Source organism: Nuphar pumila, chromosome 3, assembly GCF_984573655.1.
Source record: "Nuphar pumila chromosome 3, dmNupPumi1.hap1.1, whole genome shotgun sequence".
NCBI lineage: Eukaryota > Viridiplantae > Streptophyta > Magnoliopsida > Nymphaeales > Nymphaeaceae > Nuphar > Nuphar pumila.
The window spans coordinates 137,827,694-138,116,051 of NC_143251.1; the positions used below are offsets into that span (position 1 = coordinate 137,827,694).

Here is a 288,358-nt window from a genome sequence, read left to right on the forward strand (position 1 = left end):
TGGCAAGATGTTACAAATATAAGAAATTATATGATCAAGTTCTACAAGCACACGAAAGAAAGAGCTTCCAATAGTGCGAAAGACAATGAAAAGGCACAGGCATCAGTTAGAGAGGTATCAAAAGAGTCAGTCCAGCTAGTTGAGGTGTGAATAATTATGCACCTTTGTAATAGATCAAGTTAAACTTGCATTTGTAATTGGATGGATCAAGTCAAACTATGTAATTGAATGGATCAAGTTAAACTTTGATTGTAACTTTGTAATGAAGCCCATGTATTGAATGTAACTTTGTAATTGTTAAACTTCAAGTTGTCTGATTTCTTGTAAACCAATTGTATTTAGTTCTATGTTAATCACATTGACTTGTCTGTACATGAAAAAACAATTTTGCAAAATAATCAGATTTTTGCCAATCAATAGGATTTTTGCAAATATACTTCACGTGATTTTGAAACGTATATGCAAAAAAGTCTGATATATGTAAATGAGCTGGAAATAGTTGTCGGAAGGAAAGCGGGTTGGGGACCACTGGTTGGGGACAAAAGACAAAAAAACTTGAGATTTTGCGAAAATAAGTAGGTTGGGGACCATAACGGGTTTATATATGATTCAAAAAAATTATAAAAAATAAAAATATGGCATATTTATCATAATTTTATAAAGATTAAAGTATGATATTTGTGATATAAGGAGATTCACAAATAACTTTATGCGAGATTATGCAATATACGTGAATAAGTAGGCTATTTACAAATTTAGTGGCAAGTGGTTTCCCACCTAAATTTATGAGATTTTGAAAGGTATATGCGAAAAGTAGAATATTTGTTAGAGGTGTTTCACAAATATATTTATGCAAAATATTGATGTATATGTGAAACAATAGGATATTTATGATTTTGGTGGTTTCAGTTTTATCAAAATTTCACAAATAAATTTATGCGAGTACGTGAGTTTGCATAAAAAAACTTGTGATTTTAGATTTAAGTGAGTGTTGGATCTTGCCAACAGGTGGTGCAAATTTATTGCAATCACGCCTCAATTCATAGTTGCGAAAGGTCAAAGGGTCCTAACGATGTCGGATATTTGTGATTTTGGACATTGGAAAAATATCAAAAATTGCAAGGTTTTTAGGAAATTGGCTCAAATTATTCGTAGAGTATGGTCATTTAGTATGTGATATATTCATGTTAGATTCATATGAGTCCACATCATATGTTGATCATTTGATCATATATAACATCAATTGTTTATGAAAGTTCTTCATTATATGCACGTCGAACATCTACATCCCTGATTGGTTTAGGCAAATGCATGTCCTTCGTGGGCCTGAGCTCAATGTTTAGGACATCAATTTCGCCTATAGTTTGGGACAATTTGATGTTCACCAAGAGAGGTCTGCAAGTGTGTGGCGACATTTGTATATTAATGTTTGTAAATGTCATCGGCCTTCGCTCTTTGGTTCATCTTTGCAAATAAGGTACTACCTTCGCATATATAGTACGATGTTCATGAGCTACCATGTGAATCTCCTTTAAGTAAATGATCATCAAGGAGGTCCATTGTAATAACTGTAATTTTAAAATGTTAAATAAATTCATTATATGAAATTGAACCCTATGAATCTTGAACCATATTTAAACATGATCCAAAGTCCAGAAACTCGATTCAAATAATATTCGAATCTGGATCTTTTATTGAATTTGGATACTGATCCAAACTTACATAAAAAATAATGGATCTTTTAACAGATCTGAATATTATCTAAATAGATATTTTTAGCAAATCTGGATATTTATCAGAATCCATATTTAAGGGGCATACCTATAAATATTTAAATTAACCATGGGTCAAATGGTAAATTTTCAACTGCTTAATATGAAATACTAAAAAATATAAAATTAACTCTTAAAATTTATATAAATAAGTAATAAAAATATTAAAAATAAAAAAATAACAAGCATTAACCAATACCTGACAACCTCCAAAACACCTCCTCACCTAGGGGTGACACTTGAAGTGGGTGACACCCCCTGGGCCTATAAATACCACCCCTTGAGGGTGGTTTCTCTCACTTTAACTCATTATCCATCAGAGCCTTTCACTCATCTCTCTCTCTTTTCTCTGTCCCCAGGCTTTCTCTCCTATTTAATTACCCTAACCCTATTCCTATTCCTTTTCCTATTCCTCTATCTATTAAATCTCAGAACCCAGCTTGCTTAGCTAGAATACCTGCTAACCGTAAAAAAATTGATTGTTTATGGTTCGGTAGCAGAAGCCCTATCTTTTTGAAGACATATTTGAGACCCTACTATGGAAGCGCTGCCAAAATCTCTGCTAACCGCCAGAGATTTTGAGAGAGCACAACAAAAGCACTCACGAAATCGCCATGATCAAAGGCAGACTTTAGAACACACTGCGAAAGCGTTGGCACATTTTCACTTCTAACAAATAAATAAGGCATATACTCGTAGAACTCATATGGGCCTTCATATAGATTTATAGAATCACCCAGCTCTCTCTTGAACCCTTAGAATTTATTTTATATACCAAAATGTAATAATGATGTCAAATTTTTTGTCCAATTATACTCCTATATAAAGGAGATTCTATCAATATTTAAAAAATAACTTTTGAATTTTTTATACTAAAATAGAGAATGTCCTATCAAGATTTCTAAAATAATTTATGAAATTTCCAAATTAAAATAGGCTATATAATATTCAAATTTTAGTAAATTCGTAGGCATTATTCCTCAAAAACAGAGTTGATGTCTAAAATTTTAAAATAATTTTTTGAACTACAATATGAAATAGGGCAGGTACTTCTTGATATTTAAAAAAATCACAAAATGGGGAAAAGAAATCTCTCAATGATTCATTTGAATTTATTTGAATTATTGTTTAATGTTTAGTATTTCAGAATTGCAAACATGCGTATGCATATTTATGGTTGAACTATGAGTGCTAATCTAGAACTCAAAATTCTTCTAGGATTCATTCTTGATTGAAAAAACATATTATGATGTGTTGATACAAATATTACATCATTTTTTATAATCTTTTATGTTTAAATGATTTGGAATGCATAAATGTAGAAGGAAGTAAATACATACTTCCATTGTAAATTCATGTTATTCGTATTATAAACATGATTATTTTTTGAAATGCATATTGTATAGAATTACAAATTTTATGAGTATTGACCAAAAAATGCAACTTATTGTAATTTTTTAGCATACTCATTTATTATGAAAATGACATGCATTGAGAAAATGTTCTCGAAAAGTTAAAAAAAGTTGCACTAATGATTTTGAGCTTGTCACAATTGAAAGATTATAGATGAGTGAGTCGATCAAATGTGAACCGATGTCAGCACCAATCCCATGGATTTTTTTATAATTCTTATGAGGATGAAAATCCAATATTAGAGTTCCTATGAGGATGAAAATTCAAGATCAGGAAATCTAATGGACAATTGATCATTTTCCTCTAAGAACTGATAGTCCAACCATGTACATGTGTTTAGCAGTTTCATTGCGATCATAGCCCGTCACTAGAATCCTTGATGAAGGTTCCTTACTCTAGTTTCAGTCTATTTACTAGCCATAGATAAAATATAAAATAAAATATGTAAATAAACACCCTTTGAAGGTACGAACACTCACAGTTGACCGAGCTAGTGGTGACTCAGGTATTGAAAGAGGATAGTCACTTAATTTTGTGAAATATTTGCTAGCATGATATTTAATGAAAAATAATTTAATTTAAAATATAATAATATGATTTATGCATATAAGATAAGTATATAGATATATAATTATCTATTAAATTAATTACTTAAATTATTATTTAAATTAAACTACCTTAGTTATATACATAAATCATAGGGGAATGTAAGATGCATGCAATTCCTTATGATCATTCAAATGATTGCAAGTAATTATATTTGGTTCAGTTAAAAGAGATGTATCTTATGTATGCATATCGTTACATATGGGAGATGTGACATATTTTTGTATACATAATTCTCTACACACTGAAGACCCAATAGAGGTCTATTAGTACGTACTTTAACATTAAGTTGTCGTGCTTGTTTTTATTTAAAAAATTTCAGGATCACAAAGATGAACTGATGAACGCTATAGTACACAAAGACTAAATTGAAATATTGATATAGACTAGGTTGATTTGAACTATCTTTGAGTTTTTGGCTTGTATAAACTCTAATATTCATTAATGAAATAAAATATTTTTTGAAATAAATATTGTGTCTAAATTTTTTTACTTTTCAACCTATGATGGGCATGAAGATCATAGCAGATTTCTGTTTAAAAATGACTTTTGCTTAAAAAAAAGTAAAAAATTTAAGTCTCTAAATTTTTGGCGCATTAAACCTGCAATTGTATGATGACATTCACATATAATTTTGGTGAATGACTCTAGCCTTCATACTCTTATATAAATATCGCAAATATAGAGCTACTTTTACAAATAATGTGACCATCATGAAGAGTGCTTGTGAATCTCCTTGGATAAACTTCACTTAAATAAGATTCACAAATATGTGATAAAATAAGCAAAATTTTAGCAGGTGATGTTTTTTACATTTACTTTATACCAATTACGCAACATGTCATTCATCTAATAAATATAACATGTAAGAAAATATCATCTAAATACATTTTATACATTCAATTAATAAAACTACCTACAACAGCCACTCTTAAAAACAACTACCCACAATAACCCCTTAACCCCTATTCAATACTTGTGCACAGTCAACTCTAACCCCATCACACTAATTGAGTGCTTGTGTGCAGTTAATACCAAGAAAAAATCACTGAATATTAAATGAAAGACAAACAAACAAACAAAAACCATCTATAACACCTTGAACATATTAAACCCTAGATGGTAAATACAGTATCAAATATTAAATAAAATAAAAAATATATACATAAAACATATACAACAACAATGAAACACACGTAATGCAAGACTATTAAATGTTCCTAACTAAAAAGAAAAAAGAAAAAAGTTTGAATGAACTAAAATAATATGCATGTGTATATATATATATATATATATATATATATATATATATATATATATATATATATATATATATATATATATTGTTTGTATGAAACTTACATTTCGACGTAACCAGAGAAGACGATGAAAAGGATACCACAACCTTATTGGCACAAAGCAAAAATATTTTACACAAATCACAAGTGGAGAGGGAAAATGGTTAAAGTCCTTTCCAAAAACAATCAAAAAATGAAAATAAAGGAAATAAAAATGACTTTATATATCAGGATCAATTACTTAAAGGAGATTCACATGGTATCTCATGAATGTCGTCTATATATACAATTTTTGTAGGGTATTTATGAAGGTATACAAATTGAAGTTACAAGAGATTCACAAATTTGGTTATGCAAACTTCGTGAGGTCTACAAAATTATTGTGCGAATGTACTTTTTAGTAGAGGTGTCAACAGGATGGGTTTACCCGGATCTAACCCGTACCAAACCCTATAGGGTTCAGGTATATTAATAAATAAGAAGACTCGATTAAGACCCAGGTCTAAACCCAAAAGTTTGATTAATACATGGATACAGGTATACTTTGTGAAATTTTGTACCAGACCCGGGCCTGACCTCAGTTTTGATTAAGACCCGCAATTTTTCAATGTAAAAGTAATAAAAATTAGTATTTTACCGTGTTTGGTTCTTGCAGTTCTTATCGAATTTTTATCGTAACAGAAATTCAACTTCCATTAGGATATTGTGCTAAAAGTTACCAATGGAATAGTTTTTATTTTTTAATTAACCTAGTTCTAAGCATCCACATGTCATTCCCCATCTTTATACTTCTATGAGATCTTATTGATGCAAGTTGTTGATTTTTTTGTCAAATATGACCTCGTAAATGGATTCAGCATGGTTGATTTATTAAGAATTGACTTTCGGATTGTGATTTTTTGATGAAAAATATGATTTTTTAAGTCTTAATTTATTGTGTTCTCAATCATTGGTTTTTTAATTCCAAAAAAAAATAAATCCTGCAAACAAGTCATATTTTGGCAATTAAAATGTTGATCTTCACTAAATGGATGATGTAGATCACATCTATGGAGTCTGATGTCATTGAAATCTCAAATAGGGGTACGAAGGGATGACTTAGGGGAGTGAAACCGGACTCACTTAACAGTGCCTTGCACACCAAAGCTTCCAAAATTATTGGCCCGGGCTGACCGAGGGGCCAATGTAAAAGGATCTCAAAGGGACCCATCTAAGGATTCTGAAACAAAACCACTCACACTAAATAAGTCATCCACTCCAATGAAAATTCAAAAAAAAAAAATACAATTTGGATCTCTCTCAAGTCTGATGGGAACGCATCTGTCGCAGATATCCAATTAAACAAGAACATTTTGCAATATGATTTTTTTTTAAAGGCAAGTTAGGGTTAGGCAGACACCTACCGGTTATATAATGATAGCATTGGGATTAGAACATGAAACATCGCGACACAAGGTGATGTGCACTAGCTGCTCTTACCAGACAGGCGAGGGCTCCCATTAATACAATGAAAGGTTGCAATGGAGAAAGTTTACTCTTAAAACACATCAGTAACTCACAGCCTCCTTTAATAAACTGCACTTATGGTGAACCATTTCTAGCTTTTAGATATTGCACGTGAGACCAATGGGGGTTCCACTTGTCTAGTAGGAGCAGCTAGTGCACGCCACATTGTGTTAGGAAGTTGCAAGTTTGAATCTCAATGGTATCACTCTATAACTATTTGGGGTCTGCCTAACCTCAGCTTGCCTATAAAAAAATATATGATTTGGTTCATTTTCTTGAAAGTTTTTTGAATTTTTTATGAAACCAAATAGGGTTCAGATTCGGATCAAATGTGGTCAATACCAAATATGACGAAACAGATGTTGGCTAAACATTTTCGGATTTGGATGGTGAAAAGCTCATACCATATCCAGCTGTTTACATGTAATCAGGTTCAGATATCAATCAAATATAAATATTTGTTGGATTTCGTAGCATAAAGTCAACCATATATGCATTCAATTATAATTGGATATTGTATTGGCTTACCGAATCCTACTAAATGGAGTCAGATTCCATCGAATGCGAGGTAAAATCCAACCCATTGACATCCCAATGTGAGATGAGGTTGGATGTAGTCCTTGACGAGCAAGGACTTGGGATTTTCACGTTAATGAGTTCATGAATAAGTGAAGTGTGTGTGTTTTGGGTAAATTATAAAAAAAATTATTGCTAGAGAACTGAGCTCAGATAGAGGCTAAGGCTCAATCCACATGACCCATAGGTCCCATTAAGACCTGGGTCCGAACCCGAATGTCTGATTAATACATGGAGTCATGGACCTAGTTATAGTTTGTGAAATTTTACACCAGACCAAGACAACCTGAGTTCCAATTAAGACTCGCAAATTTTTAATGTAAAAATGATTAAAAAATTGGTTAGGCTTCAAGATCTGGAAAATTTCTTCACAAGCACTATCCCATTCAAACTTGTTGCCTTTAGGCAAAACCTTCGTTAACGGTAGCATAATTCTCGAAAAGTTGTGGATAAATCGTCGATAGTATTCTGCCAATCCGAGGAAACTACGAATCTCTGAGACATTCTATGGTTGCTTCCAGCCTAACACTGCTTTGACTTTCGCTTGATCGACTGACACTCCATTCTTGGATATCACATGACCCAGAAACATAATTTGCTCAAGCCAAAACTCACACTTGGAGAACTTGACAAACAATTTATGCCCACAAAGTATTTTCATAATGATACGCAAGTGTTTCTGATATTGCTCAGGGCTCTCTAAGTAGATCAAGATATCATCAATAAACATGATCACAAAAGTGTCCAGGAATGGACGGAAAATTCGATTCATCAAATCGATGAATGCAACTGGTGCATTCATGAGGCCAAAAGACATCATCACGAACTCGTACAAACCATATCTCGTTCGAAAAGTTGTCTTTACAATATCTTCTTCTCTAATACGAAGTTGATGATAACCTGATCTGAGGTTTATCTTTGAGAAAATCTACGCTCTCTGCAACTGATTGAAAAGATCTTTGATACTTGGCATCGGGTATTTATTTTTAATCATCGCTTGGTTGAGTATTTTGTAGTCAATGCACAACCTCAAATATCTCTCTTTCTTCTTCACGAACAACACTAGTGCACCCTAAGGAGATGCACTAGGTCAGATAAAACCTTGTTCCAAAAGTTCTTCCAACTACCGTTTCAACTTTTCGAGCTCTGTCGGAGCCATACGATACGGTGCCTTGGAAATAAGAGTAGTTTTAGGCAACAACTCAATGCAAAACTCGATCTCACGCTTCAGAGGTAATCTGGGCAATTCTTTTGAAAACACATCAAGGAACTCTCGAACTATATCCAAGTCCTCGATCGGGACTAACTCAGGCTCAACTGGGGTGATACTGTCCAGAAACGCAGTACCCCTATTCTGCAAATACGGCTAGGCTTTGAAGAAAGAAATCAAATGGCTATCTCACAACGGTCGAGAAAGCTTGATTTCCAAAATAGGATGATCAGGCTGGAATAGGACAACCTTGCTTTCTCTACAGAGGACTTGAGCATGATACTCAAACAACCAATACATGTCTAGAATGATGTCAAACTCAGGCACATCTAGTAGAATTATGTCAGCTAGCAAGTTCTTACCTGCCATTGACACCTCGATGCTTGGAATATAAGAATTACAAAATGACTAATCCCCAGTCTGAGTATGAACCACCAACGAGAAATTCAAATATTCTATGGTCAAAGGCAAAGTCCTAGCAAATCTAACAGATATAAAGGAATGTGAAGCACCATAATCAAACAACGTAAAAGTTGCATGACTAGCAATTGGAATAGTACCTTTGACCAATTCTCCCTTGGTCACTTGTTCTAACGTTGCTGCGTAGGCACGTTCTGCGATAGCTTTCTAGTTGCCTTGCCTCTGCTGATGCGACTGATGTTGCTGAGGTTGTCTCTGTTGTACTGGTTGTGATGTTCCTGGCACATTTTTCTTTATATCGTCTGACTGCTTCTTCCGGCAATCCTTTATGTAGTAGCCCATCTTGCCATAGTAGAGACATCCCCCGGTATCACGAGAGCAAGGTCGACCCGAATGGTCGACAAGACACTTTGGACATCCTAATGCTACTGCAGATTGCCTATGTTGCTGCTGAGGATGCTGATATTGGCGTTGTTGCTGCTGCTGGGGTCATCGATACTGATGTTGCTGCTGTTGGTTGTTGCAGAATCGATTCTTTTTCGTCGGTGGATGGAATTTCTTTCCACCTTGGTGATTCTGGAATTGTCGCTTTTTGGGCCAACTCTTTTGGGCTTGCTGGTGTTGTTGTTGCTGACCTCTGTAAGATTGCATCCTTTGAGACTCAGACCAATCTTGTTCTAACAATGAAGTTGTCTCTAACGCCTCGTCAACTATCGTCGGAGCACGAGTGTATACCTTCGTGCATAGAATGAGTTTCAATCCTCGAGCGAATTTTAACTCTTGGTCCTTTTCTATGGCATACATGTTAGGACAGTATCGCTCGAGACTACGAAAATAAGTAACATACTCCGCTGAGGTAGAGTTTTCTTTTTTGTAGATCAAGGAACTCTTGCATTTTCTTGCTCTTTTCGTGTGCTGAGAAATATGTCGCATAAAAAATCTCTACAAACTGTTCCCAAGTGACAGGTTGGTTCTCGAATATGATCTCCCAGGTGGTAGCCCACCACCTCTCTATATCCTTTCAGAGATGGTATGTCCCAAAATCAACCTTTCCGTCATCATTCACTTATAAAACATGAAAGCTTCACTCCATCTTTCGTATCTAGTCCTCTATTGCGTTTGGTGTCGACCTCTCATCAAAAGAAGGAGGGTTCATACCCATGAACTGTTTATAGGAAACCGCAGTAACAAGAATTGGTGCTGGAGCTGTTGTCTCTTGATTTTGAGTGGCCTGCTGAATATGGTCACCCATGTTCCGCATGGTCTTCGCTTGACGGCCAACCACCTATGTGAGGTTGTTGGGCGATGCCATCAAATCATCATAGCGAGCATGTCATGACATCTTAAACAAACAAACATCGTATAAGTAACGAGACAATTTCTTAAAAGCAAATTTCCATTTCATCTTTAAAGAAGTTTATGCATTACATGCCAAAAATACCCTTTGTCAAAGACAGGGTTACAAACCACATACAATCACATAAGCACACCCAAAAATGGAACTCGGACTCAATGTTTCCAACAAAACATCAGAACATCATCATGACTTGCTGGTGTAAAAGTCTCAATAATCCTTTCGACTTTCACATTGTCGCGGCCTAACACGAGGATGAGAAATAGGAGTTCTCGGGGGTGTATTTGATATCTCTTGAACTCCTATCAGTACTAGAGAAATAGAGGGATCAAGCATAAATTCTGAGGAAACCACATACGGATAGGATTCCAGTGAGTACTGAGGAGAGTTTGGTGAACCACGCCTATCTCCTTCCTAGCTGTCTCACCGATGATACGTCATCAATATCATTTACATTACTCTGCCAAAGTTTGTCGCGAAGCTTTGTCTAGCACTCTACTTTGATATACCCCCTAAGACCACAATAGGGGCAATCACACAACTCACAAAGACAGATCTGTCTTGCATGATCCACAAGACACCTGGCACACAAAGGTGCATGTTGTGCCATCATGTGAACACCTCGGGCAAGGTTTTGAACAGCTCGGCTCAAGGATTCCTCGCCTCAAACCAAGTCTTTGAGAGCTTTCATAATCTTCTCGTAACTTGGGTTTGTCAACATCTAACTCATGCATATTCAATTAAGCATACAATTCTAACTAAGAAGTAAAAAACATTTAAATAACATAAATTTGAATTTAAACATACTTATAGTGCGATGAACAATGCATGCTGAAGTCTTGATCCACACTTAAAGCTGCTCTGATACCAATCTCTGTGACGCCCCAAACCCCGATCTTGGAAAAATCTTTGGATTTTTGAGAATTTTTTTTGAAATGGTTTTTATGACAACAATGAAAAATATCTAAAGAAAATGGGGTAAACAAGGGAAAAGGGCCGCAAGTCTGAGCGGGCCACAGGTAACTGATAGATATCCATCAAGTCTATAATATACAACCCAAAGTATTAAATACAAAATGAGACGAGTATATAAATTCTCGCAGTCACTAAAAAACACAAGGAATATCCCCTCAAAACCCCAAAACCAACAAGGAGCCAGGATCTGCAGCTAAGTGTGGGTCCCCAAGCCTCCACCGTGTACCATCGCATCGCCACTGTACCTATTCATTACATGCATTCCCATGAAATGGGGTCAGCACTCTTGCGAGGTGGTGAAGAAACAATATCCTATATCCATTTCTTAAAAAAGTGGCATGTATAAAACACAGAACATGTGGCAGCATGTATATGTGCAAATATCAGGCAAGTATACGTGCTACGAGTCTAAGTAACAACAAAAGTATAAGTACAATAGGGTGTAATAGTAAAATAGGGAACTAAGCAACTACTATACACAAGTAGCAAAGAACATTAAGAAAACAGAACAGGGACAATATCAAGTAAGCAGTAAAGGAAACCGCTAAAGTAAGTTAGTTGTGATTGGTTAGTATTTATGTTCTTCTGATTACTCCTTCGGGTATGCGAAGGAACCTCGCATTCTGTGAGCCATGCACCCGACGTTTGTTATTCAAATTCTGATGTGGTAATCGGGGATGCTACAGACCGAGTAAAAATCATGCGAGCAACACACAACTGAGAGAAACCCTCACATAGGTAAGGATTGCAATCCATACTACTGCAGTAGTGAGATATCTTAATAGATCACCTTGACCTCCCTAACTCTGACTGACTGGAGGTCAAAGAATGCTACAACTCCTGTCAAAATACATGTCGTAGTAACGACTAGTCACTCTGGGTTGTACCATCCACCCTCTCTAAGGTGAACCGTTTTGTGAATGGAGCACGACAGGTTTATCTTTCTTAGGCTAGCTAACAAGAGCACATCGCATGTGAAAGCGATCATAACACCATTTTATTATTTTCATATTTAGGGTATAGACATACGTCAGCTCACTCATGAACAAGGGGCCATCGCCCAAAGACTCTACTGAGTCTAAAAAACACAACAGTGTATTTCTCATACCCTATGGTGTTTAAGTCTACATCATTCTTTGCATCACATGCATAATGTGCACTTCATGGACTCATCAATGCCTCAAGCACGAGACCAAGGTGTACCTCTTGAGGTACGTACTAAGCAGTACTAGTGTCAAGTTGTGCTACGTGCTGTTGTGAGACTAAAGTCACACTTCCTCAAGTCATTCGCATAAGTAATAAAACAAAGGCAAGCTACTTATGCATAATTATTCCAACAAGTGACAATGTGCTAGTAAGTGTACCCGTTCGCATCCTAAGAAATAAGCAACTCTAATAGCAGAACAATATCAAGAATATGTGAACATCAAGTTATAACAAATATCGTAAACGAAATTACAATTTTCCAAGCTCAGGATTTCTAAGTTTCACACCTTGACAATTTCGATTTTAGCAAGACCAATTCTATGATTCTTGACACACTCACATGTTAAAGTTGAAATCTAGATTATTCCCATTCGTATGAGAATTATATTCATATTTCCATGGTTGGTCGCCGCACTTGCAGGAAAAATGATGCAAATACGATACGAAGAACAATTATTTTTATATACCCGTGGGTTACATAATGTTTCCTAAACATCACGCTCTGATGCTGACAAAGTGGAACAAATTCCATAAGAGGATTCATGAATTCGACACACTTACGTATTGAGAATGAAGTCTAAAATATTCTCAACTTATGGGAATTACATTAGCATTACGACGGTTGGTTGTCATGCTCGCTGAACTCAAAGATGCTAAAATGATGGTTTTGATGAAATTTTTGAAAACTTAAGATGGATGAAGATCTTTACCTACGTGTGGGCAACATAAGGCTCACCCGACAACTCATTCCAATGCTACCAAGACGAGACCGCAGAGGAACATGTGGTTTACTCTGGATCCAAACACCCATTCGACTACCTGAATGTCTAAAATGAGGTACAAAGTACCGACGCGTCCAAAACACTAATTGGGGCCTGTAGGGCCACAAAACATGCATTTGAACAAGGCACAAAGTGTGCCAAGTGTCCAACTGGGTCTACTGGACAACGAACCCACACAACTCAACTTCCACTGGTTCGCGGTTAACTTACATTCTCTCTCTTGCATTCGCAGTGTTCCAACCCAGAACAGACCCGACCCCGGAGGCTGGCCTTCGGACCAGTCCTGATAGGTCATAAGGGGCCCTGGACTGAACCTAAGAGTTCACTCCAGGCTCTACACCCATGGTGCAGTCCGGACCAGGGCCCAACAGGGTAGGCGGGACCACCCGGGTGTACTAACACTTGGCACTCAAAACTTGCACCCGAAAAATACAAAAAGGAACAACATGGTTAAAAAAAAAATGAGGGTCTGGTCCTCTTGGACCAGACCATGTTCTAGGTCCTCCCCTGGTCTGAACCCAAAGGTTCAGACTGGGAACTGCCAAGTAGCAGCAAGCCCGGAGCAAGGAGTCCAGGCCCGCATGCTACCCGACGACTAGCCTAGGGCAAAGGCAAAAAGGAAGGCCATGGGTCTGGTCCTCTGGACCAGACCATCACCAAGATACAACCTTGGTTTGAACCCCAGAGTTTAGACCAGGTGGCTACTGGTGGTAGCAACCAACCATAAAGGCATCCGACCAGCAGAGTACTCGGGTTTGATTAGCACTCGGCAGCCCACTGCTGTGTCAGAGTCAGACTGGTAGGGCCTAGGTGCGAGTCTGGTCCTCTCAACCAGACCTAAGGCCTGATACACTCCATTGGTCTGAACCCACGATTCAGACTAGGCTCTGTCAAAGACAGGGGTCCAAAAACCCAACCCCGGGTCGGCCAGGCTACCCGGTGCTCGGGGGGGGGGGGGGGGGGGAGGCTAAAGGCCGGTTGGGTGCACCCGGTCGAGCCTTGCTCGGACCAGGGTGCACCTGACTGGGTCTGTCTCAGTAGGAGACAGACCAATCAAACACCCTAAAATCATAAAAAAAAAAAATTAATTTAAGACAAACTGTAGGAAGGGACTCGAGCGAACCTAAAATGCAGTGGAGGAGGCTACGACTGGACTGGACTACGAATGAGCCTAGTCTGATGCTCCAGCCACCCAAAGGCTTAAGAGGTGCCTAATCCATCCCCATGACTGTGAGAGGGGCTGAGGCCACGACACTTACACACCAAATGTTAGGTTGTTCACGCATGCAAGGGCTACAACAAGCACGAGAAGAAAAAAGAAAAGAAAAGAAATACATCTTTGGGGATTTCATGCAAACACTTAAGAAAGAGAACTATTCTCTAATGCTTATTTTGGCTGGATGGAAACCTACGAAAGAGAGGCATACAATCGTATCTATATTCCAATGGAACTATCACTAAAAATAATAATAAAAGTATAGAAACCGTGTGGAAAATCGGTGGCTTAGAGCCCTCTCTGTTCATGGAATGGAACAGAGAGATGCTCAATCACCACACCAACATCACATAACCACTTAATCCGTCAAGAGCCATGCATACATAGATGCATTCGGCCTTCTTGACTTCATGTTTATATTATTTACACTTAAAAAAAAAAACTGAAATGAGAAGGTGGGGTTGTAGGCTTCACCTTGATGCTTCAGATTGAGAGGAAAGAGATGCTCCGGTTGTGAAGCTTAGGCGCTTCCACGAAGATGGCAGCTAACACACACACACCCCACGGTTTGGGGATGAGAGAGAGAGAGAGAGAGAGAGAGAGAGAGAGAGAGAGGGGACAAGAAAAAAAAATCGCCACTTAGGGCCCTCTCTCTCTTTCTTCAAGCTTTAAGTATGCAAATGCAAAATTAATCTAGGGCTAGGATTAGATCTGAAAAAGATGAGTGGTTGGGGGTGTTTCACCCCCCGTCCCCCCACAGCCGCCCACTCCTCCTTATAAATCTTTTATTTCAAAATTTTTAAAAGGTCTTTCAAAAATGCCATTCTAGAGGGTCTCTAAATGCCATTAAAGTTTTAAAAAAATTACAAGAGGAGCCCCAAGGATGCCGTCCATTATAGTTAATGGAAGTGAGCCATTTTAGCTACACTTAAGGCTTTATAAAAATGCCATGGGCTGCTGCCCATTTGGCCAACCGAGGGCCAACATTAAAAAATGAAGATGGGTTTTTTACACCCATGCCACCGCCCAACTAGGTCAATCCCTTGACCAGCTGGTCCTCATGGCCACAACCATCTCACTAGAGGGTCGACCAAGGGTTTGGGTCGCCCCCTAGCTCAAAATGATGAAAGAAAAGGAAAAAAGAAAAAAGAAAAAGAAAAAAAGAAGAAAAAGAAAAAGAAAAAGAAAAAGAAAAAGAAAAAGAAAAAGAAAAAGAAAAAGAACAATTCCTTTTTTAATTCTTTAAATATTAATAAAAAAAGATAAAATATCACTACATATTTTCATTATTAATTTCTCAATTACAAATAAATTCTCAGAGCCTATCTCAAGAAAATCTTATCTCTCACAAAAATTTGCTCTCGTTATGACTCACGTTCTATCGATACACGGTTCTAGTAATTCACATGAAACAACAAGTTTTTTTCCTCGTTTGAGTCCTAAATTGAGGGATAAACTAAATATACATATTATGAATTTACCTTAGAATTCTCAGAAGTTAATTCATCACGGATTGCCTTCGATTGCTGTGTACATCTTACTTACGCGATTTAAGGCCTCGTATATATATATATATGTAATTTTGAAAAATTCTCGTAATCATACCAGGAATTTCCATTCACTGAAGCACATCGTATTATATTATTTTAAAAATATCGTGGACCTTACAAACCCGACCTGTTGACAACCCTACCCATATGTGAGTTGTAGGGTTGTCAATAGGTAGGGCTTACCCAAACCCGACCTGGACCAAACCCTATAAGGTCTAGGTTTGGCGACAAGTAAGAAGACCTGATTAAGGCCCGGATCAGGACCCAAAGGCCTGATTAATACATGGATCCGGGTATAATTTATGAAATTTTATACCAGACATAGGCCCGACCCAAGTTTCTAATAAGACCAACAAATTTTCAATGTAAAAATGATAAAAAATATTATTTTATCAGGTATGGTTTGGATCTAGTTCATGTAATTTTTATCGGGTCCGGGTATAATTTCTATTATAATAGACCCAATTAGACTCATGTTCGGACTCGATACCATACCCGAAAATCTGATCCAAGTCTGATTCTACCTGGGTCGGAACCAAACCCAACCCGTTGACACCCCTAGTGAGCTGCGTAGTAGCAGTCCCAAATCAAAGCCTCATATAACTCTAAGCAACGATAACAACTATACACCCGATAAACTCGAACATTTTGGCTGCCACCCGTTTCAAACGGTGAAGATGCTTCGATATTTATCGTTCAGATAAAAACCCCATTTATTTATTTTTATTTTATCGTAATGTTCGCCTTTCATCCGTAAAACCTAAAAACAAAAAAGACGAAAAAGCGAAAAACAGGAAAAAATGCCACCAGACAATTAACAATAATTTAATCGCCGTTTTTAACTATTGTCACCGATATAGTCATTATTAACGTTAGATTTACCGATATTTCAGCAATTGAACACTTCGGTAACCAACCTATAAATAGCACGAATTCGGAAGCCACCCACCCACCCACAGTTCGCGAGTGGAGAAACCCCGGGGCGGGTGAGCGCTCTTCGTCTCTCTCTGCTCCCTTCACGTCCAAAACCTCGAAATTTCAGATGGGCAAGCGGAAACAGTCTCACCCAAGGCGGTCGGAGGGAGTTCTGGAGCACCCCATCCCCAATTCCGACCACGAACAGGGCGGCACTTCTCAGCAATCTCCCGATTCCGGCGTCCCGGAGGAAAATTCCGAGCAGAACAAGGTGGTTTTCGTGGAGGTAGATGGCGGTTCTCGGGCGTCCGACAAGCACTTCGACGTCGCGGAGATTAGGGTTTGCGACGTCGAGTTTTCGGAAGTTTTTTCGGACCCGGAGTTCATACGGAAGAGGTTCTGCGAGGCGGATTTCTCTCTCAGGTTCAGGGTTTTGATGCGGATGGACGAGAGCGTGCAAATGGGGAATTGGCCGTTGTTATCGGCTGGGAATGTTTTTCTGGAGTTTCTTGTTTTTGGCAAGGGCGAGAAGGCGGCGGCCGCAGCGTTTTCGGGTGTTTTCGACGGTTCGGATGAGGGAATCACGGGGCTTGTTCATTTGGTTAGTCAGAAGTTCTTGACAGTGAGGTTGGTGATGGCGGACGAGGGTTCGGAAGGGTTTCCTTCGTTTAGGGCGCGGATTGAGATACTGGAAAAGGCGATCGATGCTTGCGAATCTCTATACGAGACGACGAAAGCGCTGTGGAAGAAGAGCATGATGAACGTCATGGCATGGCTGCGCCCGGAAGTGCTGACGCCCGAAGTTAGATACGGGGTTCGGAAATCCGAGTTTAGGGAACCAGTTTTGCATCTTAGTAAGGATTCTCGCTTCGATGTTTTAAAGTTCTACGACGCCATAAGCCCATCAAAGTGAGTTTTTTTCGCTTCTCCCCCTTTTTAGTTATGTTGGGCAAGTTTTTATGGGTTTTTTTGAAAGAATTGGTTGGTTTTGGGTTATGTGTTTTGGCTAAACAGAAGAGTTATCTGTTGGCAGAAAAGAGCCCATGTTGGCTGATGAGCTTCCGGACCTACTCCCTGAACTCAGACCTTACCAACGCAGAGCGGCTTATTGGATGCTTCAACGGGAGAAGAAAGTGGAAGAGAATGCAACTAATGAGAAATACGATCTGTTTCCTAACCCCTTATGTGTGCCTGTGGACATGGTTGATAAGAGTGCACGCTTATTCTACAATCCGTTCAGGTATTTTTAGTCACCGATATGCTGATGCTTCACATCATGATCGTTTTGGCATGTGTTTTGTGTTAGTAATTTTAGGTTTCATTCATTTTCGGTGCCTCGGTTGCATAACGTTTTGTTAAAAAACTGACCCACCCAGTTTGAAAAAGAAGCTAAAATTTTAGGTTGCATGAACTGACTTCTGTGTCTTTGAGACGGTTATTTTGATTAATCGTGCATCTATTGGCATTAGAGAGAAAACAAGAACTAGCAGGACCTTATAATTTGTTATTAAGGGAATCACAAACACAATTATTTGATTGGTTTATGTGTGCAAGAACCTTTCTTTCTTTCAAGAAGTTAACCTGAGTTCCTTTAGAGAGCAGCTTAGTTGCAAGACCAGAACTTCGATAACAAGAACCATGCATGTAACAGAAAATAACAATGCAGAGGCCCATGAAGATCTTTCTCAAAAGGTTTCATATTTTGCCTATTCATGAAATGTTGTCCATCTCAGTAAAACTAAAAGAAAATAACTTTTTAGTATAAGTACAACCTGATGAACATCATATAATTTAATGGAATTAAATGGATGCGTTGGGTTGGGAATAGTGCACCTAGACGGGTACTGATATGCATGCCTGACATAGTTACCTGGGGACAGGAGTTGTCGCTAGGGTGGCTGTTAGATCATACCTTTTACTATGAGGAAGGTTTTACGGAGAAATTTGTAACGACCCCAACTCATAGCCGTTAAAAAGATTTTTTTTTTTACATTTGCGTAAGCATTTTCAGAGGCTCGAGGCTTTTACTGTCATAAAACATTCATAACCACAAAAGATCTTACATTACCATCAACGAAAACAAAGCAACTTCATGAATTAAATCTTAGAGTCTAAAAACAAGATATAAAGAAATATAAATTAATAAAAAAGTGAAGCCGCACTATCCTTAAGTAAATCTGTCATGTAGCCCTTGTAGCTCCTCGTAATAGCATGTCCTTTCACTGAGCCTTAGAGGCGGTGAAAAACATAAAAATAAGGGTTTTCGAATCATAGGTCACGTGTATGAGTCCCTCTAATAAACCAAATAAGTAAAAAAAATATAAATAAGATTCATGCAACATTTTAGAGGACTACAATTACAACAAAATTATTATTCAATTAATCATAAGAAACACTATTAATCATTAGGGAACAAGTATCATGCATTGGGAAACGATGATCATGCAACCACTAATGTAACACAAGTAAGAAAACAGATAAATATCCATGATCTAATGCATAATAGGAATATGCATGGTATCAATGCACATGCATGAATAATTTATTATCTTTTATAAGAGTTTTTTTTTATATACATGTCCCTATTAAATGTACTTAAATTTTTGTTCTTCTTTTTATTACCGTTCCTTGCGGATACTCAAAACGGGTAAACAATTCTCGATGTCAAGTTAGGTTTTCAGTTGTAGCTTAGCACACAATTTATATTTTATTTCTAGGTTCCACATTTAGCTCTCGACCGTTATCAGGAATCGATACCATCTATCAGAACATTAGAAATCAACATCTAATGTCAGGACATTATGAAAATGAACATCCACTGATGCCACTTTTTTGGTATACAAAAAACAACAGCTGTGTCTACACACCACTCCCAGGTAAAGTGACGAAATCTTCCTAAAACCGTGGCCGGGAGGTGAACCACCTAGTTGAGTTTAGGGGCACAGCAACGCACATAGAGTTTTAGTATCCTCACGGTCTCTCAAAATCGCAAGTTTAGGATTTTCACACTAAAAAAGGAACATCTAGGATGCATAAATTATACTATTTTTTTATTTTAATTTTTTATTATTTCAGTTTTCTTATTTTGCAAATCAACATGAAAAAGCAATAACACAGGTTTCGCAAATCAACATATGAAACTCATTACGGGACCACAACCCGTGGCAACATGGAACAGTGCAATTAGAATAATAATATCAAGTTTGATTTTTGCCATACATAAAAACAACTAAACAAGGAGCATCACATGGTCAAGGCTCACATGACCTACGTTGATTCACTTTTGATTATCGATGCATCCAAACCAAAAATCATAAAAAAATATGTCACTTATGCATTCATTTCACATGCTTTTCAAACTCATGCAATTATGTACATGCTGAAACACATAAATTTTTTGAGTTACCCATGCACATGTAAGTAGTTTTTCATAAAGACATTGATCAAGCATAAATAATCAATTCTAAGCATGTGAAAATCTCATTCTTAACGTGCATAAAGCCAAATGTGTTTAATAAGCAAATCTGAAAATTTGCATACCAAACTGAATTTTTATTCAAGATCAAATAGGCACAACTACAATGCATGAATTGAAAAATCGATCATATATCAATCTGATTATCATTTAGGCATAATCTGGACAAATCCGATGCATGAACAATATAAGAAAAATCTGAACCTTTGAACAAGTGGGAACAGCAAGCATTAAATCTCCTTTTTTTCTTAAAAATCTGCAGGCACATGGTCGGCTGGGTCTGGTACCCTGCTAAACCCACCCAGAGCCGACTCAGTCGGCTGGGGGCTGACTTAGCCAATAGCCCAGCCAACAGTGGGTCCGCTGGGCCCCCAAGGAATAAATAAAAAAAAACTTTTATATTATAATCTTTTTTTTTATTTTAAATATTCTTTTTTTTTCTATTTGACACTGTGTCAGCCCCAGCATCCCAGTCGGCTGGGACTGGACTGTTCCTGATTCAGTCCAGTTCAGTCGGCTGGAGTCATGATATATATATATATATATATGTTTAATTTTTTTTGACAAAATGTCAGCTGGGACCCAGTTCAGTCCAGCCGACTGAATCGGCTTGATCTCACTCTTATATATATATATATATTAAGTTTCAAATTTTTCTTCTTGACTGACCGAGCCCAGCCGACCCGTCAGCTGGGTCTGGCAGGCCATACACCTGCTCAGCCGAACCTGGTTCGGCTGGGCCTGACAGGCCATGCTGCTGCCCAGCAACCTATGAAAACAAATATATAAATTTATTTTACTTTTGCAGCTCCTGGCCCAGCCAACTAAACCTATATGAAATTTGTCAACAACACTATTATCTGAAAACAGTGCATGATTATGTATATGATCCAAACCACATTCAATAATTCTGCATAAACATCAGGGCGCAAGTGTATAGGACGATCATATTAAGGTGACTGTCAAAACACCTCTAAAATCAGAAGTGAATAGATTCGATCAATAATATCGCTCCACAATATTAGTATGTGCCTGTTAAAAAAATATTCACGGGCTTAGTATGAAACACTCATACTCATTATTCAAACCTGGATTTCATGTGACCTCCAAGTTCAGATCCATGTGCATACCAGTCTGGACTCTGGACTGACTTAAATCAGTTCTTATATATATATATATATATTCTCTAAGTGAATCAGATTTATATGTCTGTATTGGTTTAGATTGCTATGTTTTTTTTCTTATCACAAAGCCTGCTGGCTGGGCCTGGCAGGTCCTGCGCCTGCCGGGCTGCCAGGCAACCCAGCTGCAACCAAGTATATACTGTTTTTTGTTTTTTTTACACAGACCCCTGTAATTGGTACAGGGTCTTGTTAGAACATCAGTTTTCACCAGATCTGATCCGCAAAAGAAGAAAAAGTGAGAAGAAAAAGATAGAAGAAAGAGGAGATGCTGAGTCGGTTTTGCTGCACACAGGCTCATGTTTTTTCATAAAGCATACATACCTGATGCTTTGTATTTATGTATTAGGTTACAAGTAAACTTGATTATGGACATGACTGTTCTACAACAAAACAAGATACTACAAACGTGCCCTAGTAGGCACGTCAATCACGCAGTCCAAGTTTGGGTCTGGATCAGACCCAAGCTGGTCCAATCCATTTCACGATACTTAATACCCTTCCTCAAGTTGTGCATGGTCTTGTACCATGGACAACTTGTTCTTCAAGAACCAGAATCTGTTTTTCGTCAGACCCTTTGTAAATAAATCTGTCACCTGATCTTTCGTAGGTATGAAATGAGGTTCAATCTCTTTATCTTCAACCTTCTGTCGAATGAAGTGCTGATCTATCTTAATATGTTTTGTCTTACTGTGGAAAATCTATCTTATTGTTTGATTATCACACAGTAAGATAGATTTCAAGATCTGTTCCTCCAATTCATTTAGCAAGTGCCTTGTCCAAGTAGCTTCAACAGTTGCAGCAACCATTGATCGGTATTCAGCCTCGGTACTTGATCTAGCTATTGCCTTTTGTTTTCTACTGCTCCAAGATACCAGGTTTTCCCCAACAAAGATACAATACCCAGAAACCGACCTTTCATTAGGATCTCTTGCCCAGTCCGCATCACTGTAGACCGTGACATCATGCATGTCCCCTCTTTAACTTTTCTTATATATCAATCCATCTCCGATGGTACCTTTTAAATATCTCAACACTCTCTTGACAACATCCATGTGTCCTGTTCTTGGCTCATGCATCAACTGCGACACTTGATTGGCAGAATAAACAATGTCAGGACGAGTAAATGTAAGATATTGAAGCATACCGACTACACTTTGATATCTTGTAGGATCTGGGTACAAATCTCCATCCTATGAACTAAGCTTTTGATGTAAGACACTCAGTGTAGACAAAGGCTTGCAATCTTGCATACCAAATTTCTTTAATAAATCTAGTGTGTATTTATGTTGTGTCAATGTCAGACAACCATCCTTTTTGTCTACCTCGACTTCAAGGAAATAACGCAAATCTCCTAAGTCTTTCATCTTAAACCTTTGACTTAAGAGTCTCTTTATTTCTTCAATATGGCTCATCGAGTTCCCTGTAACAATGATATCATCAACATATATCAACAACATGGTGGTGATGCCTTTACCCTTGAATATAAACAACGAGTGGTTCAAGAGAGATCGACAAAACCCATGTTTTTGTATTTCTAAGGAGAAACTTTCAAACCACGAGCGTGAGGCCTGCTTCAAACCATATATGACTCTTTTTAGTCTATATACATATGTGCTTGGATCTCCCTCAGCATATCCTGGAGGCTGTTCCATGTAAACTTTTTCCTTCAAGTCCCCATGAAGGAAGGCATTTTTGACATCTAACTGACCTAGTGTCCATTCATGTTTGACAGTTAAAGACAATATAATTCGTATTGTCTCTATTTTGACCACAGGACTAAAGGTCTCATCATAATGCTGGCCATATTCTTGTGTAAATCCCTTTGCAACGAGTCTTGCTTTGTATCGTTCTATGGTACCATCAGGTTTGTACTTAATTTTATAAACCCACTTGGAATCAACAACATTTTTGTTAGGAGGTCTAGGAATAATTTCCCAAGTCTGGCATTCATGAAGCGCTTCCACTTCTTCATTCATTGCCTCAATCTACTTCTTTGATTTCACGGCTTAATAAAACCCTACGGGTTCATCATGCTTATCAACCTAGGATAAAAAGAGTTGAAGATCCATAGAAAAATTATTGTAGTTGACCCACCTATCAATAGGGTGTCTGATTCTATTTGAACTCCTCAGATTTCCAACAGGCACATAATTATTTGGTTCAATGTGAGGAGCAGGAGCAGGAGGCACACCTTTTTCTCTTCGCGCATACACATACCCTTTAAATTTATCAATAGGATGCCGTTGTGGGCCTGCCCCTTCTTCAGCATATGAAGCTCCACCAACTTGATCACCCGATCGAGGTAAGCATGCTTGCCCTGAGTCAATGTCATCTTCGACAACCGACTGTGTTTCCTGAGTACATTAAGGTGAGCAATCACCATAAACATCTGCAAATAATTCTGCACTCATCCATGGATAATATACCTCTTCTCTGGGAATCCTTTGACAAGTATCAAACGATACATCTCCAAGATTATTCTCATCAAACACAACATTCCTAGAAATTTTAACACGTTTAGTTATACGGTCATAACACCGATAACCTTTATAATCATCAGCATATCCTACGAATCTGCACTTGGAAGCCTTCGGTTGGAATTTATTCCTAAGAGAATCATCAATATGAACATAGCAAGTGCATCAAAACACACGCAAAACATTATAATCAGGTTGAATGCCAAAAAGAGAAAAGTATGGTGAACTATTTTGTAAAACTGTCATAGGCAGACAATTTATAATATAGACTGCTGAATGGAATGCTTCTGTCCACAGACTAATGGGAAGATTACTATCATGCATCATGCTCATTGCCGTTTCAACAATATGTCGATGTTTTCTCTCAGCAATACCATTTTGTTGTGGCGTATGTGGACAAGACACTCTACGCTTTATTCCATTACCTTGAAGAAAATCAGTAAAATCCTTTGATGTATACTCACCACCTCCATCATAATGAAAATGCAGAATATTGGTAGAGAAATGGTTTCGAACAAAGGCATGAAAGTTACGAAATATGTGAAAAGTTTCAGACTTATACTTCATAAAGAATATCCAAGTATAACGAGAATAACTGTCAATAAAGATGAGGTAATATCTGCTGTCAGAAGAAGAACAGATAGGCGCAGGGCCCCAAACATCTGATTAAACGATTTCAAAAGGTCTTGAAGCTCTTTTATTTATAGAATCAAAAGGAAGTACATGACTCTTACACATTTGACAATTGGAGCATTTTTTATTATTTTCCTCAAGAGTCAAACTTGATTTAGGGATTAATTTGCTTGATACAAGTTTCTCAAGAAAAGAATAACTGCAATGACCAAGACGATCATGCCAAAGACTTGGCTTATTACATTTAGAAAGACTAAAAGCAGACTCAGGACCTGACATAGATGACTCTGACTGAAAAGACTTGGACTTCAATAAGGGCTTTAGGACGGAACCAGTATGCGCAAATGGATCTTCCTTGAAGATGTACATATTTCCTTTTCGCTCCCCTTCAGCGAATGTCTCCTTCATTTGAAGATCCTTGATATACATAGAAGAGGGAGTGAATTCAACATAAGAATGTGTATCATCAACAAGTTTGGACACAGAAATAATGTTCTTTTTTATGTTAGGAGCATGAATGACGTTTGACAAATTAAGAGATGATCTTGACAAATGAATGATTGCATTACCAATATAAGAGATATGATGGTGAGATCCATCTCCAGTAACAATATTATTTTTGCCAAAGTAAGGAACCAAGTTCGAGAGCTTACCAACATCCCCTGTAACATGGGTTGCTGCTCCTGAATCAACATACCATAATCCTTGATCATTCTGCTTCAAGTGCAACCCAAACAATGCTGCCAACAAAAGTTGTGTCGCATCTCCATCAGTTTTGGTAACATTATCTGCCTTCTTGCTCTCAGTGTTTGGCCACTTTCCTTTATTTTGAAGATTAAACCAACACTTTGCCTTAATATGCCCCTTTTTATTGCACAGGTACATGTCGGGACAACTCTTTGATTTTGGTTCTTCGCATTGGAGTTGAGCGGCATATTGGGTGTGGGAAGCAAACCTGGACCCGCAAATCTACCACGACCTCTTCCTCCTCTGAAGCTATTTCCTCCACGACCACGACCAAATGAGAACTCAGTAGCTAAAACATCTTGAGAATCAGATTGAGCACCAGAATCTTCAGCAATGCCTTTCAACGACATTTCGTATTGTAGAAGTTTTGCCCGGAGGTCCTCAAATGTGGGAAGCATGGGCAAGCACAACAATGATGTCACCAATACATGATAATCTGGGCCCAAACCATTCAATGTCTGTTGCACTTTTTCCTTGTCTGGCACTTCACATCCAACAATAGCTAGTTGATCTGTAATAGTCTTCATCTTATTCAAATAATCCATGATAGACAGACTGCCCTTTCTGAGAAGTTGAAATTCACGCTTAAAGAACAAAACCCTGGCTTCAGATATCTGAGAGTGTGTTTGTGTCAACCTGTTCCACAATTCCATTGCTGTGCAGTCATCGGGAATAGCAACCAGTTCTTTCTGAGACAAGGTAGACGTGATGTAGGCAATTAATGCCTGATCTTTTCTCATCCAAGAGACATAATCCGGGTTGCGAACAAGGTGAGTAGAAGCAACCTCATGAGCGTCTGTTTCCTCCTTTGCAATGAACTCTGATGGGACTTGAATTGATCCATCTAGATGACCAATGAGATCTTGGCTCCTGATAAAAGGAACTATCTGTCTCTTCTAAGTCAGGAAATTGGAATTATTTAATTTTTCAGAAACAAGTTGGCTAAGGAAGTTTGATTATCAACCAGACTGGGTTGAAGAAGCATCCATGGTTATGAGGTACGAGAATATAAAATGGAAAACACTTTAAGAAGGAGGCAATCAAATGACTACTTAAACCTCAAGATAGTATGACCGTTTAAATTCCTTCCAGAAGGGAACTCGCTATAACAGAATTCGGATCTGCCTTTTTTTTTTGCAGATATCAGATCATGAGAGTATTCAAAATATCAATTCAATATTTATGAATCAAGCCAAAGCATAATTAATCAACGTTGTGAATATTCAAGTTATCGGATCACGTGAACAAGTGTCAGTCAGATCATGTTGATTAATCGAGTTTTCAGATTAATCAACGATGAGTATTCAGATAAAGGAATGAGAAAACAGATTCAAGAGAAAAGAAAAGAAAAGAAAAGAAATGAAAAGAAATGAAAAGAAAAGAAAAGAAAAGAAAAGAAAAGAAAGCACTAGTTTTTGCTTGAAATATAGCAGCGATTCAAGAGATGTTGATTAATCGTGTTTTCAAATTAATCAACGATCAATTTTCAGATGAAAGAATGAGAAAACAGATTTTTAGTGAAGGAAGAAAGAAAGAAGGAATCACGAGTTTCAAGGAAGGTATGTAGTAGATAACAACCTTTTAAGAGAAAAAGGTGTGTTTCAGATGAAAACACGAAAGTGCTTTCAAGAAGGAATCTGGATGAGAAGAAGAGATCGTACCTTTGAGAGTAAATACGATAACACAGATTGCGGAAGAGGGAAAGAGTATTTTTCCTGACCGAAATCAGATATTCTCTATGGTCATACATTTTGGAATCAATACCGAGCCCTAGGTCCAACCGTGCTCTGATACCATGTTAGAACATCAGTTTTCACCAGATCTGATCTGCAAAAGAAGAAAAAGTGAGAAGAAAAAGATAGAAGAAAGAGGAGATGCTGAGTCGGTTTTGCTGCACACAGGCTCACATTTTTCATAAAGCATACGTGACCTGATGCTTTGTATTTATGTATTAGGTTACAAGTAAACTTGATTATGGACATGACTGTCCTACAACAAAACAAGATATTACAAACGTGCCCTAGTAGGCACGTCAATCACGCAATCCCAGTTTGGGTCTGGATCAGACTCAAACTGGTCCAATCCATTTCACGATACTTAATAGGTCTGATGGTCAAACTCTTATGTTCTGTACATGACTTGATCCAGGCATTTTGCACAGGAACAGATCCAGTTAGAATATGCATCTCTGCTGTCATTTCTAAATTCAATTCTGGTACCAAACGTTAGGCACACTAAAACAACTGATTACATTTAAGGAAATTAAACAAGTCAACTCTATAAACAAGAATCATAAAATGCACTTTCAAGAACACACATTTTATATCAAAATCCGTGTTAGAATATACACTATTAAATTCACTAATTAATTTGGTTCACACAATATGTATATATATTTATATACTAGATACTTTTACCCATATATATATCCCTTGATTTTGGGATTTACAAGAAGTATGTTGCAACTCATGATTCAAACTCAGATTCCCATATGTACTGACCCAAAGCAACATAGTCCAAAATAAATTATAACTTTATGGCTGCATATCAATTCGTGTTTTAACATGGCAATATGTTTTCCTGGGATTATAAACTATCCAGTTTTGCGATCTTTTCATATAAATTTTTGTTACCCTTTATCAGGTATAAGATATCCTTTTGAACTCTTAGATGACTTTTACTGAAAAAAAAATCATGTAAACTAACAGGAGAATTCAATGTGTCGAAAAAAATTCAATGGTCTATAAGGTGCGTTGCTTGTCAAACTAACTGAAGACACCCTTTTGATTGTATACCAAATCAAAAAGCTTTGTCAAACTCCAAAGCCCAAACCACCTTGACAAAAAAACTGTTTTTTTTTCAGAAGTGTTTGAAAATGTTACTGGACACATTCATGATTTGGGTTTTAATTCCATAGCAGTCACGGTTCGCATGTATGGCCGCATATATGTAACATATTACATATATATGAAGTGAGCGGTATTCGTGTGCCACTCAACACGATGTACACAGATAGGGTTTGTATGTACCTACCTACATCGATTTTCATGAATTAAATAGTGGAAAATTGAGATAGAATTCATGTCTCCTTACAAAAACATTGCCTAAAGCCTATTTAGGCTTTTTTTCTCATCCGAGACATGAGAGAACACCCGTACCTTGTTGACGTTCGAAAAGGGAGATGGATGAAACGTCGGATGCTTGGAGAGGAAGACGATCTCCTCTTTTTCTTTCTCCTTCTTTCCTTCTCTCTTTTCTTTCTTTCTTTCTTATTTTTGACCATTTTATAGAAAAATAGACCCTTATCCTTCCAGCCCCTTATAATGTGGGCTGGAGAGAGGACTTCCCCATTTGGGAGTCCCTCTCCACCTTCTTTCAATTTTTTTAAAAATTGTCTCTTTTGTTGACTTTTCAATTCTTTCTTAAAGAAGTCTTTCTTCTTTTTAACTCTTTTTATTCTTATCTCTTAGCAATTTAGGGACTCTTTTAGGGAGTCCATTTGGTTAACCAAAAATTGAAAATCAGAATTATTTTTAATTTAATAATAAAAAAATTAATTATTAATTAATTAAATATAAAAAAACTTTCAGAGGGTACCTTATTCCTCTGAGAGTCTTTTTAACTCTAGTTAACTTCAATTTAAATATAAAAATTGAATTTAAAGTTGTATTTTCGTTGGGTATGGATTTTGGAATTAGATCTAAGATCAAAATTCATATCCAAATTCCAATTGGATCCTGGGCTGGATCAATTCTTAATTAATATGGGTCTTGGACAGAGTCCAGATCTATATTAATTTGGATCAAATGCATTGGATCCAATCCGATCGAATTGGAAAGAACATCATATCATAATGCAAACAGGAAATCGAAAAAAATAAAAGGTAAATCAAAATGCAAACAGGAAATCAGATCGGAATTGTGATACATAGGGTGATGATGGGATTAAATTAGAACAGAATGATACAATGATAAATTGTAAACAAAATGCGGAATCTAATATGCGATGAACACAAACAAACCAAGGGAATTCGGTAATAAATGATAAATAAAAAAAAAGAAAAAGAAAAAGAAAAACAGAAAGAAATTGTTGGAACATGAGTGTTCTGTTGATATTGCAGCACGTGGATCGACACTGCTATATGCAGGCCGATCTTATGAATTATGCTCAAAGATGAAAAACATAAAACAAGGCAAAGGAGAGCAAAATCAATAAAGAATGTTGTAAATGAAAATTTTACAGAAAAGAGGAAAAGAGGAGAGATACAAACATAAGAAGGATTCTTACTTGAATCGGGCTGGATTGAGGAGGAAGAGGTCTTCCTTTGTGTGCTACTGCAGGCTCGATCGAATTCTCACCAGGAGAGTGAAAAAGAAGAAACAAAGAGGAAGGGGAAAAGGAGAAGGCGAATCTGAGAGAGAGGAAAAGAAGGATCGAGAAGAGATGCGATGGTGGGGTGAAGAAGCGGTGAAGAGGAGAGGAGCCTTCGACTTCTTCTTATAACGGAAGGCCGTTAGGCCCATTTCAAAGGAAGTCCCTCATGTTTTCAAAAATAAAAAAAAAGGTTTTTAGAAAAGGGTTTTTTCAAAAAGGGGTTTTCAATTTAGAACAAGAGGATTTATGACAAAGGGTAAGCTATTTTTTTATTTTATTTTTCGAATTTTTGAAAGAAAACCCCGAAAGCATGAGAAAAATATGGGGATTTTACAGATAGGATCCGAACGAGGTATTTGAAGTATTTTTGCAAAAACTTATTTTTGAGGTATAAGGATTTTTAAAATGAGGTTTGCGAAAAATACATGATTTATTTCAGAAAATGAACTCCAAAATGGATCTGGATCCAGTATTTTTAGAAAATATAGATTTTGGATCTCGAATTGAGATTGGATCTTGAACTGAGAAAATATAAAGAAATTGATTTTTTGAAAAAAAAATAAGAGATTCAAACTCAGAATTAGATCCAAATATCAGATCTGGATCCAGGATTGGGTCAGATACGGAAATTGAGCCTGGATTTTAGTGAATTCAAGAAATAAATGGAATTTTATTAGAGATTAACCCAATTTATTCAGAAGCTGGGGCCAGGGATAAGAAGGAAATTTTTTGGATTTTTTTGGAAAATTTGGGGTGTTCACACACATGTAACAATGATGAATTGCACAAAATACAACCATAAAATCACATATGAAGCATTTATCTCTATATGAGTTGCATAAAACATCATCAAACTTCAACTAATATAGAATCATAGATAATATTACATGCATATCTCACAAGAACAATGCAAAATATTAAATATCTTGCAATTAAAAACATGACACAAGACTCATACTTTCATATTACATAAACAAAAATATTACCGCAATAGTTGCACTCAATTTTCAATTGGTTTTCACTCATTATTTAAGTGCATCGTTGTCATGCCGGATCATCTGATGCCGTCTTTGTTGGAGTGTGAGGCCTGATTTCTAGCAAATTTCCACGGATCCAACTTCGCAGTAAGTTGGCGGGGGGTTGTAGGGGGCAGAGCCCCTGAGGCAATTTTTTTTTTAGAGTAGCTTTGTAATTTTACTTATAATAAAGATTTTTTACTTTAACCCACTTGAGTGAAAATTCACTTTTACTTTAGCAAACTGCAAAATCCTTCTCCCTTGTGTACAGATCGGCCCCAAATCGCTTTCATGAGTCCTAGAGTGCGTGGATACCTGTCTAATGACTTATACACAAATGAGGGAGTCGACCCTCAAGAGGTCTTTAAAACCCAAAACTGAAAAGTCATGATTTGGTCATTTTTTAAGAGTGTTGACCTTATATTGTACGATACACCCCATACAATACAATATGGGCATGTATCTTATGATACATCTACAATACACACTCATATACAAGTGCATATTGTATCAATATTTTAAATAGTAACAATATGTATCGTACGATACAGTATGATATATACAACATTGCATACAACAACAACAACAACTACGCCTTCATCCCAAAACAATTGGGGTCGGCGATATGAACCAACAAAGAAAATCATTCTGGGTATTCCACATGAATCCTCTTCCAATCATTTCTATCCAATGCCATGTCCTCGGTGAGGTTCAAAGCATTCATATCCTTTTCTATCATCTCCATCCAAGTCTTCCTAAGCCTACCCTGACCTTTTTTAACTAATATATTTTCCCATTTCTCCATCCTTCTAACTGAAGCATCATTAGGCCTTCGCCGAATATGTCCAAACCACCGTAAACGATTCTCTCCCATCTTATTTTCAATGGGTGCAACGCCTACCTTCTTACGTATCTCCTCATTCCGAATCTTATCTTTTATTGTATTTCCACACATCCATCTAAGCATACACATCTCAGCTACACTCATTTTTTGAATATGATGTCTCTTGGCAGCCCAACATTCCGTACCATATAGTAAGGCGGGCCTAATAGTCGTCCTATAAAACTTTCTTTTCAACCACAATGGCATTCTACGATCGCACAACACTCCAGTTGCACTTTTCCATTTCATCCACCCAACATTTATCCTATGATTTACATCTCCATCAATTTCTCCATATTTTCGAATGATAGAAAATCCACAGAGATAGAAAATCAAGATTACTATGTCTGAGTCAAGGAAAATATTTTGACCACATTCTAAAAAAATTTAGAATGGAAAGTACCAAGGCAAAAGGTACTCCTGTAGTAAAAGGCCACAAACTAAGTAAGAATGACTGTTCAAAAGATGAACAAGAAAAGTTGAATGTTCCTTATGCTCAGGCAATTGGAAGCCTGATGTATGCAATGCTTTGTACTAGACCTGACTTAAGCTTTCCTGTAAGTCTAGTAAATAGATATCAAAGTAACCCTAGGCTCTTTCACTGGGAAGCAGTGAAGAGAATTTTTCGATATCTAAAAGGAACTAAGGAACTTAAGCTATGCTATCAATCAGATAGTTTAAAGCTTGTAGGATACTCAGATGCTGACTTTGCTGGTGATAGGGATGAAGCAAAGTCCACCTTTGGTTATGTATTTATGTTAGGAGGTGGGGTAATTGCATGGTTTTGCAAGAAATAAGGGTGCGTAGAGCATACTCAGGAAGCTGAGTATATTGCCTATAATATGACAATCACATTTGGTGTGTGGATAAATCATTTCTTAAATGAGTTGAAATTGGACATTCCAAAAGATCCAGTTCAACTATATTGTGACAATAAAGCTGCTATAAGACTAATACAAACATGAGCAGATAGCTCTAAAAGTAAGCATATTGAAGTTAAGTATCAATATATTCATGATATGCTTATGAAAAAGGAAATAGCAGTGGACTATGTTCCTTCAAGTGACATGGTAGCAGACCCGCTAACCAAGGCAGTCACTGATGATGTTTTCACTAGACATGTAAGTCAGATGGGACTCAGATATATCTAAGTAGTAAATGAGTAAAGATTACTCAAAAAGTGTGTATGCAAGGTTCCAGTTGAGAACAAGCATATAAACACAGGGGTCAGTAAAGATTACTCAGATATAGGTTCCGGTTGAGAACAAGCATATAAACACATGAAGTCCCTTATGACCAAGTGGGAGATGTAAGATCATATGGCCATAAGTGATTGTTGGAGTGACTATTCTAACAGTCACTTTCCAATTGAATAGACACATTTCAAGAGAAGAGTCTTTTGAGGGATGAAGAGATTTCTCTCAGGAGTTGTATCCCAAAGCTTGAACCCTCTTCATAATCTATAAATGCAAATGAAATAGTGTATTGGAGATAATATAAGATACACAACAATTCATAGCAAGAAAAGAAGAGAGTTGAGAGTTCGGACCCCTCTAACGATTTTGAGCGTAACTGCGAAGACTTCATCCCGCTGCAATTTCGGCCCCGTGCAAAATAGCTTCCCAATAGTTAATATCAAAACCCGTGCAAGAATGAAGGATAAGATGGACTTATTCTTGCCCCCACCCCACTCTTGATCTCCGTTAAGGAAATTATTATACCATTGTGCATATTATAAAATCTTATATATATATATATATATATATATATAACATTAAGTAGAGAGTACAAACATGAGCATCTTGAGCTTGGTTCAGTTCATCTTATATATATCAATGTTGTCAGATTCATATCGGTCCATGAATAGTTGGGCAAACGATTTACGTGAATCGGCCGATTCTGATTCACCTCTAAATTGAACTGAATCCCCCAACTTTTAACCAGCAGTTGACATGTGTTACTAAATTATTAAAAACTATTTTAAGCATTTTTTTTATGTATATGTATTTGACAAAAATCTGAATCGGGTCATTTTTGTATCGATTTTTTTGCAGATAGGATACTATCCGGCAACTCAGGCTCATACTGACAACACTACTTTGTATATCATATATGTTATATATATATTATATATATTATTAAATTTAAAAAACAAATTTTCTTTAAAAAACAAACCAGCTCAGCTTGATTTGTGACAAAATCACAAAGAGCGGCAACAGCCCAAGGTCAGCTTGTTCGGCTGTCGTTTACCAGTCTTAATCATAGCGGTCAGCATGCCAAAGATGACAATGTCATTAAGAAGCTTCGTAGTGGGCCTCACCAACTGTGATAATAGACTGCAGAGATGACACCGATGGACGGCAATGATGCCTTATCACCAAGAACTGGTGATAAGGCTTATCATCTTATGTGTTGCTCTAGAGAAAAAGGGAGAGCAAGTTTTAGCGAGTAAGAAGTTCAATAGCCTAATGTCGTTTCCGGTTGTCTGGTAGGAGCGGTGAGTGCACGTAACCTTGTTGTGGGAAGTTCAAATCCTAATGGTATGGTTCTATAACTGGTAGTTGTCTCCGTAACCCCAGTGAGTCTTGGAAGAGATGGATGAAAAGGTGATCCTGTTGGTTTTCGATATCTTAATTGAACTTTTATTGGAAACACAATGGTTCAGTTAGATTTTGATATTGGATCTATAGGGTTTCATGTGGATCCACCAATCTTAATTGAATCTTGGATTAGAATTTTAATATGGAATCCATAGCTTTTTATTTGGATCCATAAAATTTTAATCGAATATCGAATGTTTGGATCTCTAAATTAAGTTTCAAGAAATCTGGATCTTTGGATGGACCCGGATAATCCAAATATGGATCCAAAAACGTAATGGATCATAGGTCTTCGTGTAGAAGATTCAAACTTCACTATATTTTTTTTTAGTTCACGCTATCATGTGTTAGGAGCATTGAGAAATAATAATAATAAATTGTGACTTTTACTTGGTCAAGCTGTTAGTTCATGCCATCACGAGTTGGGGCATTGCAAGTTTGAACCAAAAGGGGAGTGTGTCACACTGTGGGTGGGTTCGGTGTTGAACCCTAGTTTAAAAAAAAAATGTATGCAACTAAAATAAAGGAGGGGTGTGAAGTTCCCCATTCACGCACGATGGGAGGAAGAGGGGAAACTAACCCCTCTAACTTTTCTCTTTTTTCCCTCTTCTCACCCACAATCTCTTTCTCTCTCCCCATTCATCTCTCATGTTATCTTCCTTTTCCTCTTGTAAATTCATAAAAAAAACCCTTCTCACGCATTCAGTTTTCCTCCTTGAGTGAATTCACGCCAGTGTTCTCCTTCTCCCCTACACGATTTTGAAGTAAATTACTATAAGGGTGCTGTCGTCACAAGGAGGGAACAGTTCTAGAGTTCTATGCTTTGCTATGTATGGGGTTTCAAGGTTGTCATAATATGGATGCAAGGTGCATACCAAAAATTCATGTATTGTGCTATTGGTTTATGGACATTGGTTATGAAAAAAAAATATCTAACTGATTATGAACATATTGAGCAATGGATTTATTTTGCCTCTAGTGAGGTTGATGTGAATCTGTTGTTATGGTTGAGACCAATGATGGGTTTTGTTGTCTACCTTTCCTAGTGATATTGCTCTTTACGGGTTTTCACAGATTGACTTCTAGAATTAGGAAGCTTAAATAATCTCTAAATGCACATCTTTGTTCTCGTATGTGAAACAACACACAAAGAGATTTTGACAATACGTGAATGCTTAGTAACTGCAAAGTTATGTCCTCTGCAATTTTCTGCTCATACAAATATTAAAAAATTTTGTTTAAGTGTATAGAGTTACGTCTTTTGCAAATTTCTTGTTAATATAGAATCTTAGAAACTGCTTAAATGTTTAAAGTTATGTCTTTTGCAAATTTTTTGCTCATACAGAATTAAAAAAAAACTGTTTAAGGGTATAAAGTATATCCTTTGTAATTTTCTGCTCATATAGAATCTTAGAAATTGATGTCCTCTGCAAATGTCTTGCTCATACAGAATTTTAAAAACTGCTTAAGTGTATAGATCATGTCCTCTGCAATTTTCTGCTCATATAGAATCTTAGAAACTGCTTAAATATTTATAGTTATGTCATCTGCAAATTTTTTGCTCATACAAAATTTTAAAAACTGTAAGTGTATAGAGTATGTTCTCTGCAATTTTCTGTTGATATAGAATCTTAGAAACTAGTTTTAACTGATTATAAGTGTGTTGAATTTAGTCACACAGAAACTGATTTTTTTTTTACTATGAGTGTGTTTGATTTGGGCACACAGAAGCTTGTTTTAACTATATATGTGTGCTGAACTCAGATACACAATAAACTTATTTAAGCATGCGCGACTGTGTTGGATTCATGTACACAATAAAAAATAAAATTTTATAGTAGTTTTGTACCAGAGCAGGTTATATGTTACCCCCTCGAACAGGGCAGTTAGCTACATCTCATGTTCGGGGGTCCCAATGAGCGCCACATATAAGATCCAGCCCGGCTAGTATCCCCATGTGTGTCCGCATCACATAGCATCGTAATTTGGTGCCGTCGCAAGGACTTAAGTACCCTTTACCGCCATTCTCTTCCTCTTCTTGGAACGGACATAAATGCCCTCCATCTAGAAAACTGAATCGGCGGTTCGTGAAATGGACAAAACTGCCCTCCATCGTGATCGCGCCAAAATTTTCAGCAAAGTTTGCGTGTGTAGTAAGCTTTATGTTGTAGGATTTAAATAGTTCAAAACAATCCATTTTCGCCTATGTCACAGGGACTCGACTAGCAGGGTGCCGCACCCGTGTCGACGCGACTCGACGCGGGTGCGGTCAACCCAACCCTGGGTGCGTTGACCGCACCCAGGGTCATTTTGGTCCATTTTTTAAAAAAATTTTGCCCTATGAAATGGGTTGCGGATGGTCCATTTTTTTTGGTTTTTTTAAAAGGACAAAAACTAATAGTTCTTCACCCATGTAGAGTTGACTCGTTTCTTAAGTTCCGTTGGGGTTCTTTGCCTTAACGAATGCGATTGGTTTTTCCACAAAAAGTAGACAAGAGATTAAAAAAAAATCAAGTGTTTGGCTAAGGTTTCAAACTCAAAATGATTATGTTTCATTTCTTTTGGGGAAACGTGATTTAACAATTCTCAGTTATGGTTCTTTCAGATGCAGGATACAAAATCTGATAACCACCCATCTTGGCATTTCTGAAGATGGGTGCATTGTTCATCCATCTTAAGAGATGTTGAGATGAATGGTCAGCAGTAGTGCATCTGGATGCTAAGCAACAAGGCTGCTGCATAACAAATGGCCTGGACAAAACAAACCCCAAAAAGGAAGAATATGCCGAGCATCCATCTAATATTCTAACCTCTTAAATCTATTACCCATCTTTAGTTCTTCGAAAAGAATGATCAAGTAGGCCCTTTTAACAACTTGATGCGCCATTTCCCTCCATCCTTTTAATTAAAATGTGACAAAAAGCAGAAAAAACTATGAAGTGACTCCACGATCTTTCCTTTTCTAATAACATCTACAAACCTCTGTTTTGATTGGGGGTGTCCTGTAATGAGGTTGAGAGGTGCCCTATTTTTTTTTCATAACGAGGAACCTTGGCTGAAGCAAGGAAAACCCCGGGTGGGGGCCTCACGACCACCCTGTCTTCCGTGGCCCACCTTTAAAAGCTATTGACATACCCGTGCCCAGTTGATTATGACCCTAGAGATCCAGGGGTCCCTTGAGTGCCTGCCTATATGACACAGGCCAGCATGATGGACGACATTGTTGTAACCCTTGTGGCAGTTTGCCGTCAGGGGTACCCTGCCTTCGTAGGCACTCTTTAATTCTCAACGACACAACACTCGATGATTTTGTGCACCAAAGAGAGTCGACAATGGAGAGCATAAAGTGAACTGCGCACCCAACATTCGTCTCTCTCTCAATTGAGTTCAATGTAGTGATATCGAAGTTTGAGACCCATTACATCTGCTTTTTACTATAAAAAAGCAATAAAAATTTTGATAAGATAGAGAGCCATCTTGTCCTTCGCCTTCAGCTTATTATTGTCCTCGCTAGATTAACGAGTAGAAAAAACCAGTGTTGTCAGTATGGGTGGCCTGGATCGGCCGATGCTTATTGTATCGTCAGAAAATTGATAACGATACTGACTTGAATCGATTATTTTTAATAAAATGTAAAAAAATAGCTTAAATTGATTTTTAAATATTCTTTACAACCCGCGTCGGGGGGAACCCCCGGACCCCCCTTATATATATATTTACATTTTTGCCCCTGCCACACCCCCGCACCCGGGTTTTTTGGAAGTGCCGAATCCCCGCACCCGCACCCGCACCCGCACCCGCACCCGCACCCGCACCCGCACCCGCACCCATGTGACATAGATTTTCGCCCTAAGCAGAAAAGTCTACCGGAGCATACTTTGCCTTCATTTGTTGTCGCCGGATCATCCGTTGCCTTCATCTGTTGTCGCCGGATCATCCGTTGCCTTCTTCTGTTGCCGCCAGAGCATCCTTTCCTTTCTTCTGCTACCGCCAGAGCATCCGTTTCGGTTTTATGCGCAGTCGCAACATCGTTGCCACCATCTGTTGCGTATATGTTCTGAGTGTTTCTTACTCTACAGTTAGACTACCCAAACTCCTATCGTTTCAGTGAGTTTCGTGTAAGCTTTCGTTATGCAATCTGAAGGTTGCGATTTATACAACGATTTGTAAGTTTGAATCTGCGACGATTTATACATTCAAAGCAATAGCGATGTGTATTTATGAAGATACCTCGATTTGTACATAAGTTTGCAAAATCTTACAACGATGTGTACTTATGAAACCAAATATTGCGACAATTTGTAATCATGATGATCGTTTATCAAATGAGATAATTTGTATTATTAATGTGTTGTGTAGGTTAGCAATGTCTGTGGCTCATTAGAGAAGAAATACCCCGTCGTTCTATGGGTTGTGTATTAGAGAAGTGATCCGCCAGTCCCATCTATCTCAGTTTTTTGAAAGGTACCGAAATATACTTAAGATTGAGAATGATAAAGACAGGGAAAAATATTTGAAATTGTATTATGCGGAGGATTATCCTTCAGATATTGAGGTTGCAGACCAAAGGAAGAATGCAGAAGAACTAAAGATGCAAAAGAAGGATCACCAAGAGAAGGCAAAGCAAAGAAATAAGGAGGAGAATGAAAAGAAAAGGCAAAGGAAGAAGGCAGAGGAGAGGGAAAGGCAAAGGAAGAAGGCAGAGGAGAGGGAAAGGCAAAAAAAGAATGAGGAGAGGGAAAGGCAATTGAAGAATATGCAGGAAGATGCTAAGACGGAAGCGCGAAAGCTGTTGAAGGAGCATATAGCTATGCGAAAGAGGGTAAAGCTACTGAAGGAGGCGGAGGAGAGGCGAAGGCAATTGAATAAGGAGGAGGAAGAGAAGGAACAAAATAAGCTTCAGGATGAGGAAGAAAAAGAAAGGCGAAGGAGGGAGAAGGAGTTTGAGGAAGAGAAGGAAAGACAAAGGAAGGAGAAGGAGGATGAGGAAAAGAAGGAAAGAGAAAGGAAGGAGAAGGAGGAGGAAGAAAATGAAAGAGAAAGGAAGAAGCAGGAGGAGGAAGTGGAGGAAGGAAGGAAAAACATGCGGAAGAGAAAGAAAGACGGCGGATGGAGAAGGATGGCGAGGAAAAGAAGGAAAGAGAAAGGAAGGAGAAGGAGGAGGAGGAAGAGAAGGAAAGGGAAATGAAGAAACAAATTGAAAATCAGATGATACCGGTGATGGAGCTAGGGACGGTAGAAGTGGAAAAGCAATGAGAGGCAGTGGACCAACCAGAAAGGCCTAGGTTGGAGGGATTGGTTGAAAAGGAGAAAAATGCGACCAAGGTAAATAAATCTGTCCTGTCTGTGAAGATTTAATACTATGTTTAGCGATTTTTGTATAGCGATTACTGTGTTAGGTATTAATATGTATAGCGATTACTGTGATAGTGTGTGTGCAACCAATATTATTTGTACCGATTAGTAGAATATTATTTATAAATACAAATGATACTAATTTACAATTGCTACGAATAATATGTTATTGTGTGTTACAGGGAGGTCAGAAGAGAAGTAGAGCACCGGGTGAAAAGCTTGGAGGTCGGTGTCAGTGGCCTGTAGTTCTGTCATGGTATGGTCAGCTGAGTGCATATCAGAAGGACCGATTACGAAATATGCACTTCGGTGGCTTTTTGGATCAACAATATTTTGAAACTTGCTGGAAGACCATGACCCACCTGGTAAATAAGTGGAATGATAAGACGAACATATTCCAGTTTGATTCTTTTGAGATCACCATGACCGTAGAAGATGTGGCGCGGATAACTGACCTTAATTGCGTTGGCAGTGCTGTCCTATTACGGGATTCAAACTATAACGCAAGGGAAAAATGCACGACCGTTCTAGGAATGTCGATGAACGAATGAAGTCAATGTATTTCTGGTGGAATCAATTCTACATCAATGAAAGTCTCATCTTTTCGTAATAAATAGGAAGGCCGCTCCGCTACTTGTGCATCTGAAATAGCTGACAAAGAGTTGCGCGGCTTCCTTCTTTATTTTTTTGGCCTTACTTTATTTTTCGATTGTTCTGGTTCGAGAATAAGTTACATGTGGCTGCAGTACCTGGAAGACTTAGACGTAGTCGATAACTATGCATGGGGTGCCGCTATGCTCGCACACTTGTACAGTCAACTCTACCGTGCGAGTAAGGGTACGAAAACAGTCGGAACATTTTGCCCATTTGTTTAAGTATTTGTTTATTACATACTTAGTACTTGTAGACTAAGCTCATTGAAGGTTGTAGTGTTACTAATATATTGTTTTTGTTAGGCTTGGACGTGAGAACATACTATCCCATTGCGTCCACATTGTGGCCTTGCGATTTGTGGTTTTCCAAAGATCGGTCGCTAGGCTAGAATAAACGTCACAGTTCGTAATGCTAAGTCCATTTTAGATGGGCTGCAACTAAATGAGGTAAACGTTCTAAAATTGTATACAATCGGTTCAACATTTATCATTCAGTATTATAAATCGTTGAAATGTTTAGCATTCTTAAGTAATCATCGCTGCAGGATTTTGTCTTCCTTATTTCATATCGTTGTCGCCTTATCATTCTTAAGTAAATTATAATATATTTTTCACTCGTTATTAAAAAGAATTACCAATGTACAGGTTTTGTGGAGACCGTATGGAGATGGAGAGGACGATGACCAAGACATTGTTGCCGAGACTGCTAGATTGTCTGACCGCGATATGTGACTGTTTTGCAATTATGAAGCCGAGTTGCAGCATGGTAGTCGAGTTCTCCTACAATCTGGCTTGGGGCAGTCTATCCCAAATAAGCCTTTGGAAGTAAGAAGGAAGATGAATAGTGGTGGGGGCAGGAACATTTTGCTGATTTCGAGAGAGAGTTATAGTGTGCTGGCTCTGGGAGGAGAGTTGCAGCGTTGGACCAAATGTGCCCTTGTGAGGACGAGTGCCCAATAAGATGCTTTGAATGATCACTTTGGGGTGATATGCAATAAGGCGTCCCCCACTTGAGGACCAGTTTGGACCATTGAAAAACTGCAAGTTGGTGCCTTAAGAGAGTTGATATCCTTGCGGCACACATTGGTGGTTGTCTTTAAGGGCTTGGAATTGCCCTTGCTGGGATTGGAAGGCACCCCAATCATGAGCATAAAGACGACAAGTTTGACGTGTGGGCGAGGGTGACATGCTTGTGTATGAGACTACACTGGGTCTCACAAGCAAAAAATGCTCGATGTTGATAAAGCAGAAGACCGTTGTCTCAGTGATCGGAGATGCATTAGGGAATGAGACTTGGCGTGTTAAAGGTTGCGGCGATGGTGAATGTAAACCAGAATAAGTTGAGTAGGCTGAAAAAAAAGGTAAACCAAAGATAAGTACAAAGGAAAACTGACATATCAGTGAAGACTGTGTTCTTACCTACATCGACATTGTAGAGGACGACAATGGTTTGGATTAAAAAAATCTCTCGGACCGATCCTTCGGAATGAGGCATGTGTAGTGCGATGCTCTACTGAGTGAAAAATGCATCGAGTGTAGGAACACGTGGTATGTGTTGGCTTGATAGGTGACCTGCGGTGGTAGCACGACACACAATAGGCATCAGTATCGTCGTTAGTGCATTGTTGTAATGCGGCACAAACGTGAAACATTGTTTGGTTAAGCAGTGCCAGTGGATAAGAGGATGTTGCCTTTGGAGATTTGGTTAAGGACCTCTTAGCTTGCAAGATGTCCCCAACATAGCGGTTGGACCAAGGTTGCCAAACTAGGAAGCAGAAGCGGGAAACGATACGGGAAGCAGAAGCGAGGCATTTTAAAATTTATATGAAGCAGGAAGCAAGTTTCAATTTAAAAGCGAAATATGAATAAAAAATGAAGCAATATGGAATCAAACAAAAAACAAATAAAAACTAAAATAAAATTGATCATTCTTATATTTCATGATTTTTTTGTAAAAGTATTAAATTTTTGTTAAAATCTAACAATGATGGTTACCAATTTAAAGAAAGTACATGAAAAGTGAGTGAAAGCGTGAGAGAAAATACATGAACAAGATGAAAAGAAACGTGAGAAAAATATATAGTATGCATAGACCATGTGTATGAGAACCATAAAAGAAGCGTGGGGGAATCGAGCTTCCCATGAAGTTTCAGAAGCGAGGATTATCGCGCTTCCGAAGCGAGTTTCCCACCTACTTAAGAAGCTTCCGATAACTCTGGGTTGGACGCACAGGGGCATGTGTGGGTTAGGGCTAATTCCCCCACGGATCACATTAAGTGATTCCAACCGAGTATGGTAACTCAGGGCTAGGCGAGTGAATGTCGAGGCGTCAGTGAATGAGTCTGGTTGGTGCTCTTCGCTATGGTGTTCAATCATCAACTGGTCTTCGGACTCCGGGCCGCAAGGCTTTGTTTCTTCAGTGGCGAGGTTTTGCTATGACATGCGTATGGAGTCGCAATACGCTCCATGGCACGCAAGACTAAGGCAAGTTTGTGTCCTTTTCGGAAATGATAGTTGGTATTGTTAAAATGTATCTCTCTTATGTAAATATTTACATATATATATATGTAAATATATATGTTTCCTTTTTTTCTCGTAAAACCCACAAGGGTATTTTAGTCATTTCCCTTCCTTTTGCACATATTCATAATTATGAATATGTTGTAATATTTTTTGTATTTTTACTTTTTCTTCTTTTTCTTTTTTCTCTTCATTTTTTCTTTTTTTCTTTTTGTTGACTCAAAGTCAAGTTGGAGGGGGCTCAACACTAGCTGTTGAGCCTCTCCAACGGTTAGAATTCTAACCGTTGGAGGGGCTCCAACAGCTAGTGGAGCCCCTCCAAGGCTCCTTGCTTCTTATAAATAGGGGAGTTCTCCCTTTGTAAAACTCACTTCTTGGAGCTTTTGTTCTCCATTCTTCTCAATAAAATTCTTTATATTTTGTATGCCTTTGTGAATTTGTGTTTCTTTATTGTACCTTTGTGTACATTTGTTCTAAGTGTTCTTGTGCATTTGTGCACATTGATGGTGTTGTGCTTATCACACACTTTATCTCTTTTTTGAGATATTTTCACATGGTATCAAAGCCAGGTTTAAAGGAAAAGAAGATCGTGCATTTTTCTCTCTTCGTTGCAGTACCTCGTAAAGCATGCCATTAAGTTGTGGTGGTTGGAGTGAAGACTCGGTCCTTCATTCTATATTTTAGAAGCTTTTTATATCAAGAAGGGACTCATTTCACATTGTGGTACGCATTTATTTCTCTTTGTATCCTCTCTAATGGGCGAAAAGGATTCACACTTCTCTCTTGGCTTCAAATTAAATGGAACAAATTATCATGTATGGGCCGGGAATATGGAGGCCCATATAAAAGGAAAGGGTCTTTGGGGATATGTTCAAGGAACTATTCCCGAACCCGAACCTAAAATTACTATCCTTGAGAGAGGGGAGATCAAGGTTCTTGACGGAGAAGAAAGAGAAAAGGCTTTTGAAGATTACAATAAGAAGCATGAAGAGTGGGAAATGAAAAATTACAAAATACTCTCATGGTTCTTCTCTTCGGTTGAGACCAAAATTAATGCCAACATTCTAAAGTTCAAAAAGGCATATCAAGTATGAGAATATCTTGAAAGAATGTATACTTCAAGAGATTTGTCCCATAAATACTATCTCCAAAAGAAGGCTTTAACCCTTCAACAAGGAGAAATGTCCGTTAGAGAGTATTTCGCCGAGTTATCCACTATTTGGGATGAGCTTGCTCTCCAAGAACCTAAATGGAGTGGTGAGGCTATTGAATTGAGGGCCAAACAATTAGAAGATGATCATTTCTTTAACTTTTTAAATGGGCTTAGACCCGAGTTTGAACAAACTAGATCCTCTCTCTTGTCTTCTTTCTCTTCTTCTCAATTGGAAGATGTGCTTACCAAATTAAGTGGAGAAGAAACTAGATTGGGAATGAATAAAACCAATCTAAGTGTGTTGGCCGTTCCCTCTAAAGATGAGGATGAGGGTGCTTATGCCGTCTCAAGACCGGGGAATAATGTTAAAACCTATAAACCCCCTCATTTTAACAAAAATCAAGGAGGAAGAGAAAATGGTGGGCATTATGGAAGAAGAGATTATAGTAAGATCATATGCCATTTTTGCAAAGATCCGGGTCACATTAAACCGGTATGCCCTAAATGGAAGAAGATGGTGGCTATGTCTACTACTTTCCAATCAACCAAGGAGGAAGGTCCATCAACTTCCAACCATGCCTTTGTCTCTCAATCAAATCATGGAAGCTCTTCAACCACTCCTCAAGGGATCCGTTTCCGGAGCCGCCATGACCACCTTCTCTCCTCCCGGTAAGACTCTTTGGCTCTTAGACTCGGGTGCATCCTTTCATATGACTCCAAATGTTTTTGCACTTTCTAAATACTCAAAAAATTTGTCACCCTCTTTTGTCTCTACCGCGGATTGGGCTTCTCTTGAAATAAAAGGAATTGGTGATTTTGAAAGACAAGGTTTTTCTATTCCTAAAGTTAGATTTATACCAAAACTAAATTTAAATTTACTTTTCGTCTCTCAACTATCGGATCATGGGTGTGATATCAAATTCTCATCAAATAAATGTTGGATACAGGATCGCCGGTCCGGAAAGTTGATTGGGGAAGGCTCTAGGAAGGGAGATCTTTATCTCATGTAATTTCTTCAAATTCCAAAAACCTCTTTTTGTAATGTTGCCCAACATAAAGATATAAATGTTTGGCATAAACGCCTTGGGCATCCAAATATTGTGACAATTTCAATTGTAATGATTGTATTCTTGGTAAAATGAGAAGCTTACCTTTTGGACAAAGAACTATGTTTTCAACTAAGCCTTTTGAAATTGTGCATTCGGATGTTTGGGGACCGGCACCCGTTGTGTCTAAGGGAGGTTTTTCGTATTATGTTATTTATGTGGATGATTTCTCAAGGTATAGTTGGATATACTTCCTCAAACATAAACATGAGGTTTTCTCTACTTTTAAGGTTTTTCACATGTTAATACAAAATCAATTCAATAGTAAATTACAAATTCTTAGAACCGATTCCGGGGGAGAATATCTCTCAAATGATTTCAAAAGTTATATTGAAAATAATGAGATTGTTCATCAAAGGTCTTGTCCCAAAACTCCTCAACAAAATGGGTTGGCCGAATGAAAACATAGACACATAATTGAAACTACAAGAACTTTGCTCATTTCTCAAAAAATTCCAAAAAGATTTTGGGCCGAAGCGGCTCTTGCATCGGTTTATCTCATAAACCGACTTCCATCCAAAAACTTGAATCAAATATCTCCATATGAAATCTTGTATAAAAAAGAACCCGATTACAATAGGTTAAAAATTTTTGGTTGTAAATGTTTTGTTCTCACCGATAAGAATGATAAATTATCTCTCAAAGCTATTCCTTGTGCGTTTTTGGGATATTCGGAAACACAAAAAGGTTTTAGGTGTTATGATATTAAAAATGATAAACTATATGTTTCAAGAAATGTAACCTTTTTAGAAAACATAAGTGGTTTTGAAGAACACAAAACTCATGAAGATAATGCCGATTACTCTTTTTTGTTTGAACTATTATCTAGAAATGAAGATTTTTTTAGCGATGATGAATTGAATGAGAATGAGAATATAAGTGAAAGTATTCCTCAAACCATTCATGATGAAGAAGAAATGATAAATGAACCAATTACCTATACACATAGAGATAAAAGCACTTTTAGAAGTGCAATAGAGAAATATAGTGACCTTAGTGAATCCTCCAACCACTCTCGAAGAACTGAAAGATCTAGGAAAAATCCTTCTAGATTTATATCCTATGAGTCTTTTTCTTCAAAGCATAGGGCATGTCTTAGTGCCATTCACTCATATCAAGAACCTAGAAATTTTAAAGAAGCTAAGGAAATGATAGAGTAGAGGGATGCCATGGACAACGAACTTAGAGCCCTCAACAAAGCCAAAACGTGAGTTTTTCAATGTCTTTCAAAAGGAAAGAAAACAATAGGATGTAGATGGGTTTTTAAAATCAAAACCAAAAGTGATGGCACTCTCGAAAGATATAAAGCCCGTCTTGTCGCAAAAGGATATAGTCAAGAATACGACATCGATTACGAAGAAACCTTTGCTCCTGTTGCACGAATGGTTATTGTAAGGTGTTTGATCACCATTGCATCTATTAAAAAATGGAATACTTACCAAATGGATGTTATCTAAATGGGGACCTTAATGAAGAAGTCTACATGGATGCTCCTCCTGGTATGAACGTACCAAAGGGGAACGTCCTTCGTTTGCAAAAAACGCTTTATGGTTTAAAACAAGCCCCTAAGGCTTGGTATGATCGATTTAATGATGTGATGGTTCAAGATGGTTTTACCTTATGCTACACTGACACTGCTCTGTTCGTCAAAAAGTCTGATGCATGAATTGTGATTTTACTGTTGTATGTTGATGATATGTTGATAACATGTAGTGACACAAGGGGCATCAGAAACATTAAAACCACTTTAAAAGAAAGGTTTGAAATGTCAGACTTGGGGTATCTGACTTACTTTCTTGGTATCGAGGTAGCCTACTCTCATAGAGGCTATTTTTTGTCTCAAACTAAACTTGCTTGTGAGATTCTTGAGAGATCAGGTATTACTGATGATAAAATCTGTGAGACCCCTGAAATTGTGGGATAAAAAATGAAGATCGATGATGGGAAACCTTTGGAGGATCCTACCACCTACCGGCAACTTGTGGGATCTCTAATGTATCTTAGCATCACAAGGCCGGGCATCTCTCATGCCGTGCATATTGCAAGCCAATTTCAGCATGCTCTTACATCCGTTTATATGAGTGCCGTTCTCCGAGTTGTCAGATACATAAAGGGAACTTTAAACAAAGGAGTTTTCCTTTCCTCATCTTCTGAGTTAAATTTAATTGCATATACTGACTCTGATTGAGGAGGTGACCCAAATAATCGTCACTCCACTACAGGCTTTTGCATTTTTTTAGGAGAATCCCTGATCTCATGGAGATGTAAGAAACAACAGAAGGTGTCTCTATCGTCCACCGAAGCAGAATATCGAGCCATGACTTCTACAACTATGGAGATTGTCTGGATTCATCAGTTGCTGCAAGACATGAGAATTCCAATTCAAGAACCCACAAAGTTGTGTTGTGATAATAAGAGTGCAATCTATATTGCTAAGAATCACACTTTTCATGAGCGGACAAAGCATATTGAGATTGACTGCCATTATGTCAGAGAGGCATATCTACAAAAAGTCATCGATCTTCCTTATGTGACTTCAGAATATCAGTTGGCAGATTTCTTCACTAAGGCGCTTTGCTCTCCAAGATTCAACTTTCTCCTTAGCAAACTTTCGGTCATTGTGCCCTAAGTTTGAGGGAGGGTGTTAAAATGTATCTCTCTTATGTAAATATTTACATATATATATATAAAGAGAGATACATATACATATATACATGATGTATATATGTATATGTGTCTCTTTATATATATATATATATGTAAATATATATGTTTCCTTTTTTTCTCGTAAAACCCGCAAGGGTATTTTAGTTATTTCCCTTCCTTTTGCGCATATTCATAATTATGAATATGTTGTAATATTTTTTGTATTTTTACTTTTTCTTCTTTTTCTTTTTTCTCTTCATTTTTTCTTTTTTTCTTTTTGTTGACTCAAAGTCAACTTGGAGGGGGCTCAACACTAGCTGTTGAGCCTCTCCAACGGTTAGAATTCTAACCGTTGGAGGGGCTCCAACAGCTAGTGGAGCCCTTCCAAGGCTCCTTGCTTCTTATAAATAGGGGAGTTCCCCCTTTGTAAAACTCACTTCTTGGAGCTTTTGTTTTCCATTCTTCTCAATAAAATTCTTTATATTTTGTATGCCTTTGTGCATTTGAGTTTTTTTATTGTACCTTCGTGTACATTTGTTCTAAGTGTTCTTGTGCATTTGTGCACATTGGTGGTGTTGTGCTTATCGCACACTTTATCTCTTTTTTGAGATATTTTCACAGGTATGAGACGGCTATGCACTAAGCGGCATGAACTAGATGGAATTTGCATTTGAAAATGTGCTTAATCAGCTGCGCACGAGGTGGTGTGCAGGGCCAATGAAAATGAATCAGTACTTGGAAAATTGTTGACACGCGGCCTTTGGCCGTTAGGCTGGTCAGATTGGGCAGCTTGGCGCGTCGCGGGTTTGCAAAACATTCTATGCCCATGACAAAGAGATAGAAAGGCTTGCGACGGTAAGAAAGGACCGTCGCGCTGCATTGGCTTCTTGAAAAAGTAAGCCCGTGACACAAATAGTGGGTGACCAATAAGTAAATGATTCCTGATTTTGGTATTTAGTCTCAATTGAGGAAGCTTATCAGGCAGGTTTGGCTAGGCATCTTCTAATCAGCACCAGTGTTCCTAATAGGATGTCATGCTCATTATTGTCTTATTTGTGGCTCACCAACTACAATGAGTTGGGCCAGAGCTCACTTGGAGCTCGAAAAGCTTCGTTCAAGCCCAACAAAATTGGCAAAGCTTACAAAATCTTATTTGGTTAAATTTGTCAAATTTGCAAGCTTGCAAATCATTTTTAGCTTTCTATGCCTTCTTGACTTCGTCTCAGTAGTTTCTTCTTATTCTTTGCTCAGAGTGGGAGTTTATAAAGGAAGCTGGAGGTGTGGTCCATAAAGGGGGAGAGGTAGGGATGGGCTTTTGAGGAGGCTAAAGAATGAGTGGTTATGGTCGGGTTGAGTAGGGAAGGGGGCAGTGTTAGGGTTTCAAACTTATGGGATCAATATGTCAAAATGGAGAGGAGGCTGACGGTTGGAATAGGGACAAGTGGATTAGTAATTAAGGTTCTGGAGTGGGTTAACAAAAAATAAATAATAAATAAATGAATTTGTGTGCATGTGTGTGTTCATATAATATACCAATATTGACACACATGCACAGAAACAGGGGAACTTAAAGTATTTCTAAAAATGTTTTTCTCTCTGTGTTCTCTTAAATGTTTTTCCTAAGCTTATGTTTGATGTGCTATAACTATAACTTCTCTTTTGGTGTTGTGCATGTGCTGGTATAATTTTCAGTGGAAGTTTATCAATGCATCCAGGTGATTCCTTATTTGACATCTCTGGGGGCATTCTTGCTGGTAAGCAGTTTAGTTTCCTCTTTATTATATTACTACTGATCAACAGCAAATACATGCTATGTGAAAAATGTTGGCAACATCTGTGCACATGTGAAAATATGGGCAATGAACTTAGGTTTCAGGTTTTTATGGGTACCAGGGACTTGAGTAGAAGGTAAGCCTTACAATTTCCTAACAGGGTGCAGAGGATAATATTTATACTTATCATTTTTGTTGACACATTTCCCCTTTGGCATCTTTCAAATTGCTAATGGATATTTTGTAAAAACACATCTTTCTGAGGGGCAATGTCCTTTAGTTTTTCACTAGTCTTTTTTCCAGTCTTTTCTGTATCAACTATCAAGTATCAAGGATTTCATCATCATGCATCCCCCGAGTTTCCACTTTGAACCTAAGACTAATGCTGTGGATTTCCATTAGGGTGAACAAATGATTTGAACATAAAGCCTTTGACCCCGATGAGATTTTGATGTTTAGTGAACCCTCAGTCTTAAACTTTTGATTCACTTTGCAAGTCATTTTGCATAGCACAGACTGCGGTTTGCACCCTAAGTTGGCTTTTATTCTACCTCAGGGTCACACTGAAGTATGGAGTTTGAGGCCAGTGCCATTCATTTGCATTGCCTAACAAGTTTGTTTATTTATTGAGTGTATTGGCCATTTTCTTTTATTACCTCTATACCTCCAAAATGATCTTTTATGCATAAATTTTGCCTAAAAAGGTAGTTTTGTTATACATCTGATGGAATCTGTATACAAGGTTGATTACCCTGATATCCACTAATGAGGGTTTTATCTGTAGTAGTTATCCAGGGTATATAAGCCCTTCTCCATATTGTCGCTACTGAGTATTTAATAGGAAGGAACTGAACATATTAAGCTTTAGAAGGTGCAAAAACAATCTATATATTTTCTTTTAGCTGAACCACTGAAAGTGGTAATATTATCACTCCGAGACAAAGAAAACATTCTTTACTTGCTATGCTGTTCATTGTTTACATGTTAATTATCGTCTCAACAAAATACACATGGCAATGGATGCATGACATTCTTCATACTTAATTTTACATGCTAGTGAGTCATCCTGTTCATTCCTTTTCTTTGCTCTTGTATATTAATAATTATATTCTCCAGCAATAAAGAATATGGAAGAAACTAACAACTGAGTACACTGTGAACAGACCTTATGTACCGTGAGTACATTGTGAAACAGACCAAAAATACCTGTCTTTTGACAACCTTGGCATTGATACTTGTGCACTCAAAAGTCTTCTGCTGATTGTCAGACCATCATTTCTTGTAAATGATGACAAAAGAGTGGAAGCTGACCTATACTATGTGGATGTTGTGCTCTTTGATCAGCTTATGAAATGCTTGGGCTGCAATTTTTTGTAGTGCGTGCATGGAAGTTACAATGGACTAGGAGGAAGGTGCACATCATGAAAGATCATAGTTCTAGTATTCTTGCATTTTAGTTTTCATGGTTGTAACTTACACCTTGCAAGGTCTAATATGTGTCCATGCTCTATATTGACACTTGAACATAACAAAATTCAGATCTTCTGAGTATGAAAATTAGGTAGTGATAAATAAATGGAACAGTAAGGTCAGAGGGCAAGAATGGCCACAACAGATAACTAACTACTGTGAGATCTATAAATTTTATGGGGCCATAATTATTGGAAGTTCATATAAAGGTAGATTTGGGCAGATAAGTTAAATGGGGTTGTAAGCATAGACACATATATCAGTGATATTTTAAAAAAAGTGCGATAATATCACTGTAAAGTTCACATTAAAGGTAAAATATCATGATATTTTGAAAATATCCAAAATTTATGTATGTCGTGATATTCTCGTGACAATATCACAATAATATCATGATATTATCAGTTAATTTTTACTTATTTATTTATTTTCTGTATCTTAAATATGTTTTTTCTTCTTAAAATTACATTTTTACTTATTTCTTTTATTATGTGTATTTTATCATCTGAAAATGTTATTTTCTTATTTTTTATATTTTCATATTTTTGAAAATTCTTAAGCCCTGAGATTTATCAACCTAACCCATATTACCATGAGAAATAACCTTGCTGAGATATAGGTGAGACAGATATTTGTGACTATTGTTGTGAGAGAGTAGAAAGCCTGCTACCACAGGTCAAATTGATTAACCGATGAGAATGTCAAAAGGGTAATTTGTGTGAAAACTTGGAAAAACATAAGATTAATCTTAACTATTTACATAATTCCCAAAACTACATTTGGTGTGGAAGAGAACACGAATATTAAGAAAAGCTAGAAGGGACTGGCGAATATCTTAATCCAGTTTAAACAGTCAAACAATGTTAAACATATTACATATAAGCTGTAGATGTCATCAGTATCTGCATTTCTCCCTCCTTTTCCTCTTTCTCTTTTGCACATCAGAGACTGTGTCAGTTCATTCATGTGCAAAAACACCAATCCTGGAATGCTCGAAATAACCTCAACCATGTAAGCTGGATTTCCTCTTATTGGATGACCATTGATATCCCAGATCATAGCTCCTGACACCCTAGTTACTCACTAAACAGATCAAGAGGAATATACCTTACATAGGCTAAGTGGAATGGGGGAAATAAATGACTGAATTGCTGTGCTTATGTGGCAGTTACAAGAGGGAAGTATGCATAGGGTATAATGTCGTCTGATAGAACATATGCATCATACGTGTACATCACATGGTCTCTTGGACGAGTCAGGATCTTATGGTATAAAATTTCAGTCAGCCGTGTAGAGATATCTGACCTGAGTCACATATGATATGATAAAATGCACCAAAAATGCCTGCATGTTGAGGAAAATGCATGTGTTGAGGCAACCATTTTTTTTTCTGGCTTATATGCTGTGCATCTTTTTGTTTGCTGGACGTTAACAAGGTCATGGTTATTCTTACTTTTCCAGTAAAATATCAGATGCCATATTTTATGTGTCATTGATTACATATGTATATTTATACTTCATGAATTTCCATTTACACGTGTGCACTTTTGCCTGTCTATTAAGAATCTGGTTAATGTTTTACTTACTGCAGATGAAATGGGTCTAGGGAAGACAGTTGAGTTGCTTGCTTGCATATTTGCCCATCCAAAGGTATCCTTTAATCACTGTGTTGCTTCTAATAATGAATTGAAACAAGCAGGAAGTGCTATAAGTAACATGAACCGATTGAAAAGAGAACGTGTGGAATGTATTTGCGGAGCAGTGAATGAAAGCATTAAATATAGAGGGTTATGGGTACAGTGTGATGTTTGCGATGCTTGGCAACATGCAGATTGTGTTGGTTTCACCCCTAAGGGGGAGGCTTCAGATGTTCACAGAATTCCCAAAACAAGAGGTTGTGAACCTGCTCCTGCTAGCAGTTTGCATAATAACCTGAAAAAGAAAGGGCAAGCTAACATTAAATTAGTTGAAGGAAATTACGTGTGCACAACTTGCACAGAATTGATCCAAGCTGCTGATTGCTCAAATGTTACTGGTGCAACTTTGATTGTCTGCCCTTCTCCCATATTACCACAATGGCAGGATGAAATTGCACGGTATACTTTTATAAGTTCTTTAATTTTGCTCATGATTGGAAGTTGTCTATTGCAGATAGTATTTCTTGCATTTCTTAGTTTATTTTTCTTCAAAAGATTCTCTATTTGAATCTAGGCGAAGTGATAGGTTTAGTCTTGAGTTGTTTTTCATTAATACACGAGAACAAATAAGACGTGTGTTGTGGAGAATGTTTCTAATTTTTTCTAGATTGCTCATAAAAATGATAAACATTAGACTACAATTTCAAACTGTAGTTGATCCTTGAATGTCACCATGAAGAAGAAGGTTATCAGAAGAACAAATTCCCCTTATTATGAAACCCATATGATACAACGGAAGAATAGGCTATTCTCTTTTTCAAATTGCATTTATGGAGAGAAGTTGAAACTTTATTCGTGCATAAATCACTGGTGGTGTTGTGAATTGTGTCCTCATACATAAGGCAGAAGTGTGAGAGCAAGAGAGAGAACACACAAAAAATATATAATTTTACTAATAAGAATGCTCACAAAAAGCATATCATACAATGGGGAATAAGGCCCATTTAAATAGTCTCAAGAGGCTAGAACTTGCTGTTAGGAGTGTCTAATGGCTAGACTATATGCATATACATATATGTACATGCTATACATATATAGATGTATGTACTTCAACATTTAACACTCCCCCTCAAACTTATGGTGAAATTACCAAAAGTTTGCTAAGAAGAAAGAGAAATCAGGGTAAAGGTAGGGCTTTAGTGAAAAAATCTGCAATTTGATATTCCGATGGTACATAGGGAAAATCATTAGTTCCTTTCAAGTGCTCTTCTTGAACGTAATGATAGTCCATCTCAATATGCTTGGTTCATTCGTGGAACATATGATTGTTGACAATATATATGAAGCTTTTGCTATCACAACACGACTTCGATGGTTCAGAAACATAAACTCCCATATCTCTAAAAAGAATATGCAACTAAACAACTTTAGTTGTTGTTGTAGCCATAGACCCATATTCAACTTCCTTAGAGGACAATAATACATTATGTTGCTTTTTACAAAATTAAGCGAATCACTTGGGAACACGCAAAAACCAGTGGTTGACTGTTGATTATTGGGATTTCCCCAATCTGAATCAGTATAAGCAATAAGATTTAAAGACAAGGAGGAAGATAAGAAAAACCCTTTGGAGATAGTATTCTTTATATATCTGACTATTCGCAATACGACACTCATGTAAACTGAAGTTGTCACATGCTGAAATTGACTTGCAGTATGCACTACATGTGTAATGTCTGGTCGAGTAATAGACAATTGGGTTAATGATCCAATAAGTTGTCGGTAAGGTGTTATATCATCTAGTAAAATTCCATCTCCAACTCTCGTCTTGACATTAACTACTTTTGGTGTGTTAGCATTTTTATCATTTGTGATTCCCGAGCGAGCAAAAGTATTAACTACAAACTTCATTTGAAACAAAATGTATCCTCTTGGCAAGTAGACAACTTTAATACCTAAGAAATATCTCAAAAAACCGATGTCAGTCATATCAAAAGTTTCTTTAAGCATAGATTTAATTTGTTCAACCCCTTTCTCAATATATATGAGTAATATAACAAAGGTGGAACTTGTAGATCTTATAAAAAGAGCAATGCTAATATAGCATGATTTAAAACCATGATGAACCTATCATACCATGCATTTGGGGTCTTATTTAAGCCCATACAAGGCCTTGCGAAGACGAACCATGCCCTTCTCAATGTTCAGACTCGGGGGAGGATCGATGCATACTTCTTCATTCAAATATTCATTTAGGAAAACATTTTTAACATCTAATTGGTATATGGGCCATTTCCTAATAGATGCTACTGCAATGAGAGTCCTAACATTAGTCATACGAGCAATTGGGGCAAAGGTTTCTTCGTAATCTATACCATATTTTTGGGAATATCCTTTAGCACCTAGCCTAACATTATATCTTTCTAATGATCCATCACTTTTGGTCTTTATTTTAAATAACCACCTATATCATATAGTTTTCTTTCCCTTAGGTAGTTGTTGAATTTCTCAAGTTTTAGCTTTATGTAGGGCTTCTAATTCTAACTTTATGGCTTCAACCATTCTTTTATGTTATTGGCCTCCCTATAAGTTGAAGGTTCATAATGTGATTGAATAGCTATGAGACAAGGTCTATAATTAGGTAAAAAGGACTCATAGGAGACAAACCTACTCAGGGGTCTAGGAACACACTCAGATCTCCTAAGATTAGGTTCTTCTATCTCAAGGGATTGGTTATATTTATCAAAATCACATGGATGATCCCCACCATCATGTCGAGAATAACATTGAAGTTCTCGAGTAGGATCACTATCATTGCTTAACTCATGAATACGTTCTACATTAACATCAATATCATTGAAAACATTATCATCATCATTCTCACTAGAATCATAATACGCTCGGTGAGAGTCTTCACTTGATTTCCTTCTCTTCGTGTAAGCTTTAATCGTGGTTCCGTAGTGGTTTTACTAACATATTCCCATAATTTCTTTCCTTTGATGTGGTTTTCGATAGTGGTTGCCCACATCAAATAGTTGAATTCATTAAGTTTGAAGGAGATTACCGTGGTGTCCTTTTCGGCCATGATCATGAGCAATGAAGGAGAGGAAGCTTGAATCCACAACCACCAATAAGAATGTAGGATCGAGAAGGGAAGGATCATGACCACATGATCCCTCAAGATTTCATGCACCAACGAGCAATACTATCTTCAAGCTTCAAGAGCACGCGGCTCTGATACCATGTAATCAAATAATAAAGAAGAATACAAGAGATTGGAATTGGCAACAAGCCAAAAACACAAGTCACTATGGTCAATACAAGAGTTGCTAAGGGCAATACAAATGCACTAAGGCACAAGAGAGTGAGAGAAAGAGAGAGCAAACACATAAATATATAATTTTATTAATAGGAATGCTCACAAAAAGCATATCATACAATGGGGAATAAGGCCTATTTGAATAGGCTCAAGTGGCTAGAACTAGTTGTTAGACGCTCCTAACGGCCAGTTCAAGAGCTATACAACATAAAATAACAAAAGAAAAAAAATAAAGAAATAAAAAAGTAGATATTATATATTATATACACTATACATATATCCATATATGTACATACTATGTAGTATGTATATACATCAACATCTAACACTTCTTCCTTCACATTTTTCCTTTGACACTTTATCATTCTCAGCCTGAGGGATGATCCTGTTATATTTTGATCCATCCATGCAATCCATAGATATCTTCCCAATATTAAGTTATCCATTGGAAAGGTTCAGGGAACCTAGTTTGTGAAATTCAACTTTAAAGGAATTACGGTTGAAAAACTCTCCTTTTTCTGAATACATACATTATAACCATGCACTGATTTTGCAGTATAATAGAGTTCAGATCTCGTTTAGGCTGATAACATTTCCACAATCTTTCCAAGTAACTCGGCTCGGACAAAATCTATTGAAGCAGCAGGAATCAGAGTATTAGAACAGCAAAAGTATCAGGCACTTGTGAGACAACCAGCCATCACATAGGCCTACTTATAAGATAATGTAAGAGAAATTGTATAGAGATAAGGTTTTGACCACAAAGATTTCCCGAGATTCAAGCACCCAATTGCAACACTTACCTAAATCCTTTGATCTTTCATTGGAAAATAATAACAGCCTGGCAGAGGTAGAAGTTAGAGGATAAACCTTGAAGGAGTTGTAGAGCTACCTGAATCTTGTTCCATAGTTGCACAAAAGTTGGAAAATTGAGCTCTTCATCACAATCTCTGGAAGACCTGATGACAGTTCCAAAAATCTTCTATGGAGCTGTACTTACAAATGCAGTGGAGGAAAAGCTAGCAGATTGCCTGGGCAATCCAGTCATAACAGTTTCTGGGGGTGTCCAGGTGGTATACAAAGCAGGTTGTCTGGAACCCAAAAACTCTGTCTGAAGGAAGGCATTCGTGCTTCAGCCTGCATGCCAATGATGTTAGAGCATATTTAGCGATGTTAGTGATAGGAATGCTTCTCGAGAAACAAACTATTTCACTTGCTTCCTCTGGAGAATGAATTCAATGATTTCAAGTATATTTAATGATAAAAAATGAAGAAAGAAATTATGCCCTTGCCAAAAGGTGAGAATGACAAAAGGGAATATTGAAAGGACAAGTTACTGAACTTTGCTTGATGAATGCAAGAATTGGATATATGGCATATATGTTTAATAATAATAATGTTTTTCAGTATCTTCATGCATTACCATTTTTGAGGAACTGCTATTTTCGCTGAACTTTGTTTGCCATGGAACACATTTAGTGAGTTATCCAGCTGTCAAAATTGGCATTCTCTGAAGATGATACTTAAGGTTTACTTGGTGGGATTCTTGTGCATTTAAGCCAATGCCAAGTGGTGAATTTACTCATTGACTTATGTGATGATTTGGTTTACTTGAATATGATGCATATGTTACTTTCATGTCTTGCAGACACTGCTGACGAAAAGACTACCGAAAATTTGCAGTTGAATGTTGTCTCTGAAGTATAGATTCACATAGTGCTTTTTTGTTGTTAAAAATTTGTTCATGTTTTAGGTCATTGCTCTATGAATTTCTCAAACACTTTATGACATATTCCTTCCTTTCAATTGCTTCATTTTATAGTTGCCATAGATCTATATTTAATTCATCGATGTGCACTTGTGCTTATGAGAATTCAATCTGAATCTTGACCCTTACTGTAGGCACACAAGAGCTGGTTCCCTCCAGACTCGTGTATATGAAGGTGTTAAGAACTCGTCTTCATATTCCTCATTTGTTGATTTGGATGAACTTGCAAGTGCTGATATTGTTTTGACAACATACGATGTGCTGAAAGAAGATCTTTCACATGATCATGACCGTCATGATGGTGATCGTCGTATAATGAGGTTCAAGAAGAGGTTTAATAACTCAATCCTTTTGTGGTTTTTCTTTCCCCATGTTTCATGGAACTTAAATTTGCAAGATAGCAGAAATTTTTGTTGGTATATTTCTATATTCATGTTTTGATGAATCTAGTTAATTAAATTAAAAGTTTGTTTGTGTTATACGTTAATGTTAATGTTATCTTTCAACATATACCTGATGCCCATAAATTTTTTACTGAAGCCTAAAGGTCACTATTGTTAGTGGAGATTTAGAATTTTAGTGTAACTTAGCCACATGTTCTATCTTTAGTTTTTTTTTTTGAAAAGAAGAAGCTGAAGTCATGGGTCAAGCTCGATATGTATATATTAATAATGTTATATATATTCATCCTCACACTAATCATGACGGCAAAAATTGCACAAGAAGAAACTGCTTAGGCTTAGTGGCAGGTCTGCAAGTTGGGAGGTGTGACTTAGAAGCAGGAAGTGGCCTGCTTAGGGAGTATGCAGCACTGCGGATTCATGATTCCTGCTGCTTGGAATCCCAAATATTGGTATTCTGAATCAATTGTTGGATAAATTTATTGTTTGTGGTCTAATAGAGAGTATCCCATTTCTCATAGTATCGATTAAGGTGTGTCAATATGTCCTTTGTTGTAGAATTTTTTCTTATTATTTTTAGGACCTTGATGTATAAAGAAAGCTTGCTATCATAAATGTCATCCTTGTCTCAAATATCGAATACATAATATTTGTTTTGAATTTTCAATTTATATTTTTTTCATGTTATCCTTTGAAATAAAATGTTCTAAGGATGTCTTCATATAGCTTATGGAGTTTGACAATTTTTTCTCGCAACTCTTGCAACCTTTAGCTTCCCATCACTTCACAAGTAAATCCTATTTCACTTCTCAAACAGATCTCTGCATCACATGCTTTTCCTGTTTCCATTTTAATCTTCTTAAAAGCCAATTTTCTCACTTCCTCCTTTTGGTTCCCACGTTGCTCCTCAATTTGGCTACTGTGAGAGAAAGTATGAATTCCAATCACATAAATTGAAAATGATATCACTGCATGGATTTGGGTTGGAGGGTTTTTGTTTTCATCCATCATTGAGTAGTTATGTTTTTAGTAATATTGAATGAAATCTGGACCTTTGTTATTTGATACATGAATAACTTTTAAACTATGCTGCTTTTTGGTCATCTCAGGAAAAAAAGTTTATTTATTTTGAACCAAATTTCTACAGATCTCCCTGTATCTGTTTGTGTACTACTGTACCAAATTGCTCAATTTTGGTCTAAGGGCTTAAAAAACAAGAATCAACTGCACTAATCTTTGTAAGCCAAGCTATGAAGCTAAGTAAATGTGCCGATCCATGAAAAATCATAAGCTAAGCTAAGCTAAGCTAAGCAAAGGCTATATATGGATTGGAATCCTTAATTCATTGTTAATGGTTTTACATATATAGACTTTCCATTGGATGATCCATTGCAGCCATTTCTGTATACCAGCTTTTTTGGTTCTTTATTCACAATAATATCTTTTTTGTTCCTTCTTGATAGGGTATTACAAGGATTGTGTTAAAATAGATGTACATATGTATAAGCCAACAAAGGCACATGTGCCAAGTAGGCCCATTTAGATTTTTGTCAAGTGAGGGTATTGCATTGCTAATTTTGCTTGTGAACGAACCACTTGATGCTCCATTATTGAAAGCACTTTCAATCTTGGATCAAGTTGTTAAGTTGTACATATGTGTGTGTGTGTGTATTGTCATACATACATATTTGTTTCATATTGTACATATATACATACATATATACATACATATATACATACATGTATATATATATGTATATAATGATGTAATAGGTAAATACCCTTTAGAGGTATTTTTGTCATTTTACTCATGTATAACAGTATTGTTCATTAGGAACAATTTTTCTCTTATTTATTTTTTATCTTTTTATTTAATGTCCTTTTTTATAAAGAGCATGGGCTCTATGGTCAAAAGACCGTAGAGTCGTTGGGGGCTCTCCAACGGTCACATTTGTGACCGTTGGGAGCTCCCAACGACTCTATTGTGAACTCCCCAATAGAGCCCCATGCTCTTCCTTTGTGTATAAATAAGGGTTGAACCCCTCTCTTGTAACTAATGCTTCTCTTAAGCATTTATGCTCAATAAAGATGAATATTTTTTATATTTTGTGTTTTATATTTAGTTCCTTAATATGTTATATGCACTTAGTGCTTGTGTGGTTGCCTCTTGTTGGCTATTGTTTTGTCTTATAGTGGACTTGTGCTTGTGCACATTGTAATTGTGATCTTGTAAGCCCTTAGTGACATTGGTTTGTACTTATGCACTTTTGTGATCGTGATCATGATCATATAAAACCCTTAGTTGCATTGTTTTTATATTTTTCGCTGTTTCATTACATGATATAAAAGCCAAAAAATTCTTCTTGGCATTTTGCTTGTTTTGGATCTTGGAATTCTTTGGTTCGAGTTCGTGCTTCGTGAAGGATTCATGATTGTTGTGTGGCTTGAATTCAAGAGAAATATAGACTCATTATGTATCTTATATCTTTAAGTATTTCTTGTGTTATCTATTCCATGCATTATGCACGAGAAAACACTTATTTTCTTTATCGTTAAAAGGAATATATATATATATATATTTGTTATTATTATTAAAAATATTTTTAAATATTTTTTTAATCACCATTGGACTTGCTTTTTATTAAATATCTTATAAGACTTATTTGTTTATTTTTGAGAAATTAGATATGTGTATGTTTAAATCATATTTGAATCTTAATTTTTTAAAACTTGCTTTCTTTGATATATATATGTATACAATCATCTATGCTTGAGCATATGTTGTTGGCATTTAAATGCTTTATTGAACAAGTCATGATTATAAATGTCAAATCATGTTCTTATTGTTAAACTTGGTTTTTATTTTTTTTGATAAATTGTTATATATTGTAAAATAATTTGAGATATTTCAAAATAATGATGTTGCGTGTATTTCATAAGTATAATTTTATGAAATTTTGCTTGAACTTGTGTTTAATATTTCTCTTTACTCTTGGTGTATTAAAAGTAGCATATGAAGTGTTAAAAATTATGATCTAGCTTATAAAATAAATTTTATTGATATTTGATCCTTATGCACTTATGATTGCCTTACATGATGAATAAGATTGTTTGTTCGTGCATAAAGTATTGAGCATAATTTCTTATGAGAAGTCATTCACTTTAATAAATGTCTTGTATGGGTAATTTGTGGGACAATAGTTATGATATTAGGTGTTTATATTGTTGATCCTTTTTGTGGTACTTATGATTATGTTATTAGTCTCGTGGCATTATTTTACATGCTTTGCATGAGATTTAAATATTATGTTGCATACTTAGTTTTTAATAAAATATTAAGTTGAGAATCATGAAAAAATTCTGTGTTTTTATGGGAGTTATATGCATTTATCTCATGGTTCACTTTAGTACTTGTCCATTATTAATGGACGTGTTTGTCCACTTAGATCTTTGGTGGACATGTGTGTTCTTGATTAAAGACTCTCGATTCATTGCATACTTGTTATTTATAAAATATAAATTTTTATATTGTGCCCCTAGTACCTTAAATCTATCATTTGCATATATGCTTAAATTTGTTCCTATGCATGTCTTTTGTATAAGATATGTGACTTTAAGTTATTTAGATTATTGCATATACATGAGCTCTTTTGTTCCCTTTGTAAGAATTCATGATTAGTTGTACTTGCGTATTCACTTGGTTTTTTTTTATATGGTTCTTTAAGAATCTCTGTATATGTTTTGGTCCTCTTTAATGACATTGATTGTCTCATAGTAGACTTGTAATCTAGATTGAGCTCTCTCTCTATATAGCTTGCTTATATTAACAATGCTTATGATTGCATGTGCATATAATTGCACTATATTCAATCCAAGTTTTTCATTTACCATTATTGGATTTGATTTGAAACTTTGTTTTTTCAAATTGGTTCTTATCTTTGAATTCACTTGTTTGAAAAATGATTTTCGTGAGTATTTATTGCCTTTTTATGACATTTGTTACGGCCATCACAAAATTTTATATGATGCATCATCTCTTAGCCTTGTTATTTTTTGATTCAGAGATGTTGGGGTGAGTTGTGTGCACCTCGTTTTATTTCAGTTTAGATTGTCAACTTATGATTTGGCTCTAACCGGCAATTGTTTGATATCTGGATCTGAGTGTGTTATAACACTCATTTGTTGTATGACTATTGTTATTATGAATGCTTGTAACTCTGTTTATTTGTGATGGTTATCTATTTTTGAAACCATGGTGTTTCGAAAGATTGTTAAAATTGATATTTTTATTGATAACATTAGTGTGTTTTCATTATAAGCTCTCTTACCTTTTGTGTTTTCTCCTGTTATGCATCTTATCTAAGTGTCATTATATGTAGACAAGAGATGTTTGTTTACACTTTCATTTGTCTTTTTAGCCCACTGTTAGCATTGTGATTTTTAGCCCACTGTTAGCATTGTGATTATACTCTTGATCCAGTCGTTGATACACTTGATTTTTGAGTGTCATTATATGTAGACAAAAGATGTTTATTAACACTTTCGTGCGTAATTTTAGCTCATCATAGACATTATACTCTTGATCTAGCCGTGGATACACTTGTTTTTAGTGTCATTATGTGTAGACAAAAGATGTTTATTCACACATTCGTTTGTGATTTTAGCCCATCGTTGATATTATACTCTTGATCTAGTCGTTGATATACTTGATTTTTGAGTGTCATTATATGTAGACAAGAGATGTATATTCATACTTTCGTGTGTGATTTTAGCCCATTGTTGGCATGATGATTATGCTCTTGTTCTAGTCGCTGATACACATGTTCAAACCATGTTTAGAGGCCTAGTGAGGTGTTTGCTTGTGGTGGTTAAACTATTGTTGAAATTTGCAAAATATCACTTCTTGATATTTGTGAGAATTTAAATCTCTTCATATTTTGCGCAAATTAGTGTTGATTTGCAAATATCATTCTCTTTGCTATGTGAGATTTTTTAGAATCTCTCCATGAAATTTCAAAATGTTTTCTACTTGCGTTTCCTAAATAGGGAAAAATGTTTATTAATAAAAAATTTATGGATTTTGCATACTTGTGCTGTTTAATAAAAATCTTATTATTTATATTGTGATCCTTCTTGCGTGTGCCCCTTTATGGGTGTTGAGAGTGCGTTCTTTACGAAAACACTTGTGTGTTGTCCACTTGATATTGGTGGACATTTTTGTTAGTAATTGAAGGCTATTTTCCATTAAAATCATGGATTTTATTGATAAAAATAGTTATTTTTTAGTGTTGCCTTTGATAAAACTGCTGCAAGAATCGAGAAAAGAGGAGAGGGAGAGAGGAGAAGGAGAACTCAGGTGCTTGTTGGGAATCGACAACCACTCAAATCTGCATTAGCTGCACTAAAACATTGTTAAGTTTAATAGGGTTACAACTTCTTTTGCATGAACAAAACTGCCCTGCATTAGTAATACAAAATACATAAACATACACGTGATATGGATCTTCTACTGGATCCATATCCGATCCATATTCTAATACCCTCCCTCAAGTTGTGCATGGGATTAAACCATGTACAACTTGTTCTTCAGATACCAAAAACGATTACTTGTGAGGCCTTTTGTGAACATATCAGCGACTTGGTCTTCTGAAGTCACATAAACTGGTTCAATCTCTTTGTCCGCTATCTTTTGTCTGATAAAATGTTGGTCAATCTCAATATGCTTAGTCCGACTGTGATGAACAAGATTGAACGCAATTTGTATATCACTTTTATTATCACACATAAGAGTCGAACTTGAGATATTCTCTCCCATCTCTGTAAGTAGATGTCTAATCCAGGTCACTTCTGCTGTTGTAGCTGCCATAAATCTATACTCTGCCTCTGTGCTAGATCGTGTCACAACCTTCTGTTTCCTGCTACTCCATGAGACTAGATTTCTTTCGATAAAAACACAGTATCCTAAAACAGACCTCCTCTCATCTGGGTCCCCTACCTAGTCCGCATCTGTATAAGCCACTATGTCATGTTTCAGTGTCCCCCATGAGGATTGCACATATGTGAGTCCATCACCTACTGTGCCTTTTAGGTAACGAAGAATATGTTTAACAACATCCATATGGCCAGTCTTCAGTTCATGCATGAACTGAGATACCTGATTTACAGAATATACAATGTCTGGTCTAGTAAAGGTAAGATACTGTAACGTGCCTACTAAACTGCGATATTTGCTTGCATCAGGGTATAACTCACCATCACAAATACTGAGCTTTTGACTGACAATACTAGGTGTAGACAGAGGTTTGCAATCTGTCATTCCTGATTTGGCCAGAAGATCAAGAGTGTATTTGTGTTGAGTTAATGACATTTTTCCATCTTGTCTGTCCACCTCTACACCAAGGAAATATCTCAGTTCCCCAAGATCTTTCATCCTGAATCGCATACTCAACAAATCTTTAATTCGTCGAATATGGTATGGAGCATTACCATTGATCACAATATCATCAACATATATAAGTAAGAAAACCATAGTGGTTCCATCTCTGTACATAAATAGAGAATGATCAAGTTGAGAGCGGAGGAAACTGTGGTTCTGAATCTCTAAGGAGAAGCTTTCAAACCATGACCTGGAGGCATGCTTTAAGCCATACAAGGCTTTGCTCAATTTGCATACATATTCCTTTGGGTCTCTCTGAATAGCCTTGAGGTTGCTCCATGTAGACCTCTTCATTTAAATCCCCATGAAGGAAGGCATTTTTAACATCAAGCCGACCAAGAATCCACCCATGTTCAATGGCCAGGTCAAGTATAATACGAATGATTCCCATTTTCACTACTGGGTTGAATGTCTCATCATAATCTTGATCGTATTATTGAGTAAAACCTTTGGCAACAAGACGTGCCTTGTATCGTTCAATGCTACCATCCGGTTTATATTTAATCTTATATACCTATTTTGAGCCAACAACATTTTTTGTTTGGGGGACGACCAACTATCTCCCATGTTCGACACTCATGAAGTGCCTCGATCTCCTCATTCATTGCTTCGATCCATTTGTTGGATTGAATAGCTTGACGAAATCCAAGTGGTTTCTCGTGTTTTTCAATCTTTGATAGAAAAATCTGAAAATCCATAGAAAAGTTATCATAACTCACCCATTTCTCAATAGGATGCCTTATCCTTTCTGATCTTCTTGGTACCTCTCTGTTATTATTGGACAATGCCACCTGTTCTCCAGCAGGTACATCTGTTTGCTCTTTGGGTCTCCTGGTATAGACATTTCCTCTGTATCTCAGACATTCTGTTTTTGATATCTCGTCTCAAACTATCTTATCATTTATGCTTCCAAGAGCCAAACTAGTATGTTCTGCAGCATGTGAGATGAGTTCAGCACTAAGCCATGGATCATACCAATTTACAGTTGCGTCAATATGTTTATAATCGTGATTTGCTTTATTTCTCAGAAAACTATTTTCATCAAAAATAACATTTCTGGAGATTCAAATCTTCTTGTTGACAGGGTCATACACCTGTATCCCTTGTGTTCATCTGCATAACCTACAAATTGACATATGGAAGCTTTGTCCTAAAATTTAGTTCTCATGGATTTATCAACATGTACATAACACATGCAGTCAAAAACTCGTAACTCATTATAATCAGAATGTACCCCAAAGAGTACATAATAGGGAGACTGATTCTCAAGAATAGGCATAGGAAGACGATTTATCACATGACTAATGGGCACGTTAGAGCCATGCATCATGCTCATTGCACTTTCCACAATGTGTCTATGTTTACGTTCAGCAAACCCATTTTGTTGTGGAGTGTATGGGCAAGAAACTCTACGATGTATCCCATTATCTTGAAGAAAATCTAAAAATTCCTTGGAGGAATACTCACCACCCCCATTACATTGTAGAATTTGATTTTTTTGAGAGAATTGGGTATTAACGTAGGCATGAAAATGATGAAAGATAAGAGAAACCTCTGATTTGTATTTCATAAAGAATATTCAGGTAAAGCGGAAAAAACTGTCAATAAAGGATACATAATATTTACTTCCAGAAGAAGAAGCATTTGGGGCTAGGCCCCAAACATCAGAACATATTATCTCAAAAGGCATGAATGCTCTTTTATTTATTTGATGAAAAGGAAGTACATGACTTTTGCAAACCTGACAGCTGAAATACATTTTATTCTTCAACGAAGATGAAATAGACTCTGGAAGAAATCCATTGGACACTAATTTTTCAATAAAGACTTGACTACAATGACCAAGATGAGAATGCCAAATTTCTGGCTTATTACACTGAGATATACTTAGAACACTTCTAGAGACGTTGTCAGACTTGGAAGGCTTTAACACACTGGAGGTTAGATCTTCATTGAAGATATACATGTTTCCACGTCGCTCTCCTTTAGCGAACATCTTCTTCGTTTGAAGATCCTTGACAAAGACAGAAGTAGGAGTGAATTCAACAGATGAATTGGTAGAATCAAAAGCCTGGAAACATAGACAATATTTTTCTTTATATTTGGTGCATGCACAACATCAAATAAAGGAATGGATAAAGATTCGGACAAAGAAATGAAGACGTTGCCTACATTTGAAATAGGGTGGTGAGTCCCATCTCCAGTTACAATATTAGATTTACCAAAATAAAGGATTAAGGTAGAGAACTTACCTATATTGCCAGTGACATGAGCACCTGCCCCAGAGTCGACATACCATATTCTATTATCATTCTGCTTCAGGTTCAAGTTAGCCATAGCAGACAAGAGAAGATCCTTAGCATCATCACTGACGCGAAAGGTATCCGCAGATCCTGATGTAGCAGCATTTCTGTTGTTTTGTATTCTATTGCGACTTTGAGGATTGAACCAGCAATTGGCTTTGATGTGGCCACGTTTGTTACACTGGTAGCATGTGGGAATGTTCCTTGACAGGTTGAGAGTGACATTTGGTATAGGTAGCAACCCACACCCACCCTGGATTTGTGCTCCCCTACCTCTGCCATGCCCTCATCGTGTACGATCAACAGTCATCCCTGTGCAAGAACATCATGCATAAATGATTGCCCTGTTGAAGCATCAGAAATGCTTTTCAAGGACATCTCATACTGGAACAGTTTAGCACGCAAATCTTCAAAACTAGGTAGCATAGGCAAGCACAATAAGGTAGTTACAAGAACATGATACTCTGACCCCAGGGCATTCAGTGTCTGCTGCACTTTTTCTTTATCTGACACTGGATATCCAACAATGGCTAGTTGATCTGTGATACTTTTGACTTGATTTAAAAATTCAATAATGGTCATTGTCCCTTTTCTCAAAGACTGAAATTCACGCTTGAGAAATATCACCTTAGCCTCTGATATTTGAGCATAAGTCTGAGCTAGAGTCTCCCACAATTCTTTAGCTGTACAATCATCAGGAATAGAGACTAATACTTCTTGTGTTAATGTGGAAGTAATGTACGCGACGAGAGCTTGATCACACTTCATCTTCTTTTGCTTCAACAAAAGTAGGATTACGAACAATGTTTGGTAAGCTTCCATCTTCTTTTGCTTCTTGTGTGATAAATGCTGGAGGCGTTGGAGTGGAGCCATCCAAATGACCTGAAAGATCTTGGCTTCGGATGAAAGGAGTGATTTGACGTTTCCAAATCAAATAATTGTTGGTATTCAATTTTTCAGAAACGAGCTGCCCAAGAAAATTAGAAGAAAGCCCCGAGTTGACTGAACTGTCCATTTGTAATCTTATGATAGAGAATAACTTTTCAGCAGAGCCCGACACACAAAGAAGATGGTGTCACGACGCACGATAGATTATGAAGAATCAAGTGAGAGGAAAACAGTTTTACGTCAGTAGATCTGTGTAGGGTTCAGATCTGACTCAGTCAATGAAGAAACGCAGACAAAGGCGGATGAAAGGACGCTGGTTTAATGCAGCCAGACTTGGAGTAGGTGAAAGACTCTGACAATGACAGACAACCACAGTAAGTGAAAAGGAATATAGACCGTAGATGAAAAAGAATATAGGGACTCGTATGAAAGGACGCTGGTTTAATTCAATCAGACCTGGAGTAGGTGAAAGACTCTGACAATGACAGACAACCACAGTACGTGAAACAGGGAAAACACGACTGACGTGAACAGGAGGTGTTCACGTGACCAGAGTTGGGTTGCGTGGAAAAAAAACTTGCGTGACCAGACAAGTTTCTTGCGTGAGACAAAAAAAACTGACGACAAGAAGAAAGGGGACGTTACTTTAATCACGTGCTGTCATTAACTCAGGTGGGACAAGGAGAATAAAACCTGATGATGAGACCAAGTTGCATGATGACGAGAGGAGTAAAGTCTGACGACGAGAAGGAGGACAACTTGTCCCGGTTCCTATGAAGGCCCTTTTTATTCCCAGAGAGATCGATGCTCTGATACCATGATAAAACTGCTGCAAGAATCGAGAAAAGAGGAGAGGGAGAGAGGAGAAGGAGAACTCGGGTGCTTGTTGGGAATCGGCCGCCACTCAAATCTGGATTAGCTGCACTGAAACATTGTTAAGTTTAATAGGGTTACAACTTCTTTTGCATGGACAAAACTGCCCTGTATTAGTAATACAAAATACATAAACATGCACGTGATATGGATCCTCTACTGGATCCATATCCGATCCATATTCTTATAGCCTTATGTGCATTAAATATTTTTTAATTGCATGTTGAATATATATGTGTATGTTTCATATTGATTATCTTGTTCACATTGTTGCATGCATAAATTTAATTAACTCTTTTCTTGAGGGTTCTTTTTTTAGTGTTATACTTTATATGCTTGTTGTTTTCACTATAAATTGATGATTTGTTTTAATTGAAGGGATTTTCTAAAAATTTGGAATATTATTAATACATAATTTTTTATCTCTTCTTGATAATTGATTAAGTTCCCTTATCATCAATATTTATGTTTTCTTGAAAAATATGTTGATTTTGAGTTTATGATTGTCTAAATTTGATTTCATAAAATTTTTTCTTTTGAGGTATACTCGTCCTATCTTTCTTAATGGGTATCTAAATATTTCTAAAAATTATCACCACTTTGCTTAAAATTTTTTCCTTGAATGTTATTCTTATTCAAAATATATATATTTGTTTTGAAACTTCATAACTATTTTGTTAGAATACCTTCTTTTTGTAGTTGGGACCTGTGTTTTGTTTTCTCTACATGTTCTTAAAGATGCGATGGACTGAGAAAGGAATATCTTCGATGCATCATGAAGATGAAGATAGCCGACGAAGGCGATTGAAGATGATCACTAATAAAAGACATTTGGAGACTTGTATTTGCAAAACTCTCTGATATGTCCTGAAGATGGAAATTTCCATTAAAGACACTTGAGACTTTGATCTTTCCTATTGAATCTTTGTTGTATTTCCAAACTTTTGGTATATCTCACCGTAAGTTTGAGGGAGAGTGTTAAGTTGTACATATATATATATATACATACAATGATGTAATAGGTAAATACTAAATACCCTTTATGGGTATTTTTGTTATTTACTGTACATTAGGAACAAAATTTTCTCTTATTTTTTTTATCTTTTTATTTAATGTCCTTTTTGTAAAGAGCATGGGCTCTATGGTCAAAAGACCATAGAATCATTGGGGGTTCTCCAATGGTCACAAATGGGAGCTCCCCAATAGAGCTCCATGCTCTTCCTTTGTGTATAAATATGGGTTGAACCCCTCTCTTGTAACTAATGCTTCTCTTAAGCATTTATGCTCAATAAAGATGAATATTTTTTATATTTTCTGTTTTTCTATTTAGTTCCTTAATATGTTATATGCACTTAGTGCTTGTGTGGTTGCCTCTTGTTGGCTATTGTTTTGTCCTATAGTGGACTTGTACTTGTGATCTTGTAAGCCCTTAGTGGCATTGGTTTATGCTTATGCACTTTTGTGATCGTGATCATGTAAAGCCCTTAGTTGCATTGTTTTTGTATTTTCCTCTATTTCATTACACAAGTACAGTCTTTTGGTGCAGCAAGAGATAGCCATGGTGAAAAATTTCAACTATCAAACTAGCTGATAACTCAGTGTCTCATTCTTGGATCACATATATTAAAGTGCGTGATCACTATATCAAGGAAAAGGTTCTACATTAAAAGTTGCATTGGCAGAAATTGGAAGAGGAACCAAGTTCGCTACAAAAGGTCTTAATGCTTTAATATCTGTTTACATTGTGGAAGACTTGGCATGAATAGAATGTCAACATTCAAAAAAATCAATATGGAGGGGTCGATCTAAGTTGTTTATTTGTTTTCTCAACTTAGTTTGTTTCATGAACAAGTTACCATGTTGCCTAAGACACTATAAGTTGGTGCGTACATATGCCCATTCCTAGGTCAACCATACAAATTGACCTCCTATGCTTATGAATTATGAATATGTAACTTCTTTTGTAGATATTCATGTCATGAATGAAGGAGTACCCATGGAGTTTTACACCAAGGGCACTGGAATGGGGGCACAGTCAACGTTGCACCTCAGGCCCCCAAAAAATTGGTGATTCCTCCCCGATATAAAAAAAAGTATAGTAAATTGTTATTTCCTGTCTTTGAGTGGTTGTGCCTCCAGATGCTAACCATTCTTGAGTTCCTGACTCTTGCTGCTGTTTTTTTTTTCTCTATTGCATGACCTATTTGGTTGGTGTTCTTGCATTTGGCATATGACCTATACTATGAGTTCTGATTCTTTATCAATTACTTTTTTTTCTTCTCAAGTTTGTTTCTGTTTTGACTCTCCTCTTTTTCAAGGTTTAAGTTACCTGCTTCTGGAAAATGGTATATAATATTTATTTAGTCGTGTATGAAGTTGTATACAAATAAACTTTATTTTTTATGCTGACAAAATATTATTGTAGATATCCTGTAGTTCCAACGCCCCTTACGAGAATATTTTGGTGGCGTATTTGTCTGGATGAGGCTCAAATGGTTGAAAGTAGCGCTGCCTCTGCAACTGAAATGGCATTACGATTACATGGTCAGCATCACTGGTGCATCACGGGAACTCCTATTCAGAGACGGCTTGATGACATGCATGGGCTCTTACGCTTCCTTCAAGCTTGCCCTTTTGATTTGCATAGATGGTGGGCTGAAGTTATTCGAAATCCATATGAGGTGAGAAAATATTCTGGGTTGCTCTGCTTAAGCTCTCTGTTTGCAAGGTGGTTTGGAGTGGTCACCCATTTAAGGTTGAATATGAAAATCATCCTCCAGAGCTTGCACTTATCTTCACAAGTGACCCAAAGGAAAAATAATTAAAAAGATGCTGCCAACCCTCTTCTGTTTGGTCAAAGGAGCATTTGGACGTCCCATTCAGCCAGTTCTGGACCAAGTATTATAACTTGGGAAATCATCTCAATGGTTGTTCACTCAGTTAATATGGTGAGTCGGCCAATATGGAAGAATTTCACAAAGTTTGGTGATGGGTTCATTTTGTAGTTAGGTTCAGGTTCTAATCCTTGAGTTTTTGGTGTAAGAACATTAATTACAAATATTGACGCATTACAGCAAGGTTGTGTCAAGTACAAGGTGTCAGCAAATCTAGATCTGATTGGAATCAGGTCCATGCTCTGGACTTGGGCTTGGACATGATTTCGATCAGATTTCTTGTTCTAATATGAATCACAGGACTCTTTTGGTTGATCTGTTGGGATGGACCTTGAATCAAGTCAGACCAGGTTCATGGTTTTAAGCTTTGTAAAATGGATAACTGCTTGTCAATATCGTAAATTGTAGCTAGGTGAGTAGGGGTGCAAATGAGTTGTTGGCAAGGTCTATGGATTCAGTTCTCCGCGACAAGTTGAATGCTGATAGGATCATTGACAGCATATCCACAAACTGCAATGCTTGTTCACCTAGGGTTTCAAATCAGCTCTATCTTATTCTTATGGTGTTTGTGTTATTAACACTTTCTTTCAATCCACATGTTAGGAAATACCTTCATTTTCCGTAATGGTCATATCTTTTTAAAAGCTGCCTTTGATGCTTGAAGTTCCTTGACTTCCATATCTTTGGTCTGCAATGATGTACAATGCTTATCATTTCCATATCTTTGGTCTCCATTCTTTAATGATCCTTTTGTAGTCTAAAAGCGCCTTTTCTCTCACTTTTTCTTTAAGGGATTCCTCTTTAGTTACTCCATCTTCCCCACAAATGGACTTGGTGAGAATAGGTTGAGGTTTTGATATGAAACTATCAACATAATCCCACAAGTCTTTGCCAACCAAGATTTTTTTTATAGTGGTGACCCACATATCATAGTTTTTCTCATCAAACTTGATGGGAACAATCATAACCACTTTTTTCGCCCATCGTAACAAGAGAAGAGGAGAGAAGAGATAGAGAGGGAGAAGAAAAGAAGATGGCAAGAACATGTTGAAGATGGTAGATGGCACACTTCCCAAAGCAATGAAGCAACGCTCCACCGATCTTATGAGCTTCCTCTTCACGTACAAGTTACAATCCAAGAACACCAATGCTTTGACACCATGTAATCAAATACAAAGGAATAGTAGAGTGCCTCTTATGGGCTTGACAAACACGCAAAAGTGTGTATACACAAGGACCACTTATGGGTCAAATACAATCACACAAGTACAACCCACAAATGGACAAGAAAGCATTACAAAGAAGAGGGGTTCAACCCCTTTATATACACAAAGAGCAAAGGAGAGGGCCTTGGTGTAATGAAATAAGCGGAAGAAACCAAGAATGCTAAAGCATTCACTATGTCCCACACGGACAAATGCAACAAGCACAAGAGAGAAAATCCACTAAGGGATATACAAAGGGCCTTATAAAAAGGCTACACACATGAAAAATAATATCACTATTATTGAAGAAGAGCTCTCAAGAGCAATACCACATACATGGGGGGTTCCCCCTATTTATAAGAAGAGGAGACCAAAGGGGCTCCCAATAGAGTCGTTGGGAGCCCCCAACGGTCACATATGTGACCGTTGGGGGCCCCAACGGTCACATATGTGAAATGTGACCGTTGGGGGCCCCAACGACTCCATTGTGGGGCCCCTTTTCGGTATCCAAAAAATACAAAAATAAAAATAAAAATAAAAATAAAAAATAGTGAAATACGAGAAACAAAATAAGTACCCCTATGGGGTACTTTGTGAAATGACCATAATACCCCTATCGGGTATTATGGTATTATTACATATGTTTTAACACCCCCCCTCAAACTTTACGGGGGAATGACCGAAAGTTTGCCAAGGAGGAACAAGAAGCGAGGAGCAGGCAGGGCTTTGGTGAAGAAATCAGCAAGTTGATATTCTGAAGTGACATATGGCAGTGTTACTGTCCCACGAAGATATTCATCACGTACATAATGACAATCCATTTCAATATGTTTCGTCCTCTCATGGAAAGTGTGGTTGCTGGCAATGTAGATAGCACTTTTGTTGTCGCAATAAAGCTTCGAAGCCCCGGTAATTTCGACTCCCATATCTTGAAGAAGACTTCGAAGCCACACCAGCTCCATTGTAGTGGTTGCCATAGCCCTGTATTCTGCTTCAGTAGAAGACAATGAGACTTTCTGCTGTTTCTTGCACCTCCAAGCAATTAGCGAATCTCCTAGGAATACACAAAAACCAGTAGTTGAGATTCGATCATTTGGGTTTCCTCCCCAGTCAGCATCAGTATAAGCTAGTAAATCTAAGGAAGAGATTGAGGATAGGAATAGCCCTTTAGTCAAAGTATTTTTAATATATCGAATGATCCGGAGCACAGCACTCATATGCACAGATGTAGGAGCATGCTGAAATTGGCTTGCAGAGTGCACAGCATGAGCAATATCGGGCCTGGTGATAGTCAGATAGGTGAGGGAGCCTATGAGTTGCCTGTAGGGCGTAGGATCGTCCAGCAGAACTCCATCCTCCAGTCGTAGTTTAGCATTGATAACCTCGGGAGTCTCCACCTTTTTATCATCTGAAATCCCAGATTTGGAACATATGTCTGCAGCAAGCTTCATCTGTGACAGTATATACCCTCGAGGAGAGTATGCAACTTCTATGCCAAGAAAGTACCTGAGAAAACCCAGATCAGACCATATCAAAATTATGTTTTAACATATTTTTAACTTTAAGAATACCGCTTTCATCATTGCCAGTGATGATCATATCATCAACATAAAGCAGAAGGATGATGATACTATTACCTGCATTTTTAACAAAAAGAGCAGTGTCAGTATAACATGAGCGAAATCCCAATTGTAACATGATAGCACTAAATCTATCATACCAAGCCTTAGGGGCTTGTTTAAGACCATATAAGGCTTTTAATAACCGAAGGGTTTGACCTTGGTTAACACTGATTCCCGGCGGAAGATCCATATATACTTCTTCATTCAACTGACCATTAAGAAAGGCATTTTTAACATCTAATTGGAATATAGGCCATTTCTTAGATGATGCTACCGCAATTAAAGTTCTAACGCTTGTCATGCGAGCCACGGGAGCAAAAGTCTCCTCATAATCGATGCCATATTCTTGTGAGTATCCCTTAGCAACTAATCTAGCTTATAGCGCTCTAGGGAACCATCACTTTTTGTTTTGACTTTGTAGACCCATCGACATCCTATAGCTTTCTTATTTGGAGGAAGGTGAACTATTTCCCAAGTTTTAGCTTTATTTAAAGCATCTAGTTCAACTTTCATTGCTTTAACCCAATGAGGTATACTTTTTGCTTGATTATAATGGGAGGGTTCATAGTAAGAATGCAAGGCTATTAGACAAGCTCTATATTTAGGTGAAAGAGTTTCATATGAGACAAACCTATTAGGTGGAATTGATTCTCTAGAAGAACGCCTAAGGGAGGTTTCTTCTAGGGGTTCATTAAGCCGCAAGAATTTTTCTAAAGCACTAATAGGTTGGGCTTCCTCACGCCGAGTGTATACTTGGAGATTGTCACCATTAGTTGGTGATACATCATCATCATGAGAATCATGAGTATTTTCTAAAATTTCCGGATGACTCAAAGAGTCATCATTTGAATCTTCTAAAAGATCATTGATAAACATATAATCAATTTCATTTGATTTTTCCAATATGTCAAATCCATTTTCATCTTCTAAAAAGGTTACATCTTTGGAGACAAATAACTTATTGTTTTTATGATCAAAGCATCTATAGCCTTTTTGATTTTCACCATATCCTAAAAATACACATTCTATTGCTTTAGGTGACAATTTATCTCTTTTATGTAAAAGAACAAAGCATTTACACCCAAAAATCCGAAGACGATTGTAGTCGGGTGTCATATTAAAAAGTTTTTCATAAGGAGAGATATTATTCAATTTTGAAGATGGCATCCTATTGATTAAATAGGTGGAGGTTAACACGGCTTCGGCCCAAAAATTTTTAGGAATATTTTTAGAAATGAGTAAGGATCTAGTGGTTTCCAAAATATGCCTATGTTTTCTTTCCGCTAGACCGTTTTGTTGAGGAGTTCTTGGGCAAGATTTTTGATGACAAATGCCATGTTGTTTTAGATATGCTTGAAAATCATTTGATAAGTATTCTCCACCCGAATCGGATCTAAGAATGGATATTTGACTTTGAAATTGATTTTGAATTTTTGCATGGAATTCTTTAAAGAAGTTAAAAACTTCCGATTTAAAGTTAAGAAAATAAATCCATACATATCTAGTATAATCATCAATAAAAGTAACATAATATGAATAACCACCTTTAGATAGAACCGGAGATGGCCCCCAAACATCGGAATGCACCAATTCAAAAGGTCTTGTTGTCACAAAGGATCTAATAGGAAAAGGAGTAGACTTCATTTTGCCAAAAATGCAATCTTTGCAATTGATATCTTTTTCTTTACAAAACTTGGGTCCAAAAGGAAAAAGATACATTTTAGAGTAACTTGGATGTCCAAGCCTTTTATGCCAAGTTTCAATATTTTTGTCTTGGACATAAGTACAAAATGAGGTATTTGGAAGCATTAAATTATCCATAAAATAAAGGTCTCCCTTCCTATGGCCTTGCCCAATCCGCTTCCCGGACCGGAGATCCTGCACAAAGCACCCTTGGGATGAGAAAGATATTTCACATCCATGGTCGGCTATTTGAGAAACGGAAAAGAGGTTAAGATTTAATTTTGGAACTATTCTAACTTTTGGAACAAGGAAATTTTGAACATTTTTAGAATCAAGAGTTCCAACACCATTTATTTTGAGAAAAGTTCCATCGGCCGTAGAGACACAAGACATTTTTGAATTGGTGTGCACATTGGTTAATGCATTTTCATGAGGGGTCATGTGAAAAGAAGCTCCGGAATCTAAAATCCAAGAGTACGTACCGGGAGGTGATGATGAGGCAATGGCGGCACCGGAGGTGGAAGAGGTGACCTTTAAGATTTGTTGAAGAGCCAAGGAGATTTGTCCAAGAGTGTCTTTGAGATCCCCGTTCTTGCCGTCATCTTCTTTGGTGGTGGATTCTTCAACGGAAGCCACCTTTGGCTTGAATGCCCCATTTAGCTTTGGGCAAACGGGTTTAATATGTCCCGGCTCATAACAATGGTGACATATAATCATTTTTCTTCCACCACTCCCTTGCTTACCAAAATGAGGTGGTTTGTATGTTTTAACATGATTGCCGGGTTTAGATACGGCAAGAACTTCCTCTATGCTTTTACCCATGCTATGCCTAGTCTCTTCTTGAGTAATCTCGGCAATAGCTTCTTCTAAGGGAGGAAACGTGGATCTATGGAGAAGTGAGGATCTCACTTGTTCAAATTCGGGACGAAGCCCAAATAAAAATTGAAACAATCTATCTTGTTCCATTTGTTTTTGTCTTAGAACCACATCCTCCATAGATACCCATTTAGGCTCTAAAAGAGCCAATTCATCCCACAAAGGATTTAGAGCACTATAGTAATCTTGTATGCTCATGTCGCCTTGTTTTGTGGTTCTTACTTTTTCTTGCAAGAAATAAGCTCTTGCAAGATCCTTTTGGGTAAACATACCCTTCATAAAAAACCAAGCTTCATTTGCCCGGCGGAATTTTGCAATATTTGCACATACCTTAAGTTCGACATTATTCATAAACCATGCAAGGATTTTTGCATGGTTGCTCTCCCAATCTTCCATTTGATGATTATAATCTTCAATGGCCTTGAGACGAGCATCGCCTTCAAGTGCTTTCTCTTGATCTCCTTCCATCTTTGTGAGCTTAAGTTGGGCTTCCGGAACGGTTCCTATTACATAACCCCAAAGCTTCTTGCCTTTGAGATTATTCTCCATTGCGGATGCCCACATCATGTAATTTTTTCCATTGAGTTTGAATGATAGATCGATTTTGACTTCCATTGCTACACAAGGAAGATGTGAGAAAGAAAGGAAGTAGAGAGAGACAAGATTTTACCTTTAGAAGATCTTATGGCTCTGATACCATGTAATGAAATAAGCGGAAGAAACCAAGAATGCTAAAGCATTCACTATGTCCCACACGGACAAATGCAACAAGCACAAGAGAGAAAATCCACTAAGGGATATACAAAGGGCCTTATAAAAAGGCTACACACATGAAAAATAATATCACTATTATTGAAGAAGAGCTCTCAAGAGCAATACCACATACATGGGGGGTTCCCCCTATTTATAAGAAGAGGAGACCAAAGGGACTCCCAATAGAGTCGTTGGGAGCCCCCAACGGTCACATATGTGACCGTTGGGGGCCCCAACGACTCCATTGTGGGGCCCCTTTTCGGTATCCAAAAAATACAAAAATAAAAATAAAAAGAAAAATAAAAAATAGTGAAAACGAGAAACAAAATAAGTACCCCTATGGGGTACTTTGTGAAATGACCATAATACCCCTATCGGGTATTATGGTATTATTACATATGTTTTAACACTTGGGACCCTCCCCAACCGCTACAAATAGAGCCGTTGGGGAGGTCCCACCGACTCTTTGAAGGTCTTAAATGCCCTTTAGCTAAAGGACATTTAAGTAAACAAAAAAAATTACTGTTGTGCCCCTTATGGGCACAACCTATTACAACTGGTGAAATGACAAAAATACCCCTAGTGGGTATTACCTATTACATCAACATAATAAATATATATATATATATATATATATATATATATATATATATATATATGTATGTATACTTTACTTTAACACCAACTGCATGGACTTGACTTTTAATTTCTTCTTGTCTAGAGCTACACCTTGAGTCACCTTACAATCCTTGATATCACATCTCATTGCTTCCCTCAAAGTCTTCAATGGTCTTTTTTTTCCTAATTCCTTCCACTTGCATTGTGATCATTCTTCTTTAATTAGCACTGTAATAGGTCTTGTGCAACATATCCAAACCATCTTAAACAACATTCACTAATTTTTCTTTTATTGGTAGTGCTCCCAAACATTTTCTGATGTATTAATTTCTAACTGCATCGCCTTCATACATTCATCTTAACATATACATTTCTGCGAGATGACCTCTTGTTACTTTTTAGTTGCCCAACATTCAAAACCATAATAGAATAATGGTCATATAACACTTTTATAGAAACATCATTTTACTTATAGAGGTATTCATTTATTGAATCACATCCACTAGCTTATTGCTACTTTGTCCAACTGGCGCAAATCCTACTAGCAAATTCACCATCTTGTTGTGTCATAAACCCTAAGTGTCTTAACTTTTTGACATTGTTGGAATGTGAGATCTTGTATTTTTATGACATTATTTTTTACTATCTTCCTCAGCAAACTTGCACACCATAGACTAATTTTTAGATCAATTTTTCAATATGATCCTTCAAGGTTTTAACTTTTGTTTGTACATCTTTGTCTTGACTCACAAATACTATATCATATGCAAACAATATACACTAAGGGACTTTCTTTTGGATAGAAGATGTTACTTTTTCTATAACTATTCTTTTAATCCTTAGTCTTGAAAAGAAATAATAGTCATGATATCTACGATTACCTCATGCAACATGATAGAACAAAAGATCTAATATTGGAAAAAAATGTTTACGAAACTAGATCATGAAATCAGCCAGTGGCTAGTTATAGTTTCAAGTCATTATCTGTACAAAGGCATTGCTATGTGTTTGGATTTTGGTTCCTTGCTTTCCTTATTGGTTACTCTGATGACAGCTATAAAGTATAAACATGAAAGTGTAAAATAGGGCATGCAAGTTATTATAGAAAGACCAGAATCATTTATGCACAACTTGTTTTGTCTCCCTTTTTCTCCAATCACTACTACCTACTGGATTGCTTTGCTCTCCTTGTTCTTCTGTTATTTTTTCCATAATTTCTTCTGTTTTAGAGATGATTATTCTTCCTGATTCTGTGTCATGCATTTTGATCTTCATGCTGGCCTTAGTTTGACTCTCTGTCCCTAAAGTCAATTCCATTTCCTTGGGTGGGAAGAAGTTAAGTGGAGGTGCTGAATAATGGTCTTTTAATGTGTCACCTATTTGGTTGAGGAATTGAACTTGAACATCTCTTGATTCCAACTCAGTGTGTTTTTTATAAGACAACTTGAAGAAATTGGTTAAAAATTTCTTTGGTTTTCCTTATTTAATTAGAAAGCTTTTCAGTTTATTGATGTGCAAAGCCAAATAACTGTTGAGCATATTTTAACATATCTCCGTCAGTATCATGCTATCATGCATAAAACAATTGCATTATGCAAGCATGAGTATTTAGGTCTCTTCCTCTGGATTCTGTTGTATGATCTAGCACAATGTCTTGTTATAGTATTTTGTATGCCTATAAAGAACACATATTTTCTTTGCATCATTTTTTGTGTTGTGTTCAAATGAGGTTGCATGTGTGTTTTCTGTTGTCTTTGGTTGAAGTTCTCTGTGTTTTGTGGTTGTCTTTGAATGTCATTATGCCATGTTTTTTTTTTTGTTTTCACAGTGATTTATATGCGAGTGAGTTTTCCACTGTCATTTGTCAAATGCAGTATTTCTTTTTAGTAAAAATGATTCACGTGATACTGTTACCTTACTGTGTTATTATTTGGCTCAAATTAGATTTTGTTTTGACTTTGTTCTTTTATTTTTTTTAACATCAACCTCTTTACCAGAAGAGAGATGTTGCAGCAATGGAGTTTACCCACAAATTCTTCAAGAAGATTATGTGGCGCTCTTCTAAAATGCTCGTTTCAGATGAGTTGCAGTTGCCTCCTCAGGAGGAACACATATCTTGGCTTTTCTTTTCACCAATTGAGGCACATTTCTACCAGAGACAGCATGAAAGATGCTCAAGTTATGCACATATGGTCATTGAAACTTTTAAAGATGGGATGCAGAACAGGAAACTGATGCATGGTAGCTTCTGTTCCTGCTTCTAGTTTCAAGAGATTATTGGTGACTATGATTTTAATATATGTTTGGTGTTTCAGGTTCTGATGCTCCATGTGAGCTCTTTCTTTCTCATGCGGAGGTTGCGAATCTACTAGGTTCACTCTTAAGGCTTCGACAAGCTTGTTGTCATCCTCAAGTTGGGAGTTCTGGTTTGCGTTCCTTGCAACAGACTCCTATGACAATGGAGGACATATTAGAGGTGATGCTTCTTTATCGAAGGAATTTATTCTCTTGACTTAAATTTATTAAGCCTCATTTTTATAACTTTGCTTATAGGTTCTTGTTGGGAAAACTAAGACTGAAGGGGAAGAAGCTTTGAGGAGGTTAGTAGTGGCACTCAATGGGCTGGCAGGCATAGCTGTTCTAGAGAAGGATTATCAACGTGGAATTTCACTGTATAATGAGGCATTGATTATATCAGAGGAAGGTTCTGATGATTTCCGCTTGGACCCTTTGTTGAATCTTCACATTCTCCATAACTTGGCAGAAATAGTGAAAATTACCCCAAATTGCCCACAAGAGTGTCTGGAATCAGGGGGGAAATCCTCAAGAATCTTTGAAACAGCTACAGAATTACCTGGAAGCAGTGCATATGGCCCTTATTCTGCAAAGAGACAAAAACTATCAGATGATTGCACCACTGGTTCCAGTCATTCTGAGATGAAATCAGGTTTAGATGAAGTACCGACTTCTACATCAGGTGGTTTAACAATTAATGAAGACAATGAAAAGTCTACCAAACATGAACCAAGATGCGGATTTTCATCTCAATCCCTCAGAATTGATAATTTGCTTGCGGAGTGTGAACATATTAAGCATAAATATTTAGCTATATTTGTTTCAAAGCTATCACTGGCTCAGCAGGAGTTTAGAAATTCATATGAGCAGGTAATTATCACAATCTTTTACCAGTTTCAAACTCTGCCCTTTTCAAGAAGCATTACCTGTATCTTCATCTGATTTTCCTGCCTATTATTAGAATTTTATTTTTACGGTAAATCAAATAATATCCTCCATTCGCTTCTTTCTTTGTTGTTTATCATGTCCGAAATTCAGAGCTTCTCGTTGTTCCTGTCTTTACTTGAAAGATTACTGAATTGCTGGTCACATATCTATTTTGAGTGTTGTTGTTAAAGGGTCATGCAATTTTTTATTTTTATATGAGCAGTTTTGTCTTTCGGCACTTGCATTCTTTTTTGTATTTTCTTGCTTTCCCCAAGGGTAGTTTTGTTCAGAAATGCTACCCTAATGTAACATATACAATCTTGAATGAGAGATTGAGGGACGTAGTAGACCCTCTCTCTCTCTCTGCTTTCTGCTGCAGGTACTTAAATAACCCATCCAACATCTGAAGACCAATTTTCTGAAGAGTTGTCCCATAAATGCATTTGCCTATCTTCTTTTGGTTTTCTTTTAGGTTTTTAACTACAAAATTTGAAAGGGCTTTTATGCTCTTGGATAATTGGAAAACCACAGTATAGGCTGCTAATTTTAAAGTACCAATAACTATCCATTCAAATCCCAATACTGATGTTGTTGCTTTTTGTGTTGTTTTATGTCCAAACCTTGAAGTACCATCTCAGTGCACATCATTCTCCTCAACAGGAAGAGGATAAGCCCTCTGCCTAGGTCAGTGAAAAATTCTCAACATAGTTTTGACTTTTAGGTCTTTGCCTTGAAGTTAGTGTCAATATGGAACTTTGTTTATGCCTGATGGCACTTTTGAGCACTGCAATACAAGGAAATACATTGCCAAAACATCCAAGTTCAGACATTTTCTTTTTGTTGGGGGATAATTTTTTGCGGTATTCTGTTGCCTCCGTCATGTTTCCAGCAGACACACAGGTATCCAAATCTAATTTAGTATATGAAAAGATTCAGAAAATGCGGTCTTAGGTCATGATCAATTCATTCCTTTTCTTACCAGTGTGATGTGCCAATATTCATGCTCCCTATCTTTCTTGCAACTGAAATTACCACGCCTCAAATATAAGAGGGCCTTATGGATAAAGCTCTAATCATGCGTGCATACCCTTGTGTCTGGCATATGCAGCCTCTCTGTGGCCTTCTGGTGCATCAAAGTATCAATATGATCTTCTGTATCCAGAGACGAATATTTGGCAAAATTTTATGGATCACTGGTTGAAGGGGGGAGACATCCAAGGTTTCCTCCCTTTGTAATGCAATCCAGGGGAAAGAGATATGTGGTCCCCTTTGTATGCAGCCAATTTCAGCTCTGGTTTTGGGTATTATTGCTAAAACTTTAGTTTCATTGAATAATCATTTCAGAAATCACCTTTTATCGTGTTGCATTGGTACATGTGATCTTTTTGCATGAAACTGTCACATCTTTTGTTATTTCTTTGGAGACTTTTATTTAGTTCTTTTTCCTGTCTTTGTTTCAGTTATAACATTCCTGAAACTTTCTTGTCCTCCAAAGCTTTTCATTTTGACAATCTTTTCATTTTATTCAAGGTTTGCAAGTTACGAAATGAATGTGAATATGAACACTCAACTTGGTGGATACAAGCCCTTGATCTTGTTGAGCAGAATGGGTATGATAAAGAGCTGATAAAGAAGATCACTGAAGGGGTCCCTGGAGCCATAAATGGTTCCAAATCATCAAAAATTTCTTCAAGGTTTCCTATCCCTTTTATCTCTCTTTCAGTTGGTTTTATTTTAGTGTTCTTTCCTTTTTTTAACCATAGTGGATTATCAGAATGGATTTTGATAAGAAGTTTACATTGTTGATGTGATTTGATTTTGAATTTGGTGGTGTTGGCCACAGTGCCTCTTATTAGTGTCACCTTCATCATTTTTTGCTGGATCTTGGTACCTCTAGGAGCATCCTGTACTACGATAAAGAGCATATTTCTACAATTCAAAATTATGGATATTCAAGTAAATTAAATAAATAAATAATTGGATGCCTTTGATCTTTTGAAATAAACTCCTAGATTTCTGCAAGCTTTGGCATCTCTTTCCGTGTCCTTTCACATGGTTTGTAACTTTGTCATGGGGATATTTCAATACGTACATGTGTTGTGTCCCCATCATATTATTTGTGATGGTAAACTGCACAAAAATGGCGTATTAAGTGTATTAAGTGTCCTTTTGAGTGTCCATGTGACATAGCTTGGTTTACTTTATTATTCTTACTTTCTAGAGCCATAGTGCATAAATTTCATGGGAATTTTGAAGTGTTGGTATATAAATATAATTTCGTTTCACATGTGATGATATTGGACATCTGTCCTTAGTTTATGATGCACTAGCCAATCACCACGGTTGGTTGGCTATTGGCTATTTGGTATTTTCAAGAGCATTGATGCGGGAAAACTTTATCAAGTGGATCACGTAATTACATATATTGATCTTCTGTAGTAAACAAGTGGAAGAGAAACAAATGAGTTAATGGTGCAAAGTCAATGATGACTTATAAAAGTCATCTTTATTTCTAATGTTCCCATGCTTAAAGCATGTTTAGGATGCAAGCCGGATACTTTTGTAGTGAAGCACTTTCTATGAGGGTAAATAGTGATTCCAAAGAGAATAGAGCTCTAAAAGACTTCTAAGCACCAAATAGTACATCACTTTTTATGCTTGCTTTTGGTTTTTTTCAGAGCAAGGATGGAAAACTTTCCAACATGTCCACTCTTTTGGTGAAGCTTGTCTTACTAATTTGTGTAAAAACTGTAACTTTCCTGTATGCTGTCAGTGCTATTACAATTTTCTAAGATACACTTGATCTCTAATTCCTTTTGTTTGTTTCAGTTGCCTAGAAATGATATCTCTAGTGGAGTCAAAATGTTTTTGCAAGAATGTTGTTGTGCTGGTCTATTGTGTTAGAATTCTGTCCTTTAATACCCAATATATATATATATATATAATTTCTTTTGATGTATTAGATGCACTTTTAGTTTTAATTGCAAACTTAAATTTATGGAGATCATTATATTTAATTAGTGTATAATAACTTAAAATCGGGCATAGGATGACCAAGCTATGAAATACCATTAATGTCAGTAACAAAAAAAAAAAAATCCAAAAAACCACAACTAAACATTTATGTCATTCTAAAAAACCAAATCAAAACCTAATTCCTACAAACATCATAAGTTATGCATTTATGCTAATTGATAAAAAAACCTTAATATTCTAATCAAAATCAAATCACACAATATTCATGGATTCATGCCTAATGGTAATTAGAAAAAAAACAAAAACAAAGACAGTTACAAACCCTAAAACCATAACTAAACATTTATGCCATTCTAAAAAAACCAAAATCAATGCCCTAATTACTACGAACATCATAAATTATGCATTTGTGCTAATTGATAGAAAAACCCTAATATTCTAACCAAAATAAAATCATATTCATGAATTCATGAATTCATGTCAAATGGTAATTAAAAAAAAAACACAAGAAAAACCTAAAATCATAACTAAACATTTATGTTATTCTAATAAAACCAAATCAAAACCTTAGTTTCTACAAACATCATAAATTATGCATTTATGTTAACTGATAAAAAATGCCTAGTATTCTAACAAAAATCAAATCACATAATATTCATGGATTGATGATTAATGGTAATTAAAAAACATATAAAAAACCCCTAAAACCATAAACTAAACATTTATGTCATTATAAAAAACCAAATCAAAACCCTAAATCCTAGCAAACATCAGTCATAGATATGCAAATTGACAAAAAAAAAACCCGATTAAATATTTATGCCATTTGAAAAAACAAAATAAAAAGCTTCAATCCTAACAAAAATCAAATTTAGGGGTTGATAATCAAAATCAAGCATTCATTAATTGAATCATGCTAAATGATAATTGAAAATAAAATGGCACAAAAAACCCTAAAACCTTAATTACATATTCATGTCATTTGGAAAAATCCAAATCAATAACCTCCTAAAAAAATCATAGATTTATGCTAATTAGAAAAACATTAAAACCCCTAATACAATGACCATCATCAATCATTTATATTCATGCCTAATGCTTATTGAAAAAAAAAACACAACCCTGACGCCCTAATGAAAATTCCATGCTACTTCAAAAAAATAAAAATAAATATATAACCTAAACCCCTAAATACATTATCTAATTGAAAGTAAAAAACAAACAAACAAAACCCTAAAACCCTAATTAAAATTTTATGCTAAAAAAACTAAATAAAAAACCTAAACCCCTAAATACATTATGCTAATTGAAATTAAAAAACAAACAAAACCCTATTTGGCATTTCAAAAGAAAAATGGAAACAAGAAGATCCAGCCACCAGGGCCAAGGGCATGCGCTAGAGAGGTCGTCGGACAGCCGGACACAATCCGACAAAGTTGAGAGAGAGAGAGAGAGAGAGAGAGAGAGAGAGAGGTCGGGGTCAAGGGGTGGAGTGGGACTCCCATAAAAAAGGTTTGGGTTGGGGTGTGCCCACCATGATCCGACTGTTAAAATGTAAACTATAATATATATATATATATACATATTATTTAATATTATTATATTTTCTTTTATTATTTTCTTTTTCTATTTTTTTTATTTTCATTTTTAGCATCTAGTTCAATAGAAACTAGATATTTGGAACTTGACTGTGCAAATAGCTGTTGAACTGTAGTCCAACAGCTATAATAAATGCTGTTGGACTATAGTCCAACAACTATAATAATAAATGCTGTTGGACTGTAGTCCAACAACTATATTAAGAGACGTTGGAATCCATCGTCTCTTTTGGAGAGCTCAAAATGAGCTCTCCTCTCTCTTCCACTTTTTTGTATATATAGGGGTGAACCCCTTCAATGTAAATAACTATGCTTCTTAAGCATTTTGTTCATGAATAAAGTATTATTTATTTTTCAAGTGTTCTTCCTTTTATACCCTTTCAAGGGTCATGCTTGTACATGGTATCAGAGCTACGAAATCCTTAGATCTTGAAGTGCTTCCGCCTCGATTTTTGTGCCACATTTACAAAAGGTGTTTCATCACCTTGTTCTTGGCTCAAGAAGATTTGTTTGAAGAAAGGCGAACTTGTGCTACAAAAAAATTTGGTTTTGTATCCTCTCTTATTCCTTTGTCTACTCTTTTTCTTTTCTTTTTATTTTTCTCTCTCTCTCCTCCTAGTTATTCCTCTCTTACCCTTGTAAAAGATGGATGACAATGATAAGATTACCATCATTCCTATGAAGCTAAATGATACTAACTATGTAATGTGGGCTTCGATTACGAAACACCACATTTGGGGAAAAGGTTTATGGGGTATAGTGGATGGTTCTAATTTGGAACCTAAACTATCTCTTACCAAGAAAGAGGGTGATAAAGAGGTTCCTCTAACGGAAGAAGAGAAGAGTAAGGCGTTAGCCACTTATGAAAAGAAATGGAAAGAATGGAGGATAGGGCATGCAAAAATTATGTCATGGCTTATAAATAGCATAGACATTAAAAAATGCTCTAGTCTAGCTAAGTTTGAGCATGCCGATAAGGCTTGGGAATACCTCAAAAACATCTATTCCCTTAAAGATATTGCACATGTATGCAATTTACAAGATAAAGTTCGGACAATGACTCAAAAAGATAAAACTATTCGAGAATATTATAATGAGTTGTCCGAACTTTGGGAAGAGTTGGCTCTTCTTGAGCCCAAATGGCATTGTGCTGAAGACATCGAGCTTCGCCAAAAGCAACTCGATATGGAACATTTCTATCAATTTGTGAATGGTCTAAGGCCGAAGTTTGAATCCACCAAATCGACCCTTTTACATCGTGGAAACATTCCTTCTATTGTTGATACTATAGAAGAGCTCACTATGGAGGAAAATAGACTTAGAAAAAGTACTCCAAAAGTTGATGATGACTCCGTTTTAGCTGTATCTAGACCGGGGACTCATACTCGTACTTACAAGCCGCCTTATTTTGGAAGGCAAAACGACGACTTTGATAAAAGAAAAGTTATTTGTCATCATTGTCATGAACCAGGGCACTATAGGCCTCAATGTCCAAAGTTAAAAAGAAGAGAAGAAAAAATAGTTGCATCTGTTGAATCTAAGTCAAAAGATCAAGATGCACCTGTGTCTATTGCTCAACTGATGGAAATCCTTCAACCTCTTCTCAAAGGGGTATCCTCCTCAACCGAAGCCTTAACTGGAGCGGCAGTTGCATCTTTCTCCGTCCCAGGTAACTTTCCTTGGCTTTTAGATTCTGGTGCTTCTTTTCATATGACCCCAAATGTTAATAGTCTATCCGAATGTCTTAAAAATAACTCAAGTGTGTCAAAGGTTTTTACAGCCGATGGCACATCTCTTGAAGTAAAAGGAATAGGATGTTTTGAAAATCTTCAAAAATCCAAAAGATTTTTTATCCCAGAAGTTAGATATATCCCTAAACTTAATTTGAATCTCTTATCTGTCTCGCAAATATCTGATTATGGATGTAATATCTCCTTCTCTTCTCATGGTTGTTGGGTACAGGATCGCCAGTCAGGGAAGCTGATTGTGGAAGGCCATAGAGAAGGACTTTATTACATGGACTTTTTGGAATTAACCAAGAATGCATTTTGTTATAATATTCAGAAATTAGAATTGGATTTATGGCACAAAAGGCTTGGCAATCCTCGTATATCTAAAATTTAATATTTTCCAAGTTTGGAAAAATTTTGTAATTCTGAAAATTTTTCTTGTAAAGACTGCATTCTTGGCAAAATGAAAAGGTTACCATTTCTTAGTAGAACTTTTGTTTCCTCACGACCACTTGAGTTAATACATTCGGATGTTTGGGGCCCCGCACTAGTTATTTCCAAAGGTGGTTATACATATTATGTCATTTTTGTTGATGACTTTTCTAGACATACTTGGATTTATTTTCTTAAACATAAATCTGATGTCTTTGCTAACTTTCAAATATTCCATAAAATGGTTAAAAATAAGTTTCAAAATGATATTTCTGTTTTTCGCACTGATTCAGGGGGAGAATTTATGTCCAACGAATTCAAAGACTATCTCAATTTACATGGTATTACACATCAAAGATCATGTCCACACACTCCACAACAGAATGGCCTAGCCGAACGCAAACATCGGCACATTATGAAAACTACTAGGACATTGCTAATTGCAAATCAAGTTCCAAAAAGTTTTTGGGCTGAAGCGGTCCTAACTGCCACCTACCTCATTAATAGGATGCCATCTTCCTCATTAAAGAATACAACTCCAATAGAAAAGCTTATTAATTTAACTTCAGATTATTCTAGATTAAGAGTCTTTGGATGCAAATGTTTTGTTTTCACCAACAGAAATGACAAACTCTCTCATCGTGCAATCCCATGTGCCTTTTTAGGATATGCTGATAATAAAAAAGGCTACAGGTGTTTCGATTTTCAAAATGACATTATATGTGTCAAGAAATGTATTTTTTTTGGAAAAAGAAAGCTTCTTTGAATTTGAAAAATCCAAGGATGTCACTGAATACTCGTTTTTAATTGATCCAACTTCAAAATCCAATGAATGTGATGTTGGATGTGACCTTGACAATGATCAAAGTCCTATTGTTGTTGAAAATGATGATAATGAAGAGAAAATCCATAGGGATGTTAGTCTACAATATTCAAGATGTAGAGAGCAAAATCTTCTGTGCATTACAAAAATACTCTGAAGTCTCACCTAGAAGAACATCTAGAATCTCTAAACCTCCATAAAAATTTGTGTCTTATGAATCTTTTTCACCTACGTATAAGGTCACCATTACATTAATACAATCATATGTTGAACCATCGTCCTATTCTCAAGCAAAAAATCATATAGAATGGATAGAAGCCATGAAAATAGAATTGGATGCACTAGAAAAGGCCAATACTTGGACGATACAAGATATCCCTCCGGGTAAGAAACCTATAGGTTGCAGGTGGGTATACAAAGTCAAAACCAAAAGTGATGGGACCCTGAAAAGATATAAGGCCCGTTTAGTAGCAAAAGGATATACCCAAGAGTATGACATCGATTATAAAGAAACATTTGCTCCTGTGACCCGTATGACCACTGTTAGAACTTTAATAGCCTTGGCCTCCATTAGAACATGGCCTATCTTTCAATTAGATGTCAAAAATGCTTTCCTGAATGGGAATCTCGTTGAAGAAGTATACATGGAAGCCCCACCTGGTATTAGTATCCCTAAGGGTAAAGCTCTTTGTCTAGAAAAAGCTCTTTATGGTCTTAAACAGGCTCCAAAAGCCTGGTATGACCGATTTAGTCATGTTATGCTTGATATTGGTTTTCAACCTTATTTAAGTGACACTGCTTTGTTTGTTAAGAAATCTGATGCAGGCATAATTATTCTTCTTCTCTATGTGGATGATATGATCATCACCGGAGGCGACAAACAGGGAGTTGCAAATATCAAATCTCTTCTTAAAACTCACTTTGAAATGACTGACTTAGGTTTATTAAGATATTTTTTAGGCATTGAAGTTGCTTATTCCCTTCGGGGGTATTTGATATCTCAATCTAAATTTGCTCTTGATATCGTTTCCAGGTCTGGAATTACAGATGATAAGAAAGTAGACACCTTAGAAGTTGTCAATGTTAAAATGAAAATTGATGATGAAGAACTTCTTGATGATCCTACTCCTTATAGACAGCTTGTTGGAGCTCTTTCTTATCTTTCCATTACTAGGTCAGATATAGCTCATGCAGTTCATACAACCAGTCAGTTTCAGCATGCTCCCACCTCCGTGCATATGGGAGCAGTTTTGCGTATTATTAGATACTTAAAATCCTCTCTTTCACGAGGACTCTTCTTGTCTGCTTCATCTTTATTAAATTTAATTGCATATACTGATGCTGACTGGGGAGGTGATCCCAATAATAGACACTCAACTACTGGTTTTTGTGTGTTCTTAGGTGAAACCTTAATTTCGTGGAGGTGCAAGAAGCAGCAGAAAGTCTTTCTTTCCTCCACCGAAGCTGAATACAGTGCCATGACAACCACCACTATGGAGGTTGTTTGGCTCAGACGATTGCTAGCGGATATGGGAGCTAAAGCAACGCAAGCTTCAAAGATGTGCTGACAACAAAAGTGCGATCTACATTGCAAGCAACCGGACATTCCATCAGCGCACTAAACACATTGAGATGGACTGTCACTATGTCAGAGAGGAATACTTACATGGAACCATTGATCTGCCATATGTTACATCAGAATATCAATTAGCAGACTTCTTCACCAAGCCTCTCGCTGCTCTTAGATTTCACTTCCTCTTAGACAAACTTTCGCTTGTACCGTAAGTTTGAGGGGGAGTGTTAAAATGTAAACTGTAATATATATATATTATTTAATATTATTATATTTTCTTTTATTATTTTCTTTTTCTATTTTTCTTTATTTTTTTTAGCATCTAGTTCAATAGAAACTAGATATTTGATCCTATCAAGTTCCTGTTGGAACTTGACTGTGCAAATAGCTGTTGGACTGTAGTCCAACAGCTATAATAAATGTTGTTGGACTATAGTCCAACCGCTATGACGTTGGAATCCAACGTCTCTTTTGGAGAGCTCAAAATGAGTTCTCCTCTCTCTTCCACTTTTTTGTATATATAGGGGTGAACCCCTTCAATGTAAATAACTATGCTTCTTAAGCATTTTGTTCATGAATAAAGTATTATTTATTTTTCAAGTGTTCTTCCTTTTATACCCTTTCAAGGGTCATACTTGTAGTGTCTCCAATAGACACTTGTTTGTGAGTTATTTGTGCATTTGTTGAAGACCACCATTCCATTACACCGACCTTACACAGGGCACTGCCCACATTGTTAGGTGGGTCTCCCGAAGCCTTATCGGGAAAATTTTTGGGCCAGGGTGGGCACGACACTACCCACTCTGTTGGGTGGGTCACCCGAACCCCTACTAGAAAATGTTTTCGGCCAGGGTGGGCACATGCCCACCCTGTCCCCAATGTGGCTCTGCCCCTGCTCTGGACCTCTTCTCCCATCAATATTAAGCTTAAATTTGCCAAGGCAAGCCTGAAAGTTTATATTTCTTTATTATATGTTTTGTCCACCACCCATTCCTATTAGACATTGACCACCATTTTCATATAAAATTTGGTTCATCAGTCTTAGTTGTTGAATACCCAAATGCCCCAAGTCAACTGGTTTGGTCATCTGAATCCAAGGGACTATAAGACATCCTACTTCCTTGGCGGGATTAAAATTTGGTTTAGTGTCAAATAACTAAGTAGCTATATGTGCAACTTTTAATATAGAGAGCTATTGATTGGTGCAATGGTAAAGTGTTTTGGCTGTCACTGAGGGAATGTGGGTTCAAGCATAGACAATAGTCAATTTATGCAAAAACCAGGTTAAGGCTGCCTCCAGTACACTGCTCCCTAGCATCCTGAATTATGGGACTGCACTTGGTACAGTCCTTGGATGGATTTCTTTTCTTTTTTTTTTGAAGGGTTACACCTTACACTGTGTTCTGGCTTATGCATTAGCCTCAAATGGCTGAGAGAATGCCTTGAATTTCTTCTTTGGAGACCTTGCTTCATACTGCAGTTTTAGTCTTGGGCTAATTAATAACTTTGTGGAATGCATCTCAACATATGCTGTAGTTTGCATCTGAATATCTTGCTTTTGTCTCTATGATTAACCTATTATTTTTTGTATTTGGTGCAATCCTACAGGTTTCGAACTTTAAGTGGCTTAAAATATCTCATTCAGACAGGGTTGGATTCATTGAAAAATTCTAGAAATGAATTGATTGGTCGTCTCATGGAGATTGATCTGACAATGGACAACCCTAGGGTTGTGGATGTGGAACGCGTAAGATATTGCTTAAACTGTCAACCTAATGGAAGTGGTCCTTTGTGTGTTCACTGTGAAGTGGATGAGCTGTTCAGGGTCAGTCTTTTGAAATTTTATGTTTGTTAATTTCATATGCAACATGCAGCAAGTATTTTCATTTTTATTTCTCACTTCAGCTTCTTTTTATTTATGGAAGGCTTATGAGGCTCGACTCTTTCTTCTTAAAAAAGGAGACAATGAGAAAATGATTATTGCATTAGCTGAGGAAGCACTGGACTTGCAGAAGCAGAAATCTGCATTGAACCGTTTCTTTGAAGATTTAGCTCAAGGTGATAAAAGTGCTCATGCATCCAACATGAGCAAGGAAGGGAAAAGACAACGGGAAGCCAAATCGAACCTAGTGGTAAGTTCTTTTTGTTCTTCTATACATGTATGCTTTCTAGAGTATGGAATAATAAGGAGAATCTGCCATATAGAGAACCATGTCACTTGAGTTCGTGTCAAGGATTGCTTTTCTACCACGTATCCTTCAATATGCTACCTTCCCTTTTAGGTTTATTGAATAGAGGTCCCTCCCCTAGAGCTGACCTTTTCACTTTTGTTTCCAGCCATTATGTCTATATATTTTTTTTTGTTCAATAGTGGAAGGAATTTTTATTTCACTACTTTGTGTTGTTCCTTTTTAGATCTTAGAATTAGACAATGCCGCAAAAGGGATAGACATAGGATAGATCCTAGAATTAAGTGGTGGGCACTGAAAGGAGCTAAACAAGGAATGTTTGTAGAGCAGGTAGTTAAGGAAGTTGATTGGTGTCTCGAGGAGGATTCAGAATCAATGTGGAATAAGATAGCGGGTGGTATGAGAAAAGTAGCTAAGGAGGTATTGGGTGAGTCTAAAGGCGGTGCACCACTAGGTAAGGATACATCATGGTGGAACGAGGATGTCAAATTAGCTATTAAGGTTAAAAGAGAGTGTTATAGAAATCTAAGTAAGAGTCGTGATAATGAGAATTTGGAGAAGTATATGATAGCAAAGAAGGAAGCTAAAAAAGTTGTTCGAAACGCGAGGGCTAAGGTATATAAGGAGGTTTATGACAAGTTGGATACCAAAGAAGGCGAGAAGGATATTTATAGGCTTGCAAAGATGAGAGATATGAAATCGAAGGATTTGGGTATGGTTAGATGTATCAAAGATGAAACGCAAAGGGTTTTAGTCAAAGATGAGGAGATTAAGGAGAGATGGAAAGATTATTTTGATAAGCTATTTAATGATAGTCATGCTCAAGATCTTGGAGACTTCTCCATTCCTTTTCATGAGATAAATCGTGACTTCATGCGCAAGATTCAAAAGAAAGAAATTGCAGAGGCTTTGAAGAAAATGAAATCAAGAAGGGCAGTTGGCCCAGATGGTATACCTATCGAGGCTTGGAAATGCTTGGGAGAGAAATGTTTAGAATGGTTGACAAATCTTTTTAACTTGATTTGGCGAACAAATAAGATGCCTAATGAGTGGAGGAAGAGTACTTTGGTGCCTTTATATAAGAATAAGGGTGATATACAAGATTGCACAAACTATCGTGGTATAAAACTCATGAGTCATACTATGAAACTTTGGGAGAGGGTGATTGAGTCTAGGTTGAGGAAGATTGTCATGATATCGGAGAATCAATTTGGTTTTATGCCTGGAAGATCAACTATGGAAGCTATACATCTTCTTAGACAACTTATTGAAAGATATAGAGAGAGGAACAAAGATTTGCATATGGTTTTTATTGATTTAGAAAAGGCATACGATAGAATACCTAGGGACGTTCTCTGGTGGACAATGATGAAGAAAGATGTTTCTCTCAAGTACATTAGTATAATTAAAGATATGTATGAAGGAGTAGTAACCAATGTCCGCACTTGTGGAGGGGTGACAACCAATTTTCCGATAACGGTTGGGTTACATCAAGGATCTGCTTTAAGCCCTTTCCTATTTGCGATAGTGATGGATGAGCTTACGAGATCAATTCAAGAAAATGTACCGTGGTGTATGTTGTTTGCTGATGATATTGTTTTGATTGATGAGTCTAGAGCTGGGGTTAATGCTAAGTTAGAATTATGGAGACAGACATTGGAAGCTAGAGGTTTTAAGTTGAGTAAGAGTAAGACTGAATATATGGAATGTCGGTTTAGTAAGCAACGAAGTAGTGATGGGAGTGTAGTGAAGCTTGGTGAGCAAGATATACCGGTGAATGATTATTTCAAATATTTGGGATCCATCATTCAAAAGTATGGAGAAATTGATGGAGATGTAAATCATAGGATAAAGGTTGGGTGGATGAAATGGAAAAGTGCTACTGGAGTGCTGTGCGATCGTAGAATGCCATTGCGGTTGAAGGGAAAGTTTTATAGGACGACTATTAGACCCGCTTTACTTTATGGTACGGAATGTTGGGCTGCCAAGAGACATCATATTCAAAAAATGAGTGTAGTTGAGATGCGGATGCTTAGATGGATGTGTGGAAATACAATAAAAGATAAGATTCGGAACGAAGAGATACGTAAGAAGGTAGGTGTTGCACCCATTGAAAATAAGATGCGAGAGAATCGTTTACGGTGGTTTGGACATATTCGGCGAAGGCCTAATGATGCTCCAGTTAGAAGGTTGGAGAAATGGGAAAATATATTAGTTAAAAGAGGTCGGGGTAGGCCTAGGAAGACTTGGATGGAGATGATAGGAAAGTATATGAATGCTTTGAACCTCACCGAGGACATGGCGTTGGATAGAAATGATTGGAGGAAAAGGATTCATGTGGAAGACCCAAAATGAATTTCTTTTTTGGTTCATATCGCTGACCCCAATTGTTTTGGGATGAAGGCGTAGTTGTTGTTGTTGTACTTTGTGTTGTTCCTTTTTATTGTATGTTTGTATTTGAACTATTTTTTCCCTGGTGCATTGCAAAGTACTTTGATGACTTTGTGAGTGCTTTCTCCTCCATAAAAAGTTGGCTTCTTCTTATCTGTTATTGGGGTGTTCTGCATCAGAACTCACCTGACCGTCATCTTCTATGTGCTCTGGATTTAGTCAGATGATCTTGATGTACTTGGCATGAGATAGTTCCGAGGACTTAAACATGATCCAGGTGCATCGTTTGGTGATTCATTGTTCTTTATTTCATTCTTCTCGAACTCATTCTAGTGGATAACTGGTGGTTCTATTCGTTTGTAACTTTGTACCTTACATCAGATATTTAACTTAATGACAATTCGAAAGTCTATTTTTCTGATTTGCCATCCTCAAGTATGTGAACTGGTACAACTTCATTGCTGCCACTTTGCTTATAAACTGGGTTTTGGTGCTATAGTACCTAAGCTACTGTAGCATTTGTACTCTAGCTGTTCCGCTCCTTTTAAGTTCTCTAGCAGTTTTGGTACAAAATTCTAATTGTTTCTGCTTTATATTCTTATAAACGAGTGTGGTTAGATCTGTGTGCTTTTTTAATCTTTGGATTGTAATGAAACAAGGTACAATAGAACAATAGGGAAACAAACACAATGCCAATAAAGGGCTTTAATAAACTCACTTAAAGTTGGTCACTAATGGACCAAATACAATCTCAAAAGAGATAAAAATACCAAACAACACAAGAGGCATACAAGCCTATAAGATGGGAAAAAACTCTAGAGAAAACCCTCAAATGCTTCTAAAGCATTGAGGAATAACAAGGGAGTGAGGCTCTATTTATAGAGCCTCACTCCAACACATGGGAGGCAGTCCAGCTCTTTGGACTGCCTTCCAACAGTCACTATTATGACTGTTGGGTGGCAGTCCAACGTCTAGTTGGACTGCTGCCCAACAGTCATATCTATGACTGTTGTCTGTTGTGCACAACAGTCATAAATATGACTGTTGACTGTATGACAGTTTATTTATTTATTTATAATGTTAAATTACATTTCAGTCCCTAGTGGACTGTACTATATGATAAAAGACAAAAATACCCTTATTGGGTATTTTGATACAATTTTATTTTTAACACTCCTCCTCAAACTTATGGGAAAATCACCGAAAGTTTGCTAAGAAGAAACAAAAATTGAGGTAGTGGAAGAACTTTGGTGAAGAAGTCTGCAATCTGAAATTCGGACTGGACATATGGCAATGTAATGGTTCCCTTCAAATATTCTTCGCGAACATAGTGACAATCCATCTCAATGTGTTTTGTTCGCTCGTGAAATGTGTGATTGCTGGCTATATAGATGACACTTTTATTATCACAGCATAGCTTTGAAGGTTCTGAGACATCAACACCCATATTGGAAAGTAGTGCTCTCATCCACACAACTTCAGTGGTTGTGGTAGCCATTGCCCTGTACTCAGCTTCCGTAGAGGATAAAGACACTTTCTGTTGTTTTTTGCATCGCCAAGAAATGAGAGAATCACCTAAAAATATACAAAAGCCAGTAGTTGAGTGACGGTTATTGGGATCTCCTCCCCAGTCAGAATCAGTGTAAGAAATAAGACTTAAAGATGAAAAAGAGGATAAGAATAGTCCTTTAGATATAGTTTTCTTGATATATCGAACTATTCTTAATACTGCACTCATGTGGACGGTTGTGGGCGCATGTTGAAATTGACTTGCAGAATGTACGGCATGCGCAATATCTGGCCTTGTAATGGACAGGTACATCAACGATCCAATAAGTTGTCGATAAGGGGTTGGATCATCTAATAATACTCCATCTTCAGCTCGCATTTTCGCATTTATTACTTCAGGAGTATCAACATATTTTGTGTCCGTGATTCCTGAACGCTCAACAATATCAGCTGCAAACTTGATTTGAGATAAAATATATCCTCTTGGTGAGTAGGCTACTTCAATTCCTAAAAAAAATCTCAAAAAACCAAGATCAGTCATATTAAAAGATTTTTTAAGCAAAATTTTAATATCTTCATTTTTCTTTTGATCATTCCCTGTGATGATCATATCATCAACATACAAAAGAAGAATGATCAATGAGGTACTTGTAGATCTCACAAAAAGAGCAGTGTCAGTGTAACAAGATTAAAATCCAAGTTTTAATATCGTACCACTGAACCGATCATACCATGCTTTAGGGGCTTGTTTAAGCCCGTATAGGGCTTTTTGAAGACGAAGGACCATGCCTTTTTCAATAGACAGACCAGGGGGAGGATCCATATATACTTCTTTATTTAAGTTTTCGTTCAAAAATGCATTTTTAACATCTAACTGATATATCGGCCATTTTCGAATGGATGCTATAGCAACTAGAGTTCTAACTGTAGTCATACGAGCTACTGGGGCAAAGGTTTCTTCATAATCTATATCATATTCTTGAGAATATCCTTTTGCAACAAGTCTTGCTTTATATCTCTCAAGAGATCAGTCACTTTTTGTTTTAATTTTAAACACCCATCTACACTCTATTGTCTTCTTTCCGATAGGAAGAGGTTGAATTGCCCAAGTGTGAGCCTTGTGTAATGCATCTAATTCAATTTTCATGGCTTCAACCCATTCGTTTATATTTTTGGCCTCGTTATAGTTGGTTGGTTCATGATAGGAATGAATGGCTAGAAGACATGCCCTGTAGTTTGGTAAGAAGCATTCATATGAGATAAACCTACTTGGAGGCCTATGTGTTCGTTCTGACCTTCTAACACTAGTTTCTTCAGTATTTGTTAATTGATTATATTTGTCAAGGGCACATGGATGCTCCCCAGTATTTCGTCTAGAGTATTGAAGAAGATCTTGAGATGGTTCACTACTTGAGTCATTAATAGACTCGAAGGTTTCAATATCATTACTAATACCTTTATTGGGTAACAAATCAAATAAGAAAGCATACTCAGATTCTTTTTTAGGAACTTCAAAATCAAATTCACTGTCATTTTCTAGAAAGGTAACATTTCTAGAAACATAGAGTTTATCATTTGTTTTATCATAACATCGATATCCTTTTTGATTATCAGCATAACCAAGAAAGACACATTTTATGGCTTTATGAGAGAGTTTGCTATATTTTTCAAGAAGCACGAAGCATTTACAACCAAATACCCCTAGCCTTTTTAAATCAGGAGAAATTTTAAAGAGTTTTTCAATAGGAGACTTGTTTTCCAAAGTTTGAGAAGGCATTCTATTTATCAGATAGACTGCGGTTAGGGCAGCTTCAGCCCAAAATTGCTTTGGAATTTCTTTTGAAATAAGTAGGGTTCTAGTAGTTTCAATGATATGACGATGTTTTCTTTCAGAAATCCCATTTTGTTGAGGTGTCCTAGGGCATGATTTTTGATGCACAATTCCATGATTTTTTAAATATAATTGAAATTCATTTGAAAGAAACTCTCCCCCAGAGTCGGAGCGGAAGACTTTAATATTTGTTTTAAATTGATTTTTAACTAGATTATGAAAGTTTTTAAAACACGAAAAAACTTCGGATTTGAATTTTAAAAAGTAAATCCAAGTATGTCTACTAAAATCATCTATAAATGTAACATAGTATGAATAACCACCTTTTGACATAACAGGGGCGGGACCCCACACATCCGAATGCACTAATTCAAAAATTTTATGTGTCACAGATGTTCTAGACCCAAAAGGTATCATTTGCATTTTTCCAAGTATACAATCTTCACATACAAAATTTTTATCTTTACAATTTTTTTCCAAAAATGGAAAAAGAGATAATTTGGATATACTTGGGTGTCCTAATCTTTTATGCCAAAGATCTATATTAATGTCTTTGACATGATTACAAAACGAGTATTTTGGTAAACACAGGAAATCCATGTAGTAAAGGTCTCCTCGTCTATGGCCTTGCCCAATCAGCTTCCCTGACTGGAGATCCTGCACCCAACACGCCTTAGATGAGAAGAATACTTTACAACCATAGTCAACAATTTGAGAGACCGAAAAAAGATTCAAATCCAGTTTGGGAATGACTCTCACTTTTGGAACAAAGAATTTTTTTGAAATATCATCAAGGTTTCCTAAGCTTTTGACTTTTAAAGAGGTACCATCGGCAATTGACACACACGAAAAATATGATTTAGTGCAATCAGATAATAGAGACTCATTATGAGTCATGTGGAAAGAAGCACCTGAGTCTAGAATCCAAGAGGTCTTACCTGGAGGAGACGAGGAAGAGATGGCAGCTCCGGATGTAGAAGGTGCAACCTTAAGAAGTTGTGAGACAGCTTCTGCTATTTGAGCAAGATTTAATTCATTGAAGCTACCCCCTTTTCTTGATTCTTGAGGTTCTTCACTTAAGGCGGCCACCTTTTTAAATTTGGGACATTCCAGCCTTATATGTCCGGGTTCCTTACAATGATGACAAATAATTTTTCCTTTGTATCCTCCCTTGTATCCTCCTCCATTGTGTCCTTCTCCATTGAACTTCTTCTCAAAGTGAGGTGGTTTATATGTTTTCACAAAATTTCCGGGCCTTGCCATGGCAAGGACCTCATCATTAGACTTGTGCATTCCAAGTCTTGTCTCTTCTTGACAAATTTGAGCAAGGGCCTCACTTATAGAAGGAGAAGTGGTCCTATGAAGTAAGGAAGATCTTACTTGCTCAAATTCCGGTCGAATGCCATAAAGAAAGGAGAAAATATTTTCTCTTTCGATTTGGGTCCTTCTCATATCAATAGCCGAACCTTCCCATTTTGGTTCCAACATGGCTAATTCATCCCAAATAGGAGATAAAATACCGTAAAAATCTCTTACACTTTTATCTCATTGTTTTGAATTACGTACCTTATCTTGGAGATAATAAAGTCTAGCCATATCCTTTTGGATAAAAGTACTTCTTAGAAAGCTCCATGCATCACATGCCTTCTTGAATTTGATGATATTGGTGGCGATCTTGAACTCCATGGTATTCATAAACCATGAGAGTATTTGTGCATTGCTTGCCTCCCAATCTTCCAATTTATTTTGAAATTCTTCTAAGGCTTTTTCATTTTCTTCTTCGGACAAGGCTTTGACTTGATCTTCTTCTCTTCTAGTCAATTTGAGTTGTGGTTCACTAGTAGAACCACTAACAAAACCCCACAATTTTTTTCCTTTGATATGATTCTCCATAGCCGTCGCCCACATCAAATAGTTGTTTTCATTGAGTTTGTAGGTGATGACGGTGGCGAACTCTCTTTCTCCCATAATGAATACTTGAGTTTAGACTAGAGAAGATAGGGAATGATCAATGATCGAAGAACACTTCCTTCACGAGATTCTCCTTCTTTCAAGAACCTCGCTCTGATACCATGTAATGAAACAAGGTACAATAGAACAATAGGGAAACAAACACAATGCCAACAAAGGGCTTTAATAAACTCACTTAAAGTTGGTCACTAATGGACTAAATACAATCTCAAAAGAGATAAAAATACCAAACAATACAAGAGGCATACAAGCCTATAAGATGGGAAAAAACTCTAGAGAAAACCCTCAAATGCTTCTAAAAGCATTGAGGAATAACAAGGGAGTGAGGCTCTATTTATAGAGCCTCACTCCAACACATGGGAGGCAGTCCAGCTCTTTGGACTGCCTTCCAACAGTCATTATTATGACTGTTGGGTGGCAGTCCAACGTCTAGTTGGACTGCTGCCCAACAGTCATATTTTGACTGTTGTGCACAACAGTCATATTTTTGACTGTTGTGCACAACAGTCATAAATATGACTGTTGACTGTATGACAATTTATTTATTTATTTATAATGTTAAATTACATTTCAGTCCCTAGTGGACTGTACTATATGATAAAAGACAAAAATACCCTTATTGGGTATTTGGATACAATTTTATTTTTAACATGGATGTCATAGTTTTAGAAGATTGTGCTCCTCTAGTGCATTTGAATTGGCGATTTTTTGTGTTTTTTATCCCAATTATGATCAAGTAGGTTCAATGATAACCAAATACAATCCTCTACACTGAACCCCACTCTTCGTGAAAGAACGTTTTAAAGTAAAATGTGATTTACCAGAGCATAATTTCAAAGGCTATTGCATGACGTAGACAATATCAATGGTTGGAAGAGATATCAAAAAAATATTGAAGTTTCAAATATAGTAGGATAGTCATCAAGTATGACTCCAAAGTAGAAGGTTCAAGTGTGCATCATGAGCCTGCCTCCATAAATTATATGCCCAAAATCTATGTCACATAGATTGCGGGTGCGGATTGAAATGAAGAGGGGTGGAAGCACCAATAACACAGGCCACTCCTTGAGAGTGATCACAAGAGCTAAGAACACAAACACTAAAAGTGTATACAAAAGAACACACTAAAGGAAAAATGACTTAAAGTCATAAGTTGGATATTATTGAAGAAAGAGAGAAGAGGGTAAAAACCCAATACAATTACAAGGGAAAGCCTCCTCTATTTATAGAGGAGGAGGTCTAGAGGAAGGGACCACAAGGGGGCTCCCTTCTAGTCGTTGGGAGCCCCAACAATCATAAATATGACCGCTGGGGCCCCAACGACAAGAAGGGTGGGGCCCCTTGTGGTCTTACAAAAAGTAAATAAAAAATAAAAAAGAAAAAAGGAAAGAAAAAGAAGATGGGGGAGTTTACATGGGGATTTACCAAAATACCCCTATTGGGTATTTGGAGAAAAGAAGAAAAGAAGAAATATGTATATAATATATATATACTTATATATATACGTATTATATATATAAGTATTTGTATATATGTATATATATATATATATTATATATATACATAATTTAACATGCCCCCTCAAACTTTACGGGGAGAAGACAGAAAGTTTGCTAAGAAGAAACATAAATCGTGGAGTCGGGAGCGCTTTGGTGAAGAAGTCAACCAATTGGTATTCTGAAGTGACATATGGTAATGTGATAGTTCCTCTGAGGTATTCGTCTCGAACATAATGACAATCCATTTCAATATGCTTGGTCCTCTCGTGAAAAGTATGATTGCTTGCAATGTATATCGCACTTTTGTTATCACAGCAGAGTTTAGTGGGAGAGGAAATGAGGACGTCCATGTCACCAAGGAGACTTCTGAGCCATACGATTTCCATAGTTGTCATTGCCATGGCCCGATATTCAGCTTCAATGGATGATAGTGAGACCTTCTGCTGCTTCTTGCATCTCCACGAAATGAGAGATTCACCTAAAAAAATGCAAAGACCAGTAGTTGAGATACGATCATTGGGATTTCCTCCCCAATCAGCATCAGTAAAAGCAGTTAATTCAAGAGATGAGGAAGAGGATAAGAAGAGTCCCTTGGAGATGATATTTTTGATGTATCGCACAATTCTCATTACGGCCGCCATATGAACTGTAGTAGGTGCATGCTGAAACTGACTTGCAGCATGAACCGCATGAGTCGTATCTGGATGGGTGATGGATAAATAGGTGAGAGATCCAATTAATTGACGATAGGGAGTTGGATCCTCAAGAAGAACACCATCCTCAAGTCTTAGTTTTGCATTGATGACTTTGGGAGTCTTAACTTTCTTTTCTTCGGATATTTCTGACTTGGTACAAATGCCTGCAGCTAATTTCATTTGAGATAGGATGTATCCTCGCGAGGAGTAAGTCACTTCAATACCTAAAAAATATCTCAAAAATCCAAGGTCAGACATATCAAAAGTTTCTTTTAACATAGACTTCACATCATTTACCCCCTTTTTGTCACTCCCAGTAATGATCATATCATCAACATACAACAGAAGAATAACGATGAAGTCACCTGTCTTCTTAATAAAAAGAGCAGTGTCAGTATAGCAAGAAGTAAATCCTAAATTAATCAAAACATTACTAAACTTATCATACCAAGCTTTAGGAGCTTGCTTAAGTCCATATAAGGCCTTTTTTAATTTTAAAATTTTACCATTTAAATTCATACCTGGAGGTTGTTCCATATAGACTTCTTCATTTAAATTTCCATTTAAAAAGGCATTTTTGACATCAAGTTGAAAAATTGGCCATTTTTTAATAGAGGCTATTGCAATAAGAGCTCGAACACTAGTCATTCGAGCAACTGGGGCAAACGTTTCATCATAATCTACCCCATACTCTTGGGCATATCCTTTGGCCACAAGCCTAGACTTATATCTTTCTAATAAGCAATCACTCTTAGTTTTTACTTTGAAAACCCATCTACATCCAATGGGTTTCTTGTCATTGGGTGGATCAATGATCTCCCAAGTTTGTGCCTTTTTAAGTGCATTAAGTTCCAGTTCCATTGCTTCATTCCAATGAGCATATTGTTTAGCATCATTAAAATGAGATGGTTCATGAAATGAGTGAAGAGCTAGAAGACATGCCCAAAAATTTGGAGAAAAAGAATCATAAGATACAAATCTATTTGGTATTTTAGAAATACGGTTTGATCTTCTTAGGGAGGATTCTTCAATCAACTCATTTTGAGAAAATCTTTCAAGGGCACAAGGTGGATTACTTTCATTCCTACTAGAATAGACTTGTGTTTGTCTTGGTACATTTTCTTCTAAACTTTGGTCATCATTTGAAGGTTCAAAATGATCCTCTATGAGAGATTCACTAGATTCAACATGACTATTTATGATATTTTCTTGAGGTAACAAGTCAAATAAAAAAAAATAATCAATATCTTCATTTGGATTATGCGAAAAACCACTTTCTTCTTCTAAGAATGTGACATCTTTTGAGATATAAAGTTTGTTTTTGAGTATGTCAAAATATCGATAACCTTTTTGTTTTTCGCCATATCCTAAGAAAATACATTCAATTGCCCTAGGAGATAGTTTATCATTTGTGTGAGTTAGAACAAAGCATTTACATCCGAAAATTCTTAGTCTTTTATAATCGGAAGACATATTGTAAAGTTTTTCAAATGGAGAAAGATTTTTCAAAGAAGATGAAGGGATTCTATTGATAAGATATGTGGAGGTTAGAACCGCTTCGGCCCAAAAGGATTTTAGAATATTCTTTGAAATTAATAAAGTTCTTGTGGTTTCTATTATGTGTCTATGCTTTCTTTCCGCAAGACCATTTTGTTGCGGAGTGTTTGGGCAAGAACGTTGATGGCAAATTCCATTTTCTTTCAAATAGGTTTGAAATTCATTGGACATGTATTCACCTCCCGAATCGGATCTAAGAATTTATAGATTTCCTAAAAATTGATTTTTAACCATTGCATGGAATCCTTTAAAGAATGAGAAAACTTCGAATTTGCGACTTAAGAAGTAAACCCATGTAAATCGAGTGAAGTCATCAATAAAGACCACATAGTACGAAAATCCTCCTTTGGATAAAATAGGGGAAGGTCCCCATACATCAGAATGCACAAGTTCAAAGGGTCGAGTGGTAAAATAATTTCTTTAAGGAAATGGAATAGCTTTAGATTTCCCAAAAATGCAATCTTTACAAGTCATGTGTTGATCTTTACAAGTATTGTTCAAAAAAGGAAAAAGAGACATCTTTACAAAATTTGGATGACCAAGTCTCTCATGCCAAATTTCAATACTTTTGTCCTTTATAAGATTGCAAAATGACTTTGATGAAAGAGTCAAAAAGTCCATGAAATAAAGATCACCCCTTCTATGGCCTTGCCCAATCAGCTCCCCTGACTGGAGATCCTGCACAATGCAATCTTTAGGTGAGAAGGAGACTTGGTATCCATGATCGGTTATTTGGGAAACGGAAAAAAGATTTAGATTGATTTTTGGAACGACTCTCACTTTAGGAACGAAAGAGTTTTGGGAATTTTGAAAATCAAGTGTTCCAATACTTTCATTTTTTAAAGATGTCCCATTGGCCGTTGAAACATAAGAAGATATGGGTTCGGAAAAAACATTAGAAAGAGAGGTTTTATTAGATGTCATATGAAAAGAAGCACCGGAGTCTAGTATTCACATACCTGGAGGTGATGAAGAGTAGGCGATCGCAGCTCCGGATGTTGAAGACGAAGAAGACTTGAGAAGATGTTGGAGAGCTTCAGAAATATGATTAAGAGTTTCTTTTATATCTCCTTCTTTGGCACTTTCTTCTTCCTTCTTTGAAGAAATATCTTCAACCGCGACCACTTTTCCCTTAAGCTTTGGGCAAACCGGTCTAATGTGTTCCGGTTCATTACAATAGTGACAAATCACTCCCTTTCTATTTTTGTTAAAGTGTGGAGGTCTATAAGCTTTTACATTTGATCTGGGCCTAGTAACGGCCAAAACTTCATCACTCTTAATACTTAGGCCAAGTCGAGTTTCTTCTTGGCAAACTTCGGCAAGGGCATCCTCAATGGGTAAGGCTTTACTTCTATGGAGAAGGGATGCCCTAACTTGTTCAAATTCCGGTTGAAGACCATGGAGAAATTAGAAGAAATGCTCCTTTTCAATTTGTTCTCTTCTTAACACAATATCTTCCGGAGCAACCCATTTGGGCTCAAGAAGACCTAGCTCATCCCAAAGAGGGGTTAAAGAGCTAAAATAGTCACGGATACTCATATCCGTTTGTCTAGAGGAACAAATTTTTTCTTGACAAAAAAATTGTCTAGCAAAATCCTTTTGGGTATACATACCCTTAAGAAAGAACCATGCCTCATTGGCTCTTCTAAATTTAGCAATGTTGGCCCAATTTTTGAGGTCCACATTATTCATAAACCATGCCAAAATTTTAGCATGGTTACTTTCCCAATCCTCAATTTTGGATTGATGATCATTGATAGCTTTGATGCGCTCATCGCCATCTAAAGCTTTTTCAACCCCATTTTCAATTTTAGTGAGAACAAGAGAGGGTTCGAGAGTAGTTCCCATGACAAAACCCCAAAGTTTCTTACCTCTTAGATGATTTTCCATAGCGGATGCCCACATGAGGTAATTAGATCCATTGAGCTTAAAAGAAAGCTCAACTTTAGAATCACGTTCCATAGGTACCGAATAGTTCTTCCTTTCTTCAAAAGCTTGAGAGGCACATGTCCCAAGATAAAAAAAAGAGAAGCCCGATCACCAACCTTGCTCTGATACCATGAAATGAAGAGGGGCGGAAGCACCAATAACACAAGCCGCTCCTTGAGAGTGATCACAAGAGCCAAGAACACAAACACTAAAAGTGTATACAAAAGAACACACTAAAGGAAAAATGACTTAAAGTCATAAGTTGGATATTATTGAAGAAAGAGAGAAGAGGGTAAAAACCCAATACAATTACAAGGGAAAGCCTCCTCTATTTATAGAGGAGGAGGTCTAGAGGAAGTGACCACAAGGGGGCTCCCTTCTAGTCGTTGGGAGCCCCAACAATCATAAATATGACCGTTGGGGCCCCAACGACAAGAAGGGTGGGGCCCCTTGTGGTCTTACAAAAAGTAAAGAAAAATTAAAAAAGAAAAAAGAAAAGAAAAAGATGGGGGAGTTTACATGGGGATTTACCAAAATACCCCTATTGGGTATTTGGAGAAAAGAAGAAGAAAAGAAATATGTATATAATATATATATGTATATATATACTTATATATATACGTATGTATATATATATATATATAAGTATATGTATATATATATATATATATATATTATATATATATATATATATCAAGGTTGCCAAACTAGGAAGCGGAAGCGGGAAACGATACGGGAAGCGGAAGCGAGAAGCGAGGCATTTTAAAATTTATACGAAGCGGGAAACGAAGTTTCAATTTAAAAGCAAAATATGAATAAAAAATGCTGCAATATGGAATCAAACAAGAAACAAATAAAAACTAAAATAAAATTGATCATTCTTATATTTCATGATTTTTCAATAAAAGAGTTAAATTTTTTGTTAAAATCTAACAATGATGGTTACCAATTTAAAGAAAGTACATGGAAAGTGAGTGAAAGCGTGAGAGAAAACACATGAAAAAGATGAAAAGAAACGTGAGAAAAGTATATAGTATGCATAGACCATGTGTATGAGAAGCATAGAAGAAGTGTGGGGAAATCGAGCTTCCCATGAAGTTTCGGAAGCTAGGAGTATCGCGCTTTCGAAGCGAGTTTCCGGGAAGCGAGCTTCCCACCTACCTAAGAAGCTTCCGGTAACTCTGATATATATACATAATTTAACACAGATATGGGCGCGAATGCGGCACTTTAAAAAAATTGGGTGCAGGGGTGAGGGAGGGTATATATATAAATAATTTTTTTAACAGTTTTAAGTTAACATTAATGAAATAAAAACAATTATCATATCATCAATTCATCATGCATAAATTCATGCAATAAATCAAATTAACAATCTACGATTGCTATTTCTCATCAATAAAAAAAAAACACCACAATTAAATCAACCATAAATATATTATGGCTACACTAAGTGAATTAAGAAAACAAGAAAAAATCATAGAGGAAGGAGGAGAAGGAAGAAGAAAAAAGAGATGAGGGGGAGGAGGAGAAGGAAGAAGAAGAAAGATAGGAGGAGGCAGAGGAGGAAGGATGCAAAATAAGAAGAAGAAAGAGAGGAGAAGGAAGAAGAAAAAAAAGAGGAGGCATAGGTGAGTAGTTGAAGGAATAAGAAGAAAAAGAGGAGGAGAAGAAGGAAGACAAAGAAGAAAGGAGGAGGCGAAGAAGAAGAAGAAGAAGAAGAAGAAGAAGAGAGAGAGATTTCACCATTTGAAGAGATTCAAGGAGGAAGAGGGGTTCCCCCCCCCCCCCCCCCCCCCCCCCCCCCCCTTTTCAAATTTTGTTGACAATTGGATCAAAATGGACTTAGACAAAGTTCACTGAGTCCATTTTGTACAAATATAATCTTGGATGCGGGTTGACCACACCCAGGGATGTTTGATCACAATCAGTGCCGCAAATTTTGATATTTTCTGCACTGGGTACCGCACCCGCACCTGCATTACATCGACGCAAGTGCGACAACCTAAATGACGAGTCCATGTGACTAAGCCCAAAACCAGGTATTTGATAATTTTAACAAACTCAATATTGGACTTTTTTTAAGCAAGAAGGTATGCACACACAAACATCACATAACCTTGTATTATGTACATTATTATAAGCAAAATTTTTATGGTACTGTGCCTTAAAAATATGTATATTTTGAAATAAATGAATATATCAAGTTCATAGTTTTGACAATGTTCCTTATATAAATTGCCTGAGCAAATACTTTTTTACGTGTTGAGGTGCTCCCTTTAGGGCTGCAAACAGATAAGATATGGTTGGATATCCGATCCGAGTCTGACATGTTATTTCCGAATATGGATCCTTTAAGTAAAATCTGAATGTGCATTCAGATCAGATTTGAATCTGTTCAGTCAGGTTACTTTCAGATTCTGGCTGGATTCAGATCAGCATTTTTGGTCGTATCTAGAGTTGATCCGAATCAAAATCCGTCCCGATTGCATTTTTCTTACATGTAAATAGTTTATTTTTGTTCTATTTTTTCCGGATCCAGTATTACCACATGTATTTCGGATTTGGATTCGACCTTAGCTCGTCGGATCTAATTTGAATTCAGATCTGGAAAGATCCAGCCCTAATCCGGGCCCGTTTGCACCCCTAGCTTCCATGCTTCTCCTCCTGGAAAGTGCAAATCCAAGAGGAATTGAAAATAAAGTTTCTTAGAAGAATTGATAATAAAGTTTTGAGGAAATATGATCTAAAGGAATTTATGAAGGATGGAAGAAAAATAGAAAAAATAATTTGGAGTTTGAGAGATAGCAGGTTGAGCATGAAAAGGTACAACCAAAGTGGAGTGCGACTAAGATGTGCTTAAACAGAATATTCACATCTCCTGGCCTACACAAGAAAATGTTAGTATATCCTTCACTGCATAAGCGAAACTATGGATAGGTGTTTTAAGGGTTAAATGATTAACGTGCTACTGCCAAATCATTGAACCTATAGAACAGTCCATGTACACTTTGTGCCTATATTTTTCACTTCTTTTAACTTCTTGACTGCCTATTTATTTGTTGTTATATATGCTTGCCTAGCCTCTTCCAATTTTAGTCGATCTATTTCTCCTTTTGGATTTGATTCTTTTAATCTACTTCTTGACAGATTTCAAGATCTCCATCAGAGCTGGAGCTTATTCTCAGCATGTTAAAGAGTTTTTCAAAGTTAAAACTGGGGAAAGATGTTGCTTCTGCTTCTAAGAATCTACTACTCCTTGAGGTATTTCTTTGTTCCTGCCAAAATGATATACTCTTTGTATAGAACTTTCTAATAGAAGTTTGGTGGCAGCATTGTTGCATAGTTTTATTATAACAACCAGACCTTTCACGTCTAAATAAAAAATTAAAAATAACACAAAACACAGTGAATTGTCTTATCACTGTACCTCAATTAAACAAACTACTGGACATACACAAGTGGCATTTCTAAAGAGTGTCTTGTAATTTGTGAATCAATACAGGCCTTTAATACATATATATTATTTAATATTATTATATTTTTCCTTTTATTATTTTCTTTTTCTATTTTCCTTTATTTTCTTTTTTAGCATCTAGTTCAATAGAAACTAGATATCAGGAACTTGACTGTGCAAATAGCTGTTGGACTGTAGTCCAACAACTATAATACGTCTCTTTTGGAGAGCTCAAAATGAGCTCTCCTCTCTCTTCCACTTTTTTGTATATATAGGGGTGAACCCCTTCAATGTAAATAACTATGCTTCTTAAGCATTTTGTGCATGAATAAAGTATTATTTATTTTCAAGTGCTCTTCCTTTTATACCCTTTCAAGGGTCATGCTTGTAGTGTCTCCAATAGACACTTGTTTGTGAGTTATTCGTGCATTTGTTGAAGACCACCATTTCATTACATGGTACAAGAGCTACGGAATCCTTAGATCTTGAAGTGCTTCCGCCTCGATTTTCGTGCCACATTTACAAAAAGGTGTTTCATCACCTTGTTCTTGGCTAAGGAGATTTGTTTGAAGAAAGTCGAACTTGTGCTAAAAAAAACTGGTTTTGTATCCTCTCTCTTATTCTCTTGTCTACTCTTTTTTTTTTTCTCTTTCTCTCTCTCCTCCTATCTATTCCTCTCGTACCCTTGTAAAAGATGGATGACAATGATGAGATCACCATCATTCCTATGAAGCTAAATGATACTAACTATGTAATGTGGGCTTCGATTACGAAACACCATAATTGGGGAAAAGGTTTATGGGGTATAGTGGATGGTTCCGATTTGGAACCTAAACTATCTCTTACCAAGAAAGAGGGTGATAAAGAGGTTCCTCTAACGGAGGAAGAGAAGAGTAAGACGTTAGCCACTTATGAAAAGAAATAGAAAGAGTGGAGGATAGGGCATGTAAAAATTATGTCATGGCTCATCAATAGCATAAACAATAAAAAATGCTCTAGTCTAGTTAAGTTTGAGCATATGCCGATAAGGCTTGAGAATACCTCAAAAACATGTATTCCCTTAAAGATATTGCACATGTGTGCAATTTACAAGACAAAGTTTAGACAATGACTCAAAAAGATAAAACTATTCGATAATATTACAATGAGTTGTCCGAACTTTGGGAAGAGTTGGATCTTCTTGAGCCCAAATGGCATTGTGCCGAAGATATAGAGCTTCGCCAAAAGCAACTCGATATGGAACATTTCTATCAATTTGTGAATGGTCTAAGACTGGAGTTTGAATCCACCAAATCATCCCTTTTACATCGTGGAAAAATTCCTTCTATTGTTGATACTATAGAAGAGCTCACTATGGAGGAAAATAGACTTAGAAAAAGTACTCCAAAAGTTGATGATGACTCAGTTTTAGCTGTGTCTACACCGGGGACTCATACTCGTACTTACAAGCCGCCTCATTTTGGAAGGCAAAACGGTGACTTTGATAAAAAAAAGTCATTTGTCATCATTGTCATGAACCGGGGCACTATAGGCCTCAATGTCCAAAGTTAAAAAGAAGAGAAGAAAAACGAGTTGCATCTGTTGAATCCAAGTCAAAAGATCAAGATGCACATGTATCTATGACTCAACTGATGAAAATCCTTTAACCTCTTCTCAAAGGGGTATCCTCCTCAACCGAAGCCTCAACTGGAGCGGCAATTGCATCTTTCTCCAGTCTAGGTAACTTTCCTTGGCTTTTAGATTCTGGTGCTTCTTTTCACATGACCTCAAATGTTAATAGTCTATCCGAATGTCTTAAAAATAACTCAAGTCTGTCAAAGGTTTTTACAGCCGATGGCATATCTCTTAAAGTAAAAGGAATAGGATGTTTTGAAAATATTCAAAAATCTATTTTTTTATCTCAGAAGTTAGATATATCCCTAAACTTAATTTGAATCTCTTATCTGTCTCGCAAATATCTGACTATGGATGTAATATCTCCTTCTCTTCTCATGGTTGTTGGGTATAGGATCACCATTCAGGGAAGCTGATTGGGGAAAGCCATAGAGAAAGATGACTCTATTACATGGACTTTTTGGAATTACCCAAGAATGCATTTTGTTATAATGTTCAAAAATTAGAATTGGATTTATGACACAAAAGACTTGGCCATCCTCATATGTCTAAAATTCAATTTTTTTCAATTTGGGAAAATTTTGTAATTCTGAGAATTTTTCTTTTAAGGACTGCATTCTTGGCAAAATGAAAAGGTTATCATTTCTTAGTAGAACTTTTGTTTCCTCACGACCACTTGAGTTAATACAATCGGATGTTTGGGGGTCCCACACTAGTTATTTCCAAAGGTGGTTATACATATTATGTCGTTTTTATTGATGACTTCTCTAGACATATTTGGATTTATTTTCTTAAACATAAATATGAAGTCTTCACTAACTTCCAAATATTTCATAAAATGGTTAAAAATAAGTTTCAAATTGATATTTTTGTTTTTTGCACTGATTCAGGGGAGAGTTTATGTCCAAAGAATTCAAAGACTATCTCAATTTACATGGTATTACGCATCAAAGATCATGTCCACACACTCCACAACAGAATGACCTAGCCGAACGCAAACATCGACACATTATGGAAACTAATAGGACTTTGCTAATTGTAAATCAGGTTCCAAAAAGTTTTTGGACTGAAGCGATCCTAACTGACACCTACCTCATCAATAGGATGCCATCTTTCTCATTAAAGAATACAACTCCAATAGAAAAACTTGTTAATTTAACTCCAAATTATTCTAGATTTAGAGTCTTTGGATGCAAATGTTTTGTTTTCACCAACAAAAATGACAAACTCTCTCATCGTGCAATCCCATGTGCCTTTTTAGGATATGCTGATAATAAAAAAGGCTACAGGTGGTTCGATTTTGAAAATGACAAATTATATGTGTCAAGAAATGTATCTTTTTTTGAAAAAGAAAGCTTCTTTGAATTTGAAAAATCCAAGGATGTCACTGAATACTCGTTTTTAATTGATCCAACTTCAAAATCTAATGAATGTGATGTTGGATGTGACCTTGGCAATGATCAAAGTCCTATTTTTGTTGAAAATGATGATAATGAAGAGCCAATCCATAGGGATGTTAGTCTACAATATTCGAGACGTAGAGAGCAAAATCTTCCATGTGCATTACAAAAATACTCAGAAGTTCCACCCAAAAAAACGTCTAGAATCTCTAGACCTCCTGAAAAATTTGTGTCTTACGAATCCTTTTCACCCACATATAGGGCAACCATTACATTAATACAATCATACGTTGAACCATCATCCTATTCTCAAGCCAAAAATCATATAGAATGGATAGAAGCCATGAAAATAGAATTTGATGCACTAGAAAAGGTCAATACTTGGACGATCCAAGATATCCCTTCAGGTAAGAAACCTATAGGCTGTTGGTGGGTATACAAAGTCAAAACCAAAAGTGATGGGACCCTGGAAAGGTATAAGGCCCGTTTAGTGGCAAAAGGATATGCCCAAGAGTATGACATCGATTATAAAGAAACATTTGCTCCTGTGACCCGTATGACCACTGTTAGAACTTTAATAGCCTTGGCCTCCATTAGAACATGGCCTATCTTTCAATTAGATGTCAAAAATGCTTTCCTGAATGGGAATCTCGTTGAAGAAGTATACATGGAAGCCCCACCTGGTATTAGTATCCCTAAGGGTAAAGCTCTTTGTCTAGAAAAAGCTCTTTATGGTCTTAAACAGGCTCCAAAAGCCTGGTATGACCGATTTAGTCATGTTATGCTTGATATTGGTTTTCAACCTTATTTAAGTGACACTGCTTTGTTTGTTAAGAAATCTGATGCAGGCATAATTATTCTTCTTCTCTATGTGGATGATATGATCATCACCGGAGGCGACAAACAGGGAGTTGCAAATATCAAATCTCTTCTTAAAACTCACTTTGAAATGACTGACTTAGGTTTATTAAGATATTTTTTAGGCATTGAAGTTGCTTATTCCCCTCGGGGGTATTTGATATCTCAATCTAAATTTGCTCTTGATATCGTTTCCAGGTCTGGAATTACAGATGATAAGAAAGTAGACACCTTAGAAGTTGTCAATGTTAAAATGAAAATTGATGATGAAGAACTTCTTGATGATCCTACTCCTTATAGACAGCTTGTTGGAGCTCTTTCTTATCTTTCCATTACTAGGTCAGATATAGCTCATGCAGTTCATACAACCAGTCAGTTTCAGCATGCTCCCACCTCCGTGCATATGGGAGCAGTTTTGCGTATTATTAGATACTTAAAATCCTCTCTTTCACGAGGACTCTTCTTGCCTGCTTCATCTTCATTAAATTTAATTGCATATACGGATGCTGACTGTGAAGGTGATCTCAATAATAGGCATTCAACTACTGATTTTTGTGTGTTCCTAGGTGAAACCTTAATTTCGTGGAGGTGCAAGAAGCAACAACATGTCTCTCTTTTCTCCATCGAAGTTGAATACAGAGCCATGACAACCACCACTATGGAGGTTGTTTGGCTCAGGCGATTGCTAGCGGATATGAGAGCTGAAGCAACGTAAGCTTCAAAGATGTGTTGTGACAACAAAAGTGTGATCTACATTGCAAGCAACCGGACATTCCATGAGTGCACTAAACACATTGAGATTGACTGTCACTATGTCAAAGCTGAATACTTACATGAAACTATTGATCTGCCATATGTTACATCAGAATATCAATTAGCAGACTTCTTCACCAAGCCTCTCGCTGCTCCCAGCTTTCACTTCCTCTTAGACAAACATTCGCTCATTGTACCATAAGTTTGAGGGAGAGTGTTAAAATGTAAACTGTAATACATATATATTATTTAATATTATTATATTTTTCCTTTTATTATTTTTTTTTCTATTTTTCTTTATTTTCTTTTTTAGCATCTAGTTCAATAGAAACCAGATATTTAATCCAGTCAAGTTCCTGTTGGAACTTGACTATGCAAATAGCTGTTGGACTGTAGTCCAACAACTATAATCCGTTGGACTCTAGTTCAACAGCTATAATAAGAGCAGTTGGACTAGAGTCCAACGTCTCTTTTGGAGAGCTCAAAATGAGCTCTCCTCTCTCTTCCACTTTTTTGTATATATAGGGGTGAACCCCTTGAATGTAAATAACTATGCTTCTTAAGCATTTTGTGCATGAATAAAGTATTATTTATTTTCAAGTGCTCTTCCTTTTATACCCTTTCAAGGGTCATGCTTGTAGTGTCTCCAATAGACACTTGTTTGTGAGTTATTCGTGCATTTGTTGAAGACCACCATTTCATTACAATATAAACTGTGGTGACAAATCCAAGTGAAGTTAATTACAAGTATCTGATCTCTCCCTCCCTCTCTCTCTCTCTCCATGTTTCTCCCATAGTGCCCATAGGAACTAATTCTGACACACACTATCAGATTGCCCCTCATGTTTAAGCATGCACATTTTAAGGCTCAACAATAAGGAAAATTATTAGCTAGTGCTGACCATTTGTAGTTGGGATAAGGCTTGATGATGATGACATGTTGGGAACATGGGAGAATATTGTGATATTTGTATTGATTTGTTCTATTTTTTACTTCAATTATGGACAGCAAGGCAGATATTTTATTTGTTTGAAACATGATTTTAAGATTCCCTATTTAAGGTTGTTTAGGGTTGAATCTTGGGACTGATAAATGAGCTTAAGCCGAACTCACACTCTTTGAGCTCTGCTTGTTTACATCAAGCATTTACTCGGGCTTGGCTTGTCTAGCTCGTATAAGCCGAGCCAGCTCGATTCACACAAGCAGAACTTGAGCTAGCTCCTTTTTTTTATTAAGCCCTTATTTTCCATGAGCCCACAATGGTGATTTGATCCTGTCACCTCTTTGATACATGCACACCTAGGTAACCAGTTGAGTTGCATTACGTTTTTCGACCTATGGGATACATAAACGGTATATAACTAGCCTGGACAAGCCAAACTGAGATGAACACCCATTGTTCATACTTGGCTCACCTACATTGTATGAGCTGTGAGAGGCTCAGTTTGTTTATCAGCCCTAGGGCTGATTACATAAAATAGGTTCTAATAATCACCCCTCAGTATGAAGACACATTAGAAGTCATGGCTGCAAAGTTCTCCAATTCCATTTTCTTTTTTGACATGTTTTCTTCTACAAAAACATTTAACGATTTGCATGGCTATAAACAAATTTCAACTTACATACTTTATGGTTAAAAGTTGTCTTCCTATTTGGTAGCGTTTGAATCCCTTCGGTCTGAGATCCCCATTTTCAAGGATCTGAGATTCATTTTAAGTCTAAATTCATATATCACTGCCCTGACCTGGTGTAAGGCAGGCCAGAAATACATGAATCTTAGATCCTCATGTTCTTAAATCCAATTACTTATATTTGAAACAAGAGCTATTTCAAATGCACACTTTGTTTTTATACGGCATGCCACTGATCTTATGTTTATTTTTTTCAATTACAAGATGATGCGTAAAGAATTTTCCCATGCACGGACCTTGTCAATTGCTCAAGCTCAAATTCTACGAGCGCATGATGAGATCAAGATGGCAACTTCACGGTTGCGCTTAAGAGAGACCCAGGATGATGCTTCTGCTGTTGATGTGTTAAGTCCGGAAGAGCTAATCTCATCTAATGTGCATTTTTCAAGTGAAAAATTCATGTCGTTATCGTTGCTTTCTCGTATCAAAGGGCAGCTCCGTTATCTGAAGGTGATCCTTTTCAGTTCTTGTAGTTGTGCATTTTTATTGTTGCTCTAAGTTTTCCTAGCATATGATTTTTTTTCAATAGATACTTGTGTTTGATAGTATTGTAGCCTTGTAGTCCATGCACTTTATCTAATACTACTTTGTCTTTACATGAAACTCTCCCCATCCCCTCCCCGCCCCCTCTTTCTTTTCTACATGGATATGCTTTTATTGTGAGGGAGTTTATTTTAAGAGAAAATGTGATTATTTTAGCGTTACATAAGGAATATTGCAATATCAATGCAGCCTAAAGAATTCAGCTCAAGCCTGTCGCACCTGATAGATGCTTGGCATGTGCTATCAGGTGCTCACAAGAAGCGAGCCCACTTGTTGCTTAGTTTAGGATGAACGTTGTCCTAGCCATTCGAGTGCAATATCTTGTAAGAAAAGGACTGCCTCTCTAGGATTACTCAAACTGCCTAAGTTTATGAAGCCTGAACATCTTGTATTAAAAAATTTAAGTAGAGTTGATATCATATTGGTGATTGACTTTTTTGCCACCAATGTATCCTTATATCTTTCAATGGTCCATTTTGACCTGATCTTTATCTTATATAACACTTCCAACCTATGTTTTCTTTTTTACTGGAGGGAGTTGGACATGATCCGAGGTCTTCATGTTCTACCATTTCTTGCCACCATTTTGGTTTTGTTGCTGCCTCTTTACATGATTGGGATTCAACACAAGAATGAACAAAAACAAGTAGAGCACAATGCTTAGCAAAAGAGAAAAAAATCTATCATAAAAATCAATGCATGATGGGGGAACTAACAATCTAGAAGTATGACTTAAGTTCTTGTACAAGATCGGATACAATAGGTTGAAGATCAAGATTTGCGTTAGCAACATATGTGGTCTCTTGTGCTTTTTTTCTTAAAATGAGGCAGGTCTGATTTTGTGCTACTTCCATATACTTGTATAGGAGGAATGTATTTTGTCTCTACTGGAATCACCAACCTCTACAGGAAATGGAACAAGAACTGCATTTTTGTCTCACGATTATTACTATTATTAGTAATTATCAAACTTTGGTTAATGACTGAATCCTTGAATTCATCTTTCTGTTAACCCAACAACTTTCAAGTCCTTGGTGATTTATTATCTTCTGCTGTTTACAAAGACAAATCTCTTGGTTTATGTCTCAGCAACATTCTTGATTCTGGCAAATGCTTTCTAACCATATGATATAGACCTGTCTTCTCCTGTTAACCATCAGTTAGCATTGACATGTATTGAATGTTAATACCACCATTCTAGCTGCTTCAACATCGACATGAAGAAATGTGGCTGTTATATAGATCGCAGCTCTTTTCTGCAGTCTATAGTTCATTACTTCATTCAATCTACCTTTAAGCCTTCAACATTTATTTTTAGTGTATAGTCAAGCTTGGTCATAGCCCCATGACACCCCTCGGACATGATAGTGTGACCCAATCATCCAGCTATCTCATTTGACCCCCTTCAACCTAATGATTTACTGTCAATTGTAGCCAAGAATTTTCAGCTTTGTGACACCATCTGCCTGTAGGACAACAACCACTTATTGCGCTGCAGGATGCATGTTGCAACCTGAGTCCACCACTGTTCTTTGCACCCATCTGATTTTTCCTTATTTTTAGCTATTTTGATTTTCTTTTCATTTGTGCTATGATATCTTTTGGATCATGTTGCACGATATAGCCTGCTTTCTTTGTTCATTCTTATCTTGAGAACTTATGTTGATTAATTGTCCTTTCTGCTGTTGTTGCTTTTGTTTTTTAATAGCCATTGTTCTGCAATATCGTTTGAATACTGTTGCAATTTGTTGCCTAGATGGCATTGACCATTAAATTTAATGGGATGTGGAAACCTTCAGGGACTGACAGTTGCTAAGCAGAGGAATAAACTTGAGGGATCTAGTCCTGCCTCCTCAACTGAACATCTAGGAACTTCATCAGCAGGTTCTCAAATGAAAATAGAAAAAGTTGAACATACAGATAAAGGTGATGATGAGAGTTGCCCAGTTTGTCATGAAAAACTTAGTAACCAGAAGATGGTATTTCAATGTGGACATGTCACTTGCTGCCAATGTAAGTTTAAAGCTGTTATATATACAATAAATGAACTTCATGTCTTGTAGTGACATGCATGTTAGGAACTCTTGGATGCTAATCTATTCATGTCAACCATGCATTTTTTATCTCTTTATTTAGTTATACTTCCAGACAAAATTGTATGCCAGTTGTTATGATCACTTTTAGAAATCTGATGCTTCTACTAATATATGTGGATCCCCACATCAATATCTCTTTTTATTCTTTCGTGTCAAACAGTCATTTTCAATATAACTACTTAAATGTAACTTTTTTGTTTGCATATTTGATAGCCATCCTGAGACTGTCATTGTCTATGTCACACCTGATACTCCATTTTGGCTCCATATCTATGTGACATAGGTCATTGTTTTGAGAAGCAAGATCGTGCCATGTCCATATTGTTAAAATGTATGCATATATATATATATATTCATGTATATATATGCTATTATATATATATATAGTTGTAAACTGGTATAACCCTTAGGGGCATTTTTGTCTTTTTATCATATGTAATTAGCACAGTCCACTTCTATTTTATTTTTTTATTTTCATTTTGTTTTGTTCATTTGACCACGGGATGAGTTGTCCTTTCATAAGGACTGTTGGGATCCTCCCCAACAGTCACAAATGTGACCCCCTTTGGTTCTCTCTTGTGTATAAATATAAGACATTGTCTCCTCTATTTTATGGTTTGTAGAGCATTTCTTCAATAAAGAAGATATTATTTTTATGCTCTTGTGCTTAAGCACTTTGTGGTTCTATGTATCTTGCCCATTAGTGGCTTTATTATCGTGTGTTTAGGGATCTCTTTTGTGATCTCCCATTTCATTACGTGGTATCAGAGCCCATTGGGTTCTTGTGATCTTGGAAGTCTTGCTTGTGGCGATTGAAGATTGTGTGTTCGTGGTCGATGTTTGTTGCTTTCTCTTCCTCTTTAACTATCTTTTCTTTCATCATGGAGTATGAACCAAGAGTGAAACTCTCCTTAAAACTCAATGGATCCAATTTCTTGATGTGGGCTTTGGCTATGGAAAATCACCTTAGAGGAAAAAAACTTTGGGGATTTGTGATGGGGACTGTCCCTGAACCAACTTTAAAGCTCACCAAAATCGAAGGTGTTGAGAAAACTCTTTTTGGAGATGATCGGGTTAAAGCCATCAATGAACATTAAATAAAAGTACAACATTGGGAAAGTAACCATGTTAAAATTTTGGCATGGTTTATGAACAATGTTGACATAAAAATGTGCCAATATTGCTAAATTTAGAGCTTGTTCTTTCTTAAATGCATGTATACCCAAAAGGATCTTGCAAGACAATATTTTTGTTAAGACAAGATTAAATCCACTAAACAAGGGGACATGTGTGTCTGAGATTCTTTTAGTATTTTGTCTCTCCTTTGGGATGAATTAACAGTTTTTGAGCCAAAATGAGTGGCTCTCAAAGTTGTTGAGATTAAAAGAGAGCAAATTGATAATAAACACTTTTTTTAATTCCTTCATGGTCTAAGATTGAAATTTGAACAAATAAAGTCCTCTCCCCACCATAGAACCAAGGCTATGCCTCTTGAAGATGCTCTTGCCGAGGTATGTCAAGAGGAAACTCGCCTTGGCATGACCAATAAGAATGATGATGTATTCATCATTACTAGGACAAGTTCCAGTATAAGGGTTTATAAGCCCCCCCTCTTTGTAAAACAAAATAGTGGATCCCACTATAATAGTGGATATAGGAAGGATGCTATTTGTCACTATTGTAATGAACTGAGACATAATAGACCGGTATATTCAAAGCTTAAAGGCAAAATCACTTTCGTTGGAGAAATCACACCTAAGAAAGAATAATCAAGCAAAAATGGATGAGATATTAAAGAAACTCTTAGTCAAATATCGGAGACACTTTAACTTCTTAGATCATCTTCCACTTCAGGTGCCACCATTGCATCTTCATCTCCTCCAGGTATATGTAGATTCTTGACTCAGGTGCTTCCTTTTATATGACCCCTCATAAGAAAGCCCTCTTCGAAGTTTGCACCAGAGTTACCGGAAACGTCTATAGAATAGGGGAAGCGCGCTTCCCCGGGACGCGTTTCGGAAGCGCGAAACGTAGCGCTTCCGAAACGCGAGGGGAAGCGCAGGTTCAATTGAGGAAGCGCGTCCCCCTTTAAAGGGGTACGCGTACCTCTTTAAAGGGGTACGCGTACCCTTTTAAAGGGAGACGCGTACCCCTTTAAAGGGGGACGCTATTATGGAAAGGTCGAGTTTGCCCTTAATTTTTGTTTTTTACACATGAATATATATTTTTTACCGAGGTTAAAATGGGTATTTTATAAAACCCGTGAAAAAATAAAATCAAAAGGGGCTTAGGGTTTTGTTTTTTCACGCGTTCCGACTCCTCTCTCTCTCTCGAGTTTTCGGCGAGCTCCGAGTTCCGACGACCTCAAAAAATTCCGGTGGCCTCCACCGACTTCCGAAGATGAAGATGTTCACCTTCAGGTACGCTATCCCCCTCTCTCACGCTCTGTCACTCTCTCTATCTCTCTGTCGTGCGAGCTCCCCTCCACCAGTGGGATCCAATAGGGTAGTTTTGGGGAAAGTGATCAAATTCAAGGGTTTCTTTTTTCTTTCTCGGTGTAGATCTATCGCAGGGTTTTTTTTTTCGGGGTGTATATCTGTCTGTGACTCTCTCATGGCTGCTGGTGGCTGAGGCAAGGGCACCCCCCATGTCTCGCACTTCTTCTTCATGGTGCTGGTGCTGGTGCCGGGTGGAGACAGAGGAACACCCTCTATCTTCCGCCCCCTCTTTTCCTCACAGTGGGCGATAGGGACAGAGGGTGGCCCTATGTCCTCCCCCCTTTCTCCCTTTTTTCAGACGATGTTGACAACCACTGTGGTTTTTGACTCGTCTATTTCTCATAACTATCAAGGGTTTTTTTGTTATTGTAGATCAAGGGTTTGTTTGTAGTTTTTTTAGTTTCTGATTCATTATCGCAGCCATTTTTTTTATTCATTCTGCATGAAGCAGTGGGTTGTTTTTTATTGTCTCCATGATACTAGTCTATTGATAGCGTAAGCAATGTAATATTAACTTCTTATCTAAACAGATGGTATGCATTCGTCACAAAACTTTTCTGATATAGCTGGATTGTTAATTTGCATTGGCCATTATGTGCTGTAGCTTCTTATTTAACTCTTCAGTTGTTTATGATATGATGGTGATAATGTATGTGGAAGTTCATTTTATACTTCATCAGTTGGCAAAGAAAATCAGTGCACCGGATGGGGTGGAAGTATCATTAGAGATAACATGATATTGTTGATGGTTTTAATGATCTTAACTATTCTACACTGATGAATAATTTTTTTACTAATTGGTGTATAACGGGTATAATATGCAATATTATTGTTTTATTGGAGAGCATTTGAGTGTGCTGTTCCCACATTTTAAAAGCTATTTCTTCAGTCCGATGTAGAGTGAGAGGCTGAGAGCTGCTGGAGGATGTGAGCTGGTGCCTGGTACAAATAGTAAATGAACATTATCATGAAGAAGATAACTGTAATGATTTAGAACCTCAGTTCTAAGTCTATTGTCTCAGAGATCAATGTTTGCCAAGGCTGGTAGCACTTTAATGTTCTCCATTTGTGCAAAATTAAGTTGATGGGTACTTGGAGAATTTCCCAATGAGTCGGGTATTGAACTTTAGTGGAGTCCTGAAAGAAAACTGGATTTATATGTTCTTGATCTGATTTAGCAGTTCAATCAAACTATTCTCGCTCTCTATATTCTCAGTTATTTATGTTGCTTGTTTCTTATTAGAACTTGAAGTGCCTGTTTGAGTATTTAGTTTAGTGATAGTCAGATTGCACGTAATTTCCCCCCCTTTTTTAGCTTAGTCTTTTGTTTACATCCCCATGCTTTGTGTTCTTCACTCTCCATTATTTACTGTTAATAATAGCTTTTTTTAAGTGTTTTAGGTTGATTCTGATACTTTTATGATGCAGATATATTTGCATGTTCTTTGCTTCATTAATGACCATCTCAAGCTATGATCACGATAATTCTGATGACGATGACGATTCTTTGTACAATTTGGAGCATGAATCATCTAGTGGTGTTGGGAAGGGCAAGAAGAGGTCTTCTGCTTGTCCATATCAGTTTGAGGACCGAAACGAAAATTGTTTTGATGAGGAAGATGGAGAAGAATATGACTTGGATGACTACTATTCTGAAGATGACCAAGATGATGAACCACCTAGCATGCATAAAACAACAGTGTTATGGCGCCATGTATTGAAACAAAAGAAGAGTGGGCAAGGAAAGCAAGGTGGAACCCAAGTTTTTATGTGCAGGCACTGCAAAAATATTTATCATGGGTCATATACTCGAGTTTTTGCACATCTCATGGGATCTCCAAAGGGACAAAGTGTTGGGATTGCCTTTTGCCCTGAAGTTGCAAAAAATGCAGAATTGGCAAAAAAAATTAAGAGGCAAGTTCGTCGAGTGGAGGTTTCATCAAGTGCATTTGAGTTGAGGAGATCAAGAATTGATACTCCAAAGAAGCCTATTAGTATGACTACATCATCTAGTGGAAGCCGAAAAACAGTTGATATTCGTGATACCTTTAAAAAGGTAGAAAGAGATGATGTAGATCACAAAATTATCAGATTTTTGTGTGCAAATGGCATACCTTTCAATGTGCTTCGATCACCATATTGGGAAGAGATGATATCTGCAGTTAGTAAAGTGCCCGGATATAAACCCCCATCATATGAAAAAGCGCGAACAACGTTGCTTGACAGTGAGAAAGAGTGTGTTCACAGGGAGTTAAATGAATTTCGAGAAAAGTTTGAGGAGTTTGGAGTTTTCATTGTCTCAGACGGTTGGACAAATATCAAGAACAAACACTTGATAAATATACTTGCCTCAAACTGTTTTGGCTAGATGTTCTTATATGCAAGCGATTTTTCTAATGTGCAACAGTCAGCTGCAAACATTGCCGAGTTTTTGAAGACGGGATTTAAACTTGTGGGGCCTTCTAATGTAGTGCAAGTGATTACAGACAATGCAGCAAATTGCAAGTTAGCAGGTGAAGAATTAAAACAAACGTACAAGTATATTTTTTGGTCACCTTGTGTTGTGCACACACTTAATTTGATCTTCAAGGATTTGGCACATGAGTTTCATTGGTTGGGAGAAACATATTTGCAGAGTAAAGAAATTGTGAAGTATATCACAAATCATTCAAAAGCACTAGCAATCTTTAGAAGCAATGAAAAATTAGAAATAATAAAGATTGCAAAAACAAGGTTTGCTTCACATTATACTACTTTGAAACGCTTGCTTGATGTGAGGGAGAGCTTAAGGCTCACAGTAATTTCAGATAGATGGAGTGATTGGAAGCAATCATGCACGGATGAAATTATGAAAAAAGGGCTGTTACAACAGAAACAACTGTTCTTATTGAAGAGTATTGGGATTCTGTACGTTTAGCATTATTGATTACAAAACCCATCTATAAGATGATTAAATTTTGTGATCAGGAAGGCCCTATAATTGGTGAAGTGTATGAAGGCATGGACAACATGTTGGGGGAAATCAAAGACAATCTAAAAGGACAACCAGATTTATATGAAAAGATTCATAAGATTGTCTCAAATAGATGAGACAGAATGAATGTGCCTCTCCATAGTCTAGCCCACATGCTTACTCCAAAATATTACGAGTCTGAGTATCTCAAAATCCCAGCAGCAGGAGGGGTCAAACGAGTTTCTCCTGGTAAAAAATTAATTCTATCTATTTAATAAAGTTTAAAGTTAAATGATTTAATTATTTTATTATTTCATTTGCATTTCTCTTGTTATAGTTACTAAACATTTTTTTTTGCAGAAAAGGATAATGATATCTTAGACGGTGCAATGCTTGCGCTTGAAGTCATATCTTCTGGAAATGAAGAGTTATCTACACTTTATAGGTCACAACTTGTGGCTTTTGCATCAAGAAGTGGAAGATTTAGCCGAAATGCAGCACGAATAGATGCACTGAATCCTACAATGTCAGTGCTTAATTGGTGGCGTTTTTATGGACACCGGAGTTGAGAGCATTAGCCATTAAGGTTTTATCTCAACCTATTAGCACATCTTCTGCAGAAAGAGTGTGGAGCACCTATAGTTACATTCACAATGTTAAAAGAAATAGGCTCAATGAAGATCGTGCTGATACCTTAGTGTATATTCATTCCAATCTTCGATTGATTGACAGGTATAATTAAACTGTGTTGTACTTTTGTTTTGGTATTTTTTTTCTCTTTTTTTATCATTGATTGTTTATTAACATTCATATTTTATATTCTTGTTATAAAAGGTGCAACAATCGCTATAAAGAAGGGCCTAGTCGAAAATGGGATATCAATCCAGAACTTCCTATTGTAGAAGAAAATACGTTGAGATTAGAGGATATGCGATGGAGAGATTTGGATGATAGTGCACAACAATCAAGCACTATTTCCAAATCCAAACATAAAGATGCACAACCAAGAGCTCCATTACCTCCAATAATTATACGTACAAATGAAGTTCAAGATGATACAAATCAATCCATCAGAGCTAGTAGAACTGCAGATATACAAGAGCGACCATCAGTTCCTCATGGTCGGATTGATCGTTTCTTTAGCCGGAGACCTAGGCAAGGTATGTTGATATTGTGTTTTTTATATTTTAAATTATGGTTTTTGAACATTTTAACTTTTTAACGTATTCATTATAGGAAATGAAGGAAGGAGCAGAAGACATGGTCGTGGAGGACAAGATGCACGTGATGATGCAGAAAGTTCGCGATCTATTGCTGACTTGAAGGGGAAGAGAAAGATGACAGATTAATGAACTCTTGAATTATTATTTTTTTTTATGATGTAGTTGGAGTTGTCCAACTTAAAAACTTTTATGTTACTTTTTTGTCATGGTCTTATAATATTTTTTTGGTATACTTTTATTTTGAATCTTGCATGATGAAGTGAAGTAGTGGATTATGTTAATTTTAAGGTTAGACTTAGAGTTTAGAACATTGTAGCTTATAATTTACAATTTAGAAATTTATAGCTTCTTAGGTCGCTTCCGGTTCGCTTCCTATGTCGCTTCCGAGACGCTTCCTATGTCGCTTCCGAGACGCTTCCCGGTTCGCTCCTAAGTGGTCCCCCGCTTCTCGCTTCCTAAATTTTTGAAAGTGCCTCGCTTCCCGCTTCCGCTTCCCGTATCGCTTCCCGCTCCCGCTTCCCGCTCCCGCTTCCTCGACTGGCAACTCTGATTTGCACTAATTCTATTTCATCTTACGTTTTAACGACTAGTGAAACTTCTTTGAAAATAAATAGTATTGAAACACTTGACTCAAAAAGTTCTAAAAAAATTCTTGTTCCAAAAATAAGGGTTGTTCCAAAATTAAATCTAAATCTTTTTTCCGTATCTCAATTTTTCGATCATGGTTGCAAAATTTCTTTTTCATCTAAAGATTTCACCGTGCATGGTCTCAAGTCAGGGAAGCTGATTGGACAAGGTCATAGGAGAGACTATCTTTACTTTATGGATTTTTTATCTCTTCCACCCAAGCCATTTTGTAATTACGTACAAGACAAAATTATTGGTACTTAGCATAAGAGACTTGGGCATCCTAGTTTTTCGAAAATGTATCTCTTTCCTTTTTTGAAAAATATTTGTAATGAAAAAGATATATCTTGCAAAGATTGCATTTTTGAAAAAATGAAAGTTATTTTTTTTCTCATAGAACTTTTATTTCTACTCGACCTTTTATATTAGTACATTCGGATGTACGGAGTCCTTCACTAGTCATGTCAAAAGGTGTAACGACCCCAATCTAGACCCTTTTAAAAATGCAGAATATTTTTTTTCTTTTTCTAAGAGTCGCGGAAAACTTCCCAGAGACCTGGGGTCCCTACAGTTCCAGTTTCAGTTGGATAACCATACACCACAAAGCAACTTACATTTATCAATCATAACCGATCCACTGAATTCTTTTATTAATGAATCAATAAGAGTAATATGTTCCATGTCAAAAATGAAATATCAAATTGCAGGAAATCAGAAGAACTAAAAGAGAATAACAGTAGAGCCACTCTGTCCGTAAATGAAGTCGTCTGAAACAAATGTGACCTCGTATCCCTCAGAAGCGAGTCGACTTCACTGATTCACCTGTGCCTGGGAAAAACCAATAAAATAAGAGGGTCAGAAATCCGAAGAATTCTGCGTACAGGTTTCCCTAATGAATCAAATAAGAAAAAGAGCATAAATAAGATCCATGTAATATTTTGAGGAATACGATTATAATCAATTCCTAAGTCAATTAATCATTCATGCATAATTAAACATTTAACAGGAGGGAACACGAAATATGTAACATTGATTACAACTTAATCAATAAGGCAATTAAATGTAAAAGAGCTCAACATCATACAATGATCAACATAAACAACCAAGTGAACAGGTAAACATGCATGAACTAATGCAGAGCAAGAATATGCATGATTTATATGCAATGCATGAACCATTTATTATCTTCCATTTAAGTTTTCCTCTTTCCATATGCATGTCCTATTAAATGCACACAATCCTTAAGTTCCTCTTTTTAATTTATCATTGCCCGCGGATACACCAAACGGGTACAATCCCCGAGGTTAAGTAGGGTTCTCGGGGTAGCTTCACACACAATTTGTATTTTGTTACCGGGTTCCAAACTTAGCCCTCGACCGATATCAGGAAACAACACCATCCATCGGAACCTTGGAAAACAGCATCCAAAGTCGGGGACACCATGGAAAATAGCATCCACTGGCGCCACTTTCTTGGTATACCAAACAAACTCACAGCTGTGACTAACACACCACTCCCGTGTAAAGTGGCGGATTCTCCCTAAAACCGTGGCCAGGAGAAGAACCTCAATATCGGGTTCAGGGGCAACAAAACGCACACAGAGTTTTTGTATCCTCACGGTTTCCCCTAAACCGCAATATCCAAGATTCCCACGCTAAAGCAGGGACATCAAGGAGAAAGTGAATTACACTGTTCTTTATTTTCTTTTATCTGGTTATTAATTCATTTCTTTTACATTTGCGAATTTACATGCAGAATTAGTAACATAAGCTTGCACATCAGCATGCTAAGCTTTTCACGGGACCACAGCCCGTGACAACATAGAACAGTGCGGTAAAACAACAATATCACATTTGATTTGTTGCAATGCATCAAAATAATTAAAACGGAGAACAACTAGTTCTCGAGGCTCACCCAGCCCCTGATGATCCAATTTGATCATCACTGCATTCATAAGCAAAAATCATAAAGAGTATGCCACTTATGTATCCTTTTCACATGCTTTTCAATGCACATTCATGTATGCAAGTTGTGCATGAAACAATAATTTCATATGCATAAGCATAAATTTACACACCCACATTAGATGCATGTTTTCATGACATGCACACACTCATGTCAAATGCAAAAGTTCATTCATGAATCAATCCAGTTAAAACATACGAACAACCATGCCGTTTTGATCTAAATTCCCTATGTGTATATGCACAAGTACACCCACTTACAACAATAATTTCGAACAAGGATTATTTATCAAGTTTAAGCGCCTAAGGAAACATCACCCTGAATAAGCATAACACAGCCAATAGGCATGTGGAACATACATAACACCAGTAGAGGTATACATAGTCAAAACATGAGACGTTTCATTCGTAACATGTATTGAAAAACAACTAAACTGCCCACAACTAGGGTCTGGAAATTTAGAACACACACTATGAGTCAAATTATGGATTTAAAATAACATCAAGTTTATATACGATTCTTCTTGAAATTGGCTATTCAAGCTTTGCCGACTTAATTGACTAGGGTTAAACCCAATTTCATTATCCAGAGACATGTGGTCAACCCAGCATAATGGTCCGTGAAAAAGTCAATCCAACTAAATAATGAATAGTACCTGAGTTTGCACGAGTACCAATCAGACTAAATGCATGACATGATTTATAACAATCTGCAGCTTAACTGCCAATAGATAATAAACGCTCAACAATATTACTATGATGTTGGCTGAACCTAGCATTATATGATGTTGTAGCTTAGAAAACCTTTTGAACTAATAATTCTACAGACAGCTAAAAGAAATAAAAAGACCTCAAGATGCAAACCTGCAGCTATAACACCAGGCCAACCAACTGATCAGAATCATCAGCTGCACATGCAGTTCATAGTTGTAATTCAGCAGAAAACATTTTTTTTTGAAAGGTTTACCTGATTTTCTACATGTAATAGTATCAGTCACATATATTTACTTAAACAGAATTCACACCAGTCCATCTACATACATCTTACAGAAATGGGTTTCACGATCACATGAAGAATCGGTAGATGCTGCCAGATTAAACATACTAACTCTGAATTTTTTCATTGATAAACTTCTCATGACAATAGGGTGTAAATATGTGTATATTCTTTCCACTCACCGGACTGTGAGACATCACCAAAACTGGTAATGAATGGGTCCAATTCATACTAATGGATTATGATATATGTATAAGTACACACACACACACACACATATATATATATATATATATATTCCAAACGGACCCATGTATCTCGTACATGGTCTGTTCCAGGTGTGTTGTACAAGACCAGATTTATACCGGTACATTCACTTATGGTAAATCATATCTATGCATACATAAGGCTCTTATGCATCTACGTGTGCTGTGAACATAGGCCAGAACAGAATGTGTGTTTCAAAATAACAAAAATGTGCACAGAAATTTTTCTCTATCTACATGCATAAAAGGTCAACATGTTTATCTTTTAAACTTAAGACTAATGAAGACACAATTCCCATCTCACACACGTTTTTCCCTAAATCAACAGATTCAATGTACTATACCCATAAACCACCATGAATCTATTGATTCCTCATAGGTCAAGCATAAAAGAAATTCAGATTTTTATGGATTCCTTAAAAACAATACCTAAATCGTATTTAGGTTCTTTTTCCCATTCGAGCCAAAAGAAAAACCCGTACCTTTGAAATCGGTGTTTTTCCGGTGGCCGGAGACGGCTGTCGCAGAGGGGTGCCGACTGGTGACACTCCTTCCAACTGCTGTGAAAGGAGATGCTCGAGGGGCCCTTGACGCCTGCGGATGGCCGGTAATGGGCTCCTTCCTCCGGCGTGCGCACACACAGTGAAAGAGAGAGAGAGATGAGGGAAGGGAGAAACGAGGGAGACGAGGGAAGAGGGTGAGACCCCCTCTTCCACTTCCCATTTATCGCCGACCCCCCCCCTCCTTTCTTGCCGAGATGGGTGGGGGGTTTCGGTTACGCCTGCGTAACCCCCCCCCCCCCTCTTTCCCCTTTTCTGTTCTGCTACAACCCTATCGGGCAACCCTTATCCTTTCTTTAAAAGGGTTACACAGGGGGTGCGGCTCGGGTCCGGACCCGAGGCCCGTAACCCGACCCCCAACCATATGGATCCATCAGTTGGATCCGAATGGATCCAACTGTGGATCCTCGGATAAATAAAAAAAATAAAAAATTAAAATTTTATTTATATATTATATTATTAGTTTTATTATGAATATGGATATAAAGACCATTTTATGGATCTTAGATCCATATGTTGGATCCATTTGGATCCAAACACGGATCCAACCTTAAATACTCGGTTTTTCTTTTCTTTTATACTATTAATTATTTATTTAACTATTATAAGTATAGTTTTAATACCCCATTGTGGGTTATTTACACGTTCTTTTATGGATCCGGTAATGGATCCGAGGCCCAAATTTAGAAAAAAAATACTCGTTATTTTCAAATAAATTTAAATAAATAAATTACAAAATTTGAGGTTATTACAAAAGGAGGCTACTCTTATGTTATTTTTGTTGATGATTTCACTAGATACAGATGGATTTATTTTCTAAATCTTAAATCTAATGTGCTATTTCTTTAAAGAGTTTCATCTAATGGTTAAAATTCAATTTATTAGCAATATTTTCATACTTAGATTGGATTCAGGAGAAGTTTACATGTCAAATGATTTTCAAAGCTACTTGAAACAAACTGGAATTTGTCATCAAAGATCTTGTCTTAGAATTCCACAACAAAATGGGTTAACAGAGAAAAACAGACATATAATAGAAACCACTAGAACTCTTCTAATTTCAAGGGACATTTCAAAAAAGTTTTGGGCCGAAGCCGTTTTATCCTCTACTTAATAAATAGAACTCCATCTTCATTGCAAAATGTCTCACAATTTGAAAAACTTTTTAAAATGACTCTCGACTTTAAAAGGCTAAGAATCTTTGGTTGTAAGTGTTATGTGTTTGCTCATAAAAATAATAAACTATCTTCAAAAGCCATTGAATATGTTTTCTTGGGACATGGTGAAAATAAAAAAAGGATATCAATGTTTTGATCTAATAAATAACAAGCTTTATGTTTCTAAAGATGTCACCTTTCTTGAAAATGAAAATGGGTTTGATAACAAAGGACCAAAAGAAGAAATTGATTATTCATTTCTATTTGATCTATTGCTAAGACATGATGAGTATAACTCTATTGAGGTGTTTGATTCTTACTTGGACAATAACTGTAGTGTTGATCATCCGGTTGTTGATGAAGTTAGTCATCAACATGAAAATTTAAATGAAAAACACCCAATGATATGCATATGCCCTTGACAAGTTCTCTATAAACATACCCTCTGAAGAATCTCAACTTTGGAGATCAAATCAAATCTCTAGTTCTCCAAATAGATTTGTATCATATGACTAATTTTATCCAAGCTTTAGAGCATGTTTATTAACTCTTCACTCGTATTATGAGCCATTTCTTTAGAATGATGCCAAACAATATCCCCATTTGAATGAAGTCATGGAAATATAACTTAATGCTCTTAGGAAAGCCAATACATGAGAAATAGTTGATCCTCCTTTTGGCAAGAAACCTATAGGATGTAGATGGATGTTCAAAGTCAAAACCAGAAGTGATCGATCATTGAAAAAATATAAAGCAAGATTTATTGCAAAAAGGTATGCCCAAGAATATGAAATAGATTATGAGGAAACCTTTGCTCCTGTTGCAATAATGACTAGTGTTCGAACCCTTATTGACATTGCCTCTATTAAAAAATGACCCATTTTTCAATTAGATATTAATTTTTTTTTAATGGAGAACTTGTTGAGAAAGTTTACATGGACCCTCCTCCAGGGGCTAATTTAAATGAAAAAATTTAAAAACTTAAAAAGGCCTTTGTATGGTCTTAAACAAGCCCCTAAGGCTTGATATAATGAATTTAGTAATGTTTTGATTAATTTGAGATTTATCTCTTGTTATATTGACATAACTCTCTTTGTCAAGAAAACATGTAGTATAATTGTGTTTCTTCTTTTATATGTTGATGATATGATCGTCACAAGAACTGATAAAGAGTTCTTGAAATTAAATCTGTTTTAATTTTTTTTTGATGTGTCTGACCTAGGGTTTTTGAGATATTTTTTAGGAATTGCGCTTGATTTCTCTCCTAGAGGATATATTCTCTCCCAGATGAAATTGGTTGCTAACATATGTGCTAGGTCAGGAGTTTCAGATGAAAAGAAGGTGGAGACCCCAAAAGTCATAAATGCAAAAGATATATCCTCTCCCAGATGAAATTGGCTGCTAACATATGTGCTAGGTCAGGAGTTTTAGATGTAAAGAAGGTGGAGACCCCAGAAGTCATAAATGCAAAATTAAGACTTGAAGATGGCGTATTGCTTGAAGATCGTACTCCATATCGCCAATTGATTGGATGTCTCACCTGCCTCTCTATTACCCGACATGATATTCTCATGTTGTTCATTCAGCAAGTCAGTTTCAATATGCTCCTACCACAGTACACATAGCTGCCATTATGAAGATTGTGTGATACTTTTAAAAATACAATCTCAAAAAGGACTTTTCTTATCATCTTCTTCATCTTTAGATTTATCTGCTTATACTGACGCTGACTAAGGTGGTAACCCAAATGATCAAATCTTAACTAATTGTTTTTGTGTTTTTTTAGAGGATTCATTGATTTCTTTGAGGTTTAAGAAACAACAGAAGGTCTCGTTATCTTCAACTTAAGTAGAATATCGAGCAATGACAACGACAACAATGAAACTTGTTTGGCTCAGGACTCTTCTCTAAGACATGAGAGTTTATTGAAACTGTTTGTGTTTTCGGGTTACAGGTTTGGATCTGGACCCGAATACCAGAATCTGTATAACATCTTATATTTGTATTCGGGTCTGGAATTGATTTTGGTTATGTAATATCCAAACCCAATCCAGTCTGTAACACATATGTATATAAATGGAAAATAGGGCACGATCTCTCTGAGTGAGATCAGACCATTTGTTGCAGCCGTCCCCTTCTTTCTCACCATCTTTCTCTTCTTCTGCATCAACGTATACTCCAAGAGGCAAATCTTACATGGTATCCGAGCGGGACTTCATCAGACATCTACCCAAGACGTGAAGTTGATCCCGGAAAGCGTGTCTACAGAGATTGAACTTCGAACTCCAGGTTAGAGTGATTCTCTTTCTTTCCTTTGTTTCTAATCATCTATTCCCTCTTCTAATCATTCATTTCTCCTTTAGATATCGACAGATCTGAAACTGATTTCAGATCTGCGATTCACTTCTCATTTAGATATCGACAGATCTAAAATCAATTTCTGATCTGCGTCTTTTCTTCTCGGTTTCAACTATTCCCCTTAACCCCAATCCCAATCTCTATTTCTTTGTTTCTAATCAGCTCTTCCCTTTTCTAATCATTCATTTCTCCTTTAGATATCTACAGATCTGAAACTAATTTCAGATCTGCTATTCACTTCTCATTTAGATATCGACAGATCTGAAATCAATTTCAGATATGCGTCTTTTCTTCTCAGTTTCGACTATTGCCCTTCTTCCAATACGAATCTGATTCGTTGTTTTCCCAGTTACGTTATCTTTAAATTGGTCCTTGTTGATATTCTTGGAATAGATTAGGTTTGATAACTAAGACCCCTTTCTTCTGCTAGTTGTCGACATTGACGTCAACAACAATTTTAATTTAAAATACAAAAAAAGGAAAAAAAAGGACCTCTATCTTGATTAGCCTTCGCTGAATACTAGGCAGCACCAGAACAGATGGGTGTATTCGATCATCTGCGGCTAACATGTCTCTTTAAAAAAAGAGACGAATTTTGATTGTTGGAATTTCTAATGCGTTGAAATTTCTATTACTACTGCATTGGTTGTTGCTTTGTATTGCTGCTCTTGCACTCGACGTTTTCCTTATTCATCTTTCTTCGTATTCTTTCGTCATGGATTCTCCTTCTCTACCATCAAGTTTCCTTGGTCAACTCATCTCTGAAAAACTGAACAATTCGAATTACTTGACCTGGAAGAGGCAAATTTTGCCCTTTATCAGAAGTTTGGATCTCTCCGTACACCTCGACGGGACAGTTCATGCACCTCCAGAGCTTGTGATGTAGGAAGAGCGAGATGATAAAGGGGAGGTTTTCAACAAATCGATTCGTAATCCAGAATTTGGGACATGGAAGAGAAAAGATCAAGCAGTAGTTGCTTACATCACATCTACTCTTTCTCAAGAGGTATTGGTCGGCATTCTTGATGAATGCTCGGTTATGGAGTTTTGGCAGAGGTTGGCGCAAACATATTCTTGGATTTCAGAGGCCAGAATCCTACATTTAAAGAGAGAATTCCAGCTCTTAAAGAAAGAGAACTTGTCAGTTACAGATTACATGAACAAGGTCAAGATTCTCATCAATCAACTGGCCATGGTGGGTTGTGAAATTCCTGACAAAGAAAAAGTTCAACAAGCACTGAATGAACTTGGCTCCAATTATCACATACTGGTCACCTTCCTTCTATGCCTTCCTTCGTTGCCAAGTTTTGAAGATCTTCGTGCGAAATTACTACAGTACGAAATTACCATTAGGGGAGAGCAGATGGCCATCAACTCCAGTCATCATGATGTACTGGTTACCGGGATGATGTCAGGAAGAGGACGTGAAGGTTTTCGAGATGGTCACGATCAAGGAAGGAACAGTCAAGGAGGCCGTGGGTTGTTGCCCACGCCCAATATGCCACTCAACTCATTCTCAGACAGCCATAGATCCAGGAATATACCAACATGTTTTCATTGCAAAAAAGGGGGCACATTAAAGCCAATTGCTGGCACAACCCACAAAACAAAGAAAAATCTAATGGTGCAGGATCCTTTCACAGAAGAAGAATAGGAGAAGACTCGAAAGACGATAAAAAAGATAATATGAATAATCTTTTGATATCTGCTCTTTCAGCGATAAGCTTCAAGCAGAATGAACAAGGAACTTGGTATATTGATTCTGGGGCTGCGGCACATGTAACAGGTGATGTCGGTAAGATTTCGAAACCCATTCCTTACCATGGGAAATTTCATATTAAAACTGAAGATGGTACTCTTCATTCTGTATCTCACACTGGAAATGTTGATCTTCCACTTCTTAATTCTTCATTGAATTTATCTAATGTCTATCATTCTCCCAGTATTGTCAAAAACATTGTTTCTGTCTCCAAACTTGTTAATGATACTAATTTTTCTGTCGAATTTACTCCTTCTATATGTGTCAAGTGTTAAAACTGCTTTGGGTTGGCAATTTTATCGTGAATACCGAGAAGGAGTAGAGAAGAGAGGAGAGAGGAGAGGGAATTTTCCTTGGAATCGGCAGCCACAAATTTTCTGTGTTGCTGCACTAAACATCATTAGAATAAAATAGGTTTACAAACCCTTTTTACAATAGCAAGATTGCCCCTGGTTAGTAATGTATAATACATTATAATATAGCATACACGTGCACGTGCTCTATATGGATATGAATCCTCTACTGGATCCATATCCGATCTGTATTCTAATACCCTCCCTCAAGTTGTGCATGGGATTGAACCATGTGCAACTTGTTCTTCAGATACCAAAAGCGGTTACTTGTGAGACCTTTTGTGAACATATGAGCAACTTGGTCTTCTGAAGACACATAAACCGGTTCAATCTCTTTGTTTGCTATCTTTTGTTTGATGAAATGTTGGTCAATCTCAATATGTTTGGTCCGACCGTGATGAACAAGATAGAACGCAATTTGTATATCACTTCTATTATCACACATGAGGATTGAACTTGAGATACTCTCTCCCATCTCTGTAAGGAGATGCCTAATCTAGGTTACTTTTGCTGTGGTAGCTGCCATAGATCTATATTCTGCCTCTGTGCTAGACCTTGCCACAACTTTCTGTTTTCTGCTACTCCATGAGATAAAATTGCTTCCAATGAAAACACAGTATCCTGAAACCGACCTCCTTTCATCTGGGTCTCCTGCCCAGTCTGCGTCTGTATAGGCCAATATGTCATGTTTCGGTGTTGCCCATGAAGATTGAGCATATTTGAGTCCATCACCCACCGTGCCTTTTAGATATCGGAGAATACGTTTGACGGCATCCAAATGACCAGCCTTTGGTTCATGCATAAACTGAGATACTTGATTTACAGAATATACAATGTCTGGTCTAGTAAAAGTAAGATACTATAACATGCCCACTAAACTGCGATACTTGCTTGCATCAGGATACAACTCGCCATCACAAATGTTGAGTTTTTGATTGACAACACTGGGTGTAGGCACAGGTTTGCAATCTGTCATTCCTGCTTTGGCCAAAAGATCAAGAGTGTATTTGTGTTGAGTTAATGACATTTCTCCATCCTGTCTGTCCACCTCTACACCAAGAAAATAACTTAGCTTTCCAAGATCTTTCATCTTGAATCGCATACTCAGCAAAACTTTAATTTGTTGAATATGCTCTGGAGCATTACCAGTGACCACTATAACATCAACATATATAAGCAAGAAAACCACAGTGGTTCCATCCCTGTATATGAATAAAGAATGATCTAGTTGGGAACGAATAAAACCGTGGTTCTGAATCTCTGAGGAGAAGCTTCCAAACCATGACCTGGAGGCTTGCTTTAAACCATACAATGCTCTGGTTAATTTATATACATATTCTTTTGGGTCTCCCTCTGCATAACCTTGAGGTTGCTCCATATCAGAGTTGCCAGTCGAGGAAGCGGGAGCGGGAAGCGATACGGGAAGCGGAAGCGGGAAGCGAGGCACTTTCAAAAATTTAGGAAGCGGGAAGCGGGGGACCACTTAGGAGGGAACCGGGAAGCGTCTCGGAAGCGACACAGGAAGCGTCTCGGAAGCGACATAGGAAGCGAACCGGAAGCGACATAGGAAGCGAACCGGAAGCGACATAGGAAGCTATAAATTTCTAAATTGTAAATTATAAGCTACAATGTTCTAAACTCTAAGTCTAACCTTAAAATTAACATAATCCACTACTTCACTTCATCATGCAAGATTCAAAATAAAAGTATACCAAAAAAATATTATAAGACCATGACAAAAAAGTAACATAAAAGTTTTTAAGTTGGACAACTCCAACTACATCATAAAAAAAAAATAATAATTCAAGAGTTCATTAATCTGTCATCTTTCTCTTCCCCTTCAAGTCAGCAATAGATCGCGAACTTTCTGCATCATCACGTGCATCTTGTCCTCCACGACCATGTCTTCTGCTCCTTCCTTCATTTCCTATAATGAATACGTTAAAAAGTTAAAATGTTCAAAAACCATAATTTAAAATATAAAAAACACAATATCAACATACCTTGCCTAGGTCTCCGGCTAAAGAAACGATCAATCCGACCATGAGGAACTGATGGTCGCTCTTGTATATCTGCAGTTCTACTAGCTCTGATGGATTGATTTGTATCATCTTGAACTTCATTTGTACGTATAATTATTGGAGGTAATGGAGCTCTTGGTTGTGCATCTTTATGTTTGGATTTGGAAATAGTGCTTGATTGTTGTGCACTATCATCCAAATCTCTCCATCGCATATCCTCTAATCTCAACGTATTTTCTTCTACAATAGGAAGTTCTGGATTGATATCCCATTTTCGACTAGGCCCTTCTTTATAGCGATTGTTGCACCTTTTATAACAAGAATATAAAATATGAATGTTAATAAACAATCAATGATAAAAAAAGAGAAAAAAAATACCAAAACAAAAGTACAACACAGTTTAATTATACCTGTCAATCAATCGAAGATTGGAATGAATATACACTAAGGTATCAGCACGATCTTCATTGAGCCTATTTCTTTTAACATTGTGAATGTAACTATAGGTGCTCCACACTCTTTCTGCAGAAGATGTGCTAATAGGTTGAGATAAAACCTTAATGGCTAATGCTCTCAACTCCGGTGTATCACCACCATAAAAACGCCACCAATTAAGCACTGACATTGTAGGATTCAGTGCATCTATTCGTGCTGCATTTCGGCTAAATCTTTCACTTCTTGATGCAAAAGCCACAAGTTGTGACCTATAAAGTGTAGATAACTCTTCATTTCCAGAAGATATGACTTCAAGCGCAAGCATTGCACCGTCTAAGATATCATTATCCTTTTCTGCAAAAAAAAATGTTTAGTAACTATAACAAGAGAAATGCAAATGAAATAATAAAATAATTAAATCATTTAACTTTAAACTTTATTAAATAGATAGAATTAATTTTTTACCAGGAGAAACTCGTTTGACCCCTCCTGCTGCTGGGATTTTGAGATACTCAGACTCGTAATATTTTGGAGTAAGCATGTGGGCTAGACTATGGAGAGGCACATTCATTCTGTCTCATCTATTTGAGACAATCTTATGAATCTTTTCATATAAATCTGGTTGTCCTTTTAGATTGTCTTTGATTTCCCCCAACATGTTGTCCATGCCTTCATACACTTCACCAATTATAGGGCCTTCCTGATCACAAAATTTAATCATCTTATAGATGGGTTTTGTAATCAATAATGCTAAACGTACAGAATCCCAATACTCTTCAATAAGAACAGTTGTTTCTGTTGTAACAGCCCTTTTTTCATAATTTCATCCGTGCATGATTGCTTCCAATCACTCCATCTATCTGAAATTACTGTGAGCCTTAAGCTCTCCCTCACATCAAGCAAGCGTTTCAAAGTAGTATAATGTGAAGCAAACCTTGTTTTTGCAATCTTTATTATTTCTAATTTTTCATTGCTTCTAAAGATTGCTAGTGCTTTTGAATGATTTGTGATATACTTCACAATTTCTTTACTCTGCAAATATGTTTCTCCCAACCAATGAAACTCATGTGCCAAATCCTTGAAGATCAAATTAAGTGTGTGCACAACACAAGGTGACCAAAAAATATACTTGTACGTTTGTTTTAATTCTTCACCTGCTAACTTGCAATTTGCTGCATTGTCTGTAATCACTTGCACTACATTAGAAGGCCCCACAAGTTTAAATCCCGTCTTCAAAAACTCGGCAATGTTTGCAGCTGACTGTTGCACATTAGAAAAATCGCTTGCATATAAGAACATCTAGCCAAAACAGTTTGAGGCAAGTATATTTATCAAGTGTTTGTTCTTGATATTTGTCCAACCGTCTGAGACAATGAAAACTCCAAACTCCTCAAACTTTTCTCGAAATTCATTTAACTCCCTGTGAACACACTCTTTCTCACTGTCAAGCAACGTTGTTCGCGCTTTTTCATATGATGGGGGTTTATATCCGGGCACTTTACTAACTGCAGATATCATCTCTTCCCAATATGGTGATCGAAGCACATTGAAAGGTATGCCATTTGCACACAAAAATCTGATAATTTTGTGATCTACATCATCTCTTTCTACCTTTTTAAAGGTATCACGAATATCAACTGTTTTTCGGCTTCCACTAGATGATGTAGTCATACTAATAGGCTTCTTTGGAGTATCAATTCTTGATCTCCTCAACTCAAATGCACTTGATGAAACCTCCACTCGACGAACTTGCCTCTTAATTTTTTTTGCCAATTCTGCATTTTTTGCAACTTCAGGGCAAAAGGCAATCCCAACACTTTGTCCCTTTGGAGATCCCATGAGATGTGCAAAAACTCGAGTATATGACCCATGATAAATATTTTTGCAGTGCCTGCACATAAAAACTTGGGTTCCACCTTGCTTTCCTTGCCCACTCTTCTTTTGTTTCAATACATGGCGCCATAACACTGTTGTTTTATGCATGCTAGGTGGTTCATCATCTTGGTCATCTTCAGAATAGTAGTCATCCAAGTCATATTCTTCTTCATCTTCCTCATCAAAACAATTTTCGTTTCGGTCCTCAAACTGATATGGACAAGCAGAAGACCTCTTCTTGCCCTTCCCAACACCACTAGATGATTCATGCTCCAAATTGTACAAAGAATCGTCATCGTCATCAGAATTATCGTGATCATAGCTTGAGATGGTCATTAATGAAGCAAAGAACATGCAAATATATCTGCATCATAAAAGTATCAGAATCAACCTAAAACACTTAAAAAAAGCTATTATTAACAGTAAATAATGGAGAGTGAAGAACACAAAGCATGGGGATGTAAACAAAAGACTAAGCTAAAAAAGGGGGGGAAATTACGTGCAATCTGACTATCGCTAAACTAAATACTCAAACAGGCACTTCAAGTTCTAATAAGAAACAAGCAACATAAATAACTGAGAATATAGAGAGCGAGAATAGTTTGATTGAACTGCTAAATCAGATCAAGAACATATAAATCCAGTTTTCTTTCAGGACTCCACTAAAGTTCAATACCCGACTCATTGGAAAATTCTCCAAGTACCCATCAACTTAATTTTGCACAAATGGAGAACATTAAAGTGCTACCAGCCTTGGCAAACATTGATCTCTGAGACAATAGACTTAGAACTGAGGTTCTAAATCATTACAGTTATCTTCTTCATGATAATGTTCATTTACTATTTGTACCAGGCACCAGCTCACATCCTCCAGCAGCTCTCAGCCTCTCACTGTACATCGGACTGAAGAAATAGCTTTTAAAATGTGGGAACAGCACACTCAAATGCTCTCCAATAAAACAATAATATTGCATATTATACCCGTTATACACCAATTAGTAAAAAAATTATTCATCAGTGTAGAATAGTTAAGATCATTAAAACCATCAACAATATCATGTTATCTCTAATGATACTTCCACCCCATCCGGTGCACTGATTTTCTTTGCCAACTGATGAAGTATAAAATGAACTTCCACATACATTATCACCATCATATCATAAACAACTGAAGAGTTAAATAAGAAGCTACAGCACATAATGGCCAATGCAAATTAACAATCCAGCTATATCAGAAAAGTTTTGTGACGAATGCATACCATCTGTTTAGATAAGAAGTTAATATTACATTGCTTACGCTATCAATAGACTAGTATCATGGAGACAATAAAAAACAACCCACTGCTTCATGCAGAATGAATAAAAAAAACGGCTGCGATAATGAATCAGAAACTAAAAAAACTACAAACAAACCCTTGATCTACAATAACAAAAAAACCCTTGATAGTTATGAGAAATAGACGAGTCAAAAACCACAGTGGTTGTCAACATCGTCTGAAAAAAGGGAGAAAGGGGGGAGGACATAGGGCCACCCTCTGTCCCTATCGCCCACTGTGAGGAAAAGAGGGGGCGGAAGATAGAGGGTGTTCCTCTGTCTCCACCCGGCACCAGCACCAGCACCAGCACCATGAAGAAGAAGTGCGAGACATGGGGGGTGCCCTTGCCTCAGCCACCAGCAGCCATGAGAGAGTCACGGACAGATATACACCCCGAAAAAAAAAACCCTGCGATAGATCTACACCGAGAAAGAAAAAAGAAACCCTTGAATTTGATCACTTTCCCCAAAACTACCCTATTGGATCCCACTGGTGGAGGGGAGCTCGCACGACAGAGAGATAGAGAGAGTGACAGAGCGTGAGAGAGGGGGATAGCGTACCTGAAGGTGAACATCTTCATCTTCGGAAGTCGGTGGAGGCCACCGGAATTTTTTGAGGTCGCCGGAACTCGGAGCTCGCCGAAAACTCGAGAGAGAGAGAGAGAGAGAGAGAGAGAGAGAGAGAGAGAGAGAGAGAGAGAGAGAGAGGAGTCGAAACGCGTGAAAAAACAAAACCCTAAGCCCCTTTTGATTTTATTTTTTCACGGGTTTTATAAAATACCCATTTTAACCTCGGTAAAAAATATAAATTCATGTGTAAAAAAAAAAATTTAAGGGCAAACTCGACCTTTCCATAATAGCGTCCCCCTTTAAAGGGGTACGCGTACCTCTTTAAAGGGGTACGCGTACCCTTTTAAAGGGGTACGCGTACCCCTTTAAAAGGGTACGCGTACCCCTTTAAAGAGGTACGCGTACCCCTTTAAAGAGGTACGCGTACCCTTTTAAAAGGGGACGCGCTTCCTCAATTGAACCTGCGCTTCCCCTATTCTATAGGCGTTTCCGGTAACTCTGCTCCATATAGACCTCTTCTTTTAAGTTCCTATGAAGAAATGCATTTTTGACATCAAGCTGACTAAGGCTCCACCCATGTTCAATAGCCAGGCCGAGGATAATACGAATGGTTCCCATTTTCACTACTGAGATGAAGGTCTCATTATAATTTTTCACCATATTCTTGGGTGAAACCTTTGGCAACAAGACGCGCCTTGTATCGTTCAATGCTCCCATCCGGTTTATATTTAATCTTATACACCCATTTTGAGCTAACAACATTTTTATCTGGGGGATGACCAACTATCTCCCATGTTCGACACTCATGAAGTGCCTCTATCTCCTCATTCATCGCCTCAATCCATTTGTTAAATTGAACAGCTTGACAAAACCCTAGTGGTTCTTCATGTTTTTCAATCTTGGATTGAAAAATCTGAAAATCCATAGAGAAGTTATCGTAACTTACCCATTTTTCAATTGGATGCCTTATCCTGCTTGATCTTCTTGGTGCCTCTCCGTTATTGGAGAATGTCATGTGTTCTCCAATAGGTGCATCTGTTTGCGCTCTGGGTCTTTTGGTGTAGACATTCCCTTTGTATCTCTGACATTTTGTTTCTGACACCTTATCTGAAACCGTCTCATCATGTATGTTTTCAGGAGCCAAAGTGGTACATTCAGCAGCATGTGAAATAAGTTCAACACTGAGCCATGGATTATATCAATTATCAGCCATATCACCATGTTCACGATCATAGTTGGCTTTATTGTCTGGAAAGCTATTTTCATCAAAGTCAACATTTCTGGAAATTCTGATCTTATTGATAGGGTCATAACACCTGTACCCCTTGTGTTCATCTGCATAACCTACAAATTGACATATAGAGGCTTTGTCTTGAAATTTGTTTCTCATAGATTTGTCAACATGTACATAACATGTGCATCCAAAAACTCGTAACTCATCATAATTAGGCTGTATGCCAAAGAGAACATAATAGGGAGACTGATTTTCAAGGATAGGCACAGGAAAACGATTTATCACATGAGTGGCAGTGTGAAAGGCTTCTGTCCAAAGGTTGATGGGCAAATTACAACCATGCATCATACTCATTGCACTTTCCACAATATGTTTGTGTTTATGTTCAGCAATTCCATTTTGTTGTGGAGTATACGGGCAAGAAACTCTACGATGTATCCCATTATCTTGGAGGAAATCTAAAAACTCTTTGGAGGAATACTCACCCCCTCCATCACATTGGAGAATTTGAATATTTTGGGAGAATTGATTTTTAACATAGGCATGAAAGTGACGAAAAATAAGAAAAACCTCTGATTTGTGTTTCATGAAGAATATCCAGGTAAAATGAGAGAAACTGTCAATAAAAGATACATAATATTTACTTCCAGAAGAAGAAGGATTGGGAGCTGGACCCCAAACATCAGAACATATTATCTCAAAAGGAATAGAAGATCTTTTATTTATTTGATGAAAAGGAAATACATGACTCTTGCAAACTTGACAACTGGAACACATTTTATTCTTTAATGAAAGTGAAACAGACTCTGAAAGAAAACCATTGGACACTAACTTTTCAATAAAGACTTGACTACAATGACCAAGACGAGAATGCCAGAGATCTGACTTATTACATTTGGATAAACTTAGGACGTTTTCAGAGACATGATCAGACTTGGGCTTCCAGTGGAGGCTAGATCTTCATTGAAGACATACATGTTTCCACGTCACTCTCCTTTAGCGAACATCTCCTTCGTTTGAAGATCCTTGACAAAGACAGAAGTAGGAGTAAATTCCACAGATGAATTGGTAGAGTCAACAAGTTTAGATACAGAGACAATGTTTTTCTTTATATTTGGTGCATGAACAACATCAGATAAAGAAATAGATGACTCAGACAAAGGAATAAGGACATTGCCTATGTTTGAAATAGGGTGGTGAGTCCCATCTCCAGTTACAATATTAGATTTTCCAGAATAGGGAACCAAAGTAGAGAATTTACCTGCATTGCCAGTGACATGAGTCGCTGCCCCAGAGTCAACATACCATATTCCATCATCATTCTGTTTCAAGTTCAAGTTGGCCATCACAGATAAGAGAAGATCCTTAGCATCATCACTGACCCGAAACGTACCTGCAGTTCCTGGTGTAGCAATATTTCTATTATTTTGCGCTCTGTTTCGATTCTACGGGTTGAACCAACAGTTGGCTTTGATGTGACCCCGTTTATTACACTGATAGCATGTGGGAACATTCTTTGAAAAACTGACTCTGGAATTTGGTGTAGGTAGTAATCCACGTCCACCCTGGATGGCAGTTCCCCTGCCTCTGCCACGTCCTCCTCGTGCTCGATCAACTATCATCCCTGTGGCAAGAACCTCATGTGTAGATGATTGTCCAGCTGAAGCATCAGACATGCTCTTCAGAGTCATTTCGTATTGAAGGAGTTTGTCACGTAATTCCTCAAAACTGAGTAATGTAGGTAAGTATAATAAGGTCACAAGGACATGATATTTTAATCCCAAGGCATTCAATGTTTGTTGCACCTTTTCTTTATCTGATACTGGATATCCAACCATGGCTAACTGGTCTGTAATGCTTTTAACTTGATTTAAGAATTCAATAATGCTCATTGCCCCCTTTCTTAACATCTGAAATTCGCGTTTGAGAAACAACACTTTAGCCTCTGATATCTGAGAATATGTCTGAGCTAAAACCTCCCACAAAACTTTGGATGTGCAATCATCAGGAATGAAAATCAATATCTCTTGAGATAATGTGGAAGTGATGTATGCAACAAGAGACTGATCGCGCTTCATCCAAGAAACGAATGCAGGATTGCGGATAGTATTCAGCAATCCTCCATCTTCTTTGGCTTCGGTTATGATAAATTCTGGAGGTATTGGAGTAGAGCCATCCAAGTGGCCTGAAAGGTCTTGACTACGAATAAAAGGAGCAATTTGCCTTTTCCAAGTCAGGTAGTTGTTGGTAGTTAATTTTTCCGAAACTAGCTATCCAAGGAAGTTGAAAGAAAGACCCGAATTGCCTGAAGTATCCATTGGTAGCTGGTTGACAACGGGAAGACACGGCTTGCCTGAAGTATTAGTGACTGAAACTGAAATGAAAACACTTGTGGCTGAAGCAACAAAAAGAAAAAAAAACGACAGAGTAATGCAAGATAAAAGGTTAAGTAGAAGAGAATAAAGCAGACGTGACAAAACAATTTTCAGACCAGCAGTAATGTGATGTTCAGAACTGATAGAGAAGAAAAGCAGAAAATAACGACAACGTGGGAAATAAATAGTTGGCGTGATATGGGAATGAAACTGAAAGGAATCTCAGCGAAAGAAAATAGAAGAAACAAAGGATGATGTTGACAGAAAAGAAGTAATTTCAGCAATATTAGGAAGAGAACAAAGGACTCGACTGAAGGGGAGAAAGAACAAAAGGACTCGGCTGAAGGGGAGAAAGAAATAAATCAGACGTGACTTGTTTGTAAACTCGATTGGAGAGGAGGAAGAGCAGAAGGTTTGGCTCGACTGAAGAGGATGGAGAAAGCGCAGACTCGGCTCGTCTGTGAACTCGACTGAAGGTTAGACACGGTAGGTCGTGGAGCAGGCCCTTTCACGATCCCTGATGAAGAAACATGCTCGACTGAAGTAGGCCCCTTTCACGTTCCCGATAAAGAGAAAGACTTGGCAGATCGTGGAGCAGGCCCCTTTCACGTTCCCGATGAAGAGAAAGACTCGACTGAAGGCTTGGCAGATCGTGACCAATGGGGCAGACCATTTCACGTTCCCTGATGAAGGCACTTTTACGCCCAGATCAATCGCCGTTCTGATACCATGTTAAAACTGCTTTGGGTTGGCAGTTTTATCGTGAATACCGAGAAGGAGGAGTAGAGAAGAGAGGAGAGAGGAGAGAGGATTTTCCTTGGAATCGGCAGACACAGATTTTCTGTGTTGCTGCACTAAACATCATTAGAATAAAATAGGTTTACAAACCCTTTTTACAATGGCAAGATTGCCCCTGGTTAGTAATATATAATACATTATAATATAGCATACACGTGCACGTGCTCTATATGGATATGGATCCTCTACTGGATCCATATCCGATTTGTATTCTAATATCAAGGACCTTCTCACGAAGAAGACACTCGTTGAAGGAGAATGACAGGGAAATATGTATGTCCTCAAAGAATCTTTTTCTCCTGTTCGTGGTGCTTTAGCGAGTTCGTCAGCCGGTCAGTCAGATCACCCAGTGTCCTTCAAAGATTGTTTTAGTTTGTCTTAGTGTAATAAGCCAGAGATTTGGCATTGTCGTTTGGGTCATTGTAATTGTGGAAAGATGCACCGAACCCTAGGTAGGGAGAGAGAGAGAGAGAGAGACGGCGACACAGGAAGAAAAAACTCGTTAACTTGTTATTAGGGCCTCTCTCTATGTTAAATAGAGAGAGGCTTAAAAGAATAATTACAACTAAGCCCATTATGAAAACAAAATTTCAAAAAACATCTAATATAAAAAGACTTCACTTAAAACCACCTATTCTCAACACTCCCCCTCAAGCTGGAGCATAGATATCAATCATGCTCAGCTTGTCACAACATTTTGAGAAATTTGGTCTAGCAAGAGGTTTTGTAAACATATCTGCAACTTGTTCTTCCGGCTTTAGATATTTGGTAGTGATATGACCAGCTTGAACCATATCCCTTACATAGTGGCAATCAACCTCAATGTGCTTTGTTCTCTCATGAAATACAGGATTGTTCGCTATATATGTTGCAGCTTTGTTATCGCACATCATGGTCATGGGAGAGGAAACCTTCACCTGAAGATCATGAAGAACAGTACGAACCCACATCAATTCAGCTGCTGTTTGGGCCATAGCCCGATATTCTGATTCAGCACTCGACCTAGAAACCACATTTTGTTTCTTACTTCTCCAAGAAATCAAGTTGTCTCCCAGAAACACACAAAATCCTGTGGTAGATTTTCTATCCACTACAGATCCTGCATAGTCAGCATCAGAATAGGCCACTATCTCCAGAGTTCCACCTTTCCTGAACAATAACCCCTTTCCAGGAGAAGATTTTAGATATCTGAGAATCATAATAGCTGCATTCCAGTGTACCTCAATTGGTTTGTCCATAAACTGGCTAACTTTGCTTACTGCTAAAGCAATATCCGGCCTGGTCACAGTTACATACAGTAGCTTCCCTACTAGGGAGCGATAACTTTTGCTATCAATCAGTTTTGACCATTCTTCAAACAACTGAACTTTATGGTCCATGGGAATATTTGCTGGTTTAGCTCCCAACATTCTCGTTTCCTTTAATAAGTCAAGAACATACTTCCGTTGAGACAAAACCATCCCTTCACGGCTCCTGGCAACTTCTATACCTAGAAAATACCTGAGTGAACCAAGGTCTTTTGTAACAAAGTGTTTTTGAAGATGAGCCTTTGTGGCTTCAATAGCTTTCACATCATCTCCTGTAAGAATGATGTCATCCACATATACTACCATAACAACTATGCCAGAGCTAGTTTTCTTTATAAAAAGTGTATGATCTGTTGCTGATCTGTTAAAACCAAAGCTTGACATCACTTCAAACAACTTTTGAAACCATGCACGAGGACTTTGTTTCAAGCCATAAATCACCTTTCTCAATCTACACACCTTTTGACACTCCCCCTCAACCTCGAATCCTACAGGTTGTTGTATGTAAACGGTCTCAGATAAATTCCCATATAGAAATGCATTTTTCACATCTAATTGGTACAAGCTCCAACCATGCTGATCAACTACTGAGAGAACAAGACGAATGGTACCCATCCGTGCAACAGGAGAAAAGGTTTCAAAGAAATCAATACCATATGTCTGAGTATACCCTTTTGCTACTAATCTGGCATTGTACCTTTCAATAGAACCATCAGATTTGTACTTTATTGTATATACCCATTTACATCCAACAATGTCAGCATCTGCTGGGGAATCAACTAGATCCCATGTATGCTGAGATATTAAAGCATCCATTTCTTCTTGCATAGCCAGCTTCCAACGATTATCAAGCTCTGCCTGCTGATAGTTCAGAGGAATAGTTTCAGTAGATAAGGCTGAAATAAAAGACTTCATCTGATTTCCAATTCTGGCATCGGAGACAAAATGAGATATGGGATATAAGGTACATTGTCGTGTCCCCTTTCGTAGAGCAATAGGCTTGTTATCATCATCATGAAGATCACTATTGTCAGTAGAACTTACCTTAGGGGAAGAAGAAGATGAAGGCACTTGCGGAGGTGGAGCTCTACGCACATATACCAATGGAGGATTATGAAATCTGGAAGAGGATGAAGTTTGGTTCGGTAATGAGGGCACAAATTCCAAAGGAAAAGGAGGTATAGGTAATGGACAAGACTCAGCTGGATCAACCTGCAGCGGGGAACCGGTACTAGAGTAATATGGAGTGGATTCCAAGAAAGATACATCCGCACTGACATACTCTCGGCGAGAAGTAGGATCATAACATCGATATCCCTTTTGATTTTTGGGATAACCTATAAATATGCATTTTGTAGCCTGAGCAGCTAATTTATCACGGTCAGGGCCAAGTTTGTGGACAAAACAAACACATCCAAATATTTTTGGTGAGAAAGAAAAGAGTGGGGCATTAGGTTTTAGGATGTGTAATGGAATTTGATCACCCACAGAAGACGAAGACATGCGGTTGATCAAATAGCAAGCAGTGGTAATCGCATCACCCCAGTATAGCGCAAGAACATTAGATTGAATCATAATGGTCCGGGCAACATCAAGCAGGTGTCGATGTTTTCGCTTAGCCACCCCATTTTGTTGAGATGAATAGGCACATGATGTTTGGGGTTGAATGCCATGATCTTGGTAAAATTGTAATAGAGCTTTTGATTTAAACTCAAGAGCATTATCAGTGCGAACAATCATAACAATAGATTCAAACTGAGTTTTTATTTCAAGAATTAAGGATTTGATAATACTTGGAACTTCAGATCGTTCTTTTATTAAAAACACCCATGACAACTCAGAGAAATCATCAACAATAACAAGATAGTAACGACACTGAGTCCTGGTAGGAATCCTACTAGGACCCCATACATCTGCATGAAGAAGTTCAAAAACTTTATTACTAGACTGACTCTGACTCGAGGGGAACTAACTTCGATGATGCTTGCCCAACTGACATGCTTCACACTGAAATGATGTAGTGGAAGGAATTTGAGGAAAGACCGAACGAAGCTTTGACAATGAAGGATGACCAAGGCGACGGTGCCACTGAACAGGACTGAATGAGTGGTCCACTGCAGCATGAACATTACCCACTGGATGATGTAGGTAGTAGACTCCATTTTCTTCATAGCCTCCACCAATCTTCTTCCCCATCAGCAAATCCTGAAAATGACAACCCATCGGATCAAATATTACTCTACAGTTTTGTTCTTTTATAAGGCAACTAACAAAGAGTAAACTTTGAGAAAATTTTGGAGCATGAAGAACATTTTGCAATTGTAATGAGGAGGATATAGAAATATTTCCCTGACCAACAACCGGGGAGGAGCTCCCATCGGCTAATGAGACTCCAAGCTGATCATTAATATCCTTTAGATCTGAAAAAACAAGTGAATTTCCACATAAATGTCTGGATGCACCAGAGTCAATAATCCACTTACTGTCAGTCGGATGAAGATGATTTCTGGTTGAATAGGCAACACCAACTATAGGAGGGGTGAAACTCAAAGGACGAAGAGCTATCAACTCATCATATTCAGCACGACTGAGGATGATACTACTGTCAGTTGCAGAGATATTTTCTTGTGCCTTTGTTGCCTCGAGAGTAGTAACATTTGCTTTAGGAGCATATGACTTTGATGAAGAAGAGGTTGGCCGACCATGCTTATCCCAGCAACGATCTTCTAAATGTCCAGATTTTCCACAAAATGTACATTGAAGTTTTCCTCTGCCTCCCATACCTCGTCCACGACCTCGTCCTCTGATGTTCTGAAGATTTCCACGCCCATAACCAGATGAGACAACTAGAGCAGATGACTGAGTCATAGGCTGAGATTGCGGAAGAGAGATCGCAAGTCTACTGAGACGATTATATGCCTCAGCAAGAGTAGGTACATCTGAACCAGTCAACATTTGGACTTTTGCAACAGAGAATTCTGAAGATAAACCTGTAAGAAACCGAGCAACCATAGTTTGTTCTTGATGATCCTTTTGTTTCGAACAACAGAGGGGTCTATGAGCATTAAGTCTTTCAAAGGCAGCTTTGACGGAGGCATAATACTGGGCCAAGGTTTGATTTCCCTGCTGTAAATTATATATTTCCTGTTCAACTTGCAGGATACGACTCACATTAGTCTCTTGTGAGTACGTATCTCGAAGATTGTCCCACATCTGTTTGGCTGTATTATAGTAAATTAAACCATCTGCAATATGGGGTTCGACACTATTCATAATCCATGACATAACTATGTCATTATCTTCATCTCAGGTAACATATTTTCCCACTTTTTCAGTGGGTTCGTCTTCCAACAAGATATGTTTTCTACAATGTCCAGATACCGACATCATAAATGTTCTGGACCACCTGGCATAGTTAGTTTCATTCAACCTTACAGACGAGCCGTACGAAAAGGGATTGACAAATGCCTTATACTCTCCAATATTTTCCAATTTGGAATCACATTTCGAAGTTTCAGCCATACTTCTGTTTCAGCAAAAAAAAAACTGGACAGACTCCAATCAACACAGGGAAAAGCGTGTGTTACACTCACACACCAACCGATATGACAATCAGCAGTTGTTCACACACAAAAAAACCACGACAGTAAGGAATAGCAACCCACAACAAGAGTACTTTCCCAGCACAGCAGGGAATCTAGCCTGCAATTTCCACGATAGTAGTGAACAACAACCCACAAACATGAAAAGTAGTTTTAATTTTTTTTCAGCACATAAGTGAATCACGACCAACATAACTCTGCATATGCAGAACCTGTTTTTTTTCTCAGCACATCAGCGAATATGCAGAACCTGTTTTTTTTTTCAGCACATCAGCGAATCACGACCAACATACCTCTGCATACGCAGACCCTGAATCATAACAGAGGCTGCTCCCACATCAGTTCGACAGTCAGTCATTTTTCAATCACGAGCAACCCCACTACGAGTTTGATTGTTGTTTTCTCCCAAAAACCAGGAAGTCACGACATGAAATCACGAAACAGGAAAAAAATCATGGCCCAAACATCAGGGTATCACGACTGAAATAAAACTCGACACCAGGGAGTCACGGCAAAGCAAACATTCGACACCAGGGAATGAAATAAGACTCGGCAACAGAGAATCACGGCAGGAACTCTCAGCAAGAAAAAAAACTCGGCAACAGGGAGTCACGACAAAGCATAAGAAAAACCTCGGCAACAGGGAGTCACGGCAGAGCAAAAAACATCCACAACCAGCAGCACGCCCAGATCTGTCATCAGATCTTAAAAAAAATTAATCGCTGACCTGATTGGAAAAATATTTTCGTTGGATCGTAGTTTGCTCACGATCGATCACGCTCCCACGATCTACTGTGCTTTGATCACAATCGATCACGCTCCCACGATCGACTGTGCTTTGATACCATGTGGAAAGATGCACCGAACCCTAGGTAGAGAGAGAGAGAGAGAGGGAGAGAGAGAGAGAGACGGCTGCACAGAAAGAGAAAACTCGTTAACTTGTTATTAGGGCCTCTCTCTATGTTAAATAGAGAGAGGCTTAGAAGAATAATTACAACTAAGCCCATTATGAAAACAAAATTTCAAAAAGCATCTAATATAAAAAGACTTCACTTAAAACCACCTATTCTCAATAGTAATAAATCATTCATTGAGAAACTTGTGTCAAGTGGGCTTGTTCCACAGTCTAGTTTAAGTGTTGAGTCTGAGACCTCTTTTTGTTCCAACTGTCAATTATGCAAGAGTCATGTCCTTCCTTTTAGTTCAATAAATCAGAGAGCTTTTGTTCCATTTAAAATTGTCTATTTTGATGTTTGGGGACCTGCTCCACAAACTTCTTTGTCTGGTAGTCGTTATTATGTTGTCTTCATTGATAGTTATTCCAGATACACTTGGATTTATTTTATGAAACATAAATCTGAGGTGTTCAAGCTCTTTCATTCATTTCACGCTCTAGTCTCTAATCAATTCTCGTCCAAAATTCAACATTTCCAATGTGATGGAGGGGGTGAGTATTTATCAAAGGAATTTACTGAATTTCTTCAAGATAATGGAATAAGTCGTCGTATATCTTGCCCGCATACACCACAACAAAATAGTGTGGCAGAAAGAAAATATCGACACATTGTGGAAAGTGCCTTGAGCATGTTGCATGACACTCAAATTCCCATGAGTTTATGGACGGAAGCCTTTCATTCAGCTGTGTATATCATAAATCGTTTGCCCATGAGATTACTAGAGAATCAATCTCTCTATTTTGCACTCTTCGAAGTTCAGCCTGATTATAATGAATTAAGAGTGTTTGGTTGCATATGTTATGTTCATATTGATAGCTCTCAACGTGATAAGTTTCAGGACAAGGCATGCATGTGCAAGTTTGTTGGATATGCTGATCAATACAAAGGGTATCGATGCTATGACCCCACCACTCATCGCATTAGAGTCTCACGAAAATGTTGTGTTTGATGAAAACAGTATTGAGAACTTGGGAAATATAGATGGACACAACAAGGATGTCGAGTGGTATCAGCCATGGCTTGCCGCTGAGTTACTTAACCAACTTGATACAACAGGGACACATGATGTCACCCTATGCCATACCCCACCAGTTGAACAGAGTGAGACCAATGTAGAGCCTCAGCCAGAAGGGCTGAGAAATATGCAGGTTCCTATCGTGCCTACTTCAAATGCCGCAAAATTCCAAGGAGTCGTCTATGAACGACGTCACAAGAATAGTGATCAACACATCGATGTGCAGCCCAGGAGAACGGGAAGAATCCGACATCCTATTGAGCGATGAGTCAGTTATAACTTCTCCACGGATCTACAGTTATTCGTTTCACAGATTGAAAAGCAGGATGAACCCATCAGCTTCTCGCAGGCATACATGTCGACTAAGTGGGTTGAAGCTATGAACGAGGAGATGAAAGCGTTGCATGAATGTGGAACTTGGCAAATTGTTCCTAAGCCTTCAGACAAAAATGTTGTCGGTTCTAAATGGGTCTATAAGATTAAGTATAAACCTGATGGATCCATTGAACGTTACAAAGCGAGACTTGTAGCCAAAGGCTTCACTCAAGAATATGGACAAGACTATGATGAGACTTTTAATCCTGTTATTAAAATGGGAACCATTCGACTAATTTTATCTCTGTCGGTCCAACATGGATGGACTCTCAGTCAGCTTGATGTCAAAAATACATTTTTGCATGGTAGTCTGAAAGAAGAAGTGTATATGGAGCAACCACCCGGTTATGCAGAACACAATCCCAACACTCATGTCTGTAAATTACGAAGAACTATCTATGGGATAAAACAGGCCTCCCGTTCTTGGTTTGATAGCTTCTCTGTCGAAGTTCAATGACATGGGTTCACTCGGTCTCACTTCGACCACTCTCTATTTATTTTTCAGGATCGTTAGGTCGGTACTTTGCTCCTCATCTATGTGGATGATATTATCATCACGGGGAACTCTGATGAACATATAGAAGGTACAAAAGCTCTACTAAGTCGAAAGTTCAAAATGAAAGATTTGGGGGTTCTGTGTTATTTCTTGGGGGTTGAAGTAGATCGGCGGGATAATTCTCTTTCACTAACTCAAGATAAATATACCTTGGATTAATTAGATAAGGAAAATATGAAGGATTGCAAGCCCCTATCTACTCCCAGTGTGTTGAATCATAAGCTCAATGCTCAGGACAGAGAAGTATATGGAGAACCTCAACAATATCGCAGCCTTGTGGGTATGATTCAATATCTAACTTTCATAAGATCGGACATTGTATATGTAGTGAACCAAGTCTCACAGTTCATGCATGACCCACACACAGAGCATATGAACGTTGTCAAGAGAATCCTTCGATACTTAAAGGGTACTCTTGGTGATGGGCTTAATCTATCATCAAGTTAAGACCAAAGGGGAGCAACATCAACTAGTTGTATATGCAGATGCTGATTGGGCTACTAGTTGTATATGCAGATGCTGATTGGGCTGGAGATCCGGATGACAGAAGGTCAGTTTCTGGGTATTGTGTTTTTATTGATGGGAACTTAATAGCATGGAGCATCAAGAAGCAACGTGCAGTTGCACGATCTAGTACTGAGGAGGCAAAGTATCGGTCTATGGCAGCAACAACAACAGAGGTTACATGGCTGAGACATCTTTTGATGGAAATAGGAGAACCTATTCTACCCACTACTCTCCTATGTGATAATCAGAGTGCTATACAGATCACTTTCAATCCCATTCATCATAGCCGTACAAAACATATAGAGATTGATCAACATTTCATTCGACAAAAGGTAGAAGAAAAAGAAGTTGAACCAGCCTACGTTCGAACATCAGATCAAGTAGCAGATTTGTTGACTAAAGGCCTTACCATCATACGATTTTGGTTCTTAAAAAGTAAGTTGTCCATGGTCCGCGACCATGCACAACTTGAGAGAGGGTATTGAAACTGTTTGTGTTTTCGGGTTACGGGTTTGGATCTAGACCCGAATACCAGAATCTGTATAACATCTTATATTTGTATTCGGGTCTGGAACTGATGAAAGGTTATGTAATATCCAGACCCGATTCAGTCTGTAACACATATGTATATAAATGGAAAATAGAGCACGATCTCTCTGAGTGAGATCAGACCATTTGTTGCAGCCGTCCCCTTCTTTCTCACCATCTTTCTCTTCTTCTGCATCAGCATATACTCCAAGAGGCAAATCTTACGGAGTTTCCATCTCCCAATCCTTGAAGTTATGTTGCGACAACAAAAGTGTAATCTACGTAGCAAGAAATCACACCTTTCATGAAAGAACCAAACACATTGAGATTATGTTCGTGATGAATATTTAAAAGGAATTATTGAGTTGCCGTATGTCACATCAGAGTACCAACTTGCTTATTTCTTCACCAAAGCCCTTTCTACCGCTCATTTTTTTTCTACTTAACAAACTTTCGGTGATCTCACCATAAGTTTGAGGAGGGTTGTTAAAATGTGTGCATATATATATATATATATATATATATATATATATATATATATATATATATATATATATATATATAGTTGTAAACTGGTATAACCCTTAGGGGTATTTTTGTCTTTTTATCATATGTAATTAGCGCAGTCCACTTCTATTTTTTTACTTTTCTTTTTTATTTTTTTATTTTCATTTTCTTTTCTTCATTTGACCAAGGGCTGAGTTGTCCTTTCATAGGACTGTTGTGATCCTCCTCAACGGTCACAAATGTGACTGTTGGGGAGCTCCCCTTTGGTTCTCTCTTGTGTATAAATACTCTATTTTATGGCTTGTAGAGCATTTCTCCAATAAAGAAGATAGTATTTTTATGCTCTTTTGCTTAAGCACTTTGTGGTTCTATGTATCTTGCCCATTAGTGGCTTTATTATTGTGTGTTTAGGGATCTCTTTTGTGATCTCCCATTTCATTACACATATTTGACCTGATTAGGTACTTAGTTGTCATAGGCGCTAGGTGAAGCCTAGGCGGTGAGCCCCTAAAAAGGACTAGGCGCCCTAGGCCTAGGCGGTACCCCAAATATTTTTTTTAAACCATAATAAGAAATATGTATACGACACAAAATCAATCAAGAATAAGTAATAGACAAATAATATGCCGTTGAACACTATAAAACAATTATATTACATAACCTTAACTTGCTCACACAAATTAAGAATAAATTAACAATTTGAATAAACAAACCATACAATTAACAATGTGAATGAACAATACACAAAAAATAAAATCATGTATACAAAAAATGTAATAACAATAAACATAATACAAGCAACAGACAAATAATGCCTTCTTCTTCTTCTCAACAATAGACATAATCTATGTAACAGGGATTCGGCTAGCAGGGTGCTGCACCCACGTCGACTCGACTCGACGCGGGTGCGGGTGCGGTCAACCTGACCCTGGGTGCGTTGACCGCACCCGGGGTCATTTCGATCCATTTTTTTGGATTTTTTTTTTAAATTTTCCCTATGAAATGGGCTGCGGAATTTTAAAAAAACCCGCGCCAAAGGGAACCCCCGGACCCTCCTTATATATATTTTACATTTTTGCCCCTGCCACACCTCCGCACCCGCACCCATGTGACATAGTCATATAATACAAGCAATAGATAAATAATATCTTCTTCTTCTCGACAATAGACATAATACAACCAATAGACGAATAACATGTCTTCTCCTTATTCTCAAATAAGAAAATAAATGATGTCTTAAAAAAAAAGCCTAGGCAGTCCCAGACTTGGCGGCGCGTAGTCCGCAATATAACATCCCACTACCCAAACCAGGTCGGCTGTGCCTAGGCGCCAGCTTTGACAACTAAGATTAGGTATAATAGTTTCAAATGATGTTCCTCTTCTTCCTTTGTTTTATATAGTGAAATAAGAATAAACTTTTGCTAAGAGATACTGGTCACAACAATTAAGAAGAAACTGAAGCCCTTCTGTCTTATTGTTTATATGTTGATTATGTTTTTTTGTTAATTAGTTCAACATTAAAATGAAATATAATGCCTCCATTTTATCATTCTTCTCTCTCTCTCTCTCTCTCTCTCTCTCTATATATATATATATATATATATATATATATAGAGAGAGAGAGAGAGAGAGAGAGAGAGAGCACAAAAAACTATACATGGATTATCTATCTATCTATATATATATATATATGTAATGGTGGATGCCCAAACAGTGGACGCCACCATCAGACTAGTGTGTGTTGTTGATCGTGCGCGTGCTGAAAAGGGTCTTTAGTGGATGCGTAGCGCGGGACCGCTCGTTCGATGTGAGAAGGACGTCCACCATTACACCCTTCCCTATATATATATATATATCCATATTTGCTACAATCATTTGTCAGTACAAATGTCTTTTTTTTCTAATTTTTTGGTTCTTTTCCATATGACTAACCTTACTGATGTGATCTACATGTTTTTCTTAGTGGGAATCGGCTGTTAGATTGTCCGGTTACGACACATAGGTAGGTTTTCATACGGATTCATAAATCAATGGCCTATAATGTGCGATACTTTTTTGGGTCATGAAATCATATTTTTTCATTGAGAAAACAAAATTTTAAAGTCTATCCCCACTATTTTGGACATGCTGATCCATCTATGAGGTCCAATTAGATCAAAACGACTTGCACCATGGATTCTTAAGGTGTTTGTAGTTTGTACCTATACATGTTTGTCATAATACTATATATATATATATATATATATATATAGAGAGAGAGAGAGAGAGAGGGGGGGGGAGCTTCCAGACCATTTATCTCCCCGACCCCTTTAAAAAGCGTACTTACATGCATTTTTTTGCTTAATCCAAACTTGTAGATGTGTTTATCATTACTTATTCACTAAAAACTATGCTTTGGTTCAAATCAATTTTGCGAGAATTCTTGACTTTTAGTTAATCAAGTTTTTGATGTAATATGAGTTAGATTTTTTTTTCTGAGCTAAAGACACATCTAAACATGAAAAATGTTTAAACTAATACATGTTTTCTACTAAATAAAACATTAGAGATCATATCTATGGGCTTAGATTAAGCAAAAAACACATGCAAATATGTTTTTTAAAAGAGTCTGTGATTGTCCCGGACCGAGCCTTCGGAATAGGGCATGCGCAGTGCGGAGCTCTACTGAGTGGAAAATGGATCGAGTGTAGGAATGCGCGGTATGGCTTGATCAGTGACGTGCGGTGGTATCATGGCACACGATAGGCAGCAATATCGTCGTTAGTGCATCACTATATGGCGACACAGACGTGGAGCGTTGTTTGGTTAAGCTGTGCCAGCGAATCAGAGGATGTTGTCTTTGGAGATTTGGTTGAGGACCTCTCAGCTTGCAGGAAATGTCCCACATGTAACTGTTGGACGTACGGGGGTGCGTGTGGGTTAGGGCTAATTCCTTCGGGAATCACCTTAGGTGATTCCAACCGAGTATGGTGACTCGGGGCTAGGCGAGTGAATGTCTAGGCGCCTGCGAATGAGTCTGGGTGGTGCTCTTCGTTATGGTGTTCAATCATCAACTAGTCTTCGGACTGGGGTCACAAGGTTTTGTTCCTTCAGTGGCGAGGTTTTGCTGTGGCGTGCACATGGAGTCATAATACACTCCATGACATGCAAGGCTAAGACAAGTTTGTGCCCTTTTCGGAAGTGATAGTTGGTATGGGACGACTATGCACTAAGAGGCATGGACTATATAGAATATACATTTGAAAATGCACTTGATCAACTTCCGTTAGGCAGCTGTACACGAGGTGGTGCGCAGGGCCAATGAAAATGATTCAGCACATGAAAAGGTGTTGGTGTGTGGCCTTTGGCCGTTAGGCTAGCCAAATTGGGCAGTTTGACGCATTGTGGGTTGCGAAGCATTCTATGCCTGTGACAACTTAGTTGCGAGTGAGCGACTGAAAGGCTTGCGACGGTAAGGAAAGACCGTCGCGCCGCACTGGTCTATTGAGAAAATTAGGCACGTGACAGTGATGGTCTATGAGATAAATGGTGACACACACACACACACACACACACACACACACATATATATATATATATATATATATATATATATATATATATATATATATATATATATATATATATATATATATATATAATGCGCTAGTGCTGCCCCCTTTTCTCGTTCTGCCCCGTTAGGCCCCTTAAAAAATCATAGTTTTTTGTGTTTTTTCTCACATCTAACTCCATAGATGTGGTCTATAGGTTTTGTTTAGTGGGAACCGACTTTTGGATCAGATCCGGTGATCCAAAATCAATGGCTATGAATGCATCAAATTTTTTTTGTTCATGAAAATACATTTTTCGTCGAAAAAACATAATCCAAGAGTTAATTCCCACTAAATCAAGCATGCTAAACACATCTAAGGGTTCAGATCTATCATAAAACACTTCAAACTTATGGGGCCTAATGGGGCAGAATGAGAAAAGGGGGCCTAATATGTTCAGTTCTCATATATATATACAAGTCACACGGATTCGGCAAAGCAGGTGCCGCACCCGCGTCAACGCAATGCGGGTGCGCGTGCGGCACCCGGTGCTGTCAACAAGACCCTGGGTGCGTTGACCGCACCCAGGGTTATTTTCGTCCAAATTTCAGACGTAAAAAAAAATTTATTTTTGCCCGATAAAAGGTTTGCGAAATGGGATTAGGGCAAATTTTTGCCCTAATCCTCTTTCGCAGCTCTCCTCTCCCACGCACCCACAAGTACCGCAGGGTTGTTGCTCTCTCGCTCGCCTCCTCTCCTCCCGACGTCTCTCAGGGGAGCCCGACGCCATGGTCGCCACCTCCTCCTCTCCTCTGAGTCTCAGGTAACCTCTCCCTCGCCCCCTTCCTTCTTCTATCTTTTCCCAACTCTTCCCCACCTTGCTCTCTATCGCTCTCTTGTTGGGTCAGCAGGTGAGGGTCCGAGCCCCCCTGCTCCTCTGATTTCAGGGGAGGGGCCGACCCCCCTCCCTTCTCCTCATGGCATGCGGTGCGGTGCTGTTGCGACACCTCATCTGCGTCATATGGTTCGTGCGGCTGCTGTAGTTGTGGGTGCGGTTGCGTGCACCAGATGCGCGCAGCTGCGGTGCAGTGCAATAGTTGCTGGTGCGGCTGTTGCACATGTTGTGCACTGAGACAACGATTGAGTGGTCAATTTTTTTATGGTTGCCCAGGTGTTTTTCGGGTTCCTCCTGTCAACGGGGGGTCAACGCCCAAAACACCCATACAGGGGACCAAAATTTTTTATCCTCGTGGCACGCGGTGCGCTACTGCTGCGGCACCTCATGTGCGTCACATGGTTCGCATGACTACAGTACTTGTGGGTGCGGTTGCATGCACCTGATGCTGTGCAACAGTTGCTGGTGCGGCCGTTGCACATGTTGCGCACTGCGACAACGATTGGGTGATGAAAATTTTTTATGGTTGCCCAGGTGTTTTTCGGGTTCCTCCTGTCGGGGGGGGGGGTGTCAGCGCCCAAAACACCTATACAGGGGACCAAAATTTTGTATCCTCATGGCACGTGGTGCGGTGCTGCTGCGGCACCACATGTGTGTCACATGGTTCACATGGATGCTGTACTTGTGGGTGCGATTGCGTGCACCTGATGCGTGCAGCTGCGGCGCAGTGTAGCAGTTGCTGGTGCGGCCGTTGCACATGTTGCGCACTGCGACATCGATTGGGTGGTCAAATTTTTTTATGGTTGCCTAGGTGTTTTTTGGGTTCCTCCTGTCAGCGGGGGGTCAGCGCCCAAAACACCTATATAGGGGACGGAACTTCGGAATGTTGAGGCGCGTGATGTGCATGGGTGAGGCACCCTGTGCATGCATTGCCTACTGTATGGGTTGCATCGAATCTTCTCTTGCGTTCATCGTCATTTATGTAATTATTCATGGTCCTGTTGCGGCACCTTTTTTGGTACATAATTTAGTTATTTTCTGCTTTACTTATTTGATTGATATTTAGGTTGATTTATGTAATTGCTTTACTTATTTGATTGATATTTAGGTTGATATATTTCATGCATGCTGAATGATATTATGACAATGTTAACTATTAAAACTTCAAATATATATATATATAATTTTTTACATTTTTGCCCTGCCGCACCCCTGCACCCGCACCCATGTGACATAATATATATATATATATATATATATATATATATATATATATATATATATATATATATAGGGTCACTAGAATATGTTAACTGGAAATATGTAAACCGGGGTGTGAACTAGGCATTTCTGACACCTTTTTTTGCAAATCCAACCCTGCAGATGCATTCAACATGGTCCATTTGCTAGGACTCGACTGTTAGATCATATATTTTCGATAAAAAAATGTGATTTTTGGATGCTTGAATATTTATGAAAATTCTAAGCCGTTGATCTTCAAGCCTTAAAAGATCCTTCTTATTTATCGTAATTGGATCCAAGAGTTTCTATAAAAGCAAGCATCTATATCACATCCGTATGATGAAATTTAAGAAAATTTTAAAAAAATCCATCAAAATCTCAGTTCATACTCCAGTTCACATATTTCCAGTTAACATATTCTAGTGGCCCTATATATATATATATATATATATATATATATATAGAGAGAGAGAGAGAGAGAGAGAGAGAGAGAGAGAGAGAGAGAGAGCTATACATGAACATCTATGATGTTTTTTGCTGTTTCATCAGATTCAATCTGATGGCTCAGATTTAATTTTTAAAATTCAAATCTCCAAAGATGGTAACTTAATTGTGTTCTCATTTAGGCTCTGTTTGGAAACTACCTGTTGGTGGCAGCTAGGGATGCAGCTATGGAATCTCCATAATTTGTGGTTTTGAGTCTTTTGACAAGTCCACATGGTTGTTTGGGATAAGTGGAACAGTTCAGCTGAGGAATTACCACTTCCACTCCTGTGGCTGTTTGGAATGCAGTTGGGAAGCTGAAATTAAAACTAAAAACATTCTTGGGAAGGTCGCCAGATCTGTCAGAATGTTCACCGGAGTGGGAACTGGTGTAGAATTTGGTAACTACCACCTCATCCAGGTGGGAAGTAAAATGAGGAACTGGAGTAGGCAAATACCACTCTAGTTCCTTCATTTCCCATAACAGCATCCATCTCAAACTGTTTTAGGAGCTGGGTATTCCCCAGCTCCACTCTGTCTGCCTCCGACGGGCAGTTTCCAAATAGGGCTTTATAGGTTGGCAAACATGCATGGTAATCCACTCATAACCATCATTTATCGATTACCATTTATGCTTAAACCTAAAATTGGCACCATCTGACCAAATTTAATTAGAGTATCCTGACCAAATTATGGTTCCATCTCTCTCTCTCTCTCTCTCGTGCGTGCGTGCGTGCTCGCTGTACATATACACGTGCACAAAATCTTGAGTTGTATTTGCCTTGCTCTATTCTATATAACAAGGCGAGACTTTTAGGATATGCAAGTCTCTCCATATTGAGAACAGTTATGATTTTTTTCTCTAATAATGTTTGAACTCTTTGGTTTTATGTTTTGTGGTCTTGTTCTTAACTTTTGTCAATTTTTTTTTTTGTTTCTTGTACCAGTAGATGGATATGCACCTCAGTGAGGCTGCTCGCTTAGTTTGGAACGTGAACAAAATGGAAGGCCTGTTCTATATTTTGTTATTCAATCTGCAGTATAGCTTTGTTACTAAGAATACCATAAACTGAGTTGGCCAAATTGAATGAGATTACATGAGCCAAAAATAGAAAATTTCCACTAAGACCCTGAAAATAATAGGAAATACAGAAGAAACTATACATTGTTACAGTGTAACTATTGCATGAACTTTGTTTTGTGTTTCTAATGCTATGTAAGAGTTGGATCCCTTCATAGAAATTGCATTACAACAGAAAATGTAGCTAGGTTCAGGCTTTAATACCCTTTTTGGTGGCATCATTAGATGAGAGGCATGTTTGTCATGTAATATTGTTAAAAATGTCAGTTTGATTGATCAGTTAAGGTTCATTATTTAAGTATGATCATGTTGTTTATGGGTATCAGATAGTTTTCCTTCCAAAATTATGTTGTCATAAAATGCTCTAGGTGATCATGGATCATAGATTGTCATCTCAGTTTAGGTAAGTTAATATTTCTTATTGATTTTGTTTATTCTGGTAGATTGGTCATGGCGAGCTATTTTCTGTTTTGCAGGTTTGATTGCAATGACTGAGCATTCATTCGTTCTTCATGGAAAGTCCCAAAGAAAATGGGTTATGTGTCCCAAGTGCAGAGAACATACGGATTATGAGAATATTGCCTATGTGGATGATGACCAAAGCCGAGCTTATGATGCAGTGCATATTCAAGGGTCTTATGGAACAAAGGTGTTTCTTTGTTTGCCACTAATTTTTTGCAGTAGTTCTTATGCCTATTAAGTTAGAATAGTAAACGTGTGTCAGTCCTTGAGGCTTTTCTTGTGGATAGGACTGGTAAACGAGCTGAACACGTAGCATTCAGGCTGAACTCGTTTATCAAAGGATCTAACTTGGGCTTGGGCTTGGGCTCGGGCTCAAGCTGGTGTTTAGCTGACCCGAGCCTGAACTGGCTCATGTAAAACACTGATTTTTTCTTTTTTTGTAATCAACAGTGAGATTTGACTTCTACCTGCCATGATCTCTAACCAACTATGCAATACTGCTTTTTGACGTATAAGTTGAATGCTACGTGTATATCTTCACGAGCTTATACGAACCAAGCCAAACTGGACACCCTGTGTTGGGGCTTCACTTGTCTATGCTTAACAAACAGCATGTGGTTTGGCTTGTGTTACATATCGACCTAGACCTGACCCGGTCCAGGATCCTGAGCCACCCAAGCGCCTCAGTCGGCCGGCCCTAGAGGACGTCTAGCCGCCTTCAGTTTCCAGTCTTGGATTAGTTAGGATTCTTGTTATTTTATGCTTCTTGGTTTCTTAGGTTTCTTAGATTAGGACTCATATCTTCTTGGTTTCTTGATTTAGTTATGCTTCTTAGTAGGACGCTATAAATAGGTATTGTATTCTTTATTTGGGATTAATGAAGATTATTGAGAGTTTTTCTATTCTTTGTTTTTTATCGTGGTTTACAACTTGAGAAATTTAGAGTCTCTCTCCACACGTCCCAACATAGGTCGCACGATAGGCGGGATTGGGCTTCTCCCTTCTACCCTGCGAAATTCGTCACCCAGGCCAATCAACCCTCATTTTTCTTTACCTATTTGTGTTTTAGACGAGCCCTCTTATTACCCCTCAGGCCCTTTGTAAAATTTGTTATTCTTTAGGGTCGGGTTCTAACAGTGACATCAGAGCAAGGATTTCTTGCAGACCAAGATCAACAAGATTTGTGTTCTTGGTGCTTTATTAGATTCTTTTTTGCACAAGGGCCCACACCCTTCACGTTTTCGATCAGGAGCGGTCTAGCTTTGTTCTTACAATTCTTGTTGATTTCTCGGTACCGATCTTGAATTCGCATGATGAAGTTTGTACAAAGGTTCAGGGCTGTGAAAGTCAGGTTAATGAAAGATTCAATGCGATGTAGGACGAGATCAGGGCCTTGAACAAAAAGCTGGACGAAAGATTCTAGCAGGTACTCCGGATCTTGGATGATATACAAAACTGTGAGGCATAGGGAAGCGCCTCCGGACGTCTCAGAGGATAAAGTGGGAAAGACGCGGATGGGGGATCACAGGGATCCTTTACCGCACGCCAGCTATAATGCCTTGCCTGACTATACGAGATTTTTTTTTTGAAACACAATGAAAGATTTTTTTAAACCAATTCAAAACCATCCCCAAACTTGGGTGCGTCAAAGAGTTAGAATCAAACCATAACCATTCAAATATCGCACAATGATTTCATTTATTTCATAAATGAAATTTCAGAGTTTATACACAAAAACACAAAAAAAATAGAAGGCCACGGTCTAGTCCAACACATTAGTCCCCGTGTCCCTCGACATCCATTTCCTGTGGAGCTGAAAAGAGAAAAGAAACGGAACGTGAGACACATCTTGTCTTAACACAATTCCACATACCCATATTAGGTCTCAACAAGCAAAGTATTCATAGATACTCGTGCGTTTATGAACATACAATACACTCATACATTTATGCGTACTTAAGCATACAATCCTACCCCAACGTCTGTGTAAATAAGGCATACAACTTACGCATATCTTTATGCGTAAGTACACATACAAGTCAAACATATAATCTAGTGTGCTTGTATTCACGCATACAATTATGCCTACAGGTTATTTGAGTGTACGCTATGTCACATGGGTGCGGGTGCGGGTGCGGGTGCGGCGCAATTTCAAAAATTTTGGACACGGGGACTCGGCTATATATATATATAAGACTCGGTCAAAGTTGTGCCCATTAGGGGACAGGTGATGAGTTGTGAAGGCATTCTGTACACTTTCTTCATACAAGAATAATTCACTTTTGGGCACTTTCTTCATACACTGTAATAATTCACTTTCTTCGTACAGGAAAAAACCACAGAAACTTGAGTTGTGCCCATTCTGTACTTAAAACTTGAAAGTGTACAGGTTTTTTAGTTGTGATGGGTTTTTTCCTTACAGCTGTAGCCCAGAAAATTTTTTAAAAAAAAAAATTCAAAAAAAAAAAATCCAAAAAATGGACCAAAATGACCCTGGGTGCATTGACCACACCCAGGGTCGGGTTGACCGAGTCCGAGCCGCACCCGTGTCCGCACCCGTGTCGGTGCGTGTCGACGCGGGTGCGGCGACCTTGGAGCCGAGTCCGTGTGACATAGAGTGTACGCTTATGCTCGCATACCAATCCATGCAAACAGTTAAGCATTTATCCCATTTAAACATACCATCATGTTCACACATATTCCATGCATACAATTATGTTGTCATGCCATGACTTACCTCATGCATGAGTATTTTTCTTTTCTTTCCATTTACTTTCTTTTGCAATTCATGCAATGCTTGCAAAACATCAAACTTAAATTTCATCCTGTTGCCCCGGGGCACCACGCCCATCCAACTATTGGTACTTAGGTCTCCTTGGGGGTGTTCATTCGCACAATTTGTATTTTTCACATTTTAATCTCCAGGATAACAAAGGCTAGCACCAGAGTTTGAGACACATCGTTCCTCGGACTGAAACATCATAGACGCACTACTATCAGCATACAACTGTAGCTCAAACTCTGCCATGTGTATCCGAGTACAAAGTTATCTTAAACTGCCATGGTAGGGAAATGGTTCACATTTGACCCGACGAGACTATCTTAGTCCACGTCCGACGGGACCACAATTCCCACGGTGTTGGTATAGACGAGGGTTCACATTTGACCCACTTGCTCGACCTTAATAGTACAAGCCAATATCACCCATCTTTCAGAGTGACGTGCATTAGTATAACTTTCTTATCTTTTGGGAACTTTTTCTTAATTCATGTCATTTCACACAGTAAATGTACATGCTAGACAATATCATGTCAACAGTTGCCCTTGGGTCAATACCCATAAATTTTGATGTTATACATATGTCAAAATGCAGATTAAATCATGAATAGAAAAAATTTAACACATCAAGCAATAACTTGAGTTAATACCTATAAATTCACATCATTTATTCATGCACTTCATGCATCACATCATAATTGACACACATGCACATTTGAAATTATGACATAAATTTTAACACACAAACAAACACTTGGGTCAATACCTATCAAATTCATGCTATTTGATCACACACCCCATGTGTAGATCGTACTTGTTATACTTGCAAGATTTAAAGCATAGAATGCGGTTTCAGTATACAAAACCATTATTATGGTCAATACCAAATACGAAACATGTCTTTTGAACATGCATCACATTTATAACCCACCATTTGCCACATTTGCAAATGTTTGAAACCATCGTAAGGGGTCGATACTCTTTACGTAAAAACGTCAAACCATACATATATGTCATCCACCCATATATATATATATATATATATATATACAATGCATTTGATTCATTCACAATTTTAGCCCGTAGGCCTCTTACATTTCAAGTATATGGGCTGCCCCTTCGGGGTATTGATTCACCTCAACCGGGCAGCTTACATCAGACTCAACGAAAGCAAAACAGACTCTAGACACAACTTTACAATGTAAGTCACAAGAAAACAGTTTGATTCAGTTATCTTAGTCTTACATGTGTGTGTTGTAAACTATGTCACATGGGTGCGGGTGCGACACGGGTGCAGCGCAATTTTAAAAATTTTGGACACGGGGACTCGGCTATATATATTTAAAAAAAAATCGTGACTGTACATACAACACAGTCACTGTGACTGTGCACAATGCACAACACAGTCAGCACAATCACTGTGACTGTGCACTGTCACTGTGCACAACAGTCTTTATATATATATATATATATATATATATATATATATATATATATATTTAAAAATATATATAAAAAAATTGCTTTTGTTTTTGTTTTTTCACCCTAAAATAGACTAATATAGACTCAATCAACATTGACCGAGTGCAAAACGAGGACGGCCTCGATTCATTGACCGACTCTGACTCGTCGTTGACCGAGTCTGGGCCGTGCCCTAAGTCGCACCCGTGTCCGCACCTGTGTCGGGGCATGTTGACTCGGGTGCGGCGCCTCCCTAGCCGAGTCCGTGTGACATAGGTTGTAAACTGTAACCCACCTAAGGCTTGAACCGTACTTAAAAAGAGTTTTTGTTGTTTTGTTAAAAATTGTGTAAAGGAATTTAAAAAAAATCCCTAAAATTTCAATTTCAAAAATTGGGTCCTTTATGCAAATTTCCAAAGTTGGATCTATCACTCCCACCTCTGTCTTGGAAAAAACTTGGATATTTTTCAAGTTTTTTATGTCCCTTATTTTGCGATGAACCTTTTTTTTGTTGGTCAAATCACTAAGCATAACTATATTGTAATCTTTTATCTTGTGGATTGTGTTGTATAGGATAAACTTTCAAGAAGGAGAATTGAGATTGGCCATAGGAGAGTGGATTTGTATTACCTAGACTCATTGGATTTGAGTTCTCAAAAGAAGTTTGAAGGTGGTTTAAGAACAACAATTTCAGATGAATTTATGTTGTGGCATCAAAGACCTGGTCATATTGCTAGCATAGTCACAGATGTCGGCGATATTTTCAAAATATTGCGATATTATCGTTGTATTTTCAACAAATGATATTATAGGTAAAATATCGTGATATTTTGAAAAAGTAATTTTTCAGTTTTGGGTTTTAACTTTTAAGGACCTCTTGAGGGCTGACTCCCTCATTTGTGTAGAAGTCATTAGAGAGGTATTTATGCGCCCTAGGACTTGTGAGAGCGATTTGAGGGCCGATCCGTGCGCAAGGGATGGGGCTTTTGTGGTTTGCTAAAGTAAAAGTGCATTTCCACAATTTTTCCAATCAAGTAGATTAAGGTAAAAAAACTTTATTATGAGTAAAATTATAATGCTACCCTCCAAAAAATTAGAGATTTATATTAAGGTAGAAATCAAGCTCCACGCTTCAATAAAGATCGCACCAAATGATCCGGCATGGCAATGGGGCACTCAAGTAATGAGTGAAAATCGAGTGCAACTATTGCCATAATATTTTTGTTTGTTTATGTAATATGAAAGTATGAGTCTTGTGACATGTTCTTAATTGCAAGATATTTAATATTTTGCATTGTTCTTGTGAGATAGTTAATGTTTGATGATGTCTTGTGTAGTTCATAGAGACAAATGCTTCATACGTGATTTTATGGTTGTATTTTGTAAAATTCATCATTGGTTCATGTGATGATTTTTTTTTAGAATTTTTGCTAGTTTTTTCTTATTTTTCATTATTTTTTTTTTTTGGATTTTTGAGATGTTTTATTAAAAATTATGATTTTTTTACGATACTTATCTTATTTTAGGCCTGACCGATATGGGTAACAATAGGATACTTACAACCTTGGTTCATATATTTTCTGAAAATCCCAGGTATAGGTGTGTGGAACCCAAACAAATACAATATGATGTGCGTGGAATTGACCATTTGTTTTATATATGTTATTCAAATTTTGGTACTTATTCCTGCAAATCTGAAAGTACATACATACATTTGGTACATTTTAAATGCGCAAAGTGCATGCATGTGTGTGTGTACATGAATGCTCACTGCTTTTGCACTTGAATATTTTATTCAGGGTGCACCAATCTTCTCATAAGAATTGATTTTAATGGAGATTCTTTCTTGCATTTCCTGCTAGATGCTGCTTCTGATTGCTGTATTGACTAAGTATGGTGGTCAATATTCACAATAAGCTGAATGAATTAAAGAATAAAATCTTCTCATAATGTATGTACACAAATTGTACGTGTATGGACATATGTATTTTTTGTATATGTGGTATGTACGTTTGTATACCTGAGCCTGAGCCTAATGCAACTTGTCTATTTTCCCTCTTTTGAAGATTGGAGCCGTCACAAGAAAAATTATGTGGATATTATCTACTGATCCGCTGGCCAAGATTATAGTCTTTTCAAGTTGGAACGATGTTCTTGATGTGCTGGAACATTCTCTAGATGCAAATAATATTAGCCATGTTCGAATGAAAGGTGGAAGGTGCGCATTTTTTAATGGATCATAAAGCAAATTACATGGTAGCTATAAACTTCAGGAATTAATTACACTAGGTATTTTTGTTATTTTTAACTAATGTTACAAAATCTGATATCTGCATGCACTTGTTTGGTGTGTTGGCTGACATTATACCTATTTGAACCCAGGGGACTCTCACTTAACATCTGATTTACTGGTGTAGGAAATCACATCTTGCCCTCGAGGAATTCAAAGAAGGGACAATTAGAACAAAATACAATCGGATGTCAGAAAATGATCAGTGCAAACCAAAGTCAATTCAAGTGTTACTGCTTTTGATTCAGCACGGTGCAAATGGTCTTAATCTTTTAGAAGCACAGCATGTAATTCTTATAGAGCCGCTACTAAATCCTGCAGTTGAAGCTCAAGCTATTAATAGAGTTCACAGAATTGGACAAGTGAAGCCCACTTTTGTTCATCGCTTCATTGTAAGTCTATTTGTCTCTACAATTCAGGGCGTATATTTTCCAAGCAAAGCCGAGCACTATGCTGCTCAAGCTGGGTTTGATTCACTTGATTCATGCTTGACCTCAGCTCAAGCCTGCGTCATTCTTTTGAAAGCACCTGAAGTTTTGTTTGCTTAGTGATTCCTGTGGTTCATTCTTGCCTATCTTAGATTGTTACCAATTTGAACTTTTGGGAAATTTTGAAAAGTTTATGTTCATGTTTTAATAGTTTTATGTTATATCCTTTAATAGTAAACAAGTGTTTAAAAGGATGTTGTTGGCTGGTATACGACCCATTTTAGGAGGGAACAGACCTTGACTGGACCAAGGATAACTGAGTGGGAAAGTCCCACACTATGTGTGTTCTTGTATATATTTGTGTCTGCATCACATATGCATGTGTGTGTCATGAGCTTTAGGCCTCTGGTTATACCTTGATGAGCCTTTGTTGCTACTGTTTTACTGATTCCAGCTCCCCTGAGCAGTCTGATTATTCCCCATGGCCTTATGTCCCCAGGGTATCCACCATACACATTCCTACAAATCAATTCGTCTAGTGGATCTATGAATAGAAGATTATCTACAAGGCCTAATTTTTTCTACAGTTTGAATGGTATACAAGCCTATTTCCTGAGATTGAACAAGTTGGTAAAAGAGCCAAGCTTCACCTGCTTTTTGTTTATATTTACACGGAGAAACCGCCCACAGGATTAGAGACCTAGCCGTGCTGGCTCTGCCTGCCGTACTTGCGGTTGTAATCCTGGCAACATAAAACTCTGTGGGCTTACCTCTTGCCCCCAGGGAGTCACCACACTTCCCCTTGTGCAAGGGGTGACGCCCATGGGATTTGAACCTAGACCGCCTGCCTAGCGGCCTAGGCTCCATACCACTACGCCAAACCCCTTTTGGGGCCAAGTTTCACCTTCTTGATTGGCTTGTTTATCAGCCTTATCTTTCTTTTAAATAGAACAAATATTTTACAATTATTTTCTTGCAACAGTTTATAAAATTATTTTTGTTGCTCTTTATGTGTATTTTGGTGCTTCAGAGGTCTGTCACTGGTCAAAGGCTAATTGATGAACCACTCCAAGTAAAAACATCAATATGTTTAAAGCATGCATTCCCTAAATAGTGTGTAATGGTGGTTCCTTGATGATCCGATAGCTTCACCTGACCATATAACCTCCTGGTTGGAATGAATTTAAATCTGGAAACGGACAAGGTTTGAGGACTACAACTAGCCTCTTACATAATCATCATGTTAAACATTGATTCATTTGTATGCTAATGCAGTGAATTTCATTCCTAGTCCTAACGTGAATGATTGCATTCATGGAGCTGCCACCATTGAAATGAACATCTTTTCACTTCTACAAAATATGGAAATGTTGTTAGCGCAGAGCTAAAGCATGGCCAGTGTACTGTATTATATGTTTATGACAGTTTTGGTTTTATTGGTCACTGTTATTGCTAATTAAGATGGTCAAGGAAGCCTGCTAAGTAGACTGGCTTGTTTTTTTCATTTTCCTTTCCATCATTCTTATTGTCAGGTGAGAAATACTGTTGAAGAGAGCATTTACAAATTGAACATAGGCAAGGCAGCCACTTCTGTTATGAATGCAGTTCGTAGGAGCCAGGATCAACCAGCGCTGACAGTCAAGGATTTGGAATCATTATTTTGTTCTGGAAAGCCAGATAAATCAGATGAAAGCATCAGCAATAGCATGAAGCAATCAGAAAGTTTACGTCATTTGCCTCCTGCAGTTGCTGCTGCTGTAGCAGCAGAAAACAGATTCAAGCAGGGATTGTAACACATTCCATGAGTCTTGTGCATAATTTAATTTTACTGAAAAGCTGAGTCATGCAAATGTATGTGTTCTGAATCACAGTTACTTGTAGCCAGTCTTTATTTATGACATTTTGATGAGCGCAGTCATTTCCTTTTCTTTCCTTTACATGACAAAAAAAAATGAAAGATTACTTTCGATGGAATTCAATTAGGTTCAAGTTTGTAGCAGAAAATGCTATGCAACCATAATGCCTGCTGTTTCGTTGCAATACAATCACATATGACCACTTCTAGTAGCAGCTTTTTGGCCATTTTTCTTGGTGGGTTTGATGAACTTTTTTGGCTTTAAGCAATTACTTACTGTTTAGTTCCTTCATTTTCCTTTTGTTATAGGAGCGAACTTTTTAATATTTCAGGTGAAAACAGATGGATGAAATGAAGCATGGATCTTGATTGGGAAAGGTGGCTGGATGTGGAACTCGGAATAAATTTAAACGTGAATGAAACTGAAGAATTTTGATTCCTGCACCGCATTTCAGGTAGCATCACGTCTTTAGGTTGTATATTTTTGTAAATAAGTTAAATAACAGCATCCGAATCTGTATATAAACTGCTCCGTGAATATCACCTGTATTTTATGGCTAAGAAAGCTGAGTAATTTTATGCTGCATATTTATGCCCCGGTTGCAAGAATGAAAAATGTGTGTGTGTGGTGCAATATGGAAAAATCTGTCACATGGGTACTCTATTTTGGCTCTCCTGTAACCCCTTACATACCAGTCATATTAGAAACTTCATAAAAATGGTTGTATCCTCGTACCCATGTGACAGGGAAATTTTGAGGTCCAAAGGATGGGGACTAGGGGTGGCAAAATCTGACACGACCCGCCAACCCGCTTCTTAGGCGGGTTCGGGTTTGTGTCATAAACGGGCCGACCCACTTAACCCGTTTATTAAACGGGTGGGGTTCGTGTTAGAGGTATGCCAACCCGTTTAATAAACGGGTTAGGCGGGTGGGTCAACCTGTTTACCCAAACCCGACCCACCAACCTGCCCGCCAACCTGTTTATTCGACCCACCCGCCAACCCGCCCGCTAACAAGAACCCACCAACCTGCTCGCTAACCCGCTCGCTAACACGAACCAGCCAACCCGCCAACCCGTTTACCCGACCTGTTTATTAAACGGGTTAACCGTGTCGTGTCGGGTTATCCGTTTAATAAATGGGTCGGGTTCGTGTTTGCCACAGCCGACCCGTTTAATAAACGGGTTGGGTTCGTGTTGAGGTATGCTGACCTGCCGACCCGATTGCCACCCCTAATGGGGACTGTATTTCTCTGTCAAAGTGTAGGGTCCAATTAAAAAATATAAACTCAGATTATGACTTGGCATCTGCATGTTTGCAATGCCTTGTGATTCTTGGATTTCTCGGAATCATGTGATTGCAAATCACAAGCACGCCACTTTCTCAAGTTTATTAAAGTATAAAAAAAGGTGCCAGTTGTTCTCGCCAAGAATCACCTTGTGATCAACAATCACAGCTTCTACTTTATCAGCAGTGATTGTTCATCCCCTCCTGTGACCACGGCAAATGTGTTAAGAGTTGTTATGGTATGTACTGTTTCTTTTATACCATGTAAAGGGATTTTCAAAAATTAAAAGGATCCATTATCCCGTAGATGTGTAATAATAGATTTTTACACTTTTCTCCTGTGGATAAGTGTCTTCATTTTGCTGTGTTCCAACATACGGTTACCTTGAAAACATGGGTTATTACGTCCTATTGTGCTCTTCATGATGCTCTCTCTCAAAACTTATCTTGGTTTTCTGGGGTGCATATCGGGGCCTGGGCATGCACACAAATCTTTGTGTTGGGATTTTCTGGATTTTCCGTGCATCTGAAAAAGTCTTGTGAGATGTTAAAAAAAAAAGTTTGTATTTAAATTTCTTAGAACAAAATAAGGAATCCAAGTTGCTAGGTTCATGGGTTGCTAATCTGTGTCCGAACCAAGTATGAATCTGACAGATATCTGAATCCTAATTTATGTAAATATGTCTGATTATTTGTCCTAGTATCTGGATTTGGTACTACCCTTTTCCATCTGACTGTAAATCTAATTCCGAATTCAATTGATTAGGGTCCAATTGGGTCAGATTTGGTATCTGACCCATTTATGTTTCTTAAGTTCCCTAGTGATTGAGGCCTGCATAGTGTGTGTGTTTGTGTTTGTGTGTTCTATCTGTGGGTTCTGATAGTTTATGAGTTTTGTTAGTCCATTCACTCTTATCTACAGCTAAAATTGTTTCATTGCCTCCCTCCAAGTAATAGGTGATCTTAAATGTAAAGCTGTCAACATTACAATTCTATAATGATATATATATATATATATATATATATATATATATATATATATATATATATATATATATATATATATATATTCTCACATCTAACACCATAGATGTGATATATCGGTTTTGTTTAGTGGAAACCCGCTTTTGGATCACCGAAATCTGACCTGTATGCATGTTTTTCTGGTGATCCAAAATCAATGGCTATGAAGATACCAGTTTTTTTGGCTTAGAAAAGCATTTTTTTGTTGAAAAAACATGATCCAATAGTCGATTTCCACTAAATCTAGCATTGTAAACACATCTAACGGTTCAAATCTATCATAAAACACTTAAACCCTATGAGGCAAAATGGGGCAGAACCAGAAATTGGGCCTTTGTTCAGTTCTCATATATATATATATATATATATATATATATATATATATATATATATATATATATATATATATATATATGAGTAATCCTTAATTGTGTGCGCTAGTTTTGAGTAAAAATTCCTTTTTTCAACGCATCAACTTCGATGCTCATTCGATGAAAACCCGTTGACCTTACGGGTTTTCCTATCTTATTGGCAAAAGCCCTATTGTTGCATATTCTAATTTTTTAATTCTTTATGAAACTTTAAATTATTTTCATTTTTTTGTGGTTTTTGTATGAAAATATAAAACATTAAAGTATTCATGTAAAGATGCAATCTTTTATTGCTATTTTAAACTCTTATCGCTATGCCATTAGCTAACTAAACGATATAAGAAATCAATGGCATTTTGTAAGTAATTGCGACTAGGGGTGGCAATCGGGTCGGGTTAGCAGGTCGACCCGCTGGGTTGGTGGGTCAGCATACCTCAACCCGAACCCGACCCATTTATTAAACGGGTAACCCGACACGACCCGCCAACCCGTTTATAAACGGGTTGGGTCGGGTAAACGGGTTGGCGGGCGGGTTGACCCACCCGCCTAACCCGTTTATTAAACGGGTCAGCCGGGTTGGCATACCCCTAACACGAACCCGACCCGTTTAATAAACGGGTTAGGCGGGTCGACCCGTTTATTAAATGGGTTAGTTTAAGCCCAACCCGAACCCGCCTAAGAGGCGGATTGGCGGGTTGTGTCAGGTTTTGCCACCCCTAATTGTGACTTGAGGCTCAACTCAACCATGTTCTTGTTTAGATGGTGCCAAGAGTGAAAAGATCAGGTGCAATAAATTGCACAAATATTTGTGCATTAAGCACCTGATCACCTTTCATTTTGAGGACAAGCCTGTCAGTTGTGGAGCCCAAGGCCTGATTGAAGGCAACCAGGTGCTTGATGCACAAATTTTGTGCCATGTGATTGCACCTGTTCCGGACTTGATTAGGACAGAGGAACCTTTGATGGATTACCGTTAGGGGTCCTTCAGATGTCGTTCATCCATCTATGAGATGAGATGCATGTCATCCCAAACACCATGGCAGCAGGTGAAAGATCAGGTGTCATCACATGGCACAATTTTTTGTGCCTTAGGCAACTGACCTCTAGGGCCTGTCAGGTGTGGGGCCCATGACCTGATTGGGGGGGGGGGGGGGAGGCATCAGGGCACAAAAAATGTGGCACGTGATGGCACCTGATCCGGACTCTGGTTGCAGTTGTTTTTTCTTAGATGGTCCCACAAATTTCTTTCAGTCTTGGATGCTCTTTTTGAATGATATCTAAGGCATGCAAAATGGGCAACCTTAAACAAGGTCAAAACAATGGTGTTTGGGATAGAGGTGCACACGGACGGGCTTCGGGCTTGACCTTGCCAGATCCGAATCCAAATCTAAACATAAACATTAGATCTGAATCCAGATCCAAATCAGATCAGATGAGGTAAGATTGAGTCTAGATCTAAACTACGTGTGATAACACTGGACCAGTAAAAAGAAGTAAAAGTGCAAGCTATTTACATGTAAAAAAATGCAAACGGATCAGATTTGAATCCAAAGACAATACTTAACACACCTTAATCTGATCTGCATGCACATTTGGATCTTACTTTAAAGATTCAAATCCAAAAATAACATGTTAGACTCTGATCCAATATCCGATAGTATCTGATGCATTTGGACCCCTAGTTTGGGATGCCACTGGTGACATGGATGAACGGCATCAGAGGGAAGAGACCCCCTGATGGCCATCAAGGGTACCCCTGACCTGATAAGCTTGTACCCTTCTGCCAACGGCTATCTACAAGTAGTCGCTTTGTTCTTTCATTTTCTGACTTCTAATGCATTGTAATCCTTCTAGCAATCACCTGTGCATGTATGGGCGAGATTCATTTTTTTGGATTTATAACCCGCAAAAAACCGCACTCAGCATGAAGACCTGGTCGTGCTTGCTCAGCCTACCATACCTACAGTCGTCCTGCTGCGGTGTAAATCTCTGAGGTTAGGACCCCTGTTCTCGGGGCCTATGCTAGGTGTCGTCTTGTGCAAAAAAGAGACACCCATGAGAATCGAACCTTGACCACCCGTCTAGTAGCCAGGGCCCCACCCCACTAAGCGGTGAGATTCATGTAGGTAGGATGGGAGGAAGGAAGTGGGGTAGCAGTATTGGTGTCTACTTTTAACTGTCTTTTCTGTTCTTTTTCATATTGGTGTTCCTCTTAAAGTCTCTCTCTCTCTCTCTCTCTCTCTCTCTCTCTCTCTTTTGTAGGCAAGCTGAGGATAACCCCATCTGGATTTGAACCCGAGAACCCTCATGTTATGAGAGCAGATCCAGTGATCAAGTTCAAGTACTTTACAAAATACTCAGGCCAGACAAAACACAGAAAATCACTGCATTCTTGTTATGAGAGCAAATCCATTGATCGGGCTCGGATATTTTTACAAAGTACTTCACAAAACACAGAAAATCGCTTGTGTTGTGTTTTATACAAAAAATCACTGCCGGTGTAGTGATTTTTTTTGTTTATGTTCTACACAAAAAATTGCTACATGCATTAGCAGTTTTTTTTTGTGTATTTTGTGTGGAGCGAGTACTTTGTAAAGTACTCGGCCCGACCAGCTAGCCATGTCTCCTTCGTGACGGTGCAACCTAACCATCCTGCGAAAGTTATTAAATTTAACATTTTTTCGACAGAGAAAGCTGGGGTTAGGCAGACACCTACCAGGTATACAACCATACCATTGTGGATCGAATTTGCAACGTCTCAACACAAGATGGCATGCACTAACTGCTCCTACCAGACAAGCAGAGCCCCTGTTGGTAAAAAAATCAATTGAAAGGCTTTAAATTTAACAGTTTTTCTTACAAAAAATAACTAATTTGATGTGATTCTCTAAAAAGCCTACATTTTTTTATATTTTTTTGATGTCCAAAATCACAAATATTCGACATCGTGATGACACTTTTATCCTTCACAATTGTGCATTTATGTATTTTTGCGATAAAATTGTACCCACCCGTCGAATATGTCCAACACCCACTTAAATCCAGAATCGCGGGTTTTTATGTGAATTTAGACCTCACGAATTTGCATAAATTTATTTGTGAAATCTCGGTGAAAGTGAAACAATCAAAATAACAAATATCATACTCTTTTGCATATAATAAATACTTTTACATAAAAATATTTGTGAAAAAACTATCGTAAATAACATACTTTCGCATATATCCTGAAACTGCATAAATTTATGTGCGAAACACTTACTACTAAATTCACAAATAGCTTACGTTTTTTCATATATTGCATGCTCTCACATGAAATTATTTATGAATCTTTATATATCGCAAATATTGTACTTAAATATTTGCAAAACTATGACAAATATACGATATTTCTTATTTTGTGAGAATTTTTTGAATCATATAGAAACCCACTATGGTTGCCAATCTGCTTATTTTTGCATAATTTAGGGTGTTTTTTTGTTTTTTTTCTCCAACCAATGGTTCACAACCAGCTTCCCTTTCGGCAACTATTTCTAACTCATTTGTGTATATCATTCTTGTTTGCATATATGTTTTGAAATCTCATGAAGTATATTTGTGAAAATCCTATTGATCGACAAAAATAGAACAGTTTTTCTTCATTAATAATTGCAAAAGTTAGACAGCCAATATGATTAACATAGAACTAAATACAGTTGGTTTGCACAAAATCAGATAACTTAAATTTAACAATTACAAAGTTGTATTCAATACATGGACTTCATTACAAAGTTATAGTCAAAGTCTAACTTGATTCATTTAATTACAAAGTTTAATTTGATTCATCCAATTAAAAATATAAGTTTAACTTGATCTATTACAAAGATGCATAATTGTCTACAACTCAGCTAGCTGGACAAACTCTTTTAACACATCTCTAACCGATGTCTTCATCTTTTCATTATTCTTCGTACCCTTGGAAGCCATTTCCTTTATATGCTTATAGAACTTGATCATATGATTTCTTATGTTTGTAATATCTTTATGAAAATAACTTTTTATTAGCAAAAAACTCACTATGATTAACATCTCAAACTAGTGAATAACTGACATATAAAACATACCTGTGTGAAGTTTAATCTTCAATTTTTGTCCAAGTACTACATATATTGTATGACAAATATACTAAAATCGTACTTGTAAAATGAAGAAATATCAAGTGAAAAATATGCATATGTACGAAAGGAATTAACAAACAAATGCAAAGTAATTACTCTTTCTCTTATTGAGGAATATCATTCATCCTCTGTGTCATCCAATCTTTATAATAGTCGAACTCAAATTGGGCTAATAAAAAGAACTTGCAACACATACACAAAAAGGAGATGACAAACATACACAAAAAGCGAGTACATTATTGAGTAAGTTATGTTATCATACTATTTTTTGAGATTTTATCTGCTAAATATGTGTTCGACATGAAACTGTATAGGCTGAAGTTCTTTTCCTTCATGTTCATTTTTCAAAGAACTCAGTGTTCATTGCTCAAGTTGAAAAAAAACAAAAGTTGCAACATAAATCTAGCGTAACGTCATTGTGTACATGAAAATCTATTTATAAGTATGCAAAGTTGTGTAAAAATATACATTGTCTGCTTCAAAAAAATGATTTGGCAAGTCGTTGCTCTCCAAGCAGTCAGTCCACCTCACTGCCCTTTAGTTGCGACTATTTTTGTCAGGTTATTTTTATTAATCGGCAGTAAAATAATATAAACATCGCTTTTATAACTCATGGAGAAATACGGGATAAGGTAAAGGGTGTTTGGCAAGTTGTCTATTTTTCTGTCTTCATTGTAAGATACTTGGATTCTTTCTATGAATCTTGCTAGATGTTACATAGTAAATCTAGTGTAGTAATAAAAGAACAAACAAAATTACATACAAACGTAACAAAAAAATAAGCAAATTAACATGCAAAACTAACACTTATGTTACTTGTCAAGAAATTTTTTTGTCAAACTCATACTCTTTAAGCTTTGAGCATTTATAGTTTTTTCTTTCTCATTAACTTGTTCTTAATAACAAAATAAATTATATATGATTAATGTCAAATATACACACATAATTCAAAATCTTGCTTATATCTCATGTACGACTGACTGTTCCTTGCTTTTTGAAACTCAGGACTCTTTGAGTCCCTTTCTTTTGTAAGAATGTATATGGCCATACATCTCAAACTACCTAGATATGCACATAAAGAAGTAATTAATTAAAAAGTATTGATTATACACATAAATAAGTAATTAATTTTAAAACACTAGATATACAAGTTAAATAATTAATTAAAAAACATTGGATTTGCACACAAAGATGTAATTTATTAAACAACATTGGATATATACTTATTTGTTGTGACGCCTATTGTAGCCAACCTCACCACATACATTGCACTTGTATGGCACATCCCTGTGTTCTATTGTCCATTTATTAATCTTAGGTTGCCCTATAATATGTATCATTTCATTTACTTTCATGCATGCATCTTTCTTGCATTTTCAACATTCAAGATTAACCATTAAAATATCATGTTCATCATCACACCTACATCTCAACCATAAATTACATCAAGATTATAACTTGTACCTATCATTGTCGTATGCCTAAGAAAGCTACATATTATTCAGATTACTGAAATGAAGATCACTGACATTGGTTTGCCCATGTAGTTTCACATCCTTTGTAGTAATTCATTCATCATGTACAACATCAATATCGTCCACTGCTTGGGATAGTTGGATAATAGGCAAAGAACTTAGATCGATAGATGGTGCATGAGATAAATGCACATTTTCCACGGGATTCACAATATTCCATTGATCAATTACTCTTTGTTTAATTGCTCCTTTATTAACTTTGCATACTTTCAAATAAACATCACCACTAAATAACTTTGATTCTATATCATCATCCTCAATATTTATCTATATTTCTTGGTTATTAAAGTTTAAAGAATAACTATATCGGAGGCTCAATAAGTTTGTACTTTAGCCCTTTTCAAACGCCATCATTGACTGCCTCCAACAACGATAGTGTACTTTAGAACAATAAATATTAACTAAAGGACGAATAAACAATCATAAATCATTTACAACAATATATATTTCTATGAAAAAAATTATAAATATAGTAAACCATAAACAAAAGTCTATCACAAAAATAATATTGCAACCTCCTTTGCAATACACATGATAATACACAAGTATATGTTGTATGGAACTCACTTTTTAAAACTGTAGATGAGAAAGTCGATCACAAGAATGATACCATAACCTCCTCAGAATGCAGGAATCGCTGCAAGGGTTCTACAAAGAAGTTCTTTGTAGACACAAATAAGAACAAGAAACCCTACAACAAAAATGAGTATATATATGATTCAACAAAATGTTGGTTCCCTTTAAGTAGAGTTTCACACGTAAATTTATGTGATTTTAGGATATATGCGAAAGAATGTTATTTGCGAGAGATGTTTTGCAAATATTTTTATGCGAAAATATTTATTATATGCGAAAGAGTATGATATTTTTTATTTTGGTAGTTTCAGTTTCATCGAGATTTCACAAATAAATTTATGCGAGTTCATAAGATCTAAATTCGTATTAAAAAACCTGCAATTCTGGATTTAAGTGTGTGTTGGACATATTTGATGGGCGGTACAATTTTATCATAAAAATGCTTAAATTCGCAGTTGTGAACTACAAAAGTGTCTTAACAATGTCAAATATTTGCGATTTTGAACCTCGAAAGAATGTTAAAAGTTGTAGGGTTTTTTAGAGAATCACGTCAAATTAGCCATACAGTCATTTTTTGTTTTTCTTAGCTATTGCATTATGATGCTCTCAATGCGGCGTCTAGATCTGGTTCCGGTTGTAAGTTGGTTACTGAGCCCCATAAAAATGCATCTGAACTGAGTGAAATCTGGGCAAGAGAAAAATTGGATATATTCTGATATATGGGATACAGACTTGGATCCAAGTCCTGAAGAACTGGGTATATCCAATTAAATATGGATTGGATACAAGTGGATTCGGATCAAATATCTGACCTGCTCTCACTCAACCTGGGAGCCTTAGAAGAAAAGGATATATGATCCTTCTCATATCAAGTGTGGTACTAAGATTGAATTGTACTTTATTTACACTTTACCGAAGCTGGTGCATTGCCCCAGATGGATATGAATCTGATTTCTTGGAGGCAATGTTTCTCAAAATCCTTTCTGAATCGAATTGATTTTCAAAAAGATTCAAACCTGAACTGAATCGAATAGAATCGGACCATTTAAAATTTTGTTTTTTTTTTTGTCAAAATTTTAAAAAAATATATGAAAAACACGCAAAAATGGCTAATTTTCTTAAACCATCTAATGGACCCCAGGATCGGATTGTTTGGGGACCGATTTGATTCGATACTTACAACATTGCCTGGAGGATCAACTTCACCATCCATTTATTATTTTTCTTGCCAGAAACTTTATATAGGACCTTTTCATAAAACTTATAATGGATATTAGAATATCTATAAAAGTAATACATTGGAACTTGTTAAAGTATCTTATATTAAAAAATTTATTTCCTCGGTATTTTAGTACAAAGAAGAAGATTCTTTGTTTGAATTTGATGCAGTGGATGCCAGGGAGATTGGTTATAAAATTGTATTCACATTATATGCAGCATTGTCCCATGGTGGTCATGCAGCAACCTGCTTGACAGCCACCCATCTTGACATTTCTCAAAATGGGTGTGGTGTTTATCTCGAGAAATTTTGAGAAATATTGAAATAAATGGCCATGATATGTTAGATTTATGCTGTTGGTTTGTGGTCATGTCAGAGGTCTCCTTTTTTTTATGTTGATCATTTCTCCCTCTGTTCAGGATTCTGCTTGCCGGAGTGGTAGCCGGCGTGGTGAGAAGTCTCTGATCAAGTCTTATTGGGTGTGCAGGTGTTTTTCATTGGTGAACTTTATAAGGGCTTGAGTGTCGGTGACTCCACCTGAAGATTACTTGCTTTAGCAGGAACTTCCTCATGAAAAAAAAGATGCTGCTTGTGTTTGTGAGTAGAACAACTTGGTTGTTTAAGTTTCATAATTACATCATCATCTTCTTCGAGCAGGGATCCCGCCGTTGACACTGAAGTATGATGGGATTCATCCTACATTCAATCCTAGCCATCCAGCCAACGGCTAGGATTGGTCCACATTTCTCACCTGGAAGAATCCTAGTTATTTGATTGCATCAGTTGGATGGCTAGGATCAGCCCATATACATGTCAAAGGATAAGAACCTTTTTGTGTACAATAATAACCCAATCCCTCCTAACTGAGGATTCAAATAAAAAAGAAAGGTGAATAATTTTTTTTGTCAAATTTCTATTTAACTTCCGGTTTCAAATAATTAAGTTGCTAAACCTTTCAAGAATCAAGACATTGCTCATATGACTATGCTTGAGTTAGTTGCCTTTTCTCTCTTAATTTACTTATTTAACATAACTGTAGCTACAAAATGAAAGGGTTATAAAACATCCAAAAAAGTGTTAAAATTGTTATTTTTAAAGTTAGCTAGAGTTAGGTGAATAAAAAATCAAGTGGGCAGTCATTTGAGCATTTTTTAAAAGGGTAGGCATCTATGTTAAATATTTGAAACTTCAGGTCACTAAAATATGTTTCCCATACATTTGGTGCCTATATATGTATATTGCCCTTTTCCTTTTCTTCAAAAAAAAAAATTAAAAAAACTACTGTTCTGTTTTGTGATATATTTAGTCAAGTCAAACTTGTCTATCAAATGAATTTTGTTGATTTCCTGATCAAGAAATGTGTTTAATGATTTAATCTATAGTTTCAATAAAGAAACAAAGTTTATTGATTTAATCTATAGTTTCAAAAAAGAAAAAAAAACATATAAGAAATATGAGAGAGAGAGAGAGGACTGCCACAGACCTGTCTTAGAGCGTGGGTTACATGTAGGGCACCCCTTGAGTCAGGCAGCATGATGACTAAAATACAATAATATGTCAGTTACCAGTCGTGATTTACCTACATCATGTGACATGTGGTCCAGTGCACCCTGCCCTTGTAACTGACTGGATATTGGATGGCTCCCAAACCAGAACCGAATCCGTTCAATTTTTTTTAAATTGGGTCTGTGGCGTTCCTCTGTTGTCAGATTCAGGTTTTGGAACTTCTTGCTTGACCTGTCATCTTATCAAATATCAGGTCTACCAAGCCCGTCTAACTGGATCTTGGTCAATAGAATATCCATCTCAAACATATTTTAAAGCTTCTTGTGACCAATAATTTGATATGGATCAGTGGATGGGGGAAACGGGGCCCCGCCCTGCCTCGCCCCATTTGGATTGGGGATGGAGGACATGAAATGGGGATGGAGGCGAGGATGGACTTACGTTTTCCCCAGCCCCCGTCCCCGACCCCGTCCCGATCCCCATCCCTGCCTTGCCCCACCGTTCCCAATCTTTCTTTAGGGATGGCAGTGGACCGAGGGGAAATGGGGCCCCATCCCACCTCGCCCCGTTTGGACCATGGATGGAGGACATGAAACGAAGATGGAGGTTAAAATCAAAACCCATACGAGGATGGAGGCGGGAATGGAGGTTAGGATTTTGAGACGGGATGGGAATGGAGCCTGGGTCAGTAGGACATCCATCTTAAACCCGTGAGTTGAACATGAGATACGATGGTGTAACTCACCGTTCAAACAATTATTCAGAGTACCTAGAGCCCAACATTGTTAAAATCAGTCTGAATAGGCCCAAAGATGATTCAAAAGGGTCCAATTCAATTCATTTTTTATATTTTTTAAAGGGTTAAATTTTTCAATATATATTTTTTTATTTCCTATTTTTCTAATGACACATGTTATCTGGTGGTAAAAGGTTGATTGATTCAGCCCAATTCAATTTTTTCATTTTTTTCAGCCCCTTGTAAAGCTTGTTGGTAAGGCACTGTAGATGGATCAAATTGGGCTAGTGTGACCCATATCATGTAATGGGCAGTAAAGATATAATTGGGCATTCTTTGATTCCTTGATGCTGCTATATTCGTAGTCACAAATATTGGTGATATTTTGAAGATATCATGATTCCATTGTGCTGTTTTCAATGCTGAATATTTGGAGTCGGTAAAAGATCCGGATCCAGATAACATATGATCCACTCTAAACTAACAAGGTGAGAATGGACCAGATCCAAACTATTGCAGCCAGGAGGAGAATGATCAGTTCATGATGTTCTATTATATTCAATCCCCACCGCACATCTCAAACTCACTTGGGAACTGTGGGTGTGGGGCCCACGTAGATCTCCATCAACAGAGATGTACGATGAGGATTGAATATAACCGAAGAACCAGTCTGCTCGGGTTGCAGCCCCACATGCTGGGGCTTGGGAATCCAAAAAAGCACTGTTAACCAAAAATTCAAATACGAAGTAGCCGTTGCCGCCGTCTTTATTTCAAACTACTCGACAGTATAAAACAAGTAACCGTTACCGCCCCTGTTTCAAACAACCAACTGTGTAAAGCTTTCAAGCCCCTTGAGTTTCACACACTCTACCAACACACACCCATCGTTTCCTCATCATCTCTTCACAGAGATATGGAGTCAACCAGATCACCCATCACTCCAACGGACACTTCCCGGCTGAAAATCCGCCGGAAACCGCTGACCCCAAAGAATATTCGGGTGACCAACATCATCAATCTCGCCTGTAACCGCGACGCCCATGACAAATGGATCACGATTCCGATCGATGGATCTGCCGACAAGTTGAACCGGCATATGGGCCCGATGACCGGATCTGCGGGGAAAGATCTCCAGTGGAAAAAACGTAAGGATGCATCACCCGTCGATCTCGCCAGCATGATTCCGATTGCAGGAGCTGCCGATAAGGAAAACCAGCATACGGGGCCGACGACCGGATCTGCTGGCAAATCTCTCCAGTTCAAAAAATGTATGGATGCATCTCCCGTCGATCTCGCCGGAAGCTGGTTCTCGAACGATAAGTGGATAACCATTCCATTGGCTGGAGACAATGGAAACAGGAAGATGAGCCTGAAGTTTGAGCCGGAAAAAATCGAATTTGTGTTAAAAAATGACATGGATGCATCTCTTGCAGAGGAATTGGAGGTGATCCGGCAGAGAAACGAACGTCTCTGCATCGAGAAAGCCAAAACAGAGGAGATGTTGGCGGCCAGAGACCGGGCTATGAAGAGGATGGAAGAAGATCTCGAACTGAGATGGAAGGTTCAAGAGGGGCTGGAAATGGTGCTTGAGAAATTGCTGACATTAAAGGAGTTGAAGACTTGCATTGTTAGTAAGCATTTATTTCATGAGTTCATTTTCTTGCTCTGTTTTAAGAAATAGTTTCAGTTGGGCCATTTCATTTGCTATTTAATGTTTTGAGTTTAATTTCTTTTACATCTTTTTGTATTTTAGAGTTTCCAACCAGTTGAGTCACTTAGAGAGAGGCATCAATAAAAAACAAAGATAGAAGGTCCGTTGCAGGTGAGTGCATACAATACATGATATAGCTTTCTTTTCTGCAAAAGGCTAAAACTGCGTTCAAGTTTTTCTCACAAAAAAGATCATCTGTCTTATTGGTGAGGATATTTCATGTCCCAAAGAGTGATAACGTTGGTACTCTGCATCTTCATGGAGAACTAAATTTCATTGGATTAACGTCGAAGACAGAGGGGTAGTTGTGACACCATTGTGCATGTCATTACTTATAAGGAATTTTGCTACCTTAGGACAGTTAGAGCTGCTGCCACCATTTACGGGAGCTTCCATTCAAAGCTTATAACACCTATCCTTTCAACCTTCCAGCACCTGGCAACTGTCTCTTGCATTTCATGCCAGATGCAACAGAAAAAGATTAGTCTTTCCTCACCAACCATGGGAGCGCCTAGCGCCTAGAGGAGCAAAGCTCATTTTCTTTCCTGGGTAAAGCTGTGCATGAAAGGGCTGGCCGTTCCAAAGTCCAGTTCCTTTGCATCCTAAAGCACTGGCTTCACGGCTGCCCTACTAATGGTGGCCTCGCAGCAAGGATTTGCTTGAAGCGCCAAGCAAGTGCTTTAGGTCAAGAGAAGTCCCTTATTGATGCACATCCATATACATAGGCAGACACAAAGAAATTAAAAACTTTTCATCACTTCCATTAGGGAACTGTCCTAAATTACAGAGATGAAGCCACTTTAATGGTTTCCTTCAATTCATTTCCCCTGAGCTGCACGAGTTGATCAAGTCCATTAGCGGCGGGGGACTGGTGCTAAACTGAGATGATCCATGTTCCCATGAACTCTGGAATTAGAGCGCTATGAAAACACGAGGATGCTGTTTTTGATTCCAAAAGAATGATCCAAGTTTGACAGGAGTGACTTTGAGTTGTATCATGTGATTGCACTGCAGTTTGAATATTTAATTTATATGATATATAGTATTACATGGGAGACCTTTCTGTAATGAGAAAAAGGTTTCAATTGAAGTTAGTTTTGACTAGAAGGTGATTGCAGTTGAACTGGTTTCTGCAACTGCTTCAAAGAAAAAACAGTGTCACATGAGGCAATAAACTAGGTTCACTAATTCACCAACCTAGAAACAAGGGCAGCCAAGTGGATCAAGTCTCCCCTAGACCAACAAGCGTGCCCCAAACTAGGGGTCCATTATAAGTTTCAGTCTTCTTCTTTGAGTATCTGAATTCTGCACGGGATAAATTCTAGAGTAATTAAAAGAAAAGAAACGCCCAACTTATCAGCTATTTACAGAAACTGCCTAACATTTCAGTTATTACATTTAGCCATTTGCTTTTCTAATAGTTTAGAAGACACCCTTGGTCCTAAACTCAATCAGTTGACCTATCTTTAGCAAAACAAAATGACTAGAATACATTCATTGTTCATTTATTTAATAGAATATCATGAGCTGACATAAGATGGGTTGTTTTACAAAAAGCAAGGAAAAAATGTCATTGTATACCTCAGGCGCAGCTCTTTCAGAGGGAAGTTCAGGTCATATTGATATTACTGATTTATCGGTTATATTCAATCCCCAACTGCACATCTCACTTGGTTGAGATGTGCATAGCGCCCCACTCTCACATTTCCGAAGTGAGATGTGCGTTGGCGATTGCCTATAAGTGATGATCGGTTATATTCAATATGACCTGATCAGGCTCTTGCCTTTTCAAGAGATAATGCATTGCAAAATAAGGTCCGAGTTGTCTGCCCATCGGATATTCTGCTATTATTTGTAGTTAATGTGCTCCATAAACTGCCTGTTTATTTTCCATTAGTCCAAGATGATGATGTGTGTTATGCACTCCACTTTGTACTGCTTATAGATTAGGAGAAATCGTAATCATACACCATCATTTTGTCCATTAACGGTCCCAAATTTTGGTTAGCTAGAGTACAAGGATCAGCATAATTGCTTTGCTGTTTGAAATTTCCTGACAATTTTGCATTAAAGTTTGTAGAGTTTCTCATCTTATTGTGGGTAACACAACCAACCTTTTCTTTTGATCAGGTAAAACTGGAAAGTTCAGAAAAGCAAGTGGCCATTGAAGCAGCAGGAGACATGACAAAGACGGATACATTTATGTAAACCTTTTCTTTCCTTTTTTTTTGTTGGCCTTTGCTTGAGGCTTGATTTGTCCTATATATGTTGGTTTGCATTTTTCATGCAGGTTAGTGAAAAGGCTTTCTGCAAAATCTTTAGTTCTTGAAAAACATAAAATCATTTTTCCATTTGTTGAAGCATGAGTCAAGTTTTTGTCATATGTAACTTTTTTTTGTTTTTCATAAATACCAAGAACCAGTCATGAGAAGCTCAAGGATTGTTAATATTGGATTTTATCTTTCTGCAAATGATAGACTCTTGATTCTTTCGTCATAAACATTTGGTCTGACATGCAGTTTCATACAGAGAAAAAAGAATGGAAAAGGAAAAACGTTCACTAAACCCAATGTTTGGCTTTTGAAATTCAAATATCCAAAAGCTGTAAATGACGCTGGACCTTTGTAGGATAAGACCTCAGATCCAACTATACCCTGTTGGTAGAGAAGCCAATTGAGATACAACTTCATTTAGTTGGATTTGGATTTAGTTTTAGAGTTTGGGTATCAATTCCAGTAGGAGTGATGTAAATCCAACCCGAGATTTACAAGAAAAATTTACCAAACTACAGTTTATCTACATGTTTGGAAGCGAAAAAATGGTAGGAAAAATGCAAGTAGAAAAGAAAAAATGGCAACTTTTTCAATCATTGCAAACAAGACAAATTTTTTAAAGGAAAGTTTTTCTAAAAAGTTTGCTTTTTTATAGAAAAAATTCCTCCACCTGGGGGTGGAGGATTTTTTTATATCAAAAATTCTTTTTATACCACAACACACGTCCTTCCATGGAGTTGCCAAGAGAAGAGCTTCCTTTACATCTTCATCTTCCTCTTACCCACCACCATTTTCAGATCTCTCTCTCTCTCAACCCCCTCTCAGAGTGAGGTGATTTGACCAGATATAAAGAGAGAAGTCGTCAACCATATCTAAGAGAGAGCCGAAAGAAATACAACATTACCACTCAAGAGGATCAACAAAATGTTGAACCCATGAACTGAACAAGAGCAAAAGCCAAAACAAATAAAAGAAAGCATAAGATAAAAAGAACATCAGACAAACAAAAGATAAAACGGGCTCGGCAAAAGAAGGGGAGCGTCAGCAGGAGGGAGAGAGAGATCACTAAGATGCATACACAGGATCGCATAAACATCCACCAAGATTTTATGCACCAGATTATGAATCTTAACCAGAATTTGACGGAAATGAGCATCATTGCGCGCCATCCAAACAAACCACCAAGAGGTAAGCAACCACGTCTGCCAGATCAGCCTCTACCTCGTGCTATGCCTAACACAAACTGGGCCCAAGATCAGATCGAGCGCAAAGGACTCCTCATTAACAAACACTCTTGTATGCCTCCAGGTCCTGTTAAAGAGTCCCATAAATATAAGGCAAGACCAGAACAAGTGAAACGTAGATTCTTCTGCAGCATGACAAAGCACACACCAACTCGGGAGTTGAAGGCCCCACTTCTTTAAATTATTGTGGGTCTGGATCCTATTATGCAAAATTAACCAAGCTAGGACCCGAGAACGGGGAGAAGGGCCCTTTGCCCAAAGCACACTCTCGGTCAACCAATCAGCCCCCGGGGAGAGCAACGATCTATAGACTTTGGAGGTGAGAAACTCCCCGCTTGACGCAAGCGCCCAGTGCAACCACTGACCAAAATTTTTGGAGTCCTCAAAATGGTCTCTAAAAAAGGCTAAAGCCCTCAACCATGATTTACGCAAATGCGAGAACGCCAAACCCCGGTTTCCCAGACAAACCGGGATAAGAGCAGGAGTCGCCTCATATTTAGCAAGAAGCAAACAAGCACAAGGGTTATCTGGTTGGTGGGCCAGCCAACATTGCTTGGCAACAAGAACAATGCTCTGCAATCTGGGCCAGGAACACCTAAGCTAGCCATACACCGAGGTAAGACCACCGAACGCCAACCAATCAAGTGACGTTTACCCATGAGTTGACACCCAGACCATAGGAAACCTGCCAGCAACCGCGTCAGCTGCTTCTCCACTCCCATAGGCAACACAAACATAGACATGAAAAATTCTAAAATAGTGGAAAGAACATGTTTGACTAAAGTCAGACGGCCAACGATATATAGATAAGACGACTGCCATGATAGTAATTTGTGCTTCACTTTTTGAAGCGTTGGAGCCCATGCAGCAGAAGAGAGGCGCTTCACTTGTAACGGCAAGCCCAAGTACATTATAAGCAACTCAGAAATAATGCAATTAAAAATCCTTCTCCCAGCTGCAAGCATAGTGGACTAAACATTGAACATAGTAAAAGAGCATTTGTTCTCATTCATAGAAAGCCCGGATAGAGAGAGGAAGAACTGAAGGATAAGCTTGAACCCAAGCGTCTGCTGAATATTTGCATGACAAAAAATGATCATATCATCAATATAAGTAAGAATATGACCTTGAAAGTTCAAAACCTGCAAAGGATCAATGAATCGCGATGCCGCTACCCACTTAAGCAAGACTACAAGACCCTCAGCAACCATATTAAACAACAAAGGCGAGAGAGGACACCCATGCTGCAGACCCCGCCCCAGCTTGAATCGATCTCCTCTAACACCATTGATATTTAACATGGCCTGGGCATTTGAGATCAGCTCCCTCACCCAACCAGAAAAATGATGACCAATCACGAAATTAGATAACATGTGAAATAAGAAGGGCCAATGCACGAAATCAAAAGTTTTATGAAAATCTAATTTAAGGACAAAAAATGGTTGACCGTTATGATGTAAGGAATGATTAGCAGAGATGTGTAACACCCCGATCTGAAACCTCAAGAGTTCGAGTTCGGTTGGTATTACTTCCTAGAGGGAAGAGTGCAAAGCTTACATAGAGAAAATGTGGCTAAAAAAAACTTTTCATTTTATTGCACAATCATCTATTTCTTACAGTGTTCATCATTCATAACCAAAGAAAAGCAATTACAATATTCCCAATGACAAGGAAAGTAAAAATACCAATGCTCTGCTGAAGACGAGAAAAGTTGCTCACAAGTGATTGAATTAATGCCTGGAACCTACAGTTGTAATTAAACAAAAATGGGGGTGAGTCTACAACCCAGTAAGAAATAATTATAAGTAAATACATAATCAATTTACAACTGTAGTGGGCTCTAAGCCCCTAGTCTTATTTTAGTTCTCGATACACCATACATGTTTAGATATTTTAATTACCCCCATTATCAATCTCAAAAACACTTTCTCTCAACTATCACTAGGCTGGCTATACCGGTAATAGTCATCTATGGGTGTAGCAACCCTGTAGAACACCCCAATTCTACATGTTGGCCAAACAATGAACCATACACTCCCAGTGGTCCCCAGACCACCAGGCACTGCAGTGAACCACCACGGGGACCCCACCGGTAGCTAGCCGGGAGGTCAAGCTCTCAATCTCGGCGTGGTTCATGCTACATCCTAAACATGATGGTTATCAACCATTCATGATCATCTAGAGTCTCAAACCAGTGTGAGTGAAATCATAAGTCATAACTAAGTTCACACATTGAACAATATTCTCAAATTCAAAGTTCACTCGTTTCATCACGAGTGGTGTCATGAATAATCACAACAATCTCATTCTTAATCTCATGATGACGTTAGGACTCACACCGCTCTCACTTAGCACGCAATGATATAGTGTCTCTACATCATTAAATCACCGGCAGCCCACTCTTCATGGTGATTGCACTCTGGCCGCGAACCAGGTAGCCCTTGCCATAGGTCGCCACTTCCGAGATTTAAGGGGTACTGCATGTTGAACTCTAAATATCCATTCATACTACATGAATGAACTAAATGAGACTCTAATCCAAACTTAATCTCATCATAATGCATGATATTAATGATCAATTAGACATGCAATCATAAACACAATCGCCTTCTATCATGCATGACATATTAAAACTAACATGCATATCAAAATAAACATGTATTTAACTTAACTCATAATGTCAAGCATGAAATTTATGCATGTCATGGTTTCACTCAAATCTATCATGCTAATCACATAACATTTATAGTAAAACAACGTGAAAAAGTTTATTCACATCTAAAGTTACTTATAATATCCCTTACCTCAAGTGCGAACAACATACTCTCTCCAAAATCGAGCCTCACGAAGCTCAAACAATAGGATCTGGTCATTAAAGCAATATACTTGAATCAGTTCACAAACCTCTTACCAAATTACCAAAATACCCTTCCCGAATCGTATTCAAGAAACCATGGTTTCTGCATTATTAGTTTGACTGAATTTCATAGACCAATAGATTCCCCTCTTTAATACAAATCCAACACAACAAACCTTACTCGATTCCGAGTTCGGAGTGCGAAGATATGTCCATTTTACTGAAAAGGATCTCAAGTATCCAAATGGATCTCTTGGTACATTTCAGATTTCGGGCAATTCGAGATTATCTTATGATTCGATTCTGATCTGGATCCAAACCCTGTCTGTTTGAATTCAGATCCATTTCATAATTGGATCCAAAACTGCTTGACTAGATCCAAAAAAGTCTGACTCGATCCAGAATAATCTGATTGGATCCTAACCAGATCCATTCTATTCTGACTGGATCCAGGACAGATTGACTGGATCCTGAACAGTCTGTTTGGATCCAGATCTGCCTGACTGGATCAAGGATAATCTAACTAGGTCCAGACCTGCCTGCCTGGGTCCAGATCCGGGACTGATCCAGTCAGATCTGGACCCGGTTAATCTAGATCTAAGACAGGTCCAGATCGAACTAGGTCTGGACTGAAAACCCAGATCCAGACCCGAATGGTTCGGTTCGGACCTTGGTTCAACCGGATCGGTTCAGACTTGATTCGGTCTGGACCGGTTTGACCCGAACCAGAATCAACCAACCCGGTTTGGCTTGAACCGGTTTGACCCGAACCGCTTTGGCCTGGACCGGTTCGATCTGAACCGGTTCGGTCTGGGTGCGACCCGGTTCGGTTTGGGTCGCACCCAGGCCGAACCGGCCTTTTTTTTTTAAAGTACTCGGTCTGGGTGCGACCCAGACCGGTGGGCTCGGTCTGGGTCGCACCCAGATCAACCCGGTTCGGTCTGGGTGCCTGGACCGAACCGGTCCCATGATTTAAAAAGGCGGAAGGGGTTGTGCCCCTTCCGATCTCTGGTGCAGGGGGTCTGCCCCTGCCGACCCTCTCTCTGCACCCACCAGCCTGGGCCGGCCTCCGGGGCAGGCCAACGGTGTCGGCCGGTCGTCGGGGCCGACCGTCGGAGTCGGACGCCATAGGGGTCAGCCGACCCCTCTCTCTTTCTCTATCAAACATTTTTTTTCTTTTTCAGGAACTCGCCGGCAGCCATGGCTGTCGGCCCTCTGTGCTCCAAATCGGAAAGAAGAACGAAGAAGATGGAGGAAGACGAAGACCTACCTTGTCGTCGTTACCGTCATCGTCATCGCCGCTGTCGGTAAGCTCCTCCTTTCTCTCTCGCTCCCCTTCTCTCTGTCTCTCCCTCTGCCGCTCGAGGCAATGCGGTGGAGGGAGGCTGCATGAGGGCTTTTATAGCCCTCACGCAGGGTGATGATAACCCTCACCCCCACGAATTTTGGGGGGTGAGGCTTATTCTCACCCCCTCCCGTTGCGCAGTTTCCCCTTTGGGGAAACCACAGTTTTTTTTTATGTTTATCCCCTCCGGCGACTTCGCCGGAGGGTTTTTTACAATTCTACCCCCCTTAAAAGAAGATTCGTCCTAAATCTTACCTGGAAACAAATGTGGAAATTGCTCGCGGATATTAGATTCACGCTTCCAAGTAGCCTCCTTATTGTTGTGATTGCTCCATCTAACCAATACGAGAGATAACTCCTTGTTTCTCAGCTTTTGCACTTTTGTGTCCAGAATCTTTATGGGCTTCTCTCTCATACTCAAGTCATCTTGCAAATCTAATACAGTCTCAATTGTATTCAATATATAAGAGAGATCTGGCACGTATTTCCGCAACATGGAAACGTGGAACACGTTATGAATTCGAGATAAGGAAGGTGGTAGAGCTAACCGGTATGCTGTCTGACCAACCCTCGCAAGTATCTCAAATGGTCCAATATATCTGGGGTTCAACTTTCCTCTTCGACCAAAACACATTACTCCCTTAAACGGAGATATCTTTAAAAACACGTGATCACCTTGCTCAAATTCCAACTCACGACGTCTTTTATCCGCATAACTCTTCTGTCGACTTTGTGCTGTGAGAAGACACTCTCGAATGAATCTCACTTGGTCTGTCATTCGCTGAACCATCTCTGGCCCTAACAAACTCATTTCTCCGACTTCATCCCAACACAGGGGAGTTCGACATCGTCGACCATACAATGCTTCAAATGGAGCCATGCCTATACTTGCTTGAAAGTTGTTGTTGTAGGCAAACTCTATTAATGGCAAAATATCATTTCACGAGTCGCTATATTCCAAATTACATGCCCGGAGAATATCCTCAAGGGTCTGAATGGTTCGCTCAGACTGACCATCTGACTGAGGGTGAAAAGCTATACTCATTTTTAATTGTGTCCCCATAGCTTCTTGAAAACTTTGCCAAAATCGTGATGTGAACTTCGAGTCTCTATCTGAAACAATTGAATCAGGTACTCCATGAAGTCTCACAATTTCTCTAATAAACAATTGAGTCAGTTGGTCACACGAGTGAGTTGTCTTACAAACTAAAAAGTGAGCTGACTTAGTTAGCCTGTCGACAATCATCCACACTGAATCCATCCCATTCTTCATCTTTGGAAGCCCCGAAACGAAGTCCATTGATATGTCTGCCCACTTCCACTCGGGTATGGGAAGTGATTGCAAGAGACCACCTGGTATTTGGTGCTCAATCTTCACCTGCTGACATACTAGACAATTGCTAACAAACTCAGCAATGTCTCTCTTCATACCACTCCACCAAAACGTATCTTTCAGATCTCGGTACATTTTGGTGCTACCGGGATGGATGGCATATCTAGAATGATGTGCCTCTTCCAATACTTGATTTCTAAGTTGATCATTCTTGGGAATGCACACTCTCTGGCGATATCTAAGAAGTCCTTGATCATCAATTTTGAATTTTGAAACTTCATTTTCTGACATCTTTTTTCTTAATTGCATTGATTCTGGGTCTAAGAGTTGCTTTTCCTTAATTTGATCCCACAATTCTGACTTCAATGTGGTTTGCACAAATAATAACTGACCTGGTAAGCATTGAGCTTCTGCCTTCTGATGAGCTACCGAGGAAAATAACTCTCAGTCTGCAAGTCTAGCTAGAGCTCCTGCCTTTCTGCTAAGAGCATCAGCGACTATATTCGCCTTACCCGGATGATATTTTAGTTCGAAATCATAATCTTTCAGAAATTCCAACCATCTTCTTTGACTCAAGTTCAAATCTTTCTGAGAAAACAAATACTTAAGGCTTTGATTGTCGGTAAAGACCTCAAATTGCTCGCCATAGAGATAGTGCATCCATATTTTAAGGGCAAAAACTACCGCTACTAGCTCCAGATCATGCGTCGGATAGTTAACTTCATGAGTTTTGAGCTGACGAGATGCATAAGCTATCACTTTTCTGTGTTGCATCAGAACACAACCCAATCCTTTGTGAGAGGCATCGCTATAAATAGTGAAACCTCCCGATCCCGAAGGTAAGACCAACACTGGATCAGTGGTCAAACGCTTCTTTATCTTCTGAAAACTTTGCCCACATTTATCATTCCACTCGAACTTTACATCTTTCTTTGTGAGCTTTGTCATAGGAGCCGCCAACAAAGAAAATCCTTCCACGAATCTCCGATAGTACCTAGCTAATCCCAAAAAGCTGCAAATTTCAGTAGGATTCTTGTGTTTGGACCAATTGATGACTGCTTCGATCTTTGCAGGATCTACCATAATCCTGTCTTTAGAAACAATGTGTCCAAGAAAAGACACTTGTTCTAACAAAAAAGCACACTTAGAGAATTTGGCATAGAGCTGATGTTCTCTAAGTGTCTGCAGAACTATCCTCAGATGCTCTTCATGTTGCTCCTTCGAGGTAGAGTATATGAGGATGTTATCGACAAAGACTACCACAAACTTATCCAAATAGGGTCTAAAGACTCTATTCATCATATTCATGAAAGCAGCTGGTGCGTTAGTCAGACCAAAAGGCATGACCATGAATTCATAATGGTCATATATTGATCTGAAAGCTGTCTTGGCCACATCTTCCTTCTTAATTCTCAGCTGATGATAACCTGATCTCAAATCTAACTTCGAGAAGCATGTCGCTCCTTGCAGTTGATCAAACAAATCATCGATTCTCGGCAAAGGGTATTTATTCTTTATGGTTACTGTATTCAATTGACGATAGTCTATACACATACGCAGTGATCCGTCCTTCTTCTTTACGAACAAAATTGGAGCACCCCAAGGAGATATTGAAGGTTGAATAAATCCTTTCTTCAATAACTCATGTATTTGCTCCTTGAGTTCCTTGAGTTCCGCAGGTCCCATCCGATAGGGAGCCTTTGAAATGGGTGTTGTTCCCGAAACTAGATTGATTTGAAATTTAATCTTTCGATCAGGAGGAAGACCTGGTAGATCTTCTGGAAAGACATTATCATATTCCTGAACTATGTTTACATCTGATATTGAGAGGTTTTCTTTCTCTTCGGTTTTCATGTAAGCCAGGAATCTCATGCATCCCTTTTCAATATATATATTGGCCTTTAAACAAGATATCATAACCGGCTTAGGTAACTTTCTAACACCCTGATATGTGAAAGTTGGAGTATGGGGTATTTAAAAACTGACACACTTTCTTCTACAATCGATAGTGGCATGATGGTCCGACAACCAATCCATGCCTAAAACAACATCTAGATCCTTGAAGTCGAGTTGCAACAAGTTCACAAGCAACTCGCGATCTTCGATTTTTACAACGCAATTTGGATACACAGTATCCACAATGGTGGTCGCTCCTATAGGTGTTTCTATTAAGTAAGATACACTCAATCGAGAAGGTGCCACTGACAACCGTTTCCCAAAAGCTGAAGAAGTGAAACTATGTGTAGCTCCTGAGTCGAATAATCCATGTGCTACATTGAATTAATCACGTAATAGGCTTATTATTTGATTCATTTATACTCGTATAAAATTCTATCACATGTTAGCGAGATTACGCCACTCAGTTACTCAAAATATCTTATTTTATTTCATTGCTAATTCAAGTACACATAAATAAAATATTACTAAGCAAACAAGAAGAACACAAAGCAAAATAATGGATACTTGAACTAGACTAAATAAAGCTAAGTATCCTTAAATTTATCGTCATGTTTATCTTCGATCTATCTGAAGCTTGGTTCTCTTCTTGAACTCTTTTGCGTTGGTTGAAGGTGGGTCAGAGGAGAAGTATTCAAGTCATATTGGGGTAAAGCAAGAGTGTAGGTAGGTGAAGTAGGATCAACCGTAAGATCTTCATCCTCGCTTTCCTTTTACAAATTTCCCCAAATCGTTCGCCCTTGCCCAAACCCTGAGTCACCTTGATTGGCTCCCGCTGCCTGTCGAGCTGCTTCGACGGCCTGAAATACCGCTCTCTGAGCTTCTTCAACCAGAAGCTCGTGGAATGGAGGTGGAACCCTCTGGTTTCCACCCCTCATGGCGGCCGCATATCTAGCTCGGGACATATGTCGTCCCCGTGCGCTGGCCATACGAGGCCCTCCCCGAGACACAAAGTTTGTGTTCAGATCTGCTCTACTCCCAATTCCTTCTTGAGCCGCCTTCTGATTTCCTCTCATCCGCCCACGTGTTGACCTTGCTCTCTGACAGTTGTATTGATGATTCCTCCTTCCGTACGGTGGTGGGTGTGGCCCCTCGGTAGTGTAAGGGTAGTTCTGATGATAAGCGTCTCGGTCTCCGAATATGATGTAGATCGGAGGGGCTGAGGTGTCAACTCTCTAACCACCTGAGTCATGCTTGTGATGACTCCAGTAACCATCACCATTGCGGCGAAGAATTCCTCTCTCCCGACCATGGGAGGCTCAACTGAGCCTTGAGCCCGTGGGACATCGTTGTTTCATTGTTCGTTAGTCATTCCTAATTAAGCAATAATTTAATCACTAACGTGTATTATTCAAGCACAAACTTACATCTTGTCATTGAGTCTTATTATGAATTATGAACATTTTTTTTGTGTAAACCTGACTCTGATACCACTTTGTAACACCCCGATCTGGAACATCAAGAGCTCGAGTTCGGTTGGTATTACTTCCCAGAGGGAAGAGTGCAAAGCTTACACAGAGAAAATGTGGCTAAAAAAAACTTTTCATTTTATTTCATAATCATTTTTTTCTTACAATGTTCATCATTCATAACCAAAGAAAAGCAATTACAATATTCTCAATGACAAGGAAAGTAAAAATACCAAATGTTCTGCTGAAGACGAGAAAAGTTGCTCACAAGTGATTGAATTAATGCCTGGAACCTACAGTTGTAATTAAACAAAAATGGGGGTGAGTCTACAACCCAGTAAGAAATAATTATAAGTAAATACATAATCAATTTACAACTGTAGTGGGCTCTAAGCCCCTAGTCTTATTTTATTTCTCGATACACCATACATGTTTAGATATTTTAATTACCCCCATTATCAATCTCAAAAACACTTTCTCTCAACTATCACTAGGCTGGCTATACCGGTAATAACCATCTATGGGCGTAACAACCCTGTAAAACACCCCAATTCTACATGTTGGCCAAACAATGAACCATACACTCTCAGTGGTCCCCAGACCACCAAGCACTGCAGTGAACCACCACAGGGACCCCACCGGTAGCTAGCCGGGAGGTCAAGCTCTCAATCTCGGCATGGTTCATGTTACATCCTAAACATGATGGTTATCAAACATCCATGATCCTCCAGAGTCCCAAACTAGTGTGAGTGAAATCTTAAGTCATAACTAAGTTTACACATTGAACAATATTCTCAAATTCAAAGTTCACTCGTTCCCTCACGAGTGGTGTCATGAATAATCATAACAATTTCATTCTTAATCTCATGATGACGTTAGGAGTCACACCGCTCTCACTTAGCACGCAATGATGTAGTGTCTCTACATCATTAAATCACCGGCAGCCCACTCTTCATGGTGGCTGCACTCTGGCCGCGAATCAGGTAGCCCTTGTCATAGGTCGCCACTTTCGGGATTTAAGGGGTACTGCATGCTGAACTCTAAATATCCATTCATACTACATGAATGAACTAAATGAGACTCTAATCCAAACTTAATCTCATCACAATGCATGATATTAATGATCAATTAGACATGCAATTATAAACACAATCGCCTTTTATCATGCATGACATATTAAAACTAACATGCATATCAAAATAAACATGTATTTAACTTAACTCATAATGTCAAGCATGAAATTTATGCATGTCATGGTCTCACTCAAATCTATCATGCTAATCACATAACATTTATAGTAAAACAACGTGAAAAAGGTTTATTTACATCTAAAGTTACTTATAATATCCTTTACCTCAAGTGCGAACAACGTACTCTCTCTGAAGTCGAGTCTCACGAAGCTCTAACAATAGGATCTGGTCATTAAAGCAATATACTTGAATCAGTTCACAAACCTCTTACCAAATTACCAAAATACCCTTCCCAAATCATATTCAAGAAACCATGGTTTCTGCATTATTAGTTTGACTAAATTTCATATACCAATGGATTCCTCTCTTCAATATGAATCCAACGCACCAAACCTCACTTGATTCCGAGTTCGGAGTGCGAAGATATGTCCATTTTACTGAAATGGATCTCAAGTATCCAAATGGATCTCTTGGTACATTTCGGATTTCTGGCAATCCGAGACTATCTTATGATCCAATTTTGATCTGAATCCAAACTCTGTCTGTTTGGATTCAGATCCATTTCATAACTGGGTCCAAAACTGATTGACTAGATCTAGAAAAGTTAAACTGGATCTAGAATAGTCTGATTGAATTTGAACCAGATCCATTCTATTCTGACTGGATCCAGAATAGTCTGACTGGATCTTGACTGGATCCTGAATAGTCTGTTTGGATCCAGATCTGCCTGACTGGATCCCAGATAATCTAACTGGGTCCAGACCTGCCTGACTGGGTCTAGATCTGAGACTGATCTAGTCAGATATGGATCTAAGATAGGTCCAGATCGAACTGGGTCCGAACTGAAAACCCAGATCCAGACCCGAATGGTTCAGTTCGGACCTTGGTTCAACCGGATCGGTTCAGACCCGATTCGGTCTGGACAGGTTCGACCCGAACCAGAATCAACCAACCCGGTTTGGCTTGAACCGGTTCGACCCGAACCGCTTTGGCCTGAACCGGTTCGATCCGAACCGGTTCACCCAAACCTGACCCGGTTTGGTCTGGGTGCGACCCGAACCGACCCGGTTCGGTCTGGTTCGCACCCAGGCCGAACCGGCCTTTTTTTTTAAAGTACTCGGTCTGGGTGCGACCCAGACCGGTGGGCTCGGTCTGGGTCGCACCCAGACCAACCCGGTTCAGTCTGGGTGCCCGGACCGAACCGGTCCCCTGATTTAAAAAGGCGGAAGGGGTTGTGCCCCTTCCGATCTCTGGTGCAGGGGGTCGGCCCCTGCCGACCCTCTCTCTGCACCCACCAGCCTGGGCCGGCCTCCGGGGCCGGCCAACGGTGTCGGTCGGCCGTCGGAGTCGGCCGCCATAGGGGTCGGCCGACCCCTCTCTCTTTCTCTGTCAAACATTTTTTTTTCTTTTTCAGGAACTCGCCGGCTGCCATGGTAGTCGGCCCTCTGTGCTCCAAACTGGAAAGAAGAACGAAGAAGATGGAGGAAGACAGAGACCTACCTTGTCGTCGTCACCGCCGTTGCCGCTGCCGGTAAGCTCCTCCTCTCTCTCTCGCTCCCCTTCTCTTTGTCTCTCCCTCTACTGCTCGATGCAATGCGGTGGAGGGAGGCTACGTGAGGGCTTTTATAGCCCTCACGCAGGGTGAGGATAACCCTCACCCCCGCGGATTTTGGGGGGTGAGGCTTATCCTCACCCCCTCCCGTTACGCGAAACCGCAAATTATTTTTTTTATGTTTATCCCCTCCAACGACTTCGCCGGAGGGGGTTTTACAAGATGGTTGTAAAAAAAGTAGAATCACATGAAAAGATTTTCCATGCAATTCATGTTGAGAAGATCAAGGGGAAGACATCCTTAAGTTAGATTGGTGTTAAATATGTTTTCTTTTCATCTTCTGCACCAAGTAAGCGTTTGCTACCAAGACTCAAGGGAAGCCACTTTCCCTTGGAAGGGACACATAAGAGGGAAAGTGCTTCCCCAAGAAGATGTGAACCCATTTTGATAGGAAGAAGCCATCAACATATTTCTCATGGCAATGTTTGTTTTACCTGTCTTGAGAAACAGGCACTTTTTTTTTCCACGAAGGATGACCTCTTTCATAAGAAAGGACATGCACCAACAGGCTCAACTTGTCTGGCAAGAGCAGTTAGTACACATCACCTTGTGTTGGGACGTTGCAAGTTCAAACCCCAAATGGTATGGTTGTATAACTGGTAGGGGTCCGCCTAACCCCCAGCTTTCGAAAAAGGGAAAGGACATGAAACAAATGCCTCCTAAGCATGTGTTTGTTACATGCAGAAGAAGCTCCATGGCAACACTTGCCGCGGCTTAATTGAAAGTCCAAACCCCGCTCACCCACTTCAATGGAAATACGTCGGCAGGTGAGGTGAGTGTGTTTGAGGGGGTTCCCCATTGAAAACGAGACTCACTTTCTATAAGGTATGAGTTTCATGTTCAAGGAAAATGAGAATTGTTGAGAAATTCATTCCACGACAAACAGGATGTGCATGCAGATCTTAGAAAATCAGGACCCCGCGACCACCCCTGTCTTACGTTGCCCACCTTTGAGAGCTACGGAGACACCTGTGCGCCAGTGGGGTTTGATCATGTGTCTACAACCAATGCCTTAACAACCACCCCATTGGCCATGCAGGCGACCCTCGTGGTGGTGGATGAAAAATGTTATATTGAGATTTTAGTTGTATAATTTATTGTTCTCCTATCGGCCCATCATAGATTTTCTTGAGAATCATCTTGAATCAATCTTTTGTTTTATTTTTTATTTTTTAATAATTATGATATTTACTGGTTATTATATTGTTTTAGGCATTAAATGTGTATTTTAGAACTTGATTGGACCCTAAAAGCCACATCCTTTTTCTGTTTATTCAGTTTTAGATGTTTTTCTTGAATTATTTTGCTTTTATTTTTTTAGTTTTTTATTTAAATTTCTAAATAGATCGATTAAAAATCAGTCGATTAGTTTCAATTCAGGCTGATTTTTTTAAACCATTAAAAAATGATTCTGTTCAGGAATTAATTCTGAAAATGTTGATGGTAATGCTAATTCTCAATATTTAAACACTACTTTTATCGGTATTTTTTCTGGCATAGAGTTTAAAGAGAAAAAGTAATGTAAAAAGGAAGTACTTTTCAACTACAGGAAATAAAAAACAAACTAGAAAATTGCAATTAATTAATTATTTCAATATATTAATTAAGCATAATTAAGATAGATTTCTATATTATTTATTAGAGTTTAGGTCATATATAAACACAACCACCCGGTTATATGCCTACCAAAGGAAAGCAAAATAGGAAAGTTAAACAAGGGCATGTTTGCAATGCCCTGCCATTCTTGGATTTTCTCAAGATCTTGTGATTGCAAATGTACAATCACAAGACAATGCCTAGCATAGGCCCCAAGGGGGATTGGCTTAGTGGGGTGGGGATCTGACTGACAGTCAAGGTTTGATTTTCATGAGTGTTGCCCTTCTGCGCAAGCCAACACATAACATAGGCCTTGGGGGTAAGGGTCCTAGCCTCGGAGTTTTAAGCTACCTACACGACCACCATAGGTATGGCAGGCTGAGCCAGCGCGACCAGGTCTTTGCGACAGACGTGTTTTTTTCATGTTATAAATTCAAAATACAAGTTGTGATTGTTTTTGCCTTGAATCTTGCAAAAATTGGTTACAGGATTGAACTTGTGATCAACAATTATATCTTTTTCTTTCTCAGCTGATGTTGTTCATCCCCACCTAAATTTCACCTTTAACTAGGGGTGGCAAAACCTGACACGACCCGCCGACCCGCCAACCCGCCTCTTAGGCGGGTTCGGGTTTGGAAAAAATGAACCTGTTTAATAAACGGGTTGACCCGCCTAACCCGTTTATTAAACGGGTCGGGTTCGTGTTAGGGGTATGCCAACCCGCCTGACCCGTTTAATAAACAGGTTAGGCGGGTGGGTCGACCCGCCAACCCGACCCGCCAACTCGTCTGCCAACCCGCCAACCCGATCCGTCAACCCGCCAACCCGACCCGCCAACCTGACCCGCGAACTTGAAAACCCGTTTACCCGACCCAACCCATTTATTAAATGGGTTGGCGGGTCATGTCGGGTTACCCGTTTATTTATTAAACGGGTCGGGTTCGTGTTTGCCACAGCCGACCCGTTTAATGAACGGGTCGGGTTCAGGTTGAGGTATGCTGACACGCCAACCCGACCCGATTGCCACCCCTAACTTTAACAATTAAATGGAAGGAAATTTTGCAATTTATTATTGATTAAGCTGGGCAATACAAAATTTCAGTGAAAACTATCAATAAGACACAAAAAACAAATAGAAAAAAAGCCACCATCAAGACCATGACACGAATCTTGGGTTTTTCTTAGCAAAGGAAAATCTTGCAATAAATTAAAAATATTGTTTTTTTTTTCTGAGAAAATCTTAGGAACACATCATCATATACAAACTTTTTTAAAAGTAGGAATACATAGAAAAAAAAATCCAAAAAAAAGTCAACATCAAAATATATCCATGATAAAATCATTACATTTTAAACATAAGAGGTGTTTTGAAAATGACAAAATCATTACATTTTAGACATGGGTGATATTTTGAAAAATATTGCATTTAAGGTCATTTTTATAGGATTTTAAAACACTTATAATAAAATTGAGATATAGTCACAAAGATCACTATATATGTGACTACGATGAAGACCATGTTAGTATATATATCCAACATAGAGTAATGGGTTTGTGCTAAACCTATTTGGTGCTTAACTGCGTGCTAAATTGGGTTTTTGGGCTTTTTCATTTTATTTTTAAATTCTAACTTTCAACACCGGGGTAGGTTTTTATAAAGTTGGATGGTCCAAAATCTTTGTAAATTTTTTAGGCTTCAAACATCATTTTTTTCATCGAAAACACATGATCCAGGTGTGGATTCTTAGTAAATCTACCATGCCCAATACATTTATGGGGCCGGAACGGCATAAAAAGCACCGGAGAAGCCCGAACAACCTGTTTAGCATGCGTTTTTTAGATCAAATGGGTTTACCACAGACCCATTTTCCATTTAACATATATCAATGTGTCTAAATGCAACCCAACGGTCCTACCCATTAAAAGGTGTGTTTGGATGCTACCAATATCCTGAAATCTCAATTTCCCATATTTGGAAATTCTTGATACTAGTACAAGATCTTTAAGTACAAGTTTTGCATGACTTGACAAAAAAAGAGAAGAATTCTATGTTTGCGTTAATTGTACTTTTTAAAAGAAAACCTTTCTCGTTAAGAAGATTTTGAGTGTACTCGTGAACGTACATCCGTTCAAAAGAAAATGGCCTAGGGTTTGCTAAATTACACAAACACCCTTATTTTCCCAACGAGTGTGTAGCAGGTCAGAGCTCGCTCTGATGCCGTTCATCTATGCGATGAACGGCATCCCAAATACCATGGATGGGGACTCTGATGGGCCCCACGATTTTTTTTTCAGAGCCATTGATGCTTTAGATGAACGGCATCTAAGGTTTGCAATATGACCAGCTGAAAAATAATTCATATTTATGGTGCTGTTCATCACATGGATGAACGGCATCAGAGTGACCTTAACTAATTGCTTTAGAGCACGCCTTAACCTGATTTGCGAACAAAGGTCTACACTCGTGGACCAAAAACTAGGGGTGGACCAAAAACTAGGGGTGGCAATCGTGTCCGGTTGGCGGGTTGACCCGACGGGTTGGCGGGTCAGCATACCTCAAAGCGAACCCAACCTGTTGTCGGTTGTGGCAAACACGAACCCGGCCCGTTTAATAAATGGGTAACCTGACACGACCCGCCAACCCATTTAATAAATGGGTTGGGTCGGGTAAACGGGTTCTCAGGTTCACGGGTCAGGATGGTGGGTCGGGTTGACGGGTCGACGGGTTGGCGGGTTGACGAGTCGGGTTGACGGGTTGACCCGCCCGCCTAACCCGTTTATTAAACGGGTCAGCCGGGTTGGCGGGTTGGCATACCCCAACCCAAACCCGACCCGTTTAATAAACGGGTTAGGCGGGTCGACCCGTTTATTAAACGGGTTGGCTTAAGCCCAACCCGAACCCGCCTAAGAGGCGGGTTGGCCGGTAGGGTCAGGTTTTGCCACCCCTACCAAAAACTCTTGATAAGGCCATTGAAACACTTAAATTCCTGCGAAGTTCATTCCAAAGACTGGAGTTTGGAGGAGTACCAACAAAAAGAACTCAGCTTTTCAAAACTCAGACTAAGCAAAGAATCAATAGTGACGTCAGCTGAAGCCAACAAATACCAAATATTTGAAAAGGAAAAAAATCAATAACAATATGTTGGGAGTAACATAGTTTTGGTTTGTAGTTTTATTTATCGAGGATATGAACTAATTAGGGTTGAAAACGGGTCGGATATGGGTCTGCATATTTTGTGCCTATGATGAGGCCAATATTAGGGTTCTACAGCCGGCCCGAACTGACCCGACCCAGTAGCCATTAAGACCCGACAGTAAACTTATCGGCATCGTGTTTGCCCTGGATCTTGTTAGGACTAGGTTGGCTTGGGCCTGCAAGAGCAACCGAAGCTTGGCCCATCTCGGATTGAGTACCAGACCCACATCCACCCCTAGCCAGCATCAATACTGACTAAGGCTGTACTTGAATACCGGTAAAGAGACGGTTTGAGGTCAGATCTGGTATGACACCCGGCTAGATCAACTTTCATTCAAACAGGAGATCCAAGATCCACGGTTTGAGGTTCCCCCAAAGTCCGCGATATGGTCAGTCCATGGATTAGGGATCTGCAAGCAGGGTTTCTCAAATCCATGGATTTTAAATTGGCCGTGGATCTGAGATCCAAGGCAATCAAATGTACCCTAAGTGAATGTTGGGCAATTTAGTTATCTGTGTCCAAGTCCATCTAAATCTGTTCATATCCCACAATCCTGGATCACAGTTAGACATGGCTTGCATATAATCAGATCCATAACCATGTTTGGTCAAATTAATATCTATAACCCATATCTGTGATCCATATATGGGTCAGGTGCCACATGGCACATCTATACTGAAGACAATTTTCAGAAGCTTGTAACCTGGGTATGGGACACAGATAGGTTACATACCCGATCCAAACCCTTCCTGACTTTAGCCCATAATGAAAATGGCAGGGAGGAAAACCATGGATGATATCCAGACCTTTCCTGTGCAGTGTCAATACCCAGTTCCGGGTCTGGACTCTGGACCTGATCCAAATTGTATCTTATTAGAAAAATGGCTTATCATTTGTAGGTGATGTGTGTGTATGGTTTGAGCCACACCCTTCTTTCTCACACTTACATGGATTCCACTAGCTAATCACAATCCACCAACTAACAGTGTGGGCCCCAACTGAAAGCTACACTACCTTTACCCATAACCATCTTGTCTGCACTTTTGAGGGAGCCCACAACTTTCCCAAACAAAGACTTTGTTTGGAATTGGACAAAGCCAATAAATGTATAGAGTACACCAAAAGGTCTACTTCTATTCAAGGTAAGGTGAGGTTTGCCACAAGGGGCAAGTTGGGCCTAAATGGCTGAGCCTAGGCCTGACCATGCCAAAATTTGTTGAATATGACTCCATACAAATCAAACACAAAAAGTTTGGTTTTGTTCTTTTGAGACAGTTCTTACAAAATCAGGATTTTAATATGTCTTGCTGTTATGTATTGTTTGGCTTTGTTGCAGTTGCCTCATTGAGGTAAATGATGATCACTCCTAGTTGGTGCCCCAAAATCCAGCTTTTTCTAGATCTGAAAATCATGAATCTGTCACTTTTTGAGACTGTACATGCTTTACTTATGTTAACCAAATCTCAAAGTTCTGCCACTTGTGGCCTCTTGTTTCCCATCTCAGTAGCATGAGAATTAACAGAAAACCACAGTAAGCTTGATAAGCAAAAAAAAAAATGTTCATGTTAAGGCATCAAGAGGGTGCCAATGATACCAACCACTAAAATATTTAACCCTTTCAAGCTGTCACAAGGACAATCCATTTTGACAGCATGTCCCTCTGATGACACAAGCAGACACGAGGACACAAACACTAATAAACATGAATATTTTAATTATTTTTAATGTTGTTTCTGTAAAAAATCATTGTAAGCATTAAAATATCAAAAGATTAGTTATTTATTGATTGAAAATTAAAAAAAACCGTGTCCTCATGCTTTTATTTTTCAAAAAAAAAAATTGAACTTGCATGTTGAACCCGTGTCAACTGTCCTCATGTTTGTGTCTTTGTGACATGGCTTTCAAAATGGCACACCTAGCAGTTTTTTCAAGTTGGTGGGTAGCTCTCGTGGGATTCGAACATGAGACTCCACAGTTATGATGATAGTGTGACCTAACCATCTAACTATTTCACTTGATCTCGCTACGCCTCACAGTTGATTAAAGCCACAACCATCTGCTGCATAAACTGCACATCAATATGTTGTAAAGCATTTCTTACTTCTGGAGAAAAAATGGTATTTGCAGCTTTGCCTGACAATAGTATTGTTCAACTTTCTTGTCATGAGTACTCCTGATTAACAGCTAAGCTAAAAAGAAAGTTGGAGAGGTCATGAACATATCCCTACTCAGTGGCTACCCATCACCTTACATGGAGGCAATTGCTACCATTGACTGGACCAAATGCACCACATTTATGAACCAAGCAGCATAAAAAAAAATGAATTACTTTTGCATAAATTCACAAGATCTTGTTGTCGTCGAGAGCGGATCCTGTAAAACATTGGCTCAGATTAGCAATCTCACCCAGCGTTTACAACCACAAAACCCACCCTCGGGGGGAAGGGCGGGTTTTATGGTTGTAAACAACACTGGGTGAGATTGCGAATCTCATTCAGCATTTTACAGGATCCGTTCTAGTCATCAACCCTCCTCCTTTATCTAGGTTTGGGCCTGACACTAAGAATGACACATCATGTACATACAAGCGGGGGTGGCAATCGGGTCGGGTCGGGTTGGCGGGTCAGAATACCTCAACACGAACACGACTTATTTATTAAACGGGACGGATGTGGCAAACACGAACACAACCCATTTATTAAACAGGTAACCCAACACGACACGGTTAACCCGTTTAATAAACGAGTCGGGTCAACACAACACGATTACACGATACAGCGACCCGTTTATTAAACGGGTCGACCCAATAACATAAACACGATAAGTTAATATATATATATATATATATATATATATATATATATATATATATATATATATATATATATAAACGGGTTATAGGTTGATGGGTTCATATAAACGGATTGACCCACTCGCCTAACCCGTTTATTAAACGGGTCAAATGGGTTGGCATACCCCTAACACGAACATGACCCGTTTAATAAACGGGTTAGGCGGGTCGACCCATTTATGACACGAACCCATTTAAGTCAAACCCTATCCCGGCTAAGAAGTGGCAAAATCTGACGGGTCTAATGAGATTTTGCCACCCCTACACACAAGTGAAAGGTTTAGAAAGTTGTGCCTCTCAATGTTGTTAGTATCAGAATCAGACAGGTATGTTTGGCCAATGATTCTTGGCCAACACAGATAAGTGAATCATTTTGAATCGGTCAAAAAATAATTAAAAAAATAATATGTGTCATACGTACATCGATACTGACAACACTGATGTGACATATGCTAGACACGTGTTCTACCATTTTTGACAGGTGAAAGAATTAAGAAAAGGAGAGAGAAAAAGGAAAGTGGCACCAACCCCATAAAATAAAACCAACTGCTAATTTAAAAAAATTTAAGCCTTTAAGTAAAAAAAGGTATACCTTCCAAAACCACAACATAAAGATAAGGTTGTTTGTAATTAACCTCATTATACTACCAAACCAAAGATTTACATCTTTAAAAATCTTAATAACCTTTTTAATTAAGCAAGTGAAGCGACCAAGATCATCACTAATAAATGAGAAAACTTCCATTTAGGCACCAAGTCTTTGCCATTAATTTCAAAATGGGCATTATATTTTTGAATTTTTATAGAAACTTTTGTTTTCATGAAAACTGCCAAACAATTGCCTACCTTTATTTTTACTTAAGGCCAATTTTTAAGTTAAATTATATTTATAACCTTCATAATCAAATGTTCAATATATATTATATGTATATATTCAATTTGGGTGGTCTCGTTATGGGTTGAGAGTTGTCATGGCCTTAAGCTTACCCACCTAACCGATTAGGGCTGGGCATCAGGCCGGCCCAAGACCATTTAAAGCTAGGCCCGGCCGGGAGATGGCTTACTAACAGGCCGGGCTTTGATCTGGTTCTCAACAAGCTTGGGTTTGAAAAGCAGCCTACGACTCGGCTCATTGGCCCAAACTCAACTAATTAGGTAAACAATAAATAATATGTACCCAACTAATTATGTTTTTAGTTTTTATAAAATTAAAACAACTAAATAGGCAAATAATAATAGTTACAAAGTTACTAAGCAATTAATTAATTTTTAAAATTTTATGGTATTAAAAATTAATAAATTACTCAAGCTTGTCAAGCCAACCTGATACCCTATGGGCCGACCCGAACCCCGGTCAATACCCTACGGGCCGATCTGAACCCGCCTGGCACAGGCCTAAAATCTTGACCCAAACCTGGCTCATGGCAGGCTGAGTTGGCTATGTCCATCAGGCTGCCCGGCCGGTTGCCCAAGCCTATAACCAAGTGTATAAAGTTCTTATGGACAAATGTTTAAAATATTTATCTTTTTCTTTCTTAAGAAGATGAACGAGTATTGCTTAAAAAAAATATTTCAAAAGAAATCATGTTCCTTAGGATGATGGATGTAGGGATGCAAACGGATAGGATCCAGTATTCCACTTTTATGATATTTGGCTGTTCCAATCATATCCGGATCCGATCCAATTGATGCTGACCTGAAATCCTTGTCCCACGGTTTTCAGGAAACTTATGTCCCATATCAACAATTTCAGGAAAGTAAAGCTCATTTTTGGGGTTCGAGTTAAAGGGTGGACCTGAATGAAGGAGAAAGTGTGAAGGGCATTGTGGTCATTTACTTTAAAAAGGGGTGTTTCCATAATTTCTGAAGTAATTAAATTACGGAAAGAAAAGAAAAAGGGAACACGACGCAGAGCACCGTTCAGCATCAAATACGGAAGCAACAATTGTGCTCTTCCACCCGTCTCTCTCTCTCTCTCTCTCTCTCTTTCGCACGCTCGCTGAGATCTCTCTGTCAATTTCCTGAGACTCTCGAGGCGTAGACGACGACCAAAACCCCCCGAGTTTTTTATTTCCCGCCATTGGATCGGGAAGGAGGCGAACCGGAGGGGGGAAGAGAGTTTCCAATTCGATCGCGGAGAGGAGGAAGGGGAGAGACGAAGCGGAAGGGAGGGATTGAGCCGATCGGCTTTCGGTTCGGCGTTTGACGCCGATCGGAGGGTGCAGATCTCTTGGATCGACGGTTCGCTCTTTGTGGAAATCCTTCCTAGGTGCTGTTTTTTTGTGGATTGTGCCTGATTTTGCCGGGATTTCGACGGATTTTTTGTGAATTGTGGGCGGATTTTCGAGGTTTTGCATCTTTTGTTGCGGTTTCTTTTCAGATTTTTGCGTTTTTTAGATCGGTCGTTGTTTTCTTGCGTTAACTATATATATTTTTTGTGGATTTTTGTGTGATTTTTGTGTGATTTTGGCAGATGTTGGCGGATTAGGTATTGGAGGAATTCCAAGAAGAGTCTGGATTGAGTTTTTAAGAGACTCAGGTAGATATATTGTTTGTTTCGCCTTTCTGCTGTCGAATGCGTTTTTTGTTTCTTTTCATTATTGGGCGATTCGTTGGAGAAAGCAAGATGAGGAGGTTTTGACGGTCGATCAGGGTTTTGAATCGCGAGCATTGCGTGAACTTGTGATGATATTCTATACGGAATTCGGTGATACCTGAGCCCGATTTCTTAGCTTCTTCTTTTGTGGTGTTCTTTTTTGTTTACTTGAAGCAATTCTTCTGTGATGGTGTTTCATCCCACTAAATTTTCGAGTTTTTTGAGAAGGGCAGATTGGGCGAATTGCGTGTTGAAAATTCGTGGTTTGTTAGCAAATGTATGTCCGTTCCGTAGTCATCTCTGGATGCGGTGTGAAGAATCTTAATCATGTGGGATGGGAAAAGAGTGCTAAAAATATTGTCAACTTGATAATCCGGTGGAATTTTCATTTGCTCGTTGACAAGATCGTTCAGTAATTCGGTAAGTCCGAGGAAATTGGCTACCTTCTTGTGTTTAAGAAAACCTTTTGACACCAGGAGCTTTAGAGCTGCAGTTGCCTCTATACACCGAACAGGATTTGATGCGTCGTCTTGAAATTCATGGCGATGCGTCATGTCAAAGTGGAACCATGGTTTCCTCTTGTTTACATTGTATCTGAAAGAGTGAATGTCTCACTTTAAATAAAGCCATATTGTGTCGCTCCTATATTTCTGTGTTACTTTATTGGATGAGTTGACTGGCACTGAAAATCGATGTTGTTTTGGAGGAGCTCTGGGGGAGCTAAAATGGTTGACTAGATGGAATGGGTTGGTATTTCCTCCCAAAGGAACTTCAAATTCCCTCGGCTGATGCATTTTGGCCGAGGACAGAAGGGGAAGAAGTTTGTTCAGGGCCTCCTATCGTCATGAAATTTAGAGATCCATTAGATGTTCTGTTTCAAATGCTCAGCATTATCCGTTCCTTGCATTCTTTCTTGAAATATTATGACTTCCGACCAACCATTGTTATTCTCGATGAAAAGTTCTGACACCTCTTCCGATGCACCTGCTCCTCCACTGAGACATGATTCCTTCAGCTGCCTCTGCCGCACTGCTTCTCACTCATCTTCTCGGTGTGGTTCTTCATATACTGATTTTGAGGACACCCACAGCCATTTTGCTGATTCAATTGTGTCCGCCTCAAGGTTCCACTCAGTAGATTCTCAGTACTTTCAGGGTGCTATTTTCGAGTGCCCTTCTCAAAGGGGGGCTATGGGATCAAACAATTTGTTGGATGTAGTCAACAAAAGTTCCTTCGAGATATCTGGGCCTGCACTGTACATATCACATGAGAAGAAAACTTCTATTTCAGGTATTGAGAAGTCAAAGTCTCGGAGGATCTTCCACAAAAGTTTTGAAGCTCATGAGTTTCTATCTTCAGAAGAGAATTGCCGAACAATTTATATCAATGATCCAAGGAGGACAAATGACAAGTATGAATTCACTGGGAATGAGATTCGGACCAGCAAATACACTGTTATCACTTTTCTACCAAAGAACTTGTTTATTCAGTTTCATCGATTGGCTTACCTGTATTTTTTGGCAATTGCCGCTTTGAACCAGCTTCCACCCCTTGCTGTGTTTGGGAGGACTGTGTCTCTCTTTCCCCTTCTCTTTGTTCTATTTGTTACGGCCATCAAAGATGGGTATGAAGATTGGAGAAGGCACCGTTCAGACAGAAAAGAGAATAACAGAGAGGCTGAATTACTTCAGGGTGGTTCTTTCCATTTAAAGAAATGGAAAAAGATACAGGCTGGTGAGGTCTTGAGGATCCTTGAGGATGAGACTGTACCGTGTGACATGGTTCTTTTGAGAACAAGTGATCCAAATGGCATCGCCTATGTTCAGACAATGAACCTTGATGGGGAGTCAAACCTAAAGACCAGATATGCTCGGCATGAAACTACAATGATGGATTTTGAATCAGACACAGTATTTGGACTCATTAAATGTGAACAACCAAATAGAAATATTTATGAATTCACAGCTGCTATGGAACTTGGAGGACACAAAATTTCGCTTGGACAATCAAACATAGTTCTTCGAGGCTGCCAGCTCAAGAACACAGAATGGGTCATCGGTGTAGTTGTGTATGCTGGTCAAGAAACCAAAGCAATGTTGAACAGTGCAATTTCTCCCTCAAAAAGAAGCAAATTGGAAGGTTACATGAACAGGGAGACATTATGGTTGTCAGTGTTCCTTTTCATCATGTGTGCTGTAGTGGCTATTGGAATGGGTCTTTGGTTGGAAAGACACGAGAATCAGCTGGATACAATGCCTTATTACAGGAAAAGATACTTCACAAATGGGGTTATTAATGGAAAGATTTACAACTACTATGGCCTAGCATTGGAGATATTCTTTTCTTTTCTAAGTTCTGTCATTGTCTTCCAGATTATGATACCAATATCTCTTTATATATCTATGGAGATGGTACGTCTTGGACAGTCATATTTTATGATTGAAGACACCAGGATGTATGACAGTAATTCAGATTCTAGGTTCCAGTGCAGATCGTTGAATATTAATGAGGATTTGGGTCAAGTGCGATATATTTTCACTGACAAGACAGGAACTTTGACCGAGAACAAGATGGAGTTCTGCAAAGCTAGCATATATGGGAAGAACTATGGCAATGCCACTTATGTGATGGATCGCTCAATTCAAGGTACTTCTGAAGTTCATTCAGACAAGATAGCCATTGCAGGTATTTTTGACAACCTTAAGACATAAGAATTACTTACTTTTTGCTGCAATTTGAAACAAACATCGGTTGCTCTTTTGATATAGTCTTACGTTTTATTGTTCATAACTTCATATGGTTCTTTGTTCATTAGCTTCAATTCTGATTCATTTTCTCCCTCTTGTTTAGTGTGGAGTTGTTGGTAGCCAGTTGTGTTAGAAGGGTGTTGTTTGGACTGAACCTCCATGCATAAAGTCATTCCTGAGTAGGAGAAATGCCTATCTCCTTCCAACTAGGAATGACTTATGGTGCCACGTGTCCAAGCTGGCTCGCATTGGTGTACATATCTAGGAAGGTAGTGTTAAAATATGTGTACTCGTACACATATATGTATGTTGAAATATAATCCTTAAATGTACATATATATATATATATTTATATATATATATATAAAGATACGTATACATATATATGTATACGTATCTCTATTTATATATATATATAAATATATATATTCTCTTCCTAAAATACCCTCAAGGGTATTCTTGTAATTTGTCATTTTACGCATATTCCAATTAGAATATGCATTGTAATATTTCTTTTATTTTCTGTTTTTTAGTTTTTTATTTTTTGTTTTTCGTACCATATTGGGGCCTCCCAATAGAGACGTTGGGAGCCCCCAACGGTCACAAATGTGACCGTTGGGGGCTCTCCAATGTCTCCTTTGGGAGCCCCCAAGGTGGTCCCTTTGAGAGTGTATAAATAGGGGCTTTCCCCTTTAGTGGGTATATTCGCACTTCATGTGCATGTGTATTGGTTCATTATTGAACCTAATATATTCAAAGCCGTTTCCTTACATGGTATCAAAGCAAGGTTACGATGGGGTTGTCTCTTGGTGCAACGGAAAGCGTGGTGCTCAAGAAATGGTGAAGTATTCATTGTTCCTTTCTTTTTTAGAAGTTTTCGGTATGTATCTTTTTTCTTAACATATTATGCATTATGAAACTATTTTTCTTGCACATTTAGTGTTTTTGATAGTTGAATCATTTCCTTTCACATTTCGCGTGTTCATATATTTTAAAATATCTCCTTTTGAATTTGGTAAACTTGTTTATTGTCCAAATATATAATTCTTGGTTATATATTTATCGATTCCTCATCACATATAATAGTAATTTATGTATTGCAAAATTGTTTTTCAATTATGCGAGATTTATGATTTTTCCATAAGAATTTCGTGATTAACCTATAAGTTAACTTTTTATATATGATTTAAATTAATGATCTTTGCTTAAAAACTCTTGTGTATGGTTTTTAGTGCATTTTTTTCTGGAAAAAATATTTTGATATAATTCTTGTATGAGAATTTCTCACATCTAAATCTTTGTAGTTTACTTTTTTATGAACCCTAAGTAGTTCTTGTTAATGATAAATATTTATGAACTCCTAAAAGTCTCTTAATGGTTTTGGTTTATTTAAAGAATTTTGAAAAATTGTTTGTGATAAATATGTTGTATGAACCATTGTGTTCATTAGGAAAGATCTTTTAAAAATCTTCTCACAGTATATAGAATGCATAGTGTATCTATTGCATCCTTTGGTATAAAAGATTTCATTAATTTTTTATTTTTCTTCTAATAATGCAACTTTATAAACATGTTTGTTTGTATTTTTCACATAAGGTTTCAAAACCTCTTGATTGTATCTCTAAGGATGCCTACATTGGCCATAATATGGTCGTCTTTGTCTTAAATTGCATTTATCAAGCATATAATTGCATAATTAAAAGCTTGAGAGTCTCAAGCAATTGTTCTTTTTATTCAATACATGCATTATTGCATGTTTACTACTTTTACGCTTTTTTTGCGTATTTTGTTCAAGTGTTGTGAGAGTGTTTGTGAACACTTCTTTTATAAAGTATTCATGCTTGTATGCGTATTGTCTTTCCATAGACAATTTTACATGGTATTGTCTCTTTGTAGACATTTTTACTTCTTGGAGCTTTTGTTCTCCATTCTTCTCAATAAAATTCTTTATATTTTGTATGCCTTTGTGCATTTGAGTTTCTTTATTGTACCTTCGTGTACATTTGTTCTAAGTGTTCTTGTGCATTTGTGCACATTGGTGGTGGTGTGCTTATCGCACACTTTATCTCCTTTTTGAGATATTTTCACATTATGGAGCTTTTGTGCACATTTCTTTTGGTAAAAGTGTAATGAATTTAGATATTGATTCTTTTGTTGAATCATTATAAAACATTGTAAGTGCTTATGGCACTTTGTACGTTTTCGCATATCTCATCACAATCAAAGAATATTAAAATTTGTTGTATGGGATTTAATCCCAATTCTATAAATTTTCAAGTATTTTTTGAATATCTTTTCCTTGGATATTGTGTTAAAGCTCTCTTTGCGAACCATTACGGTTCTTGTGATATCTTTGTTAAAAGCTTGATTATCTTCTCTTGATTATCCCAAGATGATTTCTTTATGTCATTATGTTTGTTGAAAAAATATTTTTGCCTTTTATGGCACTTATTTTATCCATCACAAGTTGTTATATGATGCATCAATCCTTTTATGGCCTTATTGTTATATTAGAGATGGTTGTTGAGGTGAGTTATGGGCACCTTATGTCATTTTAGATTGTCCACTTGCCATATTAAAGATGGTTGTTGAGGTGAGTTATGGGCACCATGGGAGCTCTAAAATGATTTGTTATATGATCTCTAATTATGAGTGTGTCACTCGTTTTTCCTCTTTTGGCCATTGATCTAGTGGATGCTCTCATTTATATGTAAATGTGATGGATATATGAAACCTTAAATGTTTTAAGGTATATTAAAATCAAGGTTTTTGGGGTTATTGAATCTTATGAGTGCATTTGCACATTTGTGATTTCGTGTTTTGTGCTTTTGTGCACAAGTGTTCCAAGTGTTCTTGGTGTGTGTATATTCACACATTTATTCCAAAATGTTATTGTTATGGGTATTCTTTTTAAAAGGAATATTGTTTTATTGATTCAAGGTTTTATTTATATGTTCGTCATTACAAGTTTTATTGCCTCAAAAGTCTTCTCCTTTTATGCCCCTTATCTAAGTGTCATCATATGTAGACAAGACATATTATTACACATTTGTGTGTTGGTAGCCCTTTGTTGGCTTTTGTTCTCTTGGTCTAGTAGCTGAACACACTTGTCTTGAGTGTTATTATATGTAGACAAGGCACGTTGATTCACACCATGGTGTGTGATTTTAGTCCATGTTGGCATTTGTGTCCTTGTTCTAGTCGCTGCAATGTATGCCCATGGTTGACTTCTTTCACTCATTTCAAGTGTCATTTTATGTAGACAAGAGATGTATTGTGTTTTAGCCCATGGTTGACTTGATACTCTTGTTCTAGTAGCTGAACATACTTGTTTTTTAGTGTCTTTTTACGTAGACAAGTGATGCTTTTGGTCCATGTTGGCATGCATTCTCGTATTCTTGTCGTTGATACACTCATTTCAAGTATTATTACATGTAGACAAGAGGTATTTTTACACACCTTTGTGTGTGTCTTTTGGCCTTTAATGGCATTATGGTTATATTCTTGTTCTAGTAGCTTATACACTTGATTTGTAGGTTTTTGAGGACTAATGAGGTATTTGCTTGTAGTGGATGAACTACTATTGAAAATTACAAAATTTCATTCATAACTTGTGTTTTTAGATACAAGTGAATCATATCTATGATATGTTTTTAAATCAAATTGATATTTTAGCATTTAATCTATATATTAAGTGCTTACAGTTTTTCGGTCACTTTTGTATTTGATATGCAAAATGAGTCTTTTGTCTCAAATGATATTCATTCTTGAATCTTGGGTGAATGTTTTAATATACTTAGTCAAATCATGCTTCTTATATATGACATTTGATTGACATAGATCTTCTCCTTAAAGATGTGAAAAACTCTATTGTTGATCTATGTGTGTTAAATATACCTTTATAAAGCCCCTCTTATTGAAGCTCATATTCGTCAAACCTTTTGAACATTTGTATCCGTGTTCATTTTGACTAAAATATGTTTGGAGCATGTTCATTAATGATTTCTTTAAGTGTTAATTCATTTTATGATAGTATATGCATATGCTCATTATGGCTTTTTAGACCCTCATTCAATAAAGCATATGTAGCTTATGTCTCTTCGTAGGCTTATTGTGGTGTCCTTTAGTGGACCATTTTGTTATTTCCCATTATGGGGTTGTGTTTGTCCAATGTTGGACCTTATGAATGCATTATGCATTTTTGCGATTTGTTTCCGCTCACTATTTAACATGATATATGATTTTGAAACCTTGGTTTTCTAAATTTTCTTTTCATGCTAAAGTAGTTATCCTATCATATGCTTCAAATTTCTATGCATAAGTTATAATTTTGCACCTTATTAGGAATGTTCCATTTGAGTAAAGTGCAAAAATATTTTTTACTTGTTCTTTGTTGTTATTCCACAGGATCTTGGAGATAGGATAAAAAGAAGTACCCTGGATGGATCGGGAAATGTGTTCATCATTAGAAGGCAATTGGAGGAAGGCATTTTCAAGTTTCAATAGCATCCTTACCGAAGCCTCTTGGAGTCTTGCGACTTTTTTCAATCTTTTCGTTTTCCCGCAAAGATTGAGGGGGGTGTTAAAATATGTGTACTCGTACACATATATGTATGTTGAAATATAATCCTTAAATGTACATATATATATTTATATATATATATATATATATATATATATATATATAAAGATACGTATACATATATATGTATACGTATCTCTATTTATATATATATATATAAAAATATATATATATATATATATATTCTCTTCCTAAAATACCCTCAAGGGTATTCTTGTAATTTGTTATTTTACGCATATTCCAATTGGAATATGCATTGTAATATTTCTTTTATTTTCTGTTTTTTAGTTTTTTATTTTTTATTTTTCGTACCATATTGGGGGCCTCCCAATAGAGACGTTGGGAGCCCCCAACGATCACAAATGTGACCGTTGAGGGCTCTTCAATGTCTCCTTTGGGAGCCCCCAAGGTGGTCCCTTTGAGAGCGTATAAATAGGGGCTTTCCCCTTTAGTGGGTATATTCGCACTTCATGTGCATGTGTATTGGTTCATTATTGAACCTAATATATTCAAAGCCGTAGGTAGCAGCTATTTAATGAACAATATAGGAAAGTGGAACTGCTGATTAGAGAACTGTAATAAACAGCTTCTGAACCAACCTTAAGACAAAGTTTAAGTGCCTGGTGTTCATGGAAATATGTAGTGTATCACAGAGATCAAAATGGTTATCAATCTTGCCACATCGGGTACTCGTTCATGCTATAGCATCTCCATGGCATGTTCTGCCCTGTTGTTTCACAAGAGGGCAGTTTGTAAACGAGGTGGTTTTTTGCTGTGACCTAAAATCTTTCTCCTCAGTCAGTGATTAATTATGGTGGCATTCAAACTTATTGCTGCATTACTTTTTGAAATATGTGAGTTTGAACTATCTCAGACTATGGATCTATCTAGTCAGGTGTTTCTCAGTCCTATATATTTATATTAGGATATTTTTGTCAGTTTATTGTTTTTCTTTATAAGATGACATTAGGTATTGCATGCATTTGTATATTATTGAATCTTGTTGAATAGAACAGTGTTTTGATTGCAGCTAGGGTATGCTCTTGATTTATCTAGTCAGGTGTTTTTAAGTCCTGTAAATTTCTATTAGGATATTTTGGCCATTTTATTGTCTTTCTTTGTAAGATGACATTAGGTATTGCATGCATTTGTATAATATTGAACCTTGTTCAATAGAACACTGTTTTGAATGTCACCTTCTCCTTCATTACAACTAGGGTATGCTCTTGATAGGTCACATGTCATCAAGCTCCAAATAACTGGTATGCTAGGGTAGAACCATTTTAACTAAAACGGATTTTACTATGCTTGGAATGCTGGGTTATGGGTCACCTTTGCTGGTTTATCCTTCTATGATCCTAATTTGCAATCCATATTTTCAACCTGCCATGTCCAATTAATTTGCTTTGCATCTTCATGGTATGATGGATAACCAGATGGGAAGATCCTCTGTCTTGTAGCCATATTTTGTTTGGCAATCTGGATGCACGAATGTCTCATAGCTGACAAATGGCTAGTGAGGTTCAAACTTTAAACCTGTTTCCAATCAATATATCAGTGATGATCTTTATACGTAAACCCAATGGTAGTATATCATTAACAAATTGTATCCCAGTAAGGTGTTTTGTACTTGGAACAGAATTGCCAAATGTAATTTTCAACAAAACAAAAATGATAATTACAACTGCTAAGAAAAATGACAAGTTTCTACTCCAACCATTAGCAATTACCATGTGGATGACACTTTCAAGATCCATTATGACATCTATCATCTCCATTTATCCCCAAATTTCATTCTCCCTAAATTATGAGGCTGCAATCAAATCTACCTTTAGTGTAAATAGTAGTCAGTTCTTCATTTTTTGTGGGTTACATGTGTTTAAGTTCTTTTTCACCAGCTAGTAGCTGGATTTGGTGGAAGCTCACTTGAAGCATGGCCTCTCAGCAATGTTATTCTCAAAACTTGGATCAGGCATAGGGGAAAGAGATGGACTAAAATTTGTTGATGATCGATCAAGGCTGCAGAGTGTCTGATTTGCATATAAACAAATGCTAGATACTTTAATTAAAAATTATCTCCCTTTGCGTGTTGCTGGAAGGACACAACTTAAATTTTAGACATGTGCTTATGTGTCTTGTGTTTCATAGACATCACATAGATTATATCTAGTTGGATCCCCTTTGACACCTATCCCTGAAGCTGCTGGCTGACTTTCAAGTTTTTTCTTGGGTAAGTGTTTTGGTCACAAAACTTTTCTTGTGTTTTTCTTTCATTAATGAATGTCCCTCTATTTGCAGAAAAAAGGGCAATCTTAAGTACAATAGTTTCTTTTATATGATGACCTGGATTGTGTTTGACATTGCCATTTGAAGCCTATTGGCCAGATGTTAGTATATGTTTCCACCACGAAAACCTGTTAGAATCTGTCACATGGGTGCGGGGGTGCGGCAAAAAAATCGGATCCGGGTCGGATTCGGATCCGACCCTGATCCAAACCCGATAAAACATACATTGTGTGCTTTAAATAAGCACGCAGGGTAGGGTTTCTATTCGAGAAACCCTCCCCATGCTGCTCACTCTCTCTCCTTGCTCGCCTTCTCCCCCCGCCGCAGGTTCCCTCTCTCTCATTTGTTTTCCGGCCACCTGACGCCGGCAAGCCCCACTTCCGGCGAACCTTGGATTTCCGGACACCCGACGCCGGTCCTTCTTGTGCCAGCGATGTGACCTCCGCCCCCCTTTCAGGTGAGCTCCCTCTCGCCTCTCTCTTTCCTCGTTGTCTTCTTCTTCTTCTTCTTCAGGCGATCCTCCCTCGATGGGGTTTTCTTTTCTTCTTTTTTTACATATCAGGTTTACCGCACCAGGTGCCGCACCCTCACAGGCACCTGGTTAGCCGAATCCCTGTGACAGGTTAGAATCTGATAATGTCCTCTGGTTCTTGTCCAGAACAAGCTTATACAGTTTATATGAATGTGACTAATGCAGATTCATCTGTGTTGGGAACTTAGACTCACAATGAACAATACATCATTTTTCCTCAGATCCAGTTTCTGTTATTAAGAGCTTTTTTGTTTCAGGGGTGCTTGTGGAAAGCGCCTTTTGTATGAATGGCACACCCTGCAGGAAGGAAGATGAAAATAAATTCCGGGATCAGAAGATTGTTAGCCAGTCAGCAAAAATATACTTCAGACTAACAGTTTTAGACATCAAGATTCCAGGGGAAACAGTCCTAAAAAAGAAAAGCCAATTTAACAAGTGTAGATTAGCATTAGTTTGTGACTGAGGCAGATATTTTTGTCAAGCTGGCCTTGTCTATGAGGCCACATTTTTTTTTTAAACTTGGAGAAACGGTTGGTAACTTTTTCTTAGTTAGCTATGGATAAATTATTTTATCAATAAGCTGTGTGTGATTCTCAGCTGACCCTATGAACATGTAGTATTGTTATGTGCATGTCATTGTAATGTATGTTGTCTAGCTGATATATACCCTTTTATATGCTTCTAGACAGTTAAATATGGAAGTGCAATTATTTTAATAGACAGTCAGCTATTGAAAGGAGAATATCTGATACTCCAATAAAATGGTCATAGGTGCAAATACCATGTGCTTTTATATGCAACCAAATCAGAGACTACACAAAAACTGCTTTCTCATAAACATGATATAATCATATATGTATTTGAAACTTTTAGCTGAGAGCTTTGTGGTAATGACCGTAATGTTGATGTTTGGTTTTTTCTGTCCTTTTAGGCATAGAAGTCAATGAAAGACGGAGATGGAAGACTAAGTTGGATGTGAAGGCTGATGCTGAACTTATCTCACTATTACAAAAAGATTTAGTTGGAGATGAACGGAGAGCTGCACATGAGTATTTTCTTACTCTGGCTGCCTGTAATACAGTAATTCCAATCAAAACCCCGAATGCAACCTCTACAAAAGGTGATACCATTACCGATGAAGTAATTGACTATCAGGGTGAGTCTCCCGATGAGCAAGCTCTAGTTTCTGCAGCTTCTGCTTATGGATACACCCTTATTGAACGCACATCTGGTCACCTAGTGATTGATGTTCATGGTGAAGAGCTAAGGTAGAGCATTTCCTCAGTCAATAACAGTTTGCAACTCATTATTTTATTATTGACTATGGTTTTTGTTCATTTCCTCTTCTTTTGCTTAGGTTGGATGTACTGGGCTTGCATGAATTTGATAGCGTCCGCAAAAGAATGTCTGTAATTGTTCGATTTCCTGATAACTCTGTAAAGGTTCTTGTAAAAGGTGCTGATAATTCCATTTTCAGCATTTTGGAAAAAGTTTCTTATAATATTAATCCCAAAGAAGATCTTTCAAGTGATATTAGAAATGCTACACAGAATCACTTGAGTGAGTATTCATCACAGGGTCTGCGGACACTTGTAGTTGCGTCAAAGGACATCACTGAGGCAGAACTTGAAGAGTGGCAGGACAGTTATGCTGAGGCAAGCACTTCATTGAATGATAGAGCAATAAAGCTCCGTCAGACATCTGCTCTCATTGAGAGTAATGTAAATCTTCTTGGGGCAACTGGAATTGAAGACAAATTGCAGGAGGGTGTCCCTGAAACGATAGGGTCCCTTCGAGAAGCAGGGATTAGGGTCTGGGTTCTCACAGGGGATAAGCAAGAGACTGCAATTTCTATTGGTCTTTCATGCAAGCTGTTGACACATGATATGCAGCAGATTATCATTAATGGCAATTCAGAAGAAGAATGTAAAAGGCTTTTGGCAGATGTGAAATGCAAATATGAAATAAAAAAGGTAGATAGGCATAACAGTTTCAACAGGAATAGGAGTATTGATGGTGATTGTGCGGAGATTCCTAATGATGTTTTGGCTTCCAGCATCAGTGTTGCTGCAAATGGATCACAGGCTTCTAAATGCTATAAACTAATTGAGGATCATTTGGGGAAAGTAGCAGGCTTGAAGTCACCACTGGCACTCATAATTGATGGTACTAGCCTTGTTCACATACTGGCGAAGGATCTGGAAAACGAGGTTTAAGTCATTCTCCTTTTACCTAACTATTTGCACTATGCAAATATACTTTTATAGAAAAAGAACTCCTATTTGGAGACAGCTTTACGAATCCATTATGTAATGTTGGTAGGTTGCCTACTTACCCCTGTTGATGCTGGTACTTCTGGGTGCTGCCGACACCTGTCTTCTGGAAAGCACCCACGTCCCCCCTACCATAACCATATCCATGTGAGATAGCAATTCTACCTCTCAAAATGTGTGTTAAATTTGGAGCACCATTTTGGTGAGAAGTCTTTGTGGCATAGTTGTTGAACTGCACCTCAAATTGGTATTTCAAATTTTTAGGGGCCTGTTTTAGGTTGGATGTTCAGGAATTGGAGTAATGTGTTTGGTATCTTGTATACTTATCTGTTTTAGTTGAATATTTGATTTCTATAATATATTATTATCCTAACCATTTGTTATCATCTGCAGCTTTTCGACTTAGCAGTTTCCTGTGAAGTAGTGGTCTGCTGTCGTGTTGCTCCTCTACAAAAAGCTGGGATTGTTGATCTAATTAAGAGCAGGACCAATGACTTGACATTGGCTATAGGTGATGGTATGTTATGCCATCTTCTATGCTATTGAAACTTAGAATCAACTTTGATTTCCTGTATGATGTTGTTGCTTTTGCTGGGTGGTTTTCATTGGCTGATGTTTTGTTTTCTTTCTGAGAGAGAGAGAGAGAGAGAGAGAGAGAGAGAGAGAGAGAGAGAGAGAGAGAGAGAGAGAGAGAGAGAGAGAGAGAGAGAGAGAGAGAGAGATTATGTTGGGTTTATGGGAGTGAGGTAAAACTGATTGGTGATGGATATATGAATACAGCCAACTCTTCCGCTGTAGGTTAACCAATCTGCTTCAGTTAGATTTAGAAACCTACATGCTTACATCACATGAAACATAGAGCATTGAATTCCCATTAGGGATCTCTGTTACCTTTGTTTTATAAAGTGGGTGAGAACAACCAGGCAAATGTTATAGCAATCACAGCAAGCAGGGTGATTATATTGGATTCTCTCTTAAACTGTTTAAGGATATTTTCCTGGACAAACGATTGCTAGATAAATTTCCCAAAAGAGGTGCTAACAAATTCAGTAGTTATGTGATATCACTGCCAATATGAAACTGCCCTGTTCTTGGCTGAGGCTCTGCCTAATGCTATCCTTCAAGTCATTTTACTTTGGAGCGAGGCAGTGACAAAGCAAGTGTTTTTCATTAGGGAGAAGGGAAAACTTAGTTAAACGGTTGCAGCCCAAGCCTAGTTTCAAAATGAAACACAAACCGCATGCACACTCATTAGTTTTCTATGTTTCTTTGCATGTTTTTTGTAAATCAAACTTACAAATATGATGTTTATAGTTTATTTAATAGAAAAAATATACTAAATTAGAGATTTATTATGTTCAGATAGATTTTTAAAGAATCTAAAGGTTACAGCCTGTATTACACTGAAACTTTGCAATGAAAAAAACTGAGCTTTTCTATTGAAGTAATTCAATAAAAAACGTGCTTCTAGTAAACAAACAATGAAAAATTGTAAGGTCATACTGGTCCACACTCAAATTGGGTAGGAAAGACCAATTACTCTCTCTCTCTCTCTCTCTACATATGTATGTGCCATCATGCATGCATGCGTGTGTGTGTGTGAGAGAGAGACATAAGTATGGGTGTGTGAGACATAGGTATGAGTGCAGATGCAAGAGAAATTTCTAAAAGATGGGTGCAAGACATAGGTATGAGTGCAGATGCAAGAGAAATTTCTAAAAGATGGGTGCAGGGAAATGAACAACCCCCTCCCCAGCCCCGCTATACGAGCAACCCCCCTATATGTGCAACAACACACACAAGAATATATAATTTGCTACATTTTATAGTATGCTATAGATATGAAGTTGTAGACTATCAATTATGAACTAAAAGACTAAAGTATGTCAAATGTATATAATTAACTCGTGATCAAGAAATATAGTTAACATTAGACACTTTTGACTTTTGATGCTGAGCATAGACTACACATTAAATGGATCATAAGGATAAATTGGAACGAGTTAAGTTCAAAATCTAGTTGATCTGTACCCAGGGTTACATAGTACATAGTCCTAGTATGGATATGACACCAGTTCAGGGGCCTGGTACAAGTCCCCATGTTACCTATATATGAGGGTGCTGCTATGGAGACATAAAGTGGGGACTTTCATACACATTGAGTTATCCCTATGATACTAGTAAAAAGTTGGTGACCGAATGGAGGTAACTATCTCACTGTCCCCAACTATTTGGCTCTATCCTTGGACGGAGGGACCAATTATACAATTTGACAATGATTGGCAACTTCTTCTATAACTTATTCATTTTGTTGGCCTATTACATTGAGGGAGGGTATAACTCCTAACGATTATTACCAAGGAAACGTGAGGTGGATGGATGGCAGAGGGTGGTGGAATCCACTAGTTTGCTCATTTTCCACTAGTTTGCTCATTTTCCATGGCATAGTGAGGTTAGTCTTGTTTTTTAGGTTTTTTACTTCATTAGTATTTAGGTTTGACTTTCTATGCAATGGCATAGTTGATAATTGCCTTAAGAAATTCTGTTGCTTCTGGTATGAAAAATAATTTTATTGTTGAGGCCTAGAGACTTGCCCTTTTTTGTGTTGCCTATTCATCTGCTATCAATCGCAGGGGCAAATGATGTTTCAATGATCCAAATGGCTGATGTTGGAGTTGGGATATGCGGTCAGGAAGGACGCCAAGCAGTCATGGCATCAGATTTTGCCATGGGGCAGTTCAGATTCTTAAAAAGATTACTGCTTGTCCATGGACATTGGAATTATCAGCGTATGGGCTATTTGGTTCTATACAACTTCTACAGAAATGCTGTATTTGTTTTAATGCTTTTCTGGTAAGTGGAGTTTAACCTTATGATATGTCCACTGGACATCATGTGGTTGGCAAAAATTTTCAGTTTCTTCCTGAAAAAACTTATTGTTTCTTAAATTTCAAAATTCCTTTCTGTAAATCTTTTGGAAATGCTTATGCCAGTTCCCTTTTTATAGATAAGCTTGGTAGACTATATAGGGTTAATGTTTGCTACCCTTGTGGGTATGGAACCCCCTAGCAAAAAACTGTAATATTTTTATTTTTTTTATGTTTTTTGCACATCTGTCCCTTCAGATGTTATCTACATGTTTGGGTTAGTAGAAATCAGTGCTTGCAGGGATTGAAAAATCAACGGCCTACAATCTACCAAATTTTCAGCCCCTATAAAATTGTATTTTTACGCTGAAAAATATGATCCAAGAGTCTATTGCTACTATTTTGACCATGCTGAATATGTCCATGGGGTTAAATTTGGTCAAAACAACCTCTTACTATGAGTTCCAACTAGGAGGTTCTTTACCCATGAGGGTACCATATATATATATATATATATATATATATATATATATATATATATATATATATATATATATATATATATATATATATCAGGTCTAATTTTTGGTAGGCCCCAAGTTGGGTCCCAGCAAGAAACGTGGCTGCAGGTGATTTTTGCTTGATCTAAACCGATAGATGTGTTTATCATAGTTTACTTAGTAGTTAACATGCATTCAATTAGGTATTTTTCATGCACATGTATGTGTTTTTAGAGGGTTGAGAAATCAATGGCTCATATTGTGCTAAAATTTGATGATAGAAGGTCCTAATTTTTTAGTAAATTGATTCGATTAAAGACATGTGCCTTGGTAAATAAACAATTGTGAACATATCTACAGGTTCAGATGCAACGAAAAACACCTACAACCACGATTTTTGCAAGGGCCTAACAAAAATGGGGCCTGATTAGAACATTTCTTATATATACGAGGTGAATGTTTGGCACTAATGAAGGAGTGGAACTAGCGAGCTGGAAATCATAGGTGAAAGCTGTATTGACTCGATCTGACTGACTACATAGATGTGTTCCGCGTGGTTTATTTGCTATTATTCAGACTTTGAATTGTGTTTTTCTGATGTGAAAACAACTTTTTGAGCTATGAAGTTTTTGTTTTGTTTTTTTCCATAATTTTCAATCTTTTGTATGTACATGGTCTTTTTAGGAGTTGGTTTTGAATCATGTCACTGTGGCATGTAAGCAGGTTTTTCAAGGTCTTCAAAAACCAATGGCCCACAATGTACCAAAACTCCATGGCACAAAAAATTGTGTTCTTGCATTAGAAAAGCACAATTGAGAGCCTGATCGATAGCAAGTAAATTGTGCTTAACACATCTATGTAGTCAGATTGAGTCAATACAGTTTGCATCTGTGATTTTCCTCAATATTTCCATACCTTCATTAGTACCAAATATTAAAGCAGGCGCACACATATGCTGAAATGGTTTTTTTTTTTCATGATGTCATTTCTTTGTAAAAAATTTTAGTGAAAATTAGATGTGGCTAAATTTATTCTGGAAGTAAAACTTTTTCTGATGACTTTCTAAAAGGATAGATATTCTGTTTTGGTAGATTTGTACACCCGGCCTTACAAACTTCTTGGGAAAAGCCTAATGAATATCTTGGTGGGTGGGTGTGCACATGTTGAAAATTGTGCTGCCAAACCCAATTTTCGTAAAATTATCTGAATATCACCGGTTTCCTTGGTTGTAATTTGGTTGGACCAAGCTAAGATTTTATTCTCTGGTTAACATTGTCCAAGATGATAAAAAATTAAACTCTGTCCAGATTGCTGGTGTTTGTCTGAGTTGAAAATGATCAAGGATTGAGTCAAGTCATTTGACCCTTTGGATTTATCTATTTAATTTTGCCCGTTTCACACTAAATTTCTCAGTACTTATTGATTCCTATTTCATATAATTATATAACTGATCACTAGTTCAATGTGGATCATGAAAAGTTTTGTGATCAACAAAGTGTCGGTAACATATCCAGAATTATATTGCTTTCAAGCTGCATATTTAGAATTAATATTAACAGTATAGATATGACGGGCCTCAAACTTTTTCTGTATAAAAAAATGAAATCATTGATGCTTTAGCTTTATCCGTAAAAAAATTGTGAATTCTGCATTGATTTTGTTGTGAGTTCAAGCCAGTATTGTTTCTTTTCTGTTGTGATTTCTCACTATTCAATATAAGGATTTATCTGCAGGCTTTGTTGGCCAAAAACTTGAACTTATGTCCATGTAACTCAATAATTTCTCAGTTGGTATATTCAATGCAGTAATTTATATTCCATTATTGTATTTTTAGGTACATATTGTACACAGCATTTTCCACCACTTCGGCATTGACAGATTGGAGCAGTGTGTTCTATTCTGTCATCTACACCTCTCTGCCCACGATCATTGTTGGTATTTTTGACAAAGATTTGAGTCACAAGACGCTGCTTCATTATCCAAAACTTTACAGGGCTGGACATAGACAAGAGAGCTACAATTCGCGTCTTTTCTGGCTCACAATGATCGACACATTTTGGCAAAGTCTGGTTCTCTTCTACATTCCATTTTTCATTTACAGGGATGTGCCAATTGACATTTGGAGTATTGGAAGCCTGTGGACGATTGCAGTTGTTGTGCTTGTGAATGTTCACTTGGCTATGGATATACATCGTTGGGTATTGATTACCCATGTTGCCACATGGGGTTCCATAGTTATCACATACGTTTGCCTGGTGATTCTGGACTCATTTCCCAGCTTTGCTAACTACTGGTTGGTATTACAACATATTCAATTATTACTCGGAAATCAGTTGGGAATTAGTCCAACTTGAGTTCCGATACAGGTCCATGATTTTAAAAAGCTAGATTCATACAAACATTTGCTTGGGCTGAAATTCTAATCATCTTTACAGGACAATTTATCATCTTGCGAAGTCACCAACCTACTGGCTAACCATTGTACTTATAACAATTTTGGCTCTGCTACCGCGGTTACTTCTCAAAATCGTACAGCAGATATTTTGGCCATCAGATATTCAGATAGCCCGAGAAGCTGAAAAGTTTAGAAAACTGCCGTATCATTTGACCTCTACAACGAATCAAGATCCTGCTTGATGTGTGCATTGCTTCTTCATGGGATGTCATCTGCTTATATGATTTACTTCGGTGGTCAGGCTCCCTTACGGGTCAAGTTGTGGATATGTTGACAGTAAGTACAACGTTATGCTTTTCTTTCATATGTTTGGGTATATGCTCCTTTGTGAAACTACCAAATCAAACTAAACAAAATGTATACGGAGAGGTTTTGCTACTGGAAGAAGGTAAAGTTGATATCCGACTCATGTATAATACAGAAATGTAACGTAATAGAAAAATATTTGGATGTCGGTGCCTCTGTGACAAATATCACAAGATTTATAAAAATATCGCGATAATATTGCGAGAAATTTCCCGAGTTTAAAACGGCAATTTCTTGTGAGATTTTCAAAATGTGACAAATATTGTGATATTTACGTTTTTAGCAGATATTCATCGAGAAAACCCCCGATATTTTTATTTTTAAATGTGTTTTATTTATATTTTCTTATAAAAAAATAATTTTTTATATTTTTAAATTTATTTTTTATTGCCGAGATTTTGCCGAAAAAATGTGAGATTTATGGAAATTTTCAAAATCTCCCAAGGTTTTTACTGCAGCCGTTTTAAACTTTTGTCACTATGGTCAGTGCATATTATATTTGTTATTGCAAAAGCAATTACTTCATTAACATTGGTTTATTCTTCGACTGCTCTTTTTACCTACATATAATGAATTGTTACAAAATGCTCCAATAAAACTAGAACATACCCTCTTGGTTTTTCAAAATTATGCACATTTTGATTATAATTATTCTCATAAGGATAATGTGCCTTTTTAGATCGTCTCCGAATTGATTTTCAAGGGGGCTTCATCCTCTATAATTTATGCGCTTGGATGTTTCTTTTTCCTTTCCATAAGTTTTCGCATGGATGTAATATACTGTCTCTGGGCCTTTTCTAATTGCATGCTAAACCAGGTGTGAGTTAAGACGGCATCCCTCTCTCCTCTCGAACAAACATTTTAGATAATTGAATGCTATTGGGTGTATGCTATCGGAATTTGATGATTTTGTAGGTGGAAGGTTTCAGAGCATGAACTTTTGACCAGCTGCCAAAATCATTGTAGTTCAGGAAGATGTTGGGCAGAGGGAGTCATGACGCATTGAAAGTGCAGGGACGCGCTTCCTCAGTAAAAAATTGTACCATATAGAATGGTGGGAGGGTGATCTATTGGCGAAAAGGAAGATGGAGTCCCTCAATTTTGGGTTTCTTGTGTATTTCTCGTCACAATCCATTTGTACTTTTAATACATCCAATCAATACAAGTAGAAAGCAGCGTTCTTTCAACTACTACAACAGCTCATGACCCCAAGGAAAATAACTTGAAAAGAACGGGTGAATCCTTGCTAATGCATGGTCAATCAGCTACTTCGTGGGAAAGAACTCGTGCGTGGTTGAGCATTCCCTTAAAAATTTACCAAGCAAAAAAGGAAAAGGGCATGAACGGTACGCTTTCTGGTGCGCTTACTCACTCGCACACAAACGAAGTTTAGAAAAGAAAAGGCGTAGAAAGTAGACAACAAAGTCATAGGATCCTGCATTATTTCCAACCTAATGGGACTTGTAGTATCTGCTGCAATTAAATAGATGTGGGATTCCATCTCTGATTCGCAGTATCTTCTATCATCCAATCACTAGAAATACAAGTTTTAAAAGGGTTTTTGTCTTCTTTTTTGAGGTTTTTTATTTTTAGAATTCCCTGCTGATCTTAACCTTTGTTTGGCTGGGTGAAAAGGTTAGATGGATGGCCATAACTCTTGACTCAACGTTGGGATTCCTCCTCTTCAAGTTTAGTGGGTCATTTGTGGCATGCGGGAAGGGCCAGGATGTGATGAGTCGACATCAAGGTCCCAGAATTGATGGGGGCCGCACAACCGCAGAATATGATTGAAATATCTGTCTGAAAGGGAAGGGAATGATCTATGTCTGAAAGGGAGAGGAATGAATGGAAAAAACACGGTGGGTCTTTGTATTGGGTAACTACATCCCTGAGCTTGCGGGCAGGGATAGTGGCGCCCATTCCTCACCAGTCCTAACATAACTATGGAATTTGTAATATGGGGTAAGAAATATATTCCTTATAGATACTGGAACTTTTTCGTTTAGGTCACTTTGCGCCTTAAATCCGGAACTGAGATGAGATTCTTTGTGGGGATTTACATATAAAGAAAGACCAAGGTACACTGAACCAACTCATATTGGATACCACGTAGATCAACTAATACATGCTAAAATGAAGCTTCGAAACAAAAGAATTAAGAAATGGAAGAATTCATCAGCTTGTCCCATGTACTATAACCTAAACGAAAAAAAGGGTCATGTGCCAAACACATTACAGTCCAGATTATATTAATTTTAACTGGTGAACCTGATAATGTGTCATCAACTTAATGAATCTCAAAATTCACCGGAACCTAAAAACAGAATAATGAAGAGGATCTAAAACCATATCTGAAAAGTTCACATAGCCCATCCCACCAGGTTAGCACAAAACATAGAGCCTTCTAAGCCGTAGCTTCACAACACAAGAAAAAACTCAAACAGAGAAAGTCAAAAAATTCAGCAACTGGCCTGGACAGCAGCACGTTTTGTTTAGAGTCAAAACATTGGATTTGCATACTCGCCATCCGTGACAACCCCACCTTTAAATGGCTTTTAATCTTTTGAGAGCAAGAACTGTGAGGCTTGTTTACACTAGTAGAATCCTAAACTTACCGTCTTCCACAAACGCTCGAGAGAGCTAGCAAAATCTGCAACTTGAACCGACCTGTACATAACAATACCAGCCAATTTATCTGAAGGTAGGCTCAATGTTGATCAGCAGCAAACCCTGAAACCTGACACTAGGTGTCTAGTCTCTCCGATGCACATCCACTCTGCCAGAGATCCAACTTACAATTTAGAACATGTTGGACAGGACGAACAAACAGCAGACATGTACTACACAAAGCCATCAAATTAAAGCCAAACTAGGGTCCCTTTGATGATGACTTCCACAAGCAGCTAGAGACATGCAAATGGTGCAGTATGTTCTCTACCGTCAAAATAAGCTTATTCACTACCATAATCAACTATGTTCTCCACTGTCAACATAAGCCTATTCACTACCATAATCAACACTGGATTTCACACACCAATATTAAATTTCTGAAAAATGAATCGATCCCTTTTCCAATGCATCATGTAATAAAATATGGATAAGCAACCACATGCCATTGTTTGGCATTCTTGCAACCACCATAACCGGTTTAAGTAATAAGTCTACACCCTGGATAACCTTGCATCCTTGATGCTCATCATTTTCCTCCAACTGCACTTCAACAACTTCAAACTTGGTCAACCAAGTGCATATATTGAAAGTAAAACTTTCCTTCAGAATCCAATGACACACGGCTAGATTAACCACATTTAAGAAAATGGTACAATGTGGCTTCAATGTGCCATGGCCATTATGTATCAGGCCATGTTTCTTTGATTCTTGTCTTTCCAACTGGTAAAATGGATCTAACAAGTATGCTGCAGTTTATGTTAATCCAAGCTTTTCTCCCAATGCTCAAAGCTTTACTTAAATAGCATTCTCTGCTGCTAAGTCACAGGGATACTACATTTTGACTTCCGTTCCGTATCCCATTATATAGAAATATTGGAAACTTCATAAAAATAGCTGTATCCCCATATCCGCAACTGTATCCATGTGGTACAGCTCTGCTGAGTACATGCATTATAAACTCACAGTGCAAATGTATTTGCAAATAATTAGTTTTCAAAAAGTTTATCAGTCTTCCCCACACTATTTTATGTTGATAACTGATAGAGTTTCTCTATACTGATAATCTGTGAATGAAATCCAATATTGTGGAATTATTTTACGCAGCACATACAAAGGAAGTAACAGCATTTCTTGCAACCATAGCAACCAAAAATGGCAGTTTTCCAAAAGAATCTTCATTTTCACATATCATTGACACCAGTAACAGGTTTAAACATTCACCAACTTATTAGGCTCATTCCTTTAACTACCACATCATTAACCCCATAAAAAAATATTAAGAACTAGCGGTACTTCATTCAAAATGTTCTCTTCACAATTATCCAAAACTTATCACCGTTAGTTCATGAAAATCAAAAGGGAAGGATTTGTGCGTGTTTTCTTTAAACCAGATGGATTTCACTATGTTGTCTTTGCTTAGTGTTGTAGCCATTACATTACTTGGTTACTGCTAGAATATGGGTTGTCATTATATATATATATATATATATATATATATATATATATATATATATATATGTGTGTGTGTGTGTGTGTGTGTGTGTGTGTGTATTACAGTCCAGGGGTATTTTGATCTTTTGACCATTATAATATGTATCACAGTTCAGGGGTATTTTGGTCTTATTTATTTATTTATTTTTGTACATTGTTGTATTGTCAAGGGATTTTTTTCCTTGACAATACAACAGATTTCTAGCTGTTGGGAGCTCCCAACAGCTAGATTTCTAGCTGTTGCGGAACCCCCAACAGCCATATCTTGGGAGCCTCTCACTCCCTTTTTTTATATAAATATGGGCCTTGCACCCCTTGTAATCTAATGCATTTTGTGTGCATTTTGTTCTCAATAAAGACCTTATTTTTATGTTGTGATTCTCTAAGCCCCTAAGTGACTACTATGCTTTTGCCCCTTTGTGTGAGTCTGTATTTACCTATTGTTTGAGGTGTGTGGAAAGTTTTTTATTTCATTACATGGTATCAGAGTCATTGCAATCTTGATTGTGATAAAGCTTGTTTGTGTGGACATGAGATCATGGACTCGTAGTGCCCAAAAGTATTCTGCTTTCATTCTCTTTTTCTTCCTCTCTATCTCTCTTTCTCTTGTACCAATGGAGGATGAACGAAAAGTGATTGTCACCATGCTCGTGAGACTCAATAACACAAACTATGTGATGTGGGCATCCACAGTGAAGCACAAGATTTGGGAAAAAGGTCTATGGGGCTTGATGGATGGATCCGAGAAAGAACCGAAGATTATGTTTACCAAGAATGAAAACGGCAAAGAAATTACACTTCAAGGATAAGAGATGAATAAAGCCATTGCCAACTATAAAAAGAGAAGGAGTAGAGGAGGGGTCATTCCAAAATCATGGGATAACTTATTAATAGTGTTGGAAAAAAAAAGGTTCTAGCTTAACAAAGTTTGAATTTGCTAGTGATGCTTGAAAATATCTCCAAGATATGTATTCTCTAAGGAATATAACTCATATTATATATGTAATATCCAAAAGAAAGAAAGAAAAAAGAATACTACAATGCTCTCTATCTCCTTTGGGATGAATTAGCTCTCTTAGAGCTTAAGTGACATTGTTCACTTGACATAGAGCCCCGAGAAAAGCAAATCAACTCGGAACACTTTTAGCATTTCATAAATGGGCTTATGCCCGAATTTGAAGGGACAAAATCAGCCCTTCATAGAGGAGATGTTTCTTCTATAGTAGAAACTTTAGAAGAGCTAACTATGGGGAAGAATAAATTGAAAAACTCTCCTCTACCAAATATGAGGAATCGGTGCTTGCTATGTCAAGACCCCAAATCATACAAAGCATATAAGCCTCATCACTTTGGAAGATGCCATATGAATTTATTTTCTTAGACTCAAATCCGAAGTATTTAGGTGTTTTCAAAAATTTCATAATTATGTTAAAAATCAATTCAAAATCTCTATTAAAATATTTAGATCTGATCTAGAGGAGAGTTTTTATCAAAAGATTTTAAAAGTTTTCGTGATCAACAAGGGATTACTCATAAAAAATCTTACCCTTACACCTCACAAAAAAATGGGTTGGCTGAAAGAAAGCATCAACACGTTATTGAAACCACTGTGACTCTTCTAATACCCAAAAATGTTTCAAAAAGGCACCTCACAAAAAAATGGGTTGGCTGAAAGAAAGCATCAACACGTTATTGAAACCACTGTGACTCTTCTAATACCCAAAAATGTTTCAAAAAGGTTTTGGGCCAAAGTTGTCCTTACGATGATTTATTTAATTAATAGAATGCCTTCTACTATTATTGGAAATACTTCTTTTATTGAAATTTTATTTAAAATCCTTCTCGATTATTCAAGATTGAGAATCTTTGGTTGTAAATGTTTTGTTCTTTCAAACAAAAATAATAAGCTTTCAACTAAGGTCATTCATTGTGTCTTCTTAGGCTATGCCGAAAACAAAAAAGGATTTACGTGTTATGATATTGAGAGACAAATTTTATGTTTCAAGAAATGTAACTTTTCTTGAAAAGAAAAATGGTTTTGGAAAAATTGAATCTAAGAAACCATGTGAGTACTTATTTTTGTTTGATCTAATGCATGAGCCTAATAATGATACTATTGATGAGAGTAATGATACTGATGTGAATGAAAGTAATGATATTCATGATATGCATGAGAGTGTCAATGGTAACACTCATGATGCTCATGAAGGTGAAATGCCTATTGTTGAATATCACAATGAACTTCAAAGATATTTTCATCGTACACAAGGCCAACCACCATATGCATTAGAAAGGTATATCCAAAGTCAATATATAGACTAATCTAGTGTTAGAAGATCTACAAGAATATCCCAAGCACCTAGTAGGTTTGTGTCCTATGAATCTTTTGAACCCCACTATAGATCTTGTCTTATGACCATACATTCCTATGTCGAGCCCTCTTCCTATAATGAGGCAAAAAATCATCATGAATGGATTGAGGCCATGAATATTGAATTAAAAGCCTTAAAAAAGGCCAAAACTTGGGTGATTCAATCATTACCTATAGGGTTCACAAGAAATTAAGAGAAGAAAAGCACTGCTAGAAGCTATAGTAGATTTGAAGAAAAAATGTTAAAAAAGCTGAGTCCTCATTACCAAAAAATATACATTTGTCACCAACTTCAGGAGTCAAAGAAAGTTGTCGAGCACATAAAGAAGAAAAGGATAGAGCCATGAATAAGATGCTAAAGATTTACTAAGAAAAAACATTGGAAATACTCTATTCTTAAGATGTTTAAAATTAGGCATTCACAAAATCAAAATATTGGGATGGGGACTAGGCCGCTAGGCAGGTGGACTAGGTTCAAATCTCATGGGTGTCACCCCTTGCGCAAGCCGAAGCATGGCGACTCCCTGGGGGCAAGGGTAAGCCCACAGAGTTTTACGCTGCCAAGACAGTGACCTAAGTATGGCAGGCAAAGCCAGCGCGGCTAAGTCTTTGTTCCTGGGGGCAGTTTCTCTGTGTAAATCTAAAAAAAAATACTTAAATACTTTTCAGGTTGGCTTGGTTGTTATATAATATTGTCACTTTTTTGTCTGTTACTCAAGTGTGTTTTATGTTATCATGAGCTGTGATGAATGTTAACATTGTGCTTAGTATGAATGTTAAGATTATTTTAGGTAATGTTTCCATTTTTTGTCCCTCAAGATAGATTTATACAGGAGTGTAAGTTGCCCTGTTCAAGACTCCTAAGATATAGCTGCAACATGGTTTTAGCATCTAAATATATTATGCATTTTAAAAAATTTGGGTCCTTTATGCCAAGGCACCGACTAGGATTTTAGGGGCTAGTGACTAGGTAGCGCCTAGTGTTTTTTGACAACATAGGGTTTAAGTTTGATGAAATAGGTCCAAACAGCGAATTGGTTGGACCTACAAGACCCATCTAACATATGAACCCAAACTGAGTACATTTTTTCAAACCCAATCCAAGTCCAACCCAAATTCTGAACTTACCGAGTTTCGTTTTGCTATTTGCATGCGGACTCGGACCTTGTTTATCCTAAGACAAGTCTTGTCAGGCTTGGACCCATAGATGGTACCAGCTATAATAATAAAAGTTCAAAACAACAATTTTTTAGTTGTTAATATCTCATGAGATTTTCAATTTTTTTATGTTTTTTACTTTAAATTATCATGAAAAACTCATGAAATAAATCAATTTTAAATTTGAAAACACACATATATATATAAGTCAATTTATTTATTAAAGATACTTGGATGGTTATTATGAAAATAAAACTAATAATTATAAGTCAAAAATATTTTAAAAGTATTGAAAGAAAAAAACAATATGATCGACTCAAGTATGGAGAGAATTCTACTAACAAGATTGAAAAAAAAAATTTACAAATTAAAATTTCATAAATATTAATATACTAATACAATAATCAAAGAAAGAAGAGAGGGAGAGAGAGGTGCTAGTAGTACTAACTTAGTAATTTTTCAAAAAGTAATACTTATCATCAATTTCTGAAAATGTAATAATTACATCGAACCTATGTCACATAGGTGCGGGTGCGGATGCGGCACTTTAAAAAAACTTGGTGCGAGGAGGGTATATATATATAATTTTTAACAGTTTTAAGTTAACACTATGTGTATGTGTGTGCATTTATGTATTTATATATATATATAATATAGATAAAACTGGACTTAGTTAGGGTTAACTGAATCTACTTTTGGATAGAAATGGACCTCAGTGTGGTTGACTTTACCTGACACAAAGGAAGCTGTCCAAGTGTTGCACCCGCATGGGTGTGGGTGCGACGCGGGTGCGGTGCCCTGTTACAAGAGTCCGTGTTACATAGCATTGAACCAATGTTTGGGCCCTTAGGTGGGGGGGTGTTGTGGAATGATTACATTAATGTATACTAAAATGATAATAGTGCAATAAAAACTTAGAAATTGCGATGAGATTGTGATATATTTAGTAAAACAAAAATATTGTGATATTCTAAATGTTTAAAACAACTGAAAACACACACTAAAAACATAAAAAAATGGTTGAAAAATCATGAGATATTAACAGCTGGTACATTGCTGTTTTAAACTTTTACCACTATGGTCATACCTATGTGACAGACAGTTCATAACCAAGAGCACATTTTCAGGAATTACAATCTTCTATTTTCAGTTTTCCTCACTGATGTTTGTGCAATACATTTGCATTTCATGAATATAAATAACATTTCGAGGTAATGGCAGCAATGTGAGCCTCTTCTTATTTAGTTTTATCTTAATAAGTGTATTTCTATATTTTCTATTTCTATCCAACTTCTCTTGATCTTTTAGATGGACACGGCTAATAGGCAGACATTTAGGTTCTGTTATTTGTGATGAAATTTAGAAGATCTGAAGGATCCAAAAATGACAGAAAAGTGGTCTAACCTGTATAATAAATGAGAGATCAGAAATTCTGATATTTACATAACACTACTGCAATTCATTGCCCCCAAAGTCATACAACTTTAAGTCACCAATATATCTTGACACAAACTACAGGCCTTCATAACTTCATAAATAGAAATCATAGCTACAGGACAATGGGAGGAAAAAAAAACAAGAAAGATAGAACAGAAGGAAGAAGAAGAAACTAGATTCTTCCAGTGGCTAAAACTAAATCTGATTTTCAGTTATTCAAATATTCAATCCATCTTAAGATGATAATGGGTCAAACTACATGACATTAGAAATGTCATAAACAAAAAAGGAAAAAAGAGACATCAAATTTATTGAGAGACTGAGGAGAAAGCATATGCATGGGCTTTTCAAGAGATTTAGTACTATCCCAGATTATATTTGCTTTGACTACATTAATGCTAGATCACTTGTTTAAACCAACAGTAGACTAAGTCCACAAAGAGATGGCTGAAATATATCTAGGACAAAATCAGTATCATCAGTCTAAGTACACCTTGCCTCCTTATAGCTTCATTATCATGATGACCAAGCTAGGTTCAGGAATAGCATAATGATTCAATGCATACAACGGCACTTACATTGTTCAAGAGAGATGCTGACCGATGTGGTATCTAGAACAACATCATTCATTTGATTTTTGACATGAGAGAACTACACATCCCAAATTGTAGTCTTCTTACTTTTGATGATGCTCTAGCTAAAATAGCTTCAAAGTCTACCTCAACCCATGCTTGTGGTAGATGCTTTGACTTTTCCTGAGAACCTGCTTTCAGTTCCTTTTTAATAAACAAAGTAAACCTTTATTAAGAGGCATAGTGATGGAAACAGAGTCAGTTTTAAGGGTCACATTAGGGACCAAAGATAACTTAGACACATTTCACCCATTTTTCCATCACAAAACCCTTCAAGTCCCTGTCAAATCACAAATGGAGAAATTGGAGGATGGGATCCATATTGCTGAAGCATATCATTCCTTTCCATTGATAATTACTGTAAGTGTAAGGCTGATTTAATTTTAAACAGCAACTTCACAATAACTTCTTTCATCTAACTCCACTTAAGGACCCTTCAAGAAAACCGTTGGTTCGCAAATTACTTTCCACTCCTCATGCTCCTGCGGACCACTCATGAGAAGTAGTTCAAAGCCTTTACTAGCTAAGGGTATCACCTGTTTTGGAAGTTTCTGAGTGTTAGAGCTGTAAGACAGTAGTCAGTAGACTATCCATGCACAATACCCTAGTTTCTGTGTCAGAGCCCTGTTCTTAGATAGCCTCATAAAGGATGATTCTGAACATGGTTCAAGTAAAGCCCTGTAGCATGACCTGTGACCAAAGGTTAAGTGTGTTGCATTGAACCCGTTGTCAATCAATCCACTTTTCAAAGACAAACTAACCTATCAACTATGGTTGCTTGCAAGTCTTGATGAGCCGTCTCAGGACAGTTCTCTTTAGATAACCACATCATAAAACCTTTCTTCTTTTATTTCTGTTCTTCATTTATTTGGGTGGTTTCAGATTATGTTTCCCAAGCTTTCTTCCTTGGTCTTAATGCCTCTACGGTCTCATTTCTGCATATGAACTTCCAATTCCTCTTAATACTCACATTTCCAAAATGCTTCCATTAGGAATTTTGAAAGTTGCCTTTAATTTTCTGCCTGATGTTTTCTTCCTTAATGTTTTGAGGTAATCATTTAAATACTTTATTGTTCTCTACATTTGCCTTGGCATTCTTGTATTCTCTCACTATTTTCTTCGTGAAATGATTCTTTATCTTCAACTTCCTATTTAATTGCTTTTCTAAATACTGCATGTATTTGTTCACATGCTTACGATTTTTTAAGCATAAAAAAGAAAACTCTGGATAAGCAGAATTGATAGCTTTGTTATGCTTTAGTGCTTTATAATTTATTTTGTAAGCTTGAGCATTTGAAGGATGGGAAAATGTTCCATTAGAATCTCCTGAAAACATAGAAGGAACTGGTTATTTTAAAATACACTGTTTGATACATCTCCATTTACTACGTATTATGCACCACTAGCAAAGACAACTAGAAAATTGTTCAATTGGATGAAAGCCCACTAACTCATACAAGATGTTACATTCCCCTCTCCCTTCATTTCCTTTTTGTTTTACACTGCAATAAATCAATCTGCTTTAAAAGAAAAAGCATCAGCAGCAAACTGTGTAATCCATGCTCCAGTAAGGTTTGATGAGACCATATAATCGAACTCTAGGGCTGAAACCGATCAGATTGACATTCTTCATTTTGATTATTGACGTCACTGAAAATATTCACGTGCATGTTCACAGACATCAGTTCTAGCCTTTATCAAGCATGCATTACTGGTACTGCTATAGCGTCATCATCATTTCTTTCATTTTCCCTTTGCAGTGTATCCTTTCCACTTTAAGAGAAAAACAAGTGAAAAAGTTTACCTTCATAGAATCTGAAATATGATGGTAACATGCTTGCTAAGTTATGCAATCTTATCCTCCACATGGTCTTCCCCTAGCACAAATACATGTTCTGAAGCCACAACCTTCCTTTCCTTTCTCTCTAGCTTACTCCCCAGATCTCCCGAAGCTTTTGAACCACTTCCAGTTAATGCAATACTCTCCTCATCATCAAAGTCATCCCCGATCTCTTCAGAATATGCAAACCTGCAAAGAAAATCTAGAAACTTAAAATTTGATTGAGAGATCTTAGAAGCACTACTATTCTGTACATACAGGACAACCATTGCAACATGACAACAAAGAGAAACTAGGGATTACTCGAGGGCATCTCCCATTTTTGCAGTATGAGAACCAAAGAAACTTTCATACTATCATTAAAAAAACTCTTTAAATGTCACAATTTGAAAACAAATCATTGAGCAAACTCTGGTTAGCAATTGGTTTAAAGAGCACTCCCTTCTCCCTCATCAGTAACTGTATTAAAGGCTTAAAGCCACAAATGCAATGCCTTAAGACAGAACACAAGGAAAAGAAGGAAACATTACAAAAAAGAAACCTTATGATTCATGCCATGACTAAGTTGCAAAACTAAAAGGTGATGGTTACAATGATAATGACAAGGAAATACAACATTAAAGCATGTGAGAGTTTATAATATGTACCTGGTAGGGTTCTGAGATGGGGCCCAGAGGACGCAAATGACGGCAAGCAATAAGTAGGCAAGCACATTCCAAAAAACTGGGATGAACCACGCACTTTCCCAAAGCTCACTCAATGGATCGGTTGCATTGAAGTACAACTGAAGATGAAAAAGCACATAATGAAGTCATGCAGTATAAGAGGTCTCTTACAAAAGTTCAGCTTTTGTCCAGGTGGACACCTAAAACTAGCACAAAATAGAAAAACTTAGTTGTGAAAATGTGTGCAAGTTTCTAAATGGACCTATAGATGCTATAGAAAAGGGGGAAAGAGAACAGATCAGGTCAAGGGTATCCCTGATGGTGTTACCCTGAGGAGTGCCTCGATGTTGTTCATCTTGGTGATAAACTTCAATACCCACCATAGGGTGGATCTTTGTGAATGGCATCCATACGGATCATGAATGGCATAAGAAATGAAGCTGGGGCCCATCTAAATGATGGGCTTCCCATTCATGACATTTTGGATGCATTCAAAGAAGCCCCTAATGATGGCTTCCTTGACCTAATCTAATAAGGTTCAAAAGAAAGAAAAAAACAGAAACATAGATTTGTGAGCATGCATAGATGCACATGAACACACAAAAGTCTAACTAGACATGCACACAAATACTAAAAAACAAGGATCTTTTATAATGATGATTACTGGTTCATAGGTTTACTGTGCTGGCGTAACTGAACATCTTCAAAACATAGTAAATGCTCTTTTTGCATGGCAAGAAATACCAAGGTCTGCTTATTTAACATATAAAACAGAAACTAGCACATTGAAATTGGGATTTTCTGATAGAAATCCTATCTTGGAGCGTAGTTCTCTTTATACTGAACTACCAAGAGTAGTACCGCACAAACAAGCTGGCAAAATCATCCCAGGGTACCACTTTCTAGTGGCTGTTCCCTGGAATGAATCACTGGTAGGCATAGGGGTGGGCATCGGGCCGAACTGGGCCTGTTTAGAGCTCAGCCCGCCGGACTTTAAGTGCAGCCCGGCCCGTTTACTAACGGGCTTGGGTTTGAAGAGCAGCCCATGGCCAACCCCATTGGTCCAACGGGCCGGGTCTAGCCCGACCCAAATCCATTTGTACATAGTAATAATTAACAAGTTCTCAACTTTCCATGCACCCAATTAAATATTTCTAGTTTCCATAGAATTAATGTAACTAATTAGGTAAATAGTAATAGTTATCAAGTTACTATGCAATAGTTAATTTTTAAAATTTTTATATTATTAAAAAATAATAAATAACTCAGGCCCATCGTGCTGGGTTTCAGCCCGGTACCTACCAGTCCCTGGCCTAAAACCTTGGCCCAAACCCGGCCCATGGCGGGCTGGGTCAGCTTGGCCCATCGGGCTGCCTGGCCTGATGCCCACCCCTAGGTAGGCAATATACAACATGATCGCATAACTTTGCAAACAAAAAAACCAAGAACTTGTTAATGTTCAAAAAAATATTGTGCACTTCTGCAAGTCACCTACTGACATACGTAATAGTCAGGCGAGAACTTCCCTTGGTCCCTTCTTCCTTCTCTCTCAAGTTGCTAACTAACAAGCTCACCAATTTTGTTCCTCCAAAGATTAAAATGCCTTCATCATGGTTTGCTGGTTTCAAGTTTTCAGATTACATTAAGGTACTTTCCAAAACTTACAAGTAGAAACCCATTTTTTGATGCACTTTTCAAATGACAAAAAACAACTCAAAAGGGTAATTCTCACTTTTCGCACTATCTGCAAAAATCCATTAATAGTCTAATTGATCTAATGTATCACCATGTAACAACTTCACTTAGGGGCCTTGTTGTGTTGGCCCTTAACACTATACATGCCTATCTATAAGGTCGCATCATGGAATTAAGAACAGGAAAGAGAGAAAAAATGCTAAGACCTCTTGTACCTCATAGCCGATCCAAGCAACAGATAGCAGCACAGATACAGCCAGGCAATTGGTGAATTTCCTGTACAACTCAAGTTTTGCCATGCTTCTCCGCATCTATAGCCAAAAAAACAAAAATATCAAATATACCAAGCTCAATATGCTTTATGCAATCTAAGCAATAACAGAATACTAACAAAGTTTTAAAACAAAGAAAATTTATTTCCCTTTAGCAATGCAAGTAGAAAAATTTCAAATGAAAAAAAGAAGGTTGGAATCAACAAAGACAGATCAAGTGTTCTTCAGACACTTAAGTATAATACAAAAACAGAAAAAGATAAATATGGTGTGGTTGAAATGGAGTTCAATAAAGGTGGGGAAGCACACAGTTATAAATGTCGATATGAGACTCTCTACACACTTCAGCAGAGGATTGCCTACTAGAATTTACCTATTTCCTCTTTAGCAACCCAAAATAGTATATTTTCAAATGAAAAGGGTCATGAAATCATGAAAAATAAAGTGTTCTTCAGACGTGTAAAAAAAAAGGATAAATATTGTGCTTGTTCCAATGGGGACTCCAGTAAAGTTGGGAAAATAAGTTAAAACTGTCGATGTGAAAGTTGTCTCTGCATGTCTAAAAGGAGGATAAAGCAAGTAATATAAATCTAGTTGCTAGGAAATGGAGATGAGCAAATGTTTCTGACAAGAGATAAATAGACAAATGAAGCAACATATCCATAAAAGCAACTAAAGAATTGGTTAAATGCACCTGGGTGGAAATTTCAGAAAAGTATCCTCGCTAGCTCTAGAAAAGAATTTAAACCTTCCCCTATTCTTAACTCGTGGTTAGCAAGGAATAAAAGGACAAGTAATGGTAGATCATGTGGCTCTCCAGCTATGTCACATAAATGCGGGTGCGGATGCGGGTGTGAAGGGTGTGACACGGCAGTTTCAAAAAACTTGGGTGCGGGGGTGCAAATATGTGTGTGTGTGTGTACATTATAGATAATACTGGATTTGGTTAGGGTTAACTGAGTCCAATTTTGGACAGAAACGAACCCCAGTGTGGATTGTTGAGAATAGGTGGTTTTATGTTAAGTACTCTTATATTAGAGTCTTTTTGAAATTTTACTCTTATAAGGATTTAGATGTAATTTCTCTTTTTGTCTCTCTCTATTTAATATAGAGAGAAGCCCTAATCAAATTTATGTCATTGAGTTTTCTGTGCAGCCGTCTCTCTCTCTCTCTCTCTCTCTCTCTCTCTCTCTCTCTCCCTCTCTCTCTCTACACAGGTGGCTGCCCCTGTCTACATGGTATCAGAGCTTGCGATCTCGGGAGCGTGATTTCGAAGAGGACTGATCGTCACCAACGAAAAATTTCAGACTGCGAAAAAAAAAATTATATCAGGTTTGCTGTTGCACTAGTGGGAAGATCTGATAACAGATCTGGGATGTCACCCAGATCTGTCGTCAGATCTAAGGATGGATCTTACCCAGATCTGTCGTGATCTCCTGGAGCTGTAAACAGATTTTATCTGGGTTTTTTTTTGGATTTTTTATCGCCTGGCGTGATTTTCTGGAGCATGATGAGTTCCTGCTGATGCGTGCATGCTGTGATTGACGTGCTGCTATTTGGGTAACGCAGCAGGCTTCTGTGCTGCTGTATCGCAGCCGAAAGTTGTTGGCTGTTCTGGGCTGTTCCTGCCACACAGCAAGTGTTTGTGATATTGCGTGCCAGCCGAGAGTGTCATATTTTCTGTGCTGATTGCGTGACTACCGTGATTCTGATTTTTTTTTGCTGCGTGTCATCGAGATATGATTGATCTATTTAATTGTTTGAAGACTGATTGTCAGTTATGCTCTATATGTTTTGGAAACAGCAGTTGTCGTATTCGTATGCTTTGCAACTGAATAGTATTGTTGGTCGTGGTGTGTTTGGGTGCAGCAATGGTCTTAACTCTCTGCTGGGGTGAGTTGTGTTTCGTGTTGTATTAGTTTCAGCTATACATTTGTCGTGGAAGCAGCAGGAGTGATTACCTGCTGGTTGTGGACTGTTTTGTGGAAACAACAGGGCTGCTTCCTTATAGTGGTGGAAAACTCTACTTAAATACTTGTTGTTCTAGAGAACAGTATGGCTGAAAGTTCGAAATATGATTCGAAAATGGAACAGATTGGGGAGTATAAGGCGTTTGCCAACCCCTTCGCGTATGGCTCTTCTGTTAGGTTGAATGAAACCAACTATGCCAGGTGGTCCAGAACTTTTATGATGTCGGTATCTGGACATCGTCGAAAACACATTTTGTTGGAAGGCGAACCCACTGAAAAGTTGGGAAAATATGTTACTTGGGATGAAGATAATGACATAGTTATGTCATGGATCATGAATAGTGTTGAACCCCATATTGCAGATGGATTGATCTACTATAATTCAGCAAAACTGATGTGGGACAATCTTCGTGATACATACTCACAAGAAACGAATGTGAGTCGTATCCTGCAAGTCGAACAAGAAATATATAATTTACAACAGGGAAATCAGACCTTGGCCCAGTATTATGCTTCTGTCAAAGCTGCGTTTGAAAGACTTAATGCTCACAGGCCTCTTTGTTGCTCGAAGCAAAAGGATCATCAAGAACAAACCATGGTTGCTCGTTTTCTTACAGGGCTTTCTTCAGATTTTTCTGTTGCAAAAGTTCAAATGTTGACTGGATCTGATGTTCCCACTCTTGCTGATGCTTATAATCGTCTGAGTAGACTTGCGATCTCTCTGCCACAGTCTCAGCCTATAACTCAGTCATCTGCTCTTGTTGTCCCATCTAGTTATGGGCGTGGAAATATTCAGAATATCAGAGGACGAGGACGTGGACGTGGTATGGGAGGCAGAGGAAAGCTTCAATGTACATTCTGTGGAAAATCTGGACATTTAGAAGATCGTTGCTGGGATAAGCATGGTCGGCCAACATCTTCTTCATCAAAGTCATATACTCCTAAAGCAAATGTGACTACTCTCGAGGCAACAAATGTACAAGAGAATATCGCTGAAAATGAAAGTAGTATCACCCTTAGTCGTGCAGAATATGATGAGCTAATAGCTCTTCGACCTCCTGTAGTTGGTGTTGCATATTCAAACGGAAATCATCTTCATCCGACTGATAGTAAGTGGGTTATTGACTCTGGTGCTTCCAGACATTTGTGTGGAAATTCACATGTTTTTTCAGATCTTAAGGATGTTAAGGCTCAGCTTGGAGTCTCCTTAGCCGATGGGAGCTCCTCCCCGGTTGCTGGTCAGGGAAATATTTCTATATCCTCCTCATTACAGTTGAATAATGTTCTTCATGCCCCAAACTTTCCTCAAAGTTTACTCTCTGTTAGTTGCCTTATAAAAGAAAAAAACTGTAGAGTGATTTTTGATCAAATGGGTTGTCATTTTCAGGATTTGATGACGGGGAAGAAGATTGGTGGAGGCTATGAAGAAAATGGAATTTACTACCTACATCATCCAATGGGTTTTGTTAATGCTGCAGTGAAACATTCACTCAGTCCTGTTCAGTGGCATCGTTGTCTTGGTCATCCTTCATTGTCAAAACTTCGGTCGGTCTTTACTCAGATTCCTTCCACCACATCATTTCAGTGTGAAGCATGTCAGTTGGGCAAGCATCATCGAAGTTCGTTCCCTTCTAGTCAGAGTCAGTCTAGTAATAAATTGTTTGAACTTCTTCATGCAGATGTATGGGGTCCTAGTAAGATTCCTACTAGGACTCAGTGTCGTTATTATCTTGTTATTGTTGATGATTTCTCTAAGTTATCATGGGTTTTTTTAATAAAAGAACGATCTGAAGTTCCAAGTCTTATCAAATCCCTAATTCTTGAAATAAAAACTCAGTTTGAATCTATTGTCAAGATTGTTCGCACTGATAATGCTCTCGAGTTTAAATCAAAAGGTCTGTTACAATTTTACCAAGATCATAGCATCCAACCACAAACTTCCTGTGCCTATTCATCTCAACAAAATGGGGTGGCTGAGCGAAAACATCGGCACCTCCTTGATGTTGCCAGGACCATTATGATTCAATCTAATGTTCCTGCATTATACTGGGGTGATGCGATTACCACTGCTTGCTATCTGATCAACCGCATGCCTTCGTCTTCTGTGGGTGATCAAATTCCATTACATATCCTCAAACCTAATGCTTCACTTTTTCCTTTATCACCAAAAATATTTGGATGTGTTTGTTTTGTGCACAAACTTGGCCCTGACCGTGATAAATTAGCTGCTCAAGCTACAAAATGCATATTTATCGGTTATCCCAAAAATCAAAAGGGCTATCGATGTTATGATCCTACTTCTCGCCGAGAGTATGTCAGTGCGGATGTATCTTTCCTGGAATCCTCTCCATATTACTCCATTTCCGGTTCCCCGCTGCAGGTTGGTCCAACTGAGTCTTTTCCATTACCTATACCTCCTTTTCCTTTGGAATCTGTGTCCTCATTACCAAACCAAACTTCATCCTCTTCCAGATTTAATAATCCACCATTGGTATATGTGCGTAGAGCTCCACTTCCGCAAGAGCCTTCATCTTCTTCTTCTCCTAAGGTAAGTTCTACTGACAATTGTGATCTTCAGGATGATGATAACAGGCCTATTGCTCTACGAAAGGGGACAAGACAATGTACCTTATATCCCATATCTCACTTTGTCTCCCATGCCAGAATTGGACATCAGATGAAGTCGTTTATCTCAGCCTTATCTGCTGAAACTATTCCTCTGAACTATCAACAGGCAAAACTTGATACTCGTTGGAAGTTGGCTATGCAAGAAGAAATGACAGCTTTAGTATCTCAACATACCTGGGATCTAGTTGATTCTCCAGCAGATGCTGACATTGTTGGATGTAAATGGGTATATACAATAAAGTACAAATCTGATGGTTCTATTGAAAGGTACAAGGCCAGATTAGTCGCGAAAGGGTATACTCAGACATATGGAATTGACTTCTTTGAAACTTTTTCTCCTGTTGCACGGATGAGTACCATCCGTCTTGTTCTCTCAGTAGCTGTTCAGCATGGTTGGAACTTGTGTCAATTAGATGTGAAAAATGCATTTCTATATGGGGATCTATCTGAGACCGTTTACATGCAACAACCTCCAGGTTTCGAGGTTGAGGGGGAGTGTCAGAAGGTGTGCAGATTGAGAAAGGCGATTTATGGCTTGAAACAAAGTCCTCGTGCATGGTTTCAAAAGTTGTTTGACGTGATGTCCAGATTTGGCTTTAATAGATCAGCAGCAGATCATACACTTTTTATAAAGAAAACTAGTTCTGGCATAGTTGTTATGGTGGTATATGTGGATGACATCATTCTTACAGGAGATGATGTGAAAGCTATTGAAGCCACAAAGGCTCATCTTCAAAAACACTTTGTTACAAAAGACCTTGGGTCACTCAGGTATTTTCTGGGTATAGAAGTCGCTAGAAGCCGTGAAGGGATGGTTTTGTCTCAACGGAAGTATGTTCTTGACTTATTAAAGGAAACGGGCATGTTGGGAGCTAAACCAGCAAATATTCCCATGGACCATAAAGTTCAATTGTTTGAAGAAGGGTCAAAACCAGTTGATAGCAAAAGCTATCGCTCCCTAGTAGGAAAGTTATTATATGTAACTGTTACCAGACCAGATATTGCTTTAGCAGTAAGCAAAGTTAGCCAGTTTATGGAAAAACCAACTGAGGTACACTGGAATGCAGCCATAATGATTCTCAGATATCTAAAATCTTCTCCTGGAAAGGGGTTATTGTTCAGGAAAGGTGGAACTCTGGAGATAGTAGCCTATTCTGATGCTGACTATGCTGGATCTGTAGTAGATAGAAAGTCTACCACAGGATTCTGTGTGTTTTTGGGAGACAACTTGATTTCATGGAGAAGTAAGAAACAAAATGTGGTTTCCAGGTCAAGTGCAGAATCAGAATATCGGGCTATGGCCCAAACAGCTGCTGAATTGATATGGGTTCGCACTGTTCTTCATGATCTTCAGGTGAAGGTTTCCTCTCCAATGACCATGATGTGTGATAACAAAGCGGCAACATATATAGCAAACAATCCTGTCTTTCATGAGAGAACAAAGCACATTGAGGTTGATTGTCACTATGTAAGAGATATGATTCAAGCTGGGCATATCACTACAAAATACCTAAAGTCGGAAGACCAAGTTGCAGATATGTTTACAAAGCCTCTTGCTAGGCCAAATTTCTCCAAATGTTGTGACAAGCTGAGCATGATTGATATCTATGCTCCAGCTTGAGGGGGAGTGTTGAGAATAGGTGGTTTTATGTTAAGTACTCTTATATTAGAGTCTTTTTGAAATTTTACTCTTATAAGGATTTAGATGTAATTTCTCTTTTTGTCTCTCTCTATTTAATATAGAGAGAAGCCCTAATCAAATTTATGTCATTGAGTTTTCTGTGCAGCCGTCTCTCTCTCTCTCTCTCTCTCTCTCTCTCTCTACACAGGTGGCTGCCCCTGTTTCTCTTTTTGTCTCTCTCTATTTAATATAGAGAGAAGCCCTAATCAAATTTATGTCATTGAGTTTTCTGTGCAGCCGTCTCTCTCTCTCTCTCTCTCTCTCTCTCTCTCTCTCTCTCTCTCTCTCTACACGGGTGGCTGCCCCTGTCTACATGGATGACTGCACCTGACACTTTGGAAGCCATGTCCAAGTGTTGCACCCGCACGGACATGGGTGTGACATGGATATGTTGGCCTTTTAGAAGTGTCCGTGTTACATAGCTCTCCAGTTTTCATCTACCCACAAGACCCTTGTGATCTTAATCTCACTAAGATTCATTTTATGAATACCATTATCAAGATTTCCTTGGGAAAGATACACATTAGCACTAATAGAAAAATCCATAAAAACTTCTAGGAAAGATCTTAGCAAAGTTTAAGAAGAGTGGGAATAGGAATAAATGGCTTTTGCAAGTTCTACAGGAATATTAGGAAAATGGCATGATGTAAATCATGATAATACACAATAAATACAAATGTAAACAAAAACATCAACAAGTGTTGAAATTGTTAGGGGAAAAAGAGCTCCACACTAACACATTATCTTCAAATTCAGAACACTAAATAAAGGTATTGCTTTATCAAAAGTTGGAAATACCTGAAGCTTTTCCAAAGTCTTCGATAGTGAAGAGAAGATCCAAAGAATAAAGCAAGCATCCAAAATTGCAACAGGGAGAACGAGGAACAGCTTAATTTTTCTGGAGAAATCATTGATATTCCCCACATTTTCAATGAGCTCAAGAGCCTCTGATGCCACAAAATATGTAAACCCAAGAAGGGCAACTTTAGAAGTTATTCCTCCCAACGTCGGTCGTACCACTCCATATCCCATCGATACCACAAGAAGAAGAAGGCGAGATACAGTCTTCTTGACAGCACTAAAAGTAACTGCCCAAATTGTGATGCCCATTGGTCGGGTGCCGGTAGAATTAAAATTCGCATATTCGAAATACCAAAGAGCCATCTCAAACATCCCAAGGGCAATAACTATAGTGATATAATACTGCAGCTGTAATATGTCTTTCCAGAAACGGATAAACTGTAGAAACCAAACCAAACCTAGCACAAGATATGCTAAAGACATGAAGCCATAGAATGCAATTAATGGTGCCATTTTTCCTGGAAGATAACCTGTTGGGTTCCTCCAAATGGTTTTCCCACTAATTACAGTTCCCTTGAGTTGCGGGTCACAAAACATAAAATATAGATAATACATTCCAGTACGGTTTATATATACAGTTTCCGTCGCCATTTTAACCTCATCGTCCATCCCTGAGAAAAATGTTGGTATACGCTTTGGCCAATCTGGGTTGTCAGGATTTTGATGAATGATCACCTCCCCTCGAGTACAAGACCCATCCTTAGCAAGCTCAGTGGTACAACATATTGCGTCAGAGTTAAGGTAAGAACCACCAATCTTCTCCCTGTCTCTGATTTCAATAATTATTGCTTCGATCAGGCCAGTCTTCTGCTGCATTTCACCATGCCGAGCAGCAGCCTCCTTTGTCCTCTTAAATGTAACAGACTCAAACCTAAAAGGAGAATTCGTTTTTCATATTAAAAGGTATTTGATGGGTTGGGATGTAAGACCTGAGAATTCCAAATCCTTATCTTTATTTAATCTTTACCAATAAAACAGTAAAACAAGGACTAGAGAAGTTTTAAAACAGAAAAAAGAAAAAAAATCTAATGAAAGAGAAAAGGAGAAATAGGAATGTGCAAAAAACTCATGTTTCAATAATACAGAAAAATTCTACAGTTTGAAAATCAAATAAAAAAGTTAGAAACGTGGAATTTGCAGTAAGGACAGACTTGTTTTTCCCTATTATAAGAACCATCCATAAACTGCTTTTCATATTGTCCAAATTCATGCAGGACACTGAAAGAACCATAATTGAAAATCACAGAAATATGATTTTTTCATGGAACTTCCAAAATGCACTCTTCTCCTTCTTTTAGTTGTTGGTCTTCATTACTTAAATTACTCAGAAATCCAACACGCTTCATAGTTCATACATCAGTTTTGCACTTCCTACATATTCAGGAGAGAAACAAGCAGCGTCTATAAAGTATAAAAGCTGTTCCTTTTCAACAAACACTAAAAAGGTCACGGCGTTTTATTCTACTTATAGTTTCTCCAAGAACAAGAGAGGAATGGAAACACTCGCTTAAAACTATCAAAATTGACCATAAACTCTACGACACTAAACCAAAAAACAGCTAGGTATTCAGTTCACATCACCACAAGGAAAATAATCGTAATCATCCCCTTGCCATGAAATACGTATGAAAACGACCGAAAAGGTAAATAAGTTATTAGATCTCGAAAATAATAAGGCAAAATCCAACAATCTCGACAAGTAATAAAGCACACACACGCATTTTTCGTTTCCTTATAATTACTTCACCGTCGCTAATTTACGAGAAGATCTGGGAAATAATTTATCGTAAATCGTCATCGTTCAGCGAAACGCAAAGGATCAAGGCAATAAAACGAGAAGAAAACGCGATCCGTCTCATAAATAACAAAATTTCCCGATCTTGGCACAAGTCAAGATCCTCCCGAGATTCTCATTCTCCTTCTCCCCTATAGTTCAACAGACTTCTAAAACGAAACCTAATCGACCGAAGACTAGCAAAAGCAGAAGCACACACACACAGAATCGGAGGATCGGGGAGTACTGTATGAAGGATCGGCCGTTGGACGACGTGCCGTTCTTGGAGGCGTAGAGCCCCTCGCTTCCCCCGTGGAAGAAGTAGGAGTTCATCTGAGGCGTGAAGACCCCGTCGCTGTACTCGTGGATCGATCCCTCCACCACCACAGTGGTCAGGGAGAGCATAAACCCCAGCAGGATCAACCCTGCAGCTCCTTCCCTCCTCCTCCACCGCCTCCCTCCCTCCATCCCTCTCTCTCTCTGAATAACAGTCCAGAGAAATTTGATGTTAAAAGAAGAAAATCAGCCGAGCGTGCAAAGTACGCGCTTTCTCTCTCTCTTGAAAACGAAGATCGTTGTGAATATGCCACTGTATTTTGCTTTAATTACTACGAAGCCACCTTCTTTTTCTTCTTTTTTTCTTGAATACTTTGTGACAAACGAAAACAACCTAAAATTAAGTTGTTTCTTTCAGACGCCGCCAGTTTTGAGTTTCTGTGAATTTTAACAAAAGTGTACGAAACTCTGTGAAGAAAAGTACATATAACTGACACGTGGAACATCTAGACAGGGAACTTGTTTTTTAGATTTTATAAAATGTGAAGGAGTTCTTTTGGCGCTTTATCAAGTACTCTCACGTATTCAAGGGACACAGCGTGTCATGTAAATTCCCTCGTACGAGTCAACTCCTTGACTCGGCCTGATGTTATGGACCGTTGACCTTGACCATCCGTAGTATTACCATGTAAACCAGAGGCCGTGCTCCATGAATGTGATTCGTGTGACCAACTGTCAATGAATACCACATGAGGTATTTTGAAATATTATAATTTTCATTATGGTATTAGTTTTTTTTTTATTTACACTAAGAAACCTCTGTGGGCTTACATCTTGTCTCAGGAGAATGACGCTCATGGGATTTGAGCGGGTGGCAATCGGGTCGGGTTGGCGTGTCAGCATACCTCAACCCGAACCCGACCCGTTTATTAAACGGGTCGGCTGTGGCAAACACTAACCCAACTTATTTAATAAATGGGTAACCCGACATGACCTGCCAACCCGTTTAATAAATGGGTTGGGTCGGGAAAACGGGTTGGCGAGTAGCGGGCGGGTCGGGTTGGTGGGCGGGTTTGCGGACGGGTTGGTGGGTCGAGTTAGCGGGTTGGTGGGTTGACCTGCCTGCCTAACCCGTTTATTAAACGGGTCAGCCAGGTTGGCGGGTTGGCATACCCCCAACCCGAACCCGACCCGTTTAATAAACGGGTTAGGTGGGTCAACCCATTTATTAAACGGGTTGACTTAAGCCCAACCCGAACTAGCCTAAGACGCGGGTTGGCGGGTCGTGTCAGGTTTTGCCACCCCTAGCCTAGAGGCGTGGGCCATATCCAACTACGCCAAACTCTTTTGGGGTTTATCATATTATATCTTGACAATAACTTTTTGGATTTTTTTTTTGCAAAATGGTCTCTGCCTTATTGACTATTTGCAAATTTAGTCCCTGTTTTGCGGGATTTTGCAAATTGATCCCCGCTTTTTTTTCGTTGGTGCATAATGGTTCCTTGTTTAAGAAGCCGTCAACTTAACGGTGGTCAAATCTTAACCATAGTTAAAATGTGTGGTTGAAAACCCAAAATGCCCCTCAACAAATTGATTTAGGACATAACAGCCTTACACGACCCTGTTCTGCTGCCTAACTCTTCAATCCCACAACACTCAGCCATCTCTCTCTCTCTCTCTCTCTCTCTATATATATATATATATATATATATAGTTATGGTAGGGGTCTGCCTAACCCCAGCTTTCTCTGTTTACAAAAAAACCCTTGATGTCCCCCACCCACAGTAAAGTATAATCTGCTTCAACCTTGCAGCAAGGGATACCTCCGGTGACCAACCCGGGGCTCAGTTTTTCTGGCAGGAGCAGCTAGTGCACATCACCTTGTGTTGGGGGGCGTTGCTGGTTAAAAACCCAATGGTTAGGGGGGGCAAAACCTGACACAACCCGCCAACTCACCTCTTAGGCGGGTTCGGGTTTGGCTTAAACGGGTTCATGTTATAAACGGGTTGACCCGCCTAACCCGTTTATTAAATGGGTCGGGTTCATGTTAGGGGTATGCCAACCCGCCAACCCGGATGACCCGTTTAATAAACGGGTTAGGCGGGTGGGTCAACCCGTTTACCCGAACTTGACCCGCCAACCCGCCCGCCAACCGCCAACCTGTTTACCCGACCCAACCCCTTTATTAACCGGGTTGTGTCGGGTTACCCGTTTAATAAATGGGTCGGGTTCATGTTTGCCACAGCCGACCTGTTTAATAAACGAGTCGGGTTCGTGTTGAGGTATGCTGACTCGCCAACCCACCGACACGACCCGCCAACCCGATTGCCACCCCTACCAATGGTATAGTTGTATAACTAGTAGGGGTCTGCCTAACCCTAACTTGCCTTAAAAAAAAAAAAAAAGGAACACCTCCTCTGGGTGATAAAACCTTTTTGTTATTAAACTTTGAAATCTTCAAATACCCACCAAACTCTTCTAATTCATATGCACCCCAAGCTATTTCTCAACAAAGTTTTTGCTTGGGCTAATCAAATGATAACCTTTTTTATTAGTTAACTTTAGTAAATTATGTTATTTATTTATTAAATGACCATGCTATCCAGACACCTTTCCCAAATCAAAGTGCACTAGTTTTTAAGTAAACTTTTCCTACCAATGATTTTAATGCACCACTCATGGCTCCTCTCTCTCTCTCAAACTCAAATCCATTAAGAAATATGAGTTGGATTTGAATCCATATACACTCATTTTCAAAAATACCAATGGTAGGGCTGTCAAATGGGTTGGATTAGGGTCAACCCTAATCTACCCAAATAAACAATAACTGATTGCAGGTTTGGGTTTGGGTTTGGGTTTGAGTTCGGGTTGGAGTGGTCATTGAGGCTGAAAATAAAGATCTTATACCATCCTGATTTCATTCTTCAATTTTCAAACCCGTCATTATCATTATCAAATGGATTGGATCAATGACAGGTTGGTTGGGGCAAATTTTCATTTAACTAATGTACATGTATTATTTACTAACCACAATAATCATCATCGTTGTTGTTAGCTTAATGGCTGTGTGTTCTACCTTTCAAAACAAAGGTCATGGTTAAGGTCTTATTGTTTTTGTTTTTATTGCAAATTATACACAAATATTAAAATGAATTTCTCAACTGTTAAAAGGGTAGCATGGTAACTTAATAACAAGAGTTAGTATTAACTCAAGGACAATTCAAAGTAAGTTTGTGATCAGGCAAATTTGATTAAACAATAACAAAACTTTGGAGGAAAATTGCAAAGTCATAAACTTTTGGTGTGCACATGAATTAGACCCAAAAGTTTGGTGGTATTTGAAAATTTCCCTTTATAAAAGCTGCTCGTCCTTTTGGTTATTATGTACAACTGCTTGCTTTATCCTAATGCATTTCTTGCTTGAGGTATTAAATTACATTGTTGTCTTTTTTATTTCATAAACAATTCATTTTATGTCATTTTACTTTCTTTTGTTAAGCAACTCAACAATAAGGTCATTTTAATCACTTTCTTTCACTAGGTAACCTAAATGTTTTTAAGCTTTTAGGACCAAATAAACATAAGTTTTAAAATCAAGCAGGTGAAATGTAATTATCAAAATGTTAGATAGTTATTAATAAATAGATAATAGATTAATCGCTTTCTGCTAAATTACTTCATTTTTTTTCTGCGACCAAACTCCCAACTGTTATTAATGTCAAGGAGGTTATGACATGAATAGAACAATTGGGAGAGGAGCACCTTCTACTGTTAAACTAAGTTTTACAATGAAGCTTTTCAAAACTCAAGTTTTGAAAGAAATTCAAGACTGTAAAACTTGTTTATGAGTCATCCAAAAAAGTACATAAAACCAAGTTCAAAGTACCCAATCATGTATAAAATTCTTAAAAACTTATATTTCATTCACTCATGTTCTTGGAACTATCCAAAAGCATACTCTGATTGCAGTGTTTTGAGATCTTCAACGCTGACAGGATCTTCACCTTACCAATCTGTCCGGTCGTGTGAAAAAACCAATGTTGAAAGATCGGGTCGCTCTAAGCACACCTTTTTACTTCGAAACTGGAGAATCGCGTTATGACAAGATAACCAATCCATGCCCAAAATGGCATCAGTCATCTCGAGTGAAATAAAATCCACTGATAACCTTAGTTTTCTTTTCTTTTATGCTATTGCATGCCTTTTCATACAAAGGATGACAATTATCAAGAGAAAACCACACAGTTATCCTTAATTAATGAGGATGCCAAAAATACCAACCCTAACTCGATTCTCAAGTATGGCATAAAAAGTGTCAATCTGAATAATATTCAGGTCGACCTGCACCCAACCCAAGTAATATGTAGGCCGAGTTTGGGTTATGATTTTTGCTGGGTATTCAACTTGACCCATTTTTTTTTCCGGATACCCAAATCAACCTGATTCAAGTGTTTTATATGTTTTTTAAGTAAAAGTAAACTTATTAAATTATAAGGATCTGGGTTTGGGATTTCGTTTAGTGACCCGGCAAAACCCAAACCTAACACTTTGATATTTAGATCGGTTTGGGACTTTGGATACATACTCTGATGGGTCGGGTATAAGGATGTGAACAAATCAGATCTGGATCGGCTAAATACATAAGAAAGTTGGATTAAAATCAGGTTTGACCAACCAAAAATAATAAAAGTAGCTCGTTTTGATATTTATGTGGAGAAACTGCCTCAAGGCTCGGAGACCTAGCCATGATGACTATGTTTGCCATAGTTACAATCATTGTCCTAGCAGCTTACAACTCTGTGGGCCCTAGTAGGGTACCGGATATATTGAGACTAGGGATGGCAGTGAGGCGGGGAGGGGGACAAGGTCTCCACCCCCTCCCCGCCTCAAGATTAGAACATCCATCCCCGCCTTCATCCCCGGCGGGAATGGATTTTAACTTCCACCCCCGCCCCACCTCAAGATTAGAACATCCATCCCCGCCTTCATCCCCGGTGGGGATGGATTTTAACCTCCACCCCTGCCTTCATCCCCGTTTCATGTCCTCAGTCCCCGGTTCAAACGGGGATGAGGCGGGGAAAAGTGGCAGGGACGGGGCGGGGAAAAGGGTACGTCCATCCCCGGTCCAAAAGGAGCAAGGAGGGACGGGGCCCACTTTCCCCCGGTCCACTGCCATCCCTAATTGAGACCCTTATATTGTGGGAGCCTTAAATTGAGACATGATCCATTTATTGAAGGTACTTGCCACTTGGGCCCTCAAAATGCCACACGCATTTCACCATTGCCACTCACAATGTTGACATGCAATAGGTGTAATTAACAACATTTCCTATGAGTAAAACATACCAATGATTTCAAAAGTCACTAATCATAATAACAATTTTTTTCTGAACATATTTGAGCATAAAAACAATTTTAAAAAATTATTAATATCGCTAAACATTATCAGTTATTTTTTTTTCAAAATTCCATAAACACAGGTATGTTGCAATTCATAAAAACCATTGGTATTTTTTTAATGATGAGGGACCATCTTTGAGAATTGGGTCACTTAATGGGCCCACCCCATGCAAGGTAAACCCTGAGTGGGGGTCACCCACACCCAAACCTTTAAGGAACCCACTAGTTGCACCCATAACGCATGGGCAGTTCAAGGGTCATGTGTTGCAGTTTTGGGGGTACGAGTACTTTGCTAAGGAGAGCACGTTTGGATGCAAGAATTTTTTTCATAGGAAAAAAAAATTGCCTAAGAGTTTTAATATGATAACTTTTCTAAACAAAAAATTTTAACATGAAAAAACTAAATGAAAAATGTGAAAAAAAATGAGAGAGTAAGAGAGTGAGGTGGTTGACCACATCTAAGAGAGAGAGAGAGAGAGAGAGAGAGAGAGAGAGAGCTGAAAATGGTGGTGGGTGCAAGGATTATGATGGAGGAAGCTCTTTGATAGGAAAAATTCCTCCACTCCCTTGAGTGAAGAATTTATTTTAATAAAAAAATCACACTTTTTAGAAAAGCTTTCCTTTCAAAAAATTTCTATGGTTTAGAATGGTTGAAAAAGTTATCATTTTTTCTGTCCTTGCATTTTTTTCTTACCATTCTTGTTTGGAATGGTTATATTTTACTACCATCCCACATCCCATTTGAGGAAAGCCTGTCTCACATATCTCAAATGAGATAAGATGTGATGTGGGGAATTGAATATAACTCACAATTGGTAATATACAAAATGACCGTAACTGCTCTCCTAATAAAATGTAATAATCATCTTCAATGCACACATAACTCTAGGTACTCTTAACCATGTTCTTAAAGATCTAAATAAGAGACCCAAGAGAGTATTCAATGGCAGCACCATCAAGAAGGTCCGGAAAGACCGCCGCTAAAAATGGAAGTCTACGCCTCAAAATGTTAATTGTAATTTTTTTTTATTTCGGGTCAAAATTATAAACGAAGGTAAGCCCTTGACCCAAAGTTTTATTAGCCAAAATAAGAGTACTTTGGATTTTGGAGCATAGATTTGGTTCGGGGTTCAAGGGATCTTTAATCACTTGATGAGTAAGATATAGGGGTAACAGACACGGCACTAATCTATTTTCCAAGTATAAAATGCCAAATTAGGGATGTAAATGGTTCAGATTTGGATTACCAATACTATATCCAACTAATCAGATGTTAGCTAAACAGATTTGAATTCTGATTCGGATTCAAATGGTTAAAAGCTCGTACCAGATCCGCTTTTGTACATGAAAACGGATTTGGTAGCAAAAAACCAAAGCCATATCCGCATCTAATTATATTTGAGTATTGTTTTGGCTTACCAAATGCAACTAAAGGGAGTCAAATTCAGTGGGATATCGGATAAAATCTGATTCGTTGACATCCCCATGCCAAATATAATTTGTGTTGGGATTGTGCTGTGATAGTTGTCTGATATCCAATCCAATCCAATCTGACTCTCACCAAGGGTCACAGATGTAGACGCATTCTAGCTGTCCAGATGCATCAGTTGGATGGCTAGGATCTATTTAGAAAATGAATTGTTCATATTAATAAAAATGAATACATTTTAATTAATTAAAATGAATTTCATTTATTTTTATGGAGAATTTAGAAAAAATGAGATCTGGTGGAGTTTGGCTACCGAATTCGCCTAACCCCATTCAGATTTGGTTAGATATCCGACCTGATTCAAACCGTTTACATCCCTACCATCACCTGTTATCCCCAGTCCACCGTTTGCATGAACATGGAAGTTTGACTTGGTTTTCCCAAAGATATCCAAAGAGAATAATTCAAGTTTGGCCCCTCAATATAGAGGAGAAAAATGGATCAGATTTGTTCTTACTGCGGACCCAAATGGATACATCGTTTTTAAAACTGGATCTTAAAATAAAATCTGAATGTGTTTTGGGATCTGATTCTGATTGATATATGTGCAGATTTTTCTCCTATTAGGACTCCCATTCAGATTTACTTTTTTCTGTCAGTTCTACGTTCAGATCCAAACCAAATCAGATCCATTTCACTTTTCTACATGTAAATGGCACGTCTTCGATCTATTTATTAGATCCAATAATGCCAGATCAAATTTGGATCCAGATTCAGACGTACTGATAACAATTCGGATGCAGATCCGGATTAACCATGATCAGGCCTGTAACCAAACCATTTTCGATCCTAAGTACGCTCTACCCATCCCAAACATCACCGTGATTTGATTTTATGGAGAAGTTGAAAACTCTCCAAATATATATGTTTGGATGCACCTGCTTATCCAGAAAACTGTGATAAATTGTGAAGCCGCATTAAGGAGTATGATGGAGTTCCCAATTTATCCCATTTTATCCAGAAAAGTGGGAGCAAAAAACATAAATACCTTCTTAAAGCATTACAAACACCCAAATAGACACATTGCTTACTTAAAATGACCAGACCAGGGTTACTGGAAACTCCACTTAAATGTGGGAAACACGATTTTCCTGATAAACCGTTTTCGAAATGAAAACCATGTGTTTTCGAAACTTGTGGAAAACTAAAAAAGCATGAGAAACTCATTTCACATCACATGGGAAACCAACTTACTTTATATGGGAAACACGTTTTCCTTATTTGGGAAAAATGTATTCGTACTGCAAGGTTTTCTTAAATAAGAATTTTTTCAATGAAAAGTTGAGATATATGTGTTATTATTTAATTACTTATTTTAGTTGTAATCATATATTTTATATATTAGTAAAAAAAGTAAAGTTTATGTAAACTTAATTTTCCATCATTTGCAATTTTGCTCTCTCTCTCTCTCTCCACACACACACACACACACACACATATATTCCCGTTTCACGTGAACTTTAGAAAATCTGGTTTCTCATTTTTGTTTTCCAATACGTTTCTCGTTTCGACTTCGTCAATACTTGCATTCACCATTCTCTTGCTCTCTGTTTTTTTTTTGCTTTTTTCCTTCCCAAAGAAGTTTTGAGAAATTTTAGAATTAGATGAACTTGAATTTTTGGGAACTTACAAAATCTTGAAATTCATGATCTTCGTAACGATCTCACATACACACTAAGATCCACAATTCCAAACAGATCCAATCCCCACTTCTTGGATGCAGACAGAAAAGAGATCGTTTACATGTTCAGGATGGACATGGGGATCTATGATAGCTTTCAAACCATGGGTTTCAGACGTGAATCCGTTTTCAAAATGATTCAGAGAATCGGCCATGAATTCAGATTGAATCGAGTTGAATCAGCCATTTTTACTTCTTTTAATATAAAAATTATTAAAAATTTAATTAAAACATTAAATTATTTTAACAATATTAAACATTTAAAAAATTACTAAAATATTAACACTCAGCTGAGGGCTGAATTGGCCCATATCCAATCGATTTTGGACCGATATGACATGAATTGGCCGATTCGGACCGATGTTGGCAACACCGTTTCAAACCACCACGATCGTACAAATGGAAACATTTCGTGTTCGGGTTAGATATTGGACCAAAACTGAGTCTGTTTAGTCAGATTCAATAAGCAAAACCATAGCTAAATGCCAATCAGACTCGGATTCAGTTGTGTTATTCTCGCATCCAAGTCTGATTTGAAGTCCAACAAGATTCAACTTGATTATATGTATATGTCAGACGTATTAGGGTACATACTCTAATTGGACATAGGTTCCGTATACGATCTATACATTCAAGTATGAATCGGATTATCTTACATCCAATTATGATCTATACTAACCTACTTACTATTAAATGATAATTTGTAATTGGGTTTAAAGTCCCAAGAGTTTATTCCTATTTTAGATAAGTCATAAAAGCTCTCTCTCTCTTGAATTTTCTAGATAGGGGCTCTTGAGTTCTTAATGGAGGCTCTTGGGATGATGTGCCTCACTCCAAAAATAGGGTGGAACATTCTTATCTCCATGCTCCTTTAAGTCCTGTATAAACCTTCTTGTACCATGGGTTGGGCATTCCAATTCTTTCCATCATTCTCAATAAATTGTTTCTCTTTTGCATATGTGAGTGTCAGTGAGTTCAAGTGATTGTTACGAGTGCACCTAAGACTCTACCTCAAGTAGCCTTCTCCTCCTCTTTCCTACTTTTCCGTTGTGCATTTTAGGTTCGGCACCTTGCGTGCATTTGTCACATACCCAACAAATGGTATCAAAGCCACTATCGAAGGAAATTGCACTTACATCCAAACTATGGCAGCCGGCTCAAACAACTTTGTTGCCAACCTCTCCCAACTCGAAGTGCTCATATTTGATGGTAGAAGCTATGTTTTTTGTAGTCTTTAAATAAAGACTGTATTCGCCTCACAAGAGCTTTGGGAGTTCGTCCAAATTGGTTTCGAAGAACCAGCTGATGACGCAACTCTTGCATCATGGGCTCCAACAAAACAAAAGAAGTTTAAGAAGAACAAGAAAAAGGACGCTAAGGCGCTTTTCTGTATCCATCTTGGGATAATTCATTGGATCTTTTCTCGAATTATAAATGCATCTATATAAAAACACCTTAAATATTCTAAAAGTTGAATTCCAAGGCTCCAAAAAAATCTTCATCAAGCTTCAAGTATTATGAAGTGATTTTGATACATTGTCAATGAAAGACTAAATTTACTCAAAAATTCTTTTTAAAAGTTATTGAAATCATAAAATCAAATTAGAAGCTATATCGACAAAATTGAAGAGAAAAAAAATCATTGAAAAAATTGTAAGAAGCTTGCTAATGAAGTATAAATATGTTGTAGCTGGCATATACAAGAGTTGATGGGTTCTCTTGAGGCACATGAGAAACAGATCTCTAGGTCTGAATATTAAAAAATTGAGCATGCACTCTAATCAAAGCTCAATATTGATGAAGAAAAAAAAAGCTCAAATAAAAGACTCATTTTGTAAGAGGGAGAAAAAAATCAAAAATTTAAAGATTACGGTCAAGAAAAAAGCTATTTTAATCAGCCTAGAAATCACAAACAATCTGAAAAGAATTGTTGTGTGTAAAAAGCCTGGTCATGAATGAAGAGATTGTCAATCCAAGTGCACAAGATGTCGAGTGCCAAATAACTCCTATAAAGATTGTTGGTTTCAAGAAAAGAATGAAGCCAACTTTACAAAAAATGAGGATGACAATAACAATATGTTCTTCTCTTGCATGAATGTTGAACAAGAGTCTCATGACGTACGGTATGTATATAGCGGGTGTCGTAACCACATGACCGAAAATCGAAAGTACTTCATCAACCTTGACAAAACTGCCACCTCTAAAGTAAGGATAAGAGATGGCAAATCTTAAAATATTGAAGGCAAGAGAGTCATAGTTGTGAAAACTAAATCAGGTCAAACTAAACTCATTCATTATGTCTCTTATGTCCTTGATTTTAGCTTAAAATTTATTAAGTGTTGGTCAACTCATGCAAAAAGGATATTTGATTCATTTTAATAATGACCAATGTACTATACTTGACAAAAAGAGTTAACAAATAATAGCGAAAGTGAAAATGGTTGTGAACAAAGTCTTTCCTTTGACTATGTCTCAATATGAAGGACATGCCTTGAAAGTTGAAACTTTAAATGAATCAAATCTTAGGCATTTAAGATCTTGGTCATTTAAATGATCAAAGCTTAAAATTGTTAAATACGAAAAATATGGTGATTGGCCTCCCCTATATCAATGAAGAAAAGAAAATATGTGAATGATGCATCTATGACAAACTCCATAGACTATCATTCCCAAACTCATCTTGGAAGACAAAGCATCCACTCGAATTGGTCCATACGGACATCTGTGGGCCAATGCAAACCGAATTTTATAGTGAAAAGAGATATTGTTTGCTTTTCGTGGATGATTATAGTAGGATGAAGTGGGTCTATTTCCTCCAACAAAAGTCAGCAACATTTTTCGCCTTCAAATAATTCAAAGCTTATGTGAAAAAAAAGCGATTACAATCTGAAGAGATTGAAGACGGATTGCAGAGGAGAATTCACATCCAATGAGTTTTGGGACTTCTGCAAAAAGAATGGCATCAAGAGGCAACTAACTGCAACAAAAAAATCAGGGAAAATGGTATGATTGAGCACCAAAATAGAACTATTGTGGAAATGGCGATGAGCATGCTAAAAGGAAAGAATGTCCCGAACAATTTTTGGGCCGAAGCTGTGAACACTACCATGTATATTTTGAATAGAGCTCCTACAAAATCCATTCACAACAAGACTCCATAAGAAGCTTGATATAAACACAAACCAAAGGTAAGCTATCTCAAAGTTTTTGGTTGTGTTGTTTATAGCAAAATTCTTTCTCAAAATAAAGAAAAATTTGACGAAAAAGAAGAAAAGTTCATATTTATTGGCTATAGTGATATTGTCAAAGCCTATCGTCTTTTTAACCTAAATACAAAGGAGTTGGAGATCTCGAGGGATGTAATCTTTGATGAAGAAAGTGAATGGAATTGGAAAATAAGCCCAATGTAGTCACCATAACATGAGAAAGATCCAACTGCAACAAAAGAAGATGTTGACTCAAGCGATTCAAAATCTGAGTCATCTCTGCGAAACGTCAGATCTCTTACAAGCATCTATGATTCATGTGATTTTACATTATTTTCCTGTGAGTCATAAAATTATGAAGAAGTTGTTCAAGAGAAATTTTGAAAAATTGTCATGAACGAGAAAATCTCCGCAATAGAGAAAAATCATACATGCAAGTTTGTAGATAGGCAAAAGAAATGATGTAAACTTGGTACGCATCGATCCACGATCCAAGATCTAAACGGATCTCAATACACAGAGAAGTTTTTCACTAAAATGAGTCCGAATAGGACTTTGAGAAACAAGATTTTCGAGACCTATGCGCTCTATTTCGACAGAAGTAATCTAAAGGAAAATTGTGCGCGACTTGCACACCTTTCCAATGAATCCAAAATCACTAGATTCAGATCAGGAATGTCTGCTCCACGGACTCAAAATCGGAACTGATAGTCAAATCTGTCATAGGCTCTCTGGGTTTGGTGGACAGCCTGTTTAAAGAAGGTTTTGACTCCTCAGACGATAAAGTTTGTGAAAACTCTCAACAGATAAACTGAAGGTCTGACTCAGACCTTTATAGAAAGCTATGGCTTGTAATTTTTGAGCAATCCTACATGCCTCTACTGAATTTTAAAATCCCTAATAAACTAGTTGTGAACTAGCCTAACCTGCTAATTGGGTTCTAGTTGGCCACGCGAATTGCCCCAGATTCGAGAATTTAGATGAGGGTTTTAGAAGAAACTCCAAACCTCATTATGATGAGGACGGATGTTAGCTAACCATACTAACTTTCGGATTTCAATTTCACACCATACATATTCAAATATTTGAAAATTAAGAAGCCATACACAGAAGGCAATATCAGTGAATATTATATTCAAACCTAAGACAAGTATAAAAAGATAGATTTTTTTAGGCTACTTGTAAACTGAATCGATTAAAATGGAAAACATAAAAAATTTAGATCTTTGTCGTAACTTTCTACAGAATCAAACGGATCAGATTTTTAAGGAGGGAATCATGAGAAGTCCCCAAAAATATGGAACACTGTTCACAGTGTTCTGGAGGGGACAGGGTCTGACAGATTCTGTCTGACTGACTACTTGACAAGGATAATCTGAGACCCTGCTAGCCGAATCAGGCTGTAACCTCAACAACAATGTTGTAAGTCCATGTCTTAGTTTTCCAAGAAGCTCAAGAACACCAGAATCAGACAAGTACCTTAGCAGATACAGTCGATTCTTTGGAGTTGACTCAGACAACTCAAGAACCAAGAATCCAATTTTTTGAGAGAATTTAAAATTAGCACAACCACGATTTGCAGGATGTTAAAACAACTTCAATAACTCTTAAGAACATATACAACATCAAATTTCATTCTCTAATTATTTAGAATCAACTGCATGTTGCAAAAAGTAGCTGAAAGTAAGAACAAGTTTGAAACTTAAGAACAAGAGTTCGAGAAATCAAACAAGGCTTGGTTGGTGACAAAGAGAAAGACGTAAAGGTGCAACATCCAGATCCTTCACCAAGTGACGAGTGGGGTGAAGGTGCATATTACTTTTGTAACGACCCAAATAATTAACTTAAAAATTTTGGAATATTTTTTTTCTAAACAACGGCGGAAATGTTTTATTAAATCCTTAGTCCATTTATTTGGGTGGGTTACAAGTAATAACACAAAAGCAATAACAATAGACGAATTAAACTCTTTCATTGAAATGTTACAAGTCATAAATTATAAACTTAATGAATTATTAAAGTCAGAGCTCCTCAGGACATCCGTAGAAGATATGGTCACAAGGCACTGTCCACAGCGATAACTGCAATTTGCTCGCCTTTCGCTATTTCCTGAAAATATTGAATCAGAAGGGGTCAGACTACCCCGTCTGAGTAAGAAACATAATATCCATATGAATGTGCACAATGTCATGTGTACAAGTATATGTGTAACACATTTATATAGAAATAACAAACCGTTAAACAAGTTCTGATTGTGTTGTTCACTAAATTCAAGCATTTTATGATCTATTACATAAAAGAGAGATATCCATGAATAACACATCATATGAATGAATCACAAACATATTCTAACAATTGTAACATCAAGCATTATGCAACTACTTGGAGGTTTTAAAAAATACACTAACTTTATATTTTCTCTTGTTAATTACCCTGTGGGTACACACAAACATTCGACATCGTAGCGGACCGAGACCACACGGGGGTCTATTATGCTTTTCAAATTAATACCCCGTATGACTAGCCGTACGAATATCCAAAAGGCATCGTTCACGATCTAGAGAGTACTCCCCAGTGGCTAGAACTAGAATTAGGATGCATCCTGTAACTTCTGCAGAAGTGGATCTACCACCTAGGACGTATTGGTAGCATTTTTCTCACTATTTCGCTGTATGGGACATTAGTCGCACATGACATTACATCTAGCCTAACCGGACCGCCTTCCTTCTCCTTGTTTGATACCATAATTGTAACGCCCCAAATATTTTACTCAAAAATTTTGTAATAATTTTTTTTAAAAACAACAGTGGAAATGTTTTATTAAATCCTTATTCTATTTATTTGGGCGGGTTACAAGTAATAGCAGAGGAGTAATAACAATAGGCAAATTAAACTCTTTCATTGAAATATTACAAGTCATAAATTACATCTTAATGAATTGTTACAAGTCAAAGTTCCTGAGGACCTCTGGAAAAGATATGGTCACACGACACTGTCCGCAGCGACGACCGCAATTTGCTCGCCTTTCGCTATTTCCTGAAAATATTGATTCAGGATGGGTCAGACTACCCCATTTGAGTAAGAAGCATAATATCCATATGAATGTGCACAATGTCATGTGTACAAGTATATGTGCAACACATTTATATATAAATAACAAACCGTTAAACAAGTTCTGATTGTATTGTTCATTAAATTCAAGCATTTCATGATCTATTACATAAATAGAGATATCCATGAACGACACATCATGTGAATGAATCACAAACATATTCTAACAATTGTAACATCAAGCATTATGCAACTACTTGGAGGTTTTAAAAAATGCACTAACTTTATGTTTTCTCTTGTTAATTACCCTGTGGGTACGCACAAACATTCGACATCATAGCAGACCAAGACCACACGGGGGTCTATTATGCTTTTCAAATTAATACCTCGTATGACTAGCCATACGGATATCCAAAGGAGACGACGGTTCATGACCGAGAGAGTACTCTCTAGTGGCTAGAACTAGAATTAGGATGCATCCTGTAACTTCTGCAGAAGTGGATCTACCACCTAGGACGTATTGGTAGTCTTGCCCCCTAACTTCGAGGACTGAGGACCGGGTGAGATGCCTTGATCTCACAAAACAAAACTATCCCACGGAGCTTGTACCATCTACCATCTCCAAGGTAGACCATAGGTCCGGTAACATACACCGTCTTTCAGGTGTACCCAAAGCCCTGGAAAACCAATAACATATATCGTTGTCAAGTATACCCAGTATCCCGAGAAACCGATAACATATACCGTCTTTCAGGTATACTCAGAATCCCTTATTTTTTTTATATGTGCATATTTTTCATTCTTGTTTGTTTGGGTCGAGTAACATACACCATCTTTCAAGTGTACCCAGAGCCCTGGAAAACCAGTAACATATACTATCTTTCAGGTATACCCAGAATCTCATGAGAAACTGGTAACATATACCGTTTTTCAGGTATACCCAGAATCTAGATTTTTCATTTATATGATCATGTATTAATTTAGCTTTTGTTTTTTTTTGTGCTAGCGTATATGTATCGTACCCCACAGGTTATAATACCACATGGAATATCCCAACTTTGATATTTAAGAAGTGCTCGTATGGCACTATCAGCATTCTGCAAAGCTGAAAGCTCAGTTTTAAACTTTCACATGCTCAAGGCAAATAAAATGCCTTTACTTTAGCTAGTTTTTGCAACCAAGCATATACAAATCGACAATGAACATGAAAATAATCATTCGTATGCAATCACCATGAAATTAATTCGTGTCATAAGTGTCCACATGGCACTAAAACCGTCTTGTATGCATAGCTTCAATATTATACCACCATGCCACTGTAGTTTTCCGTGATTGCAGTTATAACAAACATATATATTTAACAACAGGCCACATACAAAGTATAGGCAATATGAATATATATCATTGCTATCTCGTTCAATTGCCATATTCATCAACACATAACATTTTCTCCTTAAGTAGATAGTACAATCATTTAGCTATTTAAACATGTGCATTGCAGTGAGGTGTGCCATAACCAATGTCTATCTACCTTAGTGAGTTAAAGACCTAAGGTGAGTATGTGCATAGTCACGAACTTCCAATGAAATACTTATATCATTGAAAGGGAAAGTATCATGTGAAATTGTCATTTTTCTATATTTCACAAACTCAGAAATGAAAGAAACATTTGGTTTCGGGAATGAATGGTGAAATATGTAACTTTTGCAAAAGTGTGTATGTGTACAAGATGACAACTAAAACTATTCATATTTCTATATTTCTTTATCTTATCGAATAAACAAGGACGTGCATAAGATTTAGGTTTTGTAAATTCAAGCATTAACATTTAAAAGATCACACTAAGTCTTTGTTTCGCAAACTGTCAATCGTAGATTCATGTTCATAGCCACTTGGCATGCGTTGACGAGTTAGGGTCACAAACTTGATGGCAGCCCCAATCCCATATCCGAGCTGCTCATATGGCAACCTTAAGGCTGTTATTCAGTGTACCATTGAGTTTTCAACCGGCACTCCCCACCCCAAGGAGATGGAGATTACCAATTCTTCTTTCTTTTTGTAATAGCTGCTACCACCTACTACATGTTAGGACCAAAAAATAGTGAGGCAGCCGCGATGACTACCATGCCCAACACTTCAGTCCGAGCTGGTTGGCTCTATCTCCAGGTTTCTGTGCTAGACCGGTGGCAATCCATTATGAACCCAATATGACCCTAAGTCGATTGGGTTTGAGAAGGTGCAATGTACCCTGTAAAGTATGAAGATTATTAACCCGGTGCAAGATGCTACAATAGGTGAGAGTCTGACAACTCTAGTCTGCTCCCCCCCCCCAATGGTCAAATCGTGTGCGATGCAATGGTAGGATGCAGCGCCCATACCAGACCCACTACCATCGGCCCTGGTCTACTGATCCCATACTAGGTCAGTCTGTTTACTAGGGTCGGGTCTGAGTATAACCACACAATAAGGAAAACATTTAACAAGAGTCAATCCAAACACCAAAACTCCATTCTCAACGAATCTCAAATACGAGTTAGATCTAAAATTATATTTTAGATCTTCTAAACTTTCTAACTATGTTTCCAGATCTTGATTGAGGTTCGACCCTATTTGGATCCCTTAAGTTCCAATTGGATTCTAATTGGGTTTTGGATCCATCCAGGATCTGAATCCATATATTGTATCCGAATCCAAATACTGGATTCATTTGATCCAGTTTGGATACAAGATCCATTTGGATCGACCCTATATCACATTATCGTATTTATTTTGAAGAATTTTACCTTTTATTTATTTTGATAATTATCAAAATTTTGTAGGTATTACACCTCTGAGATGCAGCTTCCGTGACTTTCACCAACAAGGTCCTCCACAAAACAACACTCCCCCTCTCCTTTACCAACCAAAAAGATGAATGCTTACAACTCTCCCTTCACAAAACCTCCACCATTTTTTATCTCTCTCTTTTTTTTTTTGTCACAAAACAAGAAGAAGACCCTCCCATGGTCGACCACCATGGTTTCTTAAGGCTTGCTGGAGGGTGGAATGATGATGCCACCCCCCAGCCCCAATCATTCCAAAAGGGGAGTGAGCTTCTCTAAGTTGTCGCCCACTTGTCTAATGCATAGGCTTCTTTTGAAAATGGGTATTATTACCCCTCCAACAGCCCTCTTTGACTTCCTATGGTCAAACTGATTTAAAAGGGGGTTATATATGTCCAACCCAAAGTGGTGCCAATTAGGGTTTGGGTTGAATTAGATATTGGATAATATCCAAGCTTCAAATAATGTTTTTGCTCCAAAAACTCTTCACAATATTGGGTTTTTTTAAATTAAAAAAAAAAGAAAACTACCCTGAGTGCCCCACACACCCTCTAGTACTGCAAAACAATCCTACAAGGCACTAGAACTATCCGAATCTATAGAATCCGACACCTAAAAAAAAATAAAAATTACATAAAATAAGGATTGACAGCAAAATATCCAAAATGTGATTCCATGAAGAGCGTAATGGAATCAAGCGAAGGATCAAGGCGAACATCGACTAAATAGTGAATCCACTAAAACAAGGGATGTCTTACAAGTGGGTGGATCGCTTCGGGTAGCGATGCCCGGATCGGGTCTGGAGAGTTGGATTGGGATCCAACTCTGCTTCTGAACTCTGAACCTCTGGATGCTCTGCATCATATAAAGATGTCATTGACCTAAAATAGATTTTCAAAACAAAATATAATGAAGATGACTCAATTCAGAAGCACAAAGCTCGACTTGTAGCAAATGTCTACTGTAAAAAATTTGGAGTAGACTTCAGTGAAACCTTCGCTCTAGTTATAAGAATGAATATTATACTAGATGTACTAGCTATTCCAGTTGAGAAAAAAAATTCCAATGTATCAATTGGATGTAAAATCTACTTTCCTGGATGAAGAGCTCAAAAAGAGGTTAACGTTGAGCAACCTCTTGGATTTGAGAAGAAAGGTAGCAAAGAAAAAATGTATAAGCTAAAAAAGGCTTTGTATGGCTTAAACAAGCACTGTGAGCTTGAAACATGAAAATAGATAAATATTTTTCAAAAGAATGGGTTTCAAAGAAGTCCAAGAGGACCCTCTCTCTATGTGAAAAGAGATGGAGAAGATTTTTTGATGATGTGCTTACATGTTAATTATTTGATCTATGCTAGATCAAATGCGAAAATGGGTGTTAAGTTCAAAGAAGCCATGATAAAAGAATATGTGATGGCAGGTTTTGGGATTATTAAATATTTTTCCGGAATCCAAGTGAAGCAAAAAGAAAGAGAAATTTTCATTTCTAAAAAAAAATATCTTGAAGATCTATTGAAAAGATTCAGTATGGTGAATTGCAAACCAATAAGCACACTGATGACTGTAAATGAGAAGTTATCAAAAAATGATGGGGCCAAAAAGGTGAATGCTTTGATGTATCAAAGCTTGGTCAAGTCTTTAATTTATCTCACTAATACAAGACTTGATCTTGTAAATGCAGTAAGCCTTGTTTTTAGGTACATGAGTGAACCAAGGAAACTCCACCTTGCAGCAACAAAAAGAATTTTTAAATATTTGTAAGGAACAAAAAGTGTTGGAATCAAGTATGTTGCCGAGAACAATTTAAAGTTGCTTGGCTATACAGATAGTGATTGGGCAGGATCGATCGATGATAAAAAAAAGCACCTCATGCTATATTTTTTGCCTAAGAACAAAAGCAATCTCTTGGTCGTCAAAGAAGCAGAATATTGTTGCATTATCTTTTGCCGAACCGGAGTATATCACTGCCACTACTGCAAGTGGAACAGTTTGGCTAAGGAGACTTCTTTTAGACTTCCAACAAGAACTTAGAGGACCTACCATCATAAATTGCAACAACAAATACACCATCACAATGACAATGAATCCAGTCTTCCATAGTCGATCCAAACATATTGAGATTCAACATCATTTCATCAGAGAATTTGTCAAGAAAGAAGAAAATTTGCCTGAATTCATGCCAAGCAATAGTCAAGATGGAGATATGTTCACCAAACCATTGCCAGTTGACAAATTTGAGAACTTCAGGTCCATTTTAGAAATTACAAATTAAGTGGAAATGTCGAATTATAGTTTGTAATTGGGTTCAAAGTCCCAAGAGTTTATTCCTATTTTAGATAAATCATAAAAACTCTATCTCTCTTGAATTTTCTAGATAAGGACTGTTGAGTTCTCAATGGAAGCTCTTGGGATGATGTGCCTCACTCCAAAAATAAGGTGAAACATCCCTATCTTCTTGCTCTCTTGAGTCCCATATGAACCCCCTTTACCATGGGTTGGGCATTCCTATTCTTTCCATCCTTCTCAATAAAGTAGTGTTTCTACTTTGCATATGTGAGTGTGAATGAATTCAAGCGAGTGTTATGAGTGCACCTAAGACTACCTCATATAGCCTTCTCCTTCTCTTTCCTACATTTCCGTTGTGCATTTCGAGTTTGGCACCTTCCGTGCATTTGTCTTATACCCAACACTTACATTCCTGGTGTTTCCATTCCTCTCTCCTGTTGGCGCGTCACTTGGTGTAGGTCCGGCAATTTTGGAGTTTACGCTTCAAGATTCAACTTGGATATGGATCTGGACCAGATCCAACCAATCTAATAGCCAAAAAAACTGACCTAGATCAGCCACTATCCAGACCAGATGCAGCCTCTTCTCAGTGTTGCAGTTTTGCAACCTAAAAGCATGTATCTTTTTGGGCGTTGCATTTAAACATTTGCAATTTTAACATATTTTCAGTGCACTTATCTCTTGATTAAAAAATTTGGTTGTTGCTAAAATATATGCTTTAGTATACCAAGTGATTCCCTGTCAACCCTCACTTATCACAATGCACCTAGACGGCATCCTACCCTAGTTACTGCTTGACCTTAGAAAGTAAAATTAATATAATCTATGCATGTTTTTATAAAGCAAAATGTTACATGTAAAGTTCTAAGTCACTACCGTGTTGATTGCCAGCATGAATTAATAAAAAAAACAGACAGCATGAATTAAGAAAAAAAACAGACACACCTATTCTAGGGATTGTTTGGCCATGATGTGAAAGGGAGCAGATTTAGGGTGTGTTTGATTGCTTGTTCAAGCAAGAACATAACATTGTGTTTAGGACAGACAGGACAGTGATCTTGTTATGGTTGTGCTGAGTCTGTAAGATCTGAATTGTAGAATTATATTCACAACGATCATAATATAGGAGAGAGAGAGAGAGAGAGAGATCTTTTCTATAATTTATTCTGGTAAGAATGAGGTAAGAATACCAACTTACATGCATACCTGCCTACCTATATCCAAGTGGGTTATGCACTATAACCAACATACCTCCATTGTTTATTCTCTTTTTTCATGGATAGAATATCCTCTGAGCTTAATGCACTCCACTAGCAGTATGGCATGTAAACAATGCAACTGAAAAGAGAATTTTATCAGAACACGCGAGAAACATAATTCCAGAGTTGAAACCATAAATACCAATTACTGAACCAAACGATTGCTCCAACTTGATGATAGGAGAATGGGGTTCACCAAGTTCTCTCTAGACCTAATCTTAGTGCCTCTAAGCCTAGGTCTCATCATTGGCTACCATGTATTCTTGTGGTGCATTCTCAAGACTCAGCCTCTCCGCACCAACATGGGGTTCACTGCAGTGAAGAGGAGAATGTGGGGTCTGACCTTGACTGAGGTACTATAACATGGGCTACCACACACACACACACAAGCGCGCACATGCGCACCCACACACACACACCAATTTGGAGGTTCACAGGTTAACCAAGATGGGGTTCAATACTGCTCGCGCGCTACCGACTTCGTTAATGTCGTTTTCTGTGAGCTGCTGAAAATACCAGTGATTTTGTAAAATTGTGGTAAGTTCAAAGAAATTCTAGATCCAACCATTGTCATGTTCAGTGACACAAACAATTTGGAAAATCAATTTACTGCTAAGTGATTTTTGGGTGAAACTTTCTGTTAGGTTCAGTTACTGCACGGCACCTTGTGTTGGAACGTTGAAAGTTCGAATCCCAATGGTATGGTTGTATAACTGGTAGGAGTCTGCCTAACCCCAGCTTTCTCTGTTGAAAAAAACAATGTCCTCAGCGCAATGGGGTGCGGGGCAATACATGTCAAGTTTTAGAGAGAAGCAGATTCAGTGATCGACCAAGTATCTTACAAAAGGTACTCAGCTCAATCACTAACAGCCACAACCCCACCCCCCTCCAGACCTACCTCCCTCTTTGAAAACAAATCCCTTCCACTCATCCTCTATGTCATCCCTATTTTCATACCCTTTCTTGGGATTTCATTGATGCAAGTTGTTTTGATCAAATCAGACTCCATGGATGTGATCTACATCATTCATTTAATGGAGATCGAACCGACTTGTGTGCATGATTTTTTGATGATTTAAAAATCAGCGGTTGACAAAACACAAAATTAATTTTGTATTTTAAAAATCATATTTTTTTTCATCTAATAAATATGATCCAAGGGCCAATTCTTATTAAATTGACCATGTTGAATCCATCTATAAGGTCAGATTTGATCAAAACAACTTGCAAAGGGTATTAAGTTGCGTGATGACATAGGGGATGAGTGGAACTGAACTGCCTTTAAATTAAAAGGAAGGGGGGCATGACTGTCACTGGTTGGACTGAGTTCCTTGTAAAGTACTCAGCCTGATCACTGTAACATTAGGCCCATATACCTTGCTAGGTACTCGGCTCGATCACTGAATCAAGCCCCAATTTTGGGCATCACATGCACTATCCCAACTTCTTGAAGCCCAATTTTTCTGCTAATAGTGAACATGGATGGAGGTGATAGGAAAGGATATGAATGCTTTGAACCTCACCGAGGACATGGCATTGGATAGAAATGAATGGAGGAGAATGATTCATGTGGAATGATTTTCTTTGTTGGTTCATATCGCCGACCCCAATTATTTTGGGGCGTAGTTGTTGTTGTTGTAGTGAACATGAAGTCCATGAAATTGGTCACGTCTTACATGATAGACAAGATGCATTTAATCATAGAGTTACTACATGTTTTTAGTTTAATTTCATTGTTTTTTTATGTCTTCATTTGGGTATTTGCAGAATGATTCCAAAAGAGGCATGTTGGGGGTTCAATCACTGAGGAATGCTTTGATGACAACCATATTGACCTCAACCATAGCAATACTGATAAACTCAGCCTTAGCAGCCCTGGTGAACAACATCTACAATGCTAACAGGATGCTTCATGGCTCAGTCTTCGGCTCACAAGCCGAGTCGATCGTCGTGCTAAAATACTCGTTGGCGTCGCTTTTCCTATTGACGAGCTTCTTTTGCAGCTCATTAGGCATCGGCTGCCTGACCGAAGCGAACTTTCTGATCAACGTGACCGATGGGGTGCCGTCGAGAAATGCACATAGAATGCTTGAGCTGGGAAGTGAGCTGGCCAACATGGGAAACAGAGTGCTCTGTGCTGCTTTGCCAATGCTGCTGTGGGTGTTTGGCCCAGTGCCAATGACACTATCATCAGTGCTGCTTGTTTGGTTTCTTTACGTCCGTGATTTCAACCTTAACAGTAACAATCACAGTGAGGGTGTCTCTGATTGTGACCATCAGAGTCCATAAATGTGACTATTCATGTTTATATTGGGGAAGAGTTATTATTGTTGTTGTTGTTGATCAGATGGGTTAGGTTTGTGTTGGATACTCCACCCGGCCCAAACCCCAATACCCGGGTATGGGGATGTAAAATTATGATCTAAATAATATTTGGATCAACCTGAACCCGACCCACTTAACATGTGGGTGGGTTTGGGGTATAATTTTGCCTGGATATATGACTTGACCTGGCTGAACCAAGTGTGTGTAAATTTATATTTTAGATATTTTAAATTATATGGGTTAGGTTTGGAATTCATTTTCATGATCCGGCATAATTTGCATTGGGCAACCTCAACCTGACTTATTGTTATTTGGGCAAGTCTTAATATATATATATATATATATATATATATATATATATATATATATATATATATATATATATATATATATATATATATATATATATATAGAGAGAGAGAGAGAGAGAGAGAGAGAGAGAGAGAGAGGCTACTCTCAAATTTTGAGAAGCATATTTTTTTTTTTAATTTATAACCCGAAGAAACTGTTTCTGACATGAAGACTTGGCTGCACTGGCTCAGCCTGCCATACCTACGATCGTCATGTCGATAAAGTAAAACTCTGAGACCAGTAACCTTGTCTCCAGAGCTTATGCTACGTTTTGGCTTGCACGCAGGGGCGTAGCTAGGATTCATGTGACGGGGGGGTGTCAAACAGGGGTGTAGCAAAAAAAAAAAATTGGTGTGATAGTCTAGGGTTCGGGGCAACACCCCCGATTTTTTTTTGTTTAGATAAAAAAAAATGGCTACAATTATTAATAAAAATTTATTTCATATGGACAAATCAAACTATTTGCTGCAGTCAGGGCTAGGACTAGACTACAAAAATGGATATTTCATATGGAATCAGGGTTGGGCTTTTAATTTTTTTTTTAACTGGGCCGTGAGGTAGGGCTGGGCTACAACCCAATTATGCCCCCCCCTCCACTCCGCCTATGCTTGCACGGAAGGGTGTAGCCCATGGGAATCAAACCTTGAGTGCCCTCTAGCAGCCAAAGTCTCACCCCACCATAGTGACAAATATCACAAGATTTATGAAAATCTCGTGATAATATCGTGAGAAATTGCTTGAAAGTTTAAAATCGCAATTTCTCGCGAGATTTTCAAAATATCATGAGATTTATGGAAAAAACATAAATACCACGATTTAAACACGATATTTACGTTTCAAACGGTTATTTATCGCAAAAAAACATGTATTTTTATTTTTAAATAATTATTATTAATATTTTCTTATAAAAAATAAATTTTATATTTTTTAATTACTTTTTTTATTGCCAAGATTTTGCGGAAAAATGCAAGATTTATGATTTTTTTTCAATTTCTCGCGAGTTTTTTAAAAACAAGAAATTGCCGATAAAAACGTTTGTCACTTATGCACCCCCCACTACGCCAACCCGAAAGCAGATCAGGTCATGCCGAACATGAGCATTTTTGCTCATGCTGACATCGTAGCCATCCGATTTGCATTTTAAAAAGCTCAAAAGTCAACAAAACCACGTGGCATTCATCCAAAATGCAAACAAACGGCCACGATGTCCGCATGAACAAAAACCCTCATATTCAGCATGACCTGATCTGATTCCTACCAACCCCCTGGGCTTTAAGAAGCATCTACATGTGATATTTTGCATCACGTTGCACAAAAAAAATGACAGGTGGCTTTTAGGGGTAAAAGGAAAAAGGTCAGATTAGGTCTGGGTTTGGGTTCATATCCAATACTTGGAGAAGCCGATTTTAGTTGGGTATAAGATCTGGGATGGATCTTGTTAGAGAATACCAAACCTGGTCAAGTGGATGTAGTTGTAGCAGCTCTATTCACATATCAAAAATAGAAATCGGTTGGATTTGAACCAATGTAGTCAGTATCAGTGCGTATGGCCCTGTATCGGCCGATACGTATTGTACTGGCAGAAAATCGATATGCTTCGTCACTGAATCGGTTATTATTAATAAATGTAAAAAATAATGAAAATTAGTTTTTAATATTATTTCAATATTATTTTAATTATTTTTTGGCTGATTCAGAAGGATTCATTTGAGTATCAGTATGGGCCTATTCACCTGAATTGTTGGCCAAACTATACATGGATACTGATAACATTGATTTGAACCGGTACCAACCTAGATTCGATTCATGCTTACTCAATAGTCACAAATCTCATTTTGGGATTTTCAAGGCAATGGATAATCTCACGATATTAAAAAAAAATCTTGGAAAAATCTTGAAAAATATCTGTGCCTTCAATTTTAAAATATACACAAAATATATAGAAATACATTAAAAACCTAAAATATGTAAAAATATATAAAAATGTTAGTATCTTCTTATTTTTAATGACACAATCAAATCATGATAATTTTGAAATAGGTGATATTTTTGAAACTATTGTGCTTTTTTCGAGAATATATCGAAAGATATATATCACAGTAAAATCACCATGTTTTAAAAAAAACTGCTGACGTTTGTTAGTATGGGTCTAGGCCACGTATGACCTATTTCTCACCGAATCAGATCTGGTAGGGTCCATCTCTGGGCATAACGAAAGAGGTGCAACTAGCTATCCGGGTCGGACTAGTGTATGTATCCTGAAATCGTTTACGGAATTTCAGAACAGATCAGGTCCACCCAGATCTCATTCTATCTATGCTAGGTTGGATCTGACGGATCCATATCCTGGACTGGCACCTCTGAGTCAGGTTTATGTCCTGACGCATCCAGGTCGGGTGCAGATCGGACCCTTTGACAGCCCTTCTCAGGTTCGGGTTTGGACGAAGCAGGATCCAATAACTCCTTCCTTCTAGGGACATCAATGGATCAGATTTAGTTTGGATATCTGACCAACTGATTTACCATTTGGTTGGGTCGGATTGGTATTTTGAAGTTTTCTTGTTCTCGGAATTTCTCCACAAAAGAAATCCCCAAGATACACGTAAGAAGCAAAATATAGAAAAATCTAGAAGGAATTAAAAATGATAAAAACCAAAACATCATATGAAAAAAACCAAGAAACTTGTTAAATTGTGTTACAATCTCAAGTTTTTTTATTGAGAATTTCATAACCAGTGAATTTCTCGTGATAAAAAATCAATTTATCTTGCATCATCAAATGAAACTTAATTTTTCACGCATATTCGTGTATTTTTCTTTTTTATGATGAGGAACCCTTGCCAAGAATCGAGCCAATTAAGGCCCGCGTGGCCATCAGGTTGCTTGTGAGGGTGCTGAGATGAAAGACACCAGATCAAACTCTGCTAGCACATGAGTGACCCATGTAGGGATGGCAGTGGACTGAGGGGAAACATGGTCACTTTGTTTGGACCGGGGATGAAGGACATAAAATGGGGATGGAGGTTAAAATCAAAACCCGTGTGGGGATGGAGGCATGGCTTTTTCCCGTCCCATCCCTGCTTTGCTCGGCCCTGCCTCATCCCCAATCCTTCTTTAGTAATGACAATGGACCAAGAAAAAATGAATCCTGCCCTGCCTCACCTTGTTTGGACTAAGGACGAAGGACATGAAACGAAGATGAAAGTTCTTTGAGAAGTGTGTGTGCGAAAAGAGTTGTTGTTCTTGGATCGTTGATTCCTACAAAAATTCGAGAGGAAAGCAGCAACATTGAGCCGAAAGTGCCTATGACAAGCAACAACATTGGGCCGAAGGTTGAAGGTTAAAATCAAAACCCGTCCAAGATGGAAGCCAAGTTTTTGAGATGGGTAAAGGGTGGAGACCTTCTTGTCCCCAACCCGCCCGGTCCAGTGCCATCCCTGTGCCCACGTAAGACAGGATTGTCGTGGGGGCTTCACCCGGTGTTTTTCTTGCTTAACTAAAAAAAAAGAAGCTTACCATGCGAGGTAAACCCGAGTGGGGTCATCAAAAACCCAAAGCACTACAATAAGGCGCCTGCACACCCAGTGGAGTCGAACCTGAGACCAAGGGATCAGCACCTTCGCTCATCTCCCCAGGACCGTTAAATCAACTTGAAGAACCAAATCAGCATTTTAGTCATTAAACTTAAACACGAGCCCCTTATTGTAATTTCGTGCTCGCCCCGCCTGCTCTATTTAAGGCCCTCCCCCATTTGCTCTGAAACCCTACAATCGTCGCTTCTTCTCTTGGCTGCCCTAAATTTTGTTCCTTTTAGGGTTTTCTTGCTTGTGGTGTGGGTTTTGTTATGTTCCTTTGGTAAGGTTGGTTTGTTTTTGGGATTCCAGATAGATCTCTGAATGTTGGGTGCATCAAAGTCAAGGTTTAGTTAGTCTCTCTCTCTCTCTAGGGTTTGATTCTCTCTTACCTTCTCTCTTGGTTCATTGTTGTGTTTTCTACAAAAACAAATCCATGGGTCTTTTGTTTTTGTTTTTTAAAATTAATGTTAGAGTTTGATGGTACTGTGCACAATAAGCCGATGCTGTGGATCATACATGAAACGAGCATGGTAAGGTGCACAGAAAATGACCTCAGAGGGAGTCATCATGTCTGCTCGCTTTGATGCCTTTTGGGCTTCTGATAAGTGGGCCTGGATTAGACTCACATCCCTTTTAACTGTATTTTTAAGTGTTCATGCGTAGATGTTATGCGTGTACATATGTATGTGTTCATGGAAGGCAATATCTGGCATTTGGGAACATGCATCACTGTCATATTGGGTTGGGTTGGGTTGGCATGCACTCTATGATACTCATGATATGAGTTTGGATGGGCATGCCATGGTTGGCATGCATGTGAATGTCATACTTGTTGCGTATGGCATACATGGTGTAGAAACAGATAGGGGTCAAAATGTTGTGTGGTTTCCTTATTTGGATTTGAAGGCAACCATGATGTTGTATGGTTTCCTTATATGGGCGTCTTGATCTTCTTCCCTTTTTTATGTTTTGTGATGGTAAAATGCTGTTTTCATCAGCCATCATGAATTTTCTGTTTTTTAATTTTGGTGTTCTGCCTTATTATATCATTCCTTTTTGTTTATGTTGAGGAAAAGACACTTTTTTATTTTTAAATTTTCTTGTTCACTTTGCGCTTCTCTTGCACCATGAGTTTATTTCTCCTAGATGATGGATTACAGTGATTATGAAAAAATTTAACCTGAGAGGCCGTTATCTGTCATTTCATGAAGATGTGTGATATATTAATCACATTTCATTCCCTAGAGATAACTTTGTCCTGTATTTGTGAATGACATGAAATACAGAGTTTCCCCTAAAAAAAATACAGAGTTTACATTACAAGTGGTATGTGAAAGGGCATAACTGAACGTTGCACAGACATTTTGATTCTAAGCCTCAGGTGAATGTGCTTGCCATTAGTCCAAAACTAAAATCTGTCTTCATCAATTCATTTAACAAAAAGTATTCTTGGAAAAGAGGTTCTTTTGATGTGGGTCATATGAAATAGTGGAACAAATTGAAAAGAACTGATGGGGGGGAAGGAATCTGTACAAATTATTTTTGGAGATTCTCAAGTATCAGTTTTTTCTGGGCAAAACAAAATCTTGCAGTAAATTAACAAAATTTGTTTTTCTCCAAAAAATATAAAAATATTTCAAATTCTAGTAAAATATATGAAAATTTTAAATTTTAAAAGTATATTATTATTGTAGCAATAATGCAAAACCATCATAATATAATCCTGATATTTTCAAAGTAAGTGATATTTTGAAACCCTTGATTTTTCGGGGAATATATTGGCTTTTGAAAATCTCACAGTAAAATTGCAAGGATTTCAAAAAGTGGCTCTATTGTGCAAATGACTCAATATGGTCAATTTCTTTTTATTAACTCCTGTTCTCTTAGTTTCAATGAAGTCCACTTCTCAAAAGTTAGCCCGCTCATCTCTCAATTTTATCATCTGATGAAAATGCCCATGCCAAAGACTTCTATTTTCTTCTGCTAAATTGCTGAACTTCCCTTCTTGCATGAATCCAAACTGTGGAACTCCTCTTACAAGCCCATGTACGGACTTAGAACCTTTCTTTTATGAAGATGAAATCAAAGCCTTATAATTCACGACATGGTTCCCATAGTGTAATTCATGAAAGGTTGCACGATTTATATTTACCATTCTCTTTGATTTTTAAAGGCTCAGAAAGGTTAAATTAACCACGATAACATGGATGCCCATCAAACCAATCTTCGAATCTCTTGTGCACATCTAAGTCGGAAAGGAACCTCACACACTAACAACATGGTAGCAAAAAATTTAGAGAGCTTACAGATACTCTCGCCAGCTTCTTGAAGAATGGCAAAAATATGAGGTTTTGCCACTCGAAACCCTGTAACAAGGTAGACATAAAAGCGGATCAACCAACCTTGTTGTTCCACTTTCACAGACATATCAAAGAAATTTTAAATTTCCAATCCATTTCAAGATTCAAAATAAGCACTAGCACAGGAAATGTGTACACCAGCCTTGCAGTTTAGCAGGTGCAACAGGTCTTTCTTGGGGCATATATATTTGAAAGTGCTGGAATGGGCTTTTGCTCTTCAACCTGTTCGACATCATCCCACCCCCTTATCACTTGCATGATCATGGACTCCATTTTTTAGCTCTCCCCAACCATCAGTAGATGTGGAGATGAGGGGTGTAGCAATGTCACTAATACTCAAGTTTGCTGTCAGAGAATCTGCTGCATCACTTGCTGCATTCAGGACTTAAGCCCCACGATTAGCTAATATCCCAACATTCAGAACCATCTGCAAACAATGATCAAGCCATCAAGGACATGATTTGACCCTGTTGTGGTGCAACTCAACCCAAACCACATTAAATCTGAAGCCAATAGAGTGAGGCGGAGGAATTACTAGCTGAGACGAAACTGAAATAATTGGAACCAAGTCCCATTTAGAGTTGGGTTGTCAACTTAACTGAACTCAAACCTAAAACTAAGCTTGTTTGCTAAAGAGCCAAACTAAAACTCTTGACCCGACTCATCATGAGTTTAACAAGCTTACAAAGTAGGGATGGCAGTGGACCGTGGGGCAGGGCACAAGGTCTCCACCCTGCTCCGTCTCAAAATCCTACCCTCCATCCCTGCACCGGTTTTGATTTTAACCTCCATCCCCATTTCATGTCCTCCATTCCTGATTCAAACGGGCCGAGGTGAGGCGGGTTACCATTTTCCCTCGGTCCACTGCCATCTCTAAAGAAGGGGTGGGGATCGAGAATGGGGCGGGTTCGGAAAAAATGTAAGTCCATCCCTGCCTCTATCCCCGCATGAGTTTTGATTTTAACCTCCATATGTGCCTCCATCCCCGATCCATCCAGTTTCCCCCCGTCCACTGCCATCCCTATTACAAAGACCTGGTTATTAAAAAATCAATATACAACAACAACTACGCCTTCATCCCAAAGCAATTAGGGTGGACGATACGAACCAGCAAAGAAAATCATTCTGAGTCTTCCACATGAATCCTTCTCCTCTAATCATTTCTATCCAATGCCATGTCCTCGGTGAGGTCAATATATTAAAAAAAACATTATTTTAGTCAGAATGCTCCTGGGTCTAAATCCCATCTTTGCACTTTTTCATTATTGGTTAGTAAACAATGAATTTTTATCAAGCAGTGCTGAAGCTTTGGGTCTAGCAGAATTCAGCCCATGTGCAGTGCAAGCTAGGGACTTGGTTAAGCAAACCATTTAAGCCATTACTACATTCAAATAGTCATATATTCAATCAGTATATGCCATTTTAATCATTTGTACAACTTTAGTCAGCTTAGGTGCCCCACCATGAACAGTTATAGATCAAGCAATACTGGTATCTCTTTTAATGGAAAATCAATAATAATCATTGTATAAATATGAAAATGAGTCGATAAAACCGAAAAACCAAAAAAAGGTGCTATAAAAAATCTCAAGCAACAAAAGCACAAGAAAATTACAGCACTAGACAAAACAAAACAATATATGAAGCACATTTAAAAAACCACTAAATGGCAGTGGCGGTTTATAAGATCCTACAGGAAATATGCAAAGCCAGATCAAACATCCATCTTGGCAAAGTGAAAATCTAAGCTTGTGCTTGAGACTACAGAAACAATAGGTTTACTGGATTTGGCAGAAACGGCAGGTGTTTGCTCAGAAACTTTTCCTTTCTGCGTCAAGGAATTCATAGCCCATCTTCACGTTAGGCACAGTGGTTTGAATTTTTTTATTATGCGTTGTGCATTTCACAGGCAGACAGAGGCAGAAAACATGTGCTAGGCATTCCAAAAAATATAAAGATTACAACTCACCTTAGTGGTTCAGCCTGTTATCACATCTAAGGAATGCAACAATAGAGTGTTTCAAAAAGGTGAAGAGTACACCATTCTTTTTAAACCTTATGTAGAAAAATGATATAGAAGAAAAAATGCAATGGAGAAGAAGGATCCTGATTTTATATTGATCTTTTACAATTTACTGCAGTGCAAAATAAAATATAACGGTAACAAGACACCAACCTCTATCATATCCCTAACTCAAGAGATTCATGATGATCCCTCTTCTATCTTCGAAAATTGAAACTTAACTAAGTTAAGAAGGAAAAAATATATTTTTTATATTTATCAATATCATAAATATGAACAATAATAAATGAGATAAATTTAACAAATCTAATACTCTCCCTCAAGTTGGAGCATGTGGATTTATCACTCCCAACTTGCCCATTAGTCAAATGAATTGATCTCAACTCAAAGCCTTGATGAAAATATTAATACATTAATTTTTGTTGTTGACATACTGGGTCTGGTAAATGGGGTTTGTAGCTATTCACATAGCTGCTTGATTGTCGCAATATAGAACCATTAGTTCTAGATGATAGATGTCAAAATCATAAAGGAAATGTCTTATCTATGTCATCTCACATGTGGTTACTGCCATGGATCTATACTCTTCTTCTGCTAAAGAGCGGGAGACAATACTTTAGTTTTTTGTTTTTTATGATATTGGGTTCTCCTATCATAATGCAATAACCCAACGTGAATCTTTTGGTCATGGAACAAGCTGCCCAGTACGAATCATAGTATACAATAAGAAACATGTGGATTAGCGATGACCTAAATCCGTCGCTAATCCGTCGCTAAACAGTTTAGCAACAGATTAGTGTCGGATTAGAGACATATAACTTTCATTGTGAATTTTTCGACGCTAAGTAGTGACAAAACTTATCCGTTGCTATTTTCATTGCTAATTTGCGACGGATTAGTGATGGACATGATCCGTCGCGAGTCCTTCTCTATTTTAAATTAGCCATGGATAATATCCGTCGCTAATCCATCGTTAAATTTTAAAAAAAATTACTCTCTGTCGGTGCGTTCTTCGGCAGGGAGCAAATTTTTTTGCACAAAACCGACGTGTTCTCCGACGCATTCTCTGGTGTGTTCTCCGACGTGTTCTTTTGCACAGAACCGGCGCGTTCTCCGACGTGGTCTTTTGCATAGAACCAACGCATTCCGACGTCGGGACACTCTTCCGCAGCGAGCCAATCACGACAAGAGAAGGGACGCAGGCAGCTGCAGGCGGCCTCTTGCGGCGACCGATCGGGAGGGAGAATGACTCCCCCTAGAAGGAGACCGACAAGCTCATTTCACGGAATAAACTGCCAGCGAAGGAGTGGACATGCGGGAGGGGGTAGAGGAGCAACGTCGATCGGCCGACTACGACCTTTTTCAGGGTCGTAGTGGAGACAGGATCCAACGAGGGAGAGGCGAGACGAGCGGTGGAGACTGGCGAGGGGCACCGCCGGGAGGAGGAGGACGGCACAGGGGAGAGGTAGCGGGAGTTGATCTCGCGAGCCTTTGGCCTCAGAGGGCCGACACCATTGTCGCACTCGGAGGGTGCGAGAGGTGGCCACTGTGCATCGTCAGAGGAAAAGAGGGGCTTCTGGCGTCCTGAGAAGCGCATGGTGGTGGTGGTGGGGACCACAACCACTATTATCAGCAAATCATGGTCGTAGGGATCTCCATGACCAATAAAAGCTGCAATTCCACTAATAAAAACAAAGGGAGGGAAAATTTTGAACGGGGGGAGGGAAAATTTTGTGCCTCAGGTGGGACTGTTTAAATAAAAAATTAGCGATGAAATTAGCGAGAGAATGTTTTCGTTGCTAATTAGGGACAGATTAACAACAAAAAAATTCTCTCCCTAATTCCGTCACTAATTAGCATTTTTTGTAGTGTTTTGACGACAGAAAAATGTTGTCGCTAATCCATCACTAATTAGCGATGGATTTAGCGAGGGAGATATTTTTCGTCGCTAATTTTGCAAATATTTCAAATGTTAGCGACAAATAGTTTTCTCTCATTAATCCGTCACAAATTTACGATGGAAAAAATCCGTCGCAAATTTCCATCGCTAATTAGCATTTTTCTTGTAGTGGTAGCCTTGTCAATGTTATTTTCTACTATGATAATGTCATCGACATAAACTAACAAGAATACACAAGATGCTTCTGACGTTTTTGAAAGTAGAGAATAATCTTTCTTTGGTTGCATATACCTAAATTTTGTTAAATATGAGGTTAATTTATAAAACCAATTTCACAAAGATTGTTTTAGTTCATAAATAGACTTATTTAACTTGCAAATGGTATGCTCTCCTGATTATCGAGGCCTGGTGACAAATGCATGTATACTTCCTCACATAGATTACCATGGAGTAAGACATTATTCACACCAACTTGGTAATGATGTCAATTTTGAATAGCTGCAATGGCTAAAAGACATCTAACCATGACAAGTTTGATGTCAAGGAAAAATGTTGCATTGTAATCATCCCTTAACTTGTATATATCATTTTGCAGCAAGGCGAGCTTGTGCCTTTCAACAAATTCATCTGATCTGTACTTGGTCTTGTAGGCTCATTTGCACCTGATAGCCTTTTTTTTCTTTTTGAGAGATCCGTAATTGTTATGGTACCATTCTCTTATAGTGCTCGAATTTATATGGTCATGACATCTTGCCAATGCTTGTGCTTCATAGTTTGGTTGAAAGACCCAGGTTCAAGATCTTGGGTAATGACAATGAGAAATGCCTTGTGTGTTACTGAAAAGGACTCATAACTCAAATATTGAGATAGAGGATAACATGAGCTCTTAGCCACATCACTCAAATCATCCAATTGGAGAACAAGAGTTGCAACATAGCATTGATAATCACAATAATAGGATGGTTGAGTGAGAATCCATTGGGATTTTCTTATGGGTCTTTAAGAGTGATTTTGGGATTCTTAGCTTGCTTGAATTTGATTGTCATGTTCCTGATTTTCAGGATTAAAGATTTCTAGGATGTATTCATTCTCAAGTTTTAGGATAAAATTTTAGACTAATTCCACATTCAGACCCATTTTAAATGATTCGGAGATAACCATGGGAATGACACAATTCTTATTATTGCCCTTGTCGCATTGACCTTATAAATGAAATTGATTTTCATAAAAATACATCTCTACTAAAAAATATTTCTTGCTTTTCAATGTAAAAAGCTTTATAGGCAGCTTAACCATGGGGGCAGCCAACGAAAGTACATTTTTGAGGTCTGCTATCAAACTTGTGCAAACAATGCATATTATGAGCATAACAAAGACACCTGAATAGCTTCATATAACTGTAACAAAGTTTA

The 288,358-nt window shown here is 37.8% G+C and overlaps 7 protein-coding genes and 1 non-coding gene across 14 annotated transcripts; 5 read left to right on the plus strand and 3 right to left on the minus strand.

The window, feature by feature from the left end:
- Positions 1–16,845: 16,845 nt before the first annotated feature.
- Positions 16,846–172,259, plus strand: LOC149844023 (RING-finger, DEAD-like helicase, PHD and SNF2 domain-containing protein). 2 transcript variants are annotated; one of them, XR_016430949.1, is made up of 21 exons: positions 16,846–17,708; positions 17,833–18,039; positions 49,314–49,375; positions 52,455–52,959; positions 57,722–57,919; positions 70,914–71,169; positions 80,137–80,380; positions 80,455–80,615; positions 80,693–81,304; positions 82,892–83,055; positions 92,102–92,318; positions 92,419–92,625; positions 109,215–109,328; positions 116,043–116,288; positions 118,181–118,394; positions 162,876–163,048; positions 169,167–169,318; positions 169,518–169,782; positions 171,351–171,669; positions 171,802–171,909; positions 172,006–172,259. XR_016430949.1 is itself a non-coding variant. In XM_090000260.1 (19 exons), exons 1-19 carry the CDS (start codon positions 16,927–16,929, stop codon positions 171,609–171,611), a joined length of 5,040 nt encoding a protein of 1,679 aa, XP_089856386.1. In that variant the 5' UTR covers positions 16,846–16,926; the 3' UTR covers positions 171,612–171,732. The 2 variants fall into 2 exon arrangements, 1 of the variants encoding a protein (XP_089856386.1); XM_090000260.1 differs by lacking the exons at positions 171,802–171,909; positions 172,006–172,259 and having other exon boundaries at positions 171,351–171,732.
- LOC149844024 (uncharacterized) lies at positions 124,494–125,585 on the plus strand. The gene is made up of 3 exons (XM_090000262.1): positions 124,494–124,660; positions 124,763–125,088; positions 125,165–125,585. The coding sequence occupies exons 2-3, from the start codon at positions 124,857–124,859 to the stop codon at positions 125,275–125,277; spliced, it is 345 nt and encodes a 114-aa protein (XP_089856388.1). The 5' UTR covers positions 124,494–124,660; positions 124,763–124,856; the 3' UTR covers positions 125,278–125,585.
- On the minus strand, positions 136,793–138,126 carry LOC149844025 (uncharacterized). The gene is made up of 3 exons (XM_090000261.1): positions 137,624–138,126; positions 137,196–137,521; positions 136,793–137,119 (listed from the first exon to the last, which is right to left on the minus strand). The coding sequence occupies exons 1-3, from the start codon at positions 137,971–137,973 to the stop codon at positions 137,007–137,009; spliced, it is 789 nt and encodes a 262-aa protein (XP_089856387.1). The 5' UTR covers positions 137,974–138,126; the 3' UTR covers positions 136,793–137,006.
- Positions 172,260–193,754: 21,495 nt separating the features above from the next.
- On the minus strand, positions 193,755–194,321 carry LOC149844026 (uncharacterized). Its single transcript, XM_090001013.1, has one exon. It carries the CDS (start codon positions 194,319–194,321, stop codon positions 193,755–193,757), a length of 567 nt encoding a protein of 188 aa, XP_089857139.1.
- A 16,230-nt stretch (positions 194,322–210,551) lies between these two features.
- Positions 210,552–230,985, plus strand: LOC149844027 (phospholipid-transporting ATPase 1-like). Of its 3 annotated transcripts, XM_090000264.1 has the most exons (10): positions 210,638–211,002; positions 211,128–211,193; positions 211,484–213,935; positions 222,329–222,665; positions 222,755–223,607; positions 224,064–224,187; positions 226,304–226,523; positions 228,872–229,330; positions 229,473–229,768; positions 230,616–230,985. In XM_090000264.1, exons 3-9 carry the CDS (start codon positions 212,174–212,176, stop codon positions 229,672–229,674), a joined length of 3,957 nt encoding a protein of 1,318 aa, XP_089856390.1. In that variant the 5' UTR covers positions 210,638–211,002; positions 211,128–211,193; positions 211,484–212,173; the 3' UTR covers positions 229,675–229,768; positions 230,616–230,985. The 3 variants fall into 3 exon arrangements, with proteins under 3 accessions (XP_089856389.1, XP_089856391.1, XP_089856390.1); XM_090000263.1 differs by having other exon boundaries at positions 210,552–211,002; positions 211,128–213,935; XM_090000265.1 differs by having other exon boundaries at positions 210,552–211,002; positions 211,128–213,935; positions 230,714–230,985.
- A 1,034-nt stretch (positions 230,986–232,019) lies between these two features.
- LOC149844028 (uncharacterized) lies at positions 232,020–253,471 on the minus strand. Of its 4 annotated transcripts, none has more exons than XM_090000269.1 (6): positions 253,191–253,471; positions 251,107–252,040; positions 243,973–244,068; positions 242,045–242,181; positions 241,362–241,586; positions 232,020–232,574 (listed from the first exon to the last, which is right to left on the minus strand). In XM_090000269.1, exons 1-5 carry the CDS (start codon positions 253,409–253,411, stop codon positions 241,403–241,405), a joined length of 1,572 nt encoding a protein of 523 aa, XP_089856395.1. In that variant the 5' UTR covers positions 253,412–253,471; the 3' UTR covers positions 232,020–232,574; positions 241,362–241,402. The 4 variants fall into 4 exon arrangements, with proteins under 4 accessions (XP_089856395.1, XP_089856396.1, XP_089856394.1 ...); XM_090000270.1 differs by lacking the exon at positions 232,020–232,574 and adding an exon at positions 239,727–240,247; XM_090000268.1 differs by lacking the exon at positions 232,020–232,574 and adding an exon at positions 240,850–241,207 and having other exon boundaries at positions 253,191–253,470.
- Positions 253,472–274,597: 21,126 nt separating this feature from the next.
- Positions 274,598–276,701, plus strand: LOC149844029 (transmembrane protein, putative (Protein of unknown function, DUF599)). Its single transcript, XM_090001015.1, has 2 exons — positions 274,598–274,765; positions 276,180–276,701. Exons 1-2 carry the CDS (start codon positions 274,598–274,600, stop codon positions 276,699–276,701), a joined length of 690 nt encoding a protein of 229 aa, XP_089857141.1.
- Positions 276,702–281,177: 4,476 nt separating this feature from the next.
- On the plus strand, positions 281,178–281,293 carry LOC149844030 (small nucleolar RNA snoR100). Its single transcript, XR_016431274.1, has one exon. It is a non-coding gene; the product is annotated as a small nucleolar RNA snoR100 (small nucleolar RNA).
- Positions 281,294–288,358: the final 7,065 nt, after the last annotated feature.

Coding starts and splice junctions, on each gene's coding strand:
- LOC149844025 (XM_090000261.1), bottom strand. CDS start 137,973: ATGCTTGCGCTTGAAGTCATATCTTCTGGAAATGAAGAGTTATCTACA. Junction 137,522..137,623: donor AATCTTCGATTGATTGACAG/GTATAATTAAAC, acceptor TTGTTATAAAAG/GTGCAACAATCGCTATAAAG. Junction 137,120..137,195: donor TAGCCGGAGACCTAGGCAAG/GTATGTTGATAT, acceptor TATTCATTATAG/GAAATGAAGGAAGGAGCAGA.
- LOC149844027 (XM_090000263.1), top strand. CDS start 212,174: ATGACTTCCGACCAACCATTGTTATTCTCGATGAAAAGTTCTGACACC. Junction 213,936..222,328: donor AGACAAGATAGCCATTGCAG/GTATTTTTGACA, acceptor CTGTCCTTTTAG/GCATAGAAGTCAATGAAAGA. Junction 223,608..224,063: donor CGAAGGATCTGGAAAACGAG/GTTTAAGTCATT, acceptor TATCATCTGCAG/CTTTTCGACTTAGCAGTTTC.
- LOC149844029 (XM_090001015.1), top strand. CDS start 274,598: ATGGGGTTCACCAAGTTCTCTCTAGACCTAATCTTAGTGCCTCTAAGC. Junction 274,766..276,179: donor GGGGTCTGACCTTGACTGAG/GTACTATAACAT, acceptor GGGTATTTGCAG/AATGATTCCAAAAGAGGCAT.
- LOC149844028 (XM_090000269.1), bottom strand. CDS start 253,411: ATGGAGGGAGGGAGGCGGTGGAGGAGGAGGGAAGGAGCTGCAGGGTTG. Junction 244,069..251,106: donor AGACTTTGGAAAAGCTTCAG/GTATTTCCAACT, acceptor TTTTGGCTATAG/ATGCGGAGAAGCATGGCAAA. Junction 241,587..242,044: donor CCATCTCAGAACCCTACCAG/GTACATATTATA, acceptor TTTTCTTTGCAG/GTTTGCATATTCTGAAGAGA.
- LOC149844024 (XM_090000262.1), top strand. CDS start 124,857: ATGCGATGGAGAGATTTGGATGATAGTGCACAACAATCAAGCACTATT. Junction 125,089..125,164: donor TAGCCGGAGACCTAGGCAAG/GTATGTTGATAT, acceptor TATTCATTATAG/GAAATGAAGGAAGGAGCAGA.
- LOC149844026 (XM_090001013.1), bottom strand. CDS start 194,321: ATGAGTTTGTTAGGGCCAGAGATGGTTCAGCGAATGACAGACCAAGTG.
- LOC149844023 (XM_090000260.1), top strand. CDS start 16,927: ATGGGCAAGCGGAAACAGTCTCACCCAAGGCGGTCGGAGGGAGTTCTG. Junction 109,329..116,042: donor AGAATCTACTACTCCTTGAG/GTATTTCTTTGT, acceptor TTCAATTACAAG/ATGATGCGTAAAGAATTTTC. Junction 169,783..171,350: donor CTTTTGTTCATCGCTTCATT/GTAAGTCTATTT, acceptor TCTTATTGTCAG/GTGAGAAATACTGTTGAAGA.